The following is a 246,216-nucleotide window of genomic DNA, read 5'->3' on the forward strand; positions in this document are numbered from 1 at the left end:
CTGGCACTCTTGTCTCTTAAAAGAAAGAAAGACATTGTGTGTGTGTACCAGCTGCGGCTTACAGTGACTCTGCACTGAAGGCTGTAAGTGAACACAGTTAGAAATCAGCTTTGAAGAGTTGCTCGGGATGAGGAGCAGAAGTGACAGAAGGTGATTTTTCTCTCTTTGTCCTCTTTTGTCCAACTTCTCTCAAGTCACAGCCACTGAAATAAGGATTTTCTGAAAAATGCAGTTCATGAGCACAATACACAATGTTCTTTTAATGTTCAAGTTTGTCACAATTTTGTTGCTTTGTAGTGTAAGTTAGATTGAAAGTAACTCATCAGCTCTCAATTTGTACTCACACCCCATTTAAGTACTTCACAACAAGTGATTATCGTTGTGCATGTTTAAGTAGGATGTACACAGATCAGCCACAATATAAAGGTACAATCTAGTGCTTAGCCTTGAATTCTACTTTTACAAGGTCATACATTTCCCAGTTTTAAAGTTGAAACTGTTAGAAAGGTGATAAGTCTACTCTGTGTTTATAATTGAGCTCTTAGTAGGTGGTTAAGTCATACTGGAGTCCACTATATCAAGAGGGGGTAATGGAAAGAAAGAGGAAGAAAAGGACTTGCAAATGATGGATGGACATGAAGAATACAAACTCTTCAAGTCTATATAAATGATTTTAGACATAATCTAAATCTGAGCAAGTTTAAAGCTTGAAGCTGGAATCTGCTGCAAAATAATTATTAGATAAACAGAGACACACAACGATTGTGTTTTGTTGCAAAAGGTTTGTTTGCTTTAGTAAAGTTTGTAGACAGCTGAGAAATCAAATGCAAATTTCCAACTTTTTTTCAGTTGTGTATTATTTGTGGACTTTATGAACAAATTAATTGAACAAATGAATTCCACGTCAGTGAGATCACATCAGTGATCGGATTTGCTGGGGTGTGGGAGATCAGAGATCTGTAGCAGAGGGCAGGCGATGATTGGGAAAGTCCAGAATACCTTTGACAGACAGACAGACAGACAGACAGAAGACCGGAGATCAGAGTTTTGTGTGTTCTTAGGATTAGGCATCAAAAGCACTTTTAAAACCTTTGTGAGCCAATTATCTTGTTGTAGCCAAACTTTACTTTTTTGGTGCTGTCACCTGAAGCTGGATAAGACCATAGAACTTTAGTAAAAGACAACTAATGAGCTGTAACGTATAGGGTCCTACTCATTCTGACTAAATATATTCCTTAAAGTGTCAGGATATTGGAAACGTCGTTTTAAACACACATGTGACACAATGTGAACAGTTGGACAAATAAATAGCAAAACAATTTATGAAAACTACACATCAGCTGTAAAGCATTTCTATAAAAAATGTTTGTTTGTGATGTGTGTTTTTATTAAAAACGAATTATTGGCTTTTAAATGAGCTTTAAAAATCGCATCGGGTTCCGCTGCTGAGTTTCCCAAACTCTGAGCAAGATCAAGCCAACTCTTATTTTCAAAAAAAAAAAAAAGAAGACACATGACGAAGCACATTTTTAATTGGCCTTTTTTTTTTCCAAGTCCATGTTATAGTGTTGCACAGCATGGCAGTGAGGGCAGGACGCCTGATAATGAGTGTGGGAAATAGGAGAAGGGAGAGAACAGAATGGGTTTCTGCTTATTGTGAGAACTCACATCCACAGCCCAGCCTGAGACTAATGTGTGCTCCTTCTTCATCTAGCTTATACATAAAAATAAACCTTACGTCGCAAAAAAAATTTTTTTAAAAGAAAGGAACATTTCTAATGTAGCACATAGACAGAAAGCCATTGTTTATCTCATTTCTAACACCTTTTCTGGATAAAAGATTTTTTTCTTTGGTGAAATTAATCTAATTTAAAATTGGCTCATTCTCTATGACAAATTGCCTAAAGGTTTAACACTGTCACAGAAGAGTAAATATCCACTAGATAAGGAGCTTGGCCTTGAATAATAACATAAAACAAAACAGTTCTCAGATCCAGTACAGACAAGTTGTCATTTCACAATATTCTACCTTTTCTGTTGTGTTCTTTAATTAATTTATTTATTTATTTATTTTCTAGATGTCAGTGCTCTTTTATTTTTCAGTTAGTTCATGGTTGTCGACAATTCTGGGTGTGAAGAGCTTTTTCCAGGGCCCATAAAGTCCAGATCCTGAGACAGTTACAAGAGGTTCCAGTGGGTGTGGAGGTAAAACACTAAACCAAAGTGAAAGATCCACAAATGTTTGATCTCAAAAACTATTGCATGCTTTCCGTGACGGTACGTACTGCTTAATATGGTGAGATGAACGCAGTGTTAAATGCTCTCACTTAAATTATGCAAGGACAAATGATGCAGCCTTTAAATAACAGACTCCTTTAGTGCAACGTCATGACTTTTTTTTTTTTGTGCAACAGTGTTGAATAACTCCGGCAGTACATCTTTATAATAAATTGTCAGAGTGGAATATAAGTCTATGAGCTCTCCCGAGAGGATGGTTAATCTTATTGCGTGAAAGCTGTGAAGGGCTCAGTAGTCCTCTGATGAGCAGCCTGTTCCTCTGTGAATGGAGGGAAGTACAACAACTGTCAAGTCTCTCCAGCATCTTGGAAATGTGTGGGGTTTTTTTTGTGCCTGTGTTTGAAATATAAAGCTACTCTGTGCAGAACCTCTGTGATTATGTCATATATTATGGCAGCTTTTTCATGCTTTCCTTACTTAAGGTCGTAAATAACCTAGAGTTCTGGCATTGAGAGGTTTATATTTACAACTGTCCCCAAAACGTAATGTAGGCTGAGTTCAAGCAGTGGCAATTACAGCCAATGCCAAAGCGTCTCACACATTTGCCGGAACACTCAGAGGCGGCAACTTGGTCACGGTGACACACAGCACTCACGTGCGCACTTACCACAGCGCCGCTCGTCAGCTCCATTTGGACAGTCGTTGTGCCCGTTACACTGCAACGCCTGTGGGAGGCACTTGCTCATGTTCCCACATGGGAACTGTCCGAGGGGGCATCTAATGTCTGTGTCCACCCTGCTGCCTGTCACCAGTGCTGTGGAAGAGACACAAGACAAAGATGGAGATTAGACCAGGTAACAGTTAACAGGAAATTAAGCTTAGTGTTAAGTCTGTTTTATTATATGACAAATTTCACTGATACTGTGATCGTAAACGTTGTAATTTAATGCATATTTTCAAATTTAAGATGTGACTGCTGTTTAATACATCAGATATACATTACAGAATAACATCACTGAGAGCATGATCATTTCAATCATGCCGGTATCACCTGTGATTCTGTGATTGGAGTTATTTTCTCTAAATTTCAGTTTTTGGTGGGATGGAAATGGGAAAGCTATTAGCATATGGATGAGAGCAATTTTTCTAAGTTTCATTTAACGTTTTTCTTCCGCTCATGTCATAGTTGATAAACAAAATAATTGTATAATTGTAAAATTACATTTTCTCAGGTTAATGTTTTGTCTTTGTTATGTACCGAATCCCCCCCCATTGGCGATAATATATATATAGGTTACTTCTTTGCAATTGATGTCCAAAACACAAGCCAGCCCTGACACTCTTTACCTGGCATGAAGACTTAGGTTGAGGGTGACATTTATTGCATTTAATTATGTCTTTGGCCTATAAAATTATTACAGCTTGCCAGTTAACACAAAGACCCTATTCATATCTGTAGCGGGCACTTGGTATGATTTCCTTTTTTATAACTGTTGCACTGACACCCAGTATACACTTATACACTTTCTCAATCAGACACTACATCAATCAGACACAACTTTAAAACGGTAAATGTGAGTTATAGCGAGTCTGCGGCTGCACAGCAAATCATTTTTACGACAGTAACTCTTTTGTGGGATCAAACCAAAATCTAAAATGTCGAATTTCAAACTAGGATTGAATCAAAAGCTACTTGACATTTTTAACTTGTCATTTTCGTGTATATTATGATTTTGATGTTCTGTGATACTAGAATACTATAATGCCATCATATAGTACCACTGAAGTACTAACACACAAGCTTTGAATTTGAGAAATCTTAACCACTATGTGCTAAGTGATTGGTAAGAGCCCATACCTTTACAAACAGCTCCAATTTGTGTATGTGCAGCATTTTTGAATGAACATGTTAAAATTTATACCTACGTGTTTGGAATAAAAGAGTCAGCAAACTGACCAACAAAATCAAAACCACTTAATCACATCAGGATTCACCAGTTGTCTGACTGAGTTACAGTATGTGACAAGGGAAGGACTCACAAATGTTGCCAGGTTTCTTACACTAACCACAACCATTAAAAAAAAAAACTTAAAACTTGAACAGCCCTTTAAATTGGTGAGGACTGGAAAAAATGCCCTGAAAACACTTTTAAAACCAAAATCGTCAACCATAGAAAGGCATTGACATGCGGGCGGGTATGACATTTCCACGCTGTTTCCTGCAAGAACTTCAAACCATGTAAAAGTGAAGAAAGTAGCAAAGTGAAATCCTGAGTATTACTTGTAGCCGCCTCGGTTTAGAGCACATAAAGACAAATGCAGACACAAGGACAATTAGAATCAAACTTGAAGCTTGGCTGCTACTTCAACAGAACAGAATAAGGGGCATTAAAGGGTGTATGTAGATTAGTCAAGAAGCAGGAGACAAGGTTATACTGAAGGTGAGTCCATCCACTTTTTTTTCAGACATTTAACCAAACACACATTTAAAAAACCTATAGGCTTCAGGATGATGAACCACAATTACACAATAAATGTAAACTGAGTTCTGGATTTTAGGATTAATTCCCACAGCAATCCACTACATTTGTGAAATGAATCATCCCACGTGTCTCTTATGTCTCTTGAAAACAACAAGTAACTGGAAATAACTGATCCTTCAAAGATTAATCAAGGGATTCAGGCTAACATGATGATGTCAGGTTAAATAATGATTTGGATTCTCACCCAATTGAATTGGTACTTTCTAGATGCACTTCTCTTGTATTTATGCCATAAAGATAAAGAGAGCAACAACGAGTTTGTGTTTTTGAGTTTGTATTTTATCATTATTTGCTTATACAGAGTTTACTTTTTATGGTTAGGTCCCTTATATCAGGTCGGTAACACAGCAGTTTACATTTAATGAGCAAAATTATAGCACAGGGGATGATTCACTCTTCAGGTGAGCTGAGACTTTTTTCTAGGTGCGTGTCAAAAAAAAAAGGTTGAAAATCCTGCAAAACACCTTTACGATCAAATGCAAAGTGGGAATTCAATGATTCTTCTGATTTCAAACTGCAGAAACATAAAACACGTGGTAGAACATTATAGATGTACTTACTCAACAATCACACTAATGGAAATATTTAGTGGAGGGGCTTCAAGATGCTTACTCGACACTTAGTAAGGTAATTATAGTGGGTGATCATCTTCCTCTGTTGCTGCTGAAGGCCATTAATTGAACTGTGGAGAACTGTTGTTAAACTACATAATAGGTTGTAAAACTGGCTTGTAAGAGAACTAAGAGAGGTCCACATTGTTATCCAGCAGTTATCGTGCAAACATAAAAACAGCTCTAACTACAAATGTGACATGCGAAGAGTCATCATGCAGCTGCCGAATGGATGGCAGTCACACAGTGTATTACACACAGCTATTACTGCAGTCTAATACACTCGTGCAAGAAATTCTCCTTAATGAAGTTATTGATGGTTTGACTAAGGGCAACTTGGAAAAAAGAATAATTGTGGAATAAACCACGAGACGTGCAACACAGCTCTTATGCCAGTATTGTCGTCGCTCTTTATTGTTCTTATTTTTGTGCCGTTTATCGTCGTTTTCTCCTTCTTGCGTGTGCACACACACAAACACACACACAATATCCTACTTATTCTATCTTCAGCCTTTGACAGTGTGAACCATCAGATCCTCTTGTCCACACTCTCTGACCTAGGCATCTCTGGATCAGCTCTAGCTTGGCTTTGGCCTTACCTATCGGGACGAACCTTCAGGCTATCCTGGTGGGGGCGTGTTTCTCTCATTGCCTCTCTACCGATGTGCCACAGAGTTCAGTTCTTGGTCCTCTTCTCTTTTCTTTCTATACTACATCCCTGGGTTCTTTCATCCGCATCAACATTGGATCTACAGAGACTGTCCCCACTAAGTTGGCCAGAAGATCAGACGCTACCTCACGGAATATAAAAGCCAACTCATTGTACAGGACCTGGTCTTATCTCGTCTTGATTACTGCAACACTTTGTTAATGGGGTTACCGGTATCCACAATCAAACCCTTGCAGATGATCCAAAGCGCGGCAGCATGCCTCATTTTTATTTAGCCCAAAAGGACTCATGTGACACCACTCTTCAGATCTCCACACTGGCTTCCTGTAGCTACTCGCATCAGGTTCAAAGCTCTGTCTCTTGCCTACAGGGTGATCACCTCAACAGCTCCTGCTTACATCAACTTCCTCGTTCAGGTCTACAAACCTTCTAGATACAATACAGGGACCAGAAACACACATCACTGACCTACAGGAAACACACTTTCAAAATAAAAGCATTGTGGGACGTGTTTTATACTTCTGCATTTTCTTGTGTTTGCCTCCAAAATTGCAGCGTTAAATGTGCAAACTTTAACTCTCAGCAGCTTCTGAGCGATTGACATCTCTCCTGCAGTTTAACAGCTCTCCCACGTAATTTCTTTGGAAATTGCCTTAATATTAACAACTCATTTCACATTGTCATTTGATACATTGCTATTATTAAAAACATAATTAAATGTTTCTGTTGTCATGTGCAAACACTGCTTTTGTATCTGATGTAAGTTACCACTGAGGTTATTGAACTATCTACTGTATATTCATCTATATCCTGAACATAAAGGCATAATAATACCCAAAGAAATACTTTTGGTTAGTCAAAGCAAGTCTCTGATAAGTTGTAACATTTAAATCAAATACTTGGAAAAAAACTACTTGTTCTTTTTTGATCTGTGACTTTTGTCTTTTAAATCATCATCTCTTTCCTCAAAGACTTTTCATTTCTTGACCATTGTAGCCTCCTCATCAGTAACATGGCAGGAGTAAGTGATGTCTGAGAGCTGAACTGTCACGGCACAGTGACCACAGTCACGTAGCATCCAAAGAATAATCATGTGCAGAACAGAACACATGCACATTCAGATCCATGAGATTTGAGACGTTGTTGCACTATTGTAGCTATTCAGTGATGGCACGCTGACAACACAAAAGCACGGAGGCACTTTGGGACAAGAGATAAACAGCCTGGTGTCAGATCCAAATGAAACATTTTGTGGAAACATCTTATGTGGACCCTGAAAAATAATTATGTGTGAGTGAAAAAACGATCAAGAACAGACCCACACAAATGTGCATCACCTAATAGCCCCTGTTTCCTGTTTCTATGCCTGCAATTTTTGTAACATGTTAAGTCAGTGACTAAAGATCACCAACTAGTGCTTTTCTATTCAAAGTCCTGGGTTTTGCCATGCACCCTTCCACCTTGAACAGCTCCCTATAAAGATCGGATGGATGTAAATGATGCACAATTAAAAAACGTTTTCATCAGCTTTCATCAAAAAGGAAGGGAAAACACTCAGTGCATCCAATAAGTCCTCCAACCTTCACTCCCTAAAAGCTCATTTGGCGTAACCCTTCCGTACAACCAAGCCCTTTATTAAAATACTACCACAAAATGTTGCCTACAACAGAATAACTTTCACACTTGTTTTTTGCACTAAACACCATTTAAACTGTGAAAACGCAGTCATTTTTTTTAAATAAGGGACAAAGAGATTAGGGTTAGGTTAGGGTAAGAGATGGTTAGGGTTAATTTAAAAAAGTATTGGCTTGCCTTTAAAATGCCTTAACATCACCTCACATGTCACTTTAAATGCATCATGCAACTTTTTGGCAGCCAAAACAAATTCTAAACAATTGTGTATTTTTTAAATTACTAGGCTCAGTTTCACTAATTGCAATGTCTTTTTTTTTTAAATATTCCTTGCTGAATGAAAACTACTACTGTCCGGTATAAAAACCCCTCAGTGCTGGAGTGTAATTATATGAATTTGTAAACTATTTAAAACTAGTACTTTATGCTTCCATTACATTTTAACATTGCAACAAAACTATGTTCGGTACAAATCAACCTCATTCAACCCAGCACAGGAGATTCAAAGATGAGTCACCAACTAGGAGGTGGAGGAAGTCAGAGTGGGAATGTGATGTGAATGAATAGGACATGACATGGGTTTTGGATTATGCGATATTTACTACATCAACCCGTTCAACCCTGTACACTACCAACATCTGCACAGAAGACAGATCAGAAAATATCAGGACCACATAGCTAGTAATAATATACTTAATATGAGTAATTCATAGTTTAAGCAGTAACTAATGAGTGTTTTCCAGTGGACACAGAAATGATCAGGTACAAAAATACTCTCAACAAGTTAAAGGGCATGAACGAAAATTAGAAACACCTGCTTTAGTAATGCAAATGTTGCATTTGTTTGCAGAAAAAAACATTTTAGAAAATTATTTAAAATAAGAAGAGAAATAAGAAAAATCTGACGACAACCCTGTGAAATTAATAAAAGTGCTTCATAAAAAAAGCCCTATTTTGCTTCCTTTTCTTTATAGTTTTCTTTATATTCTTTATCGTTTTAATCAATAAACCTTGTCCTTTACCTCCAATCTGAGTATGGGCAAAGTGGATGAGCAAAATCACAACAGGTACGTCCACCCTGAGCCTCCGAAGTTTTCCTGCGCTCATGTCGATCCAGATGCGAGACCAGTCCCAGATACGTTTCCAAGGTAAACGCGTAAACAAAACAAAACAAAAAATAAAAGTCGTTAGGTTAATTAACGGAAATTCCAGTTCAGTATGTTAGAGCCTACCCGACTTTTTAAAATGACCAGTGGGTCACTAAGCAAACGCCAACGGGTGGAACAGCTGAAGTGGCAGCATGGAAAGTAAAACCGAGCCGGTGCGCAAAAACAGCTACATCCTAACACACAACGTCCTCTCCACAGCTCCGTGCTCTGAAGACTCCGCTGAGAGCCGCCGGGTTTCTTCTCTCTCTCTCTTTGTCTCTCTCCCTCACACACACACACACACACACAGACAGACACACGCACAAACACACACTCAAGCAAGCAGAGCACACTACAGTGCGCAAACGCCTCCACCTCCTCACTCGTTTGTGTCTCCCTGAAAAATATAAAATAAAATAAATAAAACTTTAAATCAGCACACATTATTTGTGTGGCACACCTGCAGAGGCTCAGTCAACTAAGTGTATAAATAAAACAATAAAAGGAAGTGCTGCACAGGTGGGTGAGTGCAAACACTTCCTTTTGCTCGGCCTGGGAGCAGGTTCTGTAAGTGCTGTGCTTATGAAGATGGCAGCAGCAGAGAGGGAAACATTTATTTCTGTTGGATCTATTTCTGTGCAGCATGAGCATGTTTGTATTATAAAAATAAGAAGAATTTGTAATGTGGAATTTTTGTTTCTTCTTTCTTGTAGAGTGTGTAGAACATGAATGTAAATGTAGACATGGTTACACATTTTGTGCATGTCGTAACTTTTCATTATAACTGCAGGGAAGGAGAAACCACCGGCCTGGCTCTCTCCAAAGAGTAAAAACTCCCCAATCCACAGTACTATGGACTTGGAAATTTCAAAATCCATACACAAAACATTAAACAGGCATAGTGTCCATGGTAGGACACCACACAGGAAACCATTGCTCTCCAAAAACAATCATCTCAACAGGAAAGTACAGTGTAGGGACCCTCATTATTGGGGCTGATTTGCTGCCTCTGGACCTGGACCACTTGCCATTTTGGAGGGTAAAATTAATTCCCAAGTTTATCAAGGTATCAGAATAGTGTCAGGGTGTCTGTCCACAAGCTGAAGCTCAGCAGAAGCTGGGTGATGCAACAGGACAATGAACCAAAAACACTGGAGTAAATCTACTACAGAACAGCATCATAGACACAAAATCCCCCATTTGGAGTTGAACAGTCAGAGCCCAGATCTGAGATGCTGTGGAATAACCTAAAGAGACACATTCACAGCAGATGTCCTGGATATGATTGAGCCGAAGCAGAGAAAAAAGTTCAAAATTCCTCCTGCAGGTCTAATTCACAGCCACAGGAACCGCTTGCTTGAGGTCAATGCTACCAATGGTGGTTCAGCGAGTTATTAAATTGTTGATAATTGTGACTTTGGTGAAAATCAGATCACATTTCATGTCAGTTTTGTGCAGGAAACCAGATATTTGCACTGTGTCTTAGTTTTTCTTGCCAAAGTGTTTACCCAAAATATTTAACTATTCAAAGCTCCACTGAGTTCTCTAATCTTTTGCAGAATTATTTCTTTAAGCATCTCGGATGGTAAAACAAAGGAGCTAGATGTTCTGACAAAGAGACAGAGTCAAGCACAGTTCACAATTTGCAGTGAAGAACGGACAAAACAAGAGCATCCTGCAGATTCACAGGGCAGCACATATTGTGATTTATGACAGAATATAAAAATATTTGAAACGATAAAATCAGAGTCTAAAAAAGGGAAAATGTGTAAGCCATCCAGATCATTAACAATGTTTTACATTTCACCAGAGAGATCACTGTGCCCAGTGCAGCATAGTGTGGAGATAAAGCAGGGCCACATGAGCACAATACTTCAAAGTGGATTTCAGCCTTTAATGGTTTCAAAATCCTGCATTGGTTAAGCTTGATTGAATATAATTGGGGACATCTGATTTTAAATAGTTGCTCTTTTATGTCATGGCCATTAAATAAATCCTCCACACTAAAAAAAAGCTCAATTTTAAATGGATCAGTATTTTATTCTGTTGAATTTCCATTTTTGGTTGTATAGTGTGTGACATGATATGATATGAGCTCCAGGAGAGTAGAGTTTTGAAATAGTCAATAGGTTAAAAGAGGAAGAGAATAAAATGATTTATTTGTAAAAGAGCATGAGGTCATCCAAATAAGGAAAAGGAGTAAGGAGGGAGCTTTAGTGCAAAGGCTGCTTTCCAAAAGTTCTTATTGCCTGTTTGACAACAGTTGGATGAAACAGCAGCAGGAGCAGGAGGTTGGATCTGTCATCAGCTTAAACACTGAGCACATGTTTCTGTGGTGCACATTTACTTGTAGTTTTTAGAGTGACCTATAATATCACACAACCCAAAAGACCTCAAGACAGGGACTTAAAAAACACTCGTTAGAACATGTTTTAACTGATGAGGTCAATTGGCAACAGATCAGTATCATGATATAAACCATGGCATAAAAAGACCTCCCAAGGGAGCCTTTCAGAATCAAGGGTGGGGGAGGTTCATCACAATGTGGAAAAACTTTGTGTTCAACCTCTTGAGAGAGAGAGAAAGTTTCTTCTCTGCATTTCATGTGCCATAAACAATGCCAGAAATGCAGTAAAATTACCCAAAAGCTAGATTTTATGTTAAGTCCCTAATAAGATGTTGCATGGGTCAAGAATATCAGATTAAAATTGTCAGAGTCAGCCTCAGCTATAAAGTTTATTGGCCACCTGCGAACTGAGAGACGTGGGAGTCAAACAATGACACGATAAAGTGACCACTTTACAGAAGAAAACCCCAATCTGGATTCAGCCTCATTTTTCAGTGATGTTATCTATATTACAGGTGATCTTCTGATGCACAGGTAACAAAGAAAATCTGAGAAATAAAGAAGAAGCAGAGGAAGAAAATGAAAGACTCCACATTCCTGGTATTATTTGATTTAATGTGCGTGTGTGTGTGTGTGTGTACACAGAAAGATGAAGAAATGCTGGTTATGAAATCACTTAAGAGATCAGATAGGACCTTATGAATTGTTCAGACTGTTGCATTTGTCAATTCAGGCATAAACTATAGATTTGAGTCTTATTACGTCAGAAAGGATTAAAGGAGAAACCTTTGCCGTCCTGTCGACTTTTCCTTGACACAGTTTTTCTTTCTCTTTAATAAGACGTTCTGAGACAGGTCGGAGTTGCAATGTCACCAAATACAGGCGAAATGATTTTGCACAGAGCAACTATTCCACTCTCCATGTTCCTTGTGAGATGACAAACTCAGGGGGCGTGGAGCTGTAAATGTACTCAATCACATCGGAAAGCACAAATTGGTACAGCTCAAAGAATGCACTTATTTATTTATAACACCATCAAACCGGCATGAGGTGATTTTGGAGTTCCCCAGAGGGCAGGGGACAAGATGGACATTACATCACTTTTTCTAAATTTGTAAGGGTTAGTCATTTAACTGGGGTTGAGTTTCTGATAAAAGCTTATTCACTCACCTGTTACCTCTGTTTGTGCAGCTTCTAATGGATAAATCTGGCTCCTCCGCTGCTAAATGCTCTACTCTGTTATGCACCTATTTGCCAACCTTCTATTTTTCGTGTGTAACCATGTGTTTCAGATTAGTGACACATGGTTACACACACAATTACTGTCTTCCCAATTACATTTTTAATGAATGTACTACAGTACATTTAGAAAATAGCAGGTGTATCATGTGTGAAGCACCAGACTGTCACACATCCACAGAAATGAACATTTCGCTGATTAGCGTCAACATATTTACGTCTTCCTAATTGTTCCAGTAACTGTATTCCAATATTGTTACTAGCGATATGATTTATAATTTATCTTAATGTGGACAGGTGCTATCGAAGCCTCCCGTGACTCAGACTCACAGAACAACCCTGGCAGTAGAGCAGAGAAACAGTAGTGCAAAAATACAAGAGCACAGAAATAATCTGTGGCAAATGAAAGTTCTCCATTGGAAATATTACTGAAGTATAGCATTAGTTAAATCGTATTAATAGATTTTGCTTTATGTAACCAGTCAAAATATAAAGCAGCAGAAAAATACAGCTGGAAGTACCCAAGTAAAGTAGAAATACTTCAAAATCGCACTTAAGTACAGTACTTAAGTAAGTGTACTCAGTTACTTTACATCCATGCACAATACAGGCACCTTTCTTCTCATTTCTTCGCCTTAATGTTTCCCTTGACGTAGATATTTTTGCCTGCTTTGTATCTAACTTGTAAGTTGCTTCGGATAAAAGCATATAATAAATGAGTATTGAGTAATGAGTTTTTTTCTCTTTTACTTTAAAGGTTTGGCTTTAAAGGCTGAAAAATATTAAAAAGAAATCCAGATTGGTAAATGGGACCTGGTCAGCTGAAGCTCAACATGAGGTAATTTAAAAAATATCAAAGTAAACAATGTGAAATATAGAAATAATATTAAAAATGACTCCAGTCACAATTCATAAATCTTTTGTATTGCTTCATCCTTTTGGGAGGACAAAACCGAAATCCAAATTCAGCTTTAGTTTTCCCTCATGTATCAACACGTTACATATTTTATTACATTTGTTTTGAAAAATGCGGCGTCCCTGTGAGATCCAATTAGATGGGGGCCTGACGACTGTGGGTGGCGGAAAGCTGAATGGGTGGGATGCATACATTTAAGAATCCGCTACATTTGATCAGTAGCAGTGAAAGTATCAGATGGCTCAGACTCATTAAAGACACCAGAGAAACAACAAAAGGCCCAGTCTGTCAGCTCCGAATTAAAATAGAGAAACCAGACAAATAACTTCCGCCTCAGATTGACCCTCACCATCTGCAATGGATTCCATTCAAAAGAACAAATATGCACAAACACACAAATACAGATGAAAGTAGTTCATTGCACTCTAAGCGTAACAAAGGTGTATGATTGTGGAGCTGAAGATAAAACCGACAAAGGTGGTGTATGATTATTCATAAGGACTCTGTAAACAGCTGAGGGAAACTGTTGTGGCTTTCTGTTGAGAGTTTGATCAATTACCATTCATGAACTTCAGAGATCCAATCCTTTGCCCATGTGAAAGCTAATTCACAGCCCGACTCAAATGTGCTCCCTTTCAAGTATAAACCTCATATTCGTCCTCATAAATTGTTCCATAGATCACTAACCACGATCTTCAGATACAATAAACAATAAAATCAACACTATGAACACTATGAACCTGTGTTTAAAGATTTAGCCAGAAAGCGATTAAGTGAGATGCCTCATTTTACACTATTTAACAGACTAAGACCAATTAATAAACACACCCTTGTCTACTTAATACTGAGTCAGTACAGAGTTCACATAACAAATACATGTTTACTATGTAGCACTGGCTGAGGATTTAAGTTGGGGACAGAACAGCTCAAGGGAACAATGTTCTGTCATGATCTCAGTTTTTTGGCTCTAGTGTTTTGTTTTGAGTCCATTCTCTTCCTACGTTTTTCCAGCTCACCTGATTAGGGTCTGACGCGCACACACACACACACACACACAGACTGAATATTCCTCTGTTCTTTCTTCTTTTTGGTTTGTTTTAGGTTAAGATGCAGTGTGTTAAACTCCTGACCCGTTTCCATATTAAAGAGATATTGTGTGTGAGATGACCTGAATCCATGCTGTTGAGTTACAGCGTGAAGCTAAAGCCTTTGGTTACTTGTCCCTTTTAATCCCAATTGATAAGTGATTTCGAGTTAATAAACCTTGTTAACTATACGAATTTGAGGTTTTTGGGAACATAAAGTGAAATCATGTCGAACACATCCACCTTTACAGCTTTGTTGAGTTTATAACTCAACATAGTCAACAGCTCTATCTATTATAGAGAAAAGACTTTGTGGAAGAGGTTATTGTGCTAAATCATATTACAAACTGGAAGCTGATAAAGTCATGTGGCAAAGTGATGAGGCTGTAACATAGTTTGTTGATAACAAGAGCTATTTACTGCTGATGGACTTTGTACTATTCTGTGTGAGAAATTGCATCAGATGGAGGCTTGTTTTTGGCAGTAGCTGAAACCTGAGCACCCAGAGGAAACCCGTCTCTTTAGCTGTTAAACAGTCTGTGTGTCTGTCTGCTATTTTACTGATAAGGAGAAGTGAAAAGATGAAGCTCTCAACAAGTGAACCAGTCTATTCTCTTTTTTCTGCCACGATTTTCCCCATAACTCTGCCCAGCTTCAGCATGCATGGTTTTAACAGCGCAGTTTAAACAGCAAAAGGGGATGCAGACTAGGGGCTCCACGTCTGAGGTCAGGGGCAAAGACAAAACACAACCCAGTTTGGTTTAAATAATAGATCAACAAGTTTGAAGAATAGATGCCAAAGTACTGCGCAGAGTTTGGAACATTATGAGATGGGGCTTTACAACTTTATCTCAACTGTTACTCACTTTATCTCAAGCCACACAGATTATTTAACTGGAGAAATCTGTGGACTGTGAGACACCAGGAATGCTTTGATGAGAACTGATTATTTGACTAGATGCTGACACATTGTGTTGTAGCAAAGGTTGAGGCTGGTTGAACCCTTTCATTCCGACAAACCACTCTTGCTTTCTCTGTTAGCACCTTACGTCAGACAGACCTAAAGGTTGAACAAGTCCACATGTCTTATCCCCAATGAAACAATTTACGTCAGTTTGAACTGTAAGATGTATAAAATAATGTCTATGATTTATTCAGTGTCACTGGAACACAGCCTACACAAACTGGGACTGGAGCTTGAAAACTAAATCGCCATCCAACATTTCTATCTGTGGCTTCGCGTGTGATTTCATCGTATAGCAGAAGATTTGTCTCACCAGATGTGTGTGTATGAGAATGTAGATATAAATCTTACCACTAACTCACAGATGGCAAGGTACATTAGGCTCCACTGTAATTTCCATAGTTGCTAGACAACAAGAAGGAGATCGTTCAATGCCAGGACACCTTTTATAGATTTTTCTTTTAAAGAGTGGATTAAAATGATGTCTTTTATGAAACTTCTCATTGCTAAATTCATAGGCACTTAAACTCCTAATGGGCTTTGTAGTAATGGACATGTCTACTACTCCACCCATCATCTTCCACTGCTGTTTAGGTTCATGGGGGGTTACAGCCTGTCCCAGCCGTCATGGGGTGAGAGCCAAGGTACTACATCTTAGACAGGTCTACCAGGCCACCTAAAGAGGCCACCCATTCACACTCACAATCACACACACACTCACACACCAATGGGGGAGCTGCTATGCAGCTGGCCAACGCTCATCGGGAGCAACTAAGTTGGGGTTCAGTGTTTTGCTCAAGCACACTTCGATGTGTGACCAGAGGAGCCGGGGATTGAACCACCAACCTCTCTGCCTTCCTGCACCACAGTCGCAGTAAACTAGTGAGCTTGAATCCTTTTCCATTACTGCTTGTTTCTCATTAGTGCTTGTAAAGAGCTACAGGCAGAATCTGCAGCAGTCCTGCATGTGTAACTCTGACATTAATACAAACTTTAATTTCTTTAGCAAAATGCTCACTCTGTGATTTCAATCAAAGTCGCTAACCCAATGCCTACACATCATATTATTTATTTTTTTTGGGCTAGTTGGCTTCTGTGCTGAGGCCCATAAGCATTAATCTGTTTCCCTGTATCTGACTCCAACAGCTTTTCTAGGCTCCACATTTTACACATAGACGTCATAGCTACAAAAATAGTGCTAAGTGCTCCTCTGAGGAGTCCGTGGAACTGCTACCTGCGTTGTTTAGCAGCTTAAAGTTTGTGACAGACTTTGCAGCTGCAAGACTTTTACTTTACTTCCTTTAAAATCCCCACATCAGTGTGCCTCCCTGCTCCAACACACAGTCCAACTCAGTCTCCAAAAATCCATGTTAATATGTGTGTGTTTCTCAGAAAGCCCACATGAAGTCTGAGCAAAGTGTCAATCATTTAGGTTGTACTGCATGTGTAATTTTGGTAGACAGCAGTAGCTTTCATTTATTATTCATTTATTCATACAGTATACTGGGTAGCTGCACTTGCTTATTAGTGTTGGAATTTTTTTATTACAGTCTGTTTTTATTCACTGTGAATATTATAATTGGCCAGAGGAAGGTTTTCCAGTGGTTTTGGCAGACTCAGAAAACAATACAATACTCGTCAGATGATTGAAGAGTACGGTACAACAAGTGATTAGTCAGCGTGTCTTGATACAATAGTAGTTTCCAATCAGATCAGAAATGATTAGTAACTCATTCCTGAACATCATGTTAACTGACATTGTTTCATTCTTTTACTTTTACGACACCAAATTTTTACACTTAACAAAAATGTCAGCATGACAATAATTCAAATGAATGATAGCATTTACAATTATAATTGATGTTATTATACTGATTATCAAGGCTGAGGTTGTGTTATGTATCGGACGTTTAGTAGAGGTTGTGCTTTAAGGGACTGACTAAAAGATGCTTGGCATAACTTTAAATCTCTAACATAATAAATCTTTAACATAATAAATCATCTATATTATTTTCCACTTTCATTTCAAGGCTGCGGGACGCCCACAGCAGACCTTGCGTAGTGATCAGGGAGAGAAAAACAACCTGTCCACACAATGTAATCTCACATTGCACACAGCTCTGGAGGAAGTGAACTGTGTAGCAAAGAATGTCAGTGCAGCTATGTAGAATTCTGAAAGAATCCTGTGCATAAGGGGGATGTTTTCTATTTCAGAAAATTTTAATGCTTTTTTTTTTTTTTTTTTTTTTTTTTAGCCAAACTGCGGTTAGTAGCATCTGTTATTGTCCATTGCTTTATAGTCCAAATTGGAACATGTCAAGAAAAAGACTGACTGTCATTAGATTTTGCACAAACACTCGACAGAGCCCACCGACTTTTGTTATGCTCTGACAACTTTATGGTACAAATTGTGTATTTAACCGGGTATTCTCAGCGTGTGGTAATGGTGTAACAATGACACACAATGAAGCATTTAATGAGATACTGCTCAACTGTATTTGTGCAATTATTTTTAAGCTGAAGAAAAACTTTACTATACATGGATTTTTTGACTGCTATGTCTGACCCTGCAAGGCACAAACAACAGCTGTTCCTCCTTCTCACAGGGATTTGTGGGGTAGGAAACATTTTGGCTCCATCATTCACAGTAAGATAATTTAATAACATTTTGTGCAGCCAAGAGAACACCCAGCACTAAGCCCCGTCATAAAAAAAAAAACCCACAAAGTAAACTCAACAACAATTACTGCCTTATACAGTATGTGTAAAGTGTTATTAAAGAGTAGCATTGTTGTTTGTACACCTAACATTTATCATTCCACTTCTATACACAAACAGCAGCAGGCAGAGGTGGATGTGGTAGAGACCTAAAAAGATCTGTTCATCGGACTGATTTTTTAATTAACTCTTTCTCACTTGCGTTTCATCATGGATTATTAACAAACAAACAAACAAAGGGGCCAAAATCTTTCCATTTTAATTTAAGAATTAAGACTCCAGGAGTTCTTACAAACACACTCACATGTACTATGACATCTACATGATGCTGTGATTGATTTATAGATTAAATGATATTTTAGTCTTATGTGTCTAGCCAAGACACAACCAAGAGTCACAGCCATCACATGATGAGGATGAGCTGAAAAAGAAAGATTGGATCTGTTGGGGAACCACTGAAGTGTGAAGACCTCAGCGACTTTAGTTGGATGAATGGCAGAACTAAGTACGTGCATTTACTCAAACACTGCTCTTAATTACTGTACTTTATTCTTAGGTTTGAATTGTTTGTATATTACTGTACATTTACTGTAGCTATTACGTTTGATGTTACTTTCACTTTGTACTTTTTACTCAACTACATCAACTAAACAGGTTTATTTACTCACTACTTTGCAGATGCAGATTTTTAATTCAGCACACAAAGAGACAACACCGTTGCCCCACAATGTCCTCTTCCCACTAGTTTTCTCCTCCTACACAAATGACTGCATGACAACCACTGATCTCTCAAGCTCCTGAAATTTTCAGATGACACAAACGTCATCATTCTCATCCTGGACAGTGATAAGTCCACAGACAGACAGGTGTTGAAGCGCTGGCCTTGTGATGCACTCAGAAAAACCTGGAGCTGATCATGTCAGGACTGCAGACTTCAGAGACAACCCTCCAACTGAGACTGCCTCCCCCTCATCATAAATGATTAGACTGAGTTGACAGTGAAAGCCTTCAGGTTTTCAGGGATCTGCCATCTCCAGAAATGGCAGCCTAATGTCAACACAATCATCCAAAAAGCCCAGCAGAGGACAAACTTCTAGCTTGTCAGCTCAGTAAGTCCAACCTGCCTCAAAAACGTATCCAGTTCTACACTGTAGTGTGTTATCTGCCCATTCATTACTGTCTGGTTTGGTTCAGCTCCCCAACAAGACAAGCAGAGACTACATCAGACAGCCAGGGCTGCAGAACAGGGCATTGGCACCTAGGGGGTCACACACAACTGCCTTAATAACGGAGCTACAGCTGCTCCATAAGTAGGTTGAGAGTCTCCAGAGTCAAATTCCTTGTATTTGCAAATATACTTGCTAATTGTGATTCTGAATTGAACACCTGGCAGTACAACTGATAGTTTACAGCACAGATATGAAAGCATTTCATCCTTTCTCTCTTTTCACTATTGTGGGGCCTCTGGCTTTTTATTTTTATTCATATTACTGAAGGTATAAGTTTCTGAAGGGATGAAATTAATGTTGGAAAACTTTTCAAATCAAATTCGCCAAAATGAGGTTTTTCAGTCTGTATGTGAATTCAACTTAAGACTTTAGATTTCTGCAGAAGTGCTATATTAGAAGTGTTAATGATATCTATTTAGGAGCTGTGGTATTGTATGAGGACGTCTGGAGTGGCAGAGAAGTACGTTAGAGTGGTGCAGGACATGTATGAGAGCTGTAAGACCCTGGTGAGGTGTGCTGTAGGTGTGACAGAGGAGTTCAAGGTGGAGGTGGGTCTGCATCAAGGATCAGCCCTGAGCCCCTTCTCGTTTGCTCTGGTGATGGACAGGCTGACAGATGAGGTTAGACAGGAATCTCCGTGCACTATGATGTTTGCAGATGACATTGTGATTTGTAGTGAGAGCAGGGAGCAGGTGGAGGAAAATCTAGAGAGGTGGAGGTCTGCTCTGGGAAACAGAGGAATGAAGGTTAGCCGCAGTAAGACAGAATACATGTGTGTGAATAAGAGGGACCCCTGTGAAATGGTGACGTTACAGGGAGCAGAGGTGAAGAAGGTGCAGGACTTTAAGTACTTAGAGTCAACGGTTCAGAGCAACGGAGAGTGCGGAAAAGAGGTGAAGAGGCGAGTGCAAGCAGGTTGGAACGGGTGGAGAAAAGTCGGCAGAAGGATGCTGAGGTTGGAGCTGCCAGGCAGGAAGTCTAGAGGAAGACCAAAGAGGGGATTTATTGATGAAGTGAGAGAGGACATGAAGTTAGTTGGTGTGAGAGAAGAGGATGCAGAGGACAGGGTTAGATGGAGGCAGATGATTCACTGTGGTGACACCTGAAAGGGAACAGCTGAAAGGAAAAGAAGAAGGAGAATGATATGTATTTATTAATCAGTAGAAATCATTTAGATTGGTGCAAAATCTGTTTCTTATTGAGGTAGGTTAATTTAAATTTTTAGTGGACAGAATTCACCTTGAGTAAAGAATTTGAAGTAATACTTTGCAGTTATAATTGAGTACTACTTTAATCAGGGATTTACACTTTTACTTAATAATACATTTTTTGTACATATGCTATATGTGGTTAATGATCTCTCAGGTAATGTCTGTTACCTGAGACAGTCGTTAGAACATAAGACTTATCTTATAGTCGGGATCATCGGGCAGATATAGTTTGTTTCTGCAAGATTTTCATAAAACATGACAGAGACCTAGAATCAAGCCAGTGTTACTTTTGTTAAGCTTTGCTAGAATAGACCCAAACCACAGCAGCGTTTTCTTAGAATTAAAAGACAAAACACATCAGTCATTGGAGGTTGTTTCACGATGCTCTGTGAAAGATGATTAATTTCAGACTAACTGCTCCAACCTGGTTTCAACATCTGTTTTCAAAAAATAAAAAATAAAAGATTTAAAAGTTCTCAGCTCTGTCATGACTGCTGTACTGTTTTGCAATTTTGGCGGGATCACAGTTTGTCATTAGGCGTATTTGACTGGTTGCCATGATAAAATTGGACAGGTCTTGTGTAATGCGACTGCAGGAGGACCTACAGTGTGCTGCAGATTAATGCAAGGGGCAATGTTTCACTGAGACAGTGATGCACAATAAATTATAAGCTTCATTCCTAAAGTACTTAGATTTTGTTTCTTTCTGCGTCTATTAAACTGAATGAACTGAAATGAATGCCAAGCTCAGTGTGAGGCTGCAAAAGAAGCTATTCTCCATTCAGGATATTTTGTGGCTGGCTTGTAGCTGATACCATGGCAAGATTATCCCCTTTCCCCCAGAGAAACGACTAGCTGATGGACCACTGCTGAAGCCCCACAAGTAACATTTTCATTATGTTGTGAGTTCTAACTTGTAGTCTTTAAATAAAAGGAGTAGTTGATTAAAAAGTAGTTTGACAGAAAAATAACCATTTAGATAACTGATGAATCATCTAACAAATTTTTCAAGCAAATATGCCCTGAGCAGCCTTTGCCAGACTGTTAATCCGGCCTCGGTTGGTGCTGCAGACCCACACGTCTTTGTGGTAATTAAATCCTCTGAACTAAAACAACAAAGCACTTCACGTGTGCTGTGCCAGAGTAGGCTCAGCTCCAGGGCTCCCCCAAAACCTGGGGGACATAGAATTGCTTTCCATGCTTAGAAACATGATTAGCTGCGCTTTTCCTCCCCATACCAAATCCCAGCTCACCTCGGGGTCTCTTAGGACACATGTCTGACTCTGTGTTGGGATGATGCAGACCCAGATATCAACCATAACCGAATGCAGCCTTCTTAAAGATGCTTCACTGTTATGAAACTAAATAATATTTGTAAGGCAAATAATGTTTAAAAGTAAATTATCCATCCAGTGTAGGGATAGTTTGAAAGCATATTGACTTTTAAAACACATAAAGTGAAGATTTTATAGGAAGCATGAGGAAGACATTTTTATAGACGAAATGAAAATGACTGTGAACCTAATGTCAAAAGTTTTCAGAGTTAATTCAAAACTGTAGATTAGATTGTGCAGCAGTTTAGCCTGTGGTGGCTATTGATCTTCTTTTTCTCATTAATGTGTGATGTTCTTTCATTTCTCACTCAATAAAGTAACAAAATCAGGCCTCTACTACAGCTTCGCAGACTTTCTTCAAACTTGCTAACTTTATAGGTCAACAAAACCACGTTAGCAGAAATGCAGTTGATTGATAAGCTGCGCTTTCGCAAATCTGCAGGTTTCTCCCTTGAAATCTCAATCCAGTTTTAAAACTACCTTTGTGCAAATAGCCGTAACTGCAAGGCCACAGTGATGGAAATTAAGGTGACACTTGATGATTTTAAATTATAGTTTAGGGATCACTGCACCAAATGCTCAAAAAAGGTTCTCCATACTATGGTCCAACATAGGAATGAAATGATTTCTTTTTATGAAATCTCTTCGAATTCTTAACAAATCGTTGGGGACAGAGAAAACAAGAGGGGGGAACACTTACGCTGAGAGCTGGTCAAACCAAGTATGATAAAGATGCATATGTGAGGCAATTAAGTTACAATCCTAGGATGAGTATGAATAAAGAATGGAGAGCACTTGATCCCACCTACTGTGGAATTGTCGTGATGTGCCTCTAATGGAAAACTTAATCTTCTCTATATGTATATATGAGAAAGAGTCCTTAAGCCATGTGGTGCATTGATGGGGGTTTGTGTTTCTAGTGCAAAAATAATCTTCTACAAGCCACTAGATAAGTTAAGGCTGACACAGCAGCCTTGGCTCTTACAAGGTTCACAGTACCCCTGTTCTCCATAAGACCGAAGAATGAAGTGAGGAACACGTCAAAAGGTTAAGATGTCACACTTGAAAAAATACACAATATATAGTAATTATGAAGATTAGAACATCCATGTGAGCATGGTTTTCAGGGCCAGTCTGCATATATCACAGATATCATATCGTCCAGCAAACATTTTACATGCTTTGGCTTTATGTATTATATGCAAAACCTTAAATTGGGTGTGAAGAACCTTTAATTTGAAACGTAGTTAAATTATGGAATGATGAAAGGAGGTTGTAGAGGAGGCCAAGGCTTACCATTCCTCATATTCTGGAAGGAAGAACAAATATTTCTGTCTTTTGAGCTTCATTGGGTGTTTATGCTGCATACCAGACGACTCAAACTGAACTCCTACAATAAAAAGTATGACTGGAAAACCTGAGTCTACATAGAAGCACATATTGGACTCTGTGTCGAACAACGCTGTGATATAAAGGCTTTTTAATATATTAAATCTATTAATAAACACCAATCAGACATTATATGTCGAAGAGTCTCTGGCCCAGACACTGAACTCCTAACAGCCCATTCCCATCCCCAGCTGTGCTGTGCAGTGCTGGTCCAAGCCCGATAGAAATTGGGGAGGGTTGCGTCAGGAAGGGCATCCGGCCTAAAAACTGTGCCAACTCAACATGCGGATGATGATCAGCTGTGGCCACTGAAAAAAAAAAAAAAAAAAGACATAACAATATTCTGCTATCTGCTTGTACAAGGTTATAATATAACTTCCTTCCTTTTAAATAGGGTGGCCAAAACATTAGAACCACCTCTTCATATACTGCAATCTAGTTCGACTCCACTACTCACTTTTACCAATGTGCTTCACAAACTAAATGACAAAATGTATTTCCAGATCACATCTTGTTATGAACTCCAGACGGTGACTTTTCGTTTGGCCATCATTAAAATACCGGACATGCTCTCACTAGTGAACCGTGTTTAGTAAGACTTCAGATGCAGCAGCTTTTAATCAAACAGGCTGACTCACTGTTTATTGTAAGCTCTGCTGTGCACAAGCTGGTCTTTTTGGGGGAGGTGGTGGTCATATTACTTGTTACTGAGTCTCCCTTCATTTCCTCTTTGTTTCAGTGATTTGAATAACGACAAAAAGAGTTGAGAGTTGTTTCTAGTTGCAACCTATTGGAGTTACAATACACCCAGCATGTGAGCAGAAACACAACTCTGACCTTATGCTATTGTTGCTCTACAGCCTCTGGATACTGCATATAAAGGCATCTGTGGTTAACAAATTGTGAATAACAAGCTAGAAGGATTATATTTTTTCGGTGTTGTGTGTTGAACTGCCTCTAAACTCTGCTGGAGTCACTGCAAACGCTTCTTTTTCTCTTCTGTCTGTTTTTGCTGTCATGTCATGTCTTATTCATCTCTTGACTGCTTTTTAGTTTGAAATATCTCATCTTGTTGTCACACAGAGTAGAGGAAAACTATGCGATCAAACTACAAAACAGAAACGAATGTAAAATACACCACCACCAGATGTTTTAAGAGTTCTACTGTAAAATGACTTTTTAATGGTGTCATTCCTCTGTATCTACTGAAATTTAAGGATAATACAGTATCCAAAAAAGTAGCATACAACAACAAGCCAAACCAACCCTTTGCCTTTACCCCAGAGTGTGTGTGAGTGTGTGTGTGTGTGAATGGGTGAATGAAAAGAAAAAATTGTAAAACACTTTGGATAAAAGCAGGTGGTTAGGTTGGGTTTTTTCGGGGGTCTAAGCACAAAAAAATTAAAAAAACAACATCTGGCTCTGCCCCTGCTCATTAGCATTCACACCACTGTCTTCAGTCATCATTATGTCTTGCAGTCCCAAATCAGAGTGTGTTCAGCACCGAGCCTGTAGGTGATTTGTTATTATTGCAGCGCAACAAATTCAATATCTCTTCTTTGAATAACTAGCAAATGAAACAGTGAATATTAAAACACTGGAAAGGGCAACAACACACAGAGGTGACACAGGAGCTCCATGGACCTTTGTCACACTTCTTCCATAGTCACAGGTGGGGCACTGACATGACTAGACTACTGTAACCAGAAAGATCTCCTTGACCTCATCATCCTGTCTGTGAAATCTTTATCCCACGATACGGAAACACAATGAACATAATATACCTGTGCACCACAAATACTTTACAATAAGCCATTTTGTGCAACATATTTCATCAAGTCTGATGGTATTTTTTTTTTTCTCTCTCTGCGATTTTGTCAATTGCAAAGTCAACTGTGAAAAGTTTTCTTTCTGTGACAGTGTGATTTGTGGGGAGGCTCACAAAAAAGGAATGTGGGACTTGCTGTACTGATGCTGTGATAATGAGTCGTGATGGTCGGTTACACAAGTAATGCTTAAGTAAAGATCAGACCTGTCTCCCCATCTCCTATAAAACATTTAATGTTTGCTCCACACTGTTTTTAACTGTATCATTTGCTGACCTGTTAATCTACTTATATTACTGACTGTGAAAAAAACGGGGCTTCAGAAGGAGCTGCACAAAATATGGTAAGTGTCGTCGTATCAGGGCTGTTTGTCGCTGAAGGCTACAAATTTTAAAATGGAAAAAAGAAAATCAGTGGGTATGGAGGTCACGATCAGTCATAAGTCAGTGTTCAAAGTGCAATACTACTTGAATTCAGTAACTTAACTAGGTATGCACTGTAATGGCTGATTCTACCTTGGATGTTTCCATCTGAAGAGTTGCCTTAAGAGCAAATGCAGCAAAAAGAAAAACAAGTCGGGACAGGGTTAATGAATGTTACACTGCAGAGATTTAATGTGTCAGGGCATCACACAGGAATTGCCATAATAGTAAAAGACTGCACAAGGACGCAAGGACCACACAGTCAAACAAGATACGAGTGAACTGTGTGATGAAGTAGCATCTGGCAGATGGAACAAAGGATGGTGGAACAGGATGACTGCTGAGGGCTGCAAACATTGGGATAATGCTACAGTGAAGAACTTTAGAGGGGGAAAGACTTTTGGCTGGCTCTGTTGTCACTTCTATGTTTGCCAGACCCCCAGGTATTGAAGTATATATTTGCCAGAACACACAAAGCGAGTGTCAAGAGCTCTTTGTGAAAAATGAAAACACACACTGACGTTAGCCATAGGATGATATTTATGGATGAACGGCAGGAAGGGGTTTGTTTCCAGGCTCTCAAAACAAATAATCCAGATTTATATTAGTATCAGTGTCCTGCTCGTTTTTCAAGAGGTTTGAGGTTATGCTTTTTGCAGTGGAAAGAATTTTACCACTACCTGCACACAATTTACATTTTACAATAACGTTCTAATCACTTTTCATCCAGACAAAATCAAAATAATTGGAACATTTTCAGTTGCTGAATGAAGACACTTCCATCCTTCATCCAGCTTACTGCGTATGATGCAGCTGAGTGTGACAACTATGAATGTCAGATTTAAAATCAGTCTTTGATGTGGTGACAACAAAGGTAAAACTGCAATAAGCTGCTTTTGAAAGGAGTAATTGTAATATTATTGCTGAAATTGTATTTGTTTGAAGTTATTACACTACTCATTACAGGAGAACATAATATTATGACAGTTAACACATTATGGTCACAGTGATTGCAATAACATACAAAGATGAGGATTTGTTAAATTAGACTCAGTATTGCTTACTGGTTCTTCCATACATTACATAAAGTCTAAATAATGTAGTCAAGATTGAATATGGGGCGTTAATCATAGAGATGGTGGAGATGTCCTGTTAGTTTAGTGGGGCTGGTTAATTCAACTGGTAGTAAATTCAGCTGTCTGAGAGTTGATAGTTGATAGATACCTACATCTTTTTTGGTCTAGGCATTGTATAACGACAATGTGAATATTGTGTGCGTGTGTGTGTGTGTGAGTGTGTGTGTGAGAACCTACCTTTGCTCTGGACCAAATAAACAAACCCAACTCTAAACAAAAAAGTCTAAAGTCTAAAAAGATCCATCTCTAACCTTGGCATTAAGAGTTTGTCATTGACCTTGAGACAGAAATATGAAGATGGTGCTGTCATCAGGTGAAGATGGTTCAATTTAAGATCCTCCTAATTGTATTTTGGGGCACAGAGGATAGTGATCCTGGTGGAGGTGATTAAATATTATGAGACATTAGTTAAGCTTGAGATATTTTAGTGAAGCTGCAAAAACTTGATAAAGACCATCATTATCCTTTTCTGCTCTTTGAGCAGTCACTATTTCTCTACTCTGTACTGTCACTGCTTCTCTATTTTTCTCAGCTTCACACTTTTCACCAGGTACTTCTTTCATGCCCAGAGGCTGTCACTACCCTAAAAATGTGTTAATTTGAGTTAAAAAAAAAAATCTTTTTAACTGTTTCCCCTTGTTTAATTTTCCCCCTCCTTTCTCTATTTATTTTTTCTCTTCTGTTGGTTGTATTCAAGGGGTTTATAGGGACCTAAATATAAATTATAGAGAATTGTCCAATTTCAGTGTCCTGAATGTCTTTCGCGAAGCACTGCAATTTGTATCGCTGCAATAAATAAATAAATAAATATTAACAGAGCTAGAGGGATACTAGAGTTAAAGTACAGATGTGTTATTGTACAGATTACACAGTCATTGTAGTCATGTTCTAGCCAAGTTTTATCCGAAATTATGTGCCATAATCATTAAAAAAGTACCATATTGATGCTTCATGTATGTGTTAAAAAAGCTGTTGGTCATTTCCATTAGAAATGAAAGTGCATCTAACCTTTAGATCAATAGAAATCAAATTTTAATTACGCAGATTATATATAATTATATATGTTTATATGTGTTTTGCCCTGAAATTGATTATACATGTAGTTTTTAGTTGACAGGTTAATAGATGATGAAATGTTTTGATTTTTGATCACCATACAATCCTGAGTATTATATTGCCCTGTTGTGACAAATTGTGATAATTATCAACTTATTTTAATCTGTGTGTATCATAGCGTGATTAATATTCTACAAGTGTATTGTCCTTCTTCAAGGCAAACCAAGTTGTGTGAAAAATTCGACACATTATCCCCAAGTCGCCTTAGTAAAGAAAGGGTTTTTAGAGAAACAACTGCTACGTTTCAATTTCATTTCTTTAGTAAGTAAAGGACCTGAAAAGATATCGTAGTGGCTTCTTTTCATGGTTGTGGTTTGTTAGACATGATCAAGTTCTGCACAGAAAAAGCACTAATAATTGTGCATAATTAGCCTGCACATGAATGCTGCCTTTGAATTGATAATCAGAGCAGGATGTGCCATTTTTAAACAGTTTAGGTGATTAATGACGTTAAGCACCAAATGAGTTGCTCACGGTTTCAGAGTTTTTTTTTGGACTGAGGAAAATGCCCCTTATTCTTTGGCATAAATGCTAATCAAAAATTATGATTTGTTTTGTTAGTTTGTTCTTTTTAGTTAACACGAGAAAACATACTGTGGTACAGAAAATGAATCAGTGCTGCTGTGTCACAGCTGAAAGTTCCTAGTTCAAATGCAGGCTAGTCTATGTGGAGTTTACGTGAGTTCCCTCCCACAGTCCAAAGACATGTTAGGTTATTTGGTGATTGGCTGAAGGGGTGAATGTGAGTGTGAATGCTTGTCTCTATCTTTTAGGCCTGACATAGACTGGTGACATGTCCAGGGTGTACATTGTCTTTTGCACAGTGACATATAGGCTCCAGTACTGTCACCCTTAACAGGTACAATTTTGGATTAAGGATGGAAATGTAACAAAGGGAAAATTCTGAATTGTGATAATGCAAAAGAATATGTCACTTTAACTATAAATAGGGCAAAAGTAATTCAAATAAACGGGATATCCAACTTATGAAGTTAGGGTTAATTGCCTGATTCATATTGTTACTAGAGTGTATGTAATTACATTTAATTATTTTGTTTTTTTGGAGAGTGGGAGAGCAAAAAGAGATTTGTGAAGCAATCACTGGGCTGTTCTGAGCTCTTATCAACCCATAACTATGGTCCCGCAGGTGTTCTGTTACCATATGTAGATTCAATATTCTTACCATATTTTACAGCATTCAGATTAACTGAAACAGTGACTATAAAGTCTTATGGCCCAGTTTCAGTGCCTGGTCCAAATGTGACTGAATGCCAGTTTTTAAAATCGGAAAGGTTTTACAATGATCCAGGAGTAATGTTCAGGTGTTCACATACTTTTTGGCAGCAAAACAAAACAAGTCACAAATTGAAAGCTCATACCTAAACAGGTTGTGTTTGTAGTCTGCTGTATGTCACTATTTGTGCATAAAGCGAGCAGATTAAAATGCTTTTTTAAATCAAACTGCTCCCCTCCTTTGTTTGCAGTGACCTGTTCATAAGGCTTAGCTATTCCAAAGTTTAGCTGAACACAAAGAGCAGAGAGAGAACGTGAAGGTGAGCGACTGTCACCTGTGCAACGAGAGCCACATTGATTTTCTCATAAAGATGGAATTACATCTGTCCACCCAGGAGGCATTCTTACACCATCCCCAACCATCCCGACCGTCTCGTTTGAAAAAGAAGCAGTAGCGGCTGCACACTGCGCAGGCTCCAGATGTCCAATCTCCATCCCCTATCTCTAAATCTGAGCACAGCCACCCTACAGAGGAAACTCATTTCAGCTGCTTGTATTGAAAATCTAATTCTCTCAGTCTCTATGGACTGACTGACTGGTACATCCAGAGCTTTGTCTTCTGGATTAGTTCCCTCTTCACCATAGCACTTTAATGCAGTCACTTCACAAATCCACCTGTCAGCCACTCTAGAGTTAAGGTCTATGCTTGGACTGCAAAAAACAACAGCAACAACAACCTGTGAGGAAATATGCTACAGAAACAGTTCAGCCCATTTCACTGAAGTATCAATGCCCAAACAGGAGTGTGCTTATTAAGCCACTTAACTGACTTCAAAGCTTCACAATTCACATACAACAACCAACCTCAGGGTTAATTACATAACACTAGACAGGCACATCATCTCTATGCTTTATAGAAATCCAATCTTTGGCAGTTTTTGCTCAAATATCATGGTGGACAGATGTGAAATACTTTTTTGTTTTGGCATTTTTGGTTTTGTCACGGATTCAATTTTGTGTTTTGTTTGATTTTGTTTTTAAATTTGGGGAAGGTCCATGGTATTGGCCTGCGGTGTCTTGAACTCTCCAGTCCCATCTGTTGTGTATTTTTGTGTTTTTCTGGGCAAATTACAAAATAAGACAAAAAAGCACAACAAACACAATTAGCAATGCTAATACTCCACAGCAGCCTAAGAGCAGAAAGCAAACAGTGTGACCTTGCCTCCCAGAATCTGTAACACAGCAAACAAACAAACAAACAAACAAACAAACAAACAAAAAACAGCAGGGTCATGTGGCCAAGGGCATAAATAAAAGTGACCCAAGTTCAGCACAAGCAGCAAAAACGTAGCTTGGTAAAATAAAGCAAAGATGAGCTTTAGATGCTAATTAAGGAATGTGTGTCTGATTAAAAGTAAATGTTGTCTTATTGCTCTAAAGCAACTTGTTAGAAGATGAAATCTACAGTCTGAAGTGCTACATGAGTGGCAGCACGACTGTTTGCTAATGTAACAGAAGAGTGTGAGAGTAATGGAGCAGCACAAACACAGCAAAGTGCAGCAGAAGCATGAGTAAGGTGGTTATTGAAATAGACCACTTGTTGCAAGGCGAGCAGCTGAGTGGCACCAAATAGACAAATGTGTAAATGTAGCCGTGAACTCCAGTTATCTGGCTTTGTTCAGTCCCCTGGCTTCATTTCAGACATGCATATTTTCTAAGGACTAAAGTAAAATTTGTCCAATATTTTCTTCTAAGGAGATCTTGTTAGAGCCAATAAGTGAAATATTTTCTGTTACATTCTGCATCTGCGAGCAGGCCAAAGAGAAAGAAAGACTCTTTGCAGGGTAGGAAACTACCATGTCGAATCTATTAAAATTGTAAAAGCTCTGATAACAAGCCAGTGCAGCTGTCCATCGTCAGCTCTAATTTACTGAGCTCATAACTGCTATTATGAGAGCAAACCGAGGCCCACACGTGCAGGTCAGTGTACACCCATCCAGCCTGCATGCGTGCTCATTTTAGAACATCTTCCAAGTCTGTCTAATGTCTATTGTTGAGTTGAAGTGGGTGTTTCAGCTTTTCCATTTTCTAGTTGTTACCCATGATCCCATGATCATTTAGGTGTGCATTTATTATTGGACCATGATTATGAAGGCTCTTTTTGTGCCTAAATCTAACCTAAATGTGACTGCTCCATAAGCTTAGCTGTGTCCACCATTACGATGAAGGTCGTACCCGAGGGCAGCAGCAAATTACCTTGAAGGTCGTTAAGGTTGAAGGACGTATGTTTGGACTGAAGTGCTCCATCTGTTTGACATTAAAATGCTGCTGATTCCTCATCGGCATCTAAATGAGAATGCCACTGAAGCCCTCAGCTTTCTGCTCACAATAAAAAAAAGGATGTGCCAAGAAAGCTGGTAGCAGAACAGATCATTTTAATGCTGGTCGATCAGGACAGCAGATGGATCAACAAGACTGAAGTAGTTCAGATGTGGCATAAACATTGACTGATGAATGCTGAGCTTTGTTACCTATGTTTCATTCCCTTTTCTCTTCTCTCCTGTCAGCAGTTACCAGTGATTAGGGAAACAACACCTTAAAGCAGCCTCTTTGTGCTTTAACCAGCTGATAATAGATCTGATACGTACTCAACATCAGCCCTGAAACACTGTACTAAACACATAAATAGGAAAAACCCACCTCTTCGTTCTCCCTTGATTGTTGTATGGCATCAGTCTGTGTTGTTCAGTTCATTCCTGGAGCTGAGGTACTTCATCTGCTTCAGTTATGCCTGACCTTTTCCATTAATACCATTTGGCCGCCTCCAGAGAAAAAGGCTCAGATTTTCACGTTTTTGTGTGATTTGTATTTGTAGTAGAAATTCATTTTATTCCAACGGAGGAAAATGCAACAGGCCCTGCAGACAGAGACAAACAGTTCAATCCCTATGAGATAGGTGAGTCACTCCAGCATACTGGATTTAAAATTAAAAAAGGTAAATTGGGGTTATTTTGTATTCCCTTTTCATGTGCAGCCAGTTTTCAGACAATGCTGCAGGACACTGGTTCATGCAAACAAGATACTGAAGCTTTTTTTTTATGGTTAAACACGGCCCAAACCTGCCATAAATATATTACATTAAAAAAAAAAAAAAGAAGAAAAGAAGAAGATGGTACAAGACAAGTTTACAGCTCTAAAACTGAACTCCAGCACGGCATTTGTCTCATTCTTACAAACAAAATCTGGGCATTGACTGACATGTTGCATCCCTCACTAAGTCATGTCATGTGTATCACACTAAAAACATCAGGTTTTATCTGAATAAATATGCCTCTCAGCTCTTTGTTTAGGTCATCTTCCTTGACTACCGTGTTATTCTTATGTCAAGCCACCACAAATGGTCTGCAAATGGTCCAAAGAAACACACATATGTACAAATAAATTAATCAGTCATTCTTTCTGCTGTATTGTAAATTGGGAAGTAAGTGGTTCACTGTACATCAGCAGAGCAGTAAATTATTACTCTGGTATACATCAAAGCATGAAGTACTCCAAAAACACATTTTAAAACAAGCTTCAGTTTAAAAGTGAGGCAGATTAATTCTTTTTTTTTCTTTGAAGCAGCTAGTGCTTAATGGATCAGTGGAGTGGATTGATAAAGCCGTCTTCATGTTTATTCCCACAGATGACTAATGGTCCTTGGCTGTAATGAAGAAGAAGAAACAACTCTTTAAAGCATATTTAACCTAGAATATAAATAACATTACAGCTTTTGTAACTTTGACATCATTATTCTGCAGAGAATAATCAGTTTACTACAGGGCAGTATTTTGCATTTGCTCTGCAAGCACTGAAATGGACAAAAAAATATACATATCCTTTTCAACTCCAGAGGATAGCAGATCTTTTGGAGATCGAGATGTGAAGAACAAAGCCTGGAGCCAATTCTGCTCCACTACACCTGGGTAATTAACAAACTGGTGAGGCTGGGAGCTGGTTTCAACGTGAAACAAAAGCCAATGTACAACACTATATCTAACACACCAACAGAAATGTTGGTGAACAGTAAAACTGTGGGTGCCAGTACAAACTAAATGACATACATTCTAGTTTTAACAACATACATGATTCACAGTGATGCAAATAAAATGGGCGTCCTATGATTGTAGTTCCAAACCAGCTCAATGTGACCAAGGAGTGAAGAAATGGACCGCAAAGGAAACGACTGCCTGGTGTATCATAGAAAAATAAAGAGCCGGATGGTTTTCAAATTTTTACAGAAAAATATGTGGGAACCCATAGATTTACAGCTACCCTCAACTGAGAGACTACTGCCAAAATGCAAATCCCTCCAGAGAAGTGAACGTTGTAGTCCAAATTCTCATTAATTCATACAAAGAAAGCAACATAAGAGTAATCTCAGTGTATCAAAAACGAAACCACAATGTTAAACACGCAACTGGTCTAAACAAACCCAATATTAAAATAATAGGGAATGATTGGCTAAATGTGTGGAAGAAAAACACACACATCCACCAATTTACAGACATGGAGAGAATTCTCCTGGAAAGATCTGAATCTTTTTTGTTTTTTATTACTCTTAAGGTCAAAAGTAAAGTGATACAAAGACACCAACAATGCTGGAGAGGGTCATATGATGTAGTCATGTACTGTGTTTTAGCATATGCTGTGTAAAGTACTGCAATAAGTATAAATAAATAACTAATAATAAATAAGTAAAGTACTGCAATAAGTATAAATAAATAACTCCAAGGTTCCTTGTAGTAGTATTGGAGGCCAAACTTATGCCATCTAGAGTAACAATATGGTTGGAAATCATATATCTGAGATTTTTGGGCCCAAATACTATGACTTCAGTTTTGTCTGAGTTTAAAAGTAAAATATTGTGGGACATCCAGGCCTTTATGTCTTGTAGGCTTGAAGCTTTATTAACTGATTATTTTCATCTGGTTCCATAGATAAATATATCTGGGTATCATCAGCATAGCAGTGGAAATTTATGGAGTGTTTTCTAATAATGTTGCCTAAAGGAGACATATATAAAGTAAAAAGTATTGGTCCTAACACAGAGCCTTGTGGAACTCCATAGCTAACCTTTGTGTTCATGGAGGATTCATCATTAACATGAACAAATAGAAATCTATCAGATAGATAAGATTTAAACAAACCTAGTGCAGTTCCTTTAATCCCAATTTCATGTTCCAGTCTCTGTAATAAAATGTTATATCTCTATACAAGTATAGAGATGAGTCCATTATCTGAGGCCATGAGAAGATCGTTGGTGACTTGTACCAGTGCTGTTTCTGTACTATGATGAACTCTAAATCCTGACTGAAAGTCTTCATACACATTATTCCTATGAAGGTGATCACATAATTGTTTTGCAACTACTTTTTTAATTATTTTAGAAATAAAGGGGAGATTAGATATTGGTCTGTAATTGGCTAAAACACCTGGGTCAAGACAGGGTTTTTTAAGTAGTGGTTTAATTACAGCTACCTTATAGGCATAAGGTTACATAGCCTGTGTATGTGATTAGACCACTTCCATCACAGAATGCAGTCCTACTTATGGTTCCCAGGGTTTCCACAAGTAGAATGGGAGGCAGAGCCTTTAGCTATCAAGCTCCTCTCCTGTGGAACCGGCTCCCGATCCAGATTCGGGGCCAGACACCCTCTCTACTTTTAAGACTTGGCTGGTAGTCATGCTGGTATAGGCTTAGACTTCTGGGGGACGCCTTACATTTACAAGCCACCACTGCATAACATTAACTTTTAATATCTTTCTGCCATATTTGTGCTTCTCCTTCTCTGTCTCCCTCTCTCTGTACCTTTCTGCAGGTGTCCCCAGCTTTGGAGCTGTGTGTTTCCAGTGTGCAGTTACTGGTCTTGCCAACCTGTCCAATGTTTTGTAATTATTCATAGGAGTGAAAGGTTTTAAACAAAAGTAGTCTCTCTTGTTAGGCTTAAACCCTCATTTATGCTCACTTCCTCCCAGTCATTTGCAATAAGTGTCAAAACATCTTTTCTTATCTAGTGCTGCCACATGATGCAGACCAGACTCTTTTGACATTTATGACCTTAGTAAATAACAGAAACATTAAAGTTATGATAAATTTTGCCTCAATAAGTGTTTGTAATCCTATCTTTGAAGAATCAAACTGGTACATTTTATGGAAATCTGCCATGATATTTTATTACTTCTTGTGTAGAAATATATATTTTGGCCTTATAATGAGGCACCTGAGAAATTTGAGACCATGAAGGTCCTCGGTTAATATTCTACAAATCTGTCAAAAAGCTTTCCAAATATCTGGCCCCTATATCAAAACACATCACATTTAATAGCAGTTTCCACATTTGGATCACACATTGTTCCCTTCTTGCGCTACTGACTGACTGCTGACTGCTTTTGACAACGAATGAAATTAAAGAAAAGATAGGGAAGAAAAAAAGATATGCTGGTCGACATTATTATTTATGATACTCTTAAAATGTTTCACAACCATTCAAGGGCAGTTTTGGCTGTGCCCCTCAACATTTTATAGCATCCACTCGCTTCCAATTTAAAGAAAAATGATTTAAATCAGAACTGTGCCGCAAACGTAGGAGAGCCAGGAGTAACAGGAGAACCTCAGTGAGAAAACACAAGAGAGAGCGAGAAAATGTGATGGTTGACAGACTAAGAGTAGCTATGCTTACACCAATTTTGATACATGAGATGCTTGAAGCACAGAAATAAGAACTGATTGTCCTTTACTAAATCAGACTGATTTACTGCTCATTGGCGGAAATGGGGAAGAAAACAGAGAAGAACTGGAGGAAGATTGTCATTCTCATGCAATGCTGCTGCAGATTTCCAGCTGATTTACAGTCAGCGCAACACATGCAACTGTGCTTGTAAAGACGTGGGTCAAGGCGAGGCTCCTACATACACTTTCCATGTATAACTGAGATATCCCCTGGGCAAATAAGTGTCTTTTAATTTCATGTTTTAAGGAGAAAACAATTAATTTAAATACTACACATGCAAAGCCAATAATTTGTTGACTAAACAAGTTAATTTCATGAAAACACAGAGACCAATGTCTATTAAAATAAAGAATTCAGAGCAACTTCAGTGAACGCATCATATTTATTTTTAATGACCACAGGATTTTCAACAGCCACAGAGGTCACAAAATCATATCATGGACGATCTGGTGGGGAGATACAGCCAGCTTACGTTCCCAAGCTTGGAGCTCAATATGGAAACAATATCAGTACAGTCAATTGGGTTACTGATGAGCAGGGCAAAAATGTAATCCTGACTAAAGAAAACAATCCTCTGCTGGTTTGGCCTGATCTAAACTTGCTTTCTTATATAAAAATCTGAATATATCCCAAACTCTATCTACTGCTCATTAAGTTCTACTACTCATTTATTCCAACAACACCAAATGCACACACACATAGTCAAAGGTCAGTCTTGGCTACTCTAATGTTCTGAGAGGCCAGAAAACAAATCATATTAACAATGATTAAAAAAAAAAAAAGGCATAAACAAACGGACCTTATGTGACGAGGTTTGCTCATGGTTAGTGTAACTAATCCTGGGCCTGTAGGGGTACATCAACTACAACTGGGTCCAGGTTTGTGTCTGTGAATAAAATTTATTTGAGAGCCTATTTTAAGAGAATGAAAATGTAACACAAATGTTACACATAAACAAAAGCAATGTAATGGAGATATACATTTCCTAGAGCTGTGTCTTGATTTGAAATTTGTAGTCTGTGTGCAGTTTTTCAGGGTCAGTTTGAGACACGAGTCCTCTAAATCTGGATATATTCTTTTAGTGATTAAAAGCTGTTCTAGTTATGGCACTGATGTGTTTTTCAAAGTTGAGATCGGCATCAGTAATGACTCCAAAGTTCTCGACCTGCTCACTATATTCCAGAACCATTGAGCTGTAGAAAGATTTTAAATATCCAGCTCAGCAGTACGGTTTCAAAACCTGTTTATGGGGCTTAAATCCTCAGAGGACAGAGCGATGTAGAACTGTATGTCATCAGCGTATGAGTGATACGATATACTAAAATCCCTAATAATTCTGCCAAGCAGAAGAATGAATAAATTAAACATTAACAGCCATAAGATTGACTCTTTTTCTGGCACAACTTATCTGCTGACAGCTTTTAGTAGCGCTTAACTAATCCATGAGCAGGTACTGCCTGGTATGCTCACACCTTTAGACTAACCCCACCAGTGCCGCATATTTTGTACAGCTCCTTCTGTGCACATAAAAATGATTATGCATTCAGCACCTACAGTGTAAACACACTTTTTCCTCCTTTGACGTGCATTATACTGTGGGTAAATATATTCTATATGACTGAAAAAGTGTGGGAAGACTGACAAAATTTTGTATTCCTGTGTGTGGGTGTATGTCCTAAAACAGAAAAAAACATAATTCTGTTCAACCCAATGCACATTTTTGATTTCAATTTATTTTATTTTTTTAAGAAATTAAAATGTTTTATTTAATTTTGGAAAATTAAAAAAACTTGGAAAATCTGCACAAAGCACACACAAATATGTCCCCAAATCTTAGGAAGGTTTACTGTACTGACTATGGTCAAAATGACTAACATCCAGTCACACACTCCCACAGAGACCAGATTCACAGTTGTGCTGTTCAGAGATATATATACAGAGACACATAATATAACATATGGAATTCTACTTAAAAATGCCATGATTAGACTCAGGTGGCAAACTCATGAAAATATGTACAAACAACTTGTTACGCTCCAATTAAAGACAAATAGATGATAAAATAAACAATTTCATTTACTGACAGATAAATCGGAATATTGATATTACTCTCATGTTTGTACACTAAATAAGAGGTAAAAAGGTGTAAATAAAAGTTAGTTAGAGCTTCAAAAGAGGAGGTTGACTAATAAAACACAGATTATTCACATTTTACCTTCCCACACTCCCCTCAATTAACCCATAACAGCGTAACGTTAAAAAAATAATAATTTAGCATAATATTTCTTAAATAACTTACATTACTTGGCTCGTGGTTTTGTTAAAATGGAATTTGGGGGTAAAGTAACAGCAGTTAGATTTTCAAAATAAAGAGCAACAAGCGTAGCTTAATTTTATTTGCTCGTCCATTTGCATTTGTCTCTGGTTTCTAATGTGCAGTTGACGAGTTGAATGAGACAATTTAACCATGATGTGGTTTTATTAGTCAGTATGAGCAAGTAAACTGTCTGCACCTACACAGGTTATATACAGCAATCTGTGATGCAGTGTCCATACTGGCATTTTCCTTTCCCCATGCTGACCGTTGTTCACTGCACCATTAAAACCATTAGGTGGATTTAATGTTGTGGCTCATGGTGCGCACCAAGGGCACACGCAGTACGTCTACAGTTCATCTCGTGGGTGTGTGTCCTGCAGCCAGTGCTGGTAGAGAGCGACGGGATCTATGTTCCAGTGCTTGTGGAAGGAGATGGCTTCCTGCAAGGAGATCAATGTCTCAGAGTAGTCCTCTGGGCGAGCCTGAAGTATCAAGAGAAAGTAGTTTGTCTGCGTGTGTGCCCATGTGTGTCCACCTAATGATTCATGTTTCATTTATTCTGGGGATTCCAGCTGCTGTGGGCAATTTGCACAACTCAATATTCTGATGTAATACACTCCATAACCAACTAGGTGGTATGTCTGCCTTTTTCACCTACATGATTTTAGAAAAGAAAAACATGAAGAGACCCTCATGCACAGCATCACCTGACTCTGAATTAAGGTTGCTGCCCTGACTCTGATTCCCATCAACACTTGTAGAGCTTTAGACTTAGTGCACTGTGTGCAGAAACAAAGACACAAGCTGGGCGAGACACAGAAATGACACTACAGTATTATGTCCATTATCCCGTCCTTTACTTGTACAGAGCCTAACGGTCTCTCACGGCTACCATTGTGCAGCATGATAACTTTCGAGCATGGTGTCGATCTATTCTAACAGTATGTATTAATAATCCCTTCTACATCCTTTTCCAGTAGCCAACAAAATAACAGGAACATATTCTTATGGACGTTATTCTGACCACTAATGTTAGTTATTATTAATTATTATTATTTACCTACAATGTGAAGTAGCTTATAACTAGCTGGCTGGGTGTTGCAACAGTACCATTATAGAAGTTTCTGATGATGACAAAGTTTAATGTATCACCAAGAGTTATTAACATTGTTTGCATTTTTCGCCAAAAATCACTACATCAACTTATTTTTACTTCATTCGTTTGGAAACTGCTTTAATAATTAGTACAATTTCTCTAATAATGATTACAATTTTCTCAGCTGCTTTTCTGTTTCAGAGGAATATTGAGCACTAACTGTGTAGCACAGGTATCTTCTTTCTCCCTGTCCCTCCTGGTGCTGCCTGCACACCACTTGCAGCGAGCCCTGCAGCTGTGGTGGATCAGAGCGATGGGGAGACAAGTCTGCGTTTCCTACAAAGGTGTGTTTGCGTTTCCAGTGCAGTGGGCGTCCTGTGTGATTTGTCAATTGTGAACACTTCAGACTGTGTCGGTTTTGTTTGAAAAAAATCAAGTAAGCTGAGAGTAGTAGCCCGAAATTGTATTTTTCACACCACTTTGTGCTTCAAGTCTGTGCTCGTCCAACTTGCTCTTTTACTGTATACAACCATTTGGTCCCCAGCGTTGCCATTATTTTATTTATTTTTGTAGTATATACGTATTTGTTCTAAATGGTTATTTACCTGGAGAATTTCGAAAGCCTGTTGAGGCTCTGCCTGTTTGTGGTTAAAACGCTGTAGTTCCATGTCAAGACTAAATCCATTTCTGAATAACTACTTTTAGAAAAAAGCATTTTTTTCAGGACTGACCTTCTGACTGTGTTTTGATTCACTGTTAGCAATGAGTTCATTAAGGTTCCATCTAGTTTGATTTTTGATTCAGTTACTGTAAACTAGTTAAATACTGATGTTACAAACGTACACTATACATACATAAGTATATAAATTACATTATAACATCACACTTAATTTACCCGCAATCATCAAAACCAATCAAATCACCAGTTTAAAGAACACCCTTTAAAGAAAAGGAACATTTTTAAGGTACAAAATGGAATTAACCTCAAAGAGCAATTGAAGAGGAAACTGACATTTCTTCAACATGTTAGCAACGCATTTGTTGCTCACATAAAATTGTGTAGACATTAATTCAAAATGGGGTTTGTTGTGTTTTTGCAACTTTTGCTCCTTGTCATGAAGACATTGGAGATCCAGTACTGAGGTAACTGGCTGTGTTGAGTTTATTAAGGCTGATTTCCAGAAGATGTGGGTGAAAGCACTGATCCATCTTAATACTAGTAAAATATTTGGTTCTGTTACTGGAAACACTATGCCTTTCGCATGTTTAATTATACACTTGCCCGTAAGCTGTAAACTCGATGTGATAGAGATTATTGTTTGCTATGAAGTCATTTCCAGGATCTTCGCTTTAAATTAGTTTCACAATTTAGAAAAGAACGCTATAGGAACTCCTCACAGACATATTGTTTGATGTGTACATGTTTATTATTCCTCACCTGGTGGAAAAGGGGGCTGTGTGTGATGGGGACACCCAGGGAAGTGAAGCACCTGCCCAGCACCATGTCATCAGGGGCATCATCAGTGTAGCAGCTGCATCCACTAGAAAGTAGCCTGGCCACTGCCACCCTACTCATCACCATCCTACACACACACACACAGGATTAGAGATAGAGAATTTCTTTGTCACTGTGTAAGTGTTCAACATGCTACGATACACACAGATGTGTTTTTTTTTTATTTAATTTTATTGTATTTAAAAGAGGCAATGTTCCTTGAAATTTTGGGGGAATTCTTCCCATTCCTTTATTAATCAGGCAGTGCTTCTGAAGTTAAAACATGCCGTCTACTCAAGATGTACAGTCACCTAAAACTTTCATTAAAATTAAGGAAGGTGCAGCCTAAAGAACATAAAAGTAGGCTTTGAAACCAGGAGGCAGCCGGTTCAAACCCGGGATTACTCTGAATAAATAATATAAAAGACTGTGTTAAATTGTTAAAAAAGTGAAATTGAATTAATTGATTTTTACTTTTGATATTATGGTTCACAATCCATGTTTCAATGATTTTACCATGAATGTTGGCTGCAATTAGGTCGAGGGACAGTTAGAATACAGTGTAATTTCATGCATAGCAGCTTTATTCCCCCCTTTAACCAAACAACTAGTTGCATTAAAACGTTCCCTTCCCCCTATTGCCTCACCCTCCTCCTCCTGTGGTGTAGCTGTATCCGTTCCGAACCAATCCGTAGCCATATTTCTCCCCTAGACTTACTGCTTCCGTTGGGTTATAGCAACACAGCAGTCGCCGCAACCTGGGTAGACTACAGTTGGAAAATGATCAACAGACGGGAAGCGAGGTGCATGCAAACATACGTGTACAGACTGAACGAAAACACAGGAGGTCCTGTCACATTTGAGAGTTCACAGGATTACAGGACAACTATAACCACCATCCACACTCACAGGTGCTTCCACTTGCAGTCTAAATAGAAAACTCTTGTAGCTGTCACTCACTCACATCCTAAAGGTCTGAAAACAAATCAGCTTTTAATTCATTTCAGTGAACTCAGTGAGATTTGATGAGCGGTTTAAAGTGGGGAAATAAATTAATACAGATGTTCTGTGTAAGTCGCAACGTAGTCAGGCATATTACTGTAGCTGGGTAGTTTTATTTTTTAAAGCTGGACCTAAAATAATCTTGTGGTCCTTGCTGCAAATGTCTCCTTTCATTCTTACATTTTTGTAAAATATTTTACCTAGAATGTGATTAGACTTTAAGAAAATTGTAAGAAATTTAATGTGCAGAAATGAACATTAAGTGCATTAGTGGGATTGTTGAAGGTTCATATAAGTTTCTGCTGAACTTTGGAGATGAGTTCTAGTCCCATCACATTATGGCTGAAATTTGATACAGTGTGTGTGTAACAAAAAAAAAAACAGTTTCTGTTCATATTTTCACCTACAGGTGTGTAAACATTAAGTTCTAAAACATTCCTTCAATCTCCTCTATTGAGAGTAAAAACCGTCCACAAAAGTGGAGTGTGTGTAACTTCCCTGATCCAACTAATTCATGAGGAGAATTTTAATTAGCCAGCAAGGGAGATCGCAAGCTGTGTTAATTAAAAGAGATTAAACACAAGGAGATGTAAAGCAGAATAGTTTAGTTATTGATCACTGCAGTCCTAGCTTTTTTCACAGTTTTGACACCTGATGAGTGTGTCGTCATCAACGATGAGAAGCCAGTCAGCCTTTGGCACAGCTTTACTGAGGAACCGCCTCAAGATGGCAAATGTCTTCCCACAATGTCCTGCAGGGAGAAAGCATAAAGGGCTCATCAAATGCAGAAACGTCAGATTCCATAAAACACTGAAAAAAGAGAACATGGGAAAAAGAAAAAAATAATGAAAAAGAAACTACTTTTCAAAACGCTGTTTGCCAGATTTAGAAGGAATCTTAAATGCTGCCGATGAACCGATATCTCAATCTCTTAATAATCAGGGGGGGAAAAAAACACAAAAACAAAAGGGGGTGAAGTCTCTGTGTGCAGTGACTGAATTACCACTTCTGTCTGAACTTGGTGAATAAAAAGGGGACAAAGAGTCACACCAGGAAACAAATCGAGAGTTTGTGTTGCAGTAGTGCTTTGCCCACATGCTAACATGCTTACAATGTGAATAATACCATGCTAGTGATAAGTGAAAGCCCATTTCCCCCCTCGATAACCAAGAATAAAAGCTCCTTCTGCTTATGTTGTGTTTCTGTTAAAAAGGAAATGTCAGACAAAATATCACAACCTTCAGATATAATGAAAAGGCATCTGTTTTAAAAAAATCCTCACGGCTCACTTGCTAACATTTCCATCCCTACATGTGATGTGAAGTGGCGACAGGCAGCATGTTAAGGGATTCTTGGATGCTACAGCACATGCTCAGTCTGCACTGCAGTAATCACTAAGTGCTGCCGCTCATCAGCTCACCTCTTTCGGTGTTGGGCACTCCCAGACTGACAGTAGGTATGGAGGCATCGGCGACATCACTGTAATACTCCAAAAATGCAGCATCTTTCTCCCAGGTTGCTTTCACCACTGGCACTACGATGGAGAAAAAAAAGGGGGGGGAGAGATAACAGGGAGCAGGTGGGGGAGAGAAAATCCAATATTTATCCAGATTTCTGCTTAACTTACAGACACGGAGCTCCATAAACTCAATCGCTGTCACAGCTCACACATCAGAAGGGCTGTAATCAAATAATGGGACTAGGGCCAGAAGAAGATACTGAATAACTACATAATTACTCACTGCATCTTGTTTAAAACTACAAAACGATTACTGCCAATCATCACAGTCACGTATAATTAAGTTCCAGCAACAAGCAGTGGGACCCATCCTACTCTAATTTACTCTCAAATAAGTCCACTAAATAATTGACAGTGCACTGCGACAGCTGGTTACACAGCTCTAATAACCTGAGTTAAAAGTCACTGCAAACTCACAACAAAGTTGAAGTGCACATTGTTCTTTCTACTCTTTGCTTTTGCTACACACTCATTTTGACCCCATGACAGACTGACAATCAGTGTTTTGGATAATTACACAGACTGCAATTTCAGCAGACAGTCTAGATGAGGTTGTGAATTTAAACAGGTTAACTAGGACTGAATGATCCACGAAGTGTTAAGCAAACAACAGAAAGAGAACAGAGAAACTTTTGCAGCTAATTTTCATCTATTCTGTGTATAACAGGAGCTAAAAAAAGTTGTTTTGTCAGTGAGAAGCAACTATAGCAACTAAACTTTACGAGATGAATAAAAGTCTTACACCATCAGGGCAGCACGAGTTTCCCATAAAAGATTTCACACTTGCTAATATGAATGAATATGAACATGTTATTGAATATAATGTTTTGGTAAATGCTGCTAAGCAGAGTTGTTGTTGTTGAAGATTTAAACAAAGTTAAAAACATGTTGTAAAGTTATACTTAATATGACAGTTTAAGCCATTACATAATGTAGACGGAATTGTTGGTCAACCACAGTTTTTGTTCACAATTAACAATTTTACCAATAATGCACTAGAACTATATCTGAAGTACAGAATCATAATACTTCCACTACTGCAATATATAATTAATGGAAAGTGAGTGAACTGTTTCTTTTCAAAACTGGTGGTTAATAGCAACCACACACCTCGCTCTGAGTGGAATTTCTGACAAGTTTTCACAGCAACAAATACGTGTTCTTTTGATACTGGAACTCCCTAAAAAAAACACAAAGAGAGAGAGAAACAACATCAGTCTAAAAAAAATAAATAAATTATTCAATGACGTAGTAAAAAGAGCACAAGTACACACAAAGGCAGTGTGAGGTGCAGCACACACACACAATGTAATGAGCTTAAAATGAGTCAGGATTGAAAAATAAGGCATGCCTCGTCCTGACAGCGTTATGAAGGCCTAAAAAGAAAAAAACATCAGTGATTTCATGTCTTGTCCTATTTCTGAAAATTACCAACAGTGATCTGTAAATAGAAAGTATGGCATGTAATTTGTCACTACCCCTGCAGGATATTCAGTACAAGCATCAGGCATCTCCTCAGGATGGATAACATTTTTTACATTTCTGGCCCTTTTAGGCATCTTTGCATCTTAACTTGGAGACAGCAGCATTATTTCATTCAAAAATAGGAGACATGACAATAGCAGTATAAATGTGTGTGTGTGTGTGTGTGTGTGTGTGTGTGTGTGTGTGTGTGTGTGTGTATATATATATATATATATATATATATATATATATATATATATATATATATATATATACACACACACACATATATACACACACACTGCTTATAGATAAGCAGTGTAGCAGTATATATTTACACACAGTATATCTATGTATAGATATTTAAAACTGCTATTTTCTACAGGAGAACCAGTGATTGTTAAGAGCTGCAGTGTATCAGTGTGTGTGCCAATGGATTAAATAAACTTGTCAGTTTATACTGTCTAGAGCATTGTCCTGACCCAAGACATAGATGTAAATAATGTATAATTTACAAAACTAATGGCTTCACGAGAGCAATTCTGGTTTCCGCTGATCCCAGCTGACACTGTATCAGGACATATCATAACTGAAACCATGGTCTTAAAACTTCTGTTAGGAATCTCTGAGACTCACTTGTGCCTTTTAAACAGACATTGGTTTGTGTTCAAACTTAATTCTTTATTCTTCGCTTGGGTCTGTGTATCAACGTTTGACCTTTAAGTACAGTATGCTGGACAGTTGGGTTACAAATGACACCGCTAATGAAACCTCGCACAGCATCCAAATAAGTTACATTCTGTTTTCTTTGCAGCATAGTGATGTAAATACAATTAGTTAAACATACACAGTTGGGCAGGTAGGTTGTAAATGTTGTAGCACAGTTGTCTCTGGGCTCTGTGCAGAACTCTGGGACTGCTGTCAGTTTTGGACCATTTCCTCCCTCCCAAATATACAAAGCAATCTAGAAAGAAAATAAAAATAAAAATGAGCATAGGCCATATAGTAGAAAAGTGAAGTTAGCCATATTGGTCCCTCATGAAATAAACCCTGCTGGGTCTGGACAACAGGGATTTTAAAACACTAGATAGAAAAATGTACCGTGCAGCAAAGCTTTTCACCGAAAATATGCAGTATAATTATCAGTTAATCAATTGTGCCCTTCACACAAACACATAATTACATTCATTTAGAAGTGGAGCTTTTGCATTAATAATATAATAATAGAGCACGTCTATCAAAAGCTGCGGGCATAGAAAGCTCCAGGGGCTGAGTCTGAGACCTTTCTGACAAAAGACAAGTCAGTTGCTGGGGGAATGCTGTCTATAACTGTTATATGAGCGGCATTTAGACTTATCACACTTATTTAAAGTAGAACAGTGTCTTAGCAGTAACTAAATTACTGCAGTGACAGAACCCAGATTGATGAAAATCCTGGGAAAGCGTTTCAGGCACCTCGTACTTCCAGTCGATGGTAAAATCTGATTTTAGACGCTCGTGTTGGAGCCGCTCAGCGAGTCTGAAAAACATGAAATAAGAGAAACAGCAGAGATGAAATGATAACTATCATGTATTTCCTATATAACGTCACGGGCCAGCAGTGCTTCTGACTCCTGTTGTGTGTTTGTACAGAAAATCTCAAAATGTGTTTAGCATTAAATTACAGTCGTAGGGAAACAGCTACAGCTTTAGATTTAAAACACTAGATGAATGTACTGGTAGAGATTGGATCCAGTGAATTCATTAGATTAAAATGGACTTTTCGGAATAAATGGGTTTTCATTTTTAGGTTTTCAATAAAAACCGAAGCATGGATAATACTACTACTAAAAACAACCCACAAAAACTGCAAGGTTTCAAAAGTAATTGGACATTTGGCTACAACAGCCGGCAGCTGAGTATCATTCCAAAGGACAGTCATTTAGTCATTTAGACTGATGGGTTAAACAGACAATCTTTCACTGCAGAGAGACAGACTAGTTCATCCGCCCTACTGAATAGAAATGAGCATAAGGAGATCAGGGGCACATAGGGGGGGAAACCAGGAGAAACCAAGGATAACTGCAGGGAAGGTGTGAGTGGCCAGGTCTGACATGACAGTCAGTGTTAGTTCATACAAAGACAAGGAGGGAATAATGAGCAGCAGAAGTAAACTTATATCAGAGAAACATCACAGGTATTTGGTTTGGCAAAATGAACTCTTGTATAAGTTTTACAACAGCAGATGTGCATACGAAAACAACCAGTTAGACTGAGGTGCACAGAACTGTGCTTCTAAGACGCAGGAGCTTATGTTTACTTGTCAAAAATCAAGAGAAAAAACAAATTAGAGGATTCACCACAAAATGCACCAGAAAAAGCCTCAAAAACACAAAGTGCAGGTTGTGGTTGTCTGCAGAAATATACAAGCAGAAACCAGCATGTCCATTCCAGCCATGTGTTATATCCTATGCATTAAATTAAGGGGAGTTTAACTTAAAAAATGTGTAGAAGCAGAGAGCTTGAAGGACAGAAACTGCATAGCTGTCAAAAAGCTTGGGTTTGGACGGCAAACCTGAGAGGATGGTATGGATGATACAATAACTGAAGGGTCAAAAAAACACAGCATATCATTGACACATTCATACCCACACACCTCCGGAGCAGCGTCGCGCTGAGAGCCCAGCCTGCTGCAGGGTCAGGGTAACCAAATGAAGCGGGGTCTTCGGAAAAGGCATAGTGGTGAATGATGGAAGCCTCGTTGTCATGGAGACACTTACCTAAAAACCATTCCTGTGAGATTTAAATAGGGGGAAATTGGGCAGGATTATGTGAATATAACAATATATGGTTTCAATTGTAGAATAATTCACCAACAACACATTCATAGAGCCCAAAGGTATGGAGGCTCTTTAAACTACAATGTAGAACTAAAGTATTTGTTCAACATATTAACATAACTCATTTTTCTAACGCAGGTTCTGAATCCAGAAGAGTTTATACATTCTGTTTCACAAAGATTTGTGATTTGTGCTCTGCCGACTGCTCACTTTAAAAAAAAAATCTCTTCATTACTACATTTGGAAAGAGTACAATATTTCAATGCCCAGCTGGCTCGTCTTCAAAAGAGGTAAAGAGGAATCAAGTAAAATCAGGCATGTGTCTTTATATAATCAAGTCCCTGCTGCTGGTGCTGCTTCAATCACAGGTACAGAAGCCAAATCTAAAACCTTTATCAAAAGAACACACCAGTATTTAAGCCACAGTTCCTCACAAAAGCAGTATATCCTCAAAGGCAGCCTACAGTATGAATACACAAACTCACTGCATAACAACCCTGATCATAAATAAACTCTGTTATAGAAAAATTATAGCTGTAGTGGTAGAAACCAAAAATCTATTACCAATAAATCAAATATGTATGAGATCCAACTTTGGATGAAATCACAGGAGCAGGTAACTTTCTGGGCTCATATTATGAGCACTGTCAACTGAAGGGGTTAAAGGTTAACTCAGCATGGGATTTTCACCCAGTAAAGATATTCTTAGGACAAGAAAGTGCATTCAGAGTGTGTACAGAAAATTACATCCTCTGTCCTTAAATCCATACATTAGATAAGGAACTTAAAGGGGGAAAGAAATTTAAACTTTAAACAGAAAGAACAATGGAGGACACATGGGATCCCTCTTCCAGGATGCAAAGAGTGTAGTGTTCACAGAAGGGAGCAACATGGTGGATTTATGCTGAGGTCAATTAGAAAATTTTAAAATTAGATCATGAACAGTATATAAAGAATATGATTTCCAGTCATCATCTTCTGCAATCATTTTCCAGTCATCAACATTTTCTACTTTCCACTGTTAACACCTGCTTTTTAAAATGTATCCAGCTGTTGATTTTGGCAAACCAACTACTTTGATGTTTATCTTGTAGCTTAATTTACTTCAGTTGCACATTCACCGCTTTATTCCACACGTTGACAGATGACTCCACCTCAATCTGGAAAGGTCAACTCTGAGCCACGTGTGAGCTCTTCGGTGCATGGAACAACACACAGTTCCCGAAGAAACATTCGTGTGTCTAGTTAGGTATGCACCTCTGTAATGTGGGCACTGTGTGTAGAAGGACAGTTCTTCCTCTTTTGACTTAAACTTACTTGACACTTGACTATTTTCGATCAAATCGAATGTGTTGAATTCCACTCTGAACATTAAAAAAGTGTAAATGTCCAAATATTTATGGCCTTGACTGTATATAGTCAGTGTGGTTTTGGGTGTGTTCATCTCACCTCTTGCACTTCATATCTGTGAAGGACTTTGAGCAGAGCAGCTAGATTGACCCTCGTCTCATCCTCTATGAAGAAAAACCAGGATGCTGATTGGCTGTAAGTGCTCCAGAGACTGAAAAGATCCACGACAAACCGTCAGCCTTTTGCTTAGACTAACACAGTAGAAATCATTAGATCTAAATAAATTAAATTGTAGTGAATCTGACTAAACGAGCATGTTTGTCATCCTCATGTGTGTTTGACTCTCACTGAGGAAGCGCAGGCAGGATACTCCAGTTTCCATCGTAGTCTGACAGCTCATGGAGAAGAACAATAACTGGAACTCCCTGCACAAAACAAACAAACAAAAAAACAAAAAAAGTAGCCTTAAATATAATTAATAACCATCCTGCAGCCAAATAATGAATGCAATGCAAAACCTCTTCTGAAAAATATAATGCGTTTAATTGACAATGAGTACAAACAAATTTAGTATGGATCATATGTTTCTCCAGCATAAGTTGCAGTTTTTTGGTAAAAACATCATGTCAGCACTTCCAAGTCCATCGGAAAACAAACACTGCACTAGTGTGGCTAAATTTAAGTCGAAAATGTCCCTGAAAACATTCATTTTAATTTAGCGTATTTAAGGAGAAAGTTGCCTCCAAGAGAACAAAGTTCCTGTTGAATTATCGTACCTACTGTACCACTAGAGGGTGGTGTACTGATGCCGATATACTGTAACTCGTTTACTAACTAAAATTTTGTTTCCACTTAAGTAAGTAGTAGTATTAGCATTTTTTTAAGTTGCCCATTAGACAGCAACTGTCAACTGTTGTTTCAAATCCTGCTAACAGGTGCAAATGAATGTGGTGGGAGTAAAAAGCACAATATCTGCATCTGAAATGTGCTGGGAGTATTCTAAAGTAGTACAAAATGAAAATACTGAGTACAAGTATCTCAAATTGTTATATTTGAGTAAATGTGCCTGAATAAGACTGATGCGGATGAGCAGGATTGGCTTGTCAGGCTGCACTCACACTGACAGATAACCTACACATGGGTAACTACATCTGTACATCCCGCCGTGTGTATTGTCTGCCATTTTAGCCAGTTTGAATAATTATAGACTGAACGACGGTAAGACAAGCGGAAAGAATGGTCAGGTCTCTCACCCTACCAAGTGACTCATGCAGAAGAAATTACAAATCTATTCCATGCAGTGATGCACAACAGTGGTGAAGACAGTCGTAAAGATTCACACATTCAAAAATAGCTTTGAAATAAAAGGCAGTGTCTGCTTCTGTCTTGTCTGGGCAAAGATCAAGCCCCTCTGTCAAACGGATCCATGTTTACCTCCAGCGCAAACAAGTGACCACCAGTCTGTGATTTATGACAACGAGGAGGCTATTTCAGCCTGCAGAGCTCAAAATGAGGCATTTGAAACAGCAGCAATATGTCAGTATAATAGGCCATTACTGCACACATTCATTAGTTCCAGCAAGCATGCTTAATGGGCTTACCCAGAACACACTGTTATTCACTGCAGTTACAAAGAGTAAGAGGTGTTTCTCTCTCCTGTACAGTGTAGTAAACAGGGCATATACCTTTAGTTGGAAGTTTATTTGGTACACAAAAATAAAACTAATGCCGTCTAATACATAAGTCCTGCAATAATCCCCTCTGAAGAGGACGTGCAGATTTAGATTAAACCATTCTAAAGAGGTCTTGATTAAAATGTTCTGCATTATGCAGAGAGATGATTCTGTTGTTAGGTCTGCGCTCACTGATATACTGACGGACACTAGCCCAGTAAATAACCTCCCCTAAAACAACGAGCATCCTCTGACACATGATTATCAGTGATTTCATCGCTCTTTATATGGCTGGAAGCTAGTTCGTAGCATCTGTCTATAATATACGTCAAATTCTTATAGAGTTTTAGATTAATTGCCCATTGCTGATTACCTGGATAAGGAAGATATCATTTTAAATGAAGGTGGACAGTAGGTAGGGTAGCTGTTGGGTAGGGATTTTTATTTTATCCTGAGAGGTCAGGGTTGCCACAGTTTTTACGCCGGATGCGTTTACTGAAGCATCCCTCCCCTATTTCTACCGGGATTGAGACCGGCACTGCACGGCTTGGGATGGGTAGGCATAGTGCTAAAAAATGCAGGGCCCTTGCCATTGTCCCTGAGGACAAGGGTTGACCACCCCTGTTTTACAGTAACAAAAACATAACTACAATTTATCCTGAAGAAAAGTGTGCTTGAACCAAAAGCCATAACAATCTAATCCAATGGGACATTAAAACAATATGTAAACATAAAGATGGAAAAACTCACATCTCGAGAACACATAATCACATCATGTGTCTAATAAAACATAAAATAGTTCCAGTTTAGGGCACAGCAAGCACAGACATCTGATAGTAGACGTCCTAGAATGATTCCCATTCAGGAAACCACATTACAAATTAACATGCAAACACAGGTGCCAGCTAAGATTCTGGGGGTGTGGAGCTTTTAACCATCTGCCGCAGCCTGTAAATGTTGTGAGGAGTGTTTGGGTTGTAGCCCAAAGGAGCTAAAGCAGGGCACTGCTGCTGCCATCTTGGAATAAAACCCTGTACTTTTGGCCAATAACAAATAAATGCGTTGACAATAATCAAATATTTGGATATGAGTCGTGTAAACAAAGCACTAAAATGAAAACAGAGATGCTGCTGCTCATATTTCATTGACAATATGTCTACAGCTAGAACTGTGAATCACTGTATGACAAAACCTTTTTAAAGTGACCAAATTAACAAGCAGACAACAAGCAGACAATGTCTCAGGGTTTGCGGTTTTTGATTGCTGCCTTCAGTCGAAAATTATCGTATTGTAGGTCAGTGAAAACACAGGGAACGACCTGCCCTCATACAAAACAGCTTGCCACAATCAAGGCCTGTTTGGCTGTGATAAGCTTTAAATTTAGAGAAAGCTTTTGTCACACTCATCTCCCACAGGTTTAATACACTCACGGCAGCCTGCACCCATGCAGAGATAATTTTATACAACAAACATCTTTCTAAATGTACCATTCAGGAAAACTCACTATTTTCTTATCAGCACTTTCAAAAAATTGAGGAGCTATTTTCACAGCATGGACATTTGTTTTTTACGTGATCCAAACTCTAAACAGCTCTGTTCTCTATCCTATTCAGTTGGGAAACACCTATTTCTGTGACCGTACTTTTATGAATGATTGCTACAGCAGAAATCATTTTTGCAGCTTTCCCAACATGTATGCCGTTAGTCACATCGGTCATGTTTCTCCTGAAAAATGTGGACGTGTCTTTTCAGTTCCATCTGATAATCAGGGCTCATTCATGTTTGCAAGCAAGACACTGAGGTCCTAAACTGCCACTCGTGTGCAGATTTACCTGGTGTGAGGCCTGTGCACCAAAGACTTTTGGCAACTGTTAAGTCATGCAGTCATGTCAAACTGCTCACTTTCTTCCAGATTGGTTGAACAGAAGCTACTCAATAAATGTCAAATAACTTTTCTAACGTGCTCATCTTAAAATTGACCCCCATCTCAGATGGTGCAGCCCCTAAAAATGTATCTCTACTAGAGTGTGAGGTGCTAACAGCGACTGACAACAGGCAACATGCACACAGTTGTGAAATGTTTAAAACAATAATGCTGCTCAGACAGCAGCTAATTGGACATGTGCCACTGCTGTAAGAAGAATCTGATGAACACTCAAATAAGAAATCTGACATGATTTGTTCAGTAAAAAAGAAGTAAAAAAAAAAATCTTACGGGCAATAACGGGCAATTTAAAAATAAATGTTAAATATCGGATTTTGGTCACAGCAGCATAATGTGAGCATAACCATTATCTTGTTTAAATAGATAGAAAATATAAAAAGTGTGTAGCTTATGATTCTGCTGCTCACTACTAAAACCCGGGGAACATTTAAGAACGACAAAAACATTTGGTCAGTACATGAAACTGGAACAAGGCTGAAAAATAAGTCAGGACAGACACATGTCCTCTAGGTCTTCCTTCCTTAGCGTCTTTACAACTGCTGTGCAGGAACAACAGCCATTTAACAGCCATGAACAACAAACTTGTGGACGTGCAGCTCATCCAATTTTGCGACATCCTCACTAACTGCATCTTCATTTCATCTCTGATAGAGGTTGGTGCATATCCCGCATCACCTTGAGGCTTCAAAAGCAAACAATCCCTGCTCCCACTCACTCACTGGTGACTCCTTTGGTGATGTGTGCACAAACACAATATATGCAATTGAAGCTTTTTGCAGCGGCTACACCATGTTTGGCATTTGCAGGTTGCATAGAATGCAGTTCAGAGGGCAAATCCCAAGTTTCACTGGACAAAACATTGTTGAGTAGCAGGACATGAGCAATCCAAAGCCATGGTGATAACCTGCAAACCTCCTAAGCACATGAACTGATTTCCTGCTGTGACGTTCTCCACCGTTGACATTATGTTTCACACATTGTCTTTGTGGTTTGTGACCATGAAAGCCCTTCGCTGGAAATATGCATTTATCAGAGGAAATAGAAGTTATATATAATGTAGAAATAACTGCTTCTGTCAACAGATTCAGAAATTTTAGATTTTTAATATCTTTCCAAAGACGCCCCTGCCGACTTTCCTCTGTCGTATTTCTATTTGCGAGAGTTTTCTAGATTGGAGATGAGACTAGAAGAAGCATCTAATGCTCATGCAAGATTTTATTTTACTGCATATATTTCCATCAACAGAAATTCAACAATATTTCATCTCTACTGAAGGCGATCATGTCTGTATAAGCCTGTCATCTCATTTCACTGTGTCCTATTACAAATGCATTTCCACACCCATCTAGGCAAGGAGGACACCTATTGGTACCAGTGTAATACCACAGCAATGCAGAGAAATCAGTCTCCAAAAGTCGAAACACATTCAAAATAAAAGATGATACATGAATACAGTAGGAAATACTGTATGCACAAATCCCTTGAGCCCATAAAACAGAAAACGTACTTAATAAATCATGTAGTCATGATAAATCAGGCAACTTGCATGTCTATTGAATGTGTGGCAGAGAAAAGAACGGCTGCATTACAAAGAAATTTCAAGGCAGTGGTGTTCTGTGAAAAACTCTGGTACGAAAAGTGGTACCCTATATAAATGAGCACATTTATTATGTAATTATTTAGGATCATTAAAACGTGCTATTTTAAAAGGTGGTAACGTCCTTCTTTAACTTGAGTTCATCTTCTCACTGTAACCATAGTAACAGACACGACGCCTGCTGTACGAACGGCGCATCGCAAAGACCAAAATAGAGGCGTAAGCACAAACAATCCTGGCACAAGAAGACACTGGCTTGTGCCCCCTTGTGGTTGCATTAAACACAAGCAATCGTGAGGCTGTACAATGCCGTCCAGGTGTTACCTGTCCAAGTTCAGCTGCCTTCTGAACAATCTCCACCTTCCTCTCAACGGCTTTACGCGCATGGTAGGAGTTTCTCTGGCTTTGGATCACTAACACCACCTGCTCCAAACCTGAAGAAAGACACAGGAATTGAAAGATCAGTTACAAGCATATTTCTATAGTCGCAATAATTAAAGTAAATGTCATCAGCTGTTTCATTGATTCACACCAATTCCTCTAGTAGTAAGATATCACATTTTCTCTTTATTGTACTTGTACAACATTTATTTATATACTTTACGTATTTCTTTTCTTTTTAAAGTATTGGGTTGTAAATTTCAAAAATATGGTACAATAATTATTTGTTCTCTTCCTGCAAAATACTCACTGTGAAGATCTGACACTGCAAAGTCTGGTTATGTGGTGCTTTGTTTTTTCCACAAATTAAACATGTAACTCGTGGAGCTTTATTGGGTTCATAGGCAGATTTTGTCAAACTTGCTCAGGTGTTTCTAATCCTTATGCTAAGCTAGGCTAACTGGTTTCTTTCTCTCTGCAAGGAAGCAAATAAGGCTATTTCCCACAATGTCAAACTGTTGCTTTAACTTCCCAACCTTACAGTTTACATTCTTAGTTGTTCTGTACAGCTGCACACAAATGGCAATTTAAAGATTCAATCCTCATTCATGTGCATCATACACCTTTTTGCTTGTGTGTGTGTGTGTGTCATGGACAAATTATCAGTCAATCTGCAGTGAAACTCCTCACTCACCAAACGCTCCGTGTGTGACAGGCTCCTGTTGCTCCGCTGCCTGTGGGGAGTCAGAGTTGAATCTCATTGAGTCTGACAGACTCTGCTGAGGCCACATTAAGAATAATGATACTAAATACATGGGCGTAGCACTTACATGGGCATGACATGTGTGTTTGTCTCCAGTAAAAGTACCTTGTGAAGGCAAGAGGAAGACATTTGTCAATGTCACCTTCGCTTCAAAATTTTTTTAATGGAATGATTTGACAATTTTGTTCTTGCAGCAAGACCTCACGGTGAGGTCAAGACTCCACAAAGTCACTGCGCCTGGCCAAGACATACAATACTGCAACTACTATCAAGAAACACAGAGTATTATGGCTGATATGAGCAACTAAGTCATAATTTAATCAATGGCAACTTAATTTACTGTAACTTTAATAACCGATGAACAGTGTGAGTAATTTATCCATTTTAATGTTTATAACTGCTGACAGGAGAATCTCTTGCCTTGAGTTCTAGGAAATACACACATCAATCAATGTTTGTCCTTTAGGTGTTGAAAGCAATAAAAAGCAAATGCAGTGTACGATCCCTCTGTAGTAACGTATGCCAGCAGAGCTGTGGTAAATTGGATGATTCAATCATGACATTGTGGCTTTCTGTGTTCAGTATACTTGCACATACACACATATACACACACACTAGCCTAACAACTAACCCAGAGTTTTTGTTGGTGATCTTTGTGAAGGGTTATTACTTTAATTGGGCCTGGCTTCATGTAAATGAGGCTAAAAAAGAAAGTTACTATCCTCACTCGGGCATCGACGCAAATGTTTTTAATATTTTTATATTTTTTTAACATAAAATTGTTGTTTCTTTCTCACCAAAGGTGGATCAAAACGATGTAAAAATGAGGTGAGAAATACTGTGGGAAATCATGAATCGCTATGTATTTCAGGAAGCGCATCCGCTGTAAAAAAAAATTTAAAAAAACTGTGCCAAATCAACATGCGGACAATGATCCGCCGTGGCGACCCTGAACTCATGGGATAAGCTGTAAGGATAAAAAAAATAAAAATCATGAATCGCTATGTGTTGTATCTACAGTGCATTGTTTTAAGGACACAGGTATTATCATCTTCTGGGCCTGGCGGATCAGTGGTAGAGCATTGGGTTGTGATGGAGAAGGCCTGGAGTTCGAATCCCAACCCACCAGTTGCGGCCCCGCTCAGTCAACAAGGGCCACTTCAGTGCCGTTCCCAAGACTGACTAAAATGGGAGGCTTGGGGTAGGAAGGGCATCGTGGATTTTTAAAATAAGTATCCACCATATCTCCAACTATATCATGCTGTTGTGGTTTGAAATGCACTGTTGTGATTAACTTCACTGACTTCATGACTGAGTGTCATGTAATAGTGAATGGACTGTAGCCATTGTTCATGACATTAATCACACCTGCGCTTATTAAGGTGTAATTAATCTCTCTTATTTTACTCTGGGCGTCTGTACACTATTTGACAATCTCTTCACCCTCCTAATAATTTAGATGTTCCTGATCGATTAGGTCCTGCATTAAGACTAAAAAACCAAGTGTAAAATGTGTGAGAAATAGGTCACATTTACCTTGTGACTCACTCACAGCCAATTGTTAATTTGCTTTTAACAGCAACTCTGATCCTATGAGTGATCAGAGAAGTACGTTCACAGATGGCTGATATGTACTCAGAAACTCACTCAGCTTGCAGTTTATTAGGTACAGCAAGCAACATTCCTGCAATGTTTCCTCCTTCATGAGGGTTCCAATGTTCAGATTTTTGTTAAAACAGATTCACAGAGGTTTTAATTCAACTGTGTATTCTTTGTGGAAAATGTACTTTGTGGTATTGTAAACTGGATTACATCGTCTTGTTTTTAGCCTAGGTCACTGATGTAAAAGGGTGGACAAAATAAAACTTATGGCTACTTGTATGATACATTCTTAGCTGATAGTAGTAACAATCAACTGCACTCAAAGGCATTTATAATTCAAAATAAGAGCCTGAGAAAAGTGTTTACCAGAACAACTTACTCTCTTAGTTCCTTTACATTTAAGAGCCATGGAGTAAGTTTAATAAAATATATATCTCTGTATCTTTTTTTTCCCTGACTGATATCAATAGCACACAAATACATTAATGAAACAGTGAGGAAAACTAACCATGGGATTACAGCTTAAGTTTAAGTTTACTACATCTGCAGTCCTCCTACTAATGTTTCACAGTACTGTCTGTGCATACATCTCCATTAGATTTATTAAATTGACTACATTTGATATTTAATTAACCTGAAGTCCATCTGTGCACTTTTAACACAAATCCATGGGATCACCTGCTCTGACCTACATTTAGTTTTGTGTCAAGCTCCTGGATGTAGTCTCCTCCACGGTCAAGTTACCTAAAGCAAAATCCCTATTTCCTATTTGGAATTTCACGATAAAACATTTATGACAATTATAACCAAACAACTACGACGATGACCTTCGTGTGTATCTCAACTGGGTAGTTTGTCGTTAACAAAAAACTCTGCTGACATACTCACTGTAATGTATAGCATATGCTGAGCGTTAGCATGTCACATTGCTTACTTTACTTTGAAGGCCACACGGAAGCATCCTCCGCTCTGTTGTTCAGCACTAGCTGGTTAGCTAACGTTGCCGCCTCAGTCGGTTATTGACGCTACTTACCAAGCCAGAAGAGGAACACAGCGACGAGTTTGCATCCGTTAACCCGATTATGATATGGCGTGAGTCCCATGGCTGATGGCTTTCTGTGGCAATCACCGTTCTTTCATGGCGAACTGGGGATATTAGTTAGCTACATGACTGTGGTGGTAGAAAACTGCGCTCGACTGTTACCGTGGGGTTGCAGCGACCCCTAGCGGACACACGGATATGAGCTGACCATCATGACACATGCTGCAGCTCAGGGAGGGAGGACCGAGGCTGCACACGCGTTTATTCCCACTGGTAGATGGTAACCCACATTTCTCCAGTTTTTTTTTTTTTTTTCAAGCTTTGCCTCTCATAAATCACGGAGAAAAATAACAAGTAGCATTAGGATTTAGATTGCACTTGTCTTTTAAGTGTATGTGATATTGATTGGCACAAACCAAGATTACATGTGTGCTGCTGTAGCTTACAGTATATGTCTGGTTAATTAACCATAACTGCTGCAGCACTTTAACCTGCTTTTCCCCCACTAGTGCACAAGATAAATATAAATTGTCCAGACATGTGACACAAGACTGAACCTTTACACAGAACATAGCTGGACAGAAATGCAACAGTGCCAGTCAATCCTGACTTCTGAATTTGTCCATTGGTTCTCCTGCACGGCACACTCTATGACCTGTCTTGCACTACAGCAAGAACATAAGCTTTTGACATTCCCTGATCCATTCCTGACAATCTTCTGCAGATATGTCCAGACATCCTGTGACTTTTTCCTGAGGAAAATAAAGCTCAGCTTTCTCTTATTCAGATGCAGAGGCATCACATAAACATAAACATAAACTAGCGTGTCTTTGAGTAAATTACTACCAAAGTGTGCTTGTGTGTGTAAAATGTACTGTAAATACACTGAAGTTTAATAATGGTTACATTTGAGTTCTCACTGCATACATTTTGTGTCAAAGCAATGAAAATCAATTTACGGTTTAGTTGACATGGACTTGTGTGAAGAGTTTTGAAAACTGAACTTTGAGAAATGTGTCTTGGCAACTGCAAAAACTCCAAGCTAAAGCTTTAGTGTGCGATGGCCAATCACAACAACAGCAACAAGCTGAATATCAACTGGACAATAACAGAGCTCCTGGTTGGGGCCTTGAGATCACTTATAAGGCTGCCTCACCCAGCATAGCTCCTTTAAATAACTTAGCTTTTTCAAATGTTATTATCATATGACTCAGTGGCTGTTATCACCTGTTATCAGGAACATAGATGTGGGTTAGTAGGTCAGTAGGACCTTATCATGCCCTGCTATCATCTTACTGTGCATGTTTCAAACTAAGCTAGTCTAAACACATTTGAAGTGTTGTTATTGTTATCACTGTTAATTATTGTTATTACTTTTAGCTACCAAACTCTGCACGCTCAGCAAACTCACTCCCAATATTCAAAAAACTGCTGAAAACAGAACTCTTCCGCATCTTCCTTTGCACTATAAAAAAAAGGTAAAAAAACAAAAAAAAAACCCCACTTCCTTTCTGCTCTTTTCGCATTTGCATCTCCTGAAATGTAAACACTTTTCTGACAGAACTTTGCTTTGATGTTTTGCTCCTTGACTTAGATTTTTGCTGCCTTGTACCTCACTTGTAAGTTGCTTTGGATAAAAGCATCTGCTAAATGACTAAATGTAAATGTACTGTTACACGCTCCAATACATTTGATAATATGTAATGTAATGTAGTAGTTCTTATAAACAGGTTCTAGCATAATGATGGTGCACACAGATATGATCTACTGATAAAATCTGATGCTGTCTGATTTCCTGACTGACAATTGGATGCAAAACAACAAAACAGTACACAGGGCAAATTTTCTTTACTTATTTCAGGCAGCTTCATTAGCAGGCACGCGCTCACTCTGAAGTCATAGGAAACAGGTAAGGCCTAGACCAGCAGGAAAACAGGTGCAGGCTTAGGTCAGGATCAGACAAACATGAGGGAACTGGCCTGGGAGCAATTACTGCAGGAGAACAAAGACAGTTGGCCAAATGACACCTGGGACAGGGCAGGTAACAAATGGGTGGAGAAGTAAGTCGACCCAGGTGGCAGGAACACGGAGGGAACTGCAGGCCAGATGGGAGTGGGAGGGTCTGAAGTGACAGGAGTTTATGGCTGACAACAACGGCTTGATGCAAATAGGTGTAGATCAGCTTGTGCAGACACATTAAAATGTTTTAATAATAAACCATGGAAGTGGGTGGTGGTTTATTGGTCTGCTTTGTATTTATATATGTTTTAAAACATGAATATAAATTTATATTAGTGCCTGTCTGACAGTTTTAATCAAAACTGAACATTATTACGTTTAAATTTTATTATATCTTGCAATGAATTGATTTAATTAGATTTTACAGCTGCACTTACACACTTTGTTATATAAAGTGTTTTTCCTGTCTTTGAAAACTGACTATTATATTAGTATTAGTTATTGTAATTTGTATTAGTAATATGTTTGATTAATGTTTGCAGGATGTTGCTGGTCATGTAAGATAAATTGGACCAAACACACGTTGGTCACGTGCTTATTAAACTGAAGTCCTTTATTTCTACATTATCACTTTGACTGTTAAATGGCAAAACAACTGCATAGCAGAGGATCACGCACGACAACATAATTAAGTCCTGAGACTCTGGAAGGATTTGATCTGATGATTTGCCAAGAAGCATTTGTTATACACCTAAAATCATTAATGAGTTAACAAGTGAATCCGATGTGGTAAAAGTTTTTTACTAATGGTTGGACTGGATCTGTGAAGGCAGCCTCTGACGGCCTTCAGGTGGGAGGTCGGAGGTCAGCAAATCAATAAACATCTAACAAGTAACAAATGAATATAGACCAAGCTTTATGAGATTTATGTTTGTTTTTTATTATAAAAGAGCTGCCTATGCTTTGTGTGTACAATACACCCATGTTTTTGTCCTCAGTATAGATTGGTGTACTTCAAAATCTTGTATGAGGAAGAGGTGTCTGTAAAAAAAGGCTGAAAGCATGTTTTCTACTGTGGGCCAAGCAGACTGGTGGAGACATCCAGAACAAATGAGTCAACAGTCCTGACCGCAGAGGCTAAACATGGACATCTTGGCAGAAATTAAACAGGCTGGTTCTATTGTGAAACCACAATGATGAGAGTTCACATTTTTTTGCACAGATAAAGTGAGGACCAAATAAGAAAGCCAACTCGACAGCAGCTTGAAGGACAATTTATCTAGAGACAGTCTGCTAAAAGTGTTGGAATCCCATTATCAAACAGCAATGGGCCTAAAGTAATATTGACTGATGAATCTGTTTTGGACTGTATTTGGTGTGTTATGTGCTGAAGACAGCAACCGTAAAACCCACATAGTCATCTAGAGAGAAAACAAGGTCTGAGCAAACAAAAACATTGAAACATGATGAGAAAGGTCTGCCCTCTGAGCAGGCTGCTGATATGAAACACAAATATTCAGCACATGAATGTTGTCATTGCACCTCATAGGCTCATAAAGGTGACTCATAAACTGCAGTATGTCAAATGCTGTAATTTTCCTTCTCAGCTCCAAAGGCCGCCTGCTGTTATTTCCAAGCGCAAGGCCAAATGCTGCCTTCAAAGTGCCTCTGATAAAGTCGTACATTTCCCGAGCATTACAATTTTGTCAGAAGGGAACATTTCGTTTAATACTTTACTAGACGTTCCTGTGAGTTATTCATTTAAGATTAATATCAGTTTATTTGTGTTTGTGTTCTTTATGTGGAAGGAAACCATTTAGATAAAATAAAGTAATATCCTTTGTCAGAGCTGAGTCACAAGCGGTAGGTTATAATGTGCTTAATAAAACAGGAAATCAATGCATTTTCCTTCAAAATAAAAGCGCGGGTATTTTTAGGGGTGGGAAAACCATGTATATGACATCTGCAGAAGTTTGAAACATTCCCCATATCAGGTGAAATCATGCTTCTCAAGTAAATAATTACAATTATTAACAGCACATGTAAAACATAGTATGTGTCCTCTGTGTGTTACCTTTACTGTTTTGATCTTGTTTTAAATTTTAAATCTTTTTTACTTTGTACTACTGAGACAATTTGTGGGACTGCAACTAACAGGTAATGTTACTATTTGTTTTTATGTAATTATGGAACTGCATAGTCTATTAACATCGGGAAATGAAAATGTCCATTATAGTTTTTGCAGTGTCTAAAAGTCTTGATTTGTCCAGCCACTCTAAACTCAAAGAAAATGTATTCATATGATCTTATTTTGATCATATATCTTGATATTAATATTAAAGTTATTACATGTAAATCTCCGTAAATCTCATAAAAACAGCAAATGTTCTCCTTTGATGAGCTGGAATCGGCTTTATTTAACGTGTTATGCAACAGTTTGAAAGAACAAAACATGAAAATGTGGCTAATTAATATCTGTCCCTCGACTTATTGATGAATCAACACTCTTATTCTAGGTGAAGCACACCGGAAGTCGTATCTTGTAAGCGTGTCTAACTTGACCGTGGTTGGACGTTATTAAAGCTGTGGACTTGAGGCAGACGATTATAAACAGCCACTCAGCAGCAGGAACCAGAGAAAAGCGGGCACCATGAGGATAAACTGCGCGTCCCCTAGCAGAATGACCGTGACGCAGGTCGACGAGTTTCTGAGAAAACCTCCACCGGGTTTCTCCGTAGAGAGGTTCGGATCGGGTTACCGAGTCCATAGCGACCCGGAGAAGAGCCTGGTTCTCATCGATGACTTCGAGCACTGCAAAGGAAAAGTTGTTTTCCAGAACTCAGTGGGAAGGTGAAGGAAAAGTCTGCATGGGATGCGGTCTGCCTGCACACACACACACACACACACACACATTTCTACTCAGAAGCTCACCGTCTGTCTTTATTCTCACGTCAGGAAAGTTAAAATGCACAATCTGTGGGAGTACACCAGCATGAGAAAGAGTCTGCTGTCCAAGAACATCTATCTGCTGGTGTCTGCCTGCGAAGAAAAGCTTTCAGCGTCCAACAAAAGTGCCGCCAGTGAAGCCCGAGGTAACTGCAATAATTACAGGGTGAAAAAGAAATGGGCCTCAAACGCACCACTGGCATTTCATAGTTTGCACAAAACGGCACTTTTAAAACCAGTGTGGGCTTCTGAGTCGGTCATGCAGTTCAGTGGCATGGCTGACTCATGCTGGTTCCTAAACGTGGGATGTTTGCAGAGGGTGGGGTAAGAACTATAATGGGGGTATGGTACTTGCCACAGGGCAGCATGTTGTTTTCTGCCCTTGTGCCCACATGAATTGTCTCCAATTCTCTTTCAGTGCTGAAGCAGTACGTGGTGTCCATCAATGGCACTGACCCCTTCATCAGGTGGCAGATGGAGAAAGGCCTGAACTGGACCATCTCTTCTGTTGCTGGAGAAAGCTACAGGGTGGATGTAAGCGGGACTAGTCTTTGATATGTGTTCTTCATTCGACAAATGTTTAGTTTGTTCAAGAAGCCGAGATTTTGTTATTGAAAGTGTTTTTTTTTTCCTTCAGGTTGACTTGAGTGAAGCAGTGGAGAGCTGGGCAGGAAAAAGCACCCACATCATAACTGATGAGCTAATAAAAGCCAAACTTGTCTGGAAAGACGCCTCCTTCACCCTCAAATACTACTCTGATGCCCTCTTTGACTTCCCACACTGGTTTGGTTTCAGCAAAAGAAAATTTCTGGTACCTGTCTCTAATTCTTGTTATTCTTATACATTAACACATGGCACAAGAACTAATGTGTCTTCTTTGTTTGTGTCTCTTACCATTAAAGTTGCGACCTACATGAACCAGCAGTGAACGAAGATTATCTGCTCAGTTTTGGGTGGCGCCTGAGCCTGTGCTTCTCCAAGAAAACAGCAAAAAGTTGTTTTCTGATCTAAAGACAAATGGTTGTAAAGCCAACTTGGCAGGTGAAGGACCAGCCCGCCTCTTCAGTTTGCAGCAAATGCTGATGGTAGCGGCAGACATTTCATTTTGATCGGTGGGTGAAAACTACTCACGGGTGCTCACAAGGGCATTGATTATAAAGGCACATTATTCAACCTTATTTTAAAGGCTTTTGTAAAGTAAACGCGTAGATTGCTGTATAAGGGTTCATAGAGTTAAATGTTTGCAGACTTTTAAGATAAGCTTTTGTTCATGAGAAGTTTTAATATTTTTTAAGCCAAACTCAAATACAATAAATCCTGTGTTTTTTTGTTGTTGTTGTTGTTTTCTTTTTTTCAAATAAGTCATTCTCATTAGTTACAAGCAAAAACATGGGTGCGTTGTGATGCACACTGGACTAAGGGAGGAGCAGGAGAGCGGATGCAGCGCTGGTGAGAGTTTCCACATAATCTTTGTAGTCGCTGCCAAAGTAGTGCACCAGCAGGTAGTTGAAGATCCCCACACTGCACATCAGGAACAGGAAGAACAGGACACGTTTTCCAAACAGGTAGCCTGGAGTGCTACATAAAAATAAAACATTTATTAACACTGTTCCCCTGACTACTCGTCTATTGTAGTGTACAGTAGATCGCTGATGTTCACTTTACCTTTGAGAGGTTTGTCCCAAGTATCCGATGAAGTACTTCTGTCTGACTAGAAGGTAAAGGATCCCCGCAAAGGCAGCAGGAGCTTCAAACAGAGGGGAAAGGGAAACAAATGGAATTCTGTATTTAATTTCTCATGCGGTTCCTCAAAACAGCATAAGGCCAAAAGTGCTCTGTCTGTTTTAATTGTTTGGGTTAAGCCATTTTTTTGTCCTGTTAGAGAAAACAATATTTCTACGGCATATAATGTTAATAGTAGAAAATAGTGTGTTTGGTAAAGTGCAAAGGTCACCCAGACAAAATGCTGTCACAGTTTTGTGTCTTTGTCTACTGTTGATGTTTAATTATTTTTATTATATTATTTTTATTAACAGGGACATCGAATACATATTTGAAACCATTGCAGTAAAAGGCTATTTTCGCCTGCAATCTGTGGGCAGAGTTTAAAGACATACCATAAAACAGTAATTAAATTACTTAAAGTACTTAAATATATAAACATAAAGTGTCGTAACAAGTCAAATTAGCTGTGAGTGAAGGAAACTGTGGCGTAGGCTGGTTGTGGAAGGCTGAATTATAAAGGGTTCATGGGATCATTTTAATACTTGCTTTTTTAACATCATTATTCCTTGAAACTGATAAATTTCAAATACTAGTTGGTTTCTCGGAGCATTTGCATTTTGAAAGTCAATGGAGGCCACGCAGAGGTAATCCAGCCATGGGTTGAAAGTTAGGTGACAACTGACTCAATATGCACTGTCTGTGTGGAAATTTCTCTTTTGGGAGTCAAGAAACGCTCAAGTGCTTTATAGTGCAACAGCTGTGGTTTGAGAAAAAAACCCTTTCCTGTTTCACCATTTACCATTTGCACAAACACGGTTTGTGAAAATAATAGTGGTTTGTACCAGGCCATGATCTGAACCCAGCTTTGGGCTAAAATCTTTGAGCCTGTTTTTGTATTATAGTGTAAATAATATTCATGTTAATTACAGCATAAGTTAGTCCTAAATCAGGGTTCACCAACCTTTATGAAACTGAGAGCTACTTCTTGGGTACCGATTAATGTGAAGGGCTACCAGTTTAATAACGCACTTTTGAAATAACAAATTTGCTCAATTTACCGTTAATTATATGTTATTATTAATAATTAATTAAATAAGTGATATTCATCTATGTGAAGACACGGATCATGTTAACGATTTCTCACGATAATTTTCAAATGTGATTTAAAAGAGAAAAGTAACCAAAAAAATTATATGCAGCCCATTGGCAAATGGCGCTGTGCTGAGCTATTTTTAGAACAGGCCCACGGGCTACTAATGTGGTGCATGTGGGCTACCTGCCCACGGGCACCATGTTGGTGACCCCTGTCCTAAATGGCTGACTTGTTTTTCCCCAGTTTTGTGCAGTTAATGATTAATGATTACCTTGATTGAGACACAGACCAGCACACCACATCACTGCCAGGAAAGTGGGATAAGCATCCATGCAGTTACGGCTGGAAGAAGCAAAACCAAGAAATGTACTTAGAACATTTTAAGGAAGTCACCTGCAGTAAGTCTAAAGCAATCATCATTGATCTATTACAGAGAGCGCAGTGACTGACCCGTTCCTTTTACTAGAGCTGTTAGGGAATGTAATCATAGGAATAAAAGAGCATGTGAGCTACAAAGTCCAGTGCGGCCTTTTATGTGGCGGAAGTTTAAAGCCAGGAAAAACTGAGCCCATTCTCCGAGTTGGCACACTGCCAATAATCAGACCAGGATGTTGCAAAGAACCATGCACCTTTTTCTTTTCTTCAATTTCATATAACCCCCTGTACTGACAACAACTCCCAGCTTCATATTATTCTGATGTCAGTTTTATATATTTTTTTAAAGTTAGAAACATGGAAATTTGTAATGATGGATATTACAAGGGCAGCTCATTTTCAAACTGTTACAAAATACTTGCATCACATTTTGTCCAACGCTTGCGCTTTTTTTGAAATCTTAACATTTTTGACAAGACAGGATGTGGGTCAGATATTTCCTCTTTAAAAACATGAAGTAAATTGTTGCTACAATTACTTAAATATACTGAAATATCTAAAGTCAAAGCATCTCTGAGTGTTCCAATTTGTGATTTTCAGAGTTATTTTTTAAAAATGTCTAAAAATACCTATTGCAATCTCCAAAAGTTCTTAGTGATGCATTCACATTGTCCGACCAGCCATCTAAACCTCAATCCCATTCACAATTCAGTGATAAATCAGTATGATATATGACTTTTCAACTCATCAATTCATGCGGGAATTGTGCCATGTGAATCAATTTTTTACAATTATAATAGCATATAATATACATATAATAACCTGGACTGAATTTTAAGAAATAGTGAAACAGCAGGTTGAAATCCTACAAATGAAGATGAGCCACCTAACTGAGAGGCAGCTGGGAAACATTTTTCCTAATGCCTATTGTAGCTTTTCTAGCAAACATTCAAATAAGGTGTGCACCTGAGAGTTTTCAGGCAAATGAGCACTGCGTCTCAGTGGAAGTTATATTTGGGTGAAATGTAAAAACCTATTGAAATGTTTGTACCGGGAAGCTAAACATTGCAAAGTCATTGTCATGTTTGGTTTTGGATTGAAGTAAGGGACTTACTTGGCACAAGACACTCGTTCAAAACCAGATGTGGTACCCTTAGGAGTCTTGCACTCCCTCTCTACCTTCTGGGCAAAGAATACTTAAAAAACAAAAACAGGTTTTTTCAAAAAGGCACAAAAATAACAAAATAAGTATACAAACTACAACTGAATTTGGTTATTTGTGACGGAAGCTGCTTCTTACCATTCTGAAGTGCGCTGATGAGGGTGACGATGACCAGGAGGTAGATGTTTTCCACCACTTTTTCGTTCATGATCACCGTGTGAGCTGTGGTCGCAGGCGGACACTGAGTCTGATGGAGACAGAAATGTGCGTTTTCAGTCAGTCACAGAGCATCAACCTGATCTATCTCTCCGTGACATCCCATCACACCTTCATCCCATACAAACACACACTCATTTGTGGTTTCTCTTTCATGTAAATGATGGCCTGGCTGAAAACAGAGGGGTGCCTGTTACTTCCTCGGTTTGTGTGTGATACTTGCCAGATCTCTCTCTCTCACTCTCTCTCTCTCACAAAGACATGCACACGCACAAGGACATATACTGACAGCTTCATTTGTTACAATTTACATGTTGTAACAAATATGTGTGTAAAATGATTCATGTGCTTTTCTGTGACTGGAAAAAAAGGTGTTATGTTTCACTGGTTCATTTCTTCAAATGTCTTCTGCTGTGGTGGATGATTTTTTCCCCCTCATCACTGGATTAACAATAGGCTATCACAATAAAAAAAAAAATGTGTTTTGACATAAAAATCCTGCATTGGTGAGTGAAGGCACAAAATTATGAGCTGCAAATAGATGTAGAGTGCAGTGTAATCTGTAATATTATAAATGCTCTACATAATACTTTACTGTTTTGAAAACAGTTTTGAGCACAGATATACGTGCATTAAAGCTATGCTGTGACTGGATTATACTGACTGGGCCTTTCCCCAGTCAAACAGCACCTGCATGTGCTTTTGAAGGGTAATACAGCTTCCTCCCAGAACGTTCTTCCTCAGTTATTCTATAGTTTGACTGTAAAGTGAGTCCAACACATGTTGGGCAAATAGAAAGCAAGTGGTGGTTTTAGCTCGTATGGTGCCTTGGGTAAATTCCCCTTCAGTGGCCTAACAAACAAAAAAATGCTTAAAAGGGACCATTCAGCCCCAACATTTATAGCTCGAAAAAACAAACAAACATATCATTAATACTTATAGATATAAAATGAATAGACAAAGACAACAATTTGTACAATAATAAATAAAGACTTGAATAAAGACTTACACCGTTACCCTATTGCTTAAAAAGCACGCAAATAAAACGTTTTCTAAATCCATATTACACAAAAGGAATAAAAACCCGGGTTTTCTTGCTTCCCCTTGTTCGTGGATCCAAATGCGTCAATTATATATCAATAAGAAATCTGCTCAGCAATTGCATCATTAAATACTGGATCATTCTTACAGATTTTGCACAAACCAGAACAAAATGCAACAATATGTCTGTGAAACTATATCTTTCAACAACATCCTGTTTGGTTTCCAGTGTGGGGAACTGAGGTGATGCCTACAGTAGGCTATTTGCAGCTGTTTGTCCATTTGCACAGAGCAATGTGGGTAAGAATGTAAATGCCCATTTAGTAGAGTGCTTACGGTAACTCCTGTTGTAGTAACGTGCAGGTGAGGAAAGGACCCTCCCAGGCAATAGCTGCCTACTGGAGACCATGAAGTCCTGGCAACCGCTGCGGCTGAGCTACAGGGGACATGATAAAAATGATGCGACATTTATATGCGCCATAGAAAAAAGAAACATGTTGTCTGTACAGTACAGGTGTGTATAAGCTATAAAAACAAAGCTCGTCCCGGCCATTTATATAGTCCCATATGGTCTAGCGGTTAGGATTCCTGGTTTTCACCCAGGCGGCCCGGGTTCGACTCCCGGTATGGGAACGACTATTTTGTGTTTTGATAAATGAATGAAAACCTTTGAAACTGTTCAGTTAAATGTTTAAATTACGCACAGATTTTATTTTCTAACGGGGTCGGTTGAGTGTTTACTCTGTGTTGGTACAAATGTTCATTCATCATCACAAGTATAAAAAAATAAAAGGTCAATGAGTGCATATTAAAAAAATTATACTTAAAAAATGACTATATCATTGCAAAACTTTGATGAAGTACTTAAAAAATAACTTTCTATCTGATAAAGGAACATTTGTGCTAGCTGAATTTTTCATTAAACAGTGGGTTGAAAAATATTCCTCTAAAATATATTAATATAAAATTTTCATTTTGCCTTTGCAGAAAAGTGGGTTGCAAAGTTAGCACCAAACTGGGTTGCAAAGTTAGCACCAAACTATCTGTTCTATCTTTGATGCTAAATTCTCAAATTATTTATTTATATCAAATTTCATACCACCTGCCATATTTAATTTTAGCCCTGTAATGTTTTTTTATTGTTTAAGGAGTATGACACAGCTTAAAAATGCACTTGGAATATGGAACTATAAAAATATACTTTTTATTTGCTCCGTGAAAAAGCTTGTTAATGTAAACAATTTTATTACAAGTGTACACAGCTTGGTATATTGTTACATTTAATCACAAACAAATACCAAAATGTATAAACGTCATCCAAAGTGACTCATGAAAAATAAATTACACTAAAAATAGGTTTACTTAGATTTTGTCAACATAACAAAACCAAGCAAGCAAACAGCTTTAGCTGTACGCGTTACACACAGTACATTTACACTTCAAAGTGCCAAACTTCACAAGGTCGTTTATACATTTGATTCGTGGTCCAAGATGGTGACCCATAAATCTTCATTTAAGTGGCATAAATAATCAGCAACATAAACACCGACTTTTAGGAGGTGGAAGACTGATGTAATAATTTGGAACTGTCCCAAATCCCTTATCAAACCTTTGTTTTGTTTTGTGATGCTGTTAAAAACATACGTTTTTATTCCACTCAGCAGTAAAAATAAAAGGTTTTGTGTAAAAAAAATGTACATTGACATTTAAGAATCTTATTCAATGTGGCCAACGCTGGTCCTTAGTTAGAAACCAAGCAGTGCTGTGGCTCTTAACCATACCAGACCAGAGATACCTACTCCGATAAAGTGTCTTGAAGAGGCAGGCTACAATATACAAAAAAAAAAAAAAAAAAAACGGAATCCATTGATATTCTGCTGTATAAAGTGGTTGTCTTCCGTTTACCATCCCCTTTTTTACCCCCCTCTCTCTTTTGCTGCAACACTGTTTGCACCACACTGGGTGGCCTATGATGCTAAAGTAAAAGCACCACAATGATCAATTGTATGTTACCATTTAATTACGATGGATTGAAATTTCCTAAATGTGAACTCGTGGTCACACTTCTACTGGCCAAAGAACACTGATGGTTAGTCTCACCCTTTAAAAAAAGCAATTACAATTAAAAACTGTTCTTGCTTAAACATGTTGGATGGTAGATATTTTGGCGAAAGACTTTGTCATCATGAGTACTGTCCCTCAAATATTGCATTTACCAGTTGTGTAGTTGAATTTGAACATTTAAGCCAATGTGCCAAGACTGTTTTTAGCAATAGGATTGCTGAGCTTTTAGATATTAAACTTTCAAAGATTAGATAAGGGATTTGCTGGCTACTGACCTCAATATATTCCAGGTATGTTTTTCTTGAAAGTAATGGCTAACAAAATCTTATCCTACTAACAAATGAGGGGCAAACTGTTTAACAAGAGCATTTTCCTCAAATGACAATGTGCTTGTGACCTGCAGACCAAACCCACAAAGCTTATATGAACATTTCAAGTGCACTGAGAGCCTCAGTCTCCATCTCTGTCGGCCTTTGATTCACAGCCTGCGAGAGAAACTCCTCTAAGAAGTTGTCATTGTTGGGTCCATTCACACAAGTGTCCATTTGTGGGGGCAGAGCAACACCGCCAACGCCACAGTCCAGTTGTTCAACCCCCGCTTGTCTGCTGGCAAATATCTCCAATAGGCTGGTGCTGTCTGGTGACAGGTTGCTGGCTGTTGTTGCCGGTGAGAGCAGGTCTGAGAGGAAGTCGTCATAGGTGGAGCCGTCATAGGTACTGGAGGTGACTGTGTTGGGAGAACTGAGGTCAGTGCTGTCTGGGCAGAGCCTGGTTCCCTGATGGCCGAGCTGTTTGTTCAGCTTATCAAGCTTCTTCTTCTTTGCCTTCAGTTTCTTCATCAGCTTGTATCTGAGGGCTTCAGTATTGGTGTGACCTGGAGGAACTTTCAAGGACAAGCTGCCATGTTTCTTTGAGGAGGAGGTTTCAGGGAGCCCCTTTGTCTCAGGAGTAGGAAGGGATGTACCGGACACCACTACTGCTCTTTTTGTTAGGGACTTCTCAGCCTGAGAAGTGACTGGTTGAACCCGATTGGATGTAACACCAGGAGGGGCAGGAGTCTGGGTGTTTAGACTCTTTGGACGAAATGCTCCGTACATTTCTGCTGCTTTCAGCGGCAGACCCTCACTCTCCTCTGTCTTGAGCTGGGGTTTAGGGAAGAATCCTCCTGGAACCTGATGTCTTCTTGCAGGGTTGGGGGTAGAGTGAGTGAGAAGAGTGGGCTTCACCTGTGTTACTGTGGAGGGTGTGTGAGTGGCCGCGAGTTTTGTGATGGACTTCCGAACTTGGTTTAATGGATGTCTGCTGAGCAGGAAGGACCAACGCGTGTTTTGTTCTAGAGTTGTTGGCTTAGCGGGAATGTCCTGTCTGGGAGACAGTGGAGGGTTGGCAGTTGAAGACACAGGGGATTTTTCCTGGGCAGTTTCAACCACAGTTGGTGTGTTGTCCTGAGCTTTCACCACTACGGCTTTGTTACTAATTACTTTGGAGGTCTTAGAAGATGGAGGTGGTGAAATATGTGGAGCCGCTTCTGCTGAGGCTGTCTTTTTACCTTTTGGTCTACTAACAGTTTTGCTCTTGGCAATAACTTTCCCTCTTCCTCTCCGGGCACTTGGTACATATGTTGGATCACTAGACGAGCCATCCCTGGACTCTGGGTCAGATGAGCTGGAGGTGGTGGCAAGGTCAGCATTAAAACCACGACATGTTTCGCCACCTATTACACTAGAAGAACTATCCGGTGCCAGGTCAAGAGTTTCATTCTTGACAGTAACATTCAAATCTGGAGTTTGTTCGATGCCACTTAAAAGCTGCGTTTCTGAATCAGGATTTAATTCCACCAGAGTGAGGGTAACAATGTCATTATGGCTAAGGCCCTCGAAAGTGTCGAGCAGCGTTGTGGAGCCTATGGATGTGTCAACGCCAGCAGTTAGTGTTGAGTCCATGATGTTGCTGTTGTCTTCAGATACTGAGAATGCACACACAATGTCAGTGTCATTGTGAGATGTGAGGGGAGACTGATCTGGGGTGCAGGACGACGTTTCATCTTCTGTTACAAGTTTTTGACTTGGAGAAGGGTTTTTCACATTTTGTGATTGGGGAGAGTCTGCAAATGTGCTGGAGGGAGAACAGGTAGCAGGCTCTTTATCCTCTTCCACCTCCCAAAAGACAACGTGCAACTCCTGTGCAGGGACCGGGAGTTTCTGATGGGTCTTACAGACTGGATACTTTAAGTCATCATATTCAAGCCAGGAACCTATGAAAACAATAAGCATATGGTTTACAACAAACAACAGCCAGGGATGGTCAAGAGTTAAAAGCTAATTATTTGACAACTCAAACTACTTTTTTTAGTTATTCATCATCTAAACTGCTTATCCTGTTGAGGGTTGCAGGGGGCTGGTGCCAGTCCGAGTTGTCATTGAGCAAAGGTCACTAGTCTGTCTCAGAGCTGACAGAGACATACAATCACTCCCGCTCATTTACATCTATGGGGAATTTCATGTTACCAATTTTTCTAACTGCCTGTCTGTGAAATATGGGAGGACACCCACACAGGTACAGGAAGAACATGCAAACTGCACACAATTGCAGATTTGAACCATTAGCTTGGTCACAGTGTTGCCTAAAGATTTTGAAATAAGCATAGCTGCCATTTCACCCATCTCAAAAATGTGCCATTCTAACAGGAGGATTTGGTGATTGAACAGCTGATCCTGCAATTAGTGGACATTCTGCATTGACCCATGATCCTTTGCTAATGCCCTAAAAAATGATCAGAGTGCAAGTGCACAACACCAGCAGATATAATGCAGTCGAGAAACCCACGTTTTGCCCAGGGTGAAACACCTTCTCGATCATTTCATTTCCCCTGCCGGGTTGTTGCTACTTTGAAATGAATTGACTGACATACACAAACATTCTCTTTTACAGGAGCGTCCCTTCCAAGACGGTGAAACTGCATAGAAAGACATGGCAAAGTATGATGCAGACTAATAAGATGGACAAATGCAAAAAGATTAAATTAAATATTGGTCAAATCTTAGCTAACAAGCAAGTGAAAAATTCTTGATAAATGCTTGGAAACTTTCAAAGTTACACAAACTGTCCAGCAGAATGTGCTGTTGGCAAATTGCAATGTGAAGGAATAAAAGTCATCCTGTGTGTTACTTACCTATTGGTGTTTTTGCTTTCACACCAAGTGACAAACTGTTTGCATATCACTTAAGTAAATAAAGCTAATAAAACATCTTAAAGTACGTACCATCAGAATTACAAATCCAGGTGACAAAGTGCTTGAGTCGGTGGTTGTACTGTATGACAGTGGTAACTGAGTAGCATTTCCCTTGGAAGTTGAAGGTGTAGATTTTGACGTCATTGTCAGGAAGTCCCTCAACAAAGTGCAGCACAAATACTGGAGGCACTCTAAACACAACACAAGGTAAAGAAAAACACGGTTTGTTGGAGGACAGCAAAGAAGAACATTATCTGTATGAGCCAATCTTCAAGCTACACCGTTTCTGTTGTTTTGAATTCTCCCGATGTACATATGTTAATTGAATGGATTAAAAAAATAATCACAATATAAAAATAAAGCAATCTTAATTTTCTGTCTTACAGTTCAACGTGATGCTCCATCTTAATCGACAATGAAACGGTGCATTCAACAGGCTACTCATCATAAAAGCAGTTGGATTCTCACCTCTCCAGAATCATAGTCCTCCTCTGATTCTTTTTACAGCACATGTTGCATGGGGCCAAATGAACTGCATGAAGGGGGTGCCAGTCAGGGACAATATTTGTGAAAGTGGGAAGAGTTTTCATAACCCTGAAAAATAAAGCATAAAAATATATTGAGAATTTCTATAGTTTCTTAAAATACAATGTTTTAAACAAGGGGAAAAAAATCTACAGATTTTGTTTTTACAATGTGGTTTTCACATCAGCACTAAATATTAGTCTGTAATATCTGGAATATAATTACCAGTAGTTGTAATAGTTGTAGTTACGATAATGTTCCCAATAGACAACGGATTAAATCATCTGTTTTTCTGCCCTCCAAAGACAATGTACGTCTGAAAGAGTTTTTCTCATCCAACCTCTAAATTAGTGCCAAAATATTCAGCACCAATAAAAGCTACTTTGAGTTAGGAGTTAACAAAATGAATGAAGCTAGACACGGAGGCATTCTGACCTTGCTGTTTACAGGAGTGATCCACTGATGTGAACCAAAAGAAATTTCAGATGACTTATGATCAAGGCTTGTTGATATGCACGGAGCAGTGTCCATGACGGGGGACCACAGAAAACGCATTACTTCACACCTGAAGTTTGAGCGCTGTGACCATTTCACAACTTCAATAAGAGAGCATCAAGTATGATGGAGGGAGCGTTACTGCCTCTGGACAGTTTTTCACTATGGAGGAGGATGCCTTAGAAGATAATGTCAGGATGGCTGTCTTGTCAACTGGATTTCCGAGTTGTTGGGTGATGCAGCAGGGCAATGACCCTAAATATTGAAGTAAACCTACCACAATGACCCAGTCAGACTTTAGACCTTAACATAGTAGTGTTATTAAGACAGTCGATTAACACCAGTTGTTCAGCAAAAACTGTTGAGCTGGAGAAATGTGTAAGTGAGTGATCTGAAATTCTTTTTAAACACTGTCCAGATTTTATAAAATGCTACCAGAAAGGCTTGTTTGAGGTTACTGCTACCAAGACCTCTTGTCCAGCTCTGTACTGCAAACGGCTTTACTGGACATGTTTTTATTTTAATCACCAAACATTTTGTTAATAACCACAACTTAATGAACTTGAATGAAAAGACTTTTGAGCCATTACTAGAGATCAATCAACAACCCACTGTTTACTTCACTTATTAAATGAGCCAGTGTGCTAAGACTTTAGGGCAAAAACAATGATTATAAAGAATATAAATCAACTTGACCTTAATAATCTTTTTTTTTTCTTTTTTCAGCCACTACAAACAATCTGAAGCAATGTTGGCCCTTTTCCAACTCCTAATAAATAGTCACCCATATAGTTGTACCCAAACATCACACTTTAAAAATAATTACTTTCTCAGTTTGTCTTAGAATACACAAAAGCTCTAAACCAAGTTTAAAATCTGCTGAAGACAAAATGCTTAAGAGAAACAAGTAAAACGTATAATATTTTAGAACCTACCTTTCTTTTGAAGCAGTTTTGCATTCACTACAGTTGAACGCCCACTGAAAGGTCAACTGGAACCGAGGCTCCACCCAAGAGTCCATAGACAGCAGAAGTGGCATAGCAAACACAGGAGTTTCCCTCTGACCTGTTAAAGAAGTTGGAGCATCGTCACAGGTACAAGCACCAACAAAAGCTGCAGTTACACTATTAAAGAAATCTAATCTGGCAATAAGGGATTGGTTAAGATTTTAGAGTTCCTGCCCCTGTTCATTCAATACGCAAAAGGGTAACAACAAGTTTTCCCGCTTTAGTATAATATAAATATTTAGTCTCAAGAAGCTGAGCAAACTCAATATTTGCATGTTCAGACCTGTCACCTTGTGTTATTATCAAATGATAATGGTTGCTTAGAAATTTCAATATTAACTCTTTCCTCGGATACTAAATCACGACTGTGTGCAAGTGAGATACCAAATATGTAAAGCATGACAAGCACCAACACAAGTAGGGAAATAGTGATTAGGGAAAGTATTAAGGATATTAAGCATTTTAGTTGTTTGAAGTTCTCACACGGAGCCATGTATAACATATGTGCTTACATTCTGCAAAAGCAACTTGCCAAAACAAGACCGAGCACTAGTTTTGACATTTCTTTTTCTCACTGTAATCTCTTTGGCAAAACGTGATATTAGGCTTTATGAAATGTAATATTCATGAACAAAAGGCTTGAGGGTTCCTGGGAGCATTGCGTTGTTCAGTTTGAAAAGCATTCGTTCAGACATCTCTCGCTTGTTCACAGTAGCTTGGCACAATTTGCATATTGTTTCTGATCTGACACGGGTTTCCCATCAGTGCTGGTGGCTTCAAAAACACGCCAAAGAAATACTATAATTCTGTATAGTTATTAACTGTTTTATTTCTAAAAATACCACAATGTACCAATACCTGATTTTCAATATTAGCCCTTTGGTTGTTTAGTCAGTGTATTATAAAGTGGGAACAAAATGGATACTGTCAAATTTGGGTTATGCTTCTTTGACAAACTAAAAAACAATGAAGTAGAACTCAAAAGATGTTGTTTTCTTGGCAGTCTAGTCATGTGTAATAATGTAATAACATAACAGGACAAATGCACGATGCAAATAAAGCTAAGGCCTGACAAATAGCCATTAACAAGGCCTTGCTAAATCAAAAAGTCTTCTGTTACCAAATCTTAGATACGGTCACACGTCTTCCTTATTACCACTATCCACTTGTAAATGTACGTCTTCAGTTAGTGAGCTTACCCAGTTTACATTGCAGCTTGGACTCCAGGAGTTTGAAGATTGACATCCTGAGATTCTGTAGGTCTGCACTGGACTTTTGCAGCACGTGATTGGGGACCATCAAAGTGCCATCTACACAAAAATAGGACACATTAATTATAGAAATTAAAAACATAATTATTGGTAACTTTAACTGCTTTGCAGACAATGAGAACTGCACATCTGTGTAAATGTCAGCGCTATAGTTAAAATCAAAGAGATCAAGGGCTTTTGGCTTGTCCGTTCAGGGGGTCGCCACAACAGCCACAAATTAATGTTTGTGGCTGCAACCCTCCCATTTTATCCAGGCTCCAGGCCCCTGACTATATTTACAATCAGATGGTCCAAAATATTTCAATTAAAACAAACAATCACATTTTAAGGGTCAGTTGATCCAAATTACAAAGACTGGTACAAATCAAACCAGTGATTTGTCAGATCAAAGTTGTGGTATGTAGCAACCCAGACTGTTGGAGTTTCACTAAACCAGCTTTTGGTGCATCTACAATGAAACATCTGCGTCTATCGCAATACAGTGTAATATTTATGTAATGTAATACTTCAATCTATTTGACAGCACACACATCCCATGCACCTGAGTTACAAATGCTGGATATCTTGGGGACGGATATCTTAAAGTGTGAGAGACGTGAAAGAAAACAATCTGCAAGGCCAGATAGCTTTAAGGGAACAGAAAGAAAAAACAGAGATGACTCAGCCCTTTAGTAACATTGGTGGTTTTTAAGAGGAGTGTATTTTTATTCTAAAGAGCCAAATACGCAATGAATCACAACATTTCTGTTGGCTTCAGATCCAATAATATGAAATAATAAATACCACAGACACTTCAAATGTGTTGCACTTACATTTCACGAACACATATACTGCAGGAGATCTTTTTCACTTACCCCTGCCAGTCTGTTGATGGGCCTGGATGGCAGCACAAATGTCTTCATATTTTCTCATCAGCCGCCAGATAGATGCCCTACGGGGCTCATCTTTAGGTTTACAGTTTTTCAGGCTCTTACATTTTACCAAAGAGACCAGCAGTGAGTCCAGCCAGCACAGGTTGTGGCTGTTCCTCCAGAAAAGCTGACTGGGTACAGATACGAGCTCCTCTGCCTCTGGTAACAAGGTACAGGACAAATCCTCAGTTTCTGATTCCATGCCAGCTGTGTCCTTACATGTAGCGATGTCAGCAGTCTGTGATTTCTGTTCTGTCCATGCTGTCTGCTTACTAAGCTGAGGCAATGGAGTATTGATTTCAGCTGGATAGAAATCCTCATTGGCATAGGTAGCCTGATTCGAGTCCAGACTGCTCCGTCTGCTCAGCACTTCAGGATGACTCTTCACCTGCCTTGAGTCATCTCCCACTTCTAACTGACTACAGTGAAAAGTGACCACAGGCTCACGTAAATGAGTGGTCAACAAGGCTTCTGACGTTGGAGATAAATCTTCTGTACAAGCAGGATTTTCTAGCTCAGAAACATCCTCATTTTTCAGTGATGCCAATCCTGTTATCTCTGCATTTGAGCAACTTAAATCCCCTTGGAATCCATTTACCATTTCACTGTCCGCCCTGAGTAAAGCATTTTGGCCATTACTAACAGTTTTTACATCACACTGCTTTGCTTGGCCAATAGGTGTGTCTTTAACTCTTTGTGCTCCAAAACTTTCATGCTCACTTGATCGCAGCCGTTTGGGTGAGCATTTAATCAACTCCTCTTTTTCCAATGCCGGAGGATTTTTTCTTTTGTACCCAGTAGTGGACTCCACAGGAACCAAGTTAGCCAAAACATCTTCCAAGGACTGGCTGACCAGAGGGAAGAGACACTGTGAAGGAATGAATACGAAAAGTTGGTATGGCAGTTTGCACCATACACCACCCCCCAAAAAAAAACATGAAAGCTGTTCAGCGTGAGACAGCACTTGAGTGTGAGACAGCACTATAAGGAGACACACCTGTTGGTTTGTGCAGAGGGTGATTGACTCCTGGAGGTTGATGCGGTACGACTGCAAAGCATAATTTAGGCCCTTTGAAGTACACCAGGGACAGCGCTCCAGTGACGCAGCTCTTTCCTGAACCTTAAAAAAGCACATGCATTAGCCAAGTCCAGAGGCGTCCAAAAACTGAACATATCAGACATTCTAAACTATAAATATATAAAAAGGCATGCATTAAATTTACTATATATCGATAGATCTAGATAGACAGAGATAAATAAAACTACTTTGCTGTCGTATTCAATCTCCTTAACACCAATCCCAATAATGTTTAATTCTAAACTACGAAGGTTTTTGCAGAATAACCTGGGGTACAGCATATATGCAAGTGTAAATATTGCTTAAAATACCTATTAGGCAAAAGGTATGTTTTAAAGTTAGTTTAGTTTTTAAGTGTTAGTCTAGTGCAAGATTTCTACTCTTCAATAACAGTGAGTGGCAGTTAAATGAAAGAATAATAGTATCAATACATAGTGAAACATTAGAAAACCATAATAATAGTAAACCGATTTTTTCCTTTCAAACAGATAAAGACATATAGAAAAGACAACATTTTATGATGTAAAAGTGTCTCAAAGTTTCCCATTCAGTTTCAACCAATAATATACACTCTTTGTCTTTTTACATCATTCTAGGCTTAAAGCCTACCAAAACACTTTCGCCTTTTACCACAAGATTTCCATTTATGTTTTTCTTGTATTAAATTTGGATTGGTACTGCTCAGTCACAGTGTTTCTCAAATATAATTCAGCTTTGCCCAAGTGACAACAGTTGAGATGAGCTTTACTGACTTTTCCCAAATACCCCGCCATAGGAGAGGCCAAAGACCCCAAACCACCATCTTCACCACTCATTGGCAAACCACTGCTGCTCATCTGGTCCACAGCTGTCCAGTGCCATTCAAAAAATACTACCATGTCACTGAAACCCCGTTCACTTCTGAAGGAGCTGAAGAGAAAAAAATAGCATCACATAGGGCAAGTTATTCAGTTACAATGGTACAGGGAAAAGTACTCCACTTCACGAGTGGACCATAACAATACTACATGCAAACCACAAACAATACAAAAGAAATCCCAGATGTCAACCAAGATTTTTCTTTTCTGTTTTTGTGTTTAAACAGTGGTGACTGAAGAAAATTGTATAAATATGTATCTGTAAATCATTTAGTAACAAGCTATATGTTAAAACTGGATTAACATAAAAGTCACTCTAACTTTATGACATATCTTGATTTGTCAGGTATTCACTTGAGTGCATCAGCAAAACTGCTATTATCATCGGATTATTTTACTTATAATAGGAATATTTTCAATATCCTATGTATCCTGTTGTGACCTACCTGGTCACAGTTATGCATTTCATAATACAAGGGTATTTTTTTAATACTACACCCTCCTCCATGATAAGACAAGTATTTTATTTGCTTTTTTGATGCTATTTTTATCTTTTGATCTTTCTGTTTGTTCTAGTGTGCCGCTATAACAAAGGTATTTCCTGCAAAGTACAACATTAGCCTAAAAACCCATGTTGGTAGAAACACATGTGGGGCTACCTGCAATTACAAAAGTTATACCCTTCCACCTTTGTTAAAACACAAAAATCGCATTTTAAATGTTCGTAAAGCAAACAAAAAATTATTCGTGTTATCATGGCGCCCTGGTTTTTAGAGGCAACATTAAGCTAAACCAAGGCTGATTGTTTATCAGCTTTTTAAATTACAATTTCGCTAGCAAAACTGTGTAAGATCCATAAAACATATATTAACGCTATAATTGTTTACTTTTAATACAATCAACCTTAGTCTTCAGATTTACTACATTAGCAAACCAACATGCACACCCCACAACATCGAAAAGCTAGCATGCTAACATATGTACATATAGTCAGGCATTACTTTCAGTTGTAGCCAAACCGTTTTACCGTTTTGTTTATGAATAAAACTGTACCTACCTTAGCGAATTTTAAATTATAGGTAATATTACAAGGCTGATCGGTGAAATTGACCTACATAAAGCTGTATGTAATAATCTCCACCCGCAGAGTGAGTCCATGTGCATCTTTTAGACAATTCGTATCGGAAACGTTCTTTTTCCGCTCGACGGCCAGTTGTGCAGCGACCTTTGTCTTCCCCTTTCTGTGAACAAAAGTTCCGCTGGTCCCCAGCTGGTCGATCTTGGGCATTGCAACCGACTGTGCTTAGTTATTGTTCATGCTGGCGTTTGCACAGTAGGTTTGTAAGGCACTGCCCAATGAGCCACATAAACATGAACACGTTCAAAGATCATATGTAAAAAATTACGTTTATAATAACGGTTAATATTATTTCTTGGTTGTGTTCTGGCCATATGTCTATACTTCATCTACGTTTTATGTAATTTTAGCATCCCAATTGTCAAAATAGATTTTAAATTAAAATATATCTAAAATGTATCTGTATCTAATTTGTATTAAATAATAATTTTTGTATTATTTATTATGTTTGGCTTTGTTATGGAGAAAACACTGAGTTACATTCTTTGTATTTATGCACACTTGGATGGTAATATAGATTCGGAGTGTTTTTATTGCATCTTAAAAATTGTGGAAAATAGTGCATTGTTTTCATGTTATTTTTTAAAAAGTACTTGAAACAGTCTAAAAGTAACCTGTAAAACAGAATCACTTCAACTCAATTTTAATTTTTAGATTGTAGGTCAACTTTCTCTAATAAAGTAGTAGTAGTAACAACAGCTATAGCAATTATCATCATCATCATAAGCATTATAATATTAATAATATTATTATTATTGTTGTTGTTATTACTAGTAATAGTAGTAGTGGTGGTAGAAAATTATTTACAGAACTTTAAAAATGCAGCTGCTCATCATATTTCACCAGGCTTCTAACTGGTTATTGAAAAAAAAAAAAAAAAAGAGCAAATAAAACAAATCTTGGGAAATCGATGGAGTGATTATGCAACAATAAGTTACTTTAGATAATTGAATTTTGAAACATTAGCATATATAGATTTCTCCTTCAGTCTGAAGTTTTCTTTAATGTTGTAAATAAGATGAGTATATTTATAATGTATTTATTCAGATGTGTTGAATCTAATTGAATAGAGATGGGTTGAGGATACATATGTCTTTCTGTCTGGTTCTGTACAGCCCCCCCCCCAAACACAACACACACATACACAGACACACAATCCACACACACATACACACAGCTACAGACATGCACACACAAATCTCTCTCCACCCAATCCCTCCTCTTACATATGCCCTCCTCCCTTAAGCCCCTCCTGTATCTGCTGCTCTCCTGTCCTCTATTTTCCTCTTGATGACAAAATGAATTTGCATATTTTTCCCAGGGAGCGCTCATTAGAATGCATAAACCGGCCACCTCCTAGCCTCATGATCAGGCTATAGCTTTCTGCCATGGCATCTCCTGATGCAAAATGAGACACAGACAGGCAGCATCACAGGCAGGCAGACATGTGGCCTGACTCTGGGTTGTGATTGGCATTTGGAATCAGTTCATCCTTCCCATTCTTAATTCAAGGATAAGAATAAGTTCTATGTCAGCCATTTTTTCTTTGTTTCTATATTAGATTTTAAGCAGAATCTTCTCTATTAAATATCACATTGCTCATTAAATTGATAGACAAACAATCTTGTCCTACAAATAAATATTATAATATTATCTTTAGTGAGAATATGGCTACAATTTACAAATCATAATGAACATAAACGCATTCTTCATTTTCGCACCCCACCCCCTGTCAGCACATTAAATCACACAGACGAGCCTTTAAAGTCACATAATTGCATTATCTCCAGTGTGAGTCTAGTAAGCAAGTCATCTGGAGAAAGCACCCTTTCACAGTCAAATTATACTGGGCTGGCTTTCTCAATAAAAGCTTAGTTCTCCTCTGTGTATTTGGCCCTAATGGTAATGCTCAGGTCAACAGGTCACAAAAATCTGAATTTTACTTAAAGGAAATGTGAATCTAAACATAATTGTATAATTATTTTAGTAATTCTGTAAATTGGTGTCACTTGATACCAATTGATACTTGAAGTATATGATACACAACGTGCTGCAAGTTTCCTTAGATGACACCATAAAAGATTTAATGGGTATCCACTCATGCATTAAATTCTAATATTTGCTTAATGGTGGCACTACAGCAAGATCACAGGTCATCACACTCATTGGGATTCTTTGATTAGGATGCATATCAGTAGGAAATGTCATGTCTGTGTAGAACTGTGTAGAAAGACCTATTGTTAATCAGACAAACAAATACAATCACGTGAAAACCTTATATAAGAGAAGATCAGTGACACATTCTGTATGGTAATATGTATGAAATTATCAAATAATATATTTGTTTTATTAGAAGTACAGTAGTTAGTAATCTGGATCAATACAACTCAGAATTGCATTTTAAATTATCTCTACATTGTATGGCAATATAAAACAGGACGATTTATTAAAATGAATGGATTCTACATTGTTAACTTGCTCCTGTTTGAGTATATCGTAATTTAGGGCTTTAACCACATCGTTGTAGACCACAGTGTTTGTGTCTGAGGCTATAAGTAAAATGTATAGGTGAAAGGTCCTCTGCAATTATTTATATATGAGTCCTGCAATTAGCAACAACGAGTGTTAGAATATATTAATGCAAACCAAAGTTTCCACAACCAATGCATCACTATTTGTCACCTATAACGCATCACTGCCTCACCTTAAAAACAACATTATAAGGTTTATTTAGATAAGATTTATTTTTACATCCCAGTTTCACAAATCGCACACAAACTGGAGTTACTGGGGGGAAATGGAAGAAACCTAAAAAAAAGCAACACAGGAGGGATTCCTGTTCCAAGATGGACGGACATTGAATATGCATTGGCTTTCTTCTAACATTTGTTTAAACAGAGCAGTAGGTATTTGATCTGTCAATCAGCTTTCTTTCTTTTAATCACCTACTGCATATGAAGCCTATTAAAATGAGGCAAAATAGCTTACATATAGTGCTGATAAAAACAAATGATTAATATTCAGGCACAGCAGCTATACCGGTTAAAGGCATTTATTAGGACTGGATGTCTGTTGCTCATTCTTAACCTTTTAGAAATGTTTGTGTGTTTCGTGTTTTACTCAGAGAAATACTTTTTATATTTATTAACATTTTGAGAACAATGTGTTGCAAACTAAGACTTTTTGAAACTCTTTCTGGTGGTTAATTAGTGTAACATCGTTTAAACATAACAAAATCAAATAAAATTAATCCTGTGTAACCTTTTACATAATAGGTGAATCAGTGCTGACTCCGGATTGAACATGTGACGTTAATTCAACATTAAGGAAGACGACCACGTTTTAATGTGTATTGCGTATATTTAATATCCCTGCTCATAATATAGTGTTAATTGAATGCCATGTTGCTATATGGAGGCTCATTGTTAAACATAGCTGTAATGCTGACTGAGGTCCTGCTAGACGTGATTATATGGTACAGATGTCCGGGAGAAAGAGTCAAAATGTGTAAGTTCAGTCAGTGTAGTCGCGTTTTCGTCAACATTAGGTTATATACAATAACACAATCAAAAGGCAGCAAATTCAATTCATTGGTGCTGAGCTCTCATTGCAAATACTTTAAAAGTCCACATCCAGTGCGTGCGTACCCAAGGCGGGATGCGCAACACCTTCTCGCGTCTTGTATATGTGAACACGCAAAGTCCTTCTCTTACATTTTATAAAAGCACCGTTTGCAAATAAGCTCACGTGTATCGAGGGGAACATACAATGGAGGTGGTTGATGAGGAAGCGAACAACCCATCCAACACGATCGCACAACATTTCACAGCCGCCTCGTTCACTGACTACAAGCGCTCCACGTTGTCTCATTCATTTAACTTCCCTACTGCACACAGTGCTGCTCAACGTAGTGAATTCAATACTATGGGAAACACACTACACTACTACTGCTGCTGCTGCTGCTCGCCCAGAAATGTTTTTGTATCCACGCGCCTCAGAAAACTTCAGTGACGTTTCACAAAAGCCAACCAATGGGACCTCGTCTTCTATTAGGACAATGAAAAGCCTCCGACCAATCAGAGGGGCGCCAGACTGGTTGCTGGCCAATGGCGTGCGAGCCCCGCCGAGAGTAATGTTAGAGAGCTGGAGAGTGAAGACACTGCGTATCGCCTGTGTTCTCTCATACACAGCCATTGCAGAGCATTGAGATCCAGCGATAGTCCCTAGGTAAGTATCGCACACACCAACATTTTAAGTGTCCGTGATGATGCGTACGACGGTAACATTCATAAATATCCTGCTCGCGGGTTTGCCACAGCCTATTGTTAAACCTTTTGCTGTTTGTGACGATTTTAATCTCGGGAAAGCGTCAAAAAAAAAAAAAACAACAAAAAATAGCCGGCGCTGAGCAGGTAACGTTACATTACTCTGCCTGGGAATGTGGACCAGACGCTGTGTTAAAATAAAGAACAAATGAATATTAACCTTGACTAAATTCGACGATAATTTCTGATTTTGCCAAATAGGAATAATTTTGAATATTGGTGTCGTGTCGTTTGTACAAAATGGAGTCGAATCAAATGGTAGTTATCGCGTAAAAATTCAGGAATGTCTAGCGGACAACACGGTTAAGCGACAATGGTTAGAAGACTCACCGTTAGCTAGCGATTGGCATTGCAGTGCATTGCAAAGCTGAACGCCTGTCATGTCAAGACCGAGGAGCGTGCGGGTTTTTGCAGAAGCATTTAAAATGTACAAAAACACAAGAAAAAGAGAGTCTGACTTAAAATACATATGGGCCTGTGGTTTGTTTGCAACAATTCACCCGAGAAGACGGTGAAAAAATTACCTCACGATCTGCGCTTTTACTGTAATGGCTGACTGTATTCGCATAGGAAACAAGGCAAATGGGAAGCCAGCGACAGAGGCGCAGTTCACTTCAACTTTTTCTAACCCTGTTTTCTCGAGAAACAAACCGGCAACTGTAGCGTGTGGCGACGGCAAAAGAAAGTTCAGCCTTTCGCGATTCGAACGACGCCATTGCGAGATTTCTCCGATGCTCGCAAACCCCTCGAATCCGGGCTTGAAGTGAAGTGGTCGCCGCGGTCGCTCTGCCCTCTATTGCGTGCAGTGCAATGGCTGTGCGTTGACACAAAGAGAAGGAGCCATATTCTCCATGTTAGTGGATGAAGACGAGCGGCCATTAGGAGCTCATAGAAACCAAGTCAGTAGCACAGCCCGCTCATAGACACAGTACAGACCCAATGTATTACTATACAAGGCGGCTAGTGCAATAGGAATCAATCGGGGAAATATTTTGTCAAGATCGCCGGCTCTGTAGACATATTTGTCGTGTTGCAAAGCGAACTGGGAGGCGGGAGGAGACATTTGAGGGGGACTTTCTTTCATGAAGAAGGCATTCTCACAAAATGGAAGAAGAAATATTGCTGTCGTTGTTGACCTCCTTTTCCTCAACGAGAGCCTATGCGCCATTACTACTTCGGTCGACGCAGCTTACTTGGGAGTTACAGTAGCGTTTAATGGGAAAATATAAAGGGAAAATTAGCAGTTTATAACATATTAGCAATCATTAAGGGTTTTTTTCCCCCCAGAATAAGAGAAAGAAAGAACTAATATCAGGGGAGTGTTAAATCACACCGAAATGCAAGTTTTGACTGTTATGTTTGCAATAAAAACACATTTATGTGTAATGTGTGTCTTTCGTGTCAAAGTTATTTGTTCGATTAAAAACGTAAACAGGAGTGAAACGGGGGTTTCCTGAAGGCCCGTTCTTATTACAGATGAGGTTTACGGATTTTCTTTTTGTTGCAAAAACACGTTTTTTTTGTTTGTTGTGTTTTTTTTTTTTTTTTTTCCAGTCAAGTCCACTGTTACAGTCCCAACACAGGGATAAGGTTTATGTTCTGCAGCCGAACTTTTAGAGTTTTAAGCTAAAGCGAGACGTTCCGATAAGCAAAATAAATTGCTGGATGTTGATGAGTGTTCCTCCTTGAATGCTTATCGACAAGTTTAGCCCGTTTTTAACCATTATAATGGGAGGTGACCACGGATCACTACGTTTTATGTTAGAGTTACGTCTGCAGATTGCACATCAGTAAATAAATCATTTTCATCCCGTCTGAACTGGATTTGTTTTTGAAAACGGTCTTAACTTTGTGCAGTTTGACAGCAGGGAGGGCGGGTCACTACAGTTGTCCTACTAATACTGGTGGTGAGAAATGAGTAGTCATTGTATAGTACAAGAATGGGTGGGTTTCTTACCTGCAACGCGTGATCAAACATTATTAACGTTTTATTATTTTATACATGGTATACATTTGCCACTTAGTCCAACTAAGAATATATTTAATATTTATACTTTTGAAAATCTGTGTCTCCTCAGAGCTAATCTTTATATGAAACTTTTTTTATTTTTATTTTTTTTAAGTTACTGCCATCAGGATGGGGAAAGATCCAACCAAACCAAGGGGGAAGATGTCCTCCTATGCTTATTTTGTGCAGACCTGTCGGGAGGAGCACAAGAAGAAGCATCCCGATGCTTCCGTTAACTTTTCTGAGTTTTCCAAGAAGTGCTCTGAGCGATGGAAGGTAGGTGAATACAGATCGATTATGAAACTTTTTTTCCCCAACTTGTAGTTTGTTAAACTCCCAAATTTTATTTCTGGCTGTAGCCTCTTATCTAAGAAATCATCTAAAACTCCAAATAATTGTGTAGTAATACTCTAAATACTTGTGTACAAAGGGAGTTGCCAAACAGGGTACAATCCTCAAGTTACCTCTGTTTTTAGACGATGTCTGCCAAGGAAAAGGGTAAATTTGAAGACTTAGCCAGGCAGGACAAGGCGCGCTATGAGAGGGAGATGAAGAACTATGTTCCAGTCAGAGGAGGAAAGAAGAAAAAGTACAAGGACCCTAATGCCCCCAAGAGACCTCCGTAAGTACTGCAAGTCAACAATTAATGACTTTTAAAGATCCTTGCATAAGAAAAAAGTGTCATTCTGCAGAGCAAACGTGAATCATGAGTAATTGACTCACGTTATACACACTCAATGTGAACATTTATGGGTTGATGACCGGCTGTTTTTGTTTGTGTCCCCCCCAGATCTGCCTTCTTCATCTTCTGCTCAGAATTCCGCCCTAAGGTGAAAGGTGAGAGCCCTGGCCTGTCTATTGGAGATGTTGCCAAGAAGCTGGGTGAGATGTGGAACAGCACCGCTGCAGAGGACAAGCAGCCCTATGAGAAAAAGGCTGCTAAACTGAAGGAGAAGTACGAGAAGGTAAATGAGGAATGCTTCCACAACACATTATACGGATATGTTGTGCTGCACTATTATCAAAACATGGTTCTATAAATTGCGTCTCAACATTAGTTCATCATCTTTTTGATTTCTTGACCACAGGACATTGCAGCATATCGTGCTAAGGGTAAAACAGGCGGTGGGGCACCAGCAAAAGCCCCTGCCAAAGCAGACAAGGATGACGATGATGATGATGAGGACGAGGATGAAGAGGAGGATGATGATGATGACGATGATGATGATGACAAGTAGATGGCAAATGACATATATATATATGTATAGTGGTCATTTTCTTGTTTATAAAGCATTTAACCCCCTTGTACACACTTCACTTACTGAAAGGAAATACGTTAGTATTCAAGGGGTAAAAGGAAAAACGACAAAAAAAGGCTGTGTATATCGGTTGTTTTTATGCTGTACAGTTTTTTTTTTTTCTCCTTTTTGTATAGTTAACACTACACAAGTATCGTGTCTGTATCTTTCTGCCAGTCTTATTTTTCCAGTGGTAGCTCCTAGACCACTATCCTGCCTGGTACAGTGTAAAGGGATGGGCTTACAGTATTTACCCTAGCTAGAGGTGCACAGCACATAAAAATGTTCTTGGTTATCTGAGTGTTTTCTTCTCTTTTCTTTTTTTCTTTTTTTTCCTTTTGTGAGTTTTTTTTTTCTTTTTTTAAAAAATGACATGTTATCAAAATGATGTATCACAGTTGTTTTACTGATCTCTATGTACCACTGTAATAGCAAAAATAAGATGAAAAAAAGCCTTGTTTATTGTTGAAATTTAAATTGCTTCTGATGTCAATAAACATTTTTTTTTATTAATGTGTTTTGTTCTGTGTATAGGAAAGATTTTTAGAGTGCTCATTTTTGTGCAGTTTCTTTTGCCCTAAATAGGTCCAGGTTTATTGGTCAGAGCAAGCAAATTTGTGTAGTGAACAATAATACACATTTCGTCTGAGTAAAGACTATTGTTCCTGGTTTGGATAGTGGCAAGATAGAGCTGCTGTTAATTCTCGCTATCTATGCTTGTTTTCGAACCGCTAAATTAATTGTGACTGGCACAACACAGTAGATGATTAAAAGATATACACCAGTGCTGCTTGGGAAAAATATCTATGAACGCTCAGTCAGTGCTAAATCACCAAGAGTCATTAGCTTCTATCATCCTCGAGATGAGACTTGTGTTAACTGGCATTGCTGTCTACTCAGTAAAGTAACAGTGTATTCACATTATGGTGCCCAGGGACAATTAAATAGAACAGGAAAGTGTCTCACAACCCAAGCTTCAATAAGCAGTTCCTATGAAATATGACTCATTGCCACTACTGTTTATACAGGCTATCGTGTGTGTCTCTGAGTGGCTGTGCGTTGAAGCTCCTTGCCAGTGGTGGAGGTATACTGAAAGTCGTACTATTGTCAGCTCTGCATGCCAACATGCATCACAGACTCTTCCTGTTTTATTTAGATACAGCTGCTTCATCTCTCACGCACACTCTAGGTCCCATCCAGGGTATGAAAAAAAAAGACCATTTATATAAGAAGGATTACGGGCTTTGAAAAACACTGCAGTCTACTACAATCTAAACCTAACAGGCACACACACATATAGAATGTACAGCTGTTTCATATGGGGGTTACCAACTCTCAACCTGAGCACATACACACAAGTGTTTATAGAAATGAGCAGAGCGGCTCTGTGGTGTAAATTACATTCATTGCATATCTCCTCAGCCTTGGCCAACAGAATGTGCCATGGTATCATGTGGGCTGGAGGACAGGCAGACACAGAGCAGAACTTGACCTCTGCACTGCTCTGATAAATCCCAGCCAGTCACCAGTTAAGGTGATCTGCTACCCCCTGATCCCCTTACTCTCTGACAATGCATGTTTTATCTATTAAATTTGAATCCATTGGATGATGATGGCCATGGTGAAATTTCCTGAACCCTCAACCCTTGGGTTATATCGGGGATGAATTTTCTACATCTGTTATGCTCTTAAAGGGAGATTACTAAATTGATGCAAGCATATACAATTACCAAACATGTGACAGCTGCAAGCTGCTGTCACCACTGATTATTGTTTCACTACTGTTTCTCTGTGCAATATGGCCTACTTAGAGCAGATTCAGTGGAAGCAGTGAAAATAGTGAATCTTTACTCATCTACTGTCCCACAGACTACCCTCTTCGTGTTTCAGAGTAAAGGGAAACTATATTGAAACAGTTGCAGTGTACTGTGGGTGCACTCAGCTGTTGATCAGTGCCTGTCTGGGCCTGTACAGACCAGAAGTACAGTAGGTTTAGCTACACAGCGCCACTCATGGCTCCCAAAGCCTGTTAATCCCAGCCACCTGGTCTCCACTGGACACGCTGCTCTCCATCAGTGGTCTCTGAGCGTCACCTAGTGTCCACATTGGTGCAACTGCATCAGCACTGCTGATTTCAATCCATCATCACAGCGGAGCGTGGGAGGATTCCCGAACTCCAAGCACATGGCCAGGGGCCCCAGAGATTATGGTTATTATCAATCAACAAACAGATAAAAAAAACAACCAAAAAAGTCAAAAATTACCAATAACAGTTACAAAAGAATGAAAAAAGACCAAAAATCAAATGAAACAAACAAATTATAAATGGCCTCAAGAGGCCAATTTTACTAACTCCTGCTAATACTGCTAACCCGCGGGGACATCTGAGCCGGCCTCTATCAGGATGTTTTGCCCCTGGTGAAAGATGTACTTAAATCCAACTGGTGCTTCAAACAGCTGTTTTATTTATGATCTCAGGCACAGATACAGAGGAAAAACTCTAAGATGGTAGTTAACAGCAGTGCTAAAATTATGGCTCATTATTATGGATCATTGTCCCAAAGTGGGACAGTGGAAACCGAGGCTGAACAATGTCTATACATAAAGTACAGATACTTGAATTTACATGAAAAGGCTGAAAATACACACACATCCTCAGCAGCTTCCCTTCCTGGCCTTCTTTTCCTGTAGGCAGCCTTTGTTGACCCCTATGCAGTAATAGAGGTCTTCACAGGAGACTGGCTCCACATATTATTTATCCATAACTTAGTAACTGAGGCAGTGGTGAATGTGTAGTTTACTAAGACCTTCCAGCAGAACACGCTGTTTTTCCGTACATGTATTTTACAGAAAGAATAAACTCCAATTACTTTTTTATTACCAAGATATTGCCCATCTATTAACATCTATTACCACATAGTACCTTGGTATTCCTGTAATACTACCCTACAATTATCAAGCTTTAAATTAGTGCTACCTAAAAAAAAAAAAAAAACTAAAAAAAAAAAAACATGTCACAATTTGTTGTTGTTTGTTGATGGTAAGTTAAAATTTTATTTTCTTATTTGTTACAATTGACTTTTTTTGCTTTATTGCTTATAATAGACTCACACTCAACAATCTGTCAATAGAAAACCAACAGCTTTGCACGGTTTGCTTGCTAAGGTGAACAACTATTTTCGATTAAGAACAAATCTTTTCATACAAGGGGTTCCTGTATAAAGCCTGTTGTGTTTTTCCCGCACCTTGTCAATATGTGACTGTGGGTTCACTATAGTTGTGTGGGACGGACCAATCAGGTGCATCATCCCAATACCAGCCCACCATTGCACCAATCACCTGAGGGCTGGTTTCTCTTTGGCTTAGATCATGCTAATCAAGGCAGTTTGACTTTTGCAATGTAACTGTTTAAGACAGAGAGGAGCATGGGAAAAATAATTATAGCAAAATCTGATGTCCTCAGGATGAAGTGTTGTTAAGATAATTCTGATACATGATCCCTGTTAGAAACATCTTTGTCCACTGAGTGCTGCTATTGCAAAGGACAAAATTATCTTCCACTCACTGCTGCAGTAACAACTCATGTGGATTCTACAAAAAATAAGGTCTGTCTGCACATTCTGCAAATCTTTACTGTACTGTGTAGAAAAGTAGAATATTCAGGTTTTACTAGTTGGACTTAAACCTGAAAGCACTTAATTTCCATTTTAAATCTATGCAGCAGGTTCAACCTGCTCGATCACTTCACTGCCTCCGCAGAAAGTAATTAACTTTACCAAAGAAGAAAAACCTGACAAGTGCCAAACATTAATTTGACAGTTTATGTAAAACCATACACAATTAATTGACAATAAAGCATCAAAGTCTTCAGTCCTCTATAATTCTCTGTGTTTGTTTTGCTGCAGATCATATAATTCATATCCTTTTTTTAAGTTTCTTACTCTTTGCTTGATTAATACAGTTTCTAGAGTATATGCTGATGAGAGGACTCTGGTTAAAAATGTACACTGTATTAAATTTGTGTGAATAAATAAATGTTTTTGTAAGATTCTGAGGTTTGTTGGTACAGATTCAACACATCATCATTGTATGAGCCAACCAGGGTTTTCTCTGTTTTTTTTTATGTTGTGTATTGTGAGGTTAGTTAGATTAAAAATCTTATGTCTAAGTGTACTGATGATGTCATTAATGACATCATATAACAGCCTTTGAAGTTTGCCTTTTATGTTTGCTTTGCTAGTTGTCATAGAAGCAATGTTATGAAAAATTTGTTACAAGAGAGGTAGTTCAGCTCAGCCTTTGGAAAGAAGGGCTACAAGATACAGCTATTAGAGATTTCGGCTCAGCTATTAGGCCTGACAGAAAGAAGGGACTACAAGGTAGTGGGGACTGGAACAAAGTAGAAGAGAAAAGTTCAGTGTGTAGCTGTGGAGGCACACAGTTTCTTACCGTGTTTTGTAGGTTTCGGAATCACTTTGAGAAACTTGTTCGGTGGAATTGATTTGTGAACCTGCTTGTGAAAGTTGAGAAACGTGGAATTCAGTAAATGTTCAGTGTTCATCATACATACGAGCAAGATCCCCTCTACAATAATGAAAATAAGTGTGCTTGACCCTCAGTGAAAAAAAGCTGCAGAGGTTGTGTCATGCATGCTCGTGTGTTTTCAAAGTATTGCAAAGGTTTGACTAAGTGGCCAAACAAATTTTCTTGTGAAATCAGATTTGCCAATCTCATGGCAAATCTTTGTATCTTATGAGTCATGCATGTTGTATTTTGGTGTTTTGAGTGGAGTGTGTTTGTGTGCGCGTGTGTTTTCTCTGTTTTTGCATGAACTATGTGCACAAACAAGTGTTCTGATGACAGGGCAGAGCAGAAAGACAAAGAAAGTGAAGAACACCACGTAACCGTGAAGTGTTGAAGTAAAGTCAGATAAAATACATTGAATTGCGTCAGGAAACAACCAACTAAAAACAAAATTTGAAACAAAATTCTTCTCAAACTTATTCCCTCATTGGATTTTTTGATGATGATGTTTCAGAACGAACACATTGCTCTATAATTTGCTACAGGTGGTCAATTATTTTGAGATCTGTTGACAAAAGGCCAATGTCCCACAATTCAAACCATCTGGTCAAATCAAATCAAATCAAAGTGAACATGATTAATGACTATATGCTGATGTGTCATCCGCTTTAAGTAGATCCACCCATGTCAGGACAACACATTCTCAAGTCCCAGATGATAACAACTTCACTGACTTTTCTTTTAGCACCACTTGCAGTTTGGTACTTGTGGTTTTAATAAAATAGCTTAACAGGTATTGGATGCTACAACACTCTCCAGATCACTTTCATCCCTTCACTTTCATCCTCTCATTTTGTTTGTTTGTTTGTTTATTTGTTTAGAATAAAGTGGCTAAGAATTAACTGACTTCCTATAGTTTTTTAAATCATTCAAAATCTATATCTGTATAGATCTGAAAGGCACACTTATCTTTAAAAAAATGTTCAATGTTGTATGGAGAAGATCCAAACTCAGGATAAATTTACATTTGCACAAAGTAAACAGTGTTTCTATGGAATTATGTAATGTAAAAATAACACATGTACTATTTTGGACAATTCATATTATAAATTACAAAAGGATAAAACATGTGCTACGAAAAGCATACAATAAACTTTGAATACTGAGTAAATAAGGGACAGCTTTAGAAACATAAGGACTTTGCTTTTAGCAGCAGTGTTAAACACCCATTTATTTCCCTGTAATCAGTGACATTCTCCATCAGCTGCTCCATTATCCAGACAAAGAAATCGCACTTGATGAGAAAGTGAAATGACAGAGGAGTTACTGAGTACTGCTTTACGTTAACATAGAGAAAAGGAGCAGGCGTGATTAAATTAACAAAGATGTGGAAGAAAAAGAAGGTTTGGATGGGGGGGAGGAAACAATATGAATTAAAAAACAAAAACAAAAGTGAAGTTAGCTTTGCTCTGGCTCCATCTGTGCAGGATGTTGAGACTGATAAGGGTAAAATCAAGTAAACAGGTCTTTAAATCAACACATTACCGTTTTGATTTACACTGATTATAAGTAAGTGATTGTAAGTGCCGAGCTGATATAAAAATATTTCCCCCTTGGAAATCATAAATGAGCCAACTGGGTCATTAAGCACTTCAATAGAGGACTGGCCGGGGTCTCTGCGGCCTTTGCCAGTCTAAACACACAAAACATCAAAGACATTTCTAAACTTTACATTTTTTGCTAGCCTTAATCACTTCTCTCTGAGATTGTTGCATAGAGAAATAAACAGAAAATGCCCTTTTAATTTGGAAACCTTCAATTCAGAAAGTGTACAAGAGTGTACGTTTACCAGGAAGTTACATAATTTTCAGAAGAGGAGAAAATCACAACAAAATACTGCATTGCATTAATATGTTGGATGCAATGTGAAAACTGGAATGTAGGGGGCCTGGTGGCTCAGAGGTGGAGCATTGGGTTGGGATGCTGAAGCCTCATATCCCACCCCACCATGTGTGGCCCCACCCATGCACCAAGGGCCACCCTGGTGCCGGTCCTGAGCCCGGACAAAAATGGGAGGGTTGTGGTAGAAAGGGCATCCGGCGTAAAAACCACACCAAATCAACGACCCCCGAAGGGACAAACCGAAAGCCGTTGATTTGACTGTGGCAACTGGAGGAATGAAACAAAAAATATTTTACAGAACAGTATTAATTATAATTATCAAACCTGTGTTGATTATAGTTTTGGTCAACTGAATGACCGGGTAGTTTAAACTGCAATAATTAGTTTTTGTGGCCTCTGTATTTAGTTAGAGCCTTACACTCATCAGTCAAACAGCTCAGTCAAAAGTGTGCCACGGTACCCGCCAACAGGCAAACGGTGATTAGCTAGTGATGAAGGTTGTTATATTGAGTGAATATTGTGTTTATGTTAATGGACCCATTTCACGGCAGACATTTTAACACGCAGGACAATCCAGCTATCATTAATAACATTACCAATATGCTCTATCCAATGTCCATCAAGCACAGGATGAGGACACTGAGTCTGAAGATGTTTCGACATGTCAAAATACATTCACTACATAAGACCTATATTGTTCCATGTATCCTAGGGGAAAATGTATTACCTATCACAAATTAATATTCTCATAATATTTGATATCCTGGGCATCTGTTAGCTAGTTTTGAAGAGCATTTTTTGCTTCGTCGTGGCTGTAAATGATTAAAACAGCTTTGAAGGTTTAAGACTGGGTGAAAACACAAAAACAACCAGCTCATTTATTTGAATAGAAGGGTTGTTCTTATCTATAACATGAGTCAACATTTGACACAACTCAGTGCAACATCCTATGACAATGTGCTACACAAGCCAATGAAATGTGTACATTCCTGACTATAATCCCAGAGAAAACAATCCCAGAGGATGTTTTTGTAAGCAGCTTCTTAAATCCCTCAGATACCGTTTATTAAGTGATCTTGAGTGGTTGTGTAAAACAGATTCAGTCTTTTCAAGACATACCACAAAACAACATGTTTACGGTGAAGTGACAAAGCCATCTGTTAGCCGTGGCTACTTTAATAAAATCAGGTGATAACGTCCTTGTAGCGACTGGACAGATGTGTTTGTGCCTAAAGCTCAGTCCTAACAGCATTACTTAGTTCTTTTCAACAAAACTCCTTGCTTTATGTCTAAGTTTATTTGCCTTATTTCCTGCTGTTATTGTGTTCTTATTAGAAGACAGAGAGAAAAAAAAAGTGCCTGTGGTTGGTTTGGTTAGAGGACTTGTTTGCAACCCGAGCAGTCTTTTTCTGTTTACCACATGTCTGTTGCAATGAAAGAGGAAATGATTGTGATTGTGATAAGTTTGTATAGCTACAATGTCCTCATTATAAACCACTGTGTGTTGTCTTTGTGTCTACTACTACTTTTGGACACTACTATCACTGACTGTTCTGGCTCAAGTTTCCAGACTATTTTTCTTCTGAGCACCACCAACAGAAAATTAAAGGGTGACTTCACGAGTTTTCTACTTGCTTTCTATGGCTTTAGTTTAAGTTGTGAATGTACATTAATGATTTTAAACATGCCTCTGACTTCCCTAAATTCAAGTATCTCCCTTTTCCTAGCTGAAAAACTCAGATTTCATCAGTTGAGTTCAGATGATGTCATCTGGGAAAGTTCTGGAAAAGCAGGTTGATAATGATCACAAACCTCATGGTATTGGGAACAAGATGACACGGTCTAAACTGGTTCCTCGGTTCTTCAAAATGAAGTCGTCTGGAGGCGTTTAATGGAAGTTGTACATGTACTACACAAACTAGTTTAGTCTTAAAATCCCACTGTGGATGTGGACCCACTGACAACATCAGACAGCACTTTGAAATTGTTATCATGGGTAAATATGTGCCAGTGGAGGACAAAAAATGTGTTCTGTGTAGGATTAGGATGCAGATTTAGCACATTCATTAATGGAATTGTTATCAGCTAAAATCATCACGCTGATGAAAACTTAGAGCTTGATTGGATATTAGCAGAAATCCCACATTAAGGACACACCAGTGATGTGGTTTCACCAGGGATGGGCCAGGCTTGCTAACAGAAGGGCATCAGAGAAATCCTGCTCTGAGACTGTTCCACAGTGGGTCTAAATCCTGTAGGCACAAGCGAAAGACTGTATTTTCGCTACTTAGATGACTTTCCCATTGAAATAAAGTGAAATAAACTATAAATCCAGTATTTGTTGAACACCACAATGAATGTGTAGCCTAGTGTGCTAGAACATTAAAAAGTAAAAAGATTAATAGATATTATAAAAGCCATTAAGGGTCGCTATAGCGCTGATACAATTACAAGGCCTCTATAGTCCAACCATAGCACTGCAATCGTCAGGAAGCTTATGATTTAATATAATATGTAAAATAATTTAGATTGTTTTTACATTTCTGAGTTTGTTGTTAATATATTGTTGTGTTATATTGTAGGTGATGTGAGTATATAACATCCAACCGTATGTACATCTTGCTGAGTGGTTTTCCTTTAACTGATTTACAGCTGCTTTAATCTTCTTACTTTTCTCTTTCTTTTTGTATCAGGAAGAGGTGATTATTTAATTTGACATTTCCTTCACTAGCAGGAATTTAATTAAGTAAAAAAAAAAAAATCACATAGTTTAAGGCCATGGTACCTAATCAACTCTGTGTGTGTTTGCGTATCCTCCCTTGACTTTAAGCCAGCAGGAAGTGAGGCGACCACGCACATACTAACTTCTGAGGGAGATTGTATTTAGGTACATCTGTATTGTATTACTCTTTCGATGTGTAGCATGCAGCAATTAGACAGTGGAAAGCATAACATATACGTGTTGCACCCTAAATCACCACTTTATGTATGTTGTAGTGCATCCATATGTGTTGTCCACTCTGAAGTTTTCAATTTGCGTGACGTGGCAAATGGCACCAGAACTTTGTGCTGAATTACAATTTACCCTCTTCATCCCAGCAGATTATGTTCTTCACACTGCTGGTGAGTCAGCGTTCGATTTATTTAGACATCTCAGTCTGTTCTTTTCAGCAGTGCAGACACTCTGTCTTTACAAATGCGCCATGTTCTGTCTACTAAAATCAAAAACCGGCTCTCGATCCAGGTGACTCAAAACAGCCGCCCTGGAACAAAAACCAATCAAGCGACCACCTGAAAAACGCTTGAGGACTGAGCCTTGCACAAACAACATGTAATCCTGTTATTTGCTGGGTAGGGTGACACATACTTATGAATGAAGACCGAATAGAGCACACAATGTGAACAGAATCTACTCTTCTGTTGAATTACAAAGACTTCCGACCAGAGATGACTGTGGAAGAGAATGGCCACAAACAGAACTCCCTCCCCTTACTTTTGTTGTGAGCTCTACAGTACATGGAGCAACGCAGCCCATCTAATCACAGCTATTAAGTGTCATAATCGCTGTCTGACATCCACATCCATTATGCCAGTTGTGCACTCTCATCCTGTACTTTATACCTATGAAACCACCATGAAAGAGAGGAGGGATGAAGAGAGGAGGAGCAAAAGAAGAGGAGCTGTAGGAGGAAGCAGAGGCTGACTCAGATACTGTGCGTTGGGTACTGGCTGTGGTTGTCTCTAAAAACACAGCTGTGAGTCCACACCCGGGTGGCTCATAATGACTGTGTGCCTACATGACTGGAACTACTGGATTGAAAATTGGCTGAGACAAACTCAGAGCAATAAACACTGATTATGTCAGGTGCAGAAGCAAGCAGGTAGGTAATGAGTAACACCAAATATGTACTTTTCCTTTACAAAAATGTTACAGGTGCAGTACCTTACTAACATCATGTGTCTCGCTCAGAAGTTACCTATTTTATGAGTAGAAAGAAAAAACACGAGGGAAAGAACAGAAAAAAGAAAAGTTTCTGTTTCTAAGTATAAGAATTGTATTTATTACAGAGTCTAATCCTCTGAAAAGTTTCCCCCAAACATAACTGAAATAAATAACAGAACAAGGTATTAACAAGTTAATAATAATAATTCCCAACAGGAGACACAATATGAATACAAAATTTGAATTATAACTTTGGTCATTATATAAAACACTGTAATTGTATTGTCCAGAAGGATCATACAGATGTTAATACCAACATTGAATCTTCTTTACTCACATTTAGTCATCTGACCACCTGCAGCCTGGATATTTCTTTATTTCAAAATATGTGGTTGGCCTAAATAGTTTCCAAACTGATGTGAATTATCATTAGTTGACAAGATGTGGTTAAAGCAAATGCTGATTTCTGGTATAGGGAGTTTCTGGTATAGGAAGTTACTGCTATCATGAAAAATGAGTTAGTTGATTTGTTTTTTGCAATTTGTGATTTTTTTTTTCATTTTATGTCTCCTTGTAGTTGTTGTTCAGTTTCAGTAAGAATGCCTGGTATGCCTTTTGGGTAATCCACACACACACACACACACACACACACACACACACACACACACACACACACACACACACACACACACACACACAAAATGCAGTATATACTGTATCCAATAGGTGTGGGATGGAGAAACCTGCCTAACTTAATTCAATCAGGCAATACCTGATATTCTTGTATGTATACAGAGACACGGCCCTAAAGCTGGTGCTGTGTCAGATTTTGTGCACAAGCACCACTGAGGCCCATGTGTGAGTGTGAGATTTGTCAGTTTAACAGGTTGAACAGGCAGGAGAATGTTAAAGAGCTAGTTCACATAAACCGAACAGCACCTCCTTGGCACACATTGCACCAAACATACAAACAGCGAGAGACATAAAATGCTAAATTATTCCTATTCTCAGGTAAACAGAAGGAGAGCAGATAAGCACATCCTCTCCCAATGGCAAGCACATGTAGATATGAAATACAAAGCACTGAGCGTGTACATAATTCCCCGTCTGTGGCGGACAGATGGCAAACACGTGAGATGATGACAAATTGTTTTGGAGAGGGGGAGGTTTTAAGCTACGACAAGTGTCATAGTGCTGGGGCTCTCCTCATGTACTACAGCCCAACAATCCACCAGCCGCATCTGAGACTGATTCAAAAACACACACACTCAATGCAGTAACTTGAAATCAGAGATCCAGCTTGTATCTCAGATTTAACCCTCAGAAGAAAGTCTATTAAAGGGCTCTGGGAACAAATCCCTGTGTATATTTACCCCTGAGCGTGTTTGACAGGTGGGAAGATTAGAGGAGTACCCACCTCTTCCTGATCCCCACAACAACAGTTTGATGTAGATAAGCTCGGGCTTAGGATGTCTCCTGGCAAGTATGAGCCAAATCCAACTCAGGTTTAGGCTATCACTTTTGAGAGTCACCTGATCCCGGGTAATAAAGGCAGCTCTTTGAGGATTGGTGACATCGTCTTAGACCTGTCAGTCACAGAAATGAAGCGTTCAGGGGAGCTGTTTGTGACAATGACTGGTGAGAGCATTGTATGTGCAGGTGATGGATGAATCCGGTGGCTGATTTATGTGTTGCACCTTCAGGGACCACAGTGATTACTGGGGTGGGACAGGGGAACTGGACACTGTTCAGTGCATGTGAAACTACAAGGGGGGGGAATCAATCACCCTCCCAAAAAAATGTGACAATGTGAATAAGGTTATTACTCAGTCATTGTTCATTTTGGAATATATGGAAAAAAGCCAACAAATCTTTTTAACGTGACTAATTTATATATATGGCAAGTGTGAAGTTATTCCCATATGCTTTATCATTATCGGATATGCAAGTATGGTGCCAACACTGTAATGCTACAGTTGTTTATACCTGTTAACAACCAGGATTTATCTTGATAAGAGCCAGTTATGTGCTGCTGTGTTTTTGTTATGTCAGTATGTCATTTATCTTGGGTAAGTGGGTAACTGTGCTACTTGGCACGGACCACAACGTATAGGAGATATGGTGGGAAAATGGCACTGATGGTGTTCAACAAACTCATAACAATTCATCCATTTGTTGACATGCTCAGGACCTCCCATCCAATAGTTGTCAAAAATATTGATAACTATTTCATGCCCCGCATTTCATTATCCTTCATCATATGGATAATAAATTAAAAGAAATAAATGCTAATGTATTATGGCTTAACAACCCGTCAACACACAAAGTGGATAACATCAGTTCCATCTTTACCAACAGTGACCTTTGATCTTTGCTTTTTTTAAAATTAATTACAGTAAATGTTTTGCCATAATTACAAAAACTTGTATTCTGCTCCTGCTCCCCTGTGACCCTAACAGTATAAATGGTTATAGATAATGGGTGGATGGATGGAAGGATGGAAGTGGTTGTGAAGAACTTTCTAAGCCAATACTTATAAATATACTGTCATGGAGGACAGCAACATGGCCACTCTGAGGAGTCTGCATCATCACAGCCCCATAAGCAGTAAAATGTGGTAGTACAAAAACTAATTGTTCATACACACACACACACACACACACACACACACACACACACACACACACACACACACACACACACACATTTAATATAATAATAATAATAATACATATAAGATAATCCCTGTGAACATGTTTGTCTGTGTGTCAAGAGCAACATTTTATTGACTTCCATTGGTTGCTTGCAATAGTCTCAGAAGCAATAAAACATAAGACCAAAACCGTGTTGATATTTGCACCACTAGAAGTAAATAGGATGGTGCTTATTTCAAAATAAAGCAAACCTTGGTAAAGTCTCAGTTAGAGACCACTGGACATGGTGGAGACTATAAACACTGAGCTTGTGGTGGGAAAATAATTGCTCACACCTTGTCCAGGAGACACAAGTTGTCCTCTCAGTCCGGGGGTGTAAAACGTCACCTTGGGTGTTGTGTCGTGTCCTTTGCATCACAGCCTGGGCTCAAAAAGATCTCAGAATAGCTGATGACACACTGTGCATGTGGATGTTCTGGGGAAAACATGATAATGATGAGCACTAGGATATTCGAGTGTTACTCTGCTGAATGTCAGTGTTTATATATGGAGCAGTGGTAACCACTAAGTGTGTTGTGTATGCTGCCCTTCAAAGCCAATATGCAGCAACTGTTTTGTAGTGACAGTTGAAACAGAAATAGATCAAGGTTTGTCTTCTTCTCTGACAGGGTGCAAGTGGATGAGGTTTACTGGTGAAACTGTATTAGAGCCCCTTGACCTTTGAAACACACACAAAATAATCAATGAAGTTTCCTTTTCATGACCATTTTACTGTATGTCTGTGTGTTTTGTGTGTAGTCTATGTCAGTGTGTGGTCTGAGCACAACAGCAGGTGCTCAGGTTAAAATCTGAATGAGAACATACTAAAGAGGCTTAGAGGATTACAGAGTTGTGCTGTCTTTACACAAAACCTAACATTTATATTTGATTAGCAGACCTTAAAGAGAGGAACTAAGTCACCTTAAAAGGGACCCGGTGCTTCATTTTACACAGACCTGCACTGCTGAACAAATACAAGATGACTTCAATTAGCTTAACTCTTTATTGGTACCCTAAGATAAAACAAAATGTACTTTATTTGGAGGGACTGTTATGTTTCATCATCACAGTATGTGCTAAGTAGAATACGGTTTAATCATGCGGTTGTTTAGGTCTGCAGACACACACAGACACACAATAACACAGTAGGTGGGACATTACAAGCAATCCATCATGTCCGTGGAACAGTGGACCAATTTCTGGTGCTCCTTCACGTCAAAAGTAGCCAATTGAGGTGGTTTGGGCATCTTATTAGGATGCCTCGTTGGGACTTTTAACTGGAGGCACATTCAACTGGGATGAGACCCCAGGGCAGAGCCAGAAGACATCGATGAAGTTAGACATTTCTTCCGGATTGGGAACACCAGGGAAAACAAAAGCTAACTTACTGAACCTGGTGCCACAGTGACATGACTTCAGATAAGCCACTGAAAATGGGTGGATGTTGGAACCTTCCTACATTTTTTATTAATTCCATATATAGTGTGGCAAAACAGTTTGAACCTGTCATTCTTGTGTAACTTTAAATTGTATTTTACACCAAAATAATGAATAACTAATTAATTGATGTATATGTATTAATAGTTGTTTGTCAGAAGGAACAACTCAAGCCTTAGGAGATTTGATGGGCAATTGCTAAATTTTTTTAATTTTTTACACTTTATATACAAAACAATTATCAATCAAATCGACGGTATTCAAGAGATGAATTGGTAATGACATTGATCAATGGTTTATGCCCTACTTGGCTCACCAGTTAAAAATCATGGACCAAAAAATAATCCAAAACATTTGAGAGCCAACAACACCCCATTCACACCTCACTGTGTTTGTGTAGACATGCTTTCCCTTGTGTGTGTGTGTGTGTGTGTGTGTGTGTGTGTGTGTGTGTGTGTGGGTGAGTGACATACTCACTACCCCCTCTCCACTTTCCCTTTATGGTGGGGAGATTAGGTAGTTAATCCTGTAGATCTCGGAGGAAAAAGCCACTCCTGATGCCACAAAGGATTTCACCCAGTCCACCAGAGAGAGGCCAGGCCTGCTGCTGCCGATACACATCTTGACCTCTGACGACAACAGGGCCCACACACAAGGCAGGGCATTTCACCAAGGACAGGATATTATATTACATATAAATGGATGCTAAAATTACCTCACAACCACATTGAACAAATATCATGAACCTGTCTCATTCTCATCCAACTCTTTCTTAGAAGCCTTGTAATATATGTAATACATCTGTGTAATATTGTAAGATCAGCATTTTGCCAACTTCTCTTGTGCTGCATAACAAAACCTGTAGTTCTATTGATTTAACCATGAAATGGATTCTTTTCACTTTTCACGAGAGCAGTTACAACCCTGGACACCAATTGGTTGACTTATTTAGTCAGTATGGAAGGACGTATTACCCACGTTTTTCCCCTCATTGTGTCTGCCACTGATCACCTCCAGGTGTTCTGCGGCTGAGCATGACCTTTGACCTTTCGGAAATGTGGTTCCTCTTAATATATATTTTATTGTGTGCTTTATTAATTGAAACATAAACAGCAACAAATATATAAATATTAACCTTATGCTGTCAATTAAATATTCATTTGCCACACAACTGCCCCACTGATTATAAACCACCATTCTTCCGTCTGTGTCTTTATCTCCCTAATTGTTTCTCGGTTGGTGTGTACAGTCATTTCTGCAGAAAGCATCGTTACTACTTGGCTCCCAGTACTTCCAGCACCCACTCCCCTGTTCTCTCCTGAGTCTAGGGGACTGCCGCCATGTTCTCAAAGTGGCCTCATCAAGCAGCAAGCAGAGCAACAATGAAGCCGGATGCAAAGCAGTTCAAACTTCAAAATAAAACGACAATAAAACGAAATAAACTTTTAAAATTGCATTTTTTTTTTTGGAATCAAAGCTAAAAATATTTATATGTTGTTCCTAGAACCCACATTACCCCCCGCTAATTCATTCTCATCCACACATTTATTAATTTTCATTCATGTTCTCAAATACATACATGTTTTCACTATATTTATTATATAAGGACTTTGTCTAAATTACAGATAGACTAATATTAACAAATTAAATGTTTTAAACTTTGAACCAATTAAAAATTAAGTCAAATAAATGTATCATTAACTCTTTGTCAAAGGCTTGTAAAAGTAAAAGTACTTAAGTAAAAGTACAGAAATAATAACAGCTAAATATAAGTTAAGTACTCATTATACAGAATGATACCAGAATAACACACACTAAGAGCAATAAACTGGAAATCTTCTATTATTAGTACCTTAAATCTGTAGTTTCTCTACACCCACATAGCAGTAACAATTAGCTTTCAAATGGAGTAATGCATGACAAAATAATCCCGTGAGATTTATCATTCATTTATCTAGTCCTATTCCATCATTTAGCCAATAGGAATATAGCATTTGAGCAATTCTAACAATTGATACTACTACTAATACTACTAATTAAATACTATAATAATAATAATAATACTATTACTAATAATAAGAAGCAGAAGAAGAAAAAGAAGAGGAATAAACCAAAAAGGAAGTGGGTAAAAATGACAAAATCTAAGAAATTATCTATAGATTAAATAATATTAGTAAATAGTAAATAATAGTAAAAAAAAAGCAATTTAAAAACACAAACGAACCCCAATTAAGAGTTCCATCCTCTTATTTTGAAAAGCCTTACCGGAAGCACTACCCCCGTTTCCGTTTCTAGCTTGCCGTCGGTTTGAGGCAGGGTGACAGCTGAGCGGATCTCTGAGACGCAGCAGCGCAGTCTCTTGCGATAACCACAACATTTCTAAAGTCCCGTTTTTAGAGGAAGGACCGACAGATTTCACCGTGTGGCGCTTGTTCGTATCAAGCGGCTGTCGGGTTTGAGTTCAACGGAGGACCGTTGCCGAAAACCCGGAGGATATATTTTATTTTTTGTTCTTTTTTCCACCAAGAGAGAGAAAAGGTCCGTGTCCGGATGTGCCAGCAGTGTTGGGTTTTTACATGGCGTAGGCACCTTTCCTGAAGCAGGATTTTCTTGATGTACGGAGGCTCCGAGGAGACCCTCGGGGTCGACAGCTCAGCCCACTAAAATTAACTACACTTTGACCGATTTGTGGTGAAGAATGATCAACGAAATGATTGTGCAATAGAGGAGGCGAAGCTGTAGTAACACGTCTCGACTGCCTCAGTGCTGTGACTGTGCAGAGGGAGCCACTCAGCGGGGATCAGTTGTGTTTGTGTTTCCTCGTCCAAAGCCCGACAGCAACGTGTTTTCCAGAGCTCGTGTTGCTTTTTTTTTTTACAAAGAAGACTAAAAGAAGGAATATTCAAACCCTTGTCTTGGTGTTTGTGGGAGTGTGTGTGTGTGTGTGGTGGGGGGTAGTGAGTGTGTGTGAACTCCTCGGACGACCGGGAAAACCTTCACGATGACGGGCAGCACCCCAGCGGACATGGTGAGAGAAAGTCACTTACTACTGTGCCTTGCATGTGTCCGATTTGTTCTTCCAGGGTTTTAAGCAAAGAAACGAAACCATTTGACTTCCTGGTTTCATAAAGCCTACAGAACTGGGGACATAGATATAAAGGCCCAGCATGGCAATGACTATATGTTCCCAAAGTAGGGACCCTGATGAAAGATCCTGTAGTGGGGCTTGATTTAAATCACAGGCTATTAAGTAATGTTTGAAGGATCCCCACGGATTTTCTCTGTAGTTCGAAACTATGGACACACTTTTAAAACTTGCATATTTTGTCTAATCCAGCATATTCAATATCAAGCATGTCATCCGTAGCTGGTTCTCAAAATTGAGGATTCGTTGCTTCTCTGTTGCTGCTTTAGGTCATTCAGATTGTGAGACAAAACATTTTATATCAACTTCCGCGAACAGATGCTATAAATAATAAAAGCGGTTCTTCGGTTATATTGTAATTATGTTAGAATTTGTGGTCACTCATTTAGAACTAGCGTTCCTCTCTGATCTGTCCAGCCACCTCTTCTTCTAGCCTCCAATCGAGGCTCTGTACCTTTTTCTGTCATCCACTCTTTATTTCACGTTGGTCATTTTGTGGACCTTCAGCACATCGGAAAGCAAGGATGGAAAGAAACAGGACCTAGGACAGGACAGCAGTTTTCTTCTGTTGGTTTCGGGTACACAGTGGGTGGTTCCTAAGTGCTGCTGGAATCCCTCTGTGTTATACCTGTAGTGCTACTGTGAAAAGGAGACGAAACTATGACCTTTAATTTGTGGTCTTTATCAAGTGACTCTAGTGGCTTTACCAGCATGCCTCCACCCATTCATTATCCTCATGTGACCTTTTTTTTTTTACTTCTTTTACATTTTATTACTCTCTGTGGTTTGTGTTATGAAATTCAAAGGCATAAAAATGGGTTTTTCTCTGTGCTTTACATAGTATGTCCCCTCTGTCTGGGCTGCTTTTGTGTGGTGGCTCTGAGAATACCTCCTCCAGGTCTGTGTATAGACATGTCCCCTCCATGTCAATCTATCCCAGCTGTGCCTGTACTCGTGCCTGTACTCCTGCCCGTCCAAGTTCAGTGGACCCTTCTGAACAGCAGGTCAGGATGTTGGGGCCATACTGTGACTGGGCTGTAAAAGTTGGATCACCTCTATCTTACTCAGCGTGTAATACATAGGAAGGAATTTTCATGGATTATGGAGACAATCACAAGCCAGATCTTTCATTTTCTGACCTGTTATGACTGGTAGCTAAATCCTTGTGAGTCCTAAAGAATGTTCATGGAAGTCAGCATGTGTATGGAAGCATGAGGCTTCATAGGAATGCCAGTCACAGTGTTATGGGTTGTGTTTACAAAGGGTGTGTTCCTGTAGCCAGTTCCAACATGGAACTGTTTCCAAGTTGGAAAAACACCTGCATTTGGTAACTCGGTGATGCTCTTGGTCACAACAAATCCGGCAGAACAACAAATTGTGTGCTGAAATAATTTCCAACTAACACATAGACACGTTTGTTTTTTTTTGGTAATTTGAGAATACTTGGCCTTCGCCTCTTGCACACAGTTGTTGAATTATGAACTAGATTTTATCTTATTTTTACAGTGTTGTGCTCTTTAGCTTCTCCAGCTGCCAAGTGTTGAAGAATACAAGTGAGGTCAGGGTTAAAAAATGGCACAGAGCAGTGATAAAATTTGCTGCACAAAACGTGTAAACTCCTAAAGCTCCTCAGCACTGCAGGGATGTTTAGGTTTGATGGTTTTACTGTAGTTTATTATTGGCAGCATCATCCTTGGCAGTGATTGGTTTCTGATAATTACCTGTTGTGTTCAGTGGATTTTTATGTAGTGGAGAGTGAAATAAAAGCAGCAAATTTTAAACATTCTTCAAAGGGCTTTGAAAGGATTCACATTCAATGTTCACATTCAGAGTCAATAAAATGCTTTTGAACCTTATCCATAATGTTGACTCTAACATGCCTTCTAATACTGTTTTTCTTTAATATTAGAGCTGCAGATTAATTCAAGCCTCCAGCTGCTCTACTGAAGGTTTCTTAAGCAACACACTGAAGCCCTGTTTGCTGAGTTCATAGCTCGGCCTGATCTGTTCTTTGAGAATTTCCCTGTGGGGGAAGTATCACATTATTATCGCATCACTTTCCGTCAGTCTCGGGCATGAAGTTAATTTCTTGAAGTGCAAAGTAATAATATTTTTTTTCCACCGGCGAGTCTCAAATATTGTTATAAATGGGTTTTATTCAGGCCAGAGCTGCTGCCTTTGGGTTCATGTCATTAACCTCCCTGTGGCAGGAATATAAAGGTCAGATTCTGCACATAAGTGAGACGATTCAGGATCTGTGCCAGTGTAAATCTTAAGAACAATTGCTTCCCTTTGTGGTTCTGCTTAGTCTATACATCACACTACCTCCTTATGTTCCCCAATGAAATCTGGGGAAATATCAGCCAACTGCATTGAACTTATCCTGTGTGGTTGAAATCAGCAGCAGATGCACATTCTCTTCTTGTTTTTCCCATTTAGCCCCAAGTCCCTCTCAGTCTACAGAAAGAGCAACTGTATGCACACACACTTATAAAGGCTGTATAGAGTAGGAGGAGAGGAGATTGCTGGTGCCAAACATTGTGGGTGAATGAATCCGAGGGACAGAAAAGGAGAAGGAACAGTCATGCCTCTCGAGATTGGAGGAAGGGACTTTTTTCTGAAAAGGAGAAAAAGAGGAACGGTGGAAGGATGGGGAGGGGGCGAATTACTTTGCTTCAGACATACCTCAGAAATGCTGACAGGGTTGTAATGGTCACCATGGCAACACCAGGACGCTTGGATGTGAGGTCAGGCTGCCGTGTGTGTATGTGTGAATGTGAGTGTGTCAGTATGTGAGTATGTGGAGGCTTTGCGTCGGGGTGCGCTTCAAATATGTGCTTGTAACAGTGAGCATGTAAGAGACGGAGCAGGAGAAGGATAAAGCACCTGAGTTCAGATAAGCTCAGCAGAATGAAGAAACTCGACGAGATTTCCCAGAGAGTGAATTTCAAACATGACTGCTTTCAATATGTTCCAGCCCAGCTGACAAGACAAGCAGATCAAACTAGACACCCAAACACACACACATGTACATACAGAGAGAAATACATAAGGGTCCTACAATCTAGTAAAGGCTTATCAGGTATAAGTAACACCTTTAGTAATGTTTGCCCAAATATTTACTAGGGCTAGGTGATGTGGACAAATGTTTCCATATTGATCGATTTAATATTTAACCCATTTAATAAGACTAATGAGGAAACCAATCTGACCTTGTCAAGGCAGGTTTAGTCCTACATTGGAGCAAATGGAGATGCAGTTATCCAAGGTTATTATAAGTGCAAATAGGAAATAGTGACTCACATGTTCTGTGAACAGTGCTAAAGGTTAACTACTCCAGAAACCATGGCTGCATCAGCGTCAGCTGCAAATGATGTGGACAGAAGAGAAATATCAGCACCGCTAGTTGGTAATGGTGACAAAACAACATCTAAATTTGATCTAATTTTCCAAAGGTTAAACGATATGTTTTAATTCTTGTTCTTTGCAGTTGTTTTCCAGCAGTATCTTGGTGATTTACTTTATCAGTCTGCTTTCTAACTTCCATAAAAACAAGTAAAGCCATTAGTTACAGCTTCCAGTATTAGAAAGTGGTAACAACGTGAGTGTGTGGATTCATATCTTGGCCAGAAGTGGATACCCATGGCATACAGGCACATTTTGGATCCTGATACGATATGCAGGATTAAACACTGTTACCTCATGTACACAGTCACCAGTACTCAGTGGGTAGTATTCAAACACCCCATCATCAGTGTAGTAGTGAGTATGTGTTAATTTGTGTTGGAGGTGGCAATTACAACCTTGACTCGCCCAGACCAGGAGGTGTGATAGTACGTATTAACCCTTTAAATCAAAATGTTCCAAATGTAATCCAAATGTAATAATTACCAAAGATCATGGTAATGTCTTTAAATGTACTATTATTTGAATAATTGATGATTTTAGCTTTATTGTTGTAATTTGGTGACAGGCTTAATTTTGTCACTGTGACTCTCGTCACTTAAAGAATGTATCAATCTGTACTGTGATCCGTTTAGAAGCTTTGTTCAGAATAATGGGTCTTTGTTTTACTGTAACAATATATCACTAAAAGCTAGTTGCCGTGTGTGTGGCTAATTATAAGTTTGGTGCCTTAAAAGCCCTTTATAGTTCATTCGCACATTGTTAAGGGTCCCTCTGGGCCACACAGACATGCGGACACACAAAGGAGGCAAAGGTTAAGGTCAGAGGTCAGGGGTGTGTTGGTCGAGGATGAAAGAACAATGGACGGGGAAGCCTAGTTGGTGAAAACAGCACTCCCTGTGTCTCTTCCCACTCGAGCTTAGCTCAGCATGTATGACAGAGAGAGGTCCGCAGGCATTTTTCAGCCACGGGCCAGGGGCTGCTGACGGGGCTTTGATTGATAGATACAGAGCTAGAAAGGACGCTACTGAGTCCTGACAGTGCCATTTGGATGAAGCATTACAGTGAATATGTGTGGCATCAATGCCATGTATTGTGAGTCTGAGTCACGGATCAGGAATTACATCATCCAGCCCGGGTACAGGAGTTGACAAATTGACTATGACGTTGTCACATGTACTGCAGACACCGGAGCGCCACCGAAAGTTCCCATGGCAGCTTTGAACGTGTAGGAGTTTTGCTCGGTTGATATTAATTCCAGGCCTTTCAGGAACACGATGACTCAAAGCTGAAACAGAGACACAGCAGCTGAAACCATAGCTACTGATAAAGAATTGAATTTCTTTTTTCTTGTATGTGAACAGAAAATGAAACACAGCTCAAAACAATTTTCAATGTTTCCAGACTGCATGGTAGTATTTTTATTTTTTTATATGTGAAACTGTGTGTATTTGGAAGTCAGTTTGTTCTGTGATGGTGTAGAAAAAAAACGCAGTGTTATTGATGCATGTTTACAACACCAACAGGGAATTCTATTGAGAATTCCTCATCCATTGATTACTTATGTAACTCTCTGTTTGCTTGTTTTGTCTTTGTGTGATCTTCATTGTTGCACGTTTCTGTGCATGTGCATCCTAAGTGCTGCCCTCTGTGAATAATGACTGTTGTACATACAACCAACAATGCAGCTATGAACATTTAAATGTTTTCCGTTCCTCAGACTTCTCATTCATTTAATTTGAAATAAGATAATGGAGCTGTGTGGGAGATACAGCACTTATTAACCTTTCTAACACACAGTTCTTTTAATATTTATGTAAACCCGCTCAAATTAAAGTAGAGTTTTTGCACTTTGATGTAGTATCTGTTATTGTATTTTAAATTAAATCCTTTAAGGATAGAACCTGAAGGATAAAACGTGTAATTATCTAAATATTTAGTCTGGGCTGTACCTGTCAGCACTCTTTATAATATAGCTAGATGTATCCTATGTGTTAGTGGGGCGGGTGTAACTCAGTTGGCAAGGCAGTTGTCCACGGACCACAGGGTCAGTGGTTTGATGCCCAGTCCTGGCTATATGTCGCAGTGTTTCTGGGCAAGACACTGAACCCCTAACAGCCCATTCCCCTCCCCAGCTTTGCAGTTCCGGTCCAAGCCCGGTAGAAATTGGGGAGGGTTGCATCAGGAAGGGCATCCGGCGTAAAAACTGTGCCAAATCAACATGCGGACAATGATCCGCTGTGGCGACTCGGAACTCACAGGATCATCTGAAAGGACAAAAAAATAAAAAATCCTATGTGTCAGTCATAGTGGAGATATTAATACTCTTGTACAATATTACTTATTTTCAGAAGCTCATAAATACATTTACATATAGTGTATGATCTTGTTTCAGGGTTGTACACCTAGGTTTTTATAATCGGTGGGTATAAGCTCCAGCTGAACCAAATGAAATCAAGTTAAAACCAAAGTTAGGAGGTCTTTGTTTGCTGTTCTGGTCATGATAATTTAGGCAACTGATGCATTTCAAAAATTCAACTTCATTAACCGTCACGATTATATCTCGCAAAGGAATCTAGCCATTAGATTTGCTCGGTCACAGGATTGAAAGCAAGACAAGATCTTTTTTGTTGTTCCTTTGCATTTTTGATCGGTCTAGCTAAAAGACTGAATAGTTGGGGTCTGTGCCTTCTAAGAAAAGATGGCTGTGTGTGTGTCTGTGTGTGTGTGGATTGGTATAAGGGCTTATTCTTCTGGAAATTCCCCCTCTTTTCAGCAGTCAGTGTTGGCAGGTGTGGCTTTGCTCAGGGTGAGGAATGTGTTGAACTACTTCACCATATTGGGGGCTCCCATCATCCAAGTTTAAGGGGAAAATTCTGGTCTACGCTATTGATTGTGCTCCTGATGTCTCTCTATAGAGAAAAAGCGATTGTACTTCACTTCTTTGAATATGGTCATCATAGGAGTAGTGATAGTGACATAATGTGCCCTCTATTCACAGTACTCTAAAGTACATTGTGAACACTTAGTACCTCAAGACAGAACTAAGAGGAGACTCTCCAGCGTTTATGCCCAGTGTTACAGACAGAACATGACAAATGTGTGGGTGTGAGTAATTTGCTAAGAGGATGTTAACATTATAATTAATCCTAACTAGACTCTGCCTGCAGCCACTCTTGAGGAATGCACGTGTGTGTTTTGTATGTATGCCTGTGCACATTTGCATGGAGAAGCCAACCTGTTCTTCCTGTTGCTGTGTGATGTGTTTGCTGTTGCCTTTGCCAGAGCTGTAACACCCACTCTAGTTCACTTTTATCAGCATAAACTAAGCAGTGTCTAAAACCTTTTGTTTGAACGCATCCGTGTTGTGCCTCTAGTCTTGGCATTTGACCGTTTGGTCTTTTAGTCCCTCTGTTAAGTCTGGCTGCTCAAGAAAAAAAGAATGGGATATTGTTCAACAGTGTATTTCCTGAACTTGTTATCTCCTGAAAGACGCTGTTGAAAACTTAATGTTTAATGTTTGGAAAAATTGCCCTCAAAACCAATCAAATTTGTGTGTGACTGTTAAACACAACCTCTTCCACAGGTCATTAAATAACCCATATACCCAAACGTGATGTCAAAGACATCACTCAGAGTTACTGTAAATCACAACAGTTTTTGTGACATATATAATTCTAAGAAGCAGCTGAGTTAGTAACTCTTGACAGTAAAGAAACGAGATGCCGTGGGCTGCTTGGATTGAGAAACTGAAAGAAGGAAGAGAAACTTGTAAAAGGTTCACAGAGACACATAGAGAGGAAGATGAGCAGCCAGATAAAAGCCCATTTTGCTGCACTTTACTCATTAAAGGCTTGTTTTCTAAAAGAAAACAGTGAAAAACTCTTTATCTCTGAGGCAATTCTGTGAAATGACATACTAGCTTCATCAAATATTCTAGTCACAGAATCATTAATGCAAATGGGGAGTCGCTCAGTTAGTAGCTTATGTTTCCTTTTAGATAATATGTTTTTAATGGAAATTCTGCACAAATAATGTGCTCAGTCAGTGCGCCCAGTGCATATACAGTATTGATTTCAGTTACACCCTGCATTAATTGCATTGGCAAACTCAGGCTAGAGTCTCTTGTTTTTAATGTTATTGGCATTCGAGTGATGTTACAGGAGGGGGAGCTTTCCATTAAGCTATGCAGTCAGTTGCAATTTTGTGACTTCATTTAAATACATGTAAAACAAAAGCACAAGAAAAAAATAGAGAATTTCCTTGTACGACCTTTTCGCTGTACTGGAAACAGTTTCCAGCTGAGAGGACATTGATATTAAAGCTTTGCCTTGCCAAGACAGACTGTGTGTGTGTTTGTGTGTCCATCATGGCAGTTCACTGGCAAGAATCAACTGTCCCTCTTCAAGGGACAAGCTGCCATTTCTAAATAAGTGTTTATATATGGCCTGATACTTGAACGTCGTGTGCCAGTGCAGACAGAGAGACAATACTTGCTGAAGCAGTTAGAGCGGTAGTGTGAAGAGGCTTTGGGTCCCAGACAGGTCAGACACGAGACACCGAGTAGTCATCCAAAGGTCAAGCCTCATTGACTGGATGTTTCAACAAGAACTGGTGGCCTGAAGCTCTCACATACTGTACATGCCTCTAGTCAAGATGTTAACTTGACTGTAGTGGTGCAGTTAATGTTTGAAATGTAGAACGTTTTGATTCTAAAATAAAAGTTTTGTACTTTGACTTCATGGGACTGTATAGCAGCAACGATTGATTATTTTTTTAATACATTACTATTGCTATTTTTTGTTTGTTCAGTTGATTATTTAGTCTTAAAAATGTCCGGCAGTTAATGAAAAATCACCACCCATTCCTGAGCACATGATGATGTTCTCTTATTGCTTGTTTTGTCTGCCAAAAATACAAAGGAAAATGTAACGCAAACAAAAAGCACAAATCTGCACATATTAATATTCTGTCAGTTGTCTAATGAATAAAACAGCAAAATGTGAGGAGCTTTTTTCACGTTTCAAAAGTAAAAGGCCTGTTCATTCTCTTAAAAGAATTGGAGGATGTAGCACCTCGATGGTTTGGATGGATTGTATGGATTGTATGGGTTTATTATTCAGGTTTCTTGATTGAACAAAAGCAGAGCTACAATATGGTCATAAAGAAAAGCACTAAAAGTTGCTCATCAGCAAGAAACATCCTGTCATTGTGACTAAATCATGTCAATTGCCAGTTAATTTTAAATCCAGTACAAATGCTGGCTTACCTGTTTTGCTTAAAAGTCCAAAATAAGCGTTTTGAATTGAAGGCTCATAGTTATGGAAAAGCTGTTCACCAGGCCAGAACTGATTGTCATGAACCTAAGGGATCATTACATTGTGTGGGACTGTCCTATGATTCTGTGTAAAGCATTATGAAGGATATATAAGACTCAGCATCTCCTTGGCAACTCTTTAAAAGTGTAGTGGAGGAGCGGTTGCTAGGTAACCATTTTTGACGCTCGTGTCATATCTACTAAGCACTAACTAGAGCCTTAATCCTCGAATGATAACCTGAGCCAACCTTACTGTTGAGGCCTACAGGGGTCTGCCACAGTCTGAAACAGTAAACATCCTGCTCAGATTTGATTACAGCACGGAACTGAATATTCTAAACAAACCATAGCACATTTGTGTTTGTTATACACACACTTATATTTCAAGTTATGGTGTAACATTATATACTTGTACGCTTGTGCCCAGTTGATGAGCTTTAACGTAAAAAGGGAAACAAAAACTAGTAGGTACTGGTTCTTGTTTGTCGATTTAGGGTTGTCAGCAAATCAGAGGAAAGGGCGGTAATCGAGTTGGATGGTGAATAAGCCTATATGTTTTTTAGTTAAAATAATTTGTTAAAGGCAGTGTGTGTGTCTATGTGAGTGGAGCATGGAAAAGAGAGGGTATATTTGGCCTTCATGCTGTCTTGCACAAATTTGTCATTGCATGGATGTTGGATGCTATGGAGCACTCAGACTATGAATATCTCTAATGATCCAAAGGGGTTGTGTATGTGAATGTGTGTGTGTCCTTATTTAAATAGGCTAGCAGTAATGAAGCATTGGACCATGGACTAGAATGATTGAGGGCTTTTCACCTATTTGTTTTCTCTGTTTCTTGTAATGAGGAAGCATTGGTTTGTGTTAAGGGAAGCTGCAAAACATTGTCTTACAAAGAGAACATCGGATATTGACCTGTACTGTAGTGTATTTACATGCATTTATGAAGTGGATTGGCATAAAAGCCAGACACCATTTGGTTAAGTATACAGTTAGGAAAAAAAGCCACAGCCTTTACTGACTGTAAAATCAGTAATCTAGGCTAGTGTGTTTGAAAGCTCGGATGTTTGTGGGTGAGGAAGGCTGACTTCCATTTAGCCTGGCACAGAATAGTTCACCCAGGGCTTTTTAATCTGAAGGGTACAGTGTTGAATAAAGAGGGCTCTATCTGTGCAGCCAAAGTTTGCTCCATTGGGCTACCTCTGCACACACCTTGTTGTGAAGCAAATTCTTTATTATTCATCATGGTTGTAAACATCTTAATCATGGCCATGAAAATAAGTAGTACAACTCTCCCGAAACATCTCTCCCATTGGCTGATTATATCGTCTGTCATCATATTTTCTTTTTGCCTAGCCATGCAACAGTGTTAGTTAAAAGAGCTTAAATCAGTCACCAGATGCACCCCGCCTTTCTCATCAGTGCCCTGTTCCTTCCTGTTGCGTGTGTAACCCGTTTATCTCTTCTCTATGCCTACTTCCTCTTGTGTACAATACAAACATAACCAGTGGCTCGGCTCTCTAACCTGATATAAATGTAAAAAGGAAACCATTATAAATGCATGGCAATTCCTACTCCTCAAAACATACTTGATTTGTTCTTGTATGTTTTGACAAGTTTTACAACCCCACTTCAAAATGCAATGAGTTGCAAATCTTATCAACCCATATTTTATTCAGAATAGAACAAAATTAACATATCAGATATTGAAACTGATATATTTTACCATTTCATGGAAAATAGCAGCTTATTTTGAATTTCATGGCAGCAACACATCTGAAAAAAGAGGGAATGGGGCAACAAATGCCTGGAAAAGTAATTGGTGCAAAAAAATAAATGGAGGAGCATTTGATAACTAATTAGGTTAACTGGCAACAGGCCAGGCCAACATGAGTTGGATGAAAAGAACATTTCAGTGAGACAGAGCCTCTCGACTGTAAAGATGGGCAGAGGTTCACCAATCTGTGACAAACTGCGTCTAAAATTGTGGAATTTTTTTTCTTAATTAAAGGCATATAAATTTACGAATTGAAGATCCCACCATCTACATTATATAAGATCATCAGCCATAAATATTCAGAGAATCAGGAGGAATCATGCAAAGAATAACCCATAAGTGAACTGGATCCAGAAATGCTGCAATGTTCTCTGGGTAAAAGCTCCTTTAAAAAGATCTGATGCAAAATAGAAAACTGCTCTTTGCTCAGGTTAATCAAAATTTGAATTCTTCTTCAAGTACGTGCAAATTTGAAACCATGGACGCCATGTCCTGCAGACTAAAAAGGAGAGGGACTGTCCAGCTTGTTATCAGCGGACACACAAAACCCTCTGATTGTATGGCGGTGTGTCAGTGCCTATTGTGTGGGCTGCTCACACATCTGGAAAGACACCATCAATGCTGAAAGTACATAGAGGTTTTAGAGCAACATCCAGATGTTGCCTTCCCTGAGACAATAGACAATATTAAACCACATACTGCATCCATCACAACAGCATGGCTTCACAGGAGAAGAGTCCGGGTTCTGAACTGGCCTGCATGCAGTCCAGACCTTTCGCCTATAGAAAACATTTGGTGCATCATAAAACAAAAAATCCGGCAACAAAGGCCCACGACTGTTGAGCCTCTAGAACTCTGCATCAGACAACAATGGGACAACATCCTCTCCTAAAACTCCAGCAACTGGTTTCCTCACTTCCCAGATGTTTACTGACAGTTGGTAAGAAGAGGGGATGCTACACGATGGTAAACATTGCCATGGTCCAACCTTTTTGAGATATGTTGCTTCCATCAAATTCAAATGAGCTACTATTTTCCATAAAATGGTAAAATATCTCAGTTTTAACATCTGAGAAGTTGTTTATGTTGTGTTGTGAATAAAATATGGGTTGATGAGATTTGCAAATTATTGCATTCTGTTTTTATTTACGCCTTACACAACAGTTCCAACTTTTTTTTAAATGTTTTTGTTTTTGTTTTTGTTAAAATTGTTTTTGTTTTTTCTTACTTCATTTTGTGTTCACATGTGACTTTGGCTTATTTATAAACAGATTATTGGAAATGAGCTGCCTGTGGGCTTGGTAGTCCAAGGGTGCATCCTCTGTTAGAACAAAAGAGGCCACAGTTTCTGTGTTGCAACGCAAATGATGCATCACATTGTAGAGTGTGGACAAAATAGTAACCATCACTAAAATTAAAGCTTACACAGCAATACTACAAAATGCTTCAAAATGTCTACATTTAAACCTGCCCAACATAAGTAATCACTGCAGCACACTAAGGATATTATATTTAGGAAGGATTCATGTATTTTTATGTACAGAATTATATATAGTGTGTGTCCACATGCTAAAGCTTATGTTTACCTTCTATTTGCACTAAAATTGCAGCCTTGTCAGACTTAGTAGAACTTGTCTGTAGCCAGGAGGCAACAGATGGGAATTTGCTTTAAAAACATTGCTGTGTTTAGTATTCCTCATACTAACTTAATGACTTTATAAGTTTCCTTTATTACACTCAGGCATGCTTTTATTACTGCTGCTACATGCTGCTTTACTACTGAATGGGGGTAGAAAATTAAGTGTGTGTGTGTGTGTGTGTGTGTGTGAGCATGCACATGGGTATGTATGGTAGTAATACCCCTGGTTGTTGCTGTCCAGTGCCATCTGGTAGATTCCAGCACGGAGGGCATTTTAGCTTGCCAGCAGCCTCTGTCTGTGCCCTCCCCCCACTGCCCCTCACTCCTCCATCCGGCCACACTCACATGCAGAAACACATTTTCTCTTCTACACACACATGGCATCATGTGAGTTGTGACTGAAGGGCAGTGCTCTTTTCTGAGGGGAAAAAAGCAAAAATGTAGCGCTGTGGATGTAAGTGCTATCTCTCAACCAACCCTCCTCTCTCTCACTTGTTACATCAGTTACTCCTGTAAATATCTGCCAAGACTTTGCAGAATCTGAGGAAAGAGACACTGATAGAGTTTTGGAACCACTATAGGTGCAGCATATTACTATTTGTATTTATCAGGTGAAACATACAATACCATTCACTTTGACATAAAGGGTTTTAAGAGGTTTTCTTAACTCACATAAGATTTGTAATTTCTAGCTCACAACGCCTAGCAAAACTCAATATCATGAGAGATATTAAAAATTACATTATTGTTGTGAAATGGCCCTAAAATAACATATTCTCACCTTGTATTTTGCTTTGAAAATAAAATAAATGCTTAATCAAGAGGTCAGTAAAAACAGTTGAACCATTGTTTTACATTTTTGACACAACTCTTCTTTTCTTTGTGGCTGGCTGTGAATGGAAAATTAAATGTGGAAAAGTTTTGAAAAGGACAACCCGAAAGGTTGAAAATAAAGGTCTATGGCATGAGGAGACCATGTAGAAAGGAGTATGGGGGTGTGCTTATTTAAAAGAAAGAAGAAGAAAATGGGGGAGACAGGATGGCAGAGGTTACCACAGAATATGTAGTTCTCTTGGGAAGGGGGTAATGTACCATGGGGATGCTTTACTTGACTCCTGGCTTTCACATAGTAGGGGTCATGAAAGCTCAGGGGACAGAGTCACATTGGTGAGACACTGTGAGTGAAGTGAAGGAGAGTGAGAGGAGGAGTGAACAGACAGGCCTGCTGCAGAGCAAATAGCAGGACGAATGAGGTAAAGGACAGGAGGTCCTTTCATCAAAGCCATCATCAGGGATCATCAACCCTGTGTGTGGTCCCTTCACAACACATTCAGCAGCAGGCCGACATGTGGCTTGTTGGCCTTTGGGTTTGGGTGTATGCTAGATGTTTTTTTCTGAGTTCCTGAACAGACAGAATATAGATGATAAGGGGGGACCTTGGCAATTTTCATTTTGGGGACCTGAATTGAAAAATACTATATTTAATATTTTATATTTAGCAACAAGCAAAGTCTTATTGACTCATGTCGTGGATTAATTAAGTTAAACAAGGTTTATTGCTAGAAAACGGTTTTCTGTCCCTTTGCCAAACATAAAATACCTGAGATATCTGACCAGATCTACCCTGGTCATTAGGGTAGACTACATTTGTGAAACAGTGGACAGGTTGAACTGTTGGAGTGAGCTTCTTTCTGGAGCGGTAACTGTCGAGATAAATGTTTCAAAACAGCTGGTATTTCTTTTGCTTTCATAGTTTGTATTTATAGAAGCAGGATGATAAGCCTTTATCATTCCTTATCAGCTTCAGAGGTACCTTTTCTAGCTATCTTTATTTCACAGTTTAACACCTCTATCTCATCTCTTGCCCCGTGTTTCACAAGGAGAGAGGGACAGACAGTCTAGACACTGTCAGAAGGTTAGAGACAGAGGAGAATCGATTGCGGCACACAAGAGCAATTTCAGCCAAACGGCTTCAAAAAGCAGAGCCTCAGCAGGCCCTCCAGCAGGCATCTCGAGCGTGCAAACAAATATTTGTGCACTCAAGTACGTGCAAATGTGTGTGGATGTAAAACCCCAAACAGTTAGCAGCTAGAGCTACTGTGAGTAAACTAGAACCAAGTGGATTTTATCGCCTTGTTCACCTTCACGCTTCCTTTTCTCACTGCCTTTCTCTGACCTTCATTGTTCCCTATTTGAATCCTCTTTGAGTCTGTCTGTGTTCCCTCTGGCGCTAACTCATTTCCTCCCTTTGTCCTCTGAGTTTGCCTCAAGTGTCAGCATTTCCCCTGCTGTCCTTTAGCATCGGAGCTCATCATCGCTGTCATGACGTCTAAACACCATTAGCTCTTTATCTCTCCTCTGTTATTTCTCTTTCAATTAATTTCCTCCTATTCTTTATTATTATTATTATTTTTTTTACTTTTTGCCTGTTTTAGTTTAAGTTCTTATTTGTAAGTATTTCTTAGGCTTTGTTTACCCTAATGAGAGGAAGACAGTAGAGTTTTCCTTCTCTGTCGACTAAACTGTTGCAGATACTTGTAGAAAGAGAAGTGTTTCAGGATAAAAAAAATGAATTGTGCAAGTTAAACCGTTGTCTTTTTCTACTTAGTGACATGCTTTCTTACTTTCCCACAAGCTTACATCTTCCATTTATTTTGCTGGAAGCATTTATCCTACTAGCAAATGACCAGGAAGAGCTAAAGGTCCTGCCAGACACTGATATTAATCAGTCCAGACAGATGGAGTGATGTATGTTCCACACTTTCAGGGACATGTTTGGGTTAAGTTGTGTCATCCAGCAGATAAGCCAATTAATCATGGTAAATGTATTTTACTTCAGACAGACGATGGCAGCTGCTTGGTTTAATAACTATAGCTGGGAGCGTGTCCTGATATGCTTGTGTTGGTGAATAGAGACTAGTGTGGTGTGGCTTCATATCTTTAGCAGATATAGCCCACACAGGGACACGGTACCTTTTAACTTTAACCATATGTGTGATATATTTTTAAATCACACAAGTAATACACCCCAGAATGTAAGGTGAGCTGCACCTGACCAATGTTTGTCATTTTCCCTGCCTGTAGTTGATGCTTTCCTGGTGATGCTAACTGTGCGTGCTACAATACTAAAAACTGAAAAAATCAGGAGAGTTTGGGAGATGCTTCATTTGAGTTTAGCAGATGAGACCACTGTGGTGTCTTAAAGGTGACACAGTGGTAGTGACACTACTCACTGCTTGCAGCGTTTGCACCTCTCCTCACTTAAAACTTTCATGACACCATAAAGTATGACAAACCACACACAATGCACAACTTTAGCCCAATGAAAAAACAAGAAATCTAACTAGTTGCCTAGTTGAGCTGGTACCATCCAATCTCTATACCAAATTTGTAATTTAAATGTTATAGGCCATCTTTATTGTTCTGGTGAACTGCCTGCTCAACAGAGATAAGAATGCACTCAGCATTCTCCTCTCTCTTCATAAAAAAGCAAACCGGTGCATCTCCGAAATGTCAAAGCCCTTCTTTTACTGCTTGCTGCACAGTTGTGAGAAAGAAAATCTCTGTATATCCAAAAGTTTCTGCATACATAGTGTCTCCTTGTTTATTCCACTAGTCCCTATCTGAACTTTCCTCCACTCCTGCCATATATATAACTAGCAGTAGGTATCAGTTACAGTACAGGTGTCCTCTTGTTCAGGTGTGGCTGTGAAAAAGGAAAAGAATGAGGCCAAAGATGCAAAAAGCTTAACTCTTTTGTGCAAATATTTGTCTAGGCTTCACTAGGCTAGCTAATACTGCAGCATGTAATACTGTACATCTGCTTCTTCACCATCATCTCTCCAATGTTGCACAGTAATGGTGGATAAAGATCCCTTTGATCTCTGTGCTTCAACTCAGTATGTCCCATCAGTATTTGGGCTGCCACTGGGCACAGTAGTTTACTTTGGTTTCAGCATAGCTCACATTTGGCATGTTAATTCATTCGGCCCTAGGGGGTTGAGCAGCCATTTCTAAGAAGCAAGACATTAAGTTGAGGGATAAGCACGAGGCAGCCATGTGAAGTAGACCTGCTTCATCCTCTTGTGACAGCTCTGATCACAGACAGGAAGTGACTGGGAGAGTATCTGATCAAAGTCACCTACCTGGCATCTGTCGGGAGACAGGAATGCAGCCATAGGTGTGTGTGTAAATTAAGCAAGGCGAGTCTTTAGAGAAGATGTTGACAGCATGAAAGCACACTGTAGCTGTATCTGGAGAGAGGAAAAGCAGCCGATGGATTAAAAGGTTATCTGCATGTAAACTGGGAGAAGGGAGTGATGAAGAGAAGGGACAGACAGCAGAGAGATGTCAGGTGCTGTTAAGAGCACTGCAAACAACTGATTATGTTCCTGACAGGAAGGAGAAGGAGCAAAACGCGGAGCAAGACGAGTGGAATGTGACAGTCATGTGGACGACCGCATATGAAAGAATAGGCACTAAAATACAAGGGCTTGGAGAGAGATATGACCTATGATGGGGCAGTTGAGTAATGAGACGTATGAGTGAGAGCAGCTAAAACCCAGAGTTATTATGGCCGCAGGGTTAAAATGAATGTGAGTCAGCTCTTTGAGGACACTAAAGGGTCAGAGTTACACTTAAGAAGACACTAAATTGCAAAATCTCTAACGTCAATGTCTAATGATAAAAGCATTAATTATATATATATATTTTTAGTCTTTTTACAGAAGCTGTAAGTGGAGTGTGTCTTTACTGTGGGCAATTAATCTGCCACAGAATATTTGATGCTATTGTGAAGGAAAAAAATTGTACTTTTAGACCTGAAATGTTCCCATTAGCTGCCTGAGCCACAGGATATTAGCAGGCTGTGCCATAAAGTGCATCTGATAAAGGTCTGTGGTGTTGGCTTTTACTGTCTCTCTTACAGTAGGTATTCTCTTTAATGATTTATGGCCACAATTGTCCAACAGGAAGAAGGCCTGTGTTGTACACCCACTGAACAGAGTGCTCACTTTATCCAGGAGGGGATACGGAGTAAAGAAAGCTCTATAGGAATTTGCTCTCTGGAAACACGTAGCTTCATAAGTTGTACAGTTAACCATTGAAATATAATGCTCATCTCTACAAAAATTTAACCTGCAGTAATTGTTTTTTTGGGGGCACACTGGCAGAAGAAGTGGTTTCACAACACAACAGTGAAATTATTACCCATTTAACGGCAAACTTGTAGGCAAACAGTTGCTTATTTCAAATTCCAGCAGTTATGGAACAATGTTATTTACATGTACATTTACATCTAGCCGTTTGGCAGACACTTTCATCCAAATTGACTTACAAGGCAAGCAAACATCAAAGCACAGTGCTATGAGAAGAAGTGTTTCTGTTTCATGAGATGCAAGAATAATTGCAAATCAGATCAAGAACAATTATCATAAATTTAGTCATGTTTCTGTCCACCTGACAAATCTAAGTCAAGTTTTCCCTCTTGTTTCAACTCTGTGCTTGGTCTCTGCCTCCTTGGGGAAATATGTGGCTCTTTAGCTGTTAAATGTTCCTCTGTGCTTTTTACTGAAACAGCTGGCTGCTGCAGCTGAAATTGACAGTGTGAATGGTGCTAGTAAACCAAAGTAAAGATGCAGCTCGCTGGGATTCTATGCATTTTTATTACAAAAACATCCACTATAGCTGTTCTAACCATTCAGATGGCACTGCATACTGAAAATGTGTCAGCACATGATGGTGCTTTTGCTGGAAATCTAATTCGGCATAGGAGCAATTGTAAAGTGACAGTGACAAGTGAAAGTGGGGCTTTTGGTTTAATTATAACAAATGGAAAACTTGTTTGATGAGTTTGCTAAATGTATGGATTTGTTGAGTCTACAGACACTTAAACATGCAACTATTTTTATAACAGAAAATTTGAAATGAATTCAGTCATAGAAATGGGCATTAACACCTTAAATATCTGTTTGTTATCATATGTAACTCAACACTCTGGACTTAAAGCTTCAGTCCTGTAAAGTAGAAGCAGTTATAGAGGCAACAGCATCTTGTTAAACCCTTTATAAAGGAGTTGTGATATGTATAACACACAAACGGTGTGCACAGGACCGCTTCATAAATCATGTATCTTCATAAATCATATATCTATGAATGGGCAAATTGAAACATGTACAATTCATGTCGAATAATCACTGTGTGCTGCTAAAACAGTGAACTGTGAATGTTGCATGTTTTTTTTTTTAATTAAATCAAATATTGCAGAGCTATGTGGTGTGAGATCTTTTTGCTTTCATCGAACAATGTGTCCAATCAGAGCTGTAATCAGCTAAGAAAACACATGTTATGAAAGAGAATGAGCAAATCTCAGTTGGTGAACCTCCCACTGGAATACTGTGTACAGGTACAAAGGTACAATATGTCATGCTAATTTATCCAACTGCTTTTTTCATCTTTAGAGTTTTTGGCAGTGGCATTTTTAAAATCAGTTAAATTTCAATAGTTTCATGTTTTGTAGCATCATTTAATCATCGTGAGGACAGGAAGCTGTAGCAACAACTTTTGATTATTAGATAATTACTGATTTAAAATATAGAGGAAAACCAAAGTTCAATGTATATGCCATATTTGATTATATATTTTACCTCTAGTTTTGAGTCTGGAAGAATATGTAGACTTCTATCTGTCAAATAATAAAATGGTCTCGTCTTTGAGGAAAGAGCACTATCAAAGGAGTTTTCCTCATTTGAATGTAGCTTATTAGTTAGAAAGATTTATCCTTAACTGCAATAAAGCAAACTATCTACTCGAGCGACAAAATACAGAGAACTGTACAATTCTGAAAATTGAACTCTTAAAATTAAATTTTAGTCTCATACATTGATAACAAGCATTTAAGTAAAACTGAGTCAGATGTGTGTGTTGTGTTTGTAAGCATGTTTTAATCTACACACTTTAATCTAGTTTGTCATATAAAATGCATTCTCTGTAATTCTCTGTGGCTGTAGCTCCGTTGATAAAGTCATTCACGGACCACAGGGTCAGTGTTTCGATCCCCGGTCCCGGCTATATGTCAAAGTGTCTCTGTGCAAGACCACTGAACTCCTAACAACCCATTCCTATTCCCAGCTGTGCAGAGCCGGTCCAAGCCCGGTAGAAATTGGGGAGTGTTGCGTAAGGAAGGGCAAAATCAACATGTGACCTTGAACTCACGGGATAAGCCGAAAGGACAAAAAAAAATCTTTACAAAGCATATATTCCTATAGATCATCTCAGAAAGCCTCAACAACAGACCCAAACAGGATTATTGTTTCTCTTAAAAAGAAGACTTTTTACTTTGACTAAACAAACTAGCAAACAAACCAAAAACTGCTTTAGCTATCCCTAAAAAAACATCTTTACTCTTAGTTAGAAGAACTACATCATCTGCATAAAAAAGGACCAACTAGGAATTAATCCTAAAACCTCCTTTTTTCATTTTTAGTTATTACATCGTTCATAATATACAAACAGTTTAGGGGAGAAAATGTCAAAAGAGAACCAACGTGTTTTTTACATATACAATTGGGCTTGATCTAGAGCTTTCGGAGCTTGATAAAACTTCCCATTAACATCAAAATTACACTATCTAAAGCTACATATATAAAGAAAGATATGGTGAAAAAAAGGATCTTCCTTCATTATTTCCATAAATACTGCGCTACCTGTCATCACCTTTAAGCCTAATATTAGGTTGCATTATTTTATTGTGCACAGATTAGATGAGCACTGTCTGAGGTGGCACCTACATACTGTACACAAATTAGAAGAGGACAAAACAGCCCACATGACTAACTAACTCCCTGGTTACCACAAGTGTTGGCATGGCAACCAACAGACCATGACAGTAGGCATGATCAGCAGAGATGGAATAAACCATGACCAGTCAGATTAATGGACCGGAGATTTCTCTTTGCCTGTGTAACGGCATTGCAATACAATATGTCTCAGGATGAAAAGTCATGAAGAACATGACTTTGTGTGTGGTCTAAAATAAAATCCAGATGGTAGACAGAGGTCTGCACGGGAAGATTGTAATGCTGCCATATTGACGTGCTGCGCACATGCAGACCAGTCAGGGTGCCCTTGCTGACCCCTGTCAGTCACCACAATAAAACCACCAGGTGGTTTTAATGTTGTGGCTGATTGGTGTATGATCATTGTGGCTGGTTACTGAACTTAAAGAGGTTTAAAATCAATACTGCGGCCTATCGCAAATCACCCATGTCATTTAATACCAAATTATATCACATAAGTCTGTTCCCGGTCGGCTGCAGCCTTTCTGTGTGGAGTTTGCGTCTTCTCCCTGTGCTTGCCTGGGTTTCCTCCGGGTTCGTCCCACAATCTAAGCAGTTATCTCACCCACAGTCTCCCACTAAGTTGCCTGTGGGTGAGAATTTAGTGTGAATGGTTGTTTTTCTGTCTGCGTTGGCCCTGAGATAGACTGGCAACCTGTCCAGTGTGTACCCCGTCTCTCACCCAATGACAGCTGGGATCGATGCTTGACCTTCTGCAACCCTGAACAGCCTAAGCGGTTAAGATAGTGGGTGGTGCACTGCATTAAAAGATTCTTCACCGTTGGCATATCATCCAAAAAGAGTTAGACATTTCTACATGTTGAGATTTGCAAAGTTGAGGAAATGTTTTTTTGAATGAAGTACCTTCGATTTCTTTTCCAAGGAAACATTTAAAATGAATGACAGCACTTTAACTAATGGTACAGACATGTGAACAGTGTCCCCTACAAGTAGCTGACAAAGCTTAAAGTGATAATTTTTTTAATACATTTAATTTAATTCAGAACTTAGACAAATATGATTCTTTGTCTTTTTGAAGTTCTGTCAAAGTTGTTTTTTTTTTTTTCTGAAGACATTGTCCTGTGTGTTTAATGTCGCAAACACATTCCTTTTCCTTCCCAGGATGAAAATAGCCAGCTGTTACATGTATTTATTCAGTTACTAATGTGTTAAGGATGAAAGATACACATTTAAAAAGTATGAGAAGGTGCTTAAAAAGTGATGACAGTGATGCTGTGCCCCTAACACCATTAGACACACATACTCACAGAGACTCTGAGATTACAAATCCTTGCCTTGGGCTTTGTTTCTCAAATAACACTATTATCAGTCAGTCACTGTTATATAACTTCTCTCTCTCTCTCTCTCTCTCTCTCTCTCTCCCAGTATTTATGTACACAAAAGAAGAAACTCATGCAAACAAAAAACTATGATATTCAATGTGAAATTCAACTCAACAATTGAGGCTATTTGAAAAATATGTTAGTTTTTTTTGTCCTCGTGAACTTTTATGTAATTGTAACATCTATGGAAGTGAAGGCACAGCCTTTGATACAAACATTCAGCCTGTCATTCTATTGTACAGCGATTTGCTAAAAGCACCCTTTCCATTGTGTGTTTTTAATTAGAGACAACAATGGCTTCGTGATGAATTTGGATGCTAAAATGGGCTGATAACTGCAAAAACCTAACAAAATTACTAAATCACCAAAATTCTGTTTGGACTCTTAAGGAGCATAGAATACTGTCTTTCAGGCTGCTCTTTTTTTCTCTAGAGGCAATTTGTTCACAGTTTGTCCAACAAGCTGCAACATATCTTATTATGTGTGTTATTTTGTTGCTCTCAATATTCATTTAAATGTGACAGCCAGACAACAGTGCCAGAGAGAAAAATGCCTACAAGTAATCATCAATAAAATCAGCCACTGATTATAAAGTGCTGTGCAGCTACATTCTTCAGTTTACAGTCGAATTTTCTCCAGATTTAATGGGCAAGTTAAAGTAGGTCGGCTGCTGCATCCAGCTGGCTTGTTTTAGGCAGACCACAGTTGGACTAATCATCCACCTCCTCTCTTAAATTCATTCATATAGCTAGGAATCTACACTGCAGTGGCTAACCTTACTGTGTAGACTACATACAAAGCTGCTCTAATATATTCCCACAGGAAGGCCTCCCACTATATGTTGACTTCTGCATGGGCCTAAAGAGCAGCAAGTAGTCTTTTATGCACTTATAAAGACCACCACACACTTACACACACACTCACACACACACACACACGCACACACACCAGATTGCCTTGAGAAGACAGTTGAGAGCAGTACTCTGCGAGGAATAATTATAGATGGCGTTGAATTTCCTGCACTCTACCGGGTGCAAACAGTGTTTAGCAAAGAGGGTTTGCTTACTTCACATATTTACACCATGGTAGTAGTTGCTGGCACGGTCACATTATTGCAGTGTATCTGAGTATGTCTTGGCGGCAGTGGAGGCTTGACGAGCAGTGGGCTGTGTCACCAGTTTTACGCACAAACATTAGGCTGTTGCTCTATGTTGGTATTATTTTGAGAAGTGGCCAGGATTAGATCTGCTGTACAAGGGGGTCTCATGTCTAAAACGAGAACTCACAAATGCTTTTACATCCTCACATCAGCAAAGTGTCACACCCACTGTCTCGCCTCTGCAAAGCTGATTTTGTAAAATCATTAGCTCAGAGCTCTTCTTGGTGACGACTTGATGCGTGTGTGGATGAATGGGTGACTGTTTGCCTCCAGCTACATCCATGTATTTATAGTTTATGTCTGAATACATGAAGCACTGGCCTCCACATACCTGGTGCTGTTATATTTATGACAGAGAATACATTGTAATTGAATATACTTGGCTGAGCTGTGTATGAAACAACAATACCGACCCCATTTGCGTAAGAGAGTCCAGAGAGAAGGGGGGAGGGAGTGGAAAAGGAGCAAGAGACACCTTTATTCAGTTAAATCAGCATAAAGGCTGCAGTGAGGACAAAGAGAAAATAGACAGCAAAGGCTCCCTTAAAATAGTTGAAAGAGCTTCACTAAGATGTTGTCTCTGTACTCCACTTACAGAAGAACACCCTTGTCAGAGAAGATAGGCTATCCCCTCATTTAGATTTAATGATGATGTAAATCGCTGTTTGCATCAGATGTCTGGACTTTGAGATGAGCTGCCTGCCAAGGCCGCAGCATATGATTCAGGTCATGTTGGGGCTTTTCAAACCATTCAGTAAATTTTTGTGTTCTGTATAGAAGCATCTGCATTCATTTGCATTCTTTCAGTTTGTCACATGTCTCCAGGAAGAAATTGGACAGAAACAGACTTGCAGGAACAGAGGAAGCAAAGATGGATGGCAAGAGGAAGATGAGCAAATATAGAGATTGAAAATTGTGCAGGTTGATAAGAGGAGAAAGGCTGAGTTTACCTTGTTTAATTGAAGCTAGCTCGGTACCCTGTTATTCTGACCTTGTACATTCCTCCACTGTATATTATGTGGAGTCAGTGATTGAAGGGGGGGCAGACAGAGTGAAACTGAGAGAGCAAGGGAGGGAATGCAGAGATTGCTGCAAGGGGAGGAAGACAATATGATGTGACAGTGGAAAATGGGCAGGAGGAGGTGAAGGAGAGAAGGGTAACGCCATCTTGTAGGCGTTATCAGGTTAAGCCTCCCACCGCTGGCTGTCGCCATGGTTACAGCATGGTAATGACCAGGTGTTCAACCACGAAGGAGCAAGACCGTGCTTATGTGAAGGAGTTTCCTGTGTATTTGTTCCTCATCATCTCTGTCTCTATCTGTCTATTGTCTTAATAGTGTAATGTACTAATGTAGTACTTAATGGTGTATGTACTATAATAACATTTCAGCCAATCACTCTGGAAATCACTGCTTTATGAGCTATTACTTGTCTTGCTAGATAAAACTGTGAATCACAATGGGAAGCAGCTGTTTTTGGTTGATGTGTTTCATTGATTTCATTTTAAAAATAAACTTATTATAAGAAGTGGGCAAATACTGGATGTAGAAGCACTTGAGTTCCTTGAACTATTTGTTTGGTTACCTGTGTTTGCATAAGGGGTATTTTAAGGCCCAGAGTAATTTTAAAAAAGCAAAACATGTTCTGGCAAGTTCCTCTGACCTCTTAGAAGCAGCAGCAACATGTTTAGGTATTGATTGCATGTCTGGTCAGCACCGAAGCCAAATAAGACTATTTTCTGTTCATGACACACTGTCTGTGCAAACTGGGGGTTATTATGTCCTAACGCTCTCGTAGACATGGGTTGGATGAATCTAAGGCTGGCCCCTATTGGCAGGTGACGGAACACAGTGCAGCTCAGTTTCCTCCGAGTTGTGCTGCATAGCTAGAACCTCCAGGTGAACGTTCGAACCACCAGGTGGTATTAATGATGTGGATGATCGGCGTATATGTTGCTGTATGGCTCTTCTATGCTTGAACCTATAAGCTGATTTGATAACATGCTTACAGAGATCTGTGTTTCAATCCGCTGGTGTTAGCTCTGTTACATCACTGCAGTCAGCTCGAGATGTCTGTGTGTGTGTGTGTGTCTGTGTGTGTTTGTGTGTGTGTTGCTCAACAAAATGGGTTTGGTGGAGTGGGGAGTTATGTATAGGACTGACAGATGCTCAGCACAAGGAAACACAGTAGCAACAATGACACACACGTGCTTGTGCCATGCGCCCAGCAGGCCAGACACACAAGTACAGCAAGCAAAGGCAAACACACACCATAGACCTTTGCTCTGGCTTTTAAAGGCATACCCAGCTACTGCTGGACAAATCATACCAGTTCAAATATAACCTCTGATCTGCACCATAATATAAGGCAGTTTACCTGATGTCTAAGTGCAAAGCATTCACACTGTTGAGCCTTATTTCAGTGATCGGGAAGACAAAAGAATTCGTCTTTTCTCCCAACGAGACGGCTGCAGACGTTGCCAAACATTCACACTGCTGAGTGAAGCCCACTCACGTTAGGCTTGACATCCCAAATGATCAGAGTAAGTTTAACAGTTTCAGATAGTGCTGAGACCCGTATAGTCTGTGGCATGCAAAGATCGGATGTGTTTGACCTTTGATCAAGCTGTTCCTCATTGTTTGTTCTCGGTATTTTATACTTACAACTGGAGTCATGACCATTTCCAGTATGAAGTGAGAGAAACAATTACATGAATATAACACAAACGTGTACTGTGAGGGAGATTATTCTGGTTTAAGCAGTTCTCCAGTGTAGAGTCAGTAAAGTTTACTCAACTCCAAAGTTTAAGGGTCATGTTGCCCTCATATTTAAATCCACCACCTCATTTAAGATGTGCATTTTGTTTGTCCAGAAGTCAGTATAAATTAGTAATGTGAACGGTTTGTCATGCTTTTTCATTTCTGGTTTGGTACAGGGATGATTGAAAGTAATCAGTTTTTTGTCTTCTTAACTTTCTCTGTTCTTCAATATTTTCCCTTTTCTCCTCTCACTCCGGCATCATCAAATAAGAAATCGTAGCCTTGTTATCTTTTCCAACTTTTAAAATCACATCTGTAATGGCATGTTGCAGTGTCCTTGAAAAAGACACCAGGCTAGTTGATACACTCTGACCTCTGTGTAAAGGAGACTTAGGAGAGTAAGGAGAGTAGTTCTCTACCGGGAACATATGTCCAACACCAGTAGTAAATGTTTTATTATTCTTGGTTCTCAGTGACTGGGTGAGTACTGGTATATGCTATTTGGGGCACATTGCACATTTTTATTACTTCACTTTTCTCAGATTGTTCATGTGTTGTGTGGTGTTTATAAAATGAGTTGTTATAAATATTGGTTGTGTTAAACATTACATAAATATATGTTTCGGAAACAATACCAATCTGAAGCAAACCTTATGGCTGCATGCTGTATAACAATGCAATGCAAAATAACTAAATGTATTATGAAAATGTAAGAAAAGCAGGTAGTTCACATATTGTGCAGAGAGCTTCTAACTGAAAACCTTCTTATTTGGTCTCTTGAGGAATATCATGTAACAAAGTAAATGGTTAACAGTTTTACAGGGAAAGGATGAGGCAAAGAGGGAAAAGGAAGTGAAAAGGGTCAGGCTGCCAGTAAGCTGCAGAATCGGGAACTAAAGAGACAGAGAGTGAAAGGAATGAAAGCAAATTGAAGAGGAAGTTGGAGAGACAGATGGGAGATGATCCTGCGGAAAGAACACTCCATATCCTTCTTCTGTTTCCTATTAAATTACCTAGCTAACCTATGTGCTTCCTGGTTCGACTGTTTAATGTGACATATTGCAGAGCTGTTTGCGCTCAAAGCTATACCCCATATACCTCAAACTTTGCTTGTTTCTACCTGTTTTGCAGATAAACCTGCGCCTTATTTTAGTGAGCGGGAAGACAAAAGAATTCCTCTTCTCTCCCAACGACTCAGCTGCAGACATTGCCAAGCACGTCTATGACAACTGGCCAATGGGTGAGTTGCTCCCCTCAGATATTTTAGTTATTGTTCCTGGCCAGGAATTGATAAAGAGGTAGTTACATAAGTCGTCACAAGGTGAACGTAACAAACCTTTCCCTCTGTGGAAAAAAAAAAAAATCATTCTCGGTTATAAGTTAAAGTCACTCAGACACTGATGTCCAAAACTGATTGGGTTGTTAAATATGTTAAAGCTCTAGTCATTTAAATAAGTATGTGTTACGTAGTAGTGGCTGCAGTGTAGTAAGAAAACCTATAGAACTCTGTTTAGAGAAGCTATACTGTGTTTAAAGGGTGCTGCTGCACCAGTGGTAGAATTTATATTATACAACCGACGTTACACCACCTTCAGATCTGAACAGACCTCGACCTTCTCTACTGCACAGTGCATGTGGTCGAGTTTAGGAGAAGCCAACAGGGCATGAAAACTCATGGATTCTCCAAGTGACAAGTTACGCTTTCCCTCCCTACGCTTTCACTCAGTGAGCACCAACACCCTCCGTTTAGCTAGAGACAACATCTGTCAGCCAGACTCTGCTGCTGTGCAAATCCCCGTACTGTTTGCTCTCTCTCAATTAAAAAAACGCTGTTAATTTTCTCTTTAGCTCCTCCCAAACCACACCTTGTGTTCTTTTTTAGAAAGCCCATATAAAAGCCCATATATTATACATTCTGTATGCAGAGATCTAAAATAAAGGCCCTAAAGATCTTAAAATATCTTCTGTGCGGTTGTTGGTCCTTTTTCCGCTATGCAGTGACAAATGTCTTTTCACAATACTGCATGTCCTACTTTGACACAAAATGGAATGAACGTAGTCGTTAAAAATTTAAGGCCTCTCATCTTTGCTGAACTTAGTCAGAGCCCCTTAATTACATTACTTGTCTCCTTTCCTAAATGCGTAAATCTAGAACCTGGGAACTTTCAGTAACAATGTCGAGTCTATCTGGCTTTGTTTATAGGAGCCAGTTCAGTCCCAAGCTGTAATTAAAAAGTTGTGAACCCTTATCTAAATTGCACATTTTTCATTTATGTTTTACATATTGTACAATGATGATGTTTTATTGGTACAGTAAAATTATTTCAGTCACAATAAGGAATAAAAATAAGAAGAGACAAGCAAGAAATGAAAATATATGAAGCTTGTCATCTGTCTTTTTCCATGTTGATTTTTTTCTTTCTTCTTTCCTTAACTCTCTTTTTCCATCTGGCTCTGCATTTTTTTTTTTTCAGACTGGGAGGAAGAACAGGTCAGCAGTCCAAACATACTGAGGTTGATCTACCAGGGACGCTTTCTACACGGCAACGTAACACTAGGAGGTGAGGAAAAAACCCAGAATGTACGTGCTCCTAGAAATACACGCGACATCACAGCAGTGTGTGTCGCTGGAAAGTTCTTTGCTACTCTCATCTTTTTCCTGAGCCGCAGAACAGAGGTACCCCAGTGCTCTGCACAAGCCTGCTTTGATGGAGAGAGGGAGGAGAGCGGAAATACAGAAAAAAAGAGGCTGGTCAGGAAAGGGGCAACACTGGCACTAGAGCAGACCTAAGGCAGCACAAAGAAGAGACAGAAAAGAGACGAGGGGGCATGAAAATGAATGCGAATAAGTGAAGAGCAAAGAGCAAAAGCTTCTTTTGAAACTGCCCACTTCACTTCTCCTTTGCTTTTAGGCTGTTTTTTGTCCACTTGACCCAATTTTGATTGGACTGGTATTTTGTGTGCCTAATGGGGTTATGGCTGTCCCTAACCCTTTTACACTCATCCCATTACTGCCATCCATCTGATAATTCCCTTATTGTTGGTGTTTGCACGCTGACACAGAATCCTCTTAAAGTCGGCCCAAAACTCAGAGTGATTTTGAAATGCAAATATAGACACAGCACATGTGCGAACACCACCCATCATAATTTATATCCAGTTTTGGGCAGTAAGGTAAACTACAATTTAATTAAAATGAATTAATCAGTTGTAATTAAATGAAGTTGTGCATGTCATTAGCACAATAGTACTAGTGCTTCTTACTGTATTCCAAATCATTCTGACAGTGCTTGGTTTCTGTTCATTTTGGATTCAGATATGTAATATGTAATAGTGAAAAACCTGTCCACTGATGTTTTTGCAGATTGCGGTCTTGTGGTCATTGAGTTTTGCTGGACAAATTATACCGTATGCCAGCAAAATTACTACATTAAAGAAAGATAAACAACATAAAAAGCCTAATTATGTCATCACAGTATAGCGTTTAGAGTTTTTCCCTGAAAAAGGTTTTTGGGAGAAAGAAAACACATACTGTAATAGTCAACTCTACTGTATGTGTGAAACAACAGACTATGTTTAAACAGTTTGTTAACATTAATGTTTTGTGGTTGTTTTCTGCAAGTTTTATTATTCTGCAGCAAAATCACCGTGCAGGCATCCCAAACGTAGTTATTGGCTGTTTTCTGTTATTCATAACTAAGGTTAACAATTTCCAGTGTAGTGTCAGTTGATACTGATAGTGAAGAACTTGTACTGTACTGAGATGTACTGTAGCTCACTGAATAACCTCTAATGCTCTGTGTCTCTCTCTCTTCTCCCCCTACTAGCTCTCAAACTGCCCTTGGGGAAGACCACAGTGATGCATTTAGTTGCCAGAGAGACTTTGCCTGAGCCAAATTCCCAAGGTAACCAGCTTTCTGTCCCCCCTTATTTCCCTTCAGGAGGCCTTTCACAGGCCGAACAACTTTAAACATTCAGCTCCCAGCCGTTATTTATCCCTACACATGGCTACTGTTTTAGGAACAGCTACTGGTGCAAATAATTGGCTCTCTAAAGTGTAACCCTAAGCTACTGCACATTGTGTAGAATACACGGCTAATATAAATCATATTCCATGACATGTCTCCATTGGGTGACAGTGTGGTAGGATGCGATTGCACGTAGAGACAGAAACCACCTTTAAAGAGTGAATGATTTGGATCTGGCAACCCTCAACTTCAAGCTGTATTGTGCATTATTGAACAGCTGCAGGTCAGGAGCAGTTGTAGTACTGGTGGTAGTAGTGGTGCTAGTGGAGCTGTTGCTGAATGGTGATGGACCTGAAGTGTTAAGTGTTTATAATTTAACTGGACCAACCTAACATCAGTTGATATTACATTATAATTCATTGCAGGTATTTGGTGCCTCCTATTTCAATTTAAGACTTCAGATAGTTAATCAGTTAATTGTTAGTTAGTAAATGTCAGACATCCTTTTATTCTTAAAGTCCTGCCAACAGCAGCCTGAACAACTCGGAGACAGTGTGCTGAGGCTGTCACACACACCCTCTAATTGACAAAATGAAATTTTGACAGAGCTACTAAATCTCTCAAGTGAGATGTGAAAATGGTTAGCAGGAGATAGTTGGTTCAAAGAGGATAGTGTCTCATTCATGTTCTTGTAACATTTTCCTAAACATCTGTCATATATTCGTTTAAAAATGTCTGCTCAAGGTTAAATCTGGTTTTATGCAAGTTGCACTGTGTAAACAAATACATATTCATGAAAGTAAAGGCTCTCTAGCTCTGTGTGCAGAAGTGAGAAACGAGATGAAGTGCACAAACAACAAATTTATTTTGGCTGTCCAAGAAAAAAACCTCCCTGCCAAGGATAAAACTAACCCCTCCACCCTCGGGTCTGATACACCTCTAAGTTCATTGGCACACAGTGCTGCAGTTATTGACCTTAGTGGGACTAATTTGCTATGCAGTCTGGGTAAAAAAGGTCAAAGTAAAATAAATAACCTTACTCCAGATGAATCTGCTATGTAGATGAACAGTTTAGTAAAGAAGAAATACTGTAAAATTTTGACTGTATATATGTTTTACTAATGTTACTCTGGTCCCTTCCTGTTTTATTTTGACAATTTGCTTTACATATGTAGTTTTTCCTCTTAAGAAAGTTCCCTTTTATGTTGGTGTTACTGGATGTTACAATGGCAGGTGAAAATAGAAACATGTCTCCTAATTCTGCGGTCGACTCTAGGCTTATAGTCATGTTCTGTGTAGATGGTGGCTAATTTATTTCATGCAGTGTTCACCTTACATCTACATCTACAAGTTGTCTACATTCAAAAAATGTTTTGTAAATCCTGATCTTGTTTCCGGATCATTTTTGTAGAGACTCCTGTACACAGTGAAACACCTGAACCATATAGTTACCCAACCCCAGTTCAAAAAAGTTGTGTAAAACCTAAATAAAAACAGGAGGCAGTGATTTGCAAATCTCATCAACCCATATTTTATCAAGTTCGAAATGAGCTAACATTTTCCATCAAATGGTAAAATATCTCATTTTTATTCTGATATGCTGTTTATGTTCTATTGTGAAGAAAATGTGGGTTGATGAGATTTGCAAATCATTGTTTCTGTTTTTATTTATGCTTTAAACATCATCATTTTTAAAAAATTTGGGTTGCAGTTAAATGTATTGTTCACCTTTTTTGTAAGCGGGTAATAAAATTGCACCACGACATCTGGTAAGGAGTTTGGGACACAAAGCCAGCTGATTATATCAAAATCAACATCAGTACAGATTAATAACAGCAGCATTGGCTTATAATCACTCATAGAATGCTAAAGACATAAAATGCTAAATTAAGGGAAGGTCAGCAATGATTTTGGTGCCACAAAACTACTTTTCAGCCTGTTAGACCTCAGTTCTGCTCCTTCTGCTTTCTGAAATGACCTACTCTGTCTTTTAATGCACCCAAATTCACAATATAGACACATATCCTTAAATCTTTTCAAGCAACCAAACAAATCTGATATCATAATTAAATCGAAACAATAAATATGACATGTTAATGAGCAGTAATTCCAGAGGTGCTGGGCTATGGCCATAAAATCCTTCTGTCACAATTACAACATCTCACAAAATCAACAAACTTCTAAAAATATAGATGTAATCTGGTAATCAGTCAAGTAAAATGTGTTGGAATGACTGCTTATATCACCTTATACATTTGTTTGGTGCCTCTCTTATTGTGTGTGTGTTTGTTTTAGGTCAGAGGAACAGAGAGAAGACTGGGGAGAGTAACTGCTGTGTCATTCTGTAAATACACACCTCCGCTGCCAGCCCTCCACCCTTCTCATCTGTTCTCGCCCTCAACGTCCTGGACCTAATGAGCTTGTCCCCTGTCCTGGAGCCTGACCACAATGCGGATATGCACAAACACACAAACACACGCGCACACACTTATGGCTCTCTCTTTTTTTTCTCTCTCTCTCTTACACAGACACACACACACATACATACAGCAGAAAGACAACAGGCTCAGGCTGATCCAGGACACAGCAGAACAGTGATTATCAATAGAGTTGATTTCTTTGTTGTACATGATTTGTTGTCTTGGAAATTAGAGGAAGAAGCTGAATTTTCATGTGTTTATTTTACTTAGTTTCCTAATGCAAACCTTTTTAGCCTTCTGCCATACACACACATATATACATTAGACATCCACACATTGTCTGGCCATCCTCAGCTGGTCTGTTAAAAGTCAGCTTCAATTGTAGCCTGTTGTCATAGTAATGCAGTGCTCAAGTTTATGTGTGTGGCCTTGTTTTCTCCTGCAGACCGCTGAGAATTAACCACTAAGAACTCAATCCAAACCCAATCTAAGAACACACACACACACACGCACACACACACACACACGTATGAGAACTCAAACTATACATGTACATTAAACACACACACAAATGCCTGTGTCCTTTTTCTTGGCCTTCTTTGCATGTGCCCATAAAGGTCACACAGCAGAATTGTTTCCTTTTTTTTTTGTCTGCAGAGCACTGTAGAGGCTCAACACGTTCGACTTTTCCAGTTTTCATATCTTAGCCAAACAAACAGACAGACAAACAAGCAGTGTCGCTGGTCTTGTTTTGGTTGTTTGTTCTTCCACCGCATTTGGGACTGTGTTTTGACAGCACATATTACTGCATATTACTGACCGGCCAGCATTGTCATTCATACAGCGCTGTGTCTTTTTTCTCCCCTTTACCCGGTTGAGGTAAACAGGCCTTCTTTTTAGTGTTGTGAAAGATTTCTCCAACAGTTGCTGTTCAAGCAGGGAAATTAAATCAGAATGAATAAATTCCTTAGTTGTCTTAATTCGCTTCTTCCTCTCTCCCCTTCATTCTCTCTCTGCATTAATAAGTCCATTTTGCACAACTGAAGCATGTGCTCCTTCGTCAGATTAATGAAAATGTATAAAAAGTTTGTTTTATTTTATATTTTTCCAATGGAAGTAATGTTCCAAACTAAGGTAACCTGTAGAATATATTTAATATGAATCTTATATAGAACATGACGGCTCTAGATCTCGTTGATATACAATATATTGGTGTTTAGTCTATGATTGTGTATACGGTTAGCTTCTAGCCAGTTCACAGTCACTCGCTGACAATGTCTTGTGCTTAACAGCAGCAAAACCTCCCTAATCATCGACAGACTGTATTTTTATGTTCTTTGTGCTCTTTTTAATTTTTTTTCATGTTTATAATTTAATGTAATCCTTTTTTTTTCGTTGAGTTTCTTCTGCTTTTAAAAGAATCGCTTTGTAACAGCAGTAGGTCTTAAAAATATTGTTTATATTGATCAGGGTTCAAATCTGTACAGAGACAAAAGTTTTCAAACCAATTGTAAATAGCACTAATGCTCCCTCTCCCTCCTCCACACTTCAAAATGGAATACGTCTGTAAACTAAATAAAAGTTAATGAAGTGCGCTGCCTTTTTTGTCTTGACTCCCTGCACTTAAATCATAAAAGTTTTCAATATCGCTTGGTTTCAACAGGCTGCTGTACTGACGCACTGCTGCGATGTTTAATGGTGTATATTTAGCAGTTATGTGGAATGGGTATCGTGACGCACTTCCATAGAAATTATATTTGATAGTCTGTTGGGAAACTTGCAGATGAGGTTACGGAAGAACATGGCTGCCGTCAACATTAAGTTTAACTCTAAGCGCATGTAAAACTCTAACTTTGTGTAGTAATACCACAATTTAAAAATATATCTAAATGTAGTCTACAGGGTGGTCGCTTAAATGTACTGTAAAAAAAATGCTTGTGATGCAGAATGACTGAATGGTTGTCCTTTCATAGGAACAAGTTGCATAAGGTATCACAGTTAGGCCTCTGATGCTGTAAGTAAATTTTGCTGATAATACAGATGTGGATTAAATTGTTAATACCCTTCCTGAAAAAGGGAACTAACAATTTTCTCTTAAAAAAACTGAAACACATTTTCAAGAAATAAAATACAGCCTCCATGGCAAAAAGTCTAAATGTAAATAAAAGCAATGAAATTAGTTAGAAATATCTTCAACCTATATTTGATTCCCAGTAGAACATAAATGAAATAAATGTTACATATTATAACATATTAAAAGATGTTAGAACAGAGATTTTACCATTTCATAGAAATTATTAGCTAATTTTTAATTTATGGCAGCAACACACCCCAAAAAATTTGGAAGAGGGGCAACAATAAGCTGGAAAAGTAATTGCGAAAATGGAGCATTTGACTACTAATTAGGTTAATTGGCATCAGGTCAGTAACATGACTGGGTATAAAAGGAGCATTTCAGAGAGACAGAGCCGCTCGAATGTAAAGATGGACAAAGGTTCACCAATCTGAGACAAACTGCGTCTAAAAATTGAATTGAGTCTCTGTGCAAAAGGGACAAGGCCGAAGGTCAAAACTGGATGCGTGTGATCTTCAGGCCCTCAGGCAGCACTGCATTAAAAACAGGCCTGATTCTCTACTGGACCTCACTGCATGGGCTCAGGAACACTTTCAGAAATCACTGTCTGTGAACACAGTTTGCCGTGCAATCCACAAATGTAAATTAAAGTGTTTTGTAGTCAGATGAATCAAAATTTGAATGAATCAATTTCTTTTTGGAAAAAAGTAACGTTGTGTCCTGTGGACTAAAGATGGACCACCCAGCCTGCTTGCTATCAGCAGAAAATTCAAAAGCCTGCATCTCTGATGGTATGGGGGTGCATTAGTGAGTATGGTGCGGGCAGCTGGAAAAGCACTATCACAACAGCATGGCTTCACAGGAGAAGAGTCCAGGTGCTGAACTGGCCTGGCTGCAGCCCAGACCTTTACCAATAGAAAACATTTGGCGCTGTAAACAAAAAGAAACGGCAAAAAAGGCCCAGGACTGTTGAGCAGCTAGAATCCTTCATCAGCAACATACCTCACCTGAAACTCCAGCAACTGATCACCTCACTTACAAGATGTTTACAGACAGTTGTTAAAAGAATAGGCGATGCTGCACAAAGGTAAACATGACCCTCCTCCAACTTGTTTGAGATGTGTTTCTGCCATCAAATTCAACGTGAGCTACTATTTTCCATGAGTTTCAACATCTGATATCTTGTTTATGTTCTGTTGTTGATAAAATATGGGTGGATTATATTCGCAAACCATTGCGTCCTGTTTTATTTACCTTTTACACAACAACTTTTTTTGGAATTGGGGTTGTAAATATAGAATTTGAAAGATAAACTAAATGTTAGAAAAAGATGCATTTCTTTATTTTCATGACACATCTATATGTGCTTTACATTGGACATTTTTATACTAGTACCTCTGTAAAGGATCTGAATACGTTTTCCACCACCTTATACGATCATCATGTGTTGAGTGTAAGATACATATGAAGCATATAAAGGTGAGGATTTACAGTAAAAAGATAAGGAAGTAAGACTTTAATAAATGTACATTGTTACATAGCTGCGCTTTGTGGACATGTGTAGGACAGATAAACTTGATCTTGTTTACAGTCAACTTAGATGAAAGGGAAGAAAAAGCAACTGTCAAAGATTTTTAGAAGCTTGGGTAATTTCTCCTTGCATAAAAGCAAGAGAGAATAAAGTTGATTGGCATAATTTCTTTCACAACACCTGAGTCACGCTGTTGAGTCACTAATCCAGTTTCTAGCACAAAGGCCACAGTGGAGCAGGAAGAGCCATGCGGAACCAAGCTTACACCTCAACCTGCTGATCTCAGAGCAGTTTATGACACACAATGGTACCTATGGGGCAGGTTTAAATTAATTATTATTTATGAAAATCTCTTAAGTTTGTGACATGGTAAATAATGATGACTCTGCTTCTGTTATGGTTACAAAACGTGGTTTCGTCGATCTCAACCTTCCTCCAGCGTCCACCACACAGTGACCGTTGTGTGGGCCAGAAATTCAACACTGATACAAGTGTCCTCACTGTTACTCACTCTCACACACTGAACCAGCCTGAGTTCTGTTTTTTTTGTGACATTAAGCTGCTGCCTGGCCTCTGAACAATACACAGTTGTGTTTGTACTGACAAATCATTGTTCCAAAGGTAGCAGCTGCATGAGTAAACACTTTGGCTAAATGTGACATTTCAACAGTGGCATTTACAACTAGACTGCATCTATAAACATTAATAAAACTGGAATGACTTCATGTGTCTGACGCCAACTTCCAACCCTAACAACAGGCTGTAAAATGAGAAGGACTGGCTGGGTGGGTGTGTGCAGGCGGCACCTTCCATAAAGCTACACCTTTATTATTCATGTTTGGATGGATTAAATTGGCACAAATATAATTATGGGGTACGCTTCACATGAAACATGAACCAAGCATTTCCGTGCTCAATGTGTGACCCATTAGAAAGTGCAGAAGATTTGAGGATGTTGCCATCTACTGGCGATATGCCTGAAGAGCATTGTTAGAAGTGGCGAAGGCCATGTACAGTATGCACACATGTACAACCATTTTCCATAAATGGATATTGTTAGGTTGAGTTTTTCACTGCTTGGGCATTGTCATATGTTTCAACTATAACTGCAGAATACTCTGATTTCCTTATTAATTTGTTATTTCCCATATCACTGCAAGTTTGAATTTAATCATCTCACTCTTTTACATTCAAAATATTCAAAATTTTTAACGTAATATTCCATATGAACAAAATTGTTGGTGCGCTTAAAAAATTACAGTAAGATTTTTCTGTCTTTTGTTTCAGAATTACTTTTGTCAGTTTCAAATTATTTCAGGGAAAAAAAAATCATCCAAGTCTTCAGGTGTTTTTAATTCAGGATGTAAATTTTATGGCTAAATGTGTTCTTTAGTCACATGCTTATTTCCACATACAGTATTTTTACTGAACTGTATCAAATAAAATGTGAAAAACTGAATAGAAAATTAACACAGATTTCCTGTAGTAATGAGGCTGATTTGATTGTTAATGAGTTACACACCTTCTGTCACCGCAATATTCAGAGAAATTTAAATATGACAATGTTTTTACATTTTGAACGTAAGATATATGCAGAATTAATTTCTATTTTGGAAGGAAAGGGGCCATTGGTAAACATACAGATAGAGTAACATCATCAGGACATAAACAGAATAATGTTTTTTAGCAGGGTTTACAGAATGGACATTTGTTTCTAAATATATTTGGCTATTTAATCTCTTTCTGAATATACAAATATATTCATTATTATTTTAATATACGCTAGGTCAGTGTGACAAAGAGTTTTTTTTACTGTGATCCCTTGTGATATTCTTCAGTTTCTCGACCCAGAGTCCGAATATTTTCTTGATCTCACTGGTTCTCAGACAGTAGATGAACGGGTTGATCAGTGGAGGGAAAAGGCTGTAGAAGAGGGTGGTGGCTATACGTTTGTCAGGAGTCATTGTCAGATTTGGGAAGAAGCGTGTAGAGTAGACAAAGAAACGTGGTATGTAGTAGATGGAAATGATACAACCCTGGGTGGCACAGGTAGAGAACGTCTTCACTCTGGCCTGAGGAGAACAATGGCCAAGGGTTACAAGGACTCCCAATATGTGTCAAATTTAAAAAGAGATAGAGAGAACGAATTATGAAATTCTCTAATGTCTATGAACAGTCTGGAGTATTGGACACATTCATTTTGTAAAACCCGATTATAAAGTTTTTTGTTTTAAACCATTACCTGTCCACTGGCCATGTGCAAAACTGAGTTGATGATAGAGACATAGGAGAAGATGATGAAGGCGAAAGGGACATTAAGAATCAACATCGCTCCAGCGTAGCCAACATTGAATGCTTGGCTGGTGTCTCCACATGCTAGAGCTAGAAGTGACATGTGGTCACAGAAGACTTGTATGATCTGGTTTGGCCCACAAAATACCAGCAGGGTAATGTTGATGGCAGTAATGCCAGGGAAGATGTTTGCCATCACCCAGCAGAGGAGGATGATGCCTGTCATAGTTTGGTTTGTCATCAACACTGGATATCTGAGAAAGGGAACAGTGACAGAAAATTGCAGAGGAGAAGCATGAGGAGGATGTAAAAAATATATTTTAGCATAATTGTAGGGCTCAGAGGTGACACTATTAAACATTCACCTGAGAGGAAAACAGATGGCTACATATCGGTCCAAGGCCATGGTGAATAAAATCAGGGAGTTCACTGAACCAAAATAGTGGATCATGTGCTGTTGCAAATTGCAAGTGTGAAATCCAAGACTCCCATCATTCCACCAGTAGCGAGCAATAGCTTTGGGTAAGGCCACTGTGGTAAAGCCTGCAGGACAATAAAAGCAAAAAACAAAACAAAAGAAATAAACATCAGTATTTGATTTTCACAGCAATGCACTTCCTGCTGGTCTACATTTTTCATTAGAAACCTGGACTGCAGTTCGGTTATTGATTGATCCCCTGGTAACACTGCTGTACATCAATAGCTTAACAGGATGGCTGTTGTCGAGATCAGAAATGCAGGCTGCGTCCACTTTTGCCTTTGCTACATTCAAGGTTATCACCGGTAATTTATACTCTGATATCATCGATGTTTTTTCACTGTGTCAGATAGCAACATGACAATTGTTATGAGCAACATGTTTTTATGAAAGCAGTGTAACAGAACACGTGAGATTAGAGCACAAGACAATGACAGAATGACAGAAACAATACCATATTTACCGATGTCTGAGAGGGCCAGGCTGACCATGACGATGTACATGGGCTTTTGGAGGCTCTGCTCCAAAGCAAACACCAGCACCAGCAGGACGTTCCCCACCACTGTGGTCACATAGAGGAAGAAGAAGAACCACCCCACTAGGTGAAAATACTCTGACTGCAGACTTGGGAAGCCCACAATAAAGAACTCTGACACACGGGTGTAGTTCTCATCCACCTGAAACATACTGAAGGCAAAGAGAGCACCTGAATGAGAGGAACATGAATGAGGAGAGCTTCAGGTTTTTACTTCACTTTGATTGTGTGACACGTTTGAGCAGTGGTTTTATAAACATTTTGCGACTGTCAGGAAGTGTGAAGTTTGTCAGCTCTAATGGGACCCGTTGGTACCCCGGGGTTTGTGTAAGTTCAGACTAAAGGTTAGGCATCATGTTTACTTTCAGGTCAGGTTCAGTCATGTAGGTAAAGACAAAAAGGCATAATTGTAAATATTTAGAGCTGCACAACGTTACTTCATCTTTAGTCTTTTAATTTAAAGTGATATTACACGTAACATTATGAGTCTAGTGACTTCAGGTTTAGTGTATGGTAACTACTGACATTACATGAAGATGCACAAGGGCTGAACAAGAAACAAAAACAGAAACTCAACTGTGCTGGGTTTGCGAAGGGTTTGGCCACTGCTCTTTAAGACTTGAGTGAAGTTTGGACAGAAATATGAGCCTGATCAGTGCTCTGATACAAATCCCCCCTTAAGGATACACACAAAGATTTAATAATTAGAAATACATTTTAAACTTGTCTTATATTCACTTCAAAAAAGTTTTTGAGTGAGACTCACCCTTCAGTGAATTTCAGTTTTCTTCTGTTATCTGGGCAATGCACACAGCTTGACTCCTCCTCTATTATGTGACTTTAGTAATTTACACTCAGGGTGCTCTGTAAAATCATGAAGAATATCTAAACATAATTAAAAGACACTCAACTTTGTAGCCACTGATGTGTTGTGAATTGGTGTGCTGGTGTCCTTGCTTCTGATTGTCTATCAGGACGATAATCAGAGGCTAAATTAAAGTCTTTACCCAGTTTTTGGATCCTCCCCAAAGGAGCAGTGAAAATTAGCAACACAGCCTAGTCCCTCACTCTTGCTAGCACTCTTTAGATAAGACTGAAAACCGGGAATTTGTACAGTTAAAGGTTTGACCATTAGTGGGATTAAGGTTCCACAACCACTTGTGCGTTTGCATTAGGAAGGTACAAACAAACCGGATAGTAAAGGTTCCTAATGATCCAGGAGGATTTGTCTGGAAGCTAAGTCAGGTCAACTGGATTTCTTACTTCTTAGTGTTTGCCTACACAAAGTGGTGCCCCCACATAGCCGGCGTTGACTTGGAGCTTTGGTTGCGCGCATGATCCAAAGTGAATGCTACGCGTATGTCAGATACAATCCCACATATTGCAGATGGGCAGCATCAAACAATTTCAGCAGCAGCAGCTTCGAATCATAATGGGCAGAAAGTTTGTGGAATAACGTTACTGAGCTTGTCCACAACTACCCGCATTTACACACCCACCATTTATGTTGTCAGTGCCATTTTCTCTGCCTGGATCTCAACAGTGTTACTTTTGTTGTCATCACATCAAAGATTGATTTGAAATCTGTCATTTAATGTTCATAGCAAAGACAGAAACATAGAATGTTCAACCTCAAAATTGAACTGATTAGGTCAGTATATTATGGATAATTTTAATATACTGTTTTGCATTGCATTTAATCAGAGGCATCATAACCCGATTCACTTTATTTGTTTAATAATTAGTTTTGCTGAATTGTGTCATGAAATATTATTTTTTTGATTTTCTGTATCATCCCTTTGCTCTTCCATCTCTCCCTGTGAATAAATGATGAGAACTGCTTCTTGGATAAATGCGCCCGTCACATGTTGTAGTCAACAACACCACCTTCACTGTAGTTATTTCCGAGATCATGTTTTTAGTAGTGGAACCAGCCAGGAAGTCTGGTGCCAGCACACTCTCCCGACTCAGGCCGAGGCTAAAATGTGCTGTAGGATCCCACAGAGCTGGTCAGCACAGGCCTCCAGGGCCCAGCAGCTTTGTTCTGATGTAGCCTCTTCACCTGGCCACTGGACACTTTAACTGCTTCAGAAGGGAGAAGGAAAGTCCATGCAAAATAGAGCTGAGCTTAGGTGGGGTGTGTCAGCGCTAAAGTCACCAGCAGGTGGGGCCTTTATAACATAGTCACTACTCTATTTTCTGCCACTGAAAAGATTTTCTTCCCTTTAAATTTCAAAAAGTCATGTGATGATTTGTATGCACTACTTAACTAAATCACAATGGTTGCATTTACTAAATATCTATGGGACAGATGATTTTTTTTAATTTTTCTTGTTCAAATACTTAGCTGTTTGCATGAATGTTCTTGATTAGTACTGAGTACTAAATGTTGCAGTGTCACTCCTGTTATTGGTAACTGTAGAATCTGCAGTTATCCATTTGATCAGTGTGATCATTTATCATATTTATATTTGAGTCAAAAAATTCATCATCATAAGAAGTAGATTTTTGCTATTATTGAGCATCAGGTGTGAAGGATTACGAAGAACAAAGTTGTTAGTGTGGTGAAAGCTGTTTACAAGTTCAAGTTCAGTGCAATAATTCCGAAAAGTTCCTCTGAAGAATTAAAGAGTGTGAGAATGGTACAAAAACAACAACATTTTTTTAGTAGGGTCCACGTGCTTGTGCAAATTCCCAGAACAGTTTATTATCAAACATTATTTCATTTTGTGTTCATGAAAACAACTACAACCACAAAGTCATGGGGGATTTATCCGTGTGGAACTGTGACATCAACAATTTGTCTCTGCTTCAAAGGCATGATGCTCTTTAGATTCTGGACCCAGTGTCTGAATATTTTCTTGATCTCCTTGGTTCTCAGACAGTAGATGAACGGGTTGATCAGTGGAGGAAGAAGACTGTAGAAGAGAATGGTGACTATGCGTTTGTCAGAAGTCATTTTCAGGTTTGGGAAGAAAGGTGCAGTGTACACAATGAAACGTGGTATGTAGTAGATAACAATGATAGAGCCCTGGGTGGCACAGGTAGAGAAAGTCTTCATTCTGGCCTGAGGAGAACAATGCCTGAGGGTTACAAGGAGTTGTGAATACTAAACCAAAAAGTAAAAAGAAATAGTTGCTGAACACAGGATTTAATATAACAATGTCTGTGGCCTATAAAGTTGCAGAGTTTGAGGCCTGAATTTCTTAACTCTGAAAAAAAAAAAAACAGACACACATAAAGATTGTAAAAACATGCCATCACCTTACCTGTCCACTGGCCGTGTGCAAAACTGAGATGATGATACAGACGTAAGAGAAGACGATGAAGGCGAAAGGGACAAAAAGAATAAACATAGCTACAGCATATCCAACATATAACTGTCGGCTGGTGTCTTCACACGTGAGAGTTAAAAGTGACATGTGGTCACAGAATGCTTGTATAATTTGGTTGGGTCCACAAAACACCATCATGCTAAGGTCAATGACTGTGATGCAAGGGAAGATGTGTGCCAGCACCCAGCAGGCGAGTGTGAGGCCTGTCATAGTTTGGTTTGTCATCATCGACGGGTATCTAGAGAAAGCGAGGCACAGTGTGGGGAAACAAAAAAACTATTATTTAAATGTAGTTAAATTCTAAGGCTTAAAGGTGAAACTAATAAATCGGCTTTTTTTTCACCTGAGAGGAAAGCAGATGGCTAGATATCGGTCCAACGCCATAGTCAATAAAATTAAGGAGTTCAAGGAGCCAAAATAGTGAATCATGTGCTCTTGGAAGTGGCAAGTGTAAAAACCAAGACTTCCATCATTCCACCAATAGCGAGCAATTAGTTTAGGTAGGGCCACTGTGGTAAAGCCTGTAGGACAAAGAGAAGAATGAAAAAGAAAGATAACAGCCGAAGATAAGTGGATTATGCTTAAAAATAATATATATATACATGTGAATTCAGGATCACATTTATTTTATCAACCTATAGTCTCAACCTATAGTCTCCTCCTTCAATTTAGAGTGAATTCAGCAGACAGATTCACACTGAGCAGCACACGTTCCACCTCCTGAAATACAGGCACTGTACTGCATGGGGATGTCAGCTTACATGTTATATTCTGACCTACATAATCAAATACATAAGGTGTATCAAAAAGCTAGGGAGAGAAGCAGTTAATGGGAAATGGAATACAGGCTGCCTTCATTATGGCCTTTGCTATGTTCAAAGTTGAAAGCAGCAATTTGTTGAAACCGTCAGTGTTACTGTTGTCAAATAAAGTGATGGTTGGTTAGAATTAACATTTTTATAAAAGCAGTGTAAGACAGAATACATCAGAATTTAAAAAAAAAAGAGATGATAGGTGAAGGAAACAATATTATATTTACCGGTGTCTGAGAGGGCCAGGCTGACCATGACGATGTACATGGGCTTTTGGAGGCTCTGCTGCAAAGCAAACACCAGCACCAGCAGGAGGTTCCCCACCACTGTGGTCACATAGAGGAAGAAGAAGAACCAGGCCACTATGTGAAAATACTCTGACTGCAGACTTGGGAAGCCCACAATAAAGAACTCTGACACACGGGTGTAGTTCTCATCCACCTGAAACATACTGAAGTCAGAGATGGACACATAGTACAACCAGTAAAACACAGCATGTCTGGGGGGCATGGTGGTTAAAGTGAGTGAGCTGTGCAGATGCTGAAGTGTATGAGTCCATACCTCACAGAACGTCTTTGACGATGTAACAAATACGAGCAGGAGACCCTCTGTTTTATAAAGATGTTGATGCAGACACTTGCAAATTTGTTGAGACAACTTTTTCCCAGTGGAAAGAAAAAAGGAGCACACAGGTTGTGCTAGTAATCCTCCCTTAATAGTTGTGTCATTGTTAGGCAACATAATAATGTCTTACTTCATATTACTGAAGACAAAATGTATGGCAGGTGACTAATTACACTGCAAATGTGTACATAGGCTTGTACATCCCAAGAACTCAAAGATGCATTATTATATTTTTAAATATAATACTTTTTTACTTTTTCTTTGTTTATTCTCTATCTGGGGTTGCCTTCATATCTTTTGTTCTGTAAATTGTTAGATTTTGATATGACTGGAAAGAAACAAATAGGAAGAAATGGACCCTAATTGTGATAATTTGCTGGTTTTACAGATGCTCTGTGCAAGATCTCCTAAATCGAGTACAGTCATGCTCACAAAGATGAGGCCGCACTCCTCAACGGACCTACGATAGTGAGGAATCATGACAGAAAAGCTTTCAACTTACCATCAGAAAATTAAGGGACCCTCACGAGATGGCTACCACATCCTCCAGCAGTAATAACACCTGGCGTCAACTTTACATTCTATATAGCTGGATTTTTTTCAGCTGGGGAGGAAAGACAGGAAAGTTAAAGTTAAGTTACTATTGTAGCTAGCCCGGGTGTAGTTTCAATATTATTTGCTAAACTTTTAAATAGAGACTAGTGGTTCTCAGTCGAGGAGTCGGACCCCTCCAAAGGCTGAACCAGAAGATCCGAGGGGTTGTGAAAGGATTAAAAGGTGAAGAAAAAAGAAAAAGGTCTAGTTTGATCGCTAACCGGGAACGAGCACACAACTCTGATGCTCTGACCATGCAAGTGATTCTCTTCAACACAAAAAGTCACATTGTGGGCAATTGCTCAAGCAGTGTGAGCACAGGCCAGTGTCCGGATCCAGTTCCCGATCTTGCCTATCACTACCCTCTCTCCTGTTAGTTGCAGATCACTGCCATTATCACCATTTTTGTGCTTAAGCCTCATCTACAAGGAGACGTGATAACACCGTTATGCAGAATTCAGTCTTGAAGGCAAAATAGAATATGGAAACAATGCAATAGTCAGGAGAGCAATACAGGTTTTTATTCACTGGACTAATTACACGAATTTAGAAGAAATTGAGTTTGAGACTTAGAGAAGATGTAACACCAGTAAGAGAAAGTAATGCGATCCAACGATGGCAGCTGCTAAACGACCAAGAAGATGAAAAAGCAGAGAGAGAAGGAAAAAAGGAGAAGGCGAGGAGGAGGATGAGAAGGAGAAGGAGAAGAAGAAGAAGCCCACCTCTTGGCCCTGTTTTGGACCTGAATCCTGCCTGTCAAAAATTGGTCACCTTGCCCATGTGTCTGCCTGGTCAGTGTCTCCCCCTGGGTGCATTATCTGCCCGGTCAGTCACTCTCTGATACGTGAACTGTGACTCTGCTTTGTCTGCCCTGTTAAGCATTACTGCCTGATATGTGGCTTGTTTTCAGTTGCCGGGTTCTGTCTCTGATCTGGCTACTCACCTCTGCACCCTAACGACCTGCTGGCTTCCAACCTTGCCTACTCCTGGGCTACAATCATCAGCCTCCCTTAACCTAAGTCCTCACCATAACTTACTGGTGATCTTTCCCATCGATTAGGCAACATCCCAACTACCACCAAGCATACAGTAGTGCATACTACCCCTCCACCCTATTCATTTCAAATAGGGTGGCTAAAACATTACCACCACCTCTTCTTATAATTCACTCCAAGACGACTCCACTATTCACTTTGACCTCAATAATAAACACACAGTATTATTACCTTTCCGACAGTTTCAACTTAAAAACTGAGAAATCATAACCTTGTAAAAGTAGAATGGCAGAGCCACATTGCACAGGTGGTTGTAATGTTATGCCTGAAGAGCCGTTGAAGAGCTCCCAGTCTCACCTGCTCTCACCACCTGATGTGGCCACATCCCATGTTGCTCAAACGTACTGCAGAATATAGACTATATAGTTGATGCAATTATTTCCTGCCTGAAGACTCTTTGACCTTAAAACACACTATAACAACTTTTACAATATTTTTTTTTAAAAAATCTGTGTCTGAGCATTTGAGTTCAAATCTACTATACCATCACAGGGGGCAAGGGAGCAATTGTTTAGTGTGAGTTAGGGGTTGTGTCTAGGACCTAAAACTTTCTTGTTTCTCCGTCCTAAACACAACCCCTAACTCACTCTTGTCCCTTGAGTCTGCAACCAGTAATAACTGTAACAACACTAATGGCAAATTCATTACATTTATTCCATTTAAACTTTAAAGGTTTTAGTCCCGAAAATACTGAGTGGTTTCACTCAGATGTGAAGGTTTTTACTTAAACTTGGCTAAAACAACACATTCACTTTGAGTGGGAAATAAAAGCATGCATTGTAATAAGTTTAAATATGAATACATCTGAAGTAATTGATTGATTACTCAGTTGATCAAATGATACATTGTAAATAATATGTACCTATATAGCTCTTATTTTTACCCAACTACTTCCAGCAACTTCCAGCAACTAGTTCCAGCTTCTTAAATGTGAAGATGTCCGGCATTTTCTTTATTTTGTATGACCAGATATTTGAATTCAAATTTTCAGCAATTTTACACCAATTATTTATTAAAAGAACAATTTTGCAACTTATTACTTTTTTTGGTACCTGTGAGGAGGAAGGATAGATAAGTGCATGAAAGCCTTGTTAACACAGATTTTCCTGCTATTCTAATTTCATCATCATCGTACACTTCTGCACAAAAAAATATTTCTAAACATAACCCTTTACCCTTTGCTTAGATTGGCCATTTTCCCTACATTTATGAGGCTGTTTCTAAAATGTCTCCCATTTACAAGTAGCCAAACATACTGCCTGTTTCTTACAGTATTTCTCACTAAAACACAAAATTAGAGCGTCATCAACAAAATGTTTCAAACACGCTGTCAAAAAACTTCTTCCTGCTGTTTTGTATGCTATGAAGCTTTGAAGGACATTTACAGATACATTTACATTTTAATAAAGCATTTTTGTCTATTTAGCTTATTTGGTAATGACCAGAATAGTGTATTATAAAGCTTTATTTAATTTTATGTTCAGCAACACAACCACAAGGCCATGGATGACTTGTCAATGTGACATAGTGACAGATCCCGTCTGGCCACGCTCCTTAGGTGCGATGCCTTTTTGTTTTACGACCCAGAGTCTGATTACTTTCTTGATCTCACTGGTTCTCAGACAGTAGATGAATGGGTTGATCAGTGGAGGGAAAAGACTGTAGAAGAGAGTGGTGGCTATATTTTTGTCAGGAGTCATTTTCAGATCAGGAATGAAAGGTGTGGAGTAGACAAAGAAACGTGGTATGTAGTAGATGGAAAGAATACAACCCTGGGTGGCACAGGTAGAGAAGGTCTTCATTCGGCCCTGAAGAGAACAAAGACTTTGGATTAAAAAAACATGAAAAATGAAATAAAAATGGCCAAAGCTGTGTCAAAGAAAAAAATCCTCAGCAATGAGTTACCTTTATTACAAAAAGATCTGTTTGTTTCTGACAAAAAATGTCTCATTACTTTTACCTGTCCACTGGCCATGCGAAGTACCTTTAACGCTTTACTTTAACTTAAGACAAATTTGTAATTTTTATTACAACAAGATCTGGTTTAATCTGACAAACAAAATACAAAATACATCATTCATTTACCTGTACACTGGCCATGCGCAATACTGAGATGACGATACAAATGTAAGAGAAGATGATGAAGGAGAAAGGAACATAAAGAATAAACATTGCTACAGAATAGGCGTCGCTCATTTGTTGCTTCCCATCTCCACACACTAGAGCTGAGAGCGACATGTGGTTACAGAAGCCATGTGTGATTTGGTTGGGGCCACAAAACTGCATCATCATGAGGCCGATGGTTGTAATGCTGGGGAAGATGTGTGCCACCAACCAAGAGAAGAGAATCAGACCTCTCATGGTTTGGTTTGTCATCAACATCAGGTATCTGAGAAAGAGAAGGAGAAATGTGAGGAGGAAATAAAAATGATAATCATGTTGTGAAACTGCTTATCTTCACCTGAGGGGAAAACAGATGGCTAAATATCGGTCCAGGGCCATAGTCAATAAAATCAAGGATGTCAAGGAGCCAAAATAGTGAATCATGTGCTGTTGGAAGAGGCAAGTGTGAAAGCCAAGACTCCCATCATTCCACCAGTAGCGAGCAATTAGCTTAGGCGAGACCACTGTAGCAAAACCTACAGGGCAAAAAAAGTTACAGAGTGTGCTTGAACTTTGATTTATAAAACAGTGTATCCTTTCATAGACAAGAGCTCTAAAAAAGACAAATGGCAGATGACAGAAACAATACCATATTTACCGATGTCTGAGAGGGCCAGGCTGACCATGACGATGTACATGGGCTTTTGGAGGCTCTGCTCCAAAGCAAACACCAGCACCAGCAGGAGGTTCCCCACCGCTGTGGTCACATAGAGGAAGAAGAAGAACCACCCCACTAGGTGAAAATACTCTGACTGCAGACTTGGGAAGCCCACAATAAAGAACTCTGACACACGGGTGTAGTTCTCATCCACCTGAAACATAATGAAACATATAGAGACAGGATGATGTGAGAAATGCGAGCAGCAGCCTCTCAGTTTTATAAAGATTTTGTGACACGTCATGGAAAGTATCTTGACGGAACTTTTCCCAGTGGAGGTAAAAAAGTACACTTTCCTCGCCAGTTGTATCATTTTTAAGTGATGTGTAATGAAGGATGGTGTTAATTTGTGATTTTAGTATTCCAATAATTTCCTTCCCAGGGTGTTGTAACAGTATAGTGTGGAAGAAATATTCTATATGAAAAATAAAACACAATATAACCATGGCTGTGACATTTCACTCACTTTGTTACAGTCACGCTTTCATTTTACTGTTGTCCATTTTCTTTTTTTGCCCAGAGATTTTCCCTCTTTTACTTTCGGATCTTGCCCCTTCCCTTTGTTACCGCCTCCCACCACTGCACACTGTCAAATCCCCCTTCCTTGCATGTCATCAGTCATCAATCCCTGTATTTATCGTCATCATCATTTGCCTGATTGTCTTTAGCCTCCGTGCTTTGACATCATGACCGATGATAAGGCAGGCGCCCTACAGCTGCTCTGTGTCTGATTGACCTTATGTCCTGCCTCCTATTGTCTCGGGTCTTCTTTCCTGCTGCTTTGCTAAACATTTACCCCATTGCTACTTTATGCCACATATCTTTATCAACCCCAAAAGATAATGACTCTGACCTCTTCTCTTGTATTTGTAATAAAACATCATAAAAACCATAAAAACTTAGCCCTCTGTCTACTGTTCTGCTTTTGGGTCTGTCTAATCACTATGTCTACCCAGCAGATGTTGGCAGTTTGTGGAAAGAGGTAATGTTTCATATGTTTCACGTTTCATGCTCATGAACAGCAGCTACTCCACCATTTTCCAGGCAGTCACACAGTTTTTACCAATTACGAGAGCTTTTAAAACCGCTTCTTGACCAGGCTTTGGATCACACAACAGCAACGCAGTGTGACAGACTACACGGTAGAATTTTGACTCCTGGCGGCCCACAGTTAGCGAAACAATTATAGTGCTTTCGATGACTTATCAAGGTCTGTCTTCTGCAGCGGACAAATTAACTTCAGGAGCTTGTATCTTATTTATTAAACTTAGTCTTTGAAATTCACACCACTCAGTGATCATGAGAGATGAGTGGAAGGCAGTCTTTAGCAAACAACAATACCCTTTAAAGGCATTACTGCCTTTTGGTCCAACTAATGCCCTGACTGTCTTCCAAGTTCTTGTTAATGATGTTCTCAGGTGTGGTCAACCAGATGGTTTCTGTCTATTGAAACAATATATCATTTTCTGAAGACCCCCAAGAACACAATCGACATATTAGAGCATTATTATAGAGTTTTAGTGAACGAACATTATGGTAAAGCTTAAAAGTGCGGGTTCCATGCTGCCTCTGTTTCTTTCCTTGGTTTTGTGATCCCCACACAATGCTTTTTATTAATTTCCACCAGAGATTCATCGGAGGCTACAATTTGGCGGCAACATCTTTAGACAAACTTATGTCAAGCCATGATCCCTGCATTTAGTCTCTGGAGGCTGAAGCCAACTTAAACACACTTAAATGCTGCTTCACCCCTTCTCACCATACTGGACCCTAAACACTTTTTGCTTTTGAGGTGGACGCTTCACAGGGGTTAGTGCTATTTTGTCTCAAAGCTCTTTTCTTGAAAACAAGCTCGGGGGGTTCTGTCTAAATGCTAACCCACTGTTGTAGCTTCATGTTTCTCTAACTATTAGTAACTGACAGAAGTAAAGCTGAGAATGACTCTGACCACAGAGAGTAAAGAATTATATATCAAAACTATCCACAAAATTCTACTTACATTGATGTTGCCTGTAACCTCCCTTATGTTTGCCATAAACCCTCTTAAAATGAGCTACAAATGCCTCATGCAATGAGATTGAGAGGTCAAAGGCATATTCAAATAAACCTGACTCGCTGCAAATGTGAGAAAATGTGTAATTGACCCCATTCTGCCTTTTGTTGATGAGCTGCAATAAAAGAGTAAATGCCAAGCCCCAGATTTTTATGTCATATGTAGTTTGGATTAAATCTTCAACCAATTCACATTTGGTAGATGGAAGATCTGGGAATAATATAGCATTCTTAAACAGTTTACTTATCTGCTTATTATAAATAAAGTAGAAAGACTGATGAAAGGATGTTTTTTTTTTTTAATTTCTTTCCACCTGCTGGAAAAAATGATGAAACCTGAATAAGGTGAAAATGCAACATGATTCATTTTTTCCCAAATAGGAAATTAATTGTTAGGATACCGCATATTTAAACTGTTGTTAAGATTTTCGCATTCCCTGCAATAATTATAAAACTATGATTGATTCTTTAGTTTTATTAAGTTTTATCTGACATTTCAGCTGTTTCTCTCAGTTTTTTTAATTTACAAGTTGATTGAATCAAAGTGCTCTTGGTACACAAACAGACAGCAGGAATGCAAACCCCGTAAAAATTCCTGTTTAGCAGGGTACACACGCTTGCATTGATTTCCCAGTAAAATATATTTTTTTGTCTGTTTAGCTTATTCTTAATTGAGTAAAATAGTATATTGTAAAACTTGATTTAATTTATGTTCATCAAAACAAACTTACAATGTCATGACTGATTTGTCAGTGGGATGTTGTGACAGCAATAATTTGGTTGTTCTCTGTAGGTGTAATGCCCGTATGTTTCGTGACCCAGAGTCTGATTACTTTCTTGATCTCACTGGTTCTCAGACAGTAGATGAACGGGTTGATCAGTGGAGGGAAAAGACTGTAGATGAGGGTGGTGGCTATACGTTTGTCTGGAGTCATTGTCAGATTAGGAATGAAAGGTGTGGAGTAGACAAAGAAACGTGGTATGTAGTAGATGGAAAGTATACAACCCTGGGTGGCACAGGTAGAGAAGGTCTTCATTCGGCCCTGAAGAGAACACAGACTTTGGATTAAAAAAAACATGAAAAATGAAATAAAAATAGCCAAAGATGTGTCAAATAAAAAAATCCTCAGCAATGAGTTACCTTTATTACAAAAAGATCTGTTTGTATCTGACAAAAAATGTCTCATTACTTTTACCTGTCCACTGGCCATGCGAAGTATTGAGATGATGATACCAATGTAAGACAAGATGATGAAGGCCAAAGGAACATAAAGAATAAACATTGCTCCAGCAAAGGCGGCGCTCATTTGTTGCATCCCATCTCCACACACTAGAGCTGAGAGCGACAAGTGGTCACAGAACACTTGCATAATTTGGTTGGGGCCACAAAACAGCATCAAGGTAAGGTCGATGGTGCTAATGCTGGGGAAGATATGTGCCAGCACCCAGCAGACAAGAACAAGGCCTGTCATGGTTTGGTTTGTCATCAACATGCTGTATCTAAGAAAGGGAAGTAGAAATGTGAGGAGGAAATAAAGATTGCTTTATGTTAGTCATAGGTGAGACTAATAAAACGGCTTTTCTTCACCTGAGGGGAAAACAGATGGCTAGATATCGGTCCAGGCCCATAGTCAATAAAATCAAGGATGTCAAGGAGCCAAAATAGTGAATCATGTGCTGTTGGAAGAGGCAAGAGTGAAAGCCAAGACTCCCATCGTTCCACCAGTAGCGAGCAATTAGTTTAGGTAGGGCCACTGTAGCAAAACCTACAGGGAAAAGAAAGTTACAGAGTGTGCTTGCACTTCAGTTTATGATTGAATTCATTTTGTGATTTTGTGATATAACATACAGCATGAAATAGTTCCTGTAAACAGTAACTCTTCTTTAATTAGAAACTTGCAGTCATGAGGGCAGCTACTTCCACTATTCCCTTTTCTGTTCTGTTTCTGTTAACAACACTAATTTATTCATTCTTTGTTTCTGGAATTACTTTAGAGATGGGTGTATAAAACTGGTGTATCACTTGATATGCAAGATCTCTTACGAGAACAAATGGCAGCTGACGGAAACAATACCATATTTACCGATGTCTGAGAGGGCCAGGCTGACCATGACGATGTACATGGGCTTTTGGAGGCTCTGCTCCAAAGCAAACACCAGCACCAGCAGGAGGTTCCCCACCACTGTGGTCACATAGAGGAAGAAGAAGAACCAGGCTACTATGTGAAAATACTCTGACTGCAGACTTGGGAAGCCCACAATAAAGAACTCTGACACACGGGTGTAGTTCTCATCCACTCTAAACATCCTGAAAACAGAAACAGGCAGATAGTGGGAACCTTTTAAGAACTGAATAAAGGATGCATGATGGTGCTTACCTCACCGGACAGCCTTGATGCTGTGACAAGCACAAGCAGCAAGCCTCACAGTTTTATAAAGATCTTCCCACGTGCAGGAAGTGAAGTCTGTTTATGCAACTTTGTCCCACTGGAAGCAAAAAGTACACACTCACTTTGTGCTTATTAGTGATGGTTTCAGTCTAAATTTGTGATGGGAAAATCCAGTTAAGGATCAAAAACAGGAACAAAAATTTGGGCAAAAACTGTATTGTTTAGTGTAACTTACCACTGCTATGTACATTTTATCAAGTACTATACTATAGTGCTATACTTAAGTACAACGTTGAGGTACTTGTACCTGGTTATTTTAATTTCATTTCCATTTCAACTACCTTTCAGATGAAAATATTGTAAGTTGTGAAATATAATTAACCTATTGTTATAGATTCAACTATTCAACAACATATACTAGTAGTACCGAAATGACTAATTTGATTGAAAGAAAAATAACTGTTACCCTTTTTTAAAATTGTAAAATACCAAACAGTTAATGTTTCCAGCCATTGAAATGTAGTAATTTACACTAGTTCTGTTTCTTTTAAATACTTTGATAAGTTGGACTGTTTGACAAAGCGTGGATTGTGAAAATGTCATTTTTGTTAATGGTGACAACTATCCATCTGTTGGCAGATTTCCTTGGATTTATTTAGGCACATTGAGCTCAGTCATTGTGACAGTGTGGAACCACCAGAACTCTTCCTACTGTTGGCTATTAAGGAAAACTGAGAAGCTGTCCAGGTGCAATTTTCTCAGGGAGATACCAAAAAACCAATGTATTTTCATTCTGAGGGTGTTTTCAAACCGGGACTGAACAGCATCTAGTCAAAAATATTTGCTGCAATTTAAGAGTGAATGACAAAGTTTGAAAATGTAAAGTCAAAGGTATTTGTCTGAATATTAGCAAATCTTTATATCCAAACTATATTATCTTTTTTTCTACTCAAAAGAAAACAAGTTTCTCTTTTACTACAATATTAAAACTCAACCTCTTGCTGTTTGGTTTTTCTAAGGCTGAATCTGAAATGCTGCCACCTCTCTACCCCTTTCTTTATGTATGTGGATAAAAGTATGTTTGTGTCTTACAACACGTCCCTCACGGCACCACTGGCAATATGATGCTTCACACTATGTCAAAATTATCTGTGAAACATTTAAACTTTCTGCGTCTTCCTGCTTTATTGCACACTTAAACAGGTTGCACTACACTGTACTGTAGTTACGACATTTATCAATGTGCTAACAGACAACAATAAATGAATGTAGGTAAAGCACTATTGCTTTACATGCATGACAACAATAACATAAGATGATACATTTAGATTACATGCTAAAGTGGCCCAAATAAGATTATTTTGACTTCAAATGTCTCAGATCAGATTTCTTTTTAAGATTGTGAACAAAGCAAATCATTTTTTTTTAAAATCAGATCAGGGCCATTTTTTGATTTTGGTCCTGCTGTACATCTGATTAATTTCCAAACTCTTACAACATCACCTGTCAGAAATGTTAAATAGGAAACCATGTGGGTTTTATTAGTGACTCATTTCATCTCATCTGTGCATATTGTCAGTGTCTGCATCTCACAATCAGGTAAAAATAAACACAGAGATCCACCACAAAAGCTGACGTAATATAGAGAGAAGAAAAAGTTTCAGATATTAATGGAGAAGCTTTTATTCAATCAAAACTGGAAGCAGCTTCTGGGGAAACTGTGTGATTTGACAGTTACACATCAAATATAATTGTTGTTATTATACATATGTGTCTCACATTTCAATGTGCACAGGTTCAGGCCTGTTGCAGTTTTCTCAACAGACTTCAAAACATGCTACACACAAACAAGAATGTGAACTATCAATATAAAAGAGATCATGTCTGGAAAACTGAGCATTTAGGCCTGTAATGTGAACATAACCAAAGGCAGAAAGGGAAATACTTTTTGATTAGATACACAGACCCATGATATTTGTTTCTAATTGTTTCCCATTCATTCAGTAAATACATAATTTTTACTGTCATGATATCATGACAGCAGCAATCTGACCGTGTTCTGTAGGTGTAATAGGCTTGTGTTTCTGGACCCAGCGTCCGAATATTTTCTTGATCTCATTGGTTCTCAGACAGTAGATGAACGGGTTGATCAGTGGAGGGAGAAGACTGTAGAAGAGAGAGGTGGCTATACGCGAGTCAGGGGTTATGATCAGGCTGGGAAAGTAAGGTGTAGAGTAGATAAAGAAACGTGGTATGTAGTAGATGGAAATGATACAGCCCTGGGTGGCACAGGTCGAGAAAGTCTTCGTTCGGCCCTGAAGAGCACAGAAGCTTAGGGTTAGCAATGAAACCATAAATAAGAAGTATCACCTTTAGATAAGATCACTTGGTGCCAAAAGATTCAATGATTTAGTGTCTATGACTAAGTTGGAGAGTTTGTTGCATTTTGTTTTATAATAAATATAAGTAACTGGTTGAATCTGACAAACATGCAGGATATAAAAATACACCATTATCTTACCTGTCCACTGGACATGCGCAAAATTGAGATAATGATACACATGTAAGAAATGATGATGAGGGTGAAAGGAACATAGAGAATAAACATTGCTACAGAATAGGCAATGCTGAATTGTGGGCTCGCATTCCCACACACTAGAGGAGTAAGAGATATTGTGTCACAGAAGGCATGTACGATCTGGTTGGGCCCACAAAACGCCATCATGGTAAAACTAATGGTGGAGATGACGGGGAAGATGTGTGCTATGACCCAGCAGAAGATAGTCAGGCCTGTCATAGTTTGGTTTGTCATCAACACTGAGTACCTGAGGAGAGAAAGGCAGGTAGAAAGAGTAAGATCAAGGTCAGAAGATGTGTGAGAAAGATACAAATATTTTTCAAAAGTAATTCCACGGCTTAGAGGTGACTTGAATCAAATTGCATTTTTTTCTTTGTACCTGAGAGGAAAGCAGATGGCTAGATATCGGTCAAAGGCCATAGTCAATAAAATTAAGGAGTTCAAGGAGCCAAAATAGTGAATCATGTGCTTTTGGAAGTGGCAAGTGTAAAAACCAAGACTTCCATCATTCCACCAGTAGCGAGCAATTAGTTTAGGTAGAGCCACTGTGGTAAAGCCTGTGGTGAAAAGAACGGCCGTAAAAAGAAAAATGAGAATTATTATACCAAAGCAAATGTCTGATAGTTCTTCTGTTTCTCTTTCATTTTCTTGATTTTATTATAAAATACACAAAGAACCACATTCATTTTACTAACATACTCTCTTCTGATAATTAAATGCATTAATTTAAACTAAAGGAAAAAATAAATTCTGTTCAGTACATAATCCACAAGTTACTGGAGGATGAAAACGTTTGATGTTAATTGACTTTTCCAAAACTCTTTGTAGAGTGCTTAACAATTTCAAACACACAAGTGATGATTCTTAGGCGTAACATTTTTATGCAAGCAGTGTAACACAGGATACATGAGAGCAGAAGACAGCTGACAGAAACAACAGCATATTTACCGATGTCTGAGAGGGCCAGGCTGACCATGACGATGTACAAGGGCTTTTGGAGGCTCTGCTGCAAAGCAAACACCAGCACCAGCAGGAGGTTCCCCACCACTGTGGTCACATAGAGGAAGAAGAAGAACCAGGCTACTATCTGAAAATACTCTGACTGCAGACTTGGGAAGCCCACAATAAAGAACTCTGACACACGGGTGTAGTTCTCATGAAACATACTGAAACATATAGACACAGGATGGAACAACCGTTACAATACATGAGAGAAACTGTGTTTGCAATGCTATTTTCAACAAATCAATGTATCAGTTCTTACCTTGGCAAATGGCTTTGGCAGTGTGAGAAACACTAGCAGCAGGCTCTCAGTTTTATGAAGACCCTATGACAGTACATGGAAAATATATTGACAGAACGGGGAGGTGGGGGAAATTCTTAACGTCTTTCCCCTTTGCCTCCAGGGGCCTGTACCAGAATACATATTTATTAGTTAATAATGGTTTCAACTGCCTTTTATTCATTTTATTTTATTTTTTTGTGAGCTATATTACCATGGTAACCTATGAAAACCTGCAGTGGAGTAATATCTTATTCATCTGTACCATAAAGCTCCATTTTTGTCTAAAAACACAAAAACAAATCAGCCACACACACCGCTCAGCCAGAACCCATTATGTCTGCCCACCACGTCTTGGCTTATAGCTGAAAAGTGTCATCCTTTAAGTCCGTAACCAAGGCTTCAACCTGTTTAGCATCCAAAATTGGGAGGTTTGCTACTCTGCAAAGTGTCTTTAATTTGGAAGTAATGGTGCAACGTGAAGTTTTTGGAATCTCTGAGCACCAGTTATTCCATTGAAAGCAGGACAAAACAGCTAAAGATTTGTTGGAGAGTAAATAGACTTAGGACACAGCCTGTGTTCCCCTCTAAAAGATATCTTCTATCAAAAAACATTCTAATAATATTAATCGTTATGTTTTCATCAAAACAACAAAACAAACGCACTGATCACTTCTTAATGTGTCATTGTGACAGCAACATCTTGGAGCTGCTTTTTGTTTTTTGGCCCAGCATTTGAACATTTGGTAACGCTTTAGATTACAGCCCTATCTCCTACAGTCATTTTAAATCCAATCAAATCCTTGGGCTGTAGTTCCCTACATGAAAAACAAAAATGTTACTTTTTTAATAGTCAAAGATTTTCAGTAACGCTTTAGATTACAGCCCATAACTTATAGTGTAAGTACAATAAACTTACTGTGTACTTTTTAGTAACAATGATACCTCCACTGTCCCAGTCCCCGTTTTTGGACTCTAGTTTTGTTTAGTTTTACTTCCTGCTCCTGGCTTTTATTTTGTTAACCCTCAGCACCACTTCCCAGTTAGTTTCTTTAGCTTCTTGTTTCTCATTAACCCTGATTGCTTTCACCTGTGCCCCCTTGTATTTATAGCCAGCTCCCCCCAGTATTTGCTGCTGGATTGTCTCTCCTTGTCTTCCTGGACTGTCGTTATGTGTGGACACAGCGCTCCCTGTTGTAAGTGTCCCTTACGTTTTGGTCTGAGGTTTGGTTTTCTATTTGTTTCACTCAGTTTGAGTGTTTAGGTTTTTTTTTCTTCCCGCTTGTTAGGTCCAGGTTTTGTGTTTGTCTGTTTTCTCCCTGTTTTCCTCTCCCTAGTTCCTGAGTTAGTCCCTGTGCTTCAGTTGCACTCTTGTTTAGTTTATCTTTTTCCTCCAGAGTGTTTCAGTTCATTTTCGGTTTTACTTTTAGTTATTTCTACATGCATTTTTCCCGCCCTGCTCATGGAGTGATTTCTGTTGTTTGCTTTTAATTTCAATAAGCTTTCATTTACTATTGCACCTTTGCTTGCTGTCTCCTCCTTTTGGGTCCTGCTCCAATTAAATGTGCACTAGATAGTGTGACACTCCACAGAAACTATGGATACATGTTATTTGATAACAGTAAACTAACTTTGGGGAATAACGGGGTAACAAGATGAAAATGTATCCAAATGTGCAATGATGCAATGACTGTTTGAACTTTTTGGATTTATTCTGTAGTGTGTGTAAAGCCAGAAAGAGACAACCCTCCAGCTCAGGTAAAGTTAAAGTAAAATTTAATACAGTGTAATGATAAGCGGGAGTTGCAGCAATAAACTACTGTCTAAACATTTAACCACCTTAATGTCTTATTACAACTGTAGTTTCAAGAAATATGAACAGTGTCTTTAAACCTTATAACTGACTTCTAAGGTTGTATAGTTTGAAGCATGAAGCAGTTTTTATTCTTAATAAAAATGGATATTTTATTCTGGCCATGCCCAAAACAGTGATTATGATGCAAATGTAATCGAAGATGATGAGAGCTAAAGGAACATAGAGAATGAAATGGCTGCAGCATAGCTGACATAAGTGATTGTTGAAATCTCCACACACCACAGCTCTAAGGGACACGTGGTCACAGAATGCTCACATGATTTGATTGGGTCAACAAAACCCCATCATTGTAAGGTCAATGCCAGCAACCAGCGGAAGAGAGTCAGGGCTGTCATCATTTGGTTTGTCATCAACACTAGGTGTCTAAGGAAAAACACAATGTTGGAAGGAAACAAATAATGAGGAGAAGTCTGAAAAATATATATTTTTAAAAAAAAAAAAAAAAAAAAAAAAAGAATTATTAGATTTTAGGCATATAGGTGAGACAAATCCAAGTGAATTTTTTTACCTGAGAGGAAAACAGATGGCTAAATATGGGTCCAAGGCAGTCATTAATAAAATCAGGGAGTTCAAAGGGCCAAAATAGTTAAACATGTGCTCTTGGAAGAGGTAAGTGTGAAAGCCCATGACCTGTACTTAAATTTGTCATCAACACTGGGTGTCTGAGGAGAGAAAGGGAGGTAGAAAGTGTGAGGAGGAACATGAGTGGAATTTTACAGTAATATTTGTTTCATTTGGCCCAACGTCTTTCATGACAAACTTGGACTGCAATTCATATATTTTTCATAGTTTTTTTTCCATATTCTGTAACACTGCTTTATGTCAAAAGCCCAGGAGACGGATACTGTTAATAGTGACTGCAGGTTGCTTTCACAGACTCTAGGAGTTATCTTTGTCATTATTTTTAATATATTGCAAAATATTATTCTTCGTCTTATTTTATCTCTTATCTTAAGTTTGTTTGTAGTTTACACTGTAAGATGGGGGATCAGAGTTACCAAAATGAGGTGAGGAGGTGGCTTTGCATGCTGTGAATGTCGATGTGCAGCACTTATCCATAGGTTTTACAAAAGTCCCATCCAACATATTCCTGTCTTCTGACGTCATCTTGGCTTGAGAGAAATGAATGCATGCATTTTTCACAATTTATTTAGATTTTAATAGACAAAGCAATTAACTGAGTAATCTAGGCAGTAATTGTCCAATTAATGAATCACTACTTACTCATACATCATTTTGCACTTAGATTACTGTATTGCACAAGAGTAAATTAAGAGCCATGTTTTGTGGTAATCAGTGAAACATGCTATAGACCCAGAAGACAAAATGGAGACAACACTGCTCATAATTTGTGGTTTGCTAGGGTTAGTGACACAGCATCTCTGCTATAATTAAATTTTGTGTGTTTTTAATAAACACTCAAAAAAAAGCACCTATTATCTCCTCTTTTATAGTTGGTTGCATTTTCTGTAGCTCAGAAGTCTTTTAAACCCTACAAATAACCCTGTAAATAAGACTTCCATATAGAATAAGAATAATAATGAATTTGAAGAATAATAATTATTATTGTTATGGCCACAATTGGGTAATAACAGTTATTATGGCTGATGTTTTGATTCCAATTCCAGATATTTGTACTAAATCTATTAAATAAACTAAATCAGAAGGATTTAAAAATGTGGCCAGATTTTAATCTCAATCACAGTGATTTGATGCTGATTTCTGTAAGGATCACAACAAGTTCAGGACCCGGGCCTTTTAAGACCTTAAATAAACACAGATTAATGGAGATTCTGTGATCCTAGCCTTAAAAATAAATTTAATTCGGTCTCAACTCTGGCATGTAATGACAGTTTTTTCACCAGTCATGAGCATGGATTAGTTTTAATATCACACAATTCTACCGATAATTCATGGTACACTGATTCAAAGACGAGATTTATTAGACATTTATAGCTACAATTGGACAGATTTGTTTTTACCTTTGGTGCAATAATTACATATCTACAGTCTGTTTTTCCTACTACAGCACCAAATTATGATCGAGGCTTCAAACAATTTCAGAATTTATCGTATCTGAGCTAAACACTTTTAGTTCCTTCCTACAGTTGGACATCCTAACAGCTTGTCATTATGCAGTACCAACTACTTTTTATTTTAAATTTATTTATTTTTGGCTATTTAAATTGCTAGAAATTATAGAGGCAAAAATTACTTAATTTTAAGTTACTGAAATAAAAAGACAGTATCATGTGTCAGCGTGTCATGGTGACAGCAACCCTTTGGCCCTGCTTTTTGGGTGTGATGCTTTTTCGATTGTGGACCCAGAGTCTAAATATTTTCTTGATCTCACTGGTTCTCAGACAGTAGATGAACGGGTTGATCAGTGGAGGGAAGAGACTGTAGAAGAGGGTGGTGGCTATACGATTGTCAGCAGTCATTTTTAGGTTTGGGAAGAAAGGTGTGGAATACACAAAGAAACGCGGTATGTAGTAGATGGAAATGATACAACCCTGCGTGGCACAGGTAGAGAAGGTCTTCATTCGGCCCTGAAGAGAGCAACAGCGTAGGGTTAAAAGCCGTATAAACTTTGTAGCAGTAGTGAATGAACAAATGAATAACAGCTATATTGTCTATAACCTTTAATTTTGGAAAGTACTACATTTTTAAAAATGTTTTTTGTCCTTCTGGCTGATCCCATGAGTTCAGGGTCGCCACAGCTGAAGTTTTTAATATTAATTGTAAAAATCACTGGCGTAATATGAAAAGGATACAAGGTGTAATATGTCCCCACTATCTTACCTGTCCACTGGCCATTTGCAGTATTGAGATGATGATACAAATATAAGAGAAGATGATGAAGGCCAAAGGAACATAAAGAACAAACATTGCTCCAGCATAGGCGGCACTGAATCCTCGGCTGGGGTCCCCACAAACTAGAGGTGTTAGTGACATGGTGTCACAAAAGCCATGTATGATCTGGTTGGGCCCACAAAACGGCATCATCATGAGATTGATGGTGGCAATGCCAGGGAAGATGTGTGCCACTGCCCAGCAGAACAGAGTGAGGCCTGTCATAGTTTGGTTCGTCATCAACACTGGGTATCTGAGGAGAGAAAGGAAAGCCAAAAGAGAGACTGATGAAAGTGTGAGGAGGATATAAACAAGACGATAATTCATTTTCAGTCTAGTGGGCTAGGTCTTAGAGGAGAGTCTAATAACAAAATTGACTTTTCCACCTTAGAGGAAAACAGATGGCTAGATATCGGTCCAAAGCCATCATCCATAAAATCAGGGAGTTCAAAGAGCCAAAATAGTGAATCATGTGCTCTTGGAAGAGGCAAGTGTGAAAGCCAAGACTTCCATCATTCCACCAGTAGCGAGCAATTAGTTTGGGCAAGGCCACTGTGGTAAAGCCTGTAGGACAAAGGGGCAGATTCATATTATTTACTATACACTGTTTTCCTCAGCCTGAACAAACTGTAATGTGAGATCATTTTGCAGTGATCCTGGGCTCTCAAACTATTGAAATGTACATTTGTTGTCATTGTTTCTCTTATTTTGCCTGATGACACTGTTATAAACCAGTAGCTCAAGATGGCAGCTGATGTTGAGGAAAAAACAGTTTTCCTCTTGAGCTTTTGGTGTAGAGTACATGTTGGATACAGGCTACATTACTGACTGCTGTGTTCGAGGTTAACAACACCGATTTGTTGATGACCCAAAACAATTTAACCCTGAACAACTGCCTCAAATATCTATGATTAGGACTATCAGAATTCTTAAAAGCAGACACATTATAGGAGCCAGAAACATCATATTTACCGATGTCCGAGAGGGCCAGACTGACCATGATGATGTACATGGGCTTTTGGAGGCTCTGCTCCAAAGCAAACACCAGTACCAGCAGGAGGTTCCCCACCACTGTGGTCACATAGAGGAAGAAGAAGAACCAGGCTACTATGTGAAAATACTCTGACTGCAGACTTGGGAAGCCCACAATAAAGAACTCTGACACACTGGTGTAGTTCTCATCCACCTGAGACATACTGAAGGCAAAGACAGGCAGATAGTGGGAACCTTTTTAAAAAAAAGAGTAAAGGATGCATGATGGTGCTTACCTCACCGGACAGCCTTGATGCTGTGACAAGCACAAGCAGCAAGCCTCACAGTTTTATAAAGATTTTCCCACGTGCAGGAAGTGAAAAGTCTGTTTATGCAACTTTGTCCCACTGGAAGTAAAACGTACACACTCACTTTGAATGCTTATTAGTGATGGTTTCAGTCTAAATTTGTGATGGGAGAATCAAGTTAAGTATCAAAAACAAGAACAAATATTTGGGCCAAATCTGTATTGTTCAGTGTAACTTACCACTGCTATGTACATTTTATCACGTACTACACTATAGTGTTATACTTAAGTACAACAATGAGGTAATTGTACCTGATTATTACATTTCACTTTGATTTCAACTACCTTTCAGATGAAAATATTGTACTTCCAACCAATAACAACAACCAAATTGTGAAATATAATAAACAATAACCTATTGTTATGGATTTAACTGTTCAACAACATATACTAGTAGTACCGAAATGAGTAATTTGATTGAAAGAAAAATAATAACCTTTTTAAAAATTGTAAAATACCAAACAGTTAATGTTTCCAGCCATTGAAATGTAGTACTTTACAGTAGTTCTGTTTATTTTAAATACTTTGTTAACTTGGACTCTTTGACAAAGTGTGGATGTGAAAATGTCATTTTTGTTAATGGTGACAACTATCCATCTATTATCTGTGGTCACTTATCCTGTGTAGGGGGCGACTAGAGCCTATCCCATCTGTCATAGGAAGAGAGGCAAGGTACATCCTGAACAGGTCTCCAGTCTGTCTCAGGGCCAACAAAACTACATTCACACCCACAGGCAAATGATTGAATTAAAAGATCCTGAGACAGTACATACAAAGGTGTTGGGAGATGTCCTTGGATTTATTTAGGCCCATTGGGCTCAATCATTGTGACAGTGTGGAACCACCAGAACTCTTCCTACAATTGGCCATTAAGGAAAACACCTCTCTACCCCTTTCTTTATGTATGTGGATAAAAGTATGTTTGTGTCTTACAACACGTCCCACCACTGGCAATATGATGCTTCACACTATGTCAAAATTATCTGTGAAACATTTAAACTTTCTGCGTCTTCCTACTTTATTGCACACTTAAACAGGTTGCACTACACTGTACTGTAGTTATGACACTTGTCAATGTGCTAACAGACAACAATAAATGAATGTAGGTAAAGCACTATTGCTTTACATGCATGACAACAATAACATCAGATGATACATTTATATTTTTTTGTTTTTTGGTCCTGCTGTACATCTGATTCATTTCCAAACTCTTACAACATCACCTGTCAGAAATGTTAAATAGGAAACCATGTGGGTTTTATTGGTGACTCATTTCATCTCATCTGTGCATATTGTCAGTGTCTGCATCTCACAATCAGGTAAAAATAAACAGAGATCCACCACAAAAGCTGACGTAATATAGAGAGAAGAAAAAGTTTCAGATATTAATAGAGAAGCTTTTATTCAATCAAAACTGGAAGCAGCTTCTGGGGAAACTGTGTGATTTGACAGTTACACATCAAATATAATTGTTGTTATTATACATATGTGTCTCACATTTCAGTTAAATGGTCACAGGTTCAGGCCTGTTACAGTTTTCTCAACAGACGTCAAAACATGCTACACACAAACAAGAATGTGAACTATCAATATAAAAGAGATCATATCTGGCAAACTGAGCATTTAGGCCTGTAATGTGAACATAACCAAAGGCAGAAAGGGAAATACTTTTTGATTAGATACACAGACCCATGATATTTGTTTCTAATTGTTTCCCATTCATTCAGTAAATACATAATTTTTACTGTCATGATATCATGACAGCAGCAATCTGACCGTGTTCTGTAGGTGTAATAGGCTTGTGTTTCTGGACCCAGCGTCCGAATATTTTCTTGATCTCATTGGTTCTCAGACAGTAGATGAACGGGTTGATCAGTGGAGGGAGAAGACTGTAGAAGAGAGAGGTGGCTATACGCGAGTCAGGGGTTATGATCAGGCTGGGAAAGTAAGGTGTAGAGTAGATAAAGAAACGTGGTATGTAGTAGATGGAAATGATACAGCCCTGGGTGGCACAGGTCGAGAAAGTCTTCGTTCGGCCCTGAAGAGCACAGAAGCTTAGGGTTAGCAATGAAACCATAAATAAGAAGTATCACCTTTAGATAAGATCACTTGGTGCCAAAAGATTCAATGATTTAGTGTCTATGACTAAGTTGGAGAGTTTGTTGCATTTTGTTTTATAATAAATATAAGTAACTGGTTGAATCTGACAAACATGCAGGATATAAAAATACACCATTATCTTACCTGTCCACTGGACATGCGCAAAATTGAGATAATGATACACATGTAAGAAATGATGATGAGGGTGAAAGGAACATAGAGAATAAACATTGCTACAGAATAGGCAATGCTGAATTGTGGGCTCGCATTCCCACACACTAGAGGAGTAAGAGATATTGTGTCACAGAAGGCATGTACGATCTGGTTGGGCCCACAAAACGCCATCATGGTAAAACTAATGGTGGAGATGACGGGGAAGATGTGTGCTATGACCCAGCAGAAGATAGTCAGGCCTGTCATAGTTTGGTTTGTCATCAACACTGAGTACCTGAGGAGAGAAAGGCAGGTAGAAAGAGTAAGATCAAGGTCAGAAGATGTGTGAGAAAGATACAAATATTTTTCAAAAGTAATTCCACGGCTTAGAGGTGACTTGAATCAAATTGCATTTTTTTCTTTGTACCTGAGAGGAAAGCAGATGGCTAGATATCGGTCAAAGGCCATAGTCAATAAAATTAAGGAGTTCAAGGAGCCAAAATAGTGAATCATGTGCTTTTGGAAGTGGCAAGTGTAAAAACCAAGACTTCCATCATTCCACCAGTAGCGAGCAATTAGTTTAGGTAGAGCCACTGTGGTAAAGCCTGTGGTGAAAAGAACGGCCGTAAAAAGAAAAATGAGAATTATTATACCAAAGCAAATGTCTGATAGTTCTTCTGTTTCTCTTTCATTTTCTTGATTTTATTATAAAATACACAAAGAACCACATTCATTTTACTAACATACTCTCTCTATACTTCTGATAATTAAATGCATTAATTTAAACTAAAGGAAAAGACAAATTCTGGTCAGTATATAATCCACAAGTTACTGGAGGATGAAAAACTTTGTTAATTGACTTTTCCAAAAATCTCTCTTTTATTCCGCCCTACACTTTGTAGAGTGATTAACAATTATGAAGAGACAAGTGATGATTCTTAGGCGTAACATTTTTATGCAAGCAGTGTAACACAGGATACATGAGAACAGAAGATAGCTGACTCAAACTATACCATATTTACCGATGTCTGAGAGGGCCAGGCTGACCATGACGATGTACATGGGCTTTTGGAGGCTCTGCTCCAAAGCAAACACCAGCACCAGGAGGAGGTTCCCCACCACTGTGGTGACATAGAGGAAGAAGAAGAACCAGGCCACTATGTGAAAATACTCTGACTGCAGACTTGGGAAGCCCACAATAAAGAACTCTGACACACGGGTGTAGTTCTCATCCACCTGAGACATACTGTTGGCAGAGGTCATAATAATACAGCTCAGTATACCACATGATGGTAGATGATTGCGTTTGCAGTGTTTTATAAACTGAGAAGAGCTTGAGATGAACATCAGTGCCCACCTCTCCAGATTTAGAGACATACAGGAAGTGAAAAGTTGTTGATTCGACTTTGTCCCAGTGGAGGAAAGAAAAAAAGGTTTCCGCTAACTTTGACATGACAACAGTATTAACTTTTTTTTTTTTTTTTTTTTTTTTTTTTTACTTTCATAAAGTCAGTCTTAAATCAAATGGGGATGTAAACACACAACCACATGGCCAAAATGTACTGTATGAGAGTTAACTGTATGAAAATAAACATTCAGAAGTTTCACACACAACAGACACATTGATTGGTCTTTCTCCTCGGCCCCCCACATGCATCTTTTTTTCAGTTGCAATAAAGTCTCCTACTTGCTGTTAAATCATCGCCAACACTCACACTTGCGAAGACTCTGCCAGACTCCTGCTTCTCCTTGTTTGTCTGGACTTTACATTCTGGTTGCAAGTAGGCCTTTATGGACTGAAGTCTAGTTTGTGCACAGACACTCCCCTGTTTCCTGTTCTGGCCTGTATGTCTCTAGTTTAGCTTGTCTATTTCCCTTAACCATGCTAGCTGTGTAGTTAGGGACAGTCGCCCTTACATCGGTTTCTGGTGTGAAATGGTCAGAGGGAAAGGGCCAAGATACATACATGTATAATCCACTTTCAAAACAAGCTACTAAGAATTGGGTTATCTCTGAGATAAAAAAAAAACCAGAGACCCCTGCTGGAGACAAACGTGTCAGAAGAGCTTACCAAACTCCATCTAGTGGAGTTGACCTAACCGGTTTGGTCAGGGACCGTCCACAGCAACCACCACAGGAAAAAGTGCACATCTTCATGGATATGAATTAAGATTAAGTGCTAGGCAACGGTTGGGACCTATGTTGAAGAGGGGAGACCTGAAGTGATTGCAAGCTGCAGAGAGGAATCCTCTGACCCGTTATCTGCAGTTATGCACCAAAGATCAGTTCTGGCCTCTGTTGAATCTCTGGTTGGCGAGATAGTGCCTGGGGGGGGGTTCTGTAGTTTTAGAGAGGGACATCAATACTCACATGGGCAAAACGATAGAGACATTTTCTTGACATGATTTCTTTTTTTTTTAAAAGTCAGATTTTATTCTGAAAGATCATTTTACTTATCAGTTAACTTTACTACAACACAAATAATGATGGGGACACTAACATTATGATCATATTGTCCAGGTATAAAACTTAGTGATTTATAAAATCTCTTCACCCTTGCTGATATCGTTGATTATACTTACACATTAAATAACAAAGCATATTACAAAGCATTATAACATATTTGATTTCCACCACTTTACCTAAAGTTGGCCACACTTACAAACTGTTCAGTCAGAACCTTGCTTAGAAAGGTTGCCAAGAACCTAACAGTCACTAATAAATTTCACAAGTATCAACTTAGGCCTAAAAAGTTAGTGACCCTATACCCAGGACATGTATGTGTTCATGGTAACAATTAGTAAAATATGCAAAGTAGTAAAATGGTAGACAAAAGTTTACCCATAAAAAAAAAAGATTTGATGTGATTTTTATATACTATCATGTACAAATACATGTGACACATGCATGTCACTATTTGATAAATATAAAATAATGATAAAGTTTCTTTTTAGAGGTACAGTGGCCACATTTTGGTTTTGAGAGCTTGTGTAATATGGTGTCTGTGCTGTTGTCAGAATTACACATATTTTAAAAAGCCCAAAATTGAAAGTGTGTGGATACGTTTGCTCAAAGTAAGAAGCCCAGGTTTCAGTCTGTCCTATTGTCTTGGGTGTAATTAAGGTTTTCTACATGCCCAAAAGTATGTATAAAATATGAGCCTGAATTTATGCATAATATGGACTTTTTGAGCTAATTGATGTCATTTTTTCAAATGTTGTTAAGGGGCCTGGGCTTTCATCTAAATGCTAACAGCTGTGTGACCATGTCGCCCAATTAATCACCTTTGGTAGTTACTGTTAGTAGACCCTGGCAAAGAAGTACATTATCTGTAATATTGTGGTTTAAAAAAATTAAGTTTATTTTTAGTGTTTTCAGTTTATTGTGGCTCAATGCTGCTAATTCAAACTAGGAATGTCAAAGTCACAACACATAGTGTAAGAAAAACCCCTGTGGTGTAAACTACTGTATATTTTCCGTGGGACTTGAAAAAACAAAAGTACTTCAACAATAACAAGCTGCAACATTTTCGTAATAAATACTTGTGTGTATGTTTTCCTCTGTGGGGAGAGGGAGACTGAAATCTCTCAGGATCAATTAGTGAGCTTGGCCATAACAGGTTTTGGCAAGACTGTTGTCTTCTGGGAAACTGCTGGATACAAAGAAGAAAAATATCCGGTGTCTCCTGAGGGCAGATGAGACTGTGCGGTGGCAATGTGGGATTCCCCTGGGTCAGCGTGTAGGAAGGTTGACAGGGCTGTTTGTAAGATCAAGTAAAAATAAAGTAAGCTCAAGTTAACTGAAAACATTAATTATAATAGTTTAAGCCTAACTTTACCTGTCACAGTATCTGAATCTGTTTTATTAGCTGAGCATAAAAAAGAATGTGTGTGGGTGTAATCTTCCCAAATACAACATCTAAAACAGAATAAAAAAAATCTATCAAAAACAAAAGGCAAGAAAGACACTGTGATCAAAATCAAGCAAATAATAAAAAAAAGTAATCTATTTACCTTCGCTGTTATATTAGGCAGATGATTGATTCCGTAGAGTGCACGGTATAACATCAGTAAGTGGAAGGGAAATGCAGTGAACAGTGTGTGGGCTGGTTTCGATTTGTTGTGTCGGTAAACTGTTAAGGAGAAAAACTGATTCTGGAAAAAACATTATTTTCTTTTTTCCCCAAGAAGTGCAACCTGAATGCAGTCTACAGGTGTCAAGTGCATCTAATTAATTACTGCTCCTAACATCTTTAGACATTTCTAAAATGAAAATGCCAAGCATTTGCAATTTTCAAGTTATGGATGAGAAGCCTCCTTAATCTTGTTTCAGACATATTGTTAAAAAAATGATTCATCAAAGTAATTAACAAGAAGATAAACTGACAAAGAAAACTAAAAATAATTAGTGACAGGCCTGCTGTGTACTGTATGTTAGGAACATTGTGCTTTTCAAATCATAAATCCCCATCATCTTCTTGACATCCCTAAATTAACAGCGGTTAAAAATCTCTCGAGACTAATTTGTGGACATTTTAGCGGAATAGTGTAAGAAACTTCCCTGCAGGCCCGAGGTGGTGAATGCATCCATCATTCTGCGTTCTGTTATTTATTTTCAGTGGAGAAATCTCTCTGTGGGAGAATCGAAACACCTTGGAATATACCCAGGGAGCTCATTTCATTAATTTGGAGATAATACCTTAATAGTTAATCCCTGCAGATAAAGCTCCATGTGTTTAACTGTAGAGGTCTTGAGGCCCCAGTGCTTCAATAGTCTCTTGAGTAGATATTGATATTGTTGTAGACAGTACACTGAGCCAAATGAAATTAATTAGAAGTGTGTGTGCATCCCAGGAATTTTCATGTTCTCTTCTGCAAGGTGGGGATTTAGGGTTTATTCTAAAATATTACTCAGGTTTTCATTCAATTTCTTTTTCAAGAAACTTTCTAAATAATTAAAATATAATTATTCGATACAGACAAATGCACTGCTTTAGTAGTTTAAATACTAGGCTTTAATTTCTTTAGACTTTAGAATTTAATTTTATTAACTGTTAAAATAAGTTTTACGATTTAAAATTATCTGATTACTCTACCTCCACCCCTACCTCATTTTATTTCATCATTAGAATAGGCTCTTACGCTTCATGCTTCCATGATACTATTGTGAGTTACGACTGACGAATTTATTCACCAATTATCAAACAATATACAACTTTAGATGGGTTTCTTTTTATAGAATAAAACAACTGATGTACAATTAATATAAATAAACCATATTTATCTGCTAATTGTTCACTAGCTAATTTTTTTAAATCATATTTGTATCATATATCACAGTACCTGCTTACTTGAAATGCACCATTAAGTATTTAGGTCTCTAATGAGATGTGCTGATGTCATTCACCTGGAAATAAATTTGTAAAATAAACTCAAACTAATGATGCAATCCAACATATCACATGACAACTAAGCAATTATTTCATTAAATCTGTTGAACTAAAGGAGGTTATGCTATTAGGTTAACTCTAAACAGATAGAGTTAGAGTAATAATTCAAGAGGGAATCCTGTAGTGTTGTAGCAGCTACTTCATAAAACTTTAAAATAAATACCGGTTCTGGGTGAAACAATATACAAATGTGAAAAGGCTAAATTAGTTATAAAATTATCAATACATTTTTCTGTAATGCTGTCATTGGATGCTATAAATAAATTTATGCTGAATGTATGCATGAGTAACATGTATGAATACTGAATTGTAAAGCAGAAATATGTTTGGGGAAGTTTTTAAAAAAAAGTTTTAATGAGGCTCACCCTTTTTTGAGAATTTCAGTAATTCCTGGCTAATTAGTTGGTTTTGCAGCATTTTTATTTATTGTAATTTATTAATTAAAATGATTCACTGACCAACATCAGTGGTTATTTATAATTTTAGTTAGTAAGGAGGTTGGTCTCTACATTCTCAAATACAGGGAAGAATATTTACCAGAATATTGGGCAGAAAAATGTTGATTCCAATAGTCAGCAGTGGAGAACAGTCTCCACTTGTAGCCTTAGTACCCATCCAAAACCACTCTATAGTCTCATAGTTTTTAATATTTCTATAAATATTGTTATTTTGCTTTAATATAATGTATTGTTCCCCATAAGAAAGTTGTTGTTGGACAGCTGTGCATATTTAATAGTACTACAATAATATAATATGGTCCAAGAACACTTTGACAAGTGGCCAGGAGGATCCAGGAGCTGACCCACCCATGTGGTGGGTTCATGAATGCCTGCTCTACTAACTGAATCTCAGGTACCTCATCCAGACTTGGTTGAAGAGGTACAATGTCTATTGTTCCACTGGTCTCATCTGTTTGTGTACAACCTCCTTTTTTTTAGAGGTGAGCTATGATAGTTCCACCAACGTGACAAGTTACTCAGGCCATGGAAAGTTTCTGACTTTATGAAGTAATTTTGTCTTACAACTTACCTAAGATAACTCACCTATGTTTTTTTTTTTAGTGTTCTGCAGTTTGGAACAAAGTGTTTATCTGACTGCTCTGGATGTGTCATCATTGTGCAAGAGCAGTGTCGACAAACAACTCATTATCAGCCTCATTAGGCACAGTTGTGTCAGCTTTCAACAAGGGAGTAAGGGATAGTTCAGTTGTGACTCTCGTACTCCTGAGGACTGCAAGATGCAAACAATCAGAGAGATGCACAAGTATGAAAGAAGCAACAAAAAAAAAGTTTGGGCCCACAAATGTATCAACATACTGTACAGGATTTAGATGATGCCTTAACAATTTACAGTATTTTTCACAGACACAAATATTGTTGTGTACTGAGGATTTATTTAATAGTAGTATAACATATACTTGTACTTCTGGCTGAGATGATATATTTTATTATCCAGAAAGTGAAAAGTAATGACCAAATCTTTCATCGTGCAGAAACGTTTGCTTCCTTTGTCAATTTTGAAATGTTTTAAATACGCAGTTACTATAATGAAATCATGATGGTCGAGTTATGCTGGGTCACAGAAACAGTTTGGTTCAGTGCAGGCATGAAAACAATTGTGTTACACTAGAGTTTTAGGGTTAGTAAAAAACTTGTGGTTTGTGTTAATATGAGTGACATTGTTTATCCATCATAAACACAAACTGTTCCAAAGTGAAGTGAAGAGATGCAGACGTATGAAAGAAGCAAGAAGAAAAAAAAGCTTGGCCTTAAAAATGAATTTCCCAACCATCCACCCCGACTTTGTCACTGTATAGGCCACAACTTTAATACCACCTGGTGGTTTTTATGACAACTAGTATTAATATTGTGGCTGGTCAGTGTATACTGCAATACCCAACACTCTCCTTTACTGGCGTCATAATTACTACAACTCTTAGAGGAGCATGACTGCAATATTTAATACTGTTTAATGTTGGCAAAAATGGATTCCAGTGGGACTAAAGTTTAAGCTACAAACTTGAGTGACCTTCACTGTCACTAGCGATACAGGTGTGTGCAAAATAAAGCTGTGACAGAAAACAAGGGCTTTGACTTAAATGCAAAAGATAGGAATATAAAAGATTAGGTCATGGGTTAATAGGAGAAAGATTATTGATTATTATTTTTTTAGCATTGATATCCTTTAGCTATAAATGTATTTATGACAAAAACTAAATAGCACATTTGTCTGGCTCAAGGGATCGTGTGTTTGACATGGACACAGGGGATGACAGTGCAACAGTTAAAGCTTGTCAGAGCCTCATCATTAGAAAGAGGGCGAGAGGCAGAAGAGCTCATCAGTGGCTAATGAACAGAGCTGATGTGCCGTATGGTCAACCATTGCACTTTGGACATTATAAGCTTAGCATCATTTTCATTATGGACCTTTTCAACTCAGCTCTTGGGGAAAATATCACTTTTGTGCGTCCTGCGTATTTCATTATACGTGGCTTCATTGGCATTCCTAATATCAAGTACTATTACGTCTTTCTCTTTTTTGTTTATGTCATTTCGGTGCTGGGAAACACAGCTGTAATGGCAGTGATATATTTGGATCATAACCTGAGAACTCCAAAATATGTAGCAGTTTTTAACCTGGCATTTGTGGACCTGTTTGGTAGCTCTGCTTTGGTGCCCAAACTTATTGACATCTTTCTGTTTGAGCACGACTACATCCCGTACAACGACTGCTTAACATTCATGTTTTTCTGCTTCATCTGCCTTTCAATGCAGGCTCTTAACTTAGTCGCACTTTCCTATGACAGACTTGTAGCTATTATCTTTCCACTGCATTACCAAGTGAAGGTGACCCACAGATTCATGTTTTCTTTGATTGGTTCTTTCTGGGTCTTTGTTGTTGCTGTTACACTCATTGCAGTCGGCCTTCTTACAAGACTTTCCTTCTGTAAGTCTGTGGTCATTAACAGCTATTTCTGTGATCATGGGCAGGTATACAAATTAGCCTGCAATGACAAAACTCCAAACACTGTCATTGGTAATTTGTTGCCAGTTCTTATTCTTTGGCTTCCACTGGCATTTATCTTGTTAAGTTATTTATATATCGGCTATGCATTGTCTAAAGTGTCCACATTTCGGGAAAGACTGAAGGCCTTTAAGACCTGCACAGCTCATCTCTCATTAGTGACAATCTATTTCCTCCCAATTTTAATCACATTTACTATGAGTGCAAATATACATCCAAACGCTAGAATCATAAACCTGTCTCTGAGCTCTGTCTTTCCTCCAATGTTGAATCCAATTATTTATGTTCTGCAGACACAAGAAATCAAAGTGTCAGTGAAAAAGATATTAAAATTCAAAATGCATACTAAACTTCAAAAATGACTATATGCCTATGTATTTGTTTAGGGTAATGTGTTTGGGAACTTATGTAAACAACAGCTATAAAAAATTATAGAAAACTTTTTTAACGTGCCACAAATATAGTTCAACATGAATTTTTTTTTTCACAAAGATGAATATAGAAAGATAGCTAAATAAAGTCTAGAGAATTAATATGTATATTGTCTTCTTATCATTTTTGTTGCATAATTTTAAACATTCAAGACTTAGATTTATTATGATCATTTAATGTTTATCCACTTTATCATCATTTCTCTGTAATATTGTGACTTTTAAATAAGTTGGAGGATTGTGCTACTGGAAATACTATCCAGATAAATAAGTAGTACATAAAGCAAAAACAGTAAAGATACCTTATAAGGCAGCTAAAGCAGCCTGCTCTAATTACATTGAAACAGATAATCAGAAAATGACCATTGATGTTTATTTTGGAACATTTTCCCTGTGTCCATTTTGTGCATTTTACTAAAACTTAAAGTATGGAACCAGTATGTTGCATAATAAAAAAAAAAAAAAAAGCAAGATTTTATTTCAGTCAGGAAAGTCAAGAGCAAGGATACATTCAGAAGGTACTAAAATACTATTAATTTTCATGATGTGGACGACAGTGAAGCATGTGACGCAAGTCTTTTAACTCCATAACTCTATTAGCTCCATCGAGCCTATATTAATATGTAAAGAAGATGTCAAGGTATGAATACAACAGGAATATCTGTCTAAAGTGTCCACAGTTCAGGAAAGAGTGAAGGCCTTTAAAACCCGCACAGCTCATCTCTCATTAGTGGCAATATATTTTCTCCCAATTTTAATCACATTTACTATGAGTGCAAATATAAGAGAAAACAATCTGTGATGATGCTGAAGTACCACAATGATGTTTCCCCAGCTACTTGTTTGCAGTGCAGTAAAGCATTTGTATGAATGTCTACTGTTAATAAAGAAGATTTAAATAAGAAAATACTGTTACTTTGTCATGTGGGCACAACATTTAATATAATTCTGAAGATACAAGAACTCAAGGTATCGATTATAAATTTGTAATAATCAAATCATTATTTGTGTAGATGTTAGGCCATGTGATTAGGATGTAGTTTGCTATGTTATGTTATTAAATTAAGCAAGAGCTTTCTATATTTTTTTATGTATTGCAAAGCTAGATTATAGCAACTTATAAAGAAATCCTGAAAAAAAAATAAACACTGTTTCTTAAATATTAACTATGTACCTGCTTAGCAGTGAATCACAGCAGAGGGGACAGAGGATCACGACAATGATTTCTGTATTCATTTTAAATGGCGCCCAATCATTACTATCAGGACAGTTTTTAATTTAATTAATTGTATTTATTTCAGGGAAGATATTGACTCTACATGCATGCGATTCGAAATTTTACGTTTTTAAATGTAGAAATTAAATAACGGCTATTATACTTTTGATCTTTTCTGTTTATTTGATTAAGTACATGTACGTATGTATCATGTATTGCACTGCATAGGTTCACGTTGAAAAGTGTATCTCTATGAAATAAGTAGTTAGGATGAGTACACATAACAAGTGGACTGAAAAATGGGTTCCTCTGATGCTGAGTGACAAACAAACAATGGACGCAGGGGATCAGTCGCTTATTTGTTATAAACTTACAGGCTGTTCACTCCCTTTTTTTAGACACACACATCATGATAGTTAAAGCTTGATGAAGCTTCAGCTTCTCAAAGACAACAGGACACAGTACTGAGGAGCAGAAGAGGAGATATCCACATTAACCCCTGTGCTGTGCAAAACTTTCACAATGGACCTCTTCAACTCAGCTCTTGGGAGAAACATCACCTTTGTGCGTCCTGAATATTTCATAATAAGAGGTTTTTCTGGCATCCCAAATATCATATATTACTATATCTTCCTGTTTTTTCTTTATATAGTTTCAGTCCTGGGAAACATGGCAGTGATGGTAATAATATGCTTGGCTCACAACCTGAGAACTCCAAAATATGTAGCAGTTTTTAACCTGGCATTTGTGGACCTGTTTGGTTGCTCTGCTTTGGTGCCCAAGGTTCTTGACATCTTTCTGTTTGAGCACGACTACATCCCGTACAACGACTGCTTAACATTCATGTTTTTCTGCTTCATCTGCCTTTCAATGCAGGCTCTTAACTTAGTCGCACTTTCCTATGACAGACTTGTAGCTATTATCTTTCCACTGCATTACCAAGTGAAGGTGACCCACAGATTCATGTTTTCTTTGATTGGTTCTTTCTGGGTCTTTGTTGTTGCTGTTACACTCATTGCAGTCGGCCTTCTTACAAGACTTTCCTTCTGTAAGTCTGTGGTCATTAACAGCTATTTCTGTGACCATGGACAGATATACCGGCTGGCTTGCAATGACAATACGCCAAGTTTAGTCATTAGTTTCTTGTTACCAGTTGTTATTCTCTGGCTTCCACTAGTATTCATATTGTTTACTTACGTATCTATTGGCTATTCTTTGAGTAAAGTGGCCACATTTCGGGAAAGACTGAAGGCCGTTAAAACCTGCACTGCTCACCTTTTATTAGTCGCAATCTACTTCATCCCAATTATTATCACATTTACCTTGATGGACAAAATACAACCAAATGCCAGGATCATAAACCTTTCACTGACCTCTGTCTTTCCTCCCACGTTGAACCCAATCATTTATGTTCTGCAGACACAGGAAATAAAACAATCAGTAAAAAGGTTGTTTTAAATCAGATTACAGGCCAAGTAACAAGGATGCGATGTTGTTTTACAGTAGGTTTTTCAATTTGGCATAATTTGGATTAAAGTGAAATCTCTCTCAGATGTAAGCAGTTAATTTTTGAATGGTTAATGAAAATGAAACAATTAAAAGATAGCACCTGCTGTACAGCACCGTAATATTGCAGTTTCTGTTTTTGTGACAACTGCAATAATAAGGAAATGCAAATGTGTAATTGACAAATGTGTAATTCATAAAACCATTTCAGAAGTGGAAAAAAAAGTGTTGAGGTTACTGTGCATTTAAAAGTTTATATAATAATAAACTACAAATAAGCTATTTGTTGTGATCATATGTGATGTTATCCACACTGATCAGCTTGAAAATGATTCACCCTATATTTTATGACTTATGAATGACTTATGACTTATGGATTTTTGTTATCCTATCTGCTCCTTTTTTGCTGTGTTTAATCTATAATGTGTTTGCAAATCCAACAATGTTTGACTTTACTCGCTCCACTCCGGGAACATCCTGATCTTTCATTTATTTATAATATTTTTCTGTGCCTGCATGTTGTAAAAAATGTTTGTGGGATTAACACAGTAAAATAGCCAAAAAGGCAAAAGGCATTTACATGTTTAGTCTAAGTGAGGTCTTCAACACAAATGAATCGAAATCATATTTATGATAAGATGTGGGGATATTTTTGCTGGGTAGAGAAACATTTTTCCACACTGCAACCTGTCAAGTTTTTTTCATCACCGCAACTATAAAAAGTGCAGCTCAGTGTTAATTCAATGTTTCTTCTCAAAATAATTAACAATAACGATGCTTTTAGCAATTTGTTTTCACAATTTTGTACAATGCTGAATACATTAATGTAATGTAAACAAGGCAAAAAATAAAAACATTGATTGTACTGAGCCATAGCATTTAGACCCATTCACATTTTATTGCATTGTAAATGTAATTTAAAATGTTTTGCTATTGTTTTGTGTGTTCATCTTGGAAAAAAAAAATTCTTTTTGATGCTTTATTTTGTATGTAGGATACGTACAAAGTAAACTGCATTTTAGGCACAAAAATACAGAGAAAATCCAAATTTTTCAAATAAAGCCACCTTAAATGGAAAACTGGAATCGTTGCTGGTGCTCTATAGACTCATTCTCAGTAGATTGCATGGTTGCAGCCAGTAAGATGACTTGTCTCATCCTGTGTGCCTTACAAACAGTAAACTCAGGTGAACAATCATTGTTCCTATTTGACAGAAATAAAGAGGAGGGCTCCTTCCCTCTGTAGACACCTCTCTCAAACAACTTAAAGCTGGACAGAGCTTCACTACTACATGAGAGACTACAATCTAGCTGAGCCGATGCACTGCTGACCCATAGAAGACGACACTTCTCTACATACATCACTGTGGAATGGAATTAAATATGGGGTTATTCAACTCAGCTCTCGGAAAGAACATCACGTTTGTGCACCCTGAGTATTTCATAATAAGCGGTCTGTCTGGCATCCTCTATATAAATTGTTATTATATCTTTCTCTTTTTTGTTTATATAATTTCAGTGCTGGGAAACACGGCTGTCATGGCCATAATATACTTAGATCACAACCTAAGAACTCCAAAATATGTAGCAGTTTTTAACCTGGCGTTTGTGGACCTGTTTGGTAGTTCTGCTTTGGTGCCCAAAGTTATTGACATCTTCCTGGTGAACCACCCCAACATCCCTTACAGTGACTGCTTGACGTTCCTGTTTTTCTGCTACACCTGTCTTTGCATGCAGTCCTTCAACTTGGTTGCACTCTCCTATGACAGACTGGTGGCCATCATCTTTCCACTGCACTACCAAGTGAAAGTCACCCACAGGTTTATGTTGTCACTGATTGGTGTTTTCTGGGCCTTTGTTATCATTGCTAATTTAATTACGGTTGGTCTTATTACAAGACTTTCTTTCTGTGGCTCTGTGGTTATTAACAGCTATTTCTGTGACCATGGCCAGATTTACAGACTGGCCTGCAATGACCATTATCCCAACTATGTCCTCAGTTGTTTATACCCAGTTCTTATGTTTTGGCTTCCACTGGTTTTTATCCTGTTAAGTTACCTGTATATTGGCTTTACTTTGGCTAAAGTGGCCACAGTTCAAGAAGGACTCAAAGCTTTTAAAACTTGCACAGGTCATATATTATTAGTTGCAATCTATTTCATCCCACTGTTAATCACTTTTACCTTGATGGAAAAAATACATCCAAATGCCAGGATCATAAACCTGTCTCTGACCTCTGTCATTCCTCCAATGTTGAACCCAATAATTTATGTTCTGCAGACACAAGAAATAAAAGAATCTTTAAAGAAATTATTAAAAATTAGAAGGAAATTAAAAATAACAATGACAAAATCAACCATAATGTGATATTCTTTAAATGATAGTTGAGCAAACAAGTTACTGCGATCAAAAAGCTTTTCTCTGCATTTTAGCTTGATAAAGTATTAGGTCTACAGCATATGGAAGATCATTTAGTGCTTATTTACAAGTTTTATAAATAAACAGAATTTTGTATTTTTTCTATGAGTTATAACTGGTCAATTGCTTCAAATCTATTAATATTTTTCTGCACCATATTCAAGTGTTTAGTCTATTGAAAACAATGTTGCATTTTAATGATGTTGAATATCTCATAAGTCCAAGTCTATGGTCATGCTAGTGGCTCTGGGAGGCTGTACTAAAGCACAGTGGTGTTTTAAGCTAAACTCCCATCACGGTGACAGTGCTAAAATGCTGATGTTTAGCAGATACAGTGTTTATCATGGTAACATTTGTGAATTAGAAACCAACAGCAGGTACAATGGAGACTAGAGTCTCCTTAGTATAGTAGGTGTTTTTTCATAAATGTAAGTACTGAACAAATTTAAAATTTTGATCTGATGGTGCCACTACATACAGACTCAGATGCTGCCTTTAGATATTACATTGGATAAATATGATGCCTACGCACAACCACAAAGAGCTCTTAGAATGACTGCAGACTGTTGGTAATTTGTAACTTTTACATAGTGTAACATTTTTTGCAAACATGAAATACTAACTAAATGGTCAGAGAATACTTCTCATCTTTTCCTCTCTAGCTCTTTGCATGTTGTTTAAAACTAAATAGTAGCTAAAAGCTTTATCAATAAAATTCAGTTTTGATTATTAAAATGTGCTTTAGATGCTTTGTACATGACTGCAGCCAGTAATTCCACTTGTCTGTTGGTGAGCATCACACACATACAAAATAAATGGCCTCATGGGAAATGACTTCAACCTTATTTAATAGAAATCCAGAACAGGCTCTTTCAAAGAGGTTAAAACTTGACAGAGCTCTGTCACTGGAAAGACACAGAGTGTTGCTCCACCTACGCTAGACAACACAGAAGAGGAAGCTTCTCTACATAAATCACTGTTCAAAGGGCAGCGGAAGTCCAAAAAGATTTTCACGATGGAGTTATTTAATTCAGCTCTTGGGAGAAACATCACTTTTGTGCGTCCTGCATATTTTATAATAAGTGGATTAATGGGCATACCTAATATCAAGTACTACTATATCTTTCTCTTTTTTGTTTATATAGTTTCAGTGCTGGGAAACACGGCTGTCATGGCCATAATATACTTAGATCACAACCTAAGAACTCCAAAATATGTAGCAGTTTTTAACCTGGCATTTGTGGACCTGTTTGGTAGTTCTGCTTTGGTGCCCAAAGTTATTGACATCTTCCTGTTGAACCAGCCCAACATCCCTTACAGTGACTGCTTGACGTTCCTGTTTTTCTGCTACACCTGTCTTTGCATGCAGTCCTTCAACTTGGTTGCACTCTCCTATGACAGACTGGTGGCCATCATCTTTCCACTGCACTACCAAGTGAAAGTCACCCACAGGTTTATGTTGTCACTGATTGGTGTTTTCTGGGCCTTTGTTATCATTGCTATTCTTATTGCAATTGGTCTTATTACAAGACTTTCCGTCTGTGGCTCTGTGGTTATTAACAGCTATTTCTGTGACCATGGCCAGATTTACAGACTGGCCTGCAATGACCATTATCCCAACTATGTCCTCAGTTGTTTATACCCAGTTCTTATGTTTTGGCTTCCACTGGTTTTTATCCTGTTAAGTTACCTGTATATTGGCTTTACTTTGGCTAAAGTGGCCACAGTTCAAGAAGGACTCAAAGCTTTTAAAACTTGCACAGGTCATATATTATTAGTTGCAATCTATTTCATCCCACTGTTAATCACTTTTACCTTGATGGAAAATATACATCCAAATGCCAGGATCATAAACCTGTCTCTGACCTCTGTCATTCCTCCAATGTTGAACCCAATAATTTATGTTCTGCAGACACAGGAAATAAAAGAATCTTTGAAAAGATTGTTAAAAATTAAAAGGAAATTAAAAATAACAATGGCAAAATCCACCATAATGTGATTTGTTCATGTTACACATTTATGTACATTAAGTTGTCCATTGTGAAAACACTTTCTGTGGATTATTTAAATTATCATAGCAAATGTATATATTACATTTACTGAAATTAAATGTATTTTAAGTTAGTGAGCAAGTAAGTGAGGTAGGTTTTTGTTGGTCTGCGTTATAAAAGCAGCATTAAAGATGTTGATAATTTTGATAAAATGAATGTCTAAAGATTGACACGTTATATACAGACATACATTATTAAAGAAAAATGATTATGTAAAAAATGTTTTGTTTTGTTGTGCTGACTGTCTCTTAAAATGTGAATATCTGTTTTACTATTTTGGCATTTTTTCTGTTTCCTAAAGGAGTTAAAAACCTTTTTCCTGGAATTTATGTTTTGACTAAACTGCAATCATAAATATGTTTTTGTTAGGGATGGAATTGCAACAGCTTTTAAATTTTTTATTAATACAATGACACTACTGTAACTTGACATTCAACAAAAATGGCGTGTTGCAAATAGTTTAATACTAATCATACTGTATGAATAAAATTTTCCCGGCACCATTTTTTTAAACCTAAATATTCACTATACAACATAGAACTTTCCACTAAAAAAACATGCAATCATGCAGCGAAACATGTAGTTTTTCTTACTACAGCTTAATAAATATTTTTTTTTTTTATAATTGGGCACAGCACTTTGTAAAGTTACAGAAAGAATTCGCTCTAATTTAACAGAGAAAGATTTAACAAACTTTTAATAAAACCACAATTTTTTTTAACCAACGTGCTATTGTCATACTTTCCAAACCGCATCCATAGGATTTGATTTCGGTTATTTGCAGCGTTTCATTCTTTCAAAATACATTTTGCATCAAAATATAATACAATAATGTTGATTACAAAAAAGACAATTTTTAGAAGAGAAGGTTGGTTTTGTATTCTTTAAATGATAGTTAAGCAAACAAGTTGCTGTGATCAAAAAGCTTTTCTCTGCATTTTGTTTGTTCTCTGTACAGTGTTTATCTTATCATAACATTTGTGAATTAGAAACCAACATCAGTTACAATGGAGATTAGAGTCTTCTTAGTATAGTAGGTGTTTGTTCATAAATGTAAGTACTGAACAAATTCAAAATTTTGATCTGATGGTGCCACTACATACAGACTCAGATGCTGCCTTTAGATATTAAATTGGATAAATATGATGCCTACGCACAACCACAAAGAGCTCTTAGAATGACTGCAGACTGTTGGTAATTTGTAACTTTTACATAGTGTAACATTTTTTGCAAACATGAAATACTAACTAAATGGTCAGAGAATACTTCTCATCTTTGCCTATCTAACTCTTTGCATAATGTTGTTTAAAACTAAATAGTAGCTAAAAGCTTTATCAATAAAATTCAGTTTTGATTATTAAAATGTGCTTTAGATGCTTTATACATGACTGCAGCCAGTAATTCCACTTGTCTGTTGCTGAGCATCACACACACACACACACACACACACACACACACACACACACACACACACACACACACACACACACACACACACACACACACACACACACACAAAAACAAATGGCCTCATGGGAAATGACTTCAACCTTATTTAATAGAAATCCAGAACAGGCTCTTTCAAAGAGGTTAAAACTTGACAGAGCTCTGTCACTGGAAAGACATAGAAGAGTGTTGCTCCACCTACGCTAGACAACACAGAAGAGGAAGCTTCTCTACATAAATCACTGTTCAAAGGGCAGCGGAAGTCCAAAAAGATTTTCACGATGGAGTTATTTAATTCAGCTCTTGGGAGAAACATCACTTTTGTGCGTCCTGCGTATTTTATAATAAGTGGATTAATGGGCATACCTAATATCAAGTACTACTATATCTTTCTCTTTTTTGTTTATATAGTTTCAGTACTGGGAAACACGGCTGTCATGGCCATAATATACTTAGATCACAACCTAAGAACTCCAAAATATGTAGCAGTTTTTAACCTGGCATTTGTGGACCTGTTTGGTAGTTCTGCTTTGGTGCCCAAAGTTATTGACATCTTCCTGTTGAACCACCCCAACATTCCTTACAGTGACTGCTTGACGTTCCTGTTTTTCTGCTACACCTGTCTTTGCATGCAGTCCTTCAACCTGGTTGCACTCTCCTATGACAGACTGGTGGCCATCATCTTTCCACTGCACTACCAAGTGAAAATCACCCACAGGTTTATGTTGTCACTGATTGGTGTTTTCTGGGTCTTTGTTATCATTGCTATTCTTATTGCAATTGGTCTTATTACAAGACTTTCTTTCTGTGGCTCTGTGGTTATTAACAGCTATTTCTGTGACCATGGCCAGATTTACAGACTGGCCTGCAATGACCATTATCCCAACTATGTCCTCAGTTGTTTATACCCAGTTCTTATGTTTTGGCTTCCACTGGTTTTTATCCTGTTAAGTTACCTGTATATTGGCTTTACTTTGGCTAAAGTGGCCACAGTTCAAGAAGGACTCAAAGCTTTTAAAACTTGCACAGGTCATATATTATTAGTTGCAATCTATTTCATCCCACTGTTAATCACTTTTACCTTGATGGAAAATATACATCCAAATGCCAGGATCATAAACCTGTCTCTGACCTCTGTCATTCCTCCAATGTTGAACCCAATAATTTATGTTCTGCAGACACAAGAAATAAAAGAATCTTTAAAGAAATTATTAAAAATTAGAAGGAAATTAAAAATAACAATGGCAAAATCAACCATAATGTGATTTGTTCATATTACACATTTTGTTTCAGTCCTTTATGTACATTAAGTTGTCCATTGTGAAAACACTTTCTGTGGATTATTTGATCATCACTGCAAATTTATGGATTACAATTACTGAAATGAAACATTCATATCTTGAACAACAACCTTCTCTTACTCTACTTAAATAAAGTTTTGTTTGGTCTATGTTATAAAAGCAGCATCAAGGAAGCTATTTCAAAGGAAATATGTTGATAATGTTTTAATAAGCATCTTAAAAGACGGGTACATTATTACATACACACAAATGTATTAGTTAATATTAAGCTAAGCCACAAAACAATCTTTCTCTTTTAAGAAGCTTTCAAAAGTTAGGGAAGGATGACAAAAGATAAGCCAAAACTGAATCTGACAATTTTTCAAATGTTTGGTCTTTATGTGCTGACCATGATTTAAAAAGTGAAACTTTGACTAACAGTTTTTGCATTTTTTCTGCTTCTGAGAGGGGTTAAAAAAAAAAAAGATATGAACCCTAAAGAAAAAGCAAAACATTAGAAAATGTATATTTACAGCCTGAATTTTTTGTTTCAACTAATCAGAAATAATAAAAAAATCTTTGTACAGAATGTAATTTGAACTACTTTTTGTTTTCTACTACAACACTGCTTCTTTGTTCATAATATAGATTCTGTTTTATCAATATATGTAAATGTTTGTACGTTTGGCAATGTAGGTTGTATCATTATTCTTTCTAACATCACACAAATGTTTGTATATCAAGTTAGGCATATTAAATAATCAAATCATTTAAAATTGTATATAACACATTTGTAGAGATTTCAGATTTTGTGATAAAAGACAAAAGTTACATATTCCAGTGATGTACATTTGCATCTGTTATAAAAGCAGCATCACAGAAAGTTTTAAAATAATAAAAATGTAGATAATAATACCATTATTAAAAGAGTTATTTCAAGTTCCATTTATTAGTTTTCAATTGAATGAAAAAACTGTCTAAACAGTTTTCAATTGCTGAGTAATAAAATTAAAATAAATAACTACAGGAAAATCACTTTGAATGCGTTATCAACATTTATATGTGCTGTGTTTTTATTTTTATTAGTTATGGAGGAGCCCACCTAAATCAGAGTCCCAAATCCAAACAATGTTTAAGGAAAAATTCAGGCCCCCTTAGAGAAGTTACTTGCCGTAGTTATAGTCATCTAATTAGAGCTTCCAAACAGCTGATCGCTGTTTTTTTCCCTGCAAACGGCTGAAAATTGATTTCATCCTAAGCAGAGCTGGCCATATAGTCCCCTAGGTCACCACTTGCTGGAGGGGGCTGCTGCAAGCCCTAAAAAAACAATATGTAAATATTAATAACGATTTCCAACCTTGACTGGCGCCCTTTCCTCGTGCTCTGTCTTGGAAAAAAAAAAAAAAGAACAAATGAAAACTAAACAATTTCCCCACTGTGGGATCAATACAGTTTGATCTTATCGTAAAGTGCATCTAGAAAGTGTCACAATCCTGTTCCTGTGTTTAGTTGTCCCCGTTCTTCCCAGCTTTATTTGCTGCCCTTGGATTTTATTTTGTTGTCCCTCCTGTGCCACTTACTGTTATTTGTCTGTTTGATTTCTTTACTTACATCGTTTGTCCTCATTTGTTTCACCTGCTCCTCTGTCCCAGACTGAGGGGAGATCTGTCTCCCCCCTCAGTTTATAAAAGTTACCTAAGGAAAAACTTGTGTGAAAAATAATCCACTGAACATAATCTAAACGCTAGTAAATACTGCGAGGTGTAGTGATTCATTATTTAAAATGATTTGAAGTGCAGAATAACATTTTTTGAAACCTTGAGTGTCACAATATTTGATTCTACTGTGCATCCACTCCAATGATGATTTCAATGTATTGGGGTCTACAGCAGCTGACGTGACCCTTGTCCTTCCTCTTATTTTTTCATCAGCATCTCATCTTTTAATGGAGTTTAAGATTTTCTTTCCCTTTGTTTCTACATCATTTTAGTTGGATACTTTCTTTTCTACTTATTTAAGTTCACCTAATGAAAATATTTTAAAACTGGTATCTATTTGAATTAAGTACATGCAGTTCAGACAATTTTACACAAAGGGTGAGTCCATGGAGAAATAAGTACCTAAAATTACCTGCTCTACTGCAGTAGTTTTATTATGGAAGCTGCAGACACTAAAAATATTTTTTTGTTTATATTTTTTAAAACGATAAAGGCTTGAACTTTCAACAGCTTGTGCTGTAATGGTTGGCGATTTGTCTTACAACGTTTAAACGTTGTTTTTTCCACACAAAACAATATTAGAAGTGCTTGTTAATAGATTTCATTTAGTTGCTTATGCTAGTGGAATGGAGGCTATATTTGACATAAGGTCATGAATTTACAATAGGTCTCGACAGGAGGATTTTTTTTGGTATAGGACAACAAATCCTAACCGAAATGCGTTTTATATTTGCCAATATGCCTTGATAAGTGAGTTTAAATAAGTTTGACCACAGTTTGTTTTGTGAGTTTTTTTTGTTGGTTTGTTAATAACTTGTTTCAATTAGTTTTGCTTCCACTGAAAACACAGAGAAGATGTAATCGATAATACTGATTTTTAAAAACATATTTAATGTTGGTTTCTACCACTACTCTCTTTGCACACTAATACCTACTGGTGCCTCGAGTCGGGTGCAGACACGAGGGAATAGACCGTGTGCTTTAACTGGTAGAATCCCAGTTTCCCTTAGCAGCTTATGACACAGCTTGACACAGCTCTGTCATCCATAAGAGAGATGGTGAGAAGCTTCCCTCTATCGAAATTACTTCGGCTAAAGCACAAAGAAGGTAACTACATTACCAAACGGTAGAAGTTTGACAACAATTCTTCAGATGGAGGTTTTCAACTCTTTTCTGAGGCAAAACATCACTTTTGTGCGTCCTGCATATTTTTTAATAAGAGGTTTCATTGGTATACCTCATATTGAGTATTACTATGTCTTTCTCTTTTTTGTTTATGTTGTTTCAGTGTTGGGGAACACAGCTGTGATTATTATAATAATTTTGGATCACAATCTACGAAGTCCTAAATATATTGCAGTTTTCAACCTCATAATTTCTGATCTGTTCAGTAGCTCTGCTTTGGTGCCGAAGGTTCTTGACATCTTTCTGTTTGACCACAACTACATTCCCTACAACGATTGCTTGACATTCTTGTTTTTCTGCTTCAGCTCCCTTTCAATGCAGTCCCTTAATCTGGTAGCACTTGCCTATGACAGACTGGTGGCCATTATCTTCCCACTGCACTATCAAGCAAAGATGACCCACAGGTTCATGTTGTCTTTGATTGCATTTTTCTGGGTGTTTTCGATCACTATAACCCTTGTTTCAGTTGGCCTTCTCACAAGAGTTTCTTTCTGTAATTCTGTCATTATTAACAGCTATTTCTGTGATCATGGCCCAATGTATCGGCTTGGCTGTAATGATATTACTCCCAACCGTGCAATTGGTGGTTTGGCACCAGTTCTTATTCTTTGGCTTCCATTGGTTTTTATTTTGCTAAGCTACTGCTATATTGCCTATGCTTTGTCGAAGATTTCCACAGTTCGGGAAAGAATCACAGCCTTTAAAACCTGTTCAGGTCACCTGTCATTAGTGGCAATCAATTTTCTCCCTATCATTTTTGTGTATCTCTTTGGAGGAACAATACATCCAAATGCCAGGATTATAAACCTGTCTCTTACTTCTGTTCTCCCTTCAATGTTAAACCCAATCATTTATGTTCTACAGACACAAGAAATCAAATTATCTTTAAAAAAGCTTTGTAAAATAGAATGGCACTTCAAAATCGCAACAAGAAATGAAAATGTATTTTGTGCTGCATAGTAAAATTCATTCTGATGTAATGATTCTTAAACCATTGAACAAATATTATTGGTTATTATCTATTAATTCTGCTTTTAGTAAAAAAATATGATTGAGATATTCCCAAATAACCAGCAATGTTATGTAAAGCTTTAAATTAATTGTTATTTTTTCTGAGATGATCATTTGAAAGTTATACAATTTGAATAATCTGAATTTTTACTGAAATGGGAACAATGTTTATACTAAAGCTAATAACTAGATGATGTGATTTAATTCTGAATCAGGAAATAGGTTATTAAATCTAAAATGTGAACCTTTTTACATTTAATGTATTGTAAAAATTTAACAATAAACTATATAATGTAATTATGTAATTTTAGAATTAAAGAAATGTAGTTAAGTAGTCTTTTCTCTCTCTACTGTTCACCAACCACAGGGGTTTTAGGTGGATAGCTGCCCACCCCTGCCCTGGGTCAGAGTTTTGTTATGTAAAGTGCCTTGAGGTAATTTTTGTTGTGATTTGGCCCTGCATACATAAAGCAACTGAGCCAGACTACTAAAGGAACATTAAAGTGAGTTAGTCAGCTGAATGATCCATAATGGTTCATGAGCGAGGCCCCCTGCACACCTGGGGATAAATGCTGCAGGGGATAAATGCTTTGTTAAATTTATTGCTAAATGTATGCAGTGCCACTTAAATCTTTGCAAATCTTTTCTATTTCTTTCTAGTACTTAAAAGGCAATCTAGTTACGCTGTTTCATATGTTACAGAAAATCCTTAGTTCCTTGGAAGGGGAAATTAGAGTCTGACTTTTCGATGAACTGGGTGACAATCAGGTGTAGAGCTGGGAGGCCTTGCTTTGTTCAAAGAAGATAAATCTGGCTCTTCACAAAAAATGTCTGATCTTGACTTCAATTATTAGACGCACATCAAGGGAAGTTAAAACAAGATGCAGCTGACTGCAGTTTGCATTCTCACAGCAAAAAGGTCTAGATACCCATTTTCTTGTCAAACGTAAAAAAAGAACACCTGTAAAAATGTTTTCACTTTGTCATTATGATTGCAATTTTTTCACACTGATTAATGTAAAACAATTTCAGCTTTTTAAATTTCATATTTAAATTACAATGTTAAAAGGGGTCCGCCAAAGCAACTGCTTTAGGTAGCATACATTCTCTGACATTCTTGAAAACAGAACAAACAAACAAACCCAAAACAAACAAACAAAAAACAATAAAAGACATGTAGCAGGATGAACTGTGGTTAGCCAGCCCTGCAAGCTCCCATTCAATCACAACTGACTCTCATTACTTTGTGTACCACTGTGTTTTCTGCATATGTGCTGTCTCTGCTTATTCAACCACATTTTGTTTAGAATGTATTATGTAATAATGTACATCGGTTGATCAACCCTTGAGCCACTACTGAAGGAAGGGGTGTATTTTGTTTTGGCAGTGACAGTGGCACTGAAGCAAAGAGAGGAGGCAGAGCTGGAGGTAGCAGAGCTTAAGATGTTGAAGTTCTCTTTGGGAGTGAAGAGGATAGACAGGATCAGTAATGAGGACATCAGAGAGGCAGCTCATGTTAGATGTGTTGGAGATAAAGTCAGAGAGGCCAGATTGAAGTGGTTTGGACATGTTCAGAGTAGAGATGGTGAATATATTGGTAGAAGGATGCTGAGGTTGGAGCTGCCAGGCAGGAGGTCTAGAGGAAGACCAAAGAGGAGATTTATGGATGTAGTGAGAGAGGAAATGAAGTTAGTTGGTGTGAGAGAAGAGGATGCAGAGGACAGGGTTAGATGGAGCACATGATTCGCTGTGGCGACCCCTGAAAGGAAACAGCCGAAAGGAAAAGAAGACCTAAAAATTTTCAAGCAGCTCTGCACAAGATTTGTCAATTCACCATTCCGTGTTATTCAGTCAGTGTTGTATAATTTAAAATTTTTTTTCTGTTGCTTTTGGTCTTTAGAAACACACATTGGAAGGAGGCAGATAAGGAAGTGGTTAGATTGGAGTTCTCTCCAGTCAGCCAATCATCAACAAGGTAGCGTGCAGTAGGGCAGCACAGTTTAAAGAAAAGTAACTGTCATGTGCAAGGCCTGCACGGCACCTCTGCTTGTGCCAGGATGATTCCATTTTGGGGGGGGGGTTTGCAACACCACGCATTGAGCATGAATCCTAATTCATGATCATATGGCATTAAAATAACACAATAGAAATAAAGGATTCCCAGCCCTGGTCCTCAAGGCTCTCGGATTGTTTTCCAACTATTCCAGGACTACTGACTGCTGATTAGCTGAATCAGCTGTGTTCAGTCAATCAATCAGAAAATGGAAGATACCATCTTACGTGAGAGTAAGGTGGCAGAAGAGAGACAGAATGGTATCTTCAAGCCTCTTAATGTCTGAGCACACCGTACGCAGGCAATCAGTAGTGGGTAGTGCAGGGATAGCTGGAAAACAAGCGGGGCAGGGGGCCTTGAGGGCCACGGCTGGGAACCACTGATATAAATTACTATAAATTTAAGGTCTCTCACAGTATGACTCACTTTGAAGTTTAGCTACAACAGTTACATCAGTGACCTATGTCATCGTTCAATACACATATTGCACTATTTTCTTTGCTTTAAACCTGGTAAAAATAAAATGGGTCCAGATGAAAAAGCTGCTACTATTTTGAATGCTACACAAGTTCGTCCTGCAAAATTCTACCTAAGTGGATTTTCTAACATCCCTAATGTTACGTGTTTGTATGTTTTCCTGTGTTTCATCTATATCATCACTGTTCTTGGTAATATCCTCCTTCTCTCAGTGATTTACCTGGTCAAGACTCTTCATACTCCTAAATACATGATTGTGTTCAGCCTGGCTTTGACAGATTTGTGTGGGAGCACTGCTCTCATCCCAAAAGTCTTAGACACATTTTTGTTTGACAGGAGAGAAATTGTCTATGAAGCTTGTTTAAGTTACATGTTCTTTGTTTGGTTCTTTGGGAGTGTGCAGTCATGGACACTTGTCACTATGGCCTTTGACAGATTTATTGCAATTTGCTTCCCTTTGAGGTACCACTGTATTGTGACAAAACCAGTTATTGCTGCCATGCTGCTGTTTGCTTGGGTTTTTTTGTTTAGTCTCTTTGCACTTGCTGTTGGCCTCCTGGATCGTCTCTCCTTCTGTGGATCTTTGGTGATACAAAGCTTCTTCTGTGATCATGGACCAGTGTATCGTCTGGCCTGTAATGACACTTCTTTAAATTTCATGGTTGCATATGTTGTCCTAATTGTAGTAATGTGTTGTCCTCTTATATTGATAGCACTGACATATGTTTGCATCACCATAGCACTGAGCAGGATTGCATCAGGAGTGGAACGACTGAAAGCACTGAAAACTTGTACTTCTCACCTGATTCTTGTTGCAATTTTCTTTCTACCACTTGTGGGAACCAACTTAGCTGTACTGACTTCCAACATTCATCCTAATGCCAGGATTATCAACTCTATCTTGACACATACAATACCAGCTTTGCTAAACCCCATCATATACTCTTTAAAAACAGAAGAAGTGCTAAAGTGTATAAAACGGTTTTTCAAAAACAGGCTTAAAAAAATAACATCATGCAAAAAGATGCTCACATGATCATCGCTGTGTTAACACATTAAATATATGCAATATATACTATACATATGTACAGTAGTATAATTAGTGGGAGAGCTGTAAGCACAGCTCTCACACTTATGAGATCCTTTTCTTTATTATTATTATTATTTCGCCGTTTTTCGGTCACTATCTCCTCCTAGACGGTTTGTCGTAGAAACTTCGTTCCACTTCCTAAACGTAGGTCTCTTTTAGGAGATCTATGCTATTACTTTTCTTATTAATAACTTTTATACTTTTTATTATATTTCACTTTTTATCAACTTTTCTTCCCATTGAAAATGAATGGAAGCCACTTAAAACTTCCCTTCAACTTGCCACTTTTCATCTGCCTCTTGTGTCATCATACTTTGGAGTAGAAACTTCATTTAAACTTTATACGGGTCTAGATCCTTTCAACTTTTTCTGGGTGGATCAGCTTCTTTGTATCTTTTATACTTTTTGAATAATCGCAGTTTTAGTTTTAGGCAACTTTTGGAGCTTTTTCAACTTTTCCATTAGTGTGTATTGCGGAATGTTGGAGCAGCTAGAGTGGGTGACATCACACGCACTCTAACTTTTCAGCTTCCACTTTTAGCAACTTTTTTCTTTCTTTTCCTTCTTTCCTTCAATCAACTTTAATCTTACATAAACAAACTATACATCAGAATGTAGGTATTTTTGTCTTCTTTCAGTAAATATAACTCTCATAGTGACAGGACTGACGGTTCTTTCTCCAAGAGTCCAGAAGCGGAGAGAGTGCCGTCTGAAACTCCCATTGGAGCCCATTATAACAGAGGTTCTTAAATTCTCCTCAAATCACAAACGGGGGGCTGTTTTCAAATTGCCACCACGCCTTCATTTTATGGAGTATATTCAAATAAAGTACATCAGTGTGTTCATTGAAGCCTTTTGTCACTCACAGTTTTTGAATTGTTTCGATAGGACTAATACTTTTTCATATTTTGAGCATTTTGCGAGGCATAGTCTCAGTACTTTTCCAGCCTGCCTTTGCATTTGGCTCACATGACTCAGCAGGCAGGCAGCAGTCATTGTCATGGTAACGGACACAGCTGCATGACGTCATGTAATCAGCCTCAGAGCTGTGTCCACACACTTTACCTGAGTTTTTCTCCCTCAACATACACAGTGGAGACACACACAGACACACACCCTCACAGACAGGAAATACCCTTTCAACATAAAAGCCTTTCATAATATTTTATCCACTTTTTAGCATTTAAATGCTAAAATGACTTTGTGGTGAAGTTTCCCTACACACACACCCTCACAGATAGGAAACACACTTTCAAAATAAAAGCCTTTCATAATATTTTATCCACTTTTTAGCATTTAAATGCTAAAATGACTTTGTGGTGAAGTTTCCCTACACACACACACCCTCACAGACAGGAAACACACTTTCAAAATAAAAGCCTTTTATCATTCTTATTTTAATTATTTAGCATTTAAATGCTAAAATGAGTTTGTTTTGAAGTCTCCCTACAGTGGACACACAAACTACCACACAGACACAGACAGGAAACACACTTTCAAATTAAAAGCTCTTTTCAACTTTTTTTTCTCAACAGTTTTTCAGCATTAAAATGGTTCCTTCATTTCTAAGTAGTTACTTCTAGCTTTTTTCTTTACACTTTAATAGCAACTTTTTTACTTTGCTTCTTTTTTTGTTTCTTTTAACTTTGGGAATATTTACCTTTTCCTTTGTTTCTTACTACTTCTTTCCACTTTTGTTAATCAAGTTGTTGCTTTTTCACTTCTTCCTTTACACTTTTAATAGCAACTTTTTACTTTGCTTCTTTCTTTGTTTCTTTTAACTTTGGGAATATTTACCTTTTCCTTTGTTTCTTACTACTTCTTTCAACTTTTGTTAATCAAGTTGTTGCTTTTTCACTTCTTACTTTTTTCTTTACACTTTCAATAGCAACTTTTTACTTTGCTTCTTTTTCTGTTTCGTTACACTTTAAATATCAACTTTTTACTTATTTACTTCCTCCATTGTTACTTTCTACTTTTTTTTTCTTTTCTGAATTCAACTTTTCTTGGGATTTTGGATTTTTTCCTTTTATTGTCATCTTCTTTCTTTCTCTTTTTGTTCGTATTTATCTCTCTTCAGCGTTTGCGGCTTTGAACGTGCAAACGCCTCTGCTCTCAGCAGCTTCTGAGCGGTCGGCCTCTACCGGGCGACTTAACAGCTCTCCCACGTAATTTCCTTGGAAATTGCCTTTTCTAGTTATTATTATTATTTTTATTTCGCCGTTTTTCGGTCACTATCTCCTCCTAGACGTTTGTCGTAGAAACTCCGTTCCACTTCCTAATCGTAGGTCTCTTTTAGGACATGTGGGCTATTACTTTTCTCATTAATAACTTTTATACTTTTTATTATATTTCACTTTTTATCAACTTTTCTTCCCATTGAAAATGAATGGAAGCCACTTAAAACTTCCCTTCAACTTGCCACTTTTCATCTGCCTCTTGTGTCGTCATACTTTGGAGTAGAAACTTCATTTAAAGTTTATACGGGTCTAGTCCCTTTCAACTTTTTCTGTGTTGATCAGCTTCTTTGTATCTTTTATACTTTTTGAATAATCGCAGTTTTAGTTTTAGGCAACTTTTGGAGCTTTTTCAACTTTTCCATTAGTGTGTATTGCGGAATGTTGGAGCAGCTAGAGTGGGTGACATCACACGCACTCTAACTTTTCAGCTTCCACTTTTAGCAACTTTTTTCCTTCTTTTCCTTCTTTCCTTCAGTCAACTTTAATCTTACATAAACAAACTATACATCAGAATGTAGGTATTTTTGTCTTCTTTCAGTAAATGTAACTCTCATAGTGACAGGACTGACGGTTCTTTCACCAAGTGTCCAGAAGCAGAGAGAGTGCCGTCTGAAACTCCCATTGGAGCCCATTATAACAGAGGTTCTTAAATTCTAATCAAATCACAAACGGGGGGCTGTTTTAAAATCGCCACCACGCCTTCATTTTATGGAGTATCTTCAAATAAAGTACATCAGTGTGTTCATTGAAGCCTTTTGTCACTCACAGTTTTTGGATTGTTTCGATAGGACTAATACCTTTTCATATTTTGAGCATTTTGCGAGGCATAGTCTCAGCAATTTTCCAGCCTGCCTTTGCATTTGGCTCACATGACTCAGCAGGCGGGCAGCAGTCATTGTCATGGTAACGGACACAGCTGCATGACGTCATGTAATCAGCCTCAGAGCTGTGTCCACACACTTTACCTGAGTTTTTCTCCCTCAACATACACAGTGGAGAAAGACACACACACACACCCTCACAGACAGGAAACACTTTCAAAATAAAAGCCTTTCATAATATTTTATCCACTTTTTAGCATTTAAATGCTAAAATGACTTTGTGGTGAAGTTTCCCTACACACACACCCTCACAGACAGGAAACACACTTTCAAAATAAAAGCCTTTTATCATTCTTATTTTAATTATTTAGCATTTAAATGCTAAAATGAGTTTGTTTTGAAGTCTCCCTACAGTGGACACACAAACTACCACACAGACACAGACAGGAAACACACTTTCAAATTAAAAGCTCTTTTCAACTTTTTTTTTTTTCAACAGTTTTTCAGCATTAAAATGGTTCCTTCATTTCTAAGTAGTTACTTCTAGCTTTTTTCTTTACACTTTAATAGCAACTTTTTTACTTTGCTTCTTTTTTTGTTTCTTTTAACTTTGGGAATATTTACCTTTTCCTTTGTTTCTTACTACTTCTTTCCACTTTTGTTAATCAAGTTGTTGCTTTTTCACTTCTTCCTTTACACTTTTAATAGCAACTTTTTTACTTTGCTTCTTTCTTTGTTTCTTTTAACTTTGGGAATATTTACCTTTTCCTTTGTTTCTTACTACTTCTTTCCACTTTTGTTAATCAAGTTGTTGCTTTTTCACTTCTTACTTTTTTCTTTACACTTTCAATAGCAACTTTTCATTTTGCTTCTTTTTCTGTTTCTTTACACTTTAAATATCAACTTTTTACTTATTTACTTCCTCCATTGTTACTTTCTACTTTTTTTTTCTTTTCTGAATTCAACTTTTCCTGGGATTTTGGATTTTTTCCTTTTCTTGTCATCTTCTTCTTTCTCTTTTTGTTTGTATTTATCTCTCTTCAGCGTTTGCGGCTTTGAACGTACAAACGCCTCTGCTCTCAGCAGCTTCTGAGCGGTCGGCCTCTACCGGGCGACTTAACAGCTCTCCCACGTAATTTCCTTGGAAATTGCCTTTTCTAGTTTAATTTGCCTTTCACTGCAGACCAAATGAAAACCAGTCAATCCAAAATTAGACCCAGTTCTAAAACCAGTTGGACGCGACCAGTTTGGGGCTAAAAGTGGGCAGAATTCAATACATTTTCTGCTCATCTTTACACTTCTTTTGCACAAGTGCTTGTATGCTGCTGCTTTGCACACTTGCACAGCCCTCCCCCTCTACTCACCATCTAAAGAAAATCCAGGATAACCTCTTTGTCACATTTTATTCCTTTATTATTCATAATACTGTTGTTGTATCTGTTACTCTCTGTTGAGGATGATTATGTTGTTAAAGATCTGACTTTGAGTTGATCGTGTCAGCACACTCATGACAGTAACTAGACAGTAACAGATCTAATTAATGACCATTTGACCTGTTTCTCTGCTGCAATATAAGGAATATAATGTTGGACGGCAACTGACTTTAGGGAACATAGTATATGGCCTGGTGTCAGGTTGGTTCCAACAGTTCCCATCTGTCAGCTCTATCATTCCTTATTATATGCTGTGTTATTTTCTTTGGACATCTTGGGATCCAGATAATGAGCCCTGAAGAGAAAACTGCTACCATAATTAATGCTACTTTTGTTCGCCCTGCAAAATTTTACCTCAGTGGGTTTTCTAATATGCCTCATGTTAAGTATAACTATGTCTTTTTGTGTTTCATCTATATCATGACTGTTGTTGGGAATGGGCTGCTTCTCTCATCTCATCTGGCCTGTAATGACAGATCTTTAAATTACGTAATGGCACAAGTTGCCTTAACTATAGTTATCTGTATTTCCCTCATATTGATAGTTATGACATATGTTTGCATTGTCATAGCACTGAGCAGGATTGTATCAGGAGTAGAACGACTGAAAGCATTTAAAACTTGCATTTCTCACCTGACTTTAGTGGCTGTTTTCTTTCTACCACTTGTGGGAACCAATGTACCTGCATTGACCTCCTACACTCACCCGAATGCAAGGATATTTAACTCTACTTTCCCACACACCACACCATACTTTGCAAAAACATTAGGCTTAGAAACAACACCCTATTAAAAAAGATTATTATCAATTGTTTATTGAAAAACTAATTAGCTTTTAAATTGTATAAATATGTTTTGTAACATTTTAATACAAAAGTAGAACTAGTTTACTTTTAAATTGTGTTGTTGCAGCTATTTACTAATCTGCCTTACAAACAGAAAAACTTCACAATTGAAAACTCAATAAAATAAAACTGAATAGACACATAATAATTACAATTAATACGTGAACAAGATTTTCAACATAAAAATATGTATATTACAAATATGTGAAAATGCAGCATATAGTTATGTCTTCTTTTAAACCTTGTAACATATATATTTTAATTCTTCTAGGTCAAAGTGCACAAACAGATGTGTATATATGTTTACAAATGCAATGCAAGTTTGGTCAGCTTATAATTATTTAAAAAGAAAAGAGGCCTTTCTTTCTTTCAACAAAGGTCTAATAAATACGAATTACCAATGGACCATACTGTGCACAGCCATTCAGGTAATTCTAGTTATTCAATAACAATAAGTAAGAATTCTGACAAATGTACTAATGAGGCAGATATTGTTTTCTGATTGGTCAGAATGGTGAACATCCCTCAAAACACTTTTAGAAGGAAATACTTCTGCACTGCTGCCAGTGCTGTGTTACTGGATGCTTCCTCTGCACCTCTCCACATTAAGGTCAGTACAAGAACATATTTCTAATAAAAAACTGAGGAAAAAAGTCCACCTAAATATATCATTAATAGAAAAACAAAGACCTGCAGAGTGAAGAGAAAAATGATCTGCATTTGACAGTATTTGTTGTTGTCCCTACAGACCTCAGCATTCGCAAATATTGACTAGTGATTCATGATTATAATGTGAAACTTGATCATAAGATCAAGAGACCCACAGGCTAATTAAGGACCACGTGACACAGCTACCTGCATTTGTGCTCCTCCACGATGAAAGGGATAAAATATAAAGGACACATCTCTCACATTACAGTACAGCTGGTTTAGGGAACGTAAAACTTAAATATCTCGGACGTGAGTTTGTTAACAGTCAACCATGTTGTCCAGTGTTTTATATTGTGCAGTCTTCTCTGTGTGCTAGGGAAACAGAAATCTGTAATGGGCCCAGAAGATAAAGCTGCCACTATATTGAATGCTACATTTGTTCGTCCTGCAAAATTCTATCTCAGTGGGTTTTCCAACATGCCTCATGAGAAATATTACTATGTTTTCCTGGGTCTCATCTATATCATGACTGTTCTCGGGAACAGCCTCCTAATGTCTGTGATTTACCGGGTCAAGACTCTTCATACTCCTAAATACATGATTGTGTTCAGCCTGGCTTTGACAGATTTGTGTGGGAGCACTGCTCTCATCCCAAAAGTCTTAGACACATTTTTGTTTGACAGGAGAGAAATTATTTATGAGGCTTGTTTAAGTTACATGTTCTTTGTTTGGTTCTTTGCAGGTCTGCAGTCATGGACACTTGTCACTATGGCTTATGACAGATTTATTGCGATTTGCTTCCCTTTGAGGTACCACAGTATTGTGACCAAACCAGTTATTGCTGCCATGCTGCTGTTTGCTTGGGTTTTTTTGTTTAGTCTCTTTTCACTTGTTGTTGGCCTCCTGGATCGTCTCTCCTTTTGTGGATCTTTAGTGATAGAAAGCTTCTTCTGTGATCATGGACCAATGTTTCGTCTGGCCTGTAATGACACATCTTTGAATGACATGATTGCATATGTTGTCCTAATTGTAGTAATGTGTTGTCCTCTTATATTGATAGCACTGACATATGTTTGCATCAGCTTAGCACTGAGCAGGATTGCATCAGGAGTGGAACGATTAAAAGCAGTGAAAAATTGTACTTCTCACCTGATTCTTGTTGCAATTTTTTTCCTACCACTTGTGGGAACCAACTTAGCTGTAGTGACCTCCAACATTCATCCTAATGCCAGGATTATAAACTCTATCTTGACACATACCGTACCAGCTTTGCTAAATCCTATCATATACTCTTTAAAAACAGAAGAAGTACTAAAGTGTATGAGACAGTTTTTCAAAAACAGGCTTAGAAAATAACATCATGCAAAAAGATGCTCACATGATCATCGCTGTGTTAACACATTAAAAAGTGTTGAAATGGAATTAATGTGCTGTGCAACTTTTTACTATTATATATGTACTACAGTTTTACTTTTATATTGTGGATATGATGTGGTATCCTGCCATTTACTGTACTTACTGTACTATTGTGGAAGCAGAAACCAATCTGCCATGCAAAATAAAATCAAAGATTTGAATATGTTGTAAGCGTACACAGCTTGATATAACAGGCTTTGAGGATAAAGGCTCCCTTTTAGCATTTGGTATATTTAATACATTGCTTTAAAATGCATATAAAATAAAATTAAAATATTTAGATATATATAAATATGTAAATGTTTTAAAATATTACAAATTATTACATTTTATGGTTTATTTTTGGATACTTGGAAATTGCATATTGATAACAACTTTAAATAAAAACATTTTAAACCATTGACATTAACATTTCAACATGTTACATGGTGAAACTCAAATCAAATTATACTATTGTACATACAGTATAGTATGTATTGCACAAATATTAAATTCTAACGGGATAGATGTATTATACAAATACTTACAAGTATTGAAATAATTGTAGTTAAACTACTGTAAAAATATGCATAAGCCTTTAAGAGGAGGCATTGCCACTATTTTCTTACATTTAGTCCAATAAGGCCTCATGTACCTCAGAGAAGGAAAATGTCTTAATTTGAAAAATTTGAATACCAGGCACAATTTCAGGTAAATATACAGTATAGATGTGGTTTTGTATTTTAGCTCATCAGTAGCGGAAGATTGTACAACACAACCAGTACTTGCCAGAAATTCCAGCAGCTCTTTAATTGTTGTAGGCCTCTTGAAAGGCTCCCTACCAATTTTCTTCTTGTTTTTATTCATTTTACACGGTTATCCAGTTCTTAGTAAAGTCACTTTTTGGCCATATTTTTCACTGTATATCCAATGATATTGATTTTTTTTTTTTTTTTTTTTGGTGGTCTGATCCTGACTGATACCTTCCAAAAATTAGATCCCTTCAATGATTTTTCCCCTCTTTTTAATCGAATTGCACAGATTTATCTCCAAAACCTGGCTTTTTAACAGGGGTGTATAGATTTTTGTACCTGCTGAATGCTATGTAAAATATAGGTACACTGTAAAATACTATCCCGTGCACAGCAAGCCAAAAATCAGACTGTAGAACGGCTCATGCTGCAAGACAACTTACCAAAATGCCTGACGTGCCAGAAATCCAGCCATTTATTGAGGAGTATCGCTGGTTGTTCAGGTCATTAAGCAGCCACCTGGTGCCTGCTCACACTGCACACCAAATGATAAGCAGTCAGGCCAAAATTTGACCCAGTACTAAAACCAGTTGGACGCTACCAGTTTGGGGCTAAAATTGGGCAGAATTCAATACATTTTCTGCTCATCTTTACACTTCTTTTGCACAAGTGCTTGTATGCTGCTGCTTTGCACACTTGCACAGCCCTCCCCCTCTACTCACCATCTAAAGAAAATCCAGGATAACCTCTTTGTCACAGTTTATTCCTTAATTATTCATAATACTGTTGTTGTATCTGTTACTCTCTGTTGAGGATGATTATGTTGTTAAAGATCTGACTTTGAGTTGATCGTGTCAGCACACTCATGACATATACTATCAGACAGTAACAGATCTAATTAATGACCATGTGACCTGTTTCTCTGCTGCAATGTAAGGAATATAATATATATGAAAGATGTTGGACAGTAATTGACTTTAGGGAACATAGTATATGGCCTGGTGTCAGGTTGGTTCCAACAGTTCCCATCTGTCAGCTCTATCATTCCTTATTATATGCTGTGTTATTTTCTTTGGACATCTTGGGATCCAGATAATGAGCCCTGAAGAGAAAACTGCTACCGTAATTAATGCTACTTTTGTTCGCCCTGCAAAACTTTACCTCAGTGGGTTTTCTAATATGCCTCATATTACAGCCATTGAGTTAACCATAGTTATTCAATTTCAATAAATAAGAATTCTGACAAATGTACTAAAGAGGCAGACATTGTTTTCTGATTGGTCAGAATGGTGAGCCTCGCTCAAAACACTTTAAGAAGTAAATACTTTTGCACTGCTGCCAGTGCTGTGTCACTTGATGCTTCCTCTGCACCTCTCCACATTAAGGTAAGTGCAGGAACATGTTTCTAATAAAAAAAGGGGTGGGGGGACATAGCACAGCATAGTGACATAGCATAGCATAGTGAGGACAAAGTCCACCTAAATATATAATTAATAGGAAAATAAAGACCTGCAGAGTGAAGAAAAAATTATCTGCATTTGACAGTATTTGTTGTTGTCCCTACAGACCTCAGCATTCGCAAATATTGCCTAGTGATTCATGACAATAATGTAAAACTTGATTATAAGATAAAAAGACCCACAGGCTAATTAAGGACCACGTGACACAGCTACCTGCATTTGTGCTCCTCCACAATGAAAGGGATAAATATAAAGGACACATCTCTCACATTACAGTACAGCTGGTTTAGGGAACGTAAAACTTAAATTTCTCTGACATGAGTTTGTTAACAGTCAACCATGTTGTCCAGTGTTTTATATTGTGCAGTCTTCTCTGTGTGCTAGGGAAACAAAAATCTGTAATGGGCCCAGAAGATAAAGCTGCCACTATATTGAATGCTACATTTGTTCGTCCTGCAAAATTCTATCTCAGTGGGTTTTCCAACATGCCTCATGAGAAATATTACTATGTTTTCCTGGGTCTCATCTATATCATGACTGTTCTCGGGAACAGCCTCCTAATGTCTGTGATTTACCGGGTCAAGACTCTTCATACTCCTAAATACATGATTGTGTTCAGCCTGGCTTTGACAGATTTGTGTGGGAGCACTGCTCTCATCCCAAAAGTCTTAGACACATTTTTGTTTGACAGGAGAGAAATTGTCTATGAAGCTTGTTTAAGTTACATGTTCTTTGTTTGGTTCTTTGCAGGTCTGCAGTCATGGACACTTGTCACTATGGCTTATGACAGATTTATTGCGATTTGCTTCCCTTTGAGGTACCACAGTATTGTGACCAAACCAGTTATTGCTGCCATGCTGCTGTTTGCTTGGGTTTTTTTGTTTAGTCTCTTTGCACTTGCTATTGGCCTCCTGGATCGTCTCTCCTTTTGTGGATCTTTGGTGATACAAAGCTTTTTCTGTGATCATGGACCAGTGTTTCGTCTGGCCTGTAATGACACATCTTTGAATGGTGTGATGGCATATGTTGTCCTAATTGTAGTAATGTGTTGTCCTCTTATATTGATAGCACTGACATATGTTTGCATCACCATAGCACTGAGCAGGATTGCATCAGGAGTGGAACGACTGAAAGCACTGAAAACTTGTACTTCTCACCTGATTCTTGTTGCAGTTTTCTTCCTACCACTTGTGGGAACCAACTTAGCTGTACTGACCTCCAAGATTCATCCTAATGCCAGGATTATCAACTCTATCTTGACACATACCGTACCAGCTTTGCTAAATCCTATCATATACTCTTTAAAAACAGAAGAAGTACTAAAGTGTATGAGACAGTTTTTCAAAAACAGGCTTAGAAAATAACATCATGCAAAAAGATGCTCACATGATCATCGCTGTGTTAACACATTCAAAAGTGTTGAAATGGAATTAATGTGCTGTGCAACTTTTTACTATTATATATGTACTACAGTTTTACTTCTATATTGTGGATATGATGTGGTATCCTGTCATTTACTGTACTTACTGTACTATTGTGGAAGCAGAAACCAATCTGCCATGCAAAATAAAATCAAAGATTTGAATATGTTGTAAGCGTACACAGCTTGATATAACAGGCTTTGAGGATAAAGGCTCCCTTTTAGCATTTGGTATATTTAATACATTGCTTTAAAATGCATATAAAATAAAATTAAAATATTTAAATATATATAAATATGTAAATGTTTTAAAATATTACATATAAAGGTTTATTTTTGGATACTTGAAAAACTCAAAACTTGGAAATTGCATATTGATAACAACTTTAAATAAAAACATTTTAAACCATTGACATTAACATTTTAACATGTTACATGGTGAAACTCAAATCAAATTATACTATTGTACATACAGTATAGTATGTATTGCACAAATATTAAATTCTAACGGGATAGATGTATTATACAAATACTTACAAGTATTGAAATAATTGTAGTTAAACTACTGTTAAATATATGCATAAGCCTTAAAGAGGAGGCATTGCCACTATTTTCTTACATTTAGTCCTATAAGGCCTCATGTACCTCAGAGAAGGAAAATGTCTTAATTTGAAAAATTTGAATAAATAAAATGAATTATTATTATTATTATTATTATTATCATAAATGTGGTTTTGTACTTTAGCTCATCAGTAGCGGAAGATTGTACAACACAACCAGTACTTGCCAGAAATTCCAGCAGCTCTTTAATTGTTGTAGGCCTCTTGAAAGGCTCCCTACCAATTTTCTTCTTGTTTTTATTCATTTTACACGGTTATCCAGTTCTTAGTAAAGTCACTTTTTGGCGGTGTGATCCTGACTGATACCTTCCAAAAATTAGATGCCTTCAATGATTTTTCCCCTCTTTTTAATCGAATTGCACAGATTTATCTCCAAAACCTGGCTTTTTAACAGGGGTGTATAAATTTTTGTACCTGCTAAATGCTATGTAAAATATAAGTACACTGTAAAATACTATCCCGTGCACAGCAAGCCAAAAATCAGACTGTAGAACGGCTCATGCTGCAAGACAACTTACCAAAATGCCTGACATGCCAGAAATCCAGCCAGTTATTGAGGAGTATCGCTGGTTGTTCAGGTCATTAAGCAGCCACCTGGTGCCTGCTCACACTGCACACCAAATGATAAGCAGTCAGGCCAAAATTTGACCCAGTTCTAAAACCAGTTGGACGCCACCAGTTTGGGGCTAAAATTGGGCAGAATTCAATACATTTTCTGCTCATCTTTACACTTCTTTTGCACAAGTGCTTGTATGCTGCTGCTTTGCACACTTGCACAGCCCTCCCCCTCTACTCACCATCTAAAGAAAATCCAGGATAACCTCTTTGTCACAGTTTATTCCTTAATTACTCATAATACTGTTGTTGTATCTGTTACTCTCTGTAGAGGATGATTATGTTGTTAAAGATCTGACTTTGAGTTGATCGTGTCAGCACACTCATGACATTTACTATCAGACAGTAACAGATCTAATTAATGACCATTTGACCTGTTTCTCTGCTGCAATATAAGGAATACAATATATATGAAAGATGTTTGAAACCAACTGACTTTAGGGAACATAGTATATGGCCTGGTGTCAGGTTGGTTCCAACAGTTCCCATCTGTCAGCTCTATCATTCCTTATTATATGCTTTGTTATTTTCTTTGGACATCTTGGGATCCAGATAATGAGCCCTGAAGAGAAAACTGCTACCGTAATTAATGCTCCTTTTGTTCGCCCTGCAAAATTTTACCTCAGTGGCTTTTCTAATATGCCTCATGTTACAGCCATTGAGTTAATCATAGTTATTAAATTACAATAAATAAGAATTCTGATAAATGTACTAAAGAGGCAGACATTGTTTTCTGATTGGTCAGAATGGTGAGCCTCGCTCAAAACACTTTTAGAAGGAAATACTTTTGCACTGCTGCCAGTGCTGTGTCACTTGATGCTTCCTCTGCACCTCTCCACATTAAGGTAAGTGCAGGAACATGTTTCTAATAAAAAAAAAAAAGGGGTGGGGGGACATAGCACAGCATAGTGACATAGCATAGCATAGTGAGGACAAAGTCCACCTAAATATATCATTAATAGGAAAATAAAGACCTGCGGAGTGAAGAGAAAAATTATCTGCATTTGACAGTATTTGTTGTTGTCCCTACAGACCTCAGCATTCGCAAATATTGCCTAGTGATTCATAACTATAATGTGAAACTTGATCATAAGATCAAGAGACCCACAGGGTAATTGAGGACCACGTGACACAGCTACCTGCATTTGTGCTCCTCCACAATGAAAGGGATAAAATATAAAGGACACAGCTCTCACATTACAGTACAGCTGGTTTAGGGAACGTAAAACTTAAATTTCTATGACGTGAGTTTGTTAATAGTCAACCATGTTGTCCAGTGTTTCATACTGTGCAGTTTTCCCTGTGTGCTAGGGAAACAAAAATCTGTAATGGGCCCAGAAGATAAAGCTGCCACTATATTGAATGCTACATTTGTTCGTCCTGCAAAATTCTATCTCAGTGGGTTTTCCAACATGCCTCATGAGAAATATTACTATGTTTTCCTGGTTCTCATCTATATCATGACTGTCCTTGGGAACAGCCTCCTAATGTCTGTGATTTACCAGGTCAAGACTCTTCATACTCCTAAATACATGATTGTGTTCAGCCTGGCTTTGACAGATTTGTGTGGGAGCACTGCTCTCATCCCAAAAGTCTTAGACACATTTTTGTTTGACAGGAGAGAAATTGTCTATGAGGCTTGTTTAAGTTACATGTTCTTTGTTTGGTTCTTTGCAGGTCTGCAGTCATGGACACTTGTCACTATGGCTTATGACAGATTTATTGCGATTTGCTTCCCTTTAAGGTACCACAGTATTGTGACCAAACCAGTTATTGCTGCCATGCTGCTGTATGCTTGGGTTTTTTTGTTTAGTCTCTTTGCACTTGTTGTTGGCCTCCTGGATCGTCTCTCCTTCTGTGGATCTTTGGTGATACAAAGCTTTTTCTGTGATCATGGACCAGTGTTTCGTCTGGCCTGTAATGACACATCTTTAAATGTCATGATTGCATATGTTGTCCTAATTGTAGTAATGTGTTGTCCTCTTATATTGATTGCACTTACATATGTTTGCATCACCATAGCACTGAGCAGGATTGCATCAGGAGTGGAACGACTGAAAGCACTGAAAACTTGTACTTCTCACCTGATTCTTGTGGCTATTTTCTTCCTACCTCTTGTGGGAACCAACTTAGCTGCATTGACCTCCAACATTCATCCTAATGCCAGGATTATCAACTCTATCTTGACACATACCGTACCAGCTTTGCTAAATCCCATCATATACTCTTTAAAAACAGAAGAAGTGCTAAAGTGTATAAAACGGTTTTTCAAAAACAGGCTTAGAAAATAATATCATGCAAAAAGATGCTCACATGATCGCCGGTGTTAACACATTAAAAAGTGTTGAAATGGAATTAATGTGCTGTGCAACTTTTTACTATTATATATGTACTACAGTTTTACTTCTATATTGTGGATATGATGTGGTATCCTGTCATTTCCTGTACTTACTGTACTATTGTAGAAGCAGAAACCAATCTACCATGCAAAATAAAATCAAAGATTTGAATATGTTGTAAGCGTACACAGCTTGAGATAACAGGCTTTGAGGATAAAGGCTCCCTTTTAGCATTTGGTATATTTAATACATTGCCTTAAAATCCATATAAAATAAAATTTAAATCTTTAAATATATATAACTATGTAAATGTTTTAACATATTAGAAATTATTACATTTAACAGTTTATTTTTGGATACTTGGAAAATTCAAAACTTGGAAATTGCATATTGATAACAATTTTAAATAAAAACATTTTAAAACATTGACATTAACATTTCAACATGTTACATGGTGAAACTCAAATTAAATTATACTATTATACATACAATATAGTATATATTGCACAAATATTCAATTCTAACGGGATAGATGTATTATACAAATACTTACAATTATTAAAATAAATTTAGTTAAACTACTGTAAAAATATGCATAAGCTTTAAAGAGGAGGCATTTGCACTATTTTCTTACATTTAGTCTTATAAGGCCTCATGTACCTCAGAGAAGGAAAATGTCTTAATTTGAAAAATTTGATTACCAGGCACAATTTCAGGTATATATACAGTATAGATGTGGTTTTGTAGTTTAGCTCATCAGTAGATTCTACAACACAACAAGTACTTGCCAGAAATTCCAGCAGCTCTTTACCTTTGTAGGCCAATTTTTTGTTAATTTGTTTTCGTTTGAGGTACCGCAGTATTGTGACAAAACCAGATGCTGCTTCAATTCTACTCTTTGTGTGGGTTTATTCCTTGAGTCTCTTAGTCTTAACTTGCGGTTAAGCTACTTGATCGTCTCTCCTTCTGTGACTCTTTATTGATACAAAGCTTTTTCTGTGATCATGGACTTGTATATCGTTTGGCCTGTAATGACACATCTTTAAATTACATAATTGCAGTTCTTCATTTTAATCATGTGCAGTCCTTTAATACTAATTGCACTAACATATGTTTGTATTGCTTTAGCACTGAGCAGTGGTTGCTTCCTCTGCACCTCTCCACATTCAGGTAAGTGCAGGAACATATTTCCAATATAAAATGGAGAGAGGAGGGGATATTGCACATAGTGAGGAAAAAGTCCACCTAAATATATAATTAACAGGAAAATAAAGACCTGCAGAGTGAAGAGAAAAATGATCTGCATTTGACAGTATTTGTTGTTGTCCTTAAAGACCTCAGCGTTCGCAAATATTGCCTAGTGATTCATGACTATAATGTGAAACTTGATCATAAGATAAAAAGACCCACCTACTAATTAAGGACCACGTGACAGCTACCTGCATTTGTGCTCCTCCACAGTGAAAGGGATTAAATATAAAGGACACATCTCTCACATTACAGTACAGCTAGTGTAGGGGAACGTAATACTTGATTTTCTCAGAAATATCAGAAATACCCATTACAATTCAATTCGACTTTCATTATATAGCTCCAGTTCACAACAAACTTATGTCAAGGCACTTTATTTAAGACAATCAACACTACAAAGACATCGAGAAAACCCAACTAACCCTCTTGAGCAAGCCCTAGGCAACAGTGGAGAGGAAAAAAACTCCCTTTTACGGGAGAAACCTCCAGCAGAACCAGGCTCACAGTGGGGAGCCATCCACCTTGACTGGTTGGGGTGAGTGGAGAGTGGAGAGAATCTTGTAATGGGCCCAGAAGATAAAGCTGCCACTATATTGAATGTTACATTTGTTCGTCCTGCAAAATTCTATCTCAGTGGGTTTTCCAACATGCCTCATGAGAAGTATTACTTTGTTTTCCTGGGTCTCATCTATATCATGACTGTCCTTGGGAACAGCCTCCTAATGTCTTTGATTTACCTGGTTAAGACTCTTCATACTCCTAAATACATGATTGTGTTCAGCCTGGCTTTGACAGATTTGTGTGGGAGCACTGCTCTCATCCCAAAAGTCTTAGACACATTTTTGTTTGACAGGAGAGAAATTGTCTATGAAGCTTGTTTAAGTTACATGTTCTTTGTTGGGTGGTTTGCAAGTGTGCAGTCATGGACACTTGTCTCTATGGCTTATGACAGATTTATTGCAATTTGTTTTCCTTTGAGGTACCACAGTATTGTGACAAAACCAGCTGCTGCTTCAATTCTACTATTTGTGTGGGTTTTTTCCTTGAGTCTCTTAGCATTTGCTGTTAAGCTACTTGATCGTCTCTCCTTCTGTGGATCTTTATTAATACAAAGCTTTTTCTGTGATCATGGGCCTGTATATCGTCTGGCCTGTAATGACACATCTTTAAATTACATAATTGCAAATCTTGTCTTTGTTGTAACAATGTGCATTCCTTTAATATTGATAGCACTAACATATGTTTGTATTGGCATAGCACTGAGCAGGGTTGCATCAGGAGCTGAACGACTGAAAGCACTGAAAACTTGTACTTCTCACCTGATTCTTGTGGCTATTTTCTTCCTGCCACTTGTTGGAACCAACTTAGCAGCAATAATCTCCTACATCCACCCTAATGCAAGGATCACCAACTCTACTTTGACACACACCATACCAGCTTTGCTTAATCCAATCATTTACTCTTTAAAAACAGAGGAAGTGATGAACTCGATTAGGAAACTCTGCAGGAACAACAGGCTTGGAAATACCCCATGGTCCAAAAAGATGACTTTATCTTTGCTGCTTTATTGACACATTAAAACATGTTAGAACAGTATAATTAAGTAACTTTGTACTAGTATTGTGTTGCTTTATTATTTTGTTGTAGCATCCCATTTGCTTTCTTTTCTGATAGAGTAGCAGTTATTGAAACTGCATGATGCTTAACATAACAGACACAGTTGTCTGGAACAAATAAATTGAAAAGATTAGATACATATAGAGACGGACAACATCCGCACTCTCAATTAAAAGCAACTGCAGTACCCAGAGAAAACGCACGCAAAGATATAAGATTTAGAAGTGTATATAGTATAGTAACAGTCTAGAGCAAGAATACATTGTGTAATACTATTTACATCTGTTGTTAAATCTGTTCACTATTATATTTGTTGATGTGATGTTATAGGTCTTATACAAAGACTTGTATTAAAGCATTTAAATTATTTTAGTCAAACAAAATTGTTACTGGAATTTGCACAAAATGTTAACTTAAACAATTATACATTTTATGTAGCAAAATTTCAGACAAATCATTACTTATTTTTATGAACAGATAAAGATTTTTAGTGATCTCCAGTGGCAGAACAGAAGAAATACCAGTTTCTGTGTAAGAATTTCTCTCAGGGCCTGATGACACATTTGAACACTTTCCCTCTCTGCAAGGCTACAAGCTCCTCAGCTAATACAGCCTCTCTTGCTGTGTACACAGTCCGGTCTAGAATGATTTAACCATGAAAGCATCCGAACATGGGCCGCTGGTTAAAAACATAAAATCCACATCAATTAAAGTTGAAGGAGGCAGCTACCGTGATGTACAAAACATGTCTTAATTTGTTTCCTACCACACTATTAGTCACTGCTGAATGTAAAAATGAAAAATGCGTGAGGTACAATTAGCTGTCACTAACAAACGTTAAGTCATTGACTACACTGATGACCCAACTGAAATGTGCTGTTGTATGTGTGTTTGCTTAGCAACTCAGTGGGAGGCAGGATTCAGCGTGACACTGGTCTCTGTAAAGCCAAGAGGAATTACTGTTCAACACTGATGGAAAATCAGAGTGGACTGAGTTTGTTTCTTTAGTTACAATGTGAATGAGACACCTTCACTTGTAAACACATCTGTTTCACCAGTCAAAGATTTATTTTTAATATTTAAAAATATTTATCAGATCAACTGTACTTGTGAATTAGGAATTTTGAAGCATAAATCAGTTATAAACTACGATGTGCCAAAGTCAATAGGCTCTTAATGTGTAAACACATTTAATTTGCTGTTATGTGTAGCCATACTGATCATACTGCATCTGTGGACCAAACATTTATTTGAGGATGAATGTAGCTGTAGGTTGTGAACAATTGGGCTGCAAATGATTTTGAGTTTCAGTAATAATAGTAATAATAAAAAAAGTTAGTAGAATAGTTTGCATCCCAACCTCTTCTGGCCACATGCCAAAATGTCCCTGGAAAAGACACTGAACCCCAAAACTTCAGCTGCTGAGGTTGCAAAAGTGCATTTCTGAGTGCCGGTCCCAAGCCCAGTAAAACTGTGGAGTGGTTGCATCAGGAATGGCATCTGGTACAAGACTATGCCAACATTTGGTCAAATGATCTGCTGTGGCACCCCAAATGTTTGGGTATAAGACGAAATAGAAAAACATTAACAAAAAGGCGCACAAGTGGCAGTCTGGGTAAAATATAAAAGAGGATGATTTACACAGGACCAGAGTGGGTCGGCACCGAAGAGCTGTTAAATACAAGATGTTAAATAGTTCAATTACAATTTGGGACTGTCATTTGAAAAATCCCTATGTGAAGCATTTGAGTCGGGGAAATTCCTGCCCATTTAAAAAAAAAATATATATATATATATATATATATATATATATATATATATATATATATATATATATATATATATATATATATATATATATATATATATATATATATATATATATATATATATATATATATATATATATATATATATATATATATATATATATATATATATATATATATATATATATATATATATATATATATATATTTTAGGTCTTATTTTTCTGGTGTTTCTGTATTTATGGTGGCCTGTTAGCCACCTTTTCCTTAGACTAAAGAAGCTACTTTTATAAGTTGCAAAATCTTCAACGTGAAAACATGCATGAAGTCCACAACCTGATCGTTAATATACACAGTCACTTAGACACAGCAGTAATCAGTGTGTGCATTTTTAAAATGTGGCATTAATGACTAATTTACTATTTGGTAAAGATATTTAACTGACTCGACTGCATCAGCACATTCATGATATTAAAATATATCACTATCTCATTCATAATCATGTGACACCTGCATTTCTGATGCCCGGCAATGAAAGTGAAACAATATAAATAACAGGTCTCTCACAGTAGTTCTCACTTTAAGGAACTGCTCACTTGGTATTGTCTGATGTCAGTTTGCTTACAACAGTTTTAAAGTTTACTTAAAACAGTCAGGCAAGTATTTAATTATTTATTGTGATATTTTCTCTTTTTACAACTAGGGAATCATATTTGTCATGGCTGTAGAAGAGAAAGCTGCCACCATACTGAATACCACATTTATTCGCCCTGCAAAATTCTATATTAATGGGTTTTCCAATTTTCCTAATGCAACGTTTTATTATTTTTTCCTGTGTTTCATCTACATAATGACTGTTGTTGGGAATGGTTTCCTCATAGCTGTGATTTACTTTGTCAAGACTCTTCATACTGCTAAATACATGATTGTTTTCAGCCTGGCTTTGACAGATTTGTGTGGGAGCACTGCTCTCATCCCAAAAGTCTTAGACACATTTTTGTTTGACAGGAGAGAAATTGTCTATGAAGCTTGTATAAGTTATATGTTCTTTGTTTGGTTCTTTGGGAGTGTGCAGTCATGGACACTTGTCACTATGGCCTTTGACAGATTTATAGCGATTTGCTTTCCATTAAGGTACCATAGCATTGTGACAAAACCAGCTACTGCTGCAGTGCTGCTGCTTGGATGGGTTCTTTTATTGGCTGCAATAGGATGCATGGCTGGACTAATTGATCGTCTCTCCTTCTGCGGATCACTGGTGATACAAAGCTTTTACTGTGATCATGGACCGGTATTTCGTCTGGCCTGCAATGACACATCTTTAAATTATATAATTGCATATGTTCTCTTGACTGCAATCGTCTTTGTTCCTCCAATATTAATAGCACTAACATATTTTTATATTGCCATGGCACTGAGCAGGATTGCATCAGGAGTAGAACGACTGAAAGCATTGAAAACTTGTACTTCTCACCTGATTCTTGTGGCCATTTTCTTCCTGCCACTTGTGGGAACCAACTTAGCTGTAATGACCTCCTACATCCACCCTAATGCCAGGATAGTTAACTCTACTTTGGCACACACCTTACCATCTATGCTCAATCCCATCATTTACACTTTAAAGACAGAAGAAGTGCTGAAGTCTATCAGGAAACTTTGGAAAAACAATAGGTTTAGAAACAGGCTCACCAATAAGTTGGACCCATATATTACTAATGAATTAACAAATTAACCAATGTTCAAATACTATACTGTGTTTTGTAAAGTTTATTGTAAAAACACTGTTACAGTTTGTTGAACTGTTGCTGCTGTTTCTGCAGCCATATACTAATCTGCTTTGAAAACTGAACCATTTAAAAACCTATTTGTTGAGCAATACATGAAATTCAACATAAAGATAAGTAAATTAAAAAATATGTGAAAATATTAGGAATAAAAGGTACTAAAATGCAGGATATATCTGATATATCTTTGACTGTACTTGTGAATTAGGTTTGAAGGTAAGTTTGAAGCATAAATCAGTTATAAACTACGATGTGCCAAAGTCAATAGGCTCTTAATGTGTAAACACATTTAATTTGCTGTTATGCGTAGCCATACTGATCATACTGCATCTGTGGACCAAACATTTATTTGAGGATGAATGTAGCTGTAGGTTGTGAACAATTGGGCTGCAAATGATTTTATGTGTTTTAGTAATAATAAACAAAAAAAGAAGTTGGTAGAATGGTTTGCATCCCAACCTCTTCTGGCCACATGTCAGTGTCCCTGGAAAAGACACTGAACCCTACAGTCTCAGCTGCTGAGGTTGCAAAAGTGCATTTCTGAGTGCCGGTCCCAAGCCCAGTAAAACTGTGGAATGGTTGCATCAGGAATGGCATCTGGTACAAGACTCTGCCAACATGTGGTCCAATGATCTGCTGTTGCACCCCAAATGTCTAGGATAAGATGAAATAGAAAAACATTATCAAAAAGGCGGCAGTGGCAGTCTGGGTAAAATATACAAGAGGATGATTTACACAAGACCAGTGTGGGTCAACACCGAAGAGCTGTTAAATACATAATGTTAAATAGTTCAAGCCACTGTGGGCTAACGAGTTACACGTCCATCACCTTACAATTTGGGACTGTCATTTGAAGCTTAATGGTTTAAAGACACAGACGCTGTCGGCTGAAAACCTAAAGCATTTTAAGTAACAGCCAAAGCATTTTGTTGAATCTCAGAGGCAGCATGTATAGATGCAAAGGTGTGTATTAGAAGGGGAGTCGGGGGCAGTTTGCGGTTTCAACATTTTTTTTGTCTTGGTACTAGATGAGTCCACAGACAAGTAAAAGGAGTGACTTAGTACATATGTAAGGTAGATGACAAAAAATGAGAAGTAAAATAAGTATGAGCTCAGAAGTAGTAAACCCTGAAAATGTATAATGCTATGTGAAGCATTTGAGGTGGGGAAATTCCTGCCAATTTAAACAAATATATATGTTTTAGGTCTTATTTTTCTGGTGTTTCTGTATATATGGTGGCCTGTTAGCCACCTTTTCCTTAGACTAAAGAAGCTACTTTTATAAGTTGCAAAATCTTCAACGTGAAAACATGCTTGAAGTCCACAACCTGATCGTGAATATACACAGTCACTTAGACACAGCAGTAATCAGTGTGTGCATTTTTAAAATGTGGCATTAATGACTAATTTACTATTTGGTAAAGATATTTAACTGACTCAACTTCATAATCATGTGACACCTGCATTTCTGCTGCCCGGCAATGAAAGTGATACAGTATAAATAACAGGTCTCTCACAGTAGTTCTCACTTTAAGGAACTGCTCACTTGGTATTGTCTAATATCAGTTTCAAAGTTTGCTTAAAACAGTCAGGCAGGTATTTAATCATTTATTCTAATATTTTTGCTTTTTACAACGAGGGAATCATATTTGTCATGGCTCTAGAAGAGAAAGCTGCCACCATACTGAATACCACATTAATTCGCCCTGCAAAATTCTATATTAATGGGTTTTCCAATTTTCCTAATGCAACGTTTTATTATTTTTTCCTGTGTTTCATCTACATAATGACTGTTGTTGGGAATGGTTTCCTCATAGCTGTGATTTACTTGGTCAAGACTCTTCATACTGCTAAATACATGATTGTTTTCAGCCTGGCTTTGACAGATTTGTGTGGGAGCACTGCTCTCATCCCAAAAGTCTTAGATACATTTTTGTTTGACAGGAGAGAAATTGTCTATGAAGCTTGTTTAAGTTACATGTTCTTTGTTTCGTTCTTTGGGAGTGTGCAGTCATGGACACTTGTCACTATGGCCTTTGACAGATTTATAGCGATTTGCTTTCCATTAAGGTACCATAGCATTGTGACAAAACCAGCTACTGCTGCAGTGCTGCTGCTTGGATGGGTTCTTTTATTGGCTGCAATAGGATGCATGGCTGGACTAATTGATCGTCTCTCCTTCTGTGGATCACTGGTAATACAAAGCTTTTTCTGTGATCACGGACCGGTATTTCGTCTGGCCTGTAATGACACATCTTTAAATTTCATAATTGCATATGTTATCTTAACTGCAGTCGTCTTTATTCCTCTTATATTGATCGCATTAACATATGTTTGTATTGTCATAGCACTGAGCAGGATTGCATCAAGAGTGGAACGACTGAAAGCATTGAAAACTTGTACTTCTCACCTGATTCTTGTTGCCATTTTCTTCCTGCCAGTTGTAGGAACCAACTTAGCTGTAATTACCTACATCCACCCTAATGCCAGGATAGTTAACTCTACTTTGACACACACTTTACCATCTCTGCTCAATCCCATCATTTACACTTTAAAGACAGAAGAAGTGATGAACTCCATCAGGAAACTTTTCAAAAGCCTTAGAAACAGGCTCACCAATAAATTGGACCCTTTTATTACTGATGTATTGACAAAGTAATCGATTTTCAAATACTATAGTGTTTTGTAAAGTTTTATTGTAAAAACACTGTTACATTTTGTTGAACTGTTAATTGAACGGAATTAATCTGCCTTACAAATTGAACCATTATTTGTTGAGCAATAGATGGACATGAAATTCAACATAAAGATAAGTAAATTAGAAATATGTGAAAATATTAGGAACAAAAGGAACTACAATACAGGATATATCTGCTTAAAATCTTGTAATGTGTACAATGATATTCTCTTTAAATTGTTCATACAGATGTGTATAAACTGTTTACAGACAATACAATATGTGAAAAAGAATAGTCAACCTATACTTGTTGAAAAAAGAGGCGCTGTCTACAACAACGGTGTGCAAAAAATAGTTTGATTGAAAATAAATTTACTGGCCACTTTAATAGATTCAACTGCTCGTTAATCCACATATCTAATCAGCCAATCACATGGCAGCAACTCAAGGCATTTGAACATGTAGGCACGGTCAAGCTGATCTGCTAAAGTTCAGACTGAGCATTAGAATGGCAACAAAGGTGTTTTATGCTAATTTGAATGTGGCTGTTCTACTTCTACTTGGATTTTCTTGCACAGCCATCTCCAGGGTTTACAAATAATAGTTTAAAATAGAGAAATCATCCAGTGGGCAGCAGTTCTCATGCCAAAAATGCCTCGTCAATGCCACAGGTCAGAGGAGAATGTCCAGACTGATTCAAGCTGATAGAAAGACAACATTCACTCAAATAACCATTCGTTACAACCAGCATATGCAGGAGAGCAACTCTGAATCAACAACATATGGAACTTTGAGGCAGATGGGCCACAGCAGTCCTGTCAGCTAAAAACAGCAAACGGAGGATACAATTTACAAGGGTTCACCCAAACTAGACGACAGAGGAAAAATGTTGCCTGCTTACTCCAACATTTGGATGATAGGTTCATAATAATAACATGATAAACAACACGATATCAGGGATAAATTCTGCCTTGTATCAAGGGATGAAGAAAAATATAGATTTTTTTTTTCCAATTTTTATTCTCTTTGGACCTATTCTATATCAATTCATAAACTCCAGACATGAATCTGTGATGTGCCTTTTCTCAGTAACAATAAATGCGTCCTTCTAAATATTATATTTTTATTATTATTATATGTATGCAGTTGTTACTACTTGTGTGTGGGTTAATTAGGGCAGCATGGTGTGTAAAATTTCCACTTTGTGGGAGACTAGTTATTACAAAGTCCACAAAAATATTATTTTAAGTTTGAAAGTAAAGTAGATGATCACTGGCTATAATAGCCGTATTAAGTCACGAGAACACCATAAACCATGACATCAATGGTTGTCTTTGTGTACACAGTTCTGAGTTTAAAGATTGTTTCTAAAATGATATTATCTCTAATTACGACATATGAAGCGATTTAAATTTGACTTAATAGTGTGCGGACTTTCTTCAGTTTGTCCCTGGTGGGGAGCTAACACTAGCTAAATGGTTGACGGCTAACTGCACACTTCATGTTCTGTTTTCTGTCCGGCTCATAACTACCTTGTCTTCCACTTCATCCTTGGCTTGTCCCACTGACAAGCTTCACGTAGATTTTCCTTTTTGCCTGGTGTTTTTTCTTTGTTGATCACCCTGTTTGAACCCTGTATTTACCCTGTTCTCTCCCAGTCTCATTGGCAGATTGTCTCCCTGTGGTCATGGTAGCAACTTTGCCAGCCAGTTTTCTTGGACAGATTCCACAGTTGACCTGATCCAGTTTGACCTGCCTGTTTACCTCTCGCCTGTCTCAGTCTCTGTGTTTGATTTGGGCTTTGGGCTGTATTTGACTTAGGATTTGTATTGAAACTTTATACTAGCGTGAACCTTCTAGAGTCAGTTACTTCACAAGCAAGCGAGGAAATTACTCCTTTTCTGGTGTTCCTAATGTTGGTTACTGTCCAGTGTTCCCCAGCAGCCTCCAATGGCTGGAACACCACACAGACGGAAATCCTCTTCCTCCCACTCTGCTGGATCCCTTCCCCAATCTCATTCGCAAATATTTATTAAATCTTACATATTTTCTCACATTCTGTGTCTTAATGGGTCAATTTCCTTAAGAGCTTGGTCTCTCACACTTCAGAGTTATTATTCTGACTTTTTTCGTAAAAACAAACACTGCAAACCTGGTCCTTACAATGTGTACCTAATAAAGTGACTCGTATCGGCAAAGGAAGGGTGGATTTAATCTTCAGAGAAAATGTCAATAATAATTTGAGTGGTGGAAGGAGTACTCGGGTAAGTAATTTCTGACATAAATGAAAGCATCTCTTTCTAATTTTTATAATCATTGGAAGTAATAATCGTAATGAAATCCAAATTAAACTAATTGCACAGCCCTAACTCAACTTCCAGTTAACTAAGCCTGGATGAATGAGAACCTTCACTGACATGTGGTCAGTCAGATGGTATCAGTGTAGGAAGCTCTTTAAATTTGGTTAAGTAGGCAATAATATCTTTGTTGCTGGAAGAAGTACTCAGATAAATTTACCTACAACCAGCAAAAAGTCCTGTTAAACTATAACTGAATATAAATGTACACAATCTGGACATAGAGAGTGAGGTGGAAAAAACTAATACTGTTAAATATTATAAAATGGCTCTGAAAAAAATTCTAAAAATTCAAATTACAAATTATATTTTATAATGGCAGCAATAATAAGCTTTGTGTATATTGTACTGTCTGGGTGACATATTATTAAAATATATCAGAATCTCATTCATAATCATGTGACAGTGATGTACATTTCTGCTTTCCCACAATGAATGTGAAACCATATAAATAAGTGGTGTCCCACAGTAATTCTCACTTTAGGAAACTGCCCACTTGGTATTGTCTGATGCCATTTTGCCTACAATCATTCATCCCAAATTACTCATTGTGTTATGTTCAATTTTATATCTAGGTGAACATTTTTTATCATGGGCCCAGAAGTAAAGGCTGCCACCATACTGAATACCACATTTATTCGCCCAGCAACATTCTATGTTAATGGGTTTTCCAACATCCCTAATGTAAAGTATTTTTATTGTTTTCTGTGTTTCATCTACATAATGAGTGTTGTTGGGAATAGTTTCCTTATAGCTGTGATTTACCTGGTTAAGACTCTTCATACTGCTAAATACATGATTGTGTTCAGCCTGGCTTTGACAGATTTGTGTGGGAGCACTGCTCTCATCCCAAAAGTCTTAGACACATTTTTGTTTGACAGGAGAGAAATTGTCTATGAAGCTTGTTTAAGTTACATGTTCTTTGTTTGGTTCTTTGCAAGTGTGCAGTCATGGACACTTGTGACTATGGCTTATGACAGATTTATAGCGATTTCCTTTCCTTTGAGGTACCACAGAATTGTGACAAAACCAGCTACTGCTGCAGTTTTGCTGCTTGAATGGCTTGTTTCACTGGCTGTAATAGGATGCATGGCTGGACTAATTGATCGTCTCTCCTTCTGTGGATCACTGGTGATACAAAGCTTTTACTGTGATCATGGACCATTATATCGCCTGGCCTGCAATGACACATCCTTAAATTACATAATGGCATGTGTTCTCTTATTTATTGTCATCTGTATTCCCCTTATATTGATAGTTATGACATATGTTTGTATTGTCATAGCACTGAGCAGAATTGCATCAGGTGTAGAACGACTGAAAGCATTGAAAACTTGTACGTCTCACCTGATTCTTGTAGCTATTTTCTTCCTGCCGCTTGTGGGAACCAACTTAGCTGTAATGACATACATCCACCCTAATATTAGGATTGTTAACTCTACTTTGGCACACACCTTACCATCTCTGCTCAATCCCATCATTTACTCCTTAAAGACTGAAGAAGTGCTGAAGTCTATCAGGAATCTCTGCAAAAACATTAGATTAAGAAATAGGCTCTTTCAAAAAATTCCTTCATTATCACTGGTGTAGTGACTGTAAAAAGTAAGTAAAAATATCATGACATTAACAATGACATTCTGTAGTGTCTTGCAATTTACTCTGTTTTGTTGTTGCAAAGGCCACTGACCTGTCTTGGAAAATGACTCCATTATAATGATTATGATTTCCTTGCATGCCCGCTTTTAGTACATATTGTAAGGCTACATTTGTCTTTGAATTTCAAAGCATTTGGCTACTGTATCATAACATCATAGATCAGTTCTGTTTTTTGGGTCCCTCCAAACTGGGGGATTACGGGAATCGCCTACTTTGCCTAATAGTAAACTCTGTCTCTTTCCACAACTGTTTAAGGCAATATACAAAAGAAATACTAAGAGTTAGATTTTATTTTGTGTGTAAGAATATATTTCAGGGAAATAATTTCAGTGTGAGGCTTATGGAATTTTTACATTAGCTTCATTTCTGAATCAAAGCTTGTAAAGAAAACATGTTGATAACGAGGATGCCAAACTCAGTTGGCTATAACGTGTAAACCGATTTAATCAACATCTGTCTTCTGCTGCTTTGTATACAGTATATGTATTTATTTTATAGTGAGAATCTTTGAAACAAACTGTCTTTGAGAGTAAATTGTTTTCAGAATGTACAGTAGCTCTGGGATATGAACATCATTTAGGCTGCAAGTGAAACCTCTATGTTCTCAAGCTACACTGTAGAATATATCAAATGCATATCCTTCCCTTTAACACTAATCTTATTTTGATTAAATGTTGCTTGATGTGTAAATTATTAGTTTTAGATGGTTTACTGAATGAGTCAGTTAGTTCTTTGAATACAAAACCATCATATTAAGCAGAGACTGAAAAATTGCATGGGGTTAGGGACCCTTCATCAGGGTTTACACTGTTTTTTCGATATTTTTTACAATAAACAGCCATGACCTAATTGGACACATATTAAGTTTCCAAATAGATTTTTTTTTTTTTTACATTTTGAGCTTAATTGATTAAATGGTCTGCACTTATATAGCACTTTTCTACCTATTGGCACTCAAAGCACTTTACACTGCTTCTTATTCACCCATTCACACTCACAATCACACGCACACTCATACACCGATGAGGGAGCTGCTATGCAGCTGACCAATGCTCACCGGGAGCAACTAAGTTGGGGTTCAGTGTCTTACTCAAGGACAATTCAATTCGGATTGAATCAACAACTGCGAGATTGGTGGACAGCCGCTCTACCTTCCTGCGCCACAGTCGCCCACAAAGGTTTAGAGACACAGACACCATGTCAACTATGATCAAAAATCCTCAGTGTATTGTAGCAATGATTTGCGTCGTGGATGTTCTTTATTTCCGCATTGCGAACATCACCACTATATGAATCCAGTTTCCAGTCTGTGCGTCTGTTTGACTGAGCCTATGCACACATAGGCAGATGGCCAGAGATGTGGCTGTGTTGATTTGTGCGTCAGAATGTAATCGTAATGAAACCATCAGAAAACACTGTTATATTACTCAGATCTACTGGTATTGTTATTGTTGTTGGCCCCTCTCCATTCAGTCCGTATCCCCGTCGATTACTCTTTCTCTGTCTCGCTCTCTGACTCAGGGAGGAGAGGGCAACTGATCAAATACATGGTCCAGTCTCTATACATCTGACTGAGTGTCCATGTAAGTGTAAAAATTAGTAAAACAAGTGCAGCAGTGACAGGGTACCTTCATTCATAATTTGCATTGTAAATCATTATTGCATAAAGAACAGCAAACAATGTTGCTTTTGCTTTTTTTTAAAACCGATGCCGGGGCATGAACAGAGCTGCTCACATTAATTTACAATAAAAACTGGCTGACAACTGGCTGTCAGCCAACTGAGGCAGCAATTCTGAGGCGATACAGCTGTCTTGCCAATGTCTGTAATCTTAACGGATGAAAGGCTGGTTTTTCATAGGGAAGTAGGTCTTCAAAGTGGTAACTGGGCAACACTATTTCCAGGGGTGGAAGGTACAATAATCTCCAATGAGCAAAATGGTCTTACATTTTCTTACTGCACTTAACTACAGTTACATGACTCTAAATTCACACAGTCTAGGGTTCCACACTAAGGTTGGATAAAGTCTGTTGAAATGTCATATTGTCGAATGGCTGTGTGGAAAAGCATTTTTAATAATTGAAAATTGTAATTTTAAGAGTAATTATGTGCTTTATGTGTGATCAATGAAGAGTGTACTCAACTGCATCAGCACATCCATGACATTAAAAAATAGTATTTCAATCAAGATCATGTGACAGTCACCTGAATTTCTGCTGCCCCACAATGAAAGTGGAGCAATATAAATAACAGGTCTCTCACAGTACTTCTCACTTTAGGGAACTGCGCATTTGGCTTTGGCAGATGTCTGTTTGCTTTTAAGAATTTCCATCAGTCAGTTCTGTCATCCGGAATCATTCATTGTGCTATTTTCTCGTTTTACATCTAGGTAAACATTTTTATCATGGGCCCAGAAGTAAAAGCTGCCACCATACTGAATACCACATTTGTTCGCCCAGCAAAATTCTATCTTAATGGGTTTTCCAATATTCCTAATGTAAAGTATTTTTATTGCTTTCTGTGTTTCATCTACATAATGACTGTTGTTGGGAATAGTTTCCTTATAGCTGTGATTTACCTGGTCAAGACTCTTCATACTCCTAAATACATGATTGTTTTCAGCCTGGCTTTGACAGATTTATGTGGGAGCACTGCTCTCATCCCAAAAGTCTTTGACACATTTTTGTTTGACAGGAGAGAAATTGTCTATGAAGCTTGTTTAAGTTACATGTTCTTTGTTTGGTTCTTTGCAAGTGTGCAGTCATGGACACTTGTCACTATGGCTTATGACAGATTCTTAGCAATTTGTTTTCCTTTGAGGTACCACAGAATTGTGACCAAACCAGTTATTGCTGGAGTGATGGTGCTTGAATGGCTTGTTTCACTGGCTGTAATAGCATCCATGGCTGGATTAATTGATCGTCTCTCCTTCTGTGGATCTTTGGTGATACAAAGCTTTTACTGTGATCATGGACCATTATATCGCCTGGCCTGCAATGACACATCTTTAAATTACATTATGGCATATGTTCTCTTATTTTTGGTCATCTGTATTCCTCTTATATTGATAGTATTGACATACATTTGTATTTGCATAGCACTGAGCAGGATTGCCTCAGGTGTGGAACGATGGAAAGCACTGAAAACTTGTACGTCTCACCTGATTCTTGTGTCTATTTTTTTCCTGCCACTAATGGGAACCAACTTAGCTGTACTGACGTCCTACATCCACCCTAATGCCAGGATACTTAACTCTACTTTGACACACACCTTACCATCTCTGCTCAATCCCATCATTTACTCTTTAAAGACAGAAGAAGTGCGGAAGTCTATCAGGAAACTCTGCAAAAACAATAGGCTTAGAAACACTCAAAAAAATTCAAAAAAATGACACGTCACTCCTGTTTTGACAAAGTTAAAAGTGTTAAAATTGTACAACTATATTTTGTAGCGTTTTTATATAAACTAGTAAGTATTTGTACCAGTTTAATTTTATCTTGGCATTAACTGTGTTTTGGTGTTACAGTAGCCATATATTGGTCTACCTTACATAATGAAATCACATATCAACTAAATTCTTAACTTCACATATATCAACTGACTTCTTAAAATAGAAGTTGTTGGCAAAGGCTGGCAATTATAAGCAATATTTTTGTTTTATTAAAATAATAAAATGCAACTACAAAACACACTCATCTCTTTTTTGCCACCTTTCAACAAAACACATTTGGAATCTTATTTGTAATATTGGTCAGACTGAAAATATATCTGAGAGAAAAAAAAATATGATCTAGAGCAATGTTTAAAAAATAATAGACCAGCAGGTTTTTTTATATTGAATTTTACTAAGGCTTTGTGCATCTTATGGACAGAATGCCTTGGATTGAATAGATCCATTATTCACAAAGTCAAGCAAGTATTATTTTAGTTATACACATGCACACACACATATATAATCATATGTTGTTTGATCTTCTGGTAAAGGTTAACTCAGTTAATGATTCACTAGATTTAAAATAGATGCTGGTGTCAGCATGGTAAATGAATGATATTGTATTTTGATAAAATAGCCTCACAGTGTTAGACATTTGAGCCCTTACCTCTGAGAAACTCTGCATGTCCCTGAGCCTCATTTTTCTGCTACAGACTCTTCGTTAAAAGTGTAGATGAACAGCTGAGGGTGTGGTGCAGTCAAAGCAGCCTGGAACTCAACAGGCTCAAAACTGTGGCGATAACCTCTCCTGAAATCCACTGCACTCACCCCGACGCTGCCTTTCATCACCATATCCACCAGCACTGTGTCAACTATGGCAACTTTCTAATTCCTGGGGTGTTGGAACTTCCACACAATGTCCACTTGTGTTTGCCTTCCTTACATCATTATTACATTTTGTTCAGCTGTTACTCTCATTTTGTCTCTGGTTGCCATTTCTCTATTTATTGTCAGTGTTTGGTTTTCTGTTGAACGCATATTTTCCCAGACGGCTACCAACAACCAGTGTGTTTGTATACTTGGCAATTAAAGCTGAAATGTTCTTCCATGCATGAATGGGGTAACTGCAGGCAACTCACACAATCTAAGGGAGAACTCAAACCAGGGACCTGTGGTGTCTTGCAATTTACTCTGTTTTGGTGTTGCAAAGACCACTGACCTGTCTTGGAAAATGAATCCATTATATTGATTATGATTTCCTTGCATGCTCGCTTTGAGTACATATTGTAAGTAAGTGCAGAGTCGGCTACATTTGTCTTTGAATATCAAAGCATTTGGCTACTGTATCATAACATCATAGATCAGTTCTGTTTTTTGGGCCCCTCCAAACTGGGGGATTATGGGAATTGCCTACTTTGCTTAATAGTAAACTCTGTCTCTTTCCACAACTGTTTAAGGCAATATACAAAAGAAATACTAAGAGTTAGATTTTTTTGTCTGTGGTTGTGTGTAAGAATATCTCTCAGGGAAATAATTTCAGTGTGAGGCTTCTAGAATTTTTACATTAGCTTCATTTCTGAATCATAGCTTATAAAGAAAACATGTTGATAACGAGGATGCCAAACTCAGTTGGCTATAACGTGTAAACCGATTTAATCAACATCTGTCTTCTGCTGCTTTGTATACAGTATATGTATTTATTTTATAGTGAGAATCTTTGAAACAAACTGTCTTTGAGAGTAAATTGTTTTCAGAATGTACAGTAGCTCTGGGATATGAACATCATTTAGTTTGATGTTCATAACAGTTTGATGTTCAAAACAGTTTGTTTTTTTGTTTTTTTTATAGTTTTGAGAATAAACAGCCATGACCTAATTGGACACATATTTTAGACAGACATCAAGTTTCCAAATCGATTTTTTTTTTTGACATTTTAAGCTTAGGCTTAAAAGACTAAAGGTTTAGAGACACAGACACCATGTCAACTATCAAAGAAATATGTTTTAAATGAAAAGATGACAAATGTATTGTTGAACTGCAGAGTGTGGGAGCAGTCTGCAGTTTGTTCTCCTTAGTACAAGGTGAGTCTAGACAAGTAATATATGTGACCTACCACATGCTGTATGTAATGCATATACATGTAAAGAAGAGAGAACAAAATAGAAAAAAAAAACTGAAAATGTAAAAAGCATAATTATAGTCTCATCTTCAACATAGGTATTTTATACACTTTCTCGTAGTTATATGTAACTACAAGTAAACACCTGAGGGAGGTTAGTAAAAGCATCACCGGTGTCTCTTAAGTAACCAGACTGTAGTTATGATGGCCCGCAAGCAACAATTTTCTCAGACTGGATGAAGCTATTTAGATGCATAAAAAAATGAACAGAAAATATAAGGGGTGGAAGTAATACTCAGAGGCAATGAGCAAAATGTAAAAAAAAAGAGAAAAAAAGATTAAGCTACAGTCACACTAGGAACTTTGAATTGACACAGTTTAGACTTAAACAGAGAGGCTTTGGAATCTCTGTCAGTATTTATTATTATTTAATGTCTTCTGCGTGTATGCTTTAATATACCATTCATAATTCTATGCTCTTTGTACACTGTGCCAGTAATGAATAATTTACTATCTTGGTGAAAGTAGTTAATTGTTTCGAATGAATCAGCACATTCATGATATTGAAATATATCAGTATCTCATTCATAATCATATGACAGTCGCCTGCATTTCTGCTGCCCCACTGTGGAGCAATAGGAATATCAGCCATCTGAGAGTACTAGTCAGGGAAACTTCATGCAGTACTTGGTATTGTCTGATGTCAGTTTTCTTACAACACTTTCCATCAGTCAGCTGTGTCATCCTAAATTATTTATTATTTTATTTTCCCTTTTTCCAATGTTTTTTTCCCTTTTTCCAATGTCCAATGTTCCTACATTTTCTTACTGCACTGAACTACAGTTACATGACTCTAAATTCACACAGTCTAGGGTTCCACACTAAGGTTGGATAAAGTCTGTTGAAATGTCATATTTTCGAATGGCTGTGTGGAAAAGCAGTTTTAATAATTGAAAATTGTAATTTTAAGAGTAATTATGTGCTTTATGTGTGATCAATGAAGAGTGTACTCAACTGCATCAGCACATCCATGATATTAAAAAATAGTATTTCAATCAAGATCATGTGACAGTCACCTGAATATCTGCTGCCCCACAATGAAAGTGGAGCAATATAAATAACAGGTCTCTCACAGTACTTCTCACTTTAGGGAACTGCGCATTTGGCTTTGGCAGATGTCTGTTTGCTTTTAAGAATTTCCATCAGTCAGTTCTGTCATCCGGAATCATTCATTGTGCTATTTTCTCGTTTTACATCTAGGTAAACATTTTTATCATGGGCCCAGAAGTAAAAGCTGCCACCATACTGAATACCACATTTGTTCGCCCAGCAAAATTCTATCTTAATGGGTTTTCCAATATTCCTAATGTAAAGTATTTTTATTGCTTTCTGTGTTTCATCTACATAATGACTGTTGTTGGGAATAGTTTCCTTATAGCTGTGATTTACCTGGTCAAGACTCTTCATACTCCTAAATACATGATTGTGTTCAGCCTGGCTTTGACAGATTTGTGTGGCAGCACTGCTCTCATCCCAAAAGTCTTTGACACATTTTTGTTTGACAGGAGAGAAATTGTCTATGAAGCTTGTTTAAGTTACATGTTCTTTGTTTGGTTCTTTGCAAGTGTGCAGTCATGGACACTTGTCACTATGGCTTATGACAGATTCTTAGCAATTTGTTTTCCTTTGAGGTACCACAGAATTGTGACCAAACCAGTTATTGCTGGAGTGATGGTGCTTGAATGGCTTGTTTCACTGGCTGTAATAGGATGCATGGCTGGATTAATTGATCGTCTCTCCTTCTGTGGATCTTTGGAGATACAAAGCTTTTACTGTGATCATGGACCATTATATCGCCTGGCCTGCAATGACAGATATTTAAATTACATAATGGCATTTGTTGTCGTATTTATGGTCATCTGTATTCCTCTTATATTGATAGTATTGACATACATTTGTATTTGCATAGCACTGAGCAGGATTGCCTCAGGTGTGGAACGATGGAAAGCACTGAAAACTTGTACATCTCACCTGATTCTTGTGGCTATTTTTTTCCTGCCACTGATGGGAACCAACTTAGCTGTACTGACGTCCTACATCCACCCTAATGCCAGGATACTTAACTCTACTTTGACACACACCTTACCATCTCTGCTCAATCCCATCATTTACTCTTTAAAGACAGAAGAAGTGCTGAAGTCTATCAGGAAACTTTGCAAAAACATTAGGCTTAGAAACATTTAAAAAAAATTCAAAAAAATGACACGTCACTCCTGTTTTGATAAAGTAAAAAGTGTTAAAATTGTTCAACTATATTTTGTAGCATTTTTATATAAACTAGTAAGTATTAGTACCAGTTTAATTTTATATGTCTGTCTTGGCATTTACTATGTTTTGGTGTTACAGTAGCCATATATTAGTCTACCTTACATAATGAAATCACATATCAGCTGACTTCTTAAAATAGAAGTTGTTCGATAAAAGGCTGGCAATTATAAGCAATATTTTTGTTGGATGTAAATATTTAAAATATATTTACAAATGTTTTATTTAAATAATAAAATGCAACTACAAAACACAGTCATCTCTGTTTTGCCACCTTTCAACTAAACACATTTGGAATCTTATTTGTAATATTGGTCAGACTGAAAATATATCTGAGAGAAAAAAAAAAAGATCTAGAGCAATGTTTAAAAAATAATAGTCTTGACCAGCTGGATTGCTTATATTGAATTTCCCTAAGGCTTTGTGCATCTTATGGACAGAATGCCTTGGATTGAATAGATTGATAAAGTCAAGCAAGTATTATTTTAGTTATACACATGCACACGCACATATATAATCATATGTTGTTTGTTCTTCTGGTAAAGGTTAACTCAGTTAATGATTCAGAATATTTAATTTGATAAAATAGCCTCACAGTGTTAGACATTTGAGCCCTTACCTCTGAGAAACTCTGCATGTCCCTGAGCCTCATTTTTCTGCTACAGACTCTTCGTTAAAAGTGTAGATGAACAGCTGAGGGTGTGGTGCAGTCAAAGCAGCCTGGAACTGAACAGGCTCAAAACTGTGGCGATAACCTCTCCTGAAATCCACTGCACTCACCCCGACTCTGCCTTTCATCACCATATCCACCAGCACTGTGTCAACTATGGCAACTTTCTCATTTCTGGGGTGTTGGAACTTCCACACAATGTCCACTTGTGTTTGCCTTCCTTACATCATTATTACATTGTCTGCAGCTGTTACTCTAATTTTGTCTCTAGTTGCCATTTCTCTATTTATTGTCAGTGTTTGGTTTTCTGTTGAACGCATATTTTCCCAGACAGCTACCAACAACCAGTGTGTTTTTATTCTTGGCCATTAAAGCTGAATTGTTGTTCTATGCATGAATGAGGTAACTGCAGGAAACTCACACAATCTAAGGGAGAACTCAAACCAGGGACCTTCTAGCTGTGATGCAGCAGTGCTAACCATTCCACCACCATGCTGCCTGGAATGGGCACAGCTGACCAGGTGCACTCTGTAGATTCCACCTACCAAGACCTAATGGGAGACAAAAACAAATGGGCAAGGCAAGATAAGCCAACATGTCATGGCCGAGCCATTTCCTCTGCTCCCACTCTTTTTCTTCATCCTAACCCAAAGATCTTTCTGAGAGGGTTCAACTTTCTAAGGAGTCACTCTTGCATCTGCCAAAATGCCATAAATCGGCCTCTCTCCCCACTTCCGTCAGCTGTTATTTAAACACATGACTCAAGCTTCTTCAATCCCATCAATGTTCCACTCACTGGATCAATATTGCATGGGTCCAGCTTTTCTGTCTCCAGTCTGTTCCATCTACATCATTACTCAAACCTCCACTGCTCTAATTTGGATCTGTCCTCCATCCCTGCTTCTCATGTGCTTTTCCTGACTTCTTCACTTCCATATCACCACCGTGACAACACTGAATCATGAAATGATGTACGTCTTCTTTCCCTTGTTCCGTTTATCATATAGAGTTGAGTTCATATGGAGTTTACCCACAGAAACAAAATGTATTCACTCTAATTCCCCTACACGCTATGTAAATAAATATTTTGTTCCTGAGTTATTCTGTTATGTGTTTAACCACAATTGAATCTTCAATAGCAAACAACAGTATTTGAAAAAATAAAAAATAAAAAAAACATGCAGTTTGCCTAATGTTAATTCACAAACCAGCAAACTTACAGTATGCTGTAATTGTACTTGCAAACCTAAGGTTGCATTCCTTGTCTGACCTACTATGGCACTAGTACTGACTTAACATTTTAAAATCACCACAGAAATTCCGAACACAGGATGCAGCTCATGAATAGAAAGGTAGTGAAATGCCCGAAATAAGGTGCCTGTACCCTGCAACAGGTAACATGGAGAAGGAAAAGCTTAACAGTCTTGGCCATGTGACCGTGTTTGGTGTCCCAACATGTACAGGATACAGTATAAATATCAGTTCTCTCAGAGTAGGACCCATTTCAGGTAACTGAACACATTAGTTCCTATCCTGGAGCTGTGTTATCCTTTATTGTAGCTTATGTTATTTTCTTTTTTAAATCTAGGGAGACAAATATTCAAAATGAGTACAGATGATAAAGCTTCTACCATATTTAATGACACATTTGTTCGTCCTGTGTCGTTTTATGTCAGTGGCCTTTCAAATATTCCACATGTTCAGTATTACTATGTCTTCTTGAGTTTCATCTACACTGTGACTGTTGTTGGAAATGTTTTTCTCCTGTTAGTTATCTACCTGGTCAAGACTCTTCATACTCCCAAATACATGATTGTGTTCAACCTGGCTTTGACAGATTTGTGTGGGAGCACTGCTCTCATCCCAAAAGTCTTAGACACATTTTTGTTTGACAGGAGAGAAATTGTCTATGAGGCTTGTTTAAGTTACATGTTCTTTGTTGTCTTCTTTGGAGGTGTACAGTCAGTGACACTTGTCGCTTTGGCCTTTGACAGATTTATTGCCATTTGTTTTCCTTTGAGGTACCACAGTATTGTGACTAAACCAACTGTTGCTTTATCGCTGCTGTTCATGTGGCTGTTTGTATTGAGTATACTAGCAGCTACTGTTGGCTTAATTGATCGTCTCTCTTTCTGTGGATCCCTGGTGATACAAAGCTTTTTCTGTGATCATGGACCAGTGTATCATCTGGCCTGTAATGACACATCTTTAAATGACATAATGGCACTTAGTGTTGTTTTAGCAATAGTCTTTATGCCTCTTATATTGATAGCATTAACATATGTTTGTATTGGCATAGCACTGAGCAGGATTGCATCAGGGGTAGAACGATTGAAAGCACTGAAAACTTGTGCTTCTCACCTGATTCTTGTGGCTATTTTCTTTCTACCAGTCTTAGGCACAAACATAGCTATATGGACGTCCTACATCCACCCTAACGCCAGGATTATCAACTCTACTTTGACACACACCATACCATCTTTGCTCAATCCTATTATTTACTCTTTACAGACAGAGGAAGTGCTGAAGTCTATTAGGAAACTCTGCAAAAATAATAGGCTTTGCAACATAACACCATCCAGAAAGGTGACTTCGATATCACATAAAAAAAATGAATTTATTCCAGATTTTTAATAAAATCTTTTAATCAATGTATTTTTGTTTAATATCATTTACTGTATTTGCTGATTGGCTTGAGGAGCTCCATAAAGTCACTTAAGCACTGCACATAAGACTATGGCAGGAAAAGCACTGCAGACACTGAATTTTGTAAAAGGTCAACCAGTTCACATCAAGAAAGTATTGAAGAGACTGATACTGGACTTCCTCCGGCCTCTGGTGAAACATCTCTGGATCCCCTCCAGTTTGCTTATCATCCTCAACTGGCAGTGAAAGATGACCCCATCCACCTGCTACACCGCATCTACACCCACCTGGGTGACATAATGGCACGTCTTGTTCTTATAGCAATTGTCTTCATGTTTCTTTTTATTGATCGCACTAACATATGTTTATATTGTAATAGCACTGAGCAGGATTGCATCAGGAGTGGAACGACTGAAAGAACTAAAAACATATACTTTTCAGCTGATTCTTGTGGCTATTTTCTTTCTTCCACTTGTGGGAACCAACTTAGCTGTAATAACCTCTTACATCCACCCTAATGCCAGGATAGTTAACTCTACTTTGGCATGCACCGTACCATCTCTGCTCAATCCCATCATTTACTCTTTAAAGACTTAGGAGGTGTTGAACTCTATCAGAAAACTGTGCAAAAACATTAGGCTCATTATCATTGCTGTATTGACGATGAAAAAAGTGTCAAAATTATATCACTGTGATTTGTTTTATACACTACTGTAGTATCTACTAAGTACGTACATGTTTAACTTCAGTATTTTGTGGTGTCTTGCTATTTGCTATTTACTGATTTTATCTTGCAATAGCCATATATTGATCTGTCTTACAAAATGAAACCGGTAATTTCAACTGACTGGACATTTGTTAAAATATAACATGTTTGAGAAAAAGCTAAAATTATCAATATTTCTCTGTACAGTGCTTTAAAATGAGGATTTATAAAGTAACATATATATTAACAAAAGCTTTATTACAAATGTTAAAATAATGTGTTTATATATGTCCACACAGTGTCAGTGTTAATTTGGTGTTAATCTGGTATTTTTGTGGTGGCATTTTACCACGTTTATAGTGACACATATCTAACACTCAGTGCAATTTAGCTACACATTAGTGTTTTTTTTTACACTAAATAGACGCATGAATTTTCACCTCTAGTGTTAAACATTGAAAAACTCTCTGTGACATTTAATAACAATACATAGACACACTGATGTGGTCAAGAAATTAAATCACATTCCTCTCTTCCTTAAAAATGTCAAAAAGACTAAAGCAGACTTCCAAATCAAATCAGACTGAAGACCAAATCTGTATCAAAAGAAAACAAACTTTACTTTTTAAACATGGGGTGGTCAGTCAGGTACTACATTCATTTTTAGCTCTCCTAAAAAAAAAAAAAAAAAAGGAAGGATGTCACATTTTGGTGATTAGATTCAATAAAAATTACAATGAACAATAAATGGGAAATTTGGACCAGTGAGAACAATGGCACAATGCACATGCCCTCCCCTATACCATATGCACTTTGTAAATCAAAAGGTTTATAAAACTCCAGGCTATCAGCTTTAGTTACATCCTTTTCTAGTCAGCTTTCAAAAGCACAGCCTTGGAACACGGTTGTGCGCTGATAGTCAAGACAAACATGAGAAAAACTTTAATACATCTATCAACTTATTTGTAATCTAAAATGTTTTTTAACATAAGAACAAATAAAGTAATCAGTGCTGTCAACGACAGATGTGCAAGTAAAAACATATTTTCAATCCAATATTTAAAATCTTGATTTGAGTTTGTTTGTAGCTGGTTCATAAGTTACATGTGAAGTGCCTTCTACACTGACTGGGAAGTTTGACTATTGTCCATGTTGTCATCTTACATCAAAGCTGAATGAATTATATTAACTTTATCATATTTAAGCTTCAGCCCTTCAGACTTGTTTGTTCCTTTATCAGTGATGCCACGTCGCACAAACATTTAAAATTTATATTCTTAAATATAACAGCGAAAAACTTGCTATACTGCATATCCAAGCTCTACAAAGTCAAGACATTTTCAGTGCCCCACCTATTCCCTCCCTCCTCTGACTGCATGATTTCAAGGTTGAAAAAACAGTAAATGTAGACTGCCTTTGCTATTAGAGCTATCAGAAAACAATCCTGGAGAAATGGGCTGTGGCACACAGCCATCAGTCCTAAACCCCACACAGTGTCATGAGGGAAGCCAGGGGAAGAAGCGTGCAGCAGGATTTCTCACCTGTTATATACCCTGAGGAAGGGAGGAAGGCATCAACTCAAGTGCATAAGGGATGTTTGTATTTCCTTAACCTCCTTCAAAGAGAAATGATCTGTGCCTTGGACTGAACAATATTAGGTAGGGAAAAATTTAATGATTGACTAACACTGAGCAGTCATAGGCTGGATGTGAGCTGCTGTAACTTCCAAAAGACACCATCTGAAAGCTTATTTTATTTGAGTCAGTGTTTTAGCAAAAATTCTTTTTTTCTGGTAAAATATTTTATTTCAGTTTATGAATGTATTTCAAAACCAAAACCGAACCAGTTATTAACACATGATCGTAGCTGCCATGCAAGGTGCTGGCCTGATCCACCGGGAGCAGGTTATGGTTCAGTGCCTTGCCCAAGGACACTGACACGTGGACATAAGGAGCTAAGGATAGGATCACCAACCCAAGGATCAGAGGATAAACTTGGCCCAGTAGGTCTGTTTGAAAGGTTAAGAGCAAAACCTTGATGTTTTCTATCAGATTTTTTAAAAAGAAAAGAGAAAGACACACATACATTAACATAACATTAGGCTTAGAAACACTCAAAAACATTTAAAAAAATGACTCATCACTCCTGTATTGACAAAGTAAAAAGTGTTCAAATTGTATAACTATATTTTGTAATGTTTTTATATAAACTAGTAAGTATTAGTACCAGTTTAATTTTATATCTGTCTTGGCATTTACTGTGTTTTGGTGTTACAATAGCCATATATTGGTCTACCTTACACAATGAACTAATCAACTGACTTCTTAAAATAGAAGTTGTTTGATAAAAGGCTGGCAATTATAAGCAAAATTATTGTTGGATGTAAATATTTAAAATATATTTACAAACGTTTTATTAAAATAATAAAATGCAACTACAAAACACAGTCATCTCTGTTTTGCCACCTTTCAGCAAAACACATTTGGAATCTTATTTGTAATATTGGTCAGACTGAAAATATATCTGAGAGAAAAAAAAATTATCTAGAGCAATATTTAAAAAATAATAGTCTGGACCAGCAGGTTTGGATATATTGAATTTTACTTAGGCTTTGTGTATCCTATGGACAGAATGCCTTGGATTGAATAGATTGATAAAGTCAAGCAAGTATTATTTTAGTTATACACATGCACACGCACATATATAATCGTATGATGTGTGTTCTTCTGGTAAAGGTTAACTCAGTTAATGATTCACTAGATTTAAAATAGATGCTGTTATCACCATGGTAAATGAATGATTGTGTAATATTATAAAATAGCCTCACAGTGTTAGACATTTGAGCCCTTACCTCTGAGAAACTCTGCATGTCCCTGAGCCTCATTTTTCTGCTACAGACTCTTCGTTAAAAGTGTAGATGAACAGCTGAGGGTGTGGTGCAGTCAAAGCAGCCTGGAACTGAACAGGCTCAAAACTGTGGCGATAACCTCTCCTGAAATCCACTGCACTCACCCCGACTCTGCCTTTCATCACCATATCCACCAGCACTGTGTCAACTATGGCAACTTTCTAATTCCTGGGGTGTTGGAACTTCCACACAATGTCCACTTGTGTTTGCCTTCCTTACATCATTATTACATTTTGTTCAGCTGTTACTCTCATTTTGTCTGTATTTGCTATTTCTCCATATTGTCAGTGTTAGGTTTACTATTGAACGCATATTTTCTTAGACAGCTACCAACAACCAGTGTGTTTGTATACTTGGCCAATGATTCTTGTGGCTATTTTCTTCCTTCCATGTGTGGGAACCAACTTAGCTGTAATGACATACATCCATCCTAATGCCAGGATACTTAACTCTACTTTGGCACGCGCACCATACCATCTCTGCTCAGTCCCATCATTTACTCTTTAAAGACTGAGGAGGTGCTGAAGTCTATCAGAAAACTGTGAAAAACATTAGGCTTAGAAACAGGCTCATTATCACTGCTGTATTGACGATGAAAAAAGTGTCAAAATTATATCCCTGTGATTTGTTTTACACACTACTGTAGTATATACTAAGTACGTACATGTTTACCTTCAGTATTCTGTGGTGTCTTACTATTTGCTATTTACTGATTTTATCTTGCAATAGCCATATATTGATCCGTTTTACAAAATGAAATCGGTTCTTTCAACTGACTGTACATTTGTTAAAATAAAACATGTTTGAGAAAAAGCTACAATGATCAATATTTCTCTGTACAGTGCTTTAAAATTAGGATTTATAAAGTAACATATATATTAACAAAAGCTTAATTACAAATGTTAAAATAAAGTGTTTATATAGGTTCACACAGTATCTGTTTTAATTTGGTGTTAATTGGGTATTTTTGTGGTGGCATTTTACCACGTTTATAGTGACACATATCTAACACTCAATGTAAAATAGCTACACATTAGTGTTTTTTTACACTAAATAGATGCATGAAATTTCACCTCTAGTGTTAAACATTGAAAAACTCTCTGTGACATTTAATAACAATACATAGACACACTGATGTGGTCAAGAAATTAAATCACATTCCTCTCTTCTTTAAAAATGTCAAAGCTGACTAAAGCAGACTTCCAAATCAAATCAGACTGAAGACCAAACCTGTATCAAAAGAAAACAAACTTTACTTTTCAAACATGGGGTGGTCAGTCAGGTACTACATTAATTTTTAGGTCTTTTTAAAAAAATAAAAATAAAAAAAAGGGAAGGATGTCACATTTTGGTGATTAGATTCAATAAAAATTACAATGAACAATAAAAGGGAAATTTAGACCAGTGAGAACAATGGCACAATCCACATGACCTCCCCTATACCATATGCACTTTGTAAATCAAAAGGTTTATAAAACTCCAGGCTATCAGCTTTAATAACATCCCTTTCTTCTCCATCTAAACCTTTGTAAGCATGACAATGTTCACTGAAATAGTCAATCTGAAGCTTCATGAAACTGTCATGTCGTCCTTAATAGAACTGCAGATAATCAGACCTTCCTCGTACTCTGTTCCAATTAGCTTTACCCACCCATGCAACTGAAAAATCTCCTTGCCAAGCAAATAAGCACACTGGGCATCAGCCTTTTCCATCATCAGCATTAAACCTCAGCATTAAACTGTGCTACTAAATGAATGTTCATTAATGCTGGAGATATTTTTAGTGGCAGATTTCTGAGAACAAAACAGACAGTGCCACTCTTGTGAACACCAAGTTTTGAACCAAGTGGATTAGTACATTCAAATTCATCATAGTACAACTGGAACTGGAAAGCATTTTGGTGTTTCAAAAACAATGTCTCTGTCTTGAAAAAAATCCTATCACAGAAAAGAAAGTGTTTTGCCTCGGCAACGACCTTCGGCTTGTAGGATGTATTCCATTTTTCAATTGTCTTTGAAGATGTTTAGGCATTAAACATCAATAAAAAGTCTTGAGTACATCAGAATACATCAAGTAAAATATAGACTGTCAGTGTACCAAATACACTTTTTAATTTTTATGAACTTAACAATCCTTTTACATCCAAAAATATGCGAAAAGACTTCGAGGACATTAATAGTTCTGTTTATTGTTCTGAGTTTATTGCCTGTTTATTAACAAATAGAGCTCATCAGGCAGGCGATTCTTGATCCTGTCCGACGCAACAACTTGTTGACAATTAAAGACCGGGGTGTATAGGTATCACAGTTTAAGCCTGTTGATCAGAAATCTTTTGAGGTTACTGTAAACAAACTTAATGCATCAACCTTCTTAATACATCCAATACCTACACGCTTTCTTAAGTCTGTGATATTTTTCAAATTAACACGTCACGCCCAAATGGTCACTTTCTTGCGAAGTAAAAGCGGCAAAAATAAGCTTCTTCTTAAAAAATAATCCTGATGCCTGATGTCTTTTTCTAACTACAAACCCAAATCTCCCTTTTTCCTGAAAAGATTATTGAAAAGCTGTTTATAATCAATTTGAACATAAACCTCCTAGATTATTTTCAGTCAGCTTTCAGGGCTTATCCTGGCACAGAAACTGTTTTAATTGATGCTACCAGGTTGGGAGATAAGTGATGATGTGGGAGATGGAAGCCTCAATCAACATCTCCCACATCACCACTCAAACCTCCAGTGTGCTCATCAGGATCGGTTCTCCATCCCTGCTTCTCATCATCATCATTAATAGTTTTTGTCTTTCGTTCCTGCATTATTTTGTTATGTGTTTGTTCACCAGACCTGATTAAAACACAGAGAAATTGTATTTGGATAAATAACAAATACATTTGTAAGCTTAAAACAGTACAGGTTTTCTTGCAAACATAAGTTGGCCCTCCTCTACGGAACTACAAGTACCTGAACTATGGTAGCAGTACTGACCTACTGTGGTGACACCTTTCATCACAAAGTCAGAACACAGGCTCCAACTCATTAATAGAAAGGAAGGGAAATGCTGACACATTTTGCCAACAGGTAACATGGGAGAAGAAAAGCTTAACATTTTTGACCACGTGACCATAATTGTTGTCCCAACATGTAAGGAACACAGTATAAATGTCTCTCACAGTGGGACCCATTTAGGTAAGTGGACACAATAGTTACTATCACAGAGCTGTGTCATCCTTTATTCTATATTGTGTTATTTTCTTTTTTTCACATCTAGTGAGACAAACATTCATGATGGGTGCAGATAATAAAGCTTCTTCCACGTTCAATGACACATTTGTTCGCCCTGCAAAATTCTACTTAACTGGGTTTTCAAATATCCCTCATGCTCAGTATTACTATGTTTTCTTGTGTTTCATCTACATAATGACTGTTGTTGGGAATAGTTTCCTTCTGGCTGTGATTTACCTGGTTAAGACTCTTCATACTCCTAAATACATGATTGTGTTCAACCTGGCTTTGACAGATTTGTGTGGGAGCACTGCTCTCATCCCAAAAGTCTTAGACACATTTTTGTTTGACAGGAGAGAAATTGTCTATGAGGCTTGTTTAAGTTACATGTTCTTTGTTGTCTTCTTTGGAGGTGTACAGTCAGTGACACTTGTCGCTTTGGCCTTTGACAGATTTATTGCCATTTGTTTTCCTTTGAGGTACCACAGTATTGTGACTAAACCAACTGTTGCTTTATCGCTGCTGTTCATGTGGCTGTTTGTATTGAGTATACTAGCAGCTACTGTTGGCTTAATTGATCGTCTCTCTTTCTGTGGATCCCTGGTGATACAAAGCTTTTTCTGTGATCATGGACCAGTGTATCATCTGGCCTGTAATGACACATCTTTAAATTACATAATGGCACGTCTTGTTCTTATAGCAATAGTATTCATGCCTCTTATATTGATAGCAGTAACATATGTTTGTATTGGCATAGCACTGAGCAGGATTGCATCAGGGGTAGAACGACTGAAAGCGCTGAAAACTTGTACTTCTCACCTGATTCTTGTAGCTATTTTCTTTCTACCAGTCTTAGGCACAAACGTAGCTGTATGGACGTCCTACATCCACCCTAATGCCAGGATTATCAACTCTACTTTGACACACACCATACCATCTTTGCTCAATCCTATTATTTTATCTTTACAGACAGAGGAAGTGCTGAAGTCTATTAGGAAACTCTGCAAAAATAATAGGCTTTGCAACATAACACCATCCAGAAAGGTGACTTCGATATCACATATGTATTGAAAAAGTTAAAAAATGAATTTATTCCAGATTTTTAATAAAATCTTTTAATCAATGTTTTGGTTAATATAATGTACTGTATTTACTGTACTGTGCTTTGTGATTTGTTTTATACACTACTGTAGTGTCTACGAAGTATGTACATGTTTCACTTCAGTATTTTGTGGTGTCTTACTATTTGTCATTTACTGATTTTATCTTGCAATAGCCATATATTGATCTGTCTTACAAAATGAAACCGGTTCTTTCAATTGACTATACATTTGTTAAAATAAAACATGTTTGAGAAAAAGCTACAATGATCAATATTTCTCTGTACAGTGCTTTAAAATTAGGATTTATAAAGTAACATATATATTAACAAAAGCTTAATTACAAATGTTAAAATAAAGTGTTTATATAGGTCCGCACAGTGTTAGTGTTAATTTGGTGTTAATTTGGTATTTTTTTGTTGGCATTTTACCACATTTATAGTGACACATATCTAACACTCGGTGTAATTTAGCAACACAATAGTGTTTTTTTACACTAAATAGATGCATGAATTTTCACCACTAGTGTTAAACATTGAAAAACTCTCAGTGACATTTAATTACACTACATAGACAAACTGATGTGCTCAAGAAATTAAATCACATTCCTCTCTTCCTTAAAAATGTCAAAGCTGACTAAAGCAGACTTCCAAATCAAATCAGACTGAAGACCAAACCTGTATCAAAAGAAAACAAACTTTACTTTTCAAACATTGGTTGGTCAGTCAGGTACTACATTCATTTTTAGCTCTCCAAAAAAATAATAAGAAGAAAAAGGGAAGGATGTCACATTTTGGTGATTAGATTCAATAAAAATTACAATGAACAATAAAAGGGAAATTTAGACCAGTGAGAACAATGGCACAATCCACATGACCTCCCCTATACCATATGCACTTTGTAAATCAAAAGGTTTATAAAACTCCAGGCTATCAGCTTTAATAACATCCCTTTCTTCTCCATCTAAACCTTTGTAAGCATGACAATGTTCACTGAAATAGTCAATCTGAAGCTTCATGAAACTGTCATGTCGTCCTTAATAGAACTGCAGATAATCAGACCTTCCTCGTACTCTGTTCCAATTAGCTTTACCCACCCATGCAACTGAAAAATCTCCTTGCCAAGCAAGACAATCTTTGGGTCATCCTCACTGTAAGCACACTGGGCATCAGCCTTTTCCCTCAAACAGCATTAAACCTCAGCATTAAACTGTGCTACTAAATGAATGTTCATTAATGCTGGATATATTTTTGGTGGCAGATTTCTGAGAACAAAACAGACAGTGCCACTCTTGTGAACACCAAATTTTGAACCACGTGGATTAGTACATTCAAATTCATCATAGTACAACTGGAACTGGAAAGCATTTTGGTGTTTCAAAAACAATGTCTCTGTCTTGAAAAAAATCCTATCACAGAAAAGAAAGTGTTTTGCCTCGGCAACGACCTTCGGCTTGTAGGATGTATTCCATTTTTCAATTGTCTTTGAAGATGTTTAGGCATTAAACATCAATAAAAAGTCTTGAGTACATCAGAATACATCAAGTAAAATATAGACTGTCAGTGTACCAAATACACTTTTTAATTTTTATGAACTTAACAATCCTTTTACATCCAAAAATATGCGAAAAGACTTCGAGGACATTAATAGTTCTGTTTATTTTTCTGAGTTTATTGCCTGTTTATTAACAAATAAAGCTCATCAGGCAGGCGATTCTTGATCCTGTGCGAGGCAAAAACTTGTTGACAATTGAAGACCGGGGTGTATAGGTATCACAGTTTAAGCCTGTTGATCAGAAATCATTTGAGGTTACTGTAAACAAACTTAATGCATCAACCTTCTTACTACATCCAATACCTACACGCTTTCTTAAGCCTGTGATATTTTTCAAATTAACACGTCACGCCCAAATGGTCACTTTCCTTGCGAAGTAAAAGCAGCAATAAATAAGCTTCTTCTTAAAAAATATGCCTGATGCCTGATGCCTGTTTTTTTCTAACTACAGACCCAAATCTCCTTTTTTCCTGAAAAGATTATTGAAAAGCTGTTTATAATCAATTTGAACATAAACCTCCTAGATTGTTTTCAGTCAGCTTTCAGGGCTTATCCTGGCACAGAAACTGTTTTAATTGATGCTACCAGGTTGGGAGATAAGTGATCAGCCTCAATCAACATCTCCCACATCACCATTTAAACCTCCAGTGTGCTCATCAGGATCGGTTCTCCGTCCCTGCTTCTTATCACATCATCATCATCATCATCATTATTCCGTTAAGTGTTTGTTCACCAGACCTGATTAAAACACAGAGCAATTGTATTTGGATAAATAACAAATACATTTGTAAGCTTAAAACAGTACAGGTTTTCTTGCAAACCTAAGGTGGCCCTCCTCTACGGAACTACAAGTACCTGAACTATGGT

The 246,216-nt window shown here is 38.0% G+C and overlaps 32 protein-coding genes and 1 non-coding gene across 37 annotated transcripts in view; 22 read left to right on the plus strand and 11 right to left on the minus strand.

Annotated features, from left to right (window-relative positions):
* Positions 1 to 9,170, minus strand: part of rxfp2a (relaxin family peptide receptor 2a) — a 39,025-nt gene extending 29,855 nt beyond the window's left edge. Inside the window, exons 1-2 of the mRNA XM_067491557.1 lie at positions 8,717 to 9,170; positions 2,906 to 3,052 (exon numbers count right to left, since the gene is read on the minus strand). Of these exons, the coding sequence (XP_067347658.1) occupies positions 2,906 to 3,052; positions 8,717 to 8,801 (232 nt within the window). The 5' untranslated portion in view covers positions 8,802 to 9,170. The remainder of the gene's footprint in view (positions 1 to 2,905; positions 3,053 to 8,716) is intronic.
* Positions 9,171 to 36,151: 26,981 nt separating this feature from the next.
* b3glctb (beta 3-glucosyltransferase b) lies at positions 36,152 to 58,101 on the minus strand. The gene is made up of 15 exons (XM_067491970.1): positions 57,837 to 58,101; positions 55,269 to 55,306; positions 55,133 to 55,172; positions 54,382 to 54,491; positions 49,191 to 49,267; positions 48,942 to 49,053; positions 47,309 to 47,445; positions 46,129 to 46,192; positions 45,521 to 45,637; positions 44,320 to 44,389; positions 43,111 to 43,224; positions 42,342 to 42,441; positions 41,336 to 41,455; positions 40,632 to 40,776; positions 36,152 to 38,579 (listed from the first exon to the last, which is right to left on the minus strand). Exons 1-15 carry the CDS (start codon positions 57,904 to 57,906, stop codon positions 38,445 to 38,447), a joined length of 1,449 nt encoding a protein of 482 aa, XP_067348071.1. The 5' UTR covers positions 57,907 to 58,101; the 3' UTR covers positions 36,152 to 38,444.
* A 4,260-nt stretch (positions 58,102 to 62,361) lies between these two features.
* On the plus strand, positions 62,362 to 64,082 carry LOC137107875 (mesenteric estrogen-dependent adipogenesis protein-like). 2 transcript variants are annotated; one of them, XM_067491972.1, is made up of 5 exons: positions 62,362 to 62,654; positions 62,760 to 62,896; positions 63,169 to 63,284; positions 63,388 to 63,561; positions 63,653 to 64,082. In XM_067491972.1, exons 1-5 carry the CDS (start codon positions 62,455 to 62,457, stop codon positions 63,665 to 63,667), a joined length of 642 nt encoding a protein of 213 aa, XP_067348073.1. In that variant the 5' UTR covers positions 62,362 to 62,454; the 3' UTR covers positions 63,668 to 64,082. The 2 variants fall into 2 exon arrangements, with proteins under 2 accessions (XP_067348073.1, XP_067348072.1); XM_067491971.1 differs by having other exon boundaries at positions 63,388 to 64,082.
* Positions 64,013 to 67,527, minus strand: alox5ap (arachidonate 5-lipoxygenase-activating protein). The gene is made up of 5 exons (XM_067491973.1): positions 67,244 to 67,527; positions 67,058 to 67,139; positions 65,840 to 65,910; positions 64,416 to 64,497; positions 64,013 to 64,328 (listed from the first exon to the last, which is right to left on the minus strand). Exons 1-5 carry the CDS (start codon positions 67,311 to 67,313, stop codon positions 64,166 to 64,168), a joined length of 468 nt encoding a protein of 155 aa, XP_067348074.1. The 5' UTR covers positions 67,314 to 67,527; the 3' UTR covers positions 64,013 to 64,165.
* A 1,396-nt stretch (positions 67,528 to 68,923) lies between these two features.
* Positions 68,924 to 68,995, plus strand: trnae-uuc (transfer RNA glutamic acid (anticodon UUC)). The gene has a single exon. It is a non-coding gene; the product is annotated as a tRNA-Glu (tRNA).
* Positions 68,996 to 69,542: 547 nt separating this feature from the next.
* uspl1 (ubiquitin specific peptidase like 1) lies at positions 69,543 to 81,105 on the minus strand. 3 transcript variants are annotated; one of them, XM_067491738.1, is made up of 10 exons: positions 80,918 to 81,105; positions 79,698 to 79,854; positions 78,865 to 78,987; positions 77,811 to 78,735; positions 76,885 to 76,995; positions 75,614 to 75,743; positions 74,127 to 74,252; positions 73,689 to 73,849; positions 73,338 to 73,382; positions 69,543 to 72,680 (listed from the first exon to the last, which is right to left on the minus strand). In XM_067491738.1, the coding sequence occupies exons 1-10, from the start codon at positions 81,088 to 81,090 to the stop codon at positions 70,846 to 70,848; spliced, it is 3,786 nt and encodes a 1,261-aa protein (XP_067347839.1). In that variant the 5' UTR covers positions 81,091 to 81,105; the 3' UTR covers positions 69,543 to 70,845. The 3 variants fall into 3 exon arrangements, with proteins under 3 accessions (XP_067347839.1, XP_067347841.1, XP_067347840.1); XM_067491740.1 differs by having other exon boundaries at positions 80,860 to 81,018; XM_067491739.1 differs by lacking the exon at positions 73,338 to 73,382.
* A 3,907-nt stretch (positions 81,106 to 85,012) lies between these two features.
* On the plus strand, positions 85,013 to 89,084 carry hmgb1a (high mobility group box 1a). Its single transcript, XM_067492070.1, has 5 exons — positions 85,013 to 85,167; positions 87,389 to 87,549; positions 87,750 to 87,895; positions 88,064 to 88,238; positions 88,362 to 89,084. The coding sequence occupies exons 2-5, from the start codon at positions 87,403 to 87,405 to the stop codon at positions 88,509 to 88,511; spliced, it is 618 nt and encodes a 205-aa protein (XP_067348171.1). The 5' UTR covers positions 85,013 to 85,167; positions 87,389 to 87,402; the 3' UTR covers positions 88,512 to 89,084.
* Positions 89,085 to 105,418: 16,334 nt separating this feature from the next.
* On the plus strand, positions 105,419 to 139,430 carry ubl3a (ubiquitin-like 3a). Its single transcript, XM_067491757.1, has 5 exons — positions 105,419 to 106,098; positions 132,581 to 132,689; positions 133,924 to 134,010; positions 135,277 to 135,354; positions 137,713 to 139,430. Exons 1-5 carry the CDS (start codon positions 106,072 to 106,074, stop codon positions 137,763 to 137,765), a joined length of 354 nt encoding a protein of 117 aa, XP_067347858.1. The 5' UTR covers positions 105,419 to 106,071; the 3' UTR covers positions 137,766 to 139,430.
* Positions 139,431 to 142,945: 3,515 nt separating this feature from the next.
* Positions 142,946 to 146,083, minus strand: LOC137108186 (olfactory receptor 1-like). The gene is made up of 5 exons (XM_067492546.1): positions 146,011 to 146,083; positions 144,676 to 144,918; positions 144,100 to 144,277; positions 143,685 to 143,988; positions 142,946 to 143,514 (listed from the first exon to the last, which is right to left on the minus strand). The coding sequence occupies exons 1-5, from the start codon at positions 146,081 to 146,083 to the stop codon at positions 143,230 to 143,232; spliced, it is 1,083 nt and encodes a 360-aa protein (XP_067348647.1). The 3' UTR covers positions 142,946 to 143,229.
* A 1,434-nt stretch (positions 146,084 to 147,517) lies between these two features.
* LOC137108187 (olfactory receptor 6N1-like) lies at positions 147,518 to 149,404 on the minus strand. The gene is made up of 4 exons (XM_067492547.1): positions 149,122 to 149,404; positions 148,426 to 148,603; positions 148,017 to 148,320; positions 147,518 to 147,814 (listed from the first exon to the last, which is right to left on the minus strand). The coding sequence occupies exons 1-4, from the start codon at positions 149,402 to 149,404 to the stop codon at positions 147,518 to 147,520; spliced, it is 1,062 nt and encodes a 353-aa protein (XP_067348648.1).
* A 1,010-nt stretch (positions 149,405 to 150,414) lies between these two features.
* On the minus strand, positions 150,415 to 154,252 carry LOC137108188 (olfactory receptor 1-like). The gene is made up of 5 exons (XM_067492548.1): positions 153,929 to 154,252; positions 153,629 to 153,806; positions 153,253 to 153,556; positions 152,766 to 152,975; positions 150,415 to 150,534 (listed from the first exon to the last, which is right to left on the minus strand). The coding sequence occupies exons 1-5, from the start codon at positions 154,230 to 154,232 to the stop codon at positions 150,415 to 150,417; spliced, it is 1,116 nt and encodes a 371-aa protein (XP_067348649.1). The 5' UTR covers positions 154,233 to 154,252.
* Positions 154,253 to 156,789: 2,537 nt separating this feature from the next.
* Positions 156,790 to 158,347, minus strand: LOC137108189 (olfactory receptor 1-like). The gene is made up of 4 exons (XM_067492549.1): positions 158,125 to 158,347; positions 157,629 to 157,806; positions 157,237 to 157,540; positions 156,790 to 157,083 (listed from the first exon to the last, which is right to left on the minus strand). The coding sequence occupies exons 1-4, from the start codon at positions 158,345 to 158,347 to the stop codon at positions 156,790 to 156,792; spliced, it is 999 nt and encodes a 332-aa protein (XP_067348650.1).
* A 2,107-nt stretch (positions 158,348 to 160,454) lies between these two features.
* On the minus strand, positions 160,455 to 165,273 carry LOC137108190 (olfactory receptor 1E16-like). The gene is made up of 6 exons (XM_067492550.1): positions 165,139 to 165,273; positions 164,447 to 164,529; positions 161,957 to 162,174; positions 161,388 to 161,565; positions 160,952 to 161,255; positions 160,455 to 160,745 (listed from the first exon to the last, which is right to left on the minus strand). Exons 1-6 carry the CDS (start codon positions 165,271 to 165,273, stop codon positions 160,455 to 160,457), a joined length of 1,209 nt encoding a protein of 402 aa, XP_067348651.1.
* A 1,148-nt stretch (positions 165,274 to 166,421) lies between these two features.
* LOC137108191 (olfactory receptor 2A12-like) lies at positions 166,422 to 168,214 on the minus strand. Its single transcript, XM_067492553.1, has 4 exons — positions 167,992 to 168,214; positions 167,406 to 167,583; positions 166,969 to 167,272; positions 166,422 to 166,715 (listed from the first exon to the last, which is right to left on the minus strand). Exons 1-4 carry the CDS (start codon positions 168,212 to 168,214, stop codon positions 166,422 to 166,424), a joined length of 999 nt encoding a protein of 332 aa, XP_067348654.1.
* A 1,891-nt stretch (positions 168,215 to 170,105) lies between these two features.
* Positions 170,106 to 171,856, minus strand: LOC137108192 (olfactory receptor 1-like). The gene is made up of 4 exons (XM_067492554.1): positions 171,634 to 171,856; positions 171,039 to 171,216; positions 170,603 to 170,906; positions 170,106 to 170,396 (listed from the first exon to the last, which is right to left on the minus strand). The coding sequence occupies exons 1-4, from the start codon at positions 171,854 to 171,856 to the stop codon at positions 170,106 to 170,108; spliced, it is 996 nt and encodes a 331-aa protein (XP_067348655.1).
* Positions 171,857 to 178,480: 6,624 nt separating this feature from the next.
* Positions 178,481 to 179,446, plus strand: LOC137107921 (olfactory receptor 1E16-like). The gene has a single exon (XM_067492072.1). The coding sequence runs from the start codon at positions 178,481 to 178,483 to the stop codon at positions 179,444 to 179,446; it is 966 nt and encodes a 321-aa protein (XP_067348173.1).
* Positions 179,447 to 181,253: 1,807 nt separating this feature from the next.
* LOC137107970 (olfactory receptor 1E16-like) lies at positions 181,254 to 182,189 on the plus strand. The gene has a single exon (XM_067492178.1). It carries the CDS (start codon positions 181,254 to 181,256, stop codon positions 182,187 to 182,189), a length of 936 nt encoding a protein of 311 aa, XP_067348279.1.
* A 1,430-nt stretch (positions 182,190 to 183,619) lies between these two features.
* On the plus strand, positions 183,620 to 184,603 carry LOC137108193 (olfactory receptor 1E16-like). The gene has a single exon (XM_067492555.1). It carries the CDS (start codon positions 183,620 to 183,622, stop codon positions 184,601 to 184,603), a length of 984 nt encoding a protein of 327 aa, XP_067348656.1.
* A 1,066-nt stretch (positions 184,604 to 185,669) lies between these two features.
* On the plus strand, positions 185,670 to 186,653 carry LOC137108194 (olfactory receptor 1E16-like). Its single transcript, XM_067492556.1, has one exon. The coding sequence runs from the start codon at positions 185,670 to 185,672 to the stop codon at positions 186,651 to 186,653; it is 984 nt and encodes a 327-aa protein (XP_067348657.1).
* A 1,779-nt stretch (positions 186,654 to 188,432) lies between these two features.
* On the plus strand, positions 188,433 to 189,416 carry LOC137108195 (olfactory receptor 6C4-like). The gene has a single exon (XM_067492557.1). The coding sequence runs from the start codon at positions 188,433 to 188,435 to the stop codon at positions 189,414 to 189,416; it is 984 nt and encodes a 327-aa protein (XP_067348658.1).
* A 2,885-nt stretch (positions 189,417 to 192,301) lies between these two features.
* On the plus strand, positions 192,302 to 193,294 carry LOC137108196 (olfactory receptor 1E16-like). The gene has a single exon (XM_067492558.1). The coding sequence runs from the start codon at positions 192,302 to 192,304 to the stop codon at positions 193,292 to 193,294; it is 993 nt and encodes a 330-aa protein (XP_067348659.1).
* A 2,627-nt stretch (positions 193,295 to 195,921) lies between these two features.
* On the plus strand, positions 195,922 to 196,911 carry LOC137108197 (olfactory receptor 1-like). Its single transcript, XM_067492559.1, has one exon. The coding sequence runs from the start codon at positions 195,922 to 195,924 to the stop codon at positions 196,909 to 196,911; it is 990 nt and encodes a 329-aa protein (XP_067348660.1).
* A 6,436-nt stretch (positions 196,912 to 203,347) lies between these two features.
* Positions 203,348 to 204,310, plus strand: LOC137108198 (olfactory receptor 1-like). Its single transcript, XM_067492561.1, has one exon. The coding sequence runs from the start codon at positions 203,348 to 203,350 to the stop codon at positions 204,308 to 204,310; it is 963 nt and encodes a 320-aa protein (XP_067348662.1).
* A 2,652-nt stretch (positions 204,311 to 206,962) lies between these two features.
* On the plus strand, positions 206,963 to 207,925 carry LOC137108199 (olfactory receptor 1-like). Its single transcript, XM_067492562.1, has one exon. It carries the CDS (start codon positions 206,963 to 206,965, stop codon positions 207,923 to 207,925), a length of 963 nt encoding a protein of 320 aa, XP_067348663.1.
* Positions 207,926 to 210,544: 2,619 nt separating this feature from the next.
* Positions 210,545 to 211,507, plus strand: LOC137108200 (olfactory receptor 1-like). Its single transcript, XM_067492563.1, has one exon. It carries the CDS (start codon positions 210,545 to 210,547, stop codon positions 211,505 to 211,507), a length of 963 nt encoding a protein of 320 aa, XP_067348664.1.
* A 1,862-nt stretch (positions 211,508 to 213,369) lies between these two features.
* Positions 213,370 to 214,377, plus strand: LOC137108201 (olfactory receptor 8G17-like). Its single transcript, XM_067492564.1, has one exon. The coding sequence runs from the start codon at positions 213,370 to 213,372 to the stop codon at positions 214,375 to 214,377; it is 1,008 nt and encodes a 335-aa protein (XP_067348665.1).
* Positions 214,378 to 216,910: 2,533 nt separating this feature from the next.
* On the plus strand, positions 216,911 to 217,924 carry LOC137108202 (olfactory receptor 51E2-like). Its single transcript, XM_067492565.1, has one exon. The coding sequence runs from the start codon at positions 216,911 to 216,913 to the stop codon at positions 217,922 to 217,924; it is 1,014 nt and encodes a 337-aa protein (XP_067348666.1).
* Positions 217,925 to 219,630: 1,706 nt separating this feature from the next.
* LOC137108203 (olfactory receptor 1-like) lies at positions 219,631 to 220,635 on the plus strand. Its single transcript, XM_067492566.1, has one exon. It carries the CDS (start codon positions 219,631 to 219,633, stop codon positions 220,633 to 220,635), a length of 1,005 nt encoding a protein of 334 aa, XP_067348667.1.
* Positions 220,636 to 223,733: 3,098 nt separating this feature from the next.
* LOC137108204 (olfactory receptor 51F2-like) lies at positions 223,734 to 224,600 on the plus strand. The gene has a single exon (XM_067492567.1). It carries the CDS (start codon positions 223,734 to 223,736, stop codon positions 224,598 to 224,600), a length of 867 nt encoding a protein of 288 aa, XP_067348668.1.
* Positions 224,601 to 225,955: 1,355 nt separating this feature from the next.
* LOC137107923 (olfactory receptor 51F2-like) lies at positions 225,956 to 228,057 on the plus strand. Of its 2 annotated transcripts, none has more exons than XM_067492073.1 (2): positions 225,956 to 225,977; positions 227,090 to 228,057. In XM_067492073.1, exons 1-2 carry the CDS (start codon positions 225,956 to 225,958, stop codon positions 228,055 to 228,057), a joined length of 990 nt encoding a protein of 329 aa, XP_067348174.1. The 2 variants fall into 2 exon arrangements, with proteins under 2 accessions (XP_067348174.1, XP_067348175.1); XM_067492074.1 differs by lacking the exon at positions 225,956 to 225,977 and adding an exon at positions 226,702 to 226,711 and having other exon boundaries at positions 227,084 to 228,057.
* A 3,568-nt stretch (positions 228,058 to 231,625) lies between these two features.
* Positions 231,626 to 232,462, plus strand: LOC137108206 (olfactory receptor 1468-like). The gene has a single exon (XM_067492568.1). The coding sequence runs from the start codon at positions 231,626 to 231,628 to the stop codon at positions 232,460 to 232,462; it is 837 nt and encodes a 278-aa protein (XP_067348669.1).
* A 2,356-nt stretch (positions 232,463 to 234,818) lies between these two features.
* On the plus strand, positions 234,819 to 235,847 carry LOC137108207 (olfactory receptor 1-like). The gene has a single exon (XM_067492569.1). It carries the CDS (start codon positions 234,819 to 234,821, stop codon positions 235,845 to 235,847), a length of 1,029 nt encoding a protein of 342 aa, XP_067348670.1.
* Positions 235,848 to 242,755: 6,908 nt separating this feature from the next.
* Positions 242,756 to 243,766, plus strand: LOC137108208 (olfactory receptor 1M1-like). The gene has a single exon (XM_067492570.1). The coding sequence runs from the start codon at positions 242,756 to 242,758 to the stop codon at positions 243,764 to 243,766; it is 1,011 nt and encodes a 336-aa protein (XP_067348671.1).
* The last annotated feature ends 2,450 nt before the right edge of the window (positions 243,767 to 246,216 follow it).

Source organism: Channa argus, chromosome 22 (genome assembly GCF_033026475.1).
Source record: "Channa argus isolate prfri chromosome 22, Channa argus male v1.0, whole genome shotgun sequence".
Lineage (NCBI taxonomy): Eukaryota > Metazoa > Chordata > Actinopteri > Anabantiformes > Channidae > Channa > Channa argus.

Bases quoted from the DNA above. Each gene is read 5' to 3' on its own strand.
- b3glctb (XM_067491970.1), bottom strand. From the start codon at position 57,906: ATGGGACTCACGCCATATCATAATCGGGTTAACGGATGCAAACTCGTC. The intron at 55,307-57,836 runs GTAAGTAGCGTC...TGCCTTCACAAG, and splicing joins TGTGTTCCTCTTCTGGCTTG to GTACTTTTACTGGAGACAAA. The intron at 41,456-42,341 runs GTGTCAAAACTG...TTCCAACTGTAG, and splicing joins GATGACGACACACTCATCAG to TCTACCCAGGTTGCGGCGAC.
- LOC137107875 (XM_067491971.1), top strand. From the start codon at position 62,455: ATGAGGATAAACTGCGCGTCCCCTAGCAGAATGACCGTGACGCAGGTC. The intron at 62,897-63,168 runs GTAACTGCAATA...ATTCTCTTTCAG, and splicing joins TGCCGCCAGTGAAGCCCGAG to TGCTGAAGCAGTACGTGGTG. The intron at 63,285-63,387 runs GTAAGCGGGACT...TTTTTCCTTCAG, and splicing joins GAGAAAGCTACAGGGTGGAT to GTTGACTTGAGTGAAGCAGT.
- alox5ap (XM_067491973.1), bottom strand. From the start codon at position 67,313: ATGAACGAAAAAGTGGTGGAAAACATCTACCTCCTGGTCATCGTCACC. The intron at 65,911-67,057 runs GTAAGTCCCTTA...TGCTTCTTCCAG, and splicing joins GAACGAGTGTCTTGTGCCAA to CCGTAACTGCATGGATGCTT. The intron at 64,498-65,839 runs GTAATCATTAAT...CTCTGTTTGAAG, and splicing joins TGGTCTGTGTCTCAATCAAG to CTCCTGCTGCCTTTGCGGGG.
- uspl1 (XM_067491738.1), bottom strand. From the start codon at position 81,090: ATGCCCAAGATCGACCAGCTGGGGACCAGCGGAACTTTTGTTCACAGA. The intron at 78,988-79,697 runs GTCAGTAAAGCT...TGCTTTTTTAAG, and splicing joins TGGCGGGGTATTTGGGAAAA to GTTCAGGAAAGAGCTGCGTC. The intron at 74,253-75,613 runs GTAGGTTCTAAA...TTTATTTTTCAG, and splicing joins AAAACTGCTTCAAAAGAAAG to GGTTATGAAAACTCTTCCCA.
- hmgb1a (XM_067492070.1), top strand. From the start codon at position 87,403: ATGGGGAAAGATCCAACCAAACCAAGGGGGAAGATGTCCTCCTATGCT. The intron at 87,896-88,063 runs GTAAGTACTGCA...TGTCCCCCCCAG, and splicing joins AATGCCCCCAAGAGACCTCC to ATCTGCCTTCTTCATCTTCT. The intron at 88,239-88,361 runs GTAAATGAGGAA...TCTTGACCACAG, and splicing joins TGAAGGAGAAGTACGAGAAG to GACATTGCAGCATATCGTGC.
- ubl3a (XM_067491757.1), top strand. From the start codon at position 106,072: ATGACGGGCAGCACCCCAGCGGACATG. The intron at 106,099-132,580 runs GTGAGAGAAAGT...CCTGTTTTGCAG, and splicing joins GCAGCACCCCAGCGGACATG to ATAAACCTGCGCCTTATTTT. The intron at 135,355-137,712 runs GTAACCAGCTTT...TGTTTGTTTTAG, and splicing joins GCCTGAGCCAAATTCCCAAG to GTCAGAGGAACAGAGAGAAG.
- LOC137108186 (XM_067492546.1), bottom strand. From the start codon at position 146,083: ATGCGCGCAACCAAAGCTCCAAGTCAACGCCGGCTATGTGGGGGCACC. The intron at 144,919-146,010 runs GTAAGAAATCCA...CCTCTCATTCAG, and splicing joins GTGTAGGCAAACACTAAGAA to GTGCTCTCTTTGCCTTCAGT. The intron at 144,278-144,675 runs GTAAATATGGTA...ATTGTCCTGCAG, and splicing joins CCTGGCCCTCTCAGACATCG to GCTTTACCACAGTGGCCTTA.
- LOC137108187 (XM_067492547.1), bottom strand. From the start codon at position 149,404: ATGCCCCCCAGACATGCTGTGTTTTACTGGTTGTACTATGTGTCCATC. The intron at 148,604-149,121 runs GTAAATATAATA...TTTGTCCTACAG, and splicing joins CCTGGCCCTCTCAGACACCG to GCTTTACCACAGTGGCCCTA. The intron at 148,321-148,425 runs GTGAAAAAAAAG...CGCTTTCTCTAG, and splicing joins GCCATCTGCTTTCCTCTCAG to ATACCCGTCGATGATGACAA.
- LOC137108188 (XM_067492548.1), bottom strand. From the start codon at position 154,232: ATGACGTGTCACAAAATCTTTATAAAACTGAGAGGCTGCTGCTCGCAT. The intron at 152,976-153,252 runs GTAAATGAATGA...TGTTCTCTTCAG, and splicing joins TGCGCATGGCCAGTGTACAG to GGCCGAATGAAGACCTTCTC. The intron at 150,535-152,765 runs GTAATCAGACTC...GTCTCCTTGTAG, and splicing joins GAACCAGTGAGATCAAGAAA to ATGAGGCTTAAGCACAAAAA.
- LOC137108189 (XM_067492549.1), bottom strand. From the start codon at position 158,347: ATGTTTAGAGTGGATGAGAACTACACCCGTGTGTCAGAGTTCTTTATT. The intron at 157,807-158,124 runs GTAAATATGGTA...TTTTCCCTGTAG, and splicing joins CCTGGCCCTCTCAGACATCG to GTTTTGCTACAGTGGCCCTA. The intron at 157,541-157,628 runs GTGAAGAAAAGC...TCCCTTTCTTAG, and splicing joins GCCATCTGTTTTCCCCTCAG to ATACAGCATGTTGATGACAA.
- LOC137108190 (XM_067492550.1), bottom strand. From the start codon at position 165,273: ATGACGTCAGAAGACAGGAATATGTTGGATGGGACTTTTGTAAAACCT. The intron at 164,530-165,138 runs GTAAACTACAAA...GTTTTTCCTTAG, and splicing joins CTGATCCCCCATCTTACAGT to ACACCTAGTGTTGATGACAA. The intron at 160,746-160,951 runs GTAAGATAATGG...TGTGCTCTTCAG, and splicing joins TGCGCATGTCCAGTGGACAG to GGCCGAACGAAGACTTTCTC.
- LOC137108191 (XM_067492553.1), bottom strand. From the start codon at position 168,214: ATGTCTCAGGTGGATGAGAACTACACCAGTGTGTCAGAGTTCTTTATT. The intron at 167,273-167,405 runs GTGGAAAAGTCA...TTCTCTCCTCAG, and splicing joins GCCATCTGTTTTCCTCTAAG to ATACCCAGTGTTGATGACGA. The intron at 166,716-166,968 runs GTAAGATAGTGG...TGCTCTCTTCAG, and splicing joins TGCAAATGGCCAGTGGACAG to GGCCGAATGAAGACCTTCTC.
- LOC137108192 (XM_067492554.1), bottom strand. From the start codon at position 171,856: ATGTCTCAGGTGGATGAGAACTACACCCGTGTGTCAGAGTTCTTTATT. The intron at 170,907-171,038 runs GTACAAAGAAAA...TTCTCTCCTCAG, and splicing joins GCCATCTGCTTTCCTCTCAG to GTACTCAGTGTTGATGACAA. The intron at 170,397-170,602 runs GTAAGATAATGG...TGTGCTCTTCAG, and splicing joins TGCGCATGTCCAGTGGACAG to GGCCGAACGAAGACTTTCTC.
- LOC137107921 (XM_067492072.1), top strand. From the start codon at position 178,481: ATGGACCTTTTCAACTCAGCTCTTGGGGAAAATATCACTTTTGTGCGT.
- LOC137107970 (XM_067492178.1), top strand. From the start codon at position 181,254: ATGGACCTCTTCAACTCAGCTCTTGGGAGAAACATCACCTTTGTGCGT.
- LOC137108193 (XM_067492555.1), top strand. From the start codon at position 183,620: ATGGGGTTATTCAACTCAGCTCTCGGAAAGAACATCACGTTTGTGCAC.
- LOC137108194 (XM_067492556.1), top strand. From the start codon at position 185,670: ATGGAGTTATTTAATTCAGCTCTTGGGAGAAACATCACTTTTGTGCGT.
- LOC137108195 (XM_067492557.1), top strand. From the start codon at position 188,433: ATGGAGTTATTTAATTCAGCTCTTGGGAGAAACATCACTTTTGTGCGT.
- LOC137108196 (XM_067492558.1), top strand. From the start codon at position 192,302: ATGGAGGTTTTCAACTCTTTTCTGAGGCAAAACATCACTTTTGTGCGT.
- LOC137108197 (XM_067492559.1), top strand. From the start codon at position 195,922: ATGGGTCCAGATGAAAAAGCTGCTACTATTTTGAATGCTACACAAGTT.
- LOC137108198 (XM_067492561.1), top strand. From the start codon at position 203,348: ATGGGCCCAGAAGATAAAGCTGCCACTATATTGAATGCTACATTTGTT.
- LOC137108199 (XM_067492562.1), top strand. From the start codon at position 206,963: ATGGGCCCAGAAGATAAAGCTGCCACTATATTGAATGCTACATTTGTT.
- LOC137108200 (XM_067492563.1), top strand. From the start codon at position 210,545: ATGGGCCCAGAAGATAAAGCTGCCACTATATTGAATGCTACATTTGTT.
- LOC137108201 (XM_067492564.1), top strand. From the start codon at position 213,370: ATGGGCCCAGAAGATAAAGCTGCCACTATATTGAATGTTACATTTGTT.
- LOC137108202 (XM_067492565.1), top strand. From the start codon at position 216,911: ATGGCTGTAGAAGAGAAAGCTGCCACCATACTGAATACCACATTTATT.
- LOC137108203 (XM_067492566.1), top strand. From the start codon at position 219,631: ATGGCTCTAGAAGAGAAAGCTGCCACCATACTGAATACCACATTAATT.
- LOC137108204 (XM_067492567.1), top strand. From the start codon at position 223,734: ATGAGTGTTGTTGGGAATAGTTTCCTTATAGCTGTGATTTACCTGGTT.
- LOC137107923 (XM_067492073.1), top strand. From the start codon at position 225,956: ATGAATCCAGTTTCCAGTCTGT. The intron at 225,978-227,089 runs GCGTCTGTTTGA...CAGAAGTAAAAG, and splicing joins GAATCCAGTTTCCAGTCTGT to CTGCCACCATACTGAATACC.
- LOC137108206 (XM_067492568.1), top strand. From the start codon at position 231,626: ATGACTGTTGTTGGGAATAGTTTCCTTATAGCTGTGATTTACCTGGTC.
- LOC137108207 (XM_067492569.1), top strand. From the start codon at position 234,819: ATGAGTACAGATGATAAAGCTTCTACCATATTTAATGACACATTTGTT.
- LOC137108208 (XM_067492570.1), top strand. From the start codon at position 242,756: ATGATGGGTGCAGATAATAAAGCTTCTTCCACGTTCAATGACACATTT.